Genomic DNA, 273,795 nt, shown 5'->3' on the forward strand with positions numbered 1-273,795 from the left:
GAGATAACTAGAACAAGAAGCAACTGGCTGAAACCACAGCAGGAAATATGTGATATCCATGAGAAGAGCTGGACTGAACAACAAGCAGCCACCAGAAGTGGTAGGGTCACTTGCGCCAGCAGTGTGCAGTGCTACATTTGATAACCTTTATTTAGAAATAAACAAATCAATCCAGCACCGCTGCTGGGGAATAGATTCAAAACACTGCTGGATGTCCCTTTCAGCTCAGTCTGGGTCAAGATTAATTTAAAAAAAATAAAATACTGGTGTGTGATTGCTGATGCCTCATCCCACTGCCTTCTAGCCCAAGCTTTCTGCTCCCTGCCAGTGCTCAGCAGGCAGAATTTAGGATCTCTGCGGACACAAATCCCATGCAGCTGGGATGTTGGGAACACCTCTGGTTACATTTGCGGTTAGCCTCAGGGTAGAAAGAGCCAGGTCTGAAATGAGCACAGCTGAATCATCCAATCGATCTGCTGCAGCAGCCAGCAGGCCATGGGCGCTCAGCCTGCCCCGTGCACTGAAAACCCACGTGCAGGATGGAGGAAGTGAGCGGCACTTCCCTCATTGGAAGCGAAGGGCTTAATCAAGCGAAGGCTCAGAATGAAGAGCACATGAATAAAAGGATACGTACGAAAAAGAAACCTTTTTTTGCTGTTGTTTCTTTTACTTTGTTTGATTATTTTTTTTTTCCAGAGAAGGCACAGACCCAGGTGCCAGAATGTCTGACAATCAATGTAAAAATACTAAAAAAAAAATAAATAATAAAAAGAAAGTAGGAGAGAAGACAATAAATTCTGACATGGCTATTCCTCAAACTTTCTGGAAGCGGTGTAAGTGGTACAGGGCATCCTGTGCAGGAATGGCCTGAGGAGATTCCCACCTTCCTGGGGCAAGTGTTGCTCCGCCAAGCTCCTTTCTGCTGGGGTGCCTTTTTCAGGGCTTTATCAGTGAGCTGTAGCTGTCTTGCCCCTAGAGACCCATGCACCTTCTTGCAAAACCCGAGAGGTAAGGGAAACCCACCAGAGCCCTAGCACTGCTCCATGGCTTTCTGTCTCACTCTGGAGAGAAAGAAACTTCATGGGAAGTCAAAAAACACTGGAGCTTTAGCAAGCCCACCTCAGAGACTGTTGCCAAAGACAAGGACACCCACAACAGGCACAAGACTCAAGCTAAGGTGCGGTGCTGTTACAGGGCTCATGTTTATTATTTTTACGCCTGCGTTTTAAAGCAATGGATCTTTTGATCCGTATTAACTGCTGCTCGGGGAAAGGAAAATAAAGCTCACATAGAAAATAACAAAATTTTCTGGCCGGAGGCCAAAACTTCACAAGAGAATACTGGAGCATAATATGTTTTGTTTAACGTCTTTGTTTCTGATAGATGTTGACTGAATTCAGGGGGATGACGGCACTTCGAACAAAACCAGCTGGGGAAGTCACTTTGTTAAATATTAACCCTCTAAGGAAAAGAGTAAACTTGAAATGTGCATAAGAAGCATGCTGGGAAAATATACAAATAATTTAGGTATCTCTGGAAAAGAAATACGGGATGGCTTGTATTTTTAGCAGAAAGGGAGGAGACAATTCATGATCTATGACTGAATGCCTCACAATGGAAAACAACTCAGCCTTCGTTTTCTCCCTGTACTGTTTCAGCAGCCCTCAGGTTGAAATAAGCCTGATATTAAGGAATGACTTCAGGGAATTAGTAGAAGTTAGACATTTCTGGTGACATAAATCATACAAGGGGAAAAGACTACTGTGAGACTCTTGGTCACCTTGCAGTAATAAAGAAGGGGGGTCAGGGCCTCACAGGTATAAAGAATAGAGGAATATCAAACTCTGTACTCTGCTTTAGAAAAGGTTATTTTGAAGACATTGTGATAAATATTTAGATACCTAATGCAGTAATGTAAAACAAACCCAAAAAGCACAATTGTCTTTGGGCAGCAGGCTCTGCTATGATATATTTCTATCTCATTCCAACTGCTTCTCACTCCAATGCTTCCTCTCCAACCTCACCAGAGGTGGCCATATAGCACGTGCAGGTATTCTATCCCATTGCAGGTGTTTTAGGGATAGGAGAAAGGAAGAGTTAAATTTGGGCATGACACCAAATTCCTGTGCAGTTCTATGTTTAACTTGTGGCCAGTCTTGGCTATAATTACAGCATGGCATGGACGCAGGAAAGAAAAAAAGAAAAAAAAAAGAATTAAAGAAACAAATACCCTGGTACAAAAACAAGGATGGAGTAAGGAAAGAAATTTAGAAACAATTTTCACCATTTGCTTAACATGCTGGAGATCCTTCCTTGCTTGATACATTGGTTGCAGCACAGAGACATCTGCTGTTAGCAAGTAAGTGCCAAAATAGATGCAACAGAATGTGTTATTGTTTAAAACAAATAGATCATGTGGGATACTGAGCTGATTTTTGTTTTGTTCCCCGTAATTCAGCGTGTAGTCATTTTAGGTATCTGATTGTTAGAGAAAAATCTCATTATTGTTTGGCAAGCTGTTTAAAGCCAAGTTGCTTACCAATTAATTTAATATCAGAGCTATGCATATTTTTGACTTGGTAATGCTGTAGGTGGTATTACAGGCTTAGCGAAAGTATGATCCAGCAGGCAATAGAGTAATTAGCAAAGTACCTCCTAAGCTTGCCCATTCTCTGATTATTTGCAACTCTAGTCGCTTTGATATAACTTGTCTGTGTGTGTACTCTGACAGCTATTATGACTGATGAACTGAAGTAATTACAAAGTGTTCCCTTTCCAAGATGCTCTGCCTGTCCCACGACTGATTGAAATTAGAACTGCTTATGTAAAGTGATCGCTTACAGTATTTGTGACAGGAAGCATTAGGCTCAAGCATCCCAGAGTGACCAAGAATTAGGTTCTTAATGTGTTACCATAAATTTGAAGATCATAGGGGAAATCAACACGTTTTGACAGGAATTTGTGCAGAAGGGGCCCAGCCCTGACTCCTGCTGGTAAGGTGCCATTTGTCGCAGATACCTTAGACTGTGGGTCCTGCTGCTTTAATCCTGCTCTTGTGAAAACAGAACAAACCAGCAACCAACCAAATCCAGCAGGTGGACTGCTGAACATGTGTGGTCACGCACTGCTCTTTGTTTGCTTAGGTAGTTGCGATAGCAGTAACAAGCAAGTGGCCGAATGACATGAGAGCAGTGGTCAGCCATTGACTCTAAGCATCAACCAGTCTTTAGCTGTCTATTTCACAGAAAAAACTTGGCAAAGAGAAAGGGAAAGCCACGCATTTTGCTGTTGTGCTGCTTGGTGGCAGGTACTCAGAAGAGTTTGCCTGCTGCTGGGAGCTGGGGAGGTCCAGGCTCTGTTTCCTGGCTTTGCTACTAACACATCACCTTGGCAAACTCACCTCTTTTTTTCTTTGGGTATTCCACATATTCAAAAAGGAAAAAAAAAAATGGTTTGTGGAGATCTTCTAGGGGAAATGATTGTACCATGTAAGTTGCAAAACCACCACATTATCACCAAGTGGAACCCCCCCTTGCAGTAACAGTTTGAAGCACCTGAGTCCATCGGTGTGTCCAGCCTGCTCCTAAGGACAGACAGACACATGTTCTGCCAAAAAATGTTTGGTAAGATTTGATTTCCAAAGTTCTTTTTTTTAGAACTAAACTCAAAGTAACTTTTATTCTCAGTTCAGGCTAATAACAGTAAGAGGAAGGAGCTAAAGTGACAGTGTAATGAAGTGGATAAACTAACTGTATTTTCAGTAACATACTGAGTTAAAATGCAAGATTACTGTCCACAATTTTTTACATTACAGCGTTGTTACGGTGTTATATTACAGCATTAACAATTTTTCAAAATCCATGGTATTGTTTATAAAACTAAACTGAATGAAGTCAACTTCAATTCAAAGTGATGTCTAGCACTATGTTTGTTCATGCTTTCTTTTTGTGCCCAATGTTTCTGTTTAAACATGTTTTGCTGGATGAATAAAGTATACTCTGACTTGATCTCTCCACTAAATTTTGCTTTTAAATTCCTGACTCTCAGCTTGCCTTTTGCTTGTTCCTGCTTTGCTATGTCTGCCATGTCCTCTCTGGCAGTGCTTGTGGTTATAAAAGTGAGTGAGAATAAAGGTTAAAGATAAATGCTAGGTTTAACAAATATGGTTATTGTTGCCGTAGGGAGTCATTTCTGAAGTTAATGGCTGGATCATTCTATTTTTGAGGTAGGATTAGAATTGCATTCAGCATTCATGCCTGAGTTAGAGTTAAAATTAATATACTTTTAGCACTTTGTCTTTCTGAAGACTTCAGATTATTACATCAAGGGCTAGGTTCATAAGGGGGAACATAGTCTAGCCATCGGACTTTATACCAACAAGTAAATATTCAACAGGTCACAACAAGAATATGAGACAGTGCTCCAGTAGTAACAGTACTCATCTGTGGGGAAGAGGAAGACCTATATTTGTCTTTGTGCTCTAATAAATAGTTTTATGCTTTGAATAAAGTGGATCTGCTCCAACGAGAACTTGCTTTAGTCTAGTAGTTACTAAATTCACTTGGATTGATGCAGTGTTCAGATTCTTCTTAGATAAAGGGATTACATTTGTCTCCCATAGCAAAGGTATCCAAACTGCCCATGTGTTTGCTAAAAAGGGGACAGCAGCATCTTCTCTTTCTCCTTCTGGGAGCTTCCCTAGTGGACCAATCTGTTGACAAAGTTTAGGGAGAAGTGAGGATCTGAATAACTGCACTGTCAGGACTTGTACAGGGGTATCAGGAGCAAAAGCAGTGCTAGGGAAAATGTGGGCGTGCTGCTGAATGGTGTGGCGGTAACAAAAGACAGAAAAGACCTGTGTATTCTTCACTTATGTCTTTACTGATAAGATTTGATTTCGCAAATCCCAGGCCCCTGGGAGCAATGAAGATTCATCCTCAGTAGAAAAGATCAGAACATTTAAAGAAATTGGACATAAGCAAGTCCCTGAGATGTGACAGGCTGTATCCAGAAGTACAAAGGACAGATGTTATGGTGAGACCACTCTCAAGTATCTTTGAAAGGCCACAGTGATCAGAGAAGTCTCCTGAGGACTAGAAGAAAGCAAATGTCATGACTCCCATCAATGAGAGAAGAATGAGGATGTGGGCAACTACAAGCCAGTCAGCATCACCTCGATACCTGGGAAGGTGATGGAGCAAATAATTCCACAAACAAGTTCCAAATATATTAAGGACCTGAAAATGATTGGGAGGCAACAGTGTTGATTTATGAAGGGAAAACCATGCCTGACAGACCTGATAGCCTTCTGTGATGAAATGATCAGCTTGGTGGACAAGCAGAGAGCAGTGGATGCTAATCATGTTGATTTAGCAGGGCTTTCAACACCAGATGCCATAACATCTTCATTAACAAACTGATGACTAGACAAGTGGACAGGGAGGTAGATTGAAAACTGGTTGAAATGCCAGCCCTGAAAGATTATAATCAATGGTAGAAGGTCAACATTGGGGTCAATGCCTCTTAACATGTTCATTAATGGTCCTTGATGATGGGTCCGAGTGCTCCCTCAGCAAGTTTGCAGACAGCTGAACACTGGGAGTGGCTGGTACACCAGGTGGTTGTCCTACCATTCAGGTGGATCTCAATAAGCCAGAGAAATCAGCCAAGAGGAATCTCACAGAGCTTAACAAAGGGAAATGCTAAATCTTACAACAGGGAGTAAGGCCCCACCGAAATAATCAATGCAGGTAACTGCCTAAGCTGGCGACCAAATGGCTGGGAAGTAACTTTACAGAAAATGACGTGGTAGTCCTAGTGAACACCAGTCTGAACATGAACTAGCAATGTGCCTTGTGGCAAAGAAGGCCAACAGCATCGTGGGCTACATTAGAAGAAGAGTTGCCAGCAAGTCGAGGGAGTTGATGGTTCCCCCCTGCCTAGCATTAGTGAGATGCATCTGGAGTGCTGGATCCAGCTCTGGACTCCACAATACAAGAAAGATAGGGATTTGGTGGAGCAAGCCCAGCAAAAACCACAAAGATGATTAAGGGACTGGAACATTTGTCATATGAGGAGTGGCTCAGAGAGACTGTTCAGCCCGGAGGAAAGAAGGCTCAGGGAGATCTTATCAATTTACCCAAATAACTAAAGTCAGGGTGAGTAACTTAGATGCAGCCAGACTCTTCTGAGTGGCCTCCAATGAAGGTACAAGATACAACAGGCAAACAGGCACAAACCAACATACAGGAAGTCCTTTTTAAACAGAATAAATTTATTTATTTATTTGTTTGTTTGTTTATTTATTTTTAAGCAAGGGGTTGCACTAGATGACCTCTACAGATCCTGTGGTTCTTTGACTTAGTTACTTGCATTCATTACAACAGCATCTAATTCTTCCAGGTCCACTGGCTGTAAAGAGATTTCTGATGTTTGCAAAGTCATGCATGGCAATGGGACCTAACTATGGGGCACAGGTCCACACTGAGGCATTTAAATACTGCCTATTTAAATGCTGCCTATCCAGCCCCAGGTTATTCTGTGTGGCCAAACCCTGTGAAATATGCACAAACTTTAAGAAACTTATGGACTTCAGAGTGAAATGTAGGACATAGGTAACAACTGATGTTTTAGTACTATAGGCATATTACTTGCAAAAAAAAAAAAATCTCCATAAAGAACTAAGGCTATTTAATTTAGCATGAATTAAATAGTTCACTATATACAACTGCATTTTCTTTGTTACTATAACTCTTTATTCATTCTCACTATTTTTTCTTTTTTAAAGAATTTTGTAATTTATTTAGGCATATTAATAATGAAGACATATACAAATCAGAAAGTGATAATAGTACTGTTTAGTTATTTTAGTGATTATATGGTATTACTTTTCTTTTTCTTTTCTTTTTTTTTTTTTGACACTGAAAAATAGAAATAAAATTACTCAAGTGTTCCAAGGTCAGGTCAGTCTTCTATAAGACACCATAAAGAGCAGACTTACTACTTGAAAGCCTTAGCAAAGGAAGGTAAGTCAGTACTGAAATGTGTTTGGAAAGTTTTTTTTGTTGTTGTTGTTTTTTTTTTAATAAAAAAAAAGGGCTTTGAAATCAAAGCCAGAAACAGGCTGAGCTTGGACATGACTGAAGGTTTCTACAATAGAAATCAAAGGTGGCCTCTGGAGTGACCAAATACAGAATAATTAGGCTTTATAGCTTAAAGCCTACTTTTAAGTTTAGTCTAAATTCTTATTCACAGTTAGTGCATGTGCAGAGCACTGCAGATCTGAGTCATAAGGGATCTGTGCTGTTCTGTATTATCTTCTTCCAAATTCTCCCTCTCATATTCTGCATCAAGTACACAAAACCAGCTCACCAGCAGTACTTGTGCAGTGATGAAAAGCTGATAGCAATACTCCCATAGTCTCTCCCTGATTTATCCGTGGTGTCAAGCACAGACAGAAGTTCTATAAACTCATTTGTATGCACTGTCCACCCACAAACTTTATCTCGTTGTGTGAGTGTTGAGTCACAGACAGGTAGTTCTTGTTCAAGCCTCAGATTCATGTAAGCTGTGGGTAATAACAAAAGATATTTCAGTCTCACTCGCAGTAATGATAAAAGTAAGGTACAAATAATTTTGTTACAGCAACCCCCCCTCAGATCAACAGAAAGCAGGGAAGAGCAAATTCCATTTAGGAGCATCTGCTAATTTGTTCACAAATAGGAGCTTTCATCCAGATCAAGAAATCACTGGTGGACCATACCAACTGGATCGCTTTTGCCCACATGCTTGCTGACCTCATCAAAAAACCCTCAGGAAGCCTAGAAGGTAAATACTAAGTTTAGAGATGATGTGTTGGCACCACCCAAACAGATCATATTTATCCAGGTGCATGCTAATTCTAGCCTTTATTGCACTTTCTACTGCTTTGCCTGAAACAGATGTCAGGTTTGCTGGCCTTTAGTATTACCCATCCTGCCTCCCCTTTTTCTCTCTGGAATAATTATAGAGATTGGTGTCACACTGCTACCCTGCAGTCCCCAGGCTCAGAGAAATCTGTTTGTTTTGGTTTGGTTTGGTTTTGCTGTCTTTAGCAGATCTGCTCCTTCTTAACTGCCCTCCCTGAGGAAGCTCAGGTGCCCCGCACACAGTCCTGGGGATTTGTTGCTCTGCGTGTTTTGGATGACAGCTCTTCCCAGTCAGTCCTGTTTCAGGCAGGCTCTGCTGACTCCCCCAGAAAGGAGGGTTCAGTTATGGGAGTCACCTGCTTATTCCAGTAAATACACCTAAATGCTTCATTTAGCTTCTCTGCAAAGTTTTTGGCCTCTCTTCTCTTTTTCTCTGCAGTTGTCTTTTGGTCCAATAATCTGGTCGTCTGCTTGGTCAGAGCTCTTCTTAGCTTTAATTCCTGATTGTTCACAGTTTTTATTGCTCTTTCAGTGTGTTTTCTTATGTTTTGTGTTATGTTTTGGAGGACTTGCTAGTGTTAGGTCAGAGGTTGGACTAGGTGATCTAGAAGGTCTCTTCCAACCTAGATGATTCTGTGATTCTATGATCCTTCCTGGTTTTGTTGTTGTTGTTGTAATAGGAAGATGTGTTCAACTTTTTGTTTCTGATAACCTCCCTCGTGGTGACATTATTTTGTGTCTGCTTCCTCTCAGAACTTCTGAAGACTTCACCACGCACCGATGCTGTGTTTTGTGTTCTTACTGGATCTAGCTGCTCCTTTTTGTTTCCTTTTCACAAACTTTCTCATTTCTATGTCTCAGTTCCTTTTAAAACTGAGCGTAGCTGCTGCGAATGCTTGACCTTTGTCAAGCCCATAGGAATTTGGAATATAAACCCAGGAACAGCTACTATAAGCTGAAGATCTAGAATAAGATCTTGCACGTTAATGACGACCAAATGAAGGTCTGCATCTCTTCTGTGGTTTCCTCATCCAGCTGCTCTGTGAAATGGTACTGGTGGAGTCAACGGCGGTTACCCAAAGCACAGTTTCCGCAGATTCATTGCTATTAAGCTGCTTTAAGCTGGCATTTCAATCCATGCAGAGCCTGTGTCACTTGCTGGGTTCCTGCTTTGTTCATTTGATTTGATTATAACAGCTCACTAGCAAATTTCCCTGCCCTATGACCAGCAGAGGTGATTCTTACATATTCTGTATGTATATTATGTCCTGGTACTGTGATGTCCAATACATTTAGTATGTCACTGTCTTCCTGCAAGACTAGACATTTGATTTCCCTCAGTTTATTCATTAGATTTTTAGCATTTGTTTAAGAGTATGTTTACTTGGAGGTTTCATTTCCTTCCTCACCTCCCATTTGAAAGGCACTGTCTTTGTTCTCTGTTCCCTGTTTCTGCTCTCCAGTCTCTTCTACAGTCAAAAAGGCAGAATTTCTATGGCTTTGTTCATGGCATACTGGACTGTTTGTTCCCCACACAGGCTGCTCTTCGATTTATAGCTTAATCACAATCTTCATGACTTTAAATGCCAGCAGCTTAGCCCACTGTGAGCCCATCCTTTCCACGCAAGCTCTTTTAATTCCAGATATGCTCCCAAATCCGGATTAATGTGAAATTTTGCTCTTTATACCATCCTCTTAGCTGTACTTTGAAAACTTGTTTCTTTCTGGTCACGCACAGGATAGTAGAGATAGCACTGCTGGAGAAGGTCTCATCTTCAGCTTCCCTCTGACAAGCTGTCATGTCATGTGAGCACCAAAATGTCATGACAGAATGTCATGTGAGCACCAAAACCACAGGCTTTTTAGGCAGGAAACAAAACTCTGGCACTTTTAGGAAACTCACCTGCTTTGCATGTTTAAAGATTAAAACCAAAACAAAACACCACTCTTTAATTTTAGAATCCCTTCCACCTGGATTAGTTTTTATTTGCTTAAAAACATTTCCCAAATTATAACTGGTTATCTTTTAAACTGTTCCTCCAAACTAAGCTTTTCTGCAATAAATTGCAGAAGTGTTGCAAAAGTATTATCTGAGTAGCCAGATCCGTCAAACATTATTTGAAAAATAATCTTACATTGGCACAGTACCAACAGAAAGTAGCTTTTGAGAAGATTGAACACATTAACGCTGTCAGTAGAACTACTGCACCGAGACACAGTTTCCATTAAAAAGCCACAATGCAGGTGTCAGAAACCCTTTCTTAAAGTGCTATGAAAGAGTATCATTCACCACTTACTTTGGGGTTTTAAGCACTTCTCTGAATGTTAAAGCACTGCTTTTATTATTTTGTTGTTGTTCCAGGAGCATGTAGAGATCCCAGCAAGAGTCAGAGCCAAACCAACACACACAGAAAGACATCCCCCACTGTAAACAGACAAGATGCAGAGGAGTGGATGCATCCACGTGACTTTTTTTTGTCTTATATCTCAAACCTGTTTCTACTATTTCAGGAGACCTTGTCTAATCTGAGTTTGAATATGCAGCAGGACAGAGCTGCAGGCAGCCCTGTAGAAATTTGGGTGAAAAAGGCGGCTGGTATTAGGATGAAGTGTTGTAATTCCTTTTTATTAATTCTGGAAGTAACCTACCATGTTTCTGTGTAGACTGAAAAAGAACAGTCTCTAAAACAGTAACACCAGGCCTATTTATTTATTTATTTTTTAATTATGAAACTTTAAGAGAACCAAATGTAAGGACTCCTAGCAAAAATAGACCATTCAAACACAACTAAAAACTCAAAACCTTGGAACTTGTGCTAAAGATTCATTCAGATTGTTAAAGAAACACAAGACACATACAAATTCAGAGTGTGCAGTTTCATCTTAAGCTTACTGTGCAAAAGGATGATTTCATAACATGCTAAAAAGGTAAGCCACTTCCACTGAAACAGGAAATCCAAAACTACAACAAAGAAATGCCATTTCTCTTTGTGTTCCTTTTTTGCTAAAAGTTAAATATTCTTTAATGTTTAAAAATAATTCTTCTCAGCAGCCAGATAAAAAAGCAAGCCAGCAAATACAGTAAGCATCCATGAAGAAAAAGACCATCAGGTGGAGTTAATGCAAACAAAAACATCAACAACAACAACAAACAACAACAACAAAACACCACCACCACCAAAACCAAAAGGTATTGCTTAAAAACTTTGTCATGATCTCTCTTAATCCAAATCAGTTGCTGGATGCTTGTCACCTCACCCTTCAATTTTACTCATTATTTTTCCATGGCCACATGGGATTAACTCAACTAAACCAGACTTATGTATGTGTCAAAAAAGAATCACTTGGTTTTGGCTACACTTATGGTAAAAGTTGCAATTGTCTGCTTTTCTATTCCATTATTTAAATGTTTCCAGGGCTGGTATTTTGAAGACTTAGCAGGCACTCTGCTAAGATCAGAGACATGTTTTAATATTAAACTTAGCAGCAGAACCTAGGTAGGAATGAAGTCTTTTTCTGCTCCTGCAAATCTTTTAAGCCCTGATCTGTTTTGTTGTGTTTTCTGTGAAGGCCTGGGTATTGCAAGCACTGATGTTGCAAGGTGCAAAAAGTAATAAACAACTTTTGTTCCCTGTTCAGATGTTCCAGTTTCAAAGTCATTGCTGGGGGGAGCAGAGAGAGGAAGAACATACCATCTCCAAAGACTTCCCAGTCTGGGGAGATGCTGGAGGTAGAAAATCCTTTTCCAGCATTCCCTTTGTGCTCACTGCCATGGGATGCGCTCAACCTAGCCAGAAAAACCAGATTGCCAAATTGCTGGCTGTAAAAGAGGGAGTATGGCTGCTCAGGCAAAGTATCTGTTTAATGTGGTGAGCAGAAGAGATGGGGTGGAGATTTATGGGTAGATAGCTGTTGACACTTTCTGCAGGTAATGCTATTGTTATAAACATATGGACGTAAAAGCGAAGAAAATATCTGTTGATGAGCAAGAAAACCCCCTGCTAGAAGTACAAGGCTCAAGTACAAGTCACAATGTTGGTATCTCCAAAGGGTTTTTGATTGGGAAGGTAAAGTCATCGGCTTGAGAGTAATAGGAAGGGCTGCTGTGCATTAATGTCAGCTCTGTGGTGGAGTCCCTTCTGTACCCGAAGTTCTCTATTTGGCATGTTTTCTCTGCAGGTGTGTTTGAAGTTTGCTCTTCTGTTAGTGCTGCTTTGCAATGAGCTGTAGTTAATGGGAACATGATAACATTTGTGATTTTCAATGTTCATCTACTATGCTGTGAGTATGCTGCTGTGCAGCTCACATTAAATGCAGAAGCCTCACTGACAAAGCTAGGATAAATCCTTTAAAAATTAGGTTTTGACATTGTCATAATTTTGATAAGTTATGGCACAAAAATAGTTTTTCAATTAGCAGAAAACTGTACAAGATTTTCATAGGTTATCATATGACACAAATGCACAGATTTTAATATTATTTTCTGCACTGTTCTCACTGTTCTCTCCTAAATACAGCTCTTTTTTTTTTTTTGTTTTGGTTTTGGCTTTGGTTAGTTGTATTTTGTTGTTGTTGTTTTGCTTTGTTTGTTTTTGTTTGTTTGTTTGCAGAGTGATCATTCCATGTACAACCATCTAACTTAAAGAAATACTTTCTCATCCTCCTTTTTTAAATCTGATGTAATTAAAACACAAGTGACAAGAGAGGGGCAATAGTATTCCACAGGCAAGAGGCACATTTATTAGGTCAGAGGCCCAGGAAGTTCAGCAGAGGAAAAGTTGTTTGAGATACTGCCTTTGAAAGCTGGCTTCATTAGGAAGAAATTTGTAGGAGCTTTTTACCTTTTTGGGGACAGGGAAAGATGCTGTACCACGGAAGGAGAGGAATGAGAGGACTTTCCAAGTCCTGTTCTCCAGTTGCCCGTAGCAGCGTTACCCAGAACTAATACCATAAATGGATAAGCAGTTGTATAAATGTTGATGTGCACCAACTCTTTATGCAAACAGAAGCTGTTGACTCTACTCAGGTCAGAAGCAGGCAGGCTGGAAGCTACTGGTGGCAACTGGTAGTCTGGTAACGGATGCGGGGGCTGTTTTTTCTAGGTAGGTTGTTTGGGTTTCTGGTTGAGCTCCTGGGATTCAACTCCTAGTCTTTGGGAGCATCTGGCTGCAAGGAATATTTGGCCTTGCTATTTGACTGCCACATATGCAGCTCCACCCAAAAAGTACTTTCCAGCATGCAAATCCTTCTAATTCCTCTAGCCCTGATCAGTGTGTCCTACAGAGATCAGTGCTGTCACTGTGGACTTTGCTTTGTGCAGGCTGCTGGGTAGACTGACAGTCCTTTGCTGTAGTGGGGTACAGCATGGCATCAGAGCACACAAAAGTTGGTTAGCCAGAGATGCTGCCCTGAAGGGTTAACAGCCACAAATTTGCTGATTAGCTTTTAGATTATCATTTCCACAGACTTCAGAACATTGTGCTGTGGTAAGTTTTTTTATCTTATTAGAAGACACTCAAAAAAGAAAAAAAAAAGTGTTTTTTCATTATTATTATTTTTTTAATATTCTTGACATAAAAAATAGCAAAACTACTGCATACATCTCAATGGACACTGTGGTTTTCAATAGCTTCCTATTTTTGAAACCTCTGTCATCAAAACAGTCTTTCTGGATTGTGCTGGATAAGTAAAGCAGTAGTAGAGATCTGAGTCTATATATTCTTATCTGTCTGCTGCTTGGCAGGGAGCAGAGGGAAAGGATATATTTTGGTAGGTTTACAAAACATGTATATTGTGTATCTCCTTTTATATTAATGTATGAGAGTGTAAGTGTAGGGCACACACATGCACATGCAACTGAAACAGCAATGAGCTCAACAGCAATCTTTACTATCCTTTGGCATTCTTTAATTTCTGAGTCAGGATCAGGGCCTGATCCTGTGTTATCTAGCATGGTATTATATATGCAGATAAATGAAAAAGGACATCAAATTGGAAGCACACAATGAAGAGTAGATGCTATATAAATTTACATGTCTTAAGAGAACCTCCCTTGTATTAACATAAGTATCTGCTGATACATGTTCAGTAAACAACATACTGTTAATTTCAAAATTGCTGGTATATGTTCAGTAAATATGTACTGCATGCTGTTGGTTTCAAAGTTAAACTCTTTACACCAAAACCAGGACAGTCAATTATTACATTAGAAATAGCACTCATTTGGAAAGATTCATGGGGATGCAGGGTTCACACCTGGTGCTTCTCATTATGATGTTTTATTTAAAAAATATATGCGGTACCCCACCGCATATTTAATTTTAGTTTGAATAGCTCACTTTTGTATCAGACCCTCCAGTTGGGAATTTCTGCCTCCCACTCTCTGCATCAAGACATGAGTGCTTTGCTCTTCCAGAAAACAAACACTTTCTGGTAGAGGAGCTTCAGTTTTACTGCTGCTATGGACCCCTCGCTGCCTGAAACCAATTTCTGATCTTAAGAATAGCTCCTGCCTTCGCAGCCAGGTCTGGCTCTGCGGTTTCCAGCAGCACAGAACAGTTGCTTACTTACAGATGCCTGGTTTTGTTCACTTTCTTTCCGTTCAATTCCCAGTCCGGCACACCCTCCACTCCTGCCTTCCCCGGGTGGCCAGATTCCTATGCGATGGGCACATCTGAAACACATAAAACAGACTGCATGTTGCCCTTCCCAGTTTCGTGAAGATCTGTTTCTCTCCCTGAATGACTTCTCCTCTAAGCCAAATCAAAATAGATTTTTCTAGCCAAAATGTTTTTTCCTTGCAACTTTGCAAGTGCTTTCTTGCACAGCTGGGGTTACAGCCTTTCCAGGTCAGCGCTGAATCACAGAACACAGAGCTATAAACAGACACAATTTTATTTTACATACTTTGTCAGCTCTCCTTCTTTCTCTTTTCCTCCTTCAGGCCAACTAGTTGTTCATCTCTTTGTGCTTTTATTTTTGGTTTCTGTAACTTCCTGTATTCAGCATCATAATTTTCTCAGCAATAACTATTTCAGCTGCTCCTTTTCTCTCCTCCCTCTTTCCCTTCCCTGGCAGAAGCAGACCAGCTCGCTGCAATTTTAGCTTCTAGCTACTTGAAAACGCCAACTCTTAGAAAGTATCGCGGCTGCCTGCCACTGTTCTGCTCCCTCCTCAGTGTCACAGCCAGCACAGGTCTGGGACGGCCAGGAGGGGAGGACTCAGTGGCCTTGCTGGGGGTGTCCCTACAGGAGGGAGACGTGTCCCGTAGGCATGGCCACACCACAGAGTGACCCACAGGGGACATTGGGGGCCTCGGCTGCCGGCCAGGAGGGCAGGGACCCCTGCCTGCAGCCTGTGGGGACAGGCTGTTGGGATGGCATGTGGGGACAGGCTGGGGTGACAAGCTGTGGGGACAGGCTGTGGGGACAAGCTGTGGGACATAGGGGCCTCATACAAGGCCCTGGCACATGGCCCTGGTGCTAGGAGGGAGCGAGGGCCGCAGGGTAGCCTATAAAAAAAGTGTGTTTGTATCCACCTTCAGTTATTCTACTTTAGCATCTGCTATTGCTTGTTGCTTCTGTTTTCTGTTGCCATTTCTTCACTTTTACCACATACTCTTTCACCTTTAACCTTTGTAAAGCTTTGGGTTTAGCTTTAATTGCTATGTGTTAATTAGGTGTGGTTCTTTACTTTTTCTTCACTTTTTTGTCCGTTTAGAATTCCCGCTTAGTTTCCTTTCTACTTTAATTACTTTTTTGTTAGCTTGTTTAGAACACTAGGAGGTAGCTAGGCCTTCTTTTCGATTCTTTTCTTGCCTTTTTCTCGATTTTGCCCGTTTTTTTCCCTTGCTTCTTTTTCCTTTCACTTTTCCTCTTTTTCCCCTCCTCGTTCTCCTTCACTTTCCGCCTCCTGTCCTCGCTTTCTCTCCCGCTCCCCCTCTCTGCAGCCCCCTTCCCTTTGTCTCCGTGCCCCCTCGCTAACTCCGCTCCCCCCGTCACAGCCTCCCCTGGCCCTGCCCGGCCCGGCCCGGCCCGGCCCGGCCCGGCCCCGCGGCCCCGACCCCGCGGCCACCGCCCGGCCCGGCCCGGCCCGGCCCGGCCCCGCCCCTCCCTTCGCCTCAAACCCGGAGCCTCTCTTCTCCTGGCAACAAGTGACGCGACGCGGGGGCGGACCAATCGGGCCGGCCGCTCGGCGCTCGGGCCAGCCGGCGGCAGGCGCGACGCTCGGGCACGGCGAGCCCCTCAGCGCGGCCGCTCCGCGGGAGCATGAGGCGGCCGGCGGGACCCGGGCTGGCCGCCTGCGGCCTCGCCTGGCTCCTCGTCTGCTGCGCCGCCCGGCGGGACCCCGCAGGTAAGCCGGGAGCCCAGCTGAGGGGCTGAGGGGCTGAGGGGCTGAAGGGGGAGGGAGCCGGCGCTGCGCGGCCGCGGGGCGCTGCGGGAGGCCCTGCGGTGCGCGGCGGGCCGGCTGCTGGGCGGGAGAGGGCTGAGGGGAGAAGCCGGGCTGCCCTCTCCGCACGGGGCCTTCCTCCCTCCGCACGGGGGGTGAGGAGGCTGCCCGGCCTCCCCCTGAGGTGTGTGTGGGGGCTGACCGGCTTCTGGGCTCGTCCGGCGTGCTGTGCGGAGGGGCAAGGCTCGTGTTTCACGAAGCAGCTCGGGAGTTTGCACCTCAGGGAAAGTCTCGGGGCTGGTGGCGAGCAGCGCCAGCCCTGCGCCTAGCCCTGCGCCTAGCCCTGCGCCTAGCCCTGCGCCTAGCCCTGCGCCTAGCCCTGCGCCTAGCCCTGCGCCTAGCCCTGCGCCTAGCCCTGCCACCTCACGCCTTCCTGCGACCCCTGCGGTGACAGGCGAGGGGTGCAGCTGGACGTGTCCCGTGAGGCGGCCCGCTAAAAGTTTGCAGCTGAAGGTGCCCTGTGAAGCTTCGTGGCAAGAGTTTGTAGCTGAAAGTGCCCCGTGAAGCTACCTGGGAAGAGTTTATAGCTAAAGGTGCCCTGCGAAGCTTCGTGGTAAGGGCGCTGAACGGGAGGCACCAAGCACTGCTCTTCAAAAAGCGCCGCACAAGAGAGGTCCGATGTGACGACTGGATTTTTCAGGGGGAAATTCTAAAAAGCGGTGGTTTTGCTCTTGATGTAAGAGTGAAGGTTATGCAGGAAGAAGTGAAAGAAGAATGAGGAAAGGGGAGATCTGGGGGAAGGCGTAGAGCAAGTTGCAAGAAACTGAAAAGGAGATGAAAGTCTGGAGGGGAGAATAAGAAGCAAAAGGAAGATAAAGTGTTGCAAAATCACAGGGTAAAAAGGTACCACAAAAGCAGGATTGGCTGGTTAAAATATCTTACTTAGTTAATAAAGAGGATGAAAGAGAGGGTTGGTTAAAATGTGCACTTAGAAAAAGCCACCTCGGTGGTGGCTGACTTAGAGATTCTTCTTTACAGTTTGACCAGCTCAGTACGATTTAGACTATTTGGCACTTATGCAGTGGAAAATACACTAGTATACTGGGAAATAGTGGTAAAATTCACTGAATAACATCACTGAATATTTTCCTTGCTGTTCAGCCAAACCTATTATTAAGTCATATTAAAAAAAACGCAGTAGGAATGTGATTGACAGTGCATTACTATTAAATACAAAACACTACTCAGCAGATTCCTTATTTAAGCAGCAGGGTAATAGCCTTGTGGGTCTGGGACAGCAGAGGTCCTTTTCAGCCTGGTTAGTGAACATTTTATACTGGGGGACCATCTTTACTGTGGCATAGAAATAGTTTTAGGCCATTTTTTTTTCCTGGCTAGCTTAAACCTACTGCCACTTGTCATAGTGGTGTTATACTGTTAGAGGCATCAGCTTGTATCAGTGAGGTGATCCATATCTCTTTAAAATTAAATGTTATGCTTTGCCGGCCCTTTTTTTCTTTAAGGGACAAGCTAAGTCACAGCTGAAAGTGGAACTAGTGTTTCTGTATCATTTTGAAAATGATACTCCTAATGCTTTGTCTGGGATCTTAGGGGCCCTGCATTTAGTTCTTGTGTAGTTTTGCAGTGAGTTGAATATTCATTCGAACAGTCTCTCCCTCAAAAAGCAATGCCAGTTTTTTTAGTAATGATGCAGCTGCACCCATGAGCTGGTTCAAGCGTGAGCCCATCTTGCTATCAGTCATACATGGTACACAGTTTAGAAAAGAAAGTGCTTACTAACTGAGGATTATTATTAATTATATTTTATGTTGCCTGTGGTGTGTTACTGCATTTGCATCAAAGACAAAATTCTTAACTCACTAAGCTTGCAAATTAATCAGGAATTGATCCAATCAGCATGTGTTATAATTAAAAGATGATTTTTGTTTGATAGAGTTGGACTTGGAAAACAGCCTCATTTTATCCCCTCATTTTATAATAACTTTGGAAGAGACTTTTTTTGTTGTTACTGAAGTAAAGAATACTTGCTAAAGTGCAGGAATATGTACTTACTGGTAAGCTGCAGTAAGAGACCAAGTATAATGTAAAAAGAGCTGTCACTCTATTTTTCTGGTAGTGTGCCTCAGAATGTGATTGAACTTTTTAAAAGAAATTCCTCTGAAAGTGATACTGATTCATACTCTTACATGGATATTGATTTGTTCCTACCCAGGCAACGATGCCTTTACCATTCGCCATGATGGACTGAACAAGTGCTTACAAGTTAAAAACTCATTGATTCTGATGGATGACTGCAAAGAGACAAGTGAAGCTTTATGGAAATGGGTATCCCAGAATCGCCTTTTTCATCTGGGATCCAGGCAGTGCTTGGGACTTGATATAGTCACCAAATTACCATCTCGCCTGAAAATGGTTGATTGTAACTCAGAACTAATGCTGTGGTGGCGATGTGCTGATGCTTCTATCATTGGTGCATCGCAGTACAAGGTGACTTTGGTGAATAACTTTGTAACTGCAAGCATAAACGCATCAGACCAGTGGAGAAGCAACAATTCCTCTGATGATATATGTCGGTATCCTTACCATGGTAAGTTTGTACTGGGGTTTGGATGGAGAATAGTTGTTGGTTTTTTTCTTCTACATTTATGACAATAAATTCAGAAAATTAATTATATGAAAAGACTGATCACATAGAATGTTTTGCTGTAGAGAGATACTGATATTCAAGATTGAATCTTAACTATTTTAGGAAAAAATACATGTATCTACACAGCTGGATAAGTTGTGTTACCAAGTAGCTTTCTCAGCATGTTTAAACCCACCCCGGTATTTTTGTGACAACCTATTATGAAATATCAACCACATTGTATCAGAACTGAAACTGTCCTCTTCACAGAGATGTGAAATTTTCTGTTACCTTAAAAGTAGGATTTGTACAGCTGGTAGGCTGTACAATCAAATTCAGCATGTGCTGTCAGTTCGCAGCCTATTGGACTCTTTGGAACCATGTTTGTTTTACTCTGGTAGTCTATTCACTTGCCATGAAAGCCAGACTCATCTAAAATTTAATGCGTGCAGAAAGAAGTGATAGAAACTTGCTTTACTCTATTTGAGAGGAGAATTTTCATTATATTTGATATTTTTTTTCAAAGTGGCCAGTCTGAAGAGCCCAGTAGGCTCCAGTTTGCAACACGTTTTCCCTCTTCTGTGTCTGTTGATTAATATAACCTTGTCCTGTAGTATTCTGCATGAACTGTCTGGATTTCAACAGGACAATGTATTTGTCCCTGACTTACCAGGAAGGGGGGAGCACATTTCCAATGTGTTATGCATCACGCAGAAGAAAAAGTACAGAAAAATATTTTCTTCTCATTTCTTTCAGTTCTGGCATTGCTGCATATTATCTATAACAACAAGATACTGTGTTTTAAATCCACAAGTGTGATTTGGGTGCTTTGAAATTAACTATGTCTGTAGAAGTAATAACAATATATTTGGTGTCCTTTTGCCCAAGCAACTTGTATCTAATCCTTTATTAATTTTTACTTTATTTTTCCCCCATACAGAGATTTATACCAAAGATGGGAACTCCTATGGGAAACCCTGTGAATTCCCCTTTCTGTATAATGACACCTGGCATCATGACTGCATTCAGGATGAAACACACACGGGTGGGAAATGGTGCGCCACATCTGAAGATTATACTCATGATGGAAAATGGGGAATCTGCTTACAACCAGGTGTGTTGGTTTTTTAAATAGTCCTCCAAGCATTCTGTCACTTCACGTATGTACGTACAGCTCCACCATAACACCTTGCTGGTAAGCTGGGTAAAAACAGGTCACATTTCTGTTGCAGCGTTGACAGCACGCACTTACTCTGCAGTATGTGATTTCAATGTAAAAATACATAAAGTTTCAGTATTGCAGTTTTTGTTCTGAAACGTTCCTGATGTTTCATTATAGCCATAGTTAAAAGTACCTTCTGCTTCCTTTAAACAGAGGATGGCTGTCAGGATATCTGGGAACATGATCCGGGGGCTAAAAGTTGCTACCAGTTTAATACACAGTCTGCTCTTTCTTGGAAGGAAGCTTATATTTCATGTCAAAAGCAAGGGGGAGATTTACTCAGCATCCAAGATGCGTCTGAATTAAGTTATGTACAAGGTAGGTGTATTTATTCACGTATGAACATTAAGAAGTGTTGTTAAGTAACATCAGTGAAGACAACATTTTAGTTTCTGTCTTTAAATCCTGGATTAAAACTTGATTGTGATTAAATGCCTTGGTGCTCTTCTTAGTTTAACAAAAACTATGTTGCTGATCTCACTTTAGAAGAATGGGTTTCTTTTGTTTGTTTGTTTGCTTTTAAGTTTATCTGTGTGACTTTGTTGCCGTGGCTAGCTCTTGTTCTTATATATAAGTAATGTCCCCAAAATCTCAAGTATGGGCCAGAGTGGAAGTTCATTGGGGTGTATGCGCATTTATTACACTTGTGTTTTAGCAGCATGTTAGCATCTTGTGAAATTGTTCTTGCTGATATTCAGGCTTGGCCTGGAGGAACTATCAGTGTGCTTTTGAGAATATAAAATCAAATGTCAAACACCTGGAGGCACTGAGAGGAGAGGCATGTGGTTGAGTTCCTCATCAGTTCAAGAAAAGTTGCACATCCAATTATAGCAGCAATGTTTTTTGTCCTCTAATGCAATGCCTTTTAGATAAAATCTCTATTTTAGAGGAGATCAATAAGTTTGAGTATTTTATACTAATTGTTTTCTTGAATAATAATAAATATCCAGGTAAAGATGACATCGCTGAGATCTTTTGGATTGGCTTAAATCAACTGGACGTTTCTGGAGGTTGGCAGTGGTCAGATCACAAGCCTTTGAGTTTTGTCAACTGGCATCCAGGTAATGGTTCTGGTGGTGTTAACAATATTTAGAACAAAAACTAGCATTACCCTTTTTTTCTTCTTTTTTTTTTTTTATTTTTCTGCTCTTCTCTTTTTCATTGGACTTAATCAAAACAATCATTGCTCTATTTCTGTTAAAAGTTCAGGAGGCATCCTTTCCTTCTAGAGAGGGAATCTTTCTCCACTAATTCTCTATTTATGGAATATTAGGGGAAATCTATAACTTGAATGATATCTTTGAGGTCCGTTTTAGCAAACAAGGCTATTGCTGCCCTAAGTGCTAAATTTCTCCTCACACTGACAGGATGGCATTGACTTCTCTCAAATATTACAATGATTGATGTTTGTGCAAGAAATTACATTACCTAGAAGTCTTCAAGGTTGCTTGCAGTTGTTCTGAGGTGAAGATGAAAGAAGTGTAAAACCTTTGAAAACCCTTTTCTAATTACTTCCAAGTTCCTGTAGAATCAGTGAGAGTCTTGTTTGATCAGAATTTTCAGCATGTATTTGTAATATTCTCGGAAATATGGTGTGGATATTGATATATGAGAATCCTGGAGGAGTAATAGTCAGGAATACTGTAGCTAACATTGTTCTGTCATTCAAGCTGAATGTGACCTTTTTTAAAATGGAATTCTCTTTTCCTTCAGTTTCTAGAATAGTTTTATTCCATTAGGCTGTGACATTAATTCTGTGAAAAGAGAAGTGGTTTCTGTTACTTTTTTAAAGATTTGCAGAGAAATGTTTGTTAGATTTTCCAAATGTAGTCTTTTCTTTTTTTTTTTTTTTTTTTTTGTGGAAAGCTTAAGGACTTTTCTGCTACTTGCACTATTGACTGCATCTTCTGCAACTGTGGTGACACTGGAACTGTAATACAGTGCTAGAGACTAGACGATGCTGAGATACAGTAGGATAGTTTAGTCTGTGGTCCTAGCAGACTGACTAATGTTACTGAGACATTCTAGCTTAAATGTACAGGTATGAAATTGTAATAAATATGTTCTGAAGTCCACGGTATTATTTCAGCTGATGGACTAATCTTGTCATCAAAAAGTTAAAACTACAGGGCAGAAGGGATCTCAGATGGTTCCCAGTCCAGCTCCTGAGCCCTGTGCATCAGGTTGCTTGGGCCTGTCCAGCTACACTTCAGTGTCTCCTTAGATGTAGATATTGCAGCCTCTCTAGACCACCTATTCCAGTTATTGAATACTCTTGTTATGAAAAATACTTAGGAATATCTACCTGGAATTTTTTATGTGCAAGCTGTCTCCTTTGCTTCTTGTCACTTCACTGTATACCTCTGAAAAAAGCCTGGTCCTGTCTCCTCTTGCATAAAGAACTAAGGTCTACCCTGAGACTTCTCTGTGTGAGGCTGAACAAACTCAGTAAAGGGAAACAGGTGCCTTGTATGGGGTACAGGTGGGGTCTGCATTAGGCTTCAAAGAAAGAGAGCCAAAAGAGAGAAGCCATTGGAAGGGGCTTCAGGGGAAGCTGGGAACTACAAAATTAGCTCTCCTATGCAAAATTTTTGATTTGGGGCCTTGTCCGTTAAGGTAAGAATTATGGTTATATTTGTGAAAGTGCAGGACTGTGTTTGGAGTTGGTCTGGAAAGAGGCTGCCAAAGGAAACTGAGAGCTGCAAAAAGGGTTCTCCCTTGAGATATTTCTAGTCTGGGAAAGTGCTCAGCCAAAGGTTTGTTGTATTGTAAATAGAACATTCCTCCCAGTTAGATGATTAAATGTTGGAATGGAAGTCTTGATACCTGGGTTCTGTAACTTTCTCACAAAAAAGTTTCTCTGGGACCTGTGGCAGAACAGGTGCCTTCATTCAAAGCAAGTTATGTTCTTCAAATACAAGGTGCTGTAATATGCAGCATATATTACTGCATTGAAAAGCTCACTGATAACTTGTGCTCTTTTATTTTTTTCTGTCTGTAGATATGCAGAGTTTGTCCCCTCTGGATGGAACTAGCTGTGTGGCGATGAATGCTGCCTCAGGTCAGTGGCAGAGTTATCACTGTGGGACTCAACTTCCGTATGTTTGCAAGAAGCCATTCGATGAAGCTTCAAGCCTCCCAGGTAGGACAGCTTGCATGTTTGTTTCTGTGTGTCAGTATGTGAGTAATGTTCACTTATGCAGTCTTTTTCTTCCTTCCCAAGCCTTCATAGGCATCTCTGCCAAAACACTTCATGGCAGCTTTGAGTATTTTAGCAGAGCAGAATCAAACTCTCTATCTTCAGTCTCAAGATGATCTATCACAAACAGCTTTCATTTTTCACAGCTTTCTCATTCACACATAAAGCATTTCCCAGCACAGTCCTGCCCTTTTCATCATGTTTTTCTCCATAGCTTGTGCTTTTTTTCATGTGCAGCTGGAAGTCTGGAACTGGCAATTGCACCTCAAAGCTTTCCATCACTGCATTAAGACCATTTCTCTCACTGTTGGAGTTTATTAACATAAAATGAGACCTACCTGGGACCTGGATCAAACTCTATTGAATTAAAATAAAAGTAATTAAATGACCATACCATCTTCTGAAAACAAGCCCAGCACTGGAAATCAAGAGTGCAAGAGTTGGTAATTTGCCCAGTGTGTAATCTGAATTGGATCTGTTACTTTTATCTTGCAAATGCAGTTGGTAACACAATGGGGAAAATCAAAACAGTTTAAAGCCTCATTCTTTTTTCCCTACACACACACACACACACACACACAGTGCTTCAGTTGTTACAGTGTCCAGCTCTGACATATAACTTCTGCCACGCTTTTGGCAATTTACCTACATCTGGATGTCCAACTCTTCTTCCCATGTCCATGGCCTGTCCATGTCCATTGGTGCTGTGGCCATACCCAGTTTCCAGGGCTCAAAAGTGCGGTGCTCTCATGAGGAAACTTTCACAGGAAGATGATTGTCCTCGAATGAGGGGTAGAGCTAGAGGATAAAGGGAATGAAATGGTGGCCTGGAGGTGGAAAGTGGCATATAATGTCTCTGTCTATGACACGTTCTTTCCAGCTACTCCAGGGAAGATATGTGCCATTAAGGTGAAAAAAAAAAAAAAGTAAACTATATAAACTAACTAAAACTGGTTCAAATTTATAAATTATCCTTTAAAAACTAGTTATTGTGTACCTAATCCGATTTTTTTTTTTTTAATCTTAACACTGATCCACATCTGTTCTCTGGCTCCTCACTGGGGTATGTGATGATGGCAGCACTATTTATGTATACTGTTTTAATAATTAGAAACCAAAATTTTTGTGATTGGAGAATGTTATGTTTTGAAACCGAAAAGCTTTTAACATATACCTTTTTCAGCATGCATAAACACAGTCTGAATTCTTGAATATTTTAGGTTTCAGAATAAGAATTATTTAAAACTAAACATTTCTTTCATTCTGAGTTATTCAATATTGCTCTTTTTCATGGTACTGCTCTAAATATGGATAATAATGCCCTATAAAAGTACAAACCCCTGCTGAAGCAAAACAAGCAACTTTTTGTTGAAGCTGCTGTCCTGCAATGAAGTAACTCACTTTGCCTTTAATTGCTCTTGTAATGTTACATGTAATTACTTCTGAATCTTTCACTTACACTAAGACCAGCTTAGTAAGAATTCCAGCTTTTTACTCACTTCCACTAACTACCTTCTCCTTCTGCCCACCTTGTGGCCCCAGAATGCTACTAATCCCCATAATATTGCTCAGTCATGTTTATTTACTTGAATAAATTGTGACCCTTTCTTAAAACATCAGCCCTAGAGAGTCATGCTGTTTATCTGTGAATAAATTCTGATTGCTACTTTGTCTGCTTTCAGGGTGCTAGCAGATTTAAGAAATGAACAAAATACCAACCTAATACCAACCAGTCAATGTAAAATAAAAGCCTCTAATTCAATTTCTCTTCACTATTAGAGTTCTGGAGACACTTGGATACTCAATGCGATACCGGCTGGCTTCCCCACAATGGTTTTTGCTACATGCTGATACACAACCAGGTTCCTTGGAGTTCAGCAGATCAACTGTGCAAAGCAAATAAGAGTAACCTCATCAGCGTACACTCCTTGGCAGATGTCGAACTGGTTGTTACAAAGCTTCATAATGGTGAGTTGGGATACTTGTAAAAGTCATGCACCAAGTGCTGTGCATCTTAAATTACAAACTGCTTTTCATGTTCCCCATATGATAGTGAGAACTTGTAGCTCTAAATGAAGGTGTTAATGCTGAGCCTGTACGCAGGCTGTTGTTGAGTGTCAGGTCCTGTCCCTCTATATTAGCTCTTGTTTTAATATATTTTATTCATGTAGTTATATATTGAATGGGCCAGCTTGCCTAATTCCCAATGCCTAATATCTGTTCAGTTTTCTCATTTGAACAGAATCTTAGATAGTTGGGTTGGATATTTGACTGCTGGGTCATTGAACTAACAAACATGATCTGTACTTTGTAGTCTTATGTTCTTGTCTGCATTCTAAAAATAAGATTTTGTTTGAGTTTCTTTTCTTGTGTATTCATTATCTTCTGTATTTTTTCCTGTTTGTTACCTTCTCTGTGAAATGTGCTCACATTCATGAATATCATGTATGATTTCAAAAATAAATTATGCTTGTCTCAAATTTTCTTTCTCATTGTAATAAAAAAATGCAGCATTTATGCTTTTAAGTAGAATGAGAACAGCAAAGTTATTTTTTTTATCACTCCTTTCCAATTAGTTTAAGGATTATTCTGAAACCTCTGTGTTGCCCTAATTTTAAATTACAGATGCTAAAGAAGAAGTGTGGATGGGTCTCAGGAACAAAGATGTACCAACCTTGTTCAAATGGTCAGATCATTCTGCTGTGGATTTTACATATTGGGATCAGAATGAACCAAAAGTTCCTTTTAACATCACTCCTAACTGTGTGTCATATTCGGGCAAGGTAGGAATAAGGTGTTGGGTTTTTTATTTTTATTTTTTCCATCATAGTAGAGGTAACATTGATGTGTGTGAAAGTCAAGGGGTGTAAATCAAAAGAATGATTTTATTTCTGGTATAATCTTTAAAGTGCAGATAACTATTTGATTAAAAGAGAACTTCTTAAAACTATTTAGCCAGCACTTCTTAGTTATGTGCCACAAAGAGTAGAAGAAATTGCTTACAGCTCTGAGACTGCCACTGCTGTTGACCAACTAGTTGTCCCTGTTGCTTGGAGTTTTGGATTATGCTATTTTTGCTTGTCTGTGGCAGAGAGCTGGGAAGGAGGTGGGCCCAACTTTTGAGAGGAGAAGCTGGCTTCAGTCACTTCCAGGGTCAATTTGGGCCTCCCCATTTAAGGGTGGGTAGTGAGATATGCTGGTGAGAGAAGAGGAAGTGGATGAGGAAAGTTGCTGGGAGGGAGAAAACAGAAGCAGCAAGGAATGGGTGGGGGAAAGAAGGTCTCAAAGATGAATGTTGGGAGAAGCAGGCTGTATCCCATCCTCCCAGTTCCAGCAGAAAAGTGGGAAGAGCAATTGCTTGCTGTGCTGTCCAGCGAAGCTCATGTGCCCTTAGGCTCTCTGCAGTGAGCTGTGCCTGTTTCTTCTCTGATCCACAAGAGAGCTGACACTCCCCTTGTCTATTTCTTTCCTTTTCAGATGTGATCCGGAATTATCCCATCTCCACATTGTCAGTTTTCTCTCTTACTTCAAAACATGCTCCTATGCATGTAATCCAGGGTATCCCACTCAGTGTTCTTGCAAGTACAAGTAACTGAGGCATTGCGGCTTTCCCCCTTCCAAAAACTCTGCTCCTGCTCTATGGAAATATTTTAGTATTTTAAATACTCTCTTTCCTTTTCTTTTGACAGTTGGGACAGTGGAGAGTCAAATCCTGTGAAGAAAAATTGAAATATGTGTGTAAGAAAAGAGGAGAGATTTTGAATGAAACAAAATCAGATAAAAGCTGCTCATATGATGAGGTAATAGAAAGTCTGCATATCTTTTACCCTCACTTAGTTCAGAAGCCTGTATTAAATTACTTATTCTCTCTACTTCCTATTTCCTTAATGCCTGTAAAATAAAGCATGTGGAACATCTTGGCTGAAAAAGAACATTTCTATAGTATGAGCCAAATTTGATGTGTCTTCAGATTCTCCTAAGAAGGATCTGGATGTATTGCCACTCTATTTATGGGTGAAAGTGTTATGGTTTAGTGGGGACTGTTAGCGTTAGGTCAGAGGTTGGACTCGATGATCTTGAGGTCTTTTCCAACCTAGAAAATTCTGTGATTCTGTGAGGTTGGACTCAGGAGGTGTGTTTAATTCATATGTTTGGAAAAACAAATTGATTTTATTGGGTATGTTGTTACTAATGCCATTTGTTCTCTAGTTTCTGTTTTAAACATCCTTTTTAATTTAGGATAAGCACTTTGCAACATAAGGATGTGCAGAGAAAGATAAATAAAAAAGATCAGGCTTCTGCTATGTTTCATTTGGCTCTCATCTTTGTTTGTTGACTTGAATAAAGTTTTATGTTTTTTTTGTTTGTTTGTTTTACGTGTAACATGTTATAGTGTAAATAAGTCTGGAAGTCTTCTCTGTTTTGAACAATCTTGGGATGGAGTCACTAGCTACTTCAGAATTCTTTTGTTAAGTTTTATGTGGTGTCTTGCCTGCAACAGGCAAGTGTATTTACCCCATATCTTCCTTTCTTTACAACCTGGGGGTATTCTTACTCTGTCTTTTCAGAGACTGCCAGTGGTTACAACTTTCTGTGCTGTTCAGATTCCAGTGCATTGGTAGGGTAGCAAAGAGCACATTAATATTCCTTGAAATTTCCATGTAACTATGGCGAAAAGATTTGAATAAGAGAATTTTTGTAAGTTCAAACATTTTCAGTATAAAGGATTTTTTTTTTTTTTTTTTGAAGTAAAGAAATGCTAATAACGCCCTTTTATTATTCCTCTGTTTGAATCCTGGCGTTGGTGGAACAGCATCAGAACTCCTATTGTTTTGAATAGGACTAGGCTGTCACCCTTGTGTTTCTCTCTCTAAATGCACATAGCAGTCAGAAGACTTTGCACAGTTGAGCTAAAACAGTGGTGTATTTTATTTCTGTGGTTGCATTATTTCTTAGAACTGTGAATCTGAGGGTTGATAATACTGCACCCTGTGTGTGATGTGCTGCATTTCTTTCTTGTATATGCTTGTCAGCTTGTGGACACCAACTAATGTTAGCAGTGATTTCTGTTCTCCTGCAGATAATACCTAAATTAGGTTGTTAAGTTTTTAAATGTGTTTTTTTGTTCTTTAACCAGGGATGGGAGATGCATGGAAACTACTGTTACACGATTTATAAAACAGAAGTTTCATTTGGATCACGGTGCAATCTTACAGTAACAAACAGGTAAAGTAATTTCTGTAATTTATTTATGTGCTTTATAGTAGGATCCTGGAGATGCAGTCATCAAACCTCCATATTCTAAGCAATGGTTTAAGACAGAAAAAATAGACATAGAATTGCTACTGCAAAGAACTGACAAACTGTTTTCCATGGTGTGACCATGGCAAACCTACAGCATAAAGACTTCTCAGATGTATTTGAATTCCCAGCCTGCTGACCCCTTATTGAATACAGGACTGCCTGGACAAGCATTTGAACTAACTCATGTAATAATACGCCTGGTTTTCAGATTGACTCAGTAGTTTCAGATATCTTTCAAATACTGACTGAGATTAATCTGTGAATTTTCAGATTTGAGCAAGAATTTATAAACAGTCTGATTAGAAAGTACACCAAAGTTGAAGAAAAATACTTCTGGACTGGTTTGCAAGATATTAGCCATACAGGAACATATTCCTGGGGTGCAGTGGATGGGGAAAAAAATGAAGCTGTGACATATACTAACTGGAATTCCTTGCAACCAGGTAAACATAACAATTTAAAAAATAAAAATGTAAAAATGCTATCATTTTACATTCAGCAAGCATTGGAGCACCATGTTAGGAGGCTCCAAGGATGAAATAAAATAGTCATTCAGAAATCTTTGTATTTTTGGAAAACCAACCAATAGCTTTAAATATTTCTTTGGTGGCTTACATTTTAGAGTTCTCAGGAGGATGTGTGGCCATGCCCAGCGGGAGGTCTGTTGGAAAGTGGGAAACCAAGGACTGTAAAACCACAAAAGCATTTTCTGTCTGTAAAAAATACATTGGGCTGCCCAAGGAACCAGAAGTGCTTCCGAAGCCATCTGATCCCTGTCCCCCTGGGTGGCACAATGGATCAGGCCTTGCCTGCTACAAGGTAAGAAGTTATTCCTACTGGATGTTAGTTGTTTGTTACTGTCTTGCAGCAAGTATGTGATTAGCCATTTTATGTCTTATGACTGCTCTGAAGGATATTTCAAAGAGGATGTATTACATGGGGAGGAAAAAATCTTGCTGATTTACATTGATACACAAGAAAATCTGGAAGCATTCATCCTGTGCTGGTTTTCAAAAGATGCAGTGTGCCTCTCCCTCTTGATCTGTGGCCAGCTCTGCATGTTAGAGCTGAGTGGGGTGAGAGCATTCACCTCCTGCTTCCATCTCAGGAGCCCAGTACTGATGGAGGGTGCTTGATTGCCATCATTCAGCACAGAGAGACACCGGAATAGGAAAGGAAGGTGCTTTGAATCTCCTTCCCTTGTACTTTTAAGGGTGTAGATGGGGAAGATGAGATTTTCTCTGGTTTGAATGTGGATCTCAAACTTCTTAAAAAAAAAAAAAAAAAAAATGCTGCCTCAGTTGCATTTTACTGTTGTTGAAATAAACAGTGGAAGTAAATAGTCATGCTGTTAGCTGGAATGGCTTAAATAAATTCACATTTAGAAATGCACATTTTTTCTTACTATTAAGAATCTAATCAAAGTAAAACTGAGGCTGTTTATTGGATTGTGTGTTCATTATTTCAAGATCCAGTGCCTGCAACGAACTGTGTCCTATACGCAACTCATTTGGCAAAGTGGGGAAACACAACTCGCATAACAAGGCTGTGGGCAAGGATCCCAAATGTGTGGGTCTTGCTGATGTGCAGCATAGTTGTCCCTGCTCAGCCGATGGGGTGTGACAGCTGGCTCTGGCAGTTTCTCCAAAACTCTTGTTGACCAAGTGCAGCATGTCTGTGCAGAGAGATCCTGCTGACGGGAATTGGCTTGGACTGATGTCAAGGGGATCAAGTGAATATGTTAGCTGAGGTGTATGAGCCAAGTCTGAAACTGACACATGCAGGTAGCAAAGAAGGTGCTGAAGAACTTTTTTCACCTTTAGCACCCAAATGGGCTTGGTGTCAGTGGAAACTGGGTTTTGCAGTTCACCCTACATTTTAAAGAACACCATCACTGAAAACATAATTTGGCTTGCAGTTTTGGAATGAGTTGGGTGTTGTTTTCTAAAAATCTTTCTGGTAAAGAAAAACAGAGAAATTCTGCCATATGGAATATGTTGCATTTGAAACAAATTTTGTCAGCTAAACTTCAAAGTCTGGCTGTTGTTGAACAAACTGGAAGAAATAAAATAATTAAGAAGTCAAGTTTAAAATCAAGATCTCTCCCTATGGAAGATCTCTCCCTATGGAGATACGCGTTATTCATTCCAACAAGAGGTGTCCATATCTGAGTAGTAGAGAAGAGTTTTAAACATGTTGTCACTCGTGTTATTTTCTACTCTGATGGCTGGTTGTTGTGAAGTTTTTCCACAGTGAAAGAGTGCTGCGAACCAGGACTTGGGAAGAGGCGGAAAGGTTCTGTGAAGCTCTAGGAGGCCACCTTCCTAGTTTTACTAATACAGAAGAAATCAAGGCACTTCATTCTATCCTGAGAAGAATAATCAGGTAACAAAACAGCCATGGACTACAATTTTGATTTCAGTCACACATGGGTGTAGATCGTAAATGCTGCTGCTGACCCCAAATGGCAAGTGTGAGACAGTGTACCCTGACTGTTTCCCATAGTAAACAGCTAGATGTGGCATTTGAACTGCTGGCATGTCACTGCCTTCCTGGAAAATGTCACGGGAGTACAGCTTGGGCAAATGTTTCACATTGCTAGAGGGAATGCAAGAAAAGAGATGTTTACTTTGAGCATCTTCTATTGCTCAAATTTAAATCTGTGTTGTTTCCTTCTTTATGCTGAATTTTGGTACGACTGCACTGTAGCTGCTCCTATTCTTTACTTATACATTTTTTTAAAGATGAGTTATTATTTCAGTTTTTCAAATAGGTCTCATTTTTATTCATGAAATGTTTCTTGACTAAATTGGGTGCTATTTTTTTTTTTTTTTGAAAATGTGAATAATGTAGTGTCCAGCAATCTGGTTGGCAGAGATCCCATTTGGCATAACGGCACTAACACTATATGGGCATTAGATGGGTGTGTTGAGTTTTCTGGTATCAACAAATGAAATGCTACATAATTTATGAATCTAAGGCTTTTTATTTATTCAAAGGAACTGTCACTGCAAAGCTTTATTAGGCACTGGTGTGATGTCAGATCCTTGTGTAATATGCTTTTTTGATTGGCAGCCTGGTTTTTCAGAACTTTTGCCAGCTTAAACTCAAATGCTGCCAGTTATGTGATCCTAATTTATTTCATCAACAAACAAAATCAGGATTATTTTAGAAGCTGCCAATGTACAATGCTGTGATTAAATTTTAAAATTTGATGACTGAAGAGATGCCTTCTTGAAAAGTCAGTGAACCTTTTTTTAGAAGTGCACAAGTCATGAAAATTACTTAATGTTTATGTTACTAAAAGACAAAACCAAACTCACGCTCTATAAATAGATGGCTTAGCTTGTTAAAAGCCACTTGTGTCTCCTTTGCTAAAGTGACTAAAGTGCCTGAAATAAAAATCAGTGCGGCGATTATTTTTAGCTATAGATCTTGATATGCTGTTTTGCAATTACGGATTTTGTTTTAGTGTGCCTAATTTACTATCAAATATGAATAAGGAATTAACTAGTTTTATTTTCCTACTATTCCTACAAATATTTGGAAATAGATATCAGCCTGAAGATTATCTCCAGTATTAATTATAGTTAATGGCCTTTTTCTGGTTAGGAGTTTAAAGCTGGAAATTTGTGTCATTCCGGAAAGCCATCTGACACATGATGCTTATGCAGTTCCCATATTTCAGAAACTCAACAGCCTGAAAGAAAGAAGGTCAAGTACTTCAGTATTATTTTAGCAGGGCTTAAACAAGGGGCAATATATTGAGCCCACTATATAAATATGGGGCAATATATCAAATAACAGAATAAATTGGCTTTGTCAGAGTTGCAGTAACTGCAGGTATCCAATATAAACCAGAACACAGTATTTTGTCTGGATGAACCTCTTTTGAAACATTGCAGAACTTCCTGAATAGAAATACTACAGTTTTGATATTGCCTTGATAAAGCATTTTAAATAATGCTTGTTTAGGCAATGTAATGAAATGTTTAAGTTGGTTACACTTTCAAATTAATTACTCAGAAGTGGTGATTATATGAAGCATTTTAGAGATCAAGAGTGATGGGTAGCTTGTCTGAAAATAAGCTCATTTGATAAAGGAGAGAGGAAAAACAAGTGAATTATTTCACCAAGAACAACAGACAGTTCAGGTAACTGGGATAAATCATCCTAGGATAACGTTAGGAGAGATTAGCTGCCAGAGTTCACTGGTGTGCAGTTTGTCCTGCATTTACTCAGTGCAAAGTCTGACCTGAAGTATTCATTCAGTGCAATTATTTTGGCTCAGTGAAGGACCACACCTTGGCTTTTTTGGTTTTGTTTTTTTTTTCCCTTGCACAGTTCTCCAGTGACTCATTGAGAACTGTTTGTTTTTAAACGTTAGCAAAAGTCAGTTTGGTTCACCAGGAAAAGGGCAGCTTGCCTAGTCCATTTTGTTCTTTACTCAGATTCCACCTTAGAGGCAAATAAGAACTAGAACTGTTCCAGCCAAATCAGGCAATTGCCATTGGAAAGGAAAATAAAATTTGCCTGCCAGCCTTCCTGTCTGAAAGAAATATGAGATAACATATTTTAACTTCAAGGGACATGATACAAGCAGAACGGATCCTGGTAACTTACTTTCATTCTTCTAGGATTGTTTTTCTGAGCATTTTGCAGCTTATACGTGGCAGCGACCTTGGATGCAAAGAGAGTAACAGCTTGGATTGGTTAGAAATAACATTTCAATGAGGACACCTTACTTGAGAGAAACCAGTTGCCTTTTATATGCACAGCACTACTTGTGTAATTGCACTGAATCTAGAAATCCTCAGGAACACTTGAGTTTGCAAGAAAACACTGATCATGCTCTCAACACCTCATCTAAAAATGAGATGCAAGCTGTAGCAATTGGGTTAATGCGGCTTCTCTGCTCTTCTGCTAGGGAGTGGCTGATTAGTAGGATGGAGATTTGGTCAGTGGCAGTAGCCTGTTACGGAGGGAGGAGCAGCAATCAAATGGGCTTCATGCACACTGCCATCAGAAGCAGCACTCCTTTTAAATTGCGCCATTCTGGCATTGGCCCAGACTTATGCATGTTTGTTATATTTTACCTCTTATCTAGAGTTAGGCTGTAACCTCACTTAGGCTCTTAATCTTGTGTAGGAGCTGACGTAAGGGACAAAAAAAAATTCTTCTACTTCAGCAGTTGGAATATGATGGTAGAAAAATTCTGTTTTACATTACATTCACGTTGATATAAACAGCATTTATTGACTTGTGCACCTTTTATGGTTTTTTTGTTTGTTTTTTTTTTGTGTGTGAGAGAAAAAACGCTGCAGAGTTAGGGCCTTTCATTGTTAGTCAATGTGAAGTCTGTTATAAAGCACTAATCGCACTTACATTTTAGGTTACAACTCAGGATAACCTAGGTTTTAGATGCAGTTCCAGGAAGGTAACTCAAAGAATACTCTGGTGGTGATATATCTATTTTGATAGCAGTCCACGAGATGGTTTTTAAATGTTTTCCAGTGAGGACACAGAAAACTGAAACACAAGCAAATACCTTACTGCAAGCTCAGTTGCAAGTCTTAATTTATACTTGTCTTACATGGTTAGTAGAACTCTTTTTTGTAATGCAGTGATAGTATTATTTTGGAGGGCTATCAAAAGTAATTACTTAAGGTTAAGTATCATCAAGAATAGCACAGCAGTTACTGAACTATTAATTCTCATGTCTGCACAATTCCAAAGGAGGAAAAAATGTATGTTAATGTGCAAATGCCTGATCAGCTGGGCAACATTGTTCTGTTGGCAGATTAATCATTGGAAATTGGGAGATAGGCTGGACTTGACCTAGCACACCATTTATATTTATATTTATATTTATATTTATATTTATATTTATATTTATATTTATATTTATATTTATATTTATATTTATATTTATATTTATATATTTTATTTATTACATAAAAGCCTATACAAGTTGAAAGACTTTGGAAAAAATTGCTCTAGTTCCTCAGTTTATTGCTGCAAATCCTTTTGAAATGAGTGTCTCAAACTTCCTTTTTAGTGGATATTACTCTGTGATGATCAATTACTTAAACTGCATTAGGCCTGAAGGTGACGACCAGGAGGGGAGAGTTAAGCGGTGTCTGATTCATAATCAGAAAGAATAATCACAGAACAACAAAATCCTAAAGGCAGATTGCCAAAAGCCACTTAGCTGCTTGACAGCTGGGGAATGGCTTACAGTTTTCCCTCTGGAGTGATGTAGAACATTTAGGCTCTTTAAAGGCTCTTTAGTTTTATTAAAGGACTGTTCAGTATGGTAAGATCACACTAGTGTGATCACAATATCACACTGATGTCAGAAATCAATGCTGGTGTGTGGAAGGGTGAGATTTATTGGTGGCTGCTGTTCTTTTTTTTTTTTTTTTTTTCTTTTTTTCCTAATGGGAGCCCTACCAAGTAAAATGCCATTGCCCTTCCTGGTTCTCATGTGCTTTGCCTACGTACTCTGTGCTGTGCTGTTGTTTGTCATAGGCCTGAGTCCCAAGGGCAAGCTTCCAGATCTGTTTTCATGAACCCACTGTTGGAATGTGATTTTGTTGTTGTTGTTGTTTTTATTTTTTCCCCACTCTGATACTAAAGGTCTTGGAAACACATCCTTGAGATCTCCCAGGCTGTTCCAGTTATTTTCTTGGTGCTGCTGTGTCAGCCATTTCATGCTCAGTTTAGCATCTTTATGGTGATGTGTGTGGGAAGGCAGGGGCACGCTCTTAGCAAATAAATTTTTCACGTTGCCCTGGGATTTCTTAAAATTTCTTATGCTGGTAAGCCTGGGTTTAAGTCCATCCCTCCATGTAATAAAGTTATGTTCATAAAGTTGCCAAGTTCTATCTTAAAATCACTCAGATAGTTTGTCATCACTACGTTTTTGGGTGACTTCTCCAAGCCCTGACCTCTGGTCAGAAACCTGTTTCCAGCTGAGTCTAAATTTACTTCTGATCTGTGGTTCCTTCAGACACAGTGTCCTTCTTCCTCAGATAGTTCTTCCTCCTAGGAGCCTAGTGTCCTAATATGATGTAAAGAACAATTATATCTCTTCCCTTTGTTCTTCAAGGCTAGAAAAGAAAACCTTTAATTCTTTTAAATAAACTTAACTCTCATTGCCTCAAATATTCTGCATGGCCTCAAATATCCTTCTACGTATTTGGTGCAACATAAATTAATGGAGTGTACTCTAGATAAAGTCTTAGGAGCCCTGTACTGTGGCATTGATGCTTCATTATCTCTGTCAGAACATGTTGATGAGTGTGCCTTCTTCACTGCTGCACTGCAGTATGATTTCACATCAGCTGTGATATCACTTCTAAAAACAAAACAAAAAAACCTTAGCATCTTTCCTCTGCTGCTGTTAGGTGATATCATCTATTACTTTTCTTGGGCAGGGGAGTGGGTTGGAGTAAATTGTCATAAATGTCAGTAGCTAGAACCAAATTGATACTTCCAAAAGTAAAGGCTGCAGTACAAAACTAAACTTGCAGTCTGACACATACTTCGTTTTGTCATGGTATCCTGGATAAGCAGTGGTGAAGAGTATGGTCAAAGTTGTTACTGCAGATCTAAGTATTTCTGTTGTAAACCCCATTTTTTTTTTTTTCTTAAATTGTGTCTTGCAGCGTAACTGAAAGTTTCAGTTTATAAATCCCTTGCTTATGAAAAACAAAAGTAAAATCTAATAAAAAAAAAAAAGTAAAAAGTAAAAGTAAAAATGCAGTTCTGACTGTAATCCGGTACAGTGGAGGAAATATCTATCACCTTTCTTTTAAGGAAGTGTTGAGGTCAGTGGTGTTACGGGCCTCTTTTATGAAGGTGCACGGTTGAAATACGTACCTGTGCTTTGTTTATATTACTGATAAGCATACAGGAAATGCAAAGTCAGTTACTTTGTGTAAGCAGAAGTTTTCACGTAGTTTGAGGAAGAGTATATTTGAGCTGATGAGAGGTGACCTGGAGACAGACAAGGAGAAGCAAGCCAAATAAATAGTGTGTGATTCTGGAAGAAGAGCATATCAAGAGACAACTGATGCAGTGAATGAAGGAATTACATGATTTAGTCTTTTGTCCCTGCCCACGCAGAAAATTAACCTACAAATCCTATTACAAGCGCGGAAGAGGACCTTGACTCTAGGCCTGTTTTCCTCTTTGACCTGCTACAATTTGCAGGAGTAAACTCTTGGCTTTGCTGCTCAAACCTAAGTAACGCAATGACTTAGGTCAGTTTTTCTATTAAATGTGCTGAACCATATATTTGGCTTAAGATTTTACTTTGTTTATTTACAGCAATGACAGATGGGTATGGATTGGAATGAATAAGAGGAGTCCAGATTCTTTGGGAACCTGGCAATGGAGCGATGATAAACCCGTAAGTTAACCAAGAAATGTCATGTCCTCATTTGTTTTAGCTTGGGCTGAATTGAAAATAAATTGATAAATCCTCTAATTAAGATATGGCAGATCCTTCAACAGATGAGTAATTCAGAAGATTGTGCACTTAAGAGCTACCATCCAGGCAGATTTCCAATTAAAAGCATAACTTTAATAAGGTTAACCTGATCTCTGTCTCTATCACATTAAAATACTTTAATGAAAATAAAGTAATAAAAATCTAAGAGCTAGCAGAGAGAACAAGATGTCTTCATGCCATGGCAAAGGGAGGGGTGATGGGGGTATGAGCTCATCTTCTCGATAGAGCAGGCTTCTCCAAAAATAACTTCTTAACTGCAAGTGATTTATTTGTCTGAAATTGTAAGATATTTTATTTATTTTTTTTCTCTCTATAATAACAGGTACACAGATTCAAAACTCTTTGATCTTGTTACTGCCTTTTAATATGTGTTTTAATAGTGATAAATTTAATGAGATCACAAGTTTAAATGGTTACCTTTGGGGACTATTTTAGCAAAAATAGTTGTGAAGTAATTGTTTTTTCCTCCTGTCTGTCCTGTAGGTAACTAGTATTATTATGCCACGTGATTTTCTGGAAGATGAATATAACACAAGAGATTGTGCTGCTTTAAAGGTTAGTTTGAAAGGTTTTTAATAACAGCATGCTTATTTATACATGAAAGTACTTGGAAAAAATATTCCTGCCAGCTATATATTGGATTTAGGTTGACTGCTGAGATGTTTTCTTTGTATGGTAAAAAGTTGCTAGTGTTCTCTTTATTAATCTACAGCTCATATTGCATTTCCCTTATTTAAGTGGTTTTAACAAACTGACTGCTATGCTAATGATGACCTGTCATAAGACTTCTGATCTACAAAATATTTTTAATGATAATTCAGTTCTCGATTACATATTGGCATGCTATATATCTGTTGAATGTTATAAGTGACACTTAAGAACGTAAAATGGAGTAAAAAACAAAAACAAAAAACACAACTCTACAAGTTTCAAGATCTAGATTTGTTTTTCTGAACTGCAAATTAAGAAAATCATTGAAACATAAAGTAGAGGGATGCAGTAGCCAGGATAGAGTATTTATGCTTGTGTTTGCTTTGTGAAATAGACTGTAACTGCTGTGTCAGGTTTTAATTCAAAATGTCATGCCTCTAGTGAATTATGTTCTTCGTTGCTTATTTCAGTCTTGATGGCATGAGTTGTAAAATGGCCTTTAACTTTTCTGAAGTGTTACCTGAGAGTTTTTGTAAGATAATTCTAATACTCTCCTTTCTATTAACCAAATTGGAACCAATTCTGCTGAAAGGATAGTTGTATCCCCTTGCTTCTCTTCACAGCCATTAGTCTTCAATATCTTCTCTTGTGTTTGTGACCCCAGGCTGAGGAGCTGTCATCTTTAACATTAGGCTGATAGAAGCATCAGATGAGAGGATAGCACTCTGAATATAGCACTGTGAATATAGCAACCTCCCTCCCCTATCTGCTAGGTCTAGGCATGTGTTCCTTCACTAAATGATACAAAATTCTCCTTATTGGAGAGATCAGCAAGAGTGAAGTCAGATCTTAAAGCTGATTGTAATAATCTTAGATAAGAAAGATTATTCCTATGCTGGATTCAGATGAGTGTTTCTTTTGAGGAGAAATGAAAATTTATTTCAGGGAAAGAAGTTCCAGCAGATAATTCAATAATAAGCATAGATGAGATTGTGTGTGCTACAAAATAGCGAAGAAACAACATTGCAAGAATAGACTTGTATACCTAGAATGACCTTAAGCCGCTTACACAATTGCTTCACAATCTTGGCTAGCATGTAGAATTACAGTTTAAAGAGTTACAGTTGTATCTGTTCATTTTTTCAAGTTGTATGGGGCTGATGCCACAATAACACCTACTGACTTTGTTGAAGATATTTCATACAGTTTCATTTCACATTACAGAGGCCCATACTCTATTAACTGATTTTTCTGTTCCTGTTTTTATACAGACTTTTCAATTTTCACGGCGATCATTTTGGAGATTTTATTTCCATGAGGGCAGAGACCTGGAATTTTATGTCAAGCCTTTTGATTGTGAAGCTAAACTCGAATGGGTCTGCCAGATTACAAAAGGTAAACTGCATTCACTCACATTTCATAAAAAAGAGTTTAGTGTTGGGTTTTTAGTTCCTTTGTGTTAACAGCTTTTGTGAAATACATCTAACTAGTTGAGAGGAGGTAAGCATATTTGAAATATTGCTCATTATCAAATTAGAAGATATGAACTAGGCAGCAAAGAAATATGACCAAGAACTAGGGTTATAAGTCTCAGAAATTCATCACTTTTCTTGGTATTCTTTATGTTTCAGTAGTGAAAAGAAGGTGTCTGTCACTGAGCGGTCATTATTGCACAATAGCAGAAGCTTTGCAACCCATGTTTTATTGTTTTCTCTATGAACCATTAGAAGTCAGTATTTGAGATGCCTTGCCTATGTGATACACAAACTGACATGCACCTAAAGTATTCATAGATTTATCAAAAAATGACCATGAGGAGGCGGATGCAGTATCACTGTTCACATTTTCTTTCTTTTGCCATAAAGTGGTTTCTCAGTAGGTGAGGTGATATAAGCCAAGTGATATTTGTAACTATAGGCATATTGGCTATACAGTCTGCTTCTACTTTAGGTGAATGAGCCTCTTGCTTGTTCTTCTGGTACAGTTAGTGTACTATAAAGTTAGTGTACAAGCTTCTCATTGTTGTGAGACAGAGGTGAAAATGCAAATTCTTATAGAGGGAAACAAAAAAATAAATAAAAAGCACACATATTTAAGACTGAGGTATGGAATACACCCATTAGTTTTGAATCAGCTTGTTTTAGACTATTTTATCTATGCATGAATTTTCTCCTTCCTCCTCTGCCCCCCATCATGCATACCCAGAAGCATAACCTATCGCTTCCATTGTTTGTGACCATTATTTGTCTCGTTATAAGGTGAACTTGAAGTGACTGTTCTTTTTTTTCCTCTGAACAGGTAGCACTCCAAAGACACCTGAGTGGTATGTACCAGGTAAATGGACTTTTTGTGAATTCTAACACTTTATGTATATAGTTGTTACTACTGTATATCTTTTATTAGTTTTGTTATATTACTGCTGTAATATCTTTTTGGTGACAGCAAAGGTCATGACTGATAGGATTTGATTCTGAGAGAGATCCAAATGCAAGAATAAGTGCGTTTTTTTCCAGTGTCAAATTGAAATTTCTCATTACATTCAGAAAAAGAGTTTTTCAGAATTGATTTCTTATGCGTGTGATACTTCTTCTGTATAGATGAAATTGGAATTCATGGAGCCCCACTTGTTGTTGATGGTGCGGAGCTATGGTTTGTACCAGATAAAAACCTGAGCTTCCAAGAAGCTATTTCCTACTGTCAAAAAAATGATAGCGATCTAGCCTCTGTGGAGTCTTACCCAAAACTCAGGACAATACTATCTCAAATAGAAAAGGTAAGGAAGTTTATCTAACAGATACTTTTCACTACAGGGAAATACTGTTGCCGGTTTTTCCAATACAAGAAAATGTTAGTCCTTAATTTCTTTCTTTATCCTATTGGCCTTAATAGTTTTTAATTGTTTTTAAATCCAAAATATGAATTGAAAGAGAATACAATGTCAGTCTTGTAAAAGAATGTTTAAATGTAAAAATAACCTCAGCAACTGAAAAAAAATAAATCTCCAAATGGATAGAAAATGCCATAACAGGACCATCATGTAAGCTCCACATTTTCTGCAAATACTTGACTAACAATTGCCCCAGCTGTTAATTTTATGTATGGGGTAGCATGTATTTTATTTATTTTTTTTTTAACTGAGGAGAGAATGCATGCTGGCCTCATAGACTTCGCTGTGAAAGGGGTTTGTGGTGTTCATAGCATGAGTGCGTTCTTCTAAGGAATCTTACAAAAACATGAAATTAGCAGTTTGCAAAGTCTCTTAATGAAATTTATCCTGAGAATGAGAAATTATCTGGAAGGAGAAAGGAGAAAGCAGGAGAAATTGAGAATCTAACCTGCAAAATCTCTAGCGTTTTATAAACTATTAATTTTTGAGCTGTCTACTGGAGGAATGAGATCATTCTGAGGGACGTCCTCGGATATTCTGTGGAACCACATCAGCTTTGGTCAGCTTGCAGTGATGTTCTGGTTGCCCGGTAGTGTTGCTGCTATGAATTTTGCAGGAATGATGCGTGTAGTATGCACTTATGAAACTGATGCAAGATTTCTTATAGCTTTATGCAACAGTGTGGAAAGTGTCTTTTCTTATATTAGATGCAGGCGTCTGTTTATCTGGCATATGCATCTTGAACTGTATCTTTTCCTATTCTTGAATAATTGTAAATCTGCACTATTAAAAAAAATCATTTTAAATCAAATTAATTTTGTTACTGATTTATTGATGATGGAGTCTGGAGATCAGTCTCTATGGATTGTAAAATACCATTTTGTTCTTTTTTTCCCCACAGTTATCAAACAGCGAACAAAAGTGGTGGCTGAAGTTTATTGATTATGGCTACAGCTATCATTCACCGTATGTAGAATAATCTATTATTGTAAACTTTTTTCATGCCATTTTTAGGCATATAGTTAAGTAGAACAGTTTCTAAAGGAAAATGTTTCATCCCCAAACTTGTAAAAGATCACTTCTGTATCATCCTGAAGAGATAAGATAAATTGGAACTAAGCTAGGAAACAGTACAGCGCTGTTTGGTGAACACTGTTCTCCACATCTGTTTACATGGACCTGCACCTACTCTGACAATACTAAGCATAGACAACAGAGTACCTAGAGCAGAGAGAGTAGGAGAACTATGTGGTGCAAGTCATAGTTAGCACAGTATGTATATATACTTAAAAAGTAAGTATATTTCAAGATATTGTTGAAATATTCTAATGAGTTGCCAATGCTTGGGTTCTGTTCCCATTACAAAGCATCAACATCAATGATTTATACACAACTGTATGTGTACATGTGTAAATTAATAGACTTGGATGAAAAGGAACAACTTAACTCATAATCCAATTCTTCTAAGTCTCTCCAGTCCTATAGATTTCAGGTTGTTGGGCTTTGACATCTTAGTCTTGTCATGTGAATCATTAATATACAGGGCCCTAATAGCTAATGAATTCAATTGATCTTTAAAATAATTTTATTGGATTTTAGGCCCAGTTTTTTCTTGTTAATAATTGAGGAACTGAAAAAGATTCTGGAAAAAAAAAAAAGTGTTGGTTTTGAGGATAGGTGAGAATATCTGAGAACAGGAAATGTGAAATCAGTTTGACACCTTTCTCCTAGTTAGGTAATGTGAAAGTCTTGGATTGCTAATACTGTACTCCCGTAGAGCTGGGATGCCTCACAGCAAACCTTGCATTGTGCTGTCTGTGGCTTCAGCAAAGGATCATGAGCTTCTTATAAGCAAAAATCTTAATTTGCCAAAATACTGTAGTGATATACTACTTCAAAAACATTTTAGAAAGGATACATGTGGGCTGTTGACCATTATCCTCGCTTGTCTTCACAGTGTGCTAGCAACTGCAGCATGCGATGAGTAATCTACCCTTGTAGTGCACATCTCCTTAACATAGTTAATTTGGGCATGGTATATAACTATTGAACCTACCACATGTTTGTTCCTAGTCTAGTTTCTCCCCCTCTGTCCTTTCCAGTGTTGTAGGGCATCTCCTAGAAACAATTACCAGCCCAAATTTTTGTATGTACTGGCTCTGTTGCTATCAGAGTTTCCACCTGAAGATCACACTGGATTGGAGATTGACTCTGAAATGTTTGTATCCAGTTTACAGTTATTTCCACGCTTCCATGATCGATTCCTGAGGGATTGCTGGTATGTTTCTAGAAAGAACTGGTACAGAGGTATGGCTGTTTTCAATTTTTCTCCCCTCTCTGTCATTGTTATGTTTAAAAAAAAAAAAAAAAAAATGCACACTGATGCTTAGTTAGAAGTGAATGGCTTCTTGATGATTATCTGATTCAATTTTGAATAATTTATTTCTTTATAGTAGAAGCTATTATAATATTTCTTGATGTCCAGAGGCAAACCTGAATTCATATGACAATTTTTTTTTTATGGTTTGATTGTCACTCCTGTGACATAAATTAATTTATGTGAAATCTGTTTCACTGGTCTTCTTTGTGTGTATGCAACATATTATGAGCTCTGGAAATTGAGTGGTGTTAGAGTAGTTTGACTGAATACCTGCAACTGAATATGTAGCTGGAGATGCAAATTATTAAGTAGTGGAGTCATAATGGAAAAGGTACATGAAGTAATTTAAATGCTATCTGGTGTTACTTGAGCCTTCTTTTCTATTTTCAACATTGCTTTACATTGGGAAAATTTTGTACCTTGTAGAGACTAAATATGTCTATTATCATTTCCACTTTAAAGCACGTTTCCCCCATTATTATGCCAAAAATTCAACTTTACTAGGAAGACAGTCCAGTTAATTCTGGAATCATGTAAAACACTACAGGACAGACTCAGAATTTCTTTTGGCTTTAGTGGACTTTAGATTACACATCCTCTATGCTAGAAAATGTCCTCATATTCAAAATATTTTAATTTCATCTTTTGTTTGTTGAAGTTACCTCTACTTATGTTAAGTGTAGCTGCTGGAAGAAACATCAGAATCTGTACCTTTAGGAATGATATATTATTGTCTGATATAATCATTTACATTTGTCTCTTGCTCTCCTGTTGCATTTAAAGCTTTATGTTGGATCATACTTCCCTGTAGTTGCACTGAAAAGGATGTGCGTTTCATCATGTCAAAATATGTGTGGCAATTAGAGCATGACAGAAATTATCATAACTGTTTTTTAAAACTTACATTTTTGCAGACTATCCAGTTAACTGTAACATGAAACTGCCCTTCATTTGTGAGAAAAATAATGCCTCCTTACTGGAGAAACATGATCCCAGTTACCGCCCAGTCACAGGAGGTTGCCCTAAGGATTGGCTTCGGTTTCGGAATAAGGTACAGAAAAAACACTGATCAATTATCATTACTTATTTTTAATAGTCCACTAAGCTGGAGAGCCCTGCTGAAAGAGGCAAGGAAGTATCCAGTGTGTTCTGGAATGAACTGGAAGGTGGCTTTTGAAAACTACATGCAGTGATTAAAATCATCTCCTCTACTTCTCTGTTCGTTTTTGATGGCTTTTAAATTTTAAAGCAGTAACCTTCAGGATTTTCATTTTCCCCTCACCATACACTTAGATCCAAGAACTTTGTTTTTATTATCTAATCTCGTGCTCTGCTTTGAAGAAAAAAATTATTAGAAAGGAAAGGATGAGATTTCTGCTTCCTAAGTCACCTTAAGGATTTAACTTGCTTAGGAATTAGAGGAAATTTTTAAGAATGAACCAACAGAAATCAAAAGCCATACTATAGTAAACTTTAGTACTAGGTTTCAAGGTAGTCATTTGAAGTCGTAGACTGATTCCTATTATGTGACCTGTTGCTGTTCCCTGTACATAAGAAGGAGTGTGCATCAAATCTGCACATTGCATTGTGCCAAGACTTGCAAATTTACTTCAAGTCGTTGCAGAATATAGCTTTTGAATTCCTATCTAGTTTCTCGCAAAAGATAATGCGTTACAGTAAAAGGTTCTTGGCCATCCCAGTCTGACTTCAGTTAACACATCTGAATTCGCATTCTTAAAACAGTACACGATCCTGATATAGCTGATTAAAAGTTATTGAATTCTAATCCTCTGCTGTGAATGATGAGCTACCCAGTGCGATTATTAATAATTTTTGTATTTAGCTATTCTACTAGCTAGTAATGGTTCCCATACTTTTGAGAAAAATAGTTACATTTTATTACAGGAAATGAAGTGAGATTTTAAGGCTGATTTAGAAACATTTTCTTATGAGTTGTTTCTTAGGTATGAAGAAACCCTTTTCTTATGTTTATTTTGCAGTGTTTTCTAAAGATGAAATCTGAATATTTAACATTTAATGCAGCTAATGAAAAGTGTATAACTTTTGGAGGTTCACTTCCATCTATCTCAAATCAAGCTGAGCAAGGTATGGTAAACTGGGGGCACTTTCACTGTGCAGCTTCTCTTCCAAACTCAATATAGTTCTGCTTAAGAACAAGAACATAAAATCACTTGTTTATCTACAGGCATACTAGGAGCATTCTAAAAATCCAAGACTGCTTAAAAATGTGTTGTCTATTGTTGTCTGTGCTGCTAGAAACATGGAAATTCAGTTGGGGGGAAAAAAAAAAGTAAAACCTTGCATTAAAGAACAAGGAGAGAAGGGTCACTGCTGAATGAAAATTTTCCATGTTTTGCTTTGCTTGTTAAAAACAACTGAGATTGTAGACTTTGTACTGTGAAGACTGCAGTTTTTATTTGTCCCTTGCCATTCCTCCCGCCAGTACTGAAGTCCATGTACATGGAAAAAAGGTGCAATTGTAAATGAGCTTACCTCTTTCTGTGGGCTGGTCCCATTGGTGTTAGGAGGGTGGCTAGTTCTGACATGTAAATCTTCCACGGATTTGTATCGCTTAGAAAATAGGCTGAGGCTCGCATGTGGCCAGTAGTTAAGACATGTCAGCAGCAGCTAATTACATAGCTTCAGTTTGTCTTCCTGATCTAGATAAGCTGAGTGAATGCCTTTGGTGCCTGGGGGGGTTCACTGAAGGCCATTGTTTCATTCCAGAATGTTTGGTAAGAGGGCTCTGGTTTAAGATTTCCTTGTCTGATTTTTTTTTTTCCATCTAATCCTTGCTTCCTTTGTCCAGTCTTACTTCCTCTGATGATGGGGTAGGCAAACTCTGCTAGAACCTAAGAAATGATTCTGCCTTATGGGGTATGTCAGTAGGAGAGGAAGGTGGAGCTATGACTTCCTTCATCAGTTTGGAGAGGGAAGGAGAGAACTCAAGTTCTCTCTGCAGGGAGACAATAGAAGATCATGCAGACTTGTGGAAAAGCAGGTTCTGAAATTTGTGTAATTGCAAGGGTACAAAGCACTGAAGGCAAAAACAAGTTAAATATACTCCTTGCTCCTCAGCTGAAAATTTGTAGGACAAATAACAATAGACTACTCCATTCAGATAAAAGACAATGCCTTTGGGGTTGATTATGAAAGAAGGCAATGATGAGCATTTGGGAATCTTAAAGGACTAGGAAAATGAAGCTGATAAAAGTGGGGGTTACCTTATTTATGCAAAGTGTTTTTTCAGGTGTTTGCTGTTGTCTGAACCACAATGTGTACATGTTTACTGTTTTGTCCAACAGATTTTATAACATCCTTGCTTCCTGAAATGCCAAAAGATATTTGGATTGGCTTGCAGTTTTTGTTCAGCACAAGAGAAAACAAATGGATAGATGGGAGTAAGCTGTTGTATAGTAATTTTCACCCACTCCTGACAGGAAGACTAAGGAAAATTCCTCTGGATGTAAGTTCTGACTTTTGACTACTAAACTTCTCTTGACTATTGAAAAATGAAAGTTGGAATACTTTCAAAAGTAAAAGGGGGGAAAAAAAAAAAAAAAAGACCAGATCCCTCAAGTGGTGATTTTAATTAGCAGACAAGGTGACTGAAAGTAATGGAATTCTGTTTATTTGGACCTTTATTTGTATGATGTCTTCTGAACTGATACATGAAACACTGAAAGGTGAAGAAAAACAAACAAACAAACAAACAAAAAACCACAACTATTTAAAGACTTCTGTAATTGCTATCTGCAATTTAAAGACTACATAAAAACAGTCATCAAAAAGATGCCATCAATAATTATTAGTTCAGTTATACTTAGCATCTGTAAACCATCATGCATCGGTATTTAGCATGCTGCTCTACCAAGGCGAAGCATAATAAGTATAATGGAATCACACCCACGAACAAGATTTTAAGTGTTAATTTTTTTCATTTAATGTTCTTCCCCCATATTTAGCTTATGAATTCTTTTTGAGTCTAAGCACCTGGTAGTGTTTGTAAAATAGGCAAGCTGCATTGCACCACTCCTTTGAAACTTCTTAAACAAGTTCAGACAGATCAAGTTCTCCTAGCCTCATGTTCTTTCACTTTCTCTACGCGAGTATGTTTATACTTTATTTTTGTCTGATAAGTGTGTCTATGACTTTCAGCTTTTTGATGAAGAATTTAACAATCAGTGTGGTGTAATCCTCAATGATCCCAAGTCTCAGTATGTTGGAACATGGAATTTCACTGCTTGCGCTGACAGGCATTTCTTGGGTATATGCCAGCGGCCTACAGGTAAGTCTGCAGAGTCAAAATAATTTAAATAAATTAGAGCCAGAGTCTGCTGTTAAGATGCGTATGCCAGAAGACCTCTTAATACATGTAAATCATTGCACTTGAAGAGCAAGATTCTTGTAGACACTGAGCAGGTTCGTTTTGGAAAAGCATAGTGTGAAAGGGCGATGATGTGGGACAAATTTTATCAGCTATTCAGAATTTTCCCGTTTGTTTTTCAAAGAACATTTCAGAAGGTATCTGTTTTCCTGAGAGGTACTGACTGTGTGGTTTCACTGAAACCATGCTTCAGCATATAGGAGCTTTAACATTCTGGGGGTATAGATGTCATGTACATCAATAGCTAGAACAAGTGACTCCTTCTTTCCCCTTGGAACTGTGGAAGATGGAAGTCCTGGGGAGGAATCTCACAATATTTTCACCATATTTAAACGTCTCCTGTGCTTTTAGCACTATCAGAATAGGAGGTATCATGTGCTCTTGAAGTTGAAATTGGACTCCCCAGAGCAAACCTTGAGGGCTTACATGAAGAGTGATAATCTGCAGTGATGTGGCTTTCCCTAGCTTCATAGATTTATTGGCATGAGTAGGGTTTCCTAATCTGAATTAAAAATAATATTCCGATACAGCCATGTAGGTTGCTCGGCACAAATTACTGGAACTAGATCAAACAAATATATCTACTCTTGCATTTAATTACTGCTATGGGCTAATATTCAGCATACCCACTTTTGAGTATGTACTTCTATGAAATTAACCCTCTTAAGTAACTAACTTGCTATCTTCTTAGGAAAAAAAAAAGCTGTGTAAAAAACACCCAAGAAAATATTCACCACCTTCTTTTTCTTCTTTCTCAAATAGGCAAAGCAAGCTTATCCCCCTTATTTAACATAAAAATATTCTTTATTCCAGTGCCAAACATTTTGGAAATTCCAAGTGTCCAAATTTGAAGTCTAGCTGGGAGAGATGTAGTCATTAAAAACAAACAAACAAACAAACAAAAAACGGAAAATTAGATTTTTATTAATAGAAAGTTGATCTGCATAGATCGGTGTATCTATGTCTGAGTTAACTAAAATAGTAAGCATTTCCTCCTAGCCAGAACTGTAGAAGATGTAATGAGAAAGGGTTTGGGACTGTCAGAGTATGTATCCCGGTCACTGGGGATATGGGTCTTAAGGTGATTTGTGTGGAAAGGGATCTCAGAAGGTTGCAGGGATAGCTGAGACCTGTCCAAGTTGCCTTGAGCTTTATCCTAGAGAAAAAGACAACTCAGATTTCTAAGAAGTCTTGGTATGATTTGTTATTTGCACAACTTCTTGAGACATTCACCATCAGCAATTACGTCTTTTCTCTCTCAGAAATGAACTTTTACTGTTCTGCCCCTTACTAACTTGTTTTCAGTTTGGTACCCTTTGATATGTGGTTACTCTTCTGGTCCAATGGTTCTCTTTTTGCTAGCTGTATATCAAGTGAAAGCATTTAGCAGCAGACATAAGCAACTTCATTCTAATAGTCCATTTCAGCCTTCTTGCTTTTATGGTCTACTGAAAGCTGGAAATAGTGCATAAATACCAGATATATATTTATTTTTCTCTGTTCTTGTGTTTTGAAAAATGGCTCTGTCAGACTACCAATTAGCCATTTTTACATTATTATTTGTAGTGTTTTTTCCTCTCTCAGCAAGCCTTCTTATGTTTCCATGTCAAGTTTCTTCTGCCTTTTTTGGGGAAAGATGTATTTATTTATTATGTATAAATTTGGGGGAGTTACTAGCTTTGCATGCTTTAATTTACCACCCAAGGGAATGTTTGCATATTTTATTAACTACAATTGCAACGCATCACTGAGCTGTCTGCCTTCAGAATGATGCTGATAACTGGCGAGGCTCAGTGCTAAGAACACAAATGGTAAATTACACCCTTCCCTATTCAACGTGGATTTTCTATAATTAATTAAGTGCATATGGAAACAAAATCAATTCCCAATATGCGTGTGGATGGCAGTAAGAAACTCTGGGACTGTGCTGTACACTGTGAGATCTGTATAGACAAGTTTTATGGCCCATTGGATTTGCATAAGCATAAATTCACAGGCTCCACAGAGATAAATGAATCAAGTATAGCAGTCGCTATCTTGCAGCAGAGAGCAGTCATTTTCTCCCACTGCTGTATCTGATTGAAGCTGTGGAGTATGATTTTTCTTCAATAAATTAAATTTTTAACACTATTTAGCAGTTAAATAAAAATAGCTGGTACAAAAAAAGTGTGAAGCCAAGTTAAGAGAGAGATAAAAATAGAGTGGCTGAAAATAGCCCTTCCTGCTTTTTTTGCTGTTATATATTCTCTGTCTAAAGTGTAAAAGATATTTGTTCCTAACTAAAATCATTAGCATAATCTACTTCCTAAGAAAGTATTTTTGATATTTTTTCCAGGGGAATATAAACAGTGTTTTTTTTTTCTGTTTGTTACAGAGAAATTGGGAATTTAGAATATATTCCATTGTTTAACCATCTAATAACTGTATTTCTTATTTAGGCATAGGAGCTGCTGATAATCAGACAGAGCAAGTCCTTAATGAAACATTCAGCTATCAAAACGTTCAATATGAAGTAATTCTGAAGAATTTGTCCTGGGATGATGCAATGGCTGCATGCATAAATCGCAAGATGCAGCTGGTTAGCATCACAGATCAGTTCCAGCAGGCTTTTCTGGCTGTTCAGGCTGCCCTTCATAATCAACCGCTGTGGATTGGGCTCTTCAGCAGAGATGTAAGTTTTATTTTCCATTCAGAATGTAGCTTAAAGTAATCTTTAGAGTTGTATGAAACAGAAACTGAGATTAAAAAAATGCAGTAACACATTAATTTCTGGGGTAACTTTTCATTTAGTGATAATCATCCAGAGGGTCTCAAGATTAATGTTCTAAATCTTCTGTTCTCTGAGTTACATAGTCAGTTGTTGGACTCTGCGGAATAGACTGATGAAGAGGAGACAATTGTTTTAAAAGATTATAGGAAAAAGGGACATATTGTAGGGGTAGCATCAACACAGGTCACTATACTACCTTTTGTCTATTTTGTTAATGAACGAATAATATAGTCTTTTAGTATTATCAGCACTGTTTACACTACCACTGTAAAAAGTCAACTCAAATTCTGCTCTAAACAGGAGAAACTAGAAGTGGCAAATGAAATCCGGAATGAATAATTGAATACTTCTGGAGATAGATTTATATAGTTTATGTTAAACTCTGTTGTTATTTCATGTTATTTGTACTTCTGCTTTGAGTTTGAGGGAGACAATGAGATGCATTTTTTTTCTTCTTCTGTGGCTGTGTGTGTTTGTTTTTAAAATCTCTGGAAAAGTCAGTGCAGGAGGTACTGCTTGACTGTTCTGCCTTTATTAGCCAGAGGACCTCCTGGCGATCTTCAGTGTGGACTGAAAGCACTCTTAGCTGTTAATGAACAGGTCTGGGCTTGCTTGCAGGGTTATCTTTTTGCTGAACACAAGTCTTGATAATTGCAAGAAAAAAGTTAAAACTGGTTTGAAAAAAGCCTTACCTGCAAAGGTTGGTGCTCACTTGGCATCTATGGTGTTACGATCTTCCTATGTCAGTAATTGGCTACTGAGTATTCAAGGCAAAGCAGGAAACAAAATAGAAATTTCAGTGTATACTTCATGGAGAATATTTTTTAAAAGGAAATAAGCATTTAGTCTTAATGAAGATGAAGAGACCAGAACAACCTTTTTTCCCTCCTCCTTTGAATATTAACCTAATATTAAAACCTAATAATTTGATGTGACAATCAAATGATTAATTTTGGTGCATACAGCTCAGATATGCACTAGCTTTTGAATATTGGAATTCTTGGTTGTTCGGGCACAATTAAAAAGTCACATGAAAGGCAATTCTAATGAAATTGATCAACAAAACTTTTTATTCCAGTGCTGGAATCCTACATGCAAAAGAAAAGATACAAAATACATTAAATTACAAATAGTCAAGGAGATTTCCTGAGGAAAACTTTAAAATGTAAGGTTCTTAAAGGGTACCACGGTTGTTGCATGTGGACTTTTCTTATTCCTCCTCCATCCTCCAGGGCAGAAACGTATCTTATTTATTAAATTAGTTAAATACTTGATAGACTACTTTCAACTCTCTGTGGAGAAACTTTGTTTTCAGATATTATCAGTTTTCCAAGACCAGATAATTAGACCTGCCACTGATTTACATGTGCAAATGATGTAATTTGGACATCTCATTGCCTGGCCTTCTTCCATAAGCATAGAAGTTAAACATTAACACTTGATAATTTGTCATTCATTTCAGCTGTTTCATATTCTTGCAACTGCAAAACTTAAAACAACAAAGCTTGTTATATTGTGAACAGATCAAATTGAAAGAGTAGCAGAACATTTAACAGTTCACACCAGAGAGAGACACTGAATGCCATCTGTTTAGCGCACTTTGGCCAATGCAAATGTGTTATCTTGTTTTCTGTACCTTATATATGCATATTATATATATTTTATTTTTATTTACTATGTAAGCTGATCAATTTTACTTGTACAATGCTAGGGTGGAAAACATTACGGCTGGTTGGATGGGAAGCACGTTAGTTTTAGTCGCTGGTCTGATGATGATGAAGAAACAAGTGAAGAATGTGTGTTTTTGGATATTGATGGCTTCTGGAAAACTTCTGACTGTTCCTCTGCAAACAGAGGTGTTATATGCTACTCATCAGAAAGTACGTATGCAAGCAAAATACTTCAAAAGGTGCATTTTTTTCATGGTGAAGCATATTTGAAAATTTCAGATTGTAACTTCAAAATTAAAACTTTTTAAAATTACATTCCTTCAGACTAGCTTGTTTAAAATAGGGTAGTATGCACCTGTTGATATTAATCCACAGGCTACATAAAAACAAACTCAGCATAAGTGCTTTGGGGTAGACTATACCTTTTATATTGTTAACTGATTCTACCTTTGTATCATTACTTTAATACCATTGCATACTAATCTCTCCCACTTGCATGTGGAAGATGACTGAGCTACCTCTGTACTATAAACATCTTAATATTGAGACCTCTTTAGTTATTCAAGTCTAAAAAGAGTAAGAGATACCTGACTATACCTGACTATATGGAGGAGAAAGACAGCAGGTAGACACTGAATTGAAAGGTGCAAATTAAAGTCATCTTCAGTTCACATAAACTGTTCTAAATATACATCTATTATAGCAGGACAGCTTTTTTGGGGGGGATGCATATGTAGCATGACTCCTTTCTCAAAGAGAAAAACATCTCAGATTATCACAGATTTCTTCTAGGAGAACATTAATAGCGAGAAGACAGTTAAAACTATTGTTGTACATACCGAGTCACAGTAAAGTATATACTTGAGATTATGACATCTTTAATTAAGTGGTGCTTCCACTCTAATCAACTACAAGAAGAGTTCTTCTCACTTATCAAGTATTAAACAAAGTCATAGAACTAGGCTGTATTGCCAGCTATGGAATAGATTATTTGTTATGGTGATCTACCTTCATACAAAAGGCAGTAAGAGCTTTTAGTTACTCGTTCATGCTTAGCATTTTTATGTAGTGATTTTATTCTTAAACCTATATAACCTAACAGTTGTGCAAGCTGTAAGGGTTTGTACTCTTTTGTAATGCTTACTGCTTAGTTACTTAAAAACAAAACAACAACAGAAAACCCAAACATCTCTGTCACAATTGAAAACAGTAACACATTACACATCCGGAGGGCAACACTTTTGTCTTGCTTGTTTTAAAATGCTACCTGAAAATGTACTGTGGTGTGTAAAATTGTTTTAATAATGTTTTTCCTTATTTAGAGAAGAATGAAAAAGAACAAGTTACACAAGTTAAGTGTCCACATAAGATTAAAAATACACCCTGGATATCATTTAGAAACAACTGCTACACTTTTATGATAACAAAAAATAGATGGCAAGAACTGAAGTCTCAAGAAGCTCATCATTTATGCAAGAAAATGAGTAAGTACTTCTTTATATTACAGGTATCTAAGGGCATACCAGATTGAGGGAGATTAGTTTTAGATCTGAGTCACTGTCTTAAAAAGACAGCAAAGTGAGGGTTTAGGAAGGCTGTGCAGTTGGATATGTGTATTAGTGTTGCACTGCCTGATGCTGTTTGTGCTCATGCTACTCTGATTAAAAGTGCAAGGCCATGTGTTTGAGAGGGAGATAACTAGGAACTGCTGAATTCTGAGATCTCTGAAAAATTGAAAACACATTTTTTATTTAAAATATGCAAATTTTAAATGGTTTGGGTAATTGTTATCCCCTTGGCAACGTTCTGTCTTTACAGTCACAAGTACCTTTTTTTTTTTTTTCTGTGGAACAGTGAAGTGAACAAAGTAAACAGGCAGAGAATAGCCAAATTCAGAAAAGCATATGGGCTTTTCCTGTTCATCCTGATCAAAGCGTACGCTTAGGAGCGGCTTCCCTCTTATATTAAGTAATTCTTTTAGCATTTCAAAGACATGCGTACTTACATAAACTGATTTTTCATTAATTGATTTCAATTCAGTCTTTTTCTTAATCTGCCTACTAGATAAAAAGTATAAAGAACATTGTGAACGATTGCTGATAGCTTTGTGTTCTATACACCCGTTTATTTACTAAAATAATAAAGGGAGAAATAGTAAAGGGAAAATAAAATTTTACAGATGGTAGAACCCATAAAAATTTCTGGAGATGAGTCTTAGCCACAAAACCAGGGGAAGCGCTATTGATAACATCTTTGAGAATTGTTTTCCCACTATTCATTTGGTTCTTTTGTCTTGCTTTTATGTATTTTTAACCTATCTTTAGTAGTTAATAATAGCAGTGAAAAATACTTTGTTGTAACTGAAAGGTGAATCTGTAAGAAAGTAATTAAAAAAAAAAAAATCAACAGATCCAGAAGCATTTGTTCTGAGTGTTCGAGATGAAGAAGAGAATAACTTTGTTACTGAGCAGCTTCATTCATTCAGCGGACTGGCTATGTGGGTCTGGCTGGGTGTAATTTATGACGACAGTGGTAAGTTGTCTTTTTTTTTTTTTTTTTTGTAATAACTAGATTGGAGATGGTTTGCAGCATTAAGTGCATGTTTCTTGCATGTTTCAGCATATAGCAAACTCAAACCAAATACAAACATATAATAATGATTTATATTTGTATTTATCTTCTAGAAGAAAATAGTTATGGACATGGTTTCTGTTTGAGTGATAATTAGATCCAGTATGTTCTGTTTCATCTAGATTTGATTTCCTGGAAAGCAGGATGTAAAAGGGCCTGGATGAGTAATACTAATGTATTTAGCATTGTATACAGAACTAATTTAGAGTAACTTAGAGCATCACTGATTTTTTTCCAAAGTGAATATCTATCTGTTAATGTCATTAAAAGCTAAATGGTATTTGTACGCATAATGACAACAGTTTGATAAATATGCAATATTTTTCACAGACAAAGTTCTGAAGTGGTATGATGAAACTCATCTGGCTTACAATAACTGGAGGCTGGGAAGACCTACCATAAAGAAGAACAATTTTTTTGCTGGTGTAAATCTTGATGGTTTCTGGGATATTTATAATTATTCTCAAAGTTGGCATGCTCATCACTATAATGTGTACAGTATTCTTGCCTGTAAAATTGAAAGGGGTAAGTTGTAGAGAAGATTCATGTATAATTTATGGAGTGTTGGATGAGGCTCATAATTTAAGTTCTGGTCCTGCAGCACCTTCTGTATAAGGCTTTGGTTTTGCTCCCATTTAACCATGTGGCACTGCTCTTACGGGCTCCTGTTGGTATAGGGTCAGTCTGTGCATAACTACTGCAATATTCTGAGCAGACTGAATGTGTTTGCTGTACTCCGTCATTGGCTGCTTGTAATGTTCAAAATAGAGAAAGATATTTTACATGACATTAAGTGGCTTGCACTGAAAAAAAAAATAACTCGTCTTGCATTGTTACAGATTAATTTTAATACTTTACATATGTTCTTAGTAGTATTAATGAAGTGTACAGTTTGTCTTGTTTTTCTTTGAAATAGGACCCCAGCAGCACAAACCTCGACTGCCTGAGTCTATTCCACATGGAAACAGAACATACAGGATCCTTCAAAAAAAATTAACGTGGTATGAGGCACTGAGAGAATGCAAACAAAATAGAAGTGATCTAGCAAGTGTACACAGTGAATCAGAACAGTTATTTCTGGAAGATATTGTCAAGCAGGATGGCTATCCTCTGTGGCTTGGGTTGTCAATTCACGATGTAAGTATGTACTGTTGGTAACCTCAGTAAGACTTTGTAAATACTATCCTGTATATGACATCAAATATTTTCCCATATTTCTCTTCCAGATCCTTAGAAGCTCCATTTCCATGTAACATATATTAAAGCATATTAAATTTCAGTGTATGTAGAGACACTGCTGCTATTTTTTCTGAATCTTTGAAACTTTAAAATAATACAATCAAGCAAGGCTGAATGGAGCATGTTTAGTGCAGGTCAGGACTGGTTCTTCAAGGCCATTCAGGAATTGGCTCTCTAGCAAGTTATGCATCCCTTCTTCGAGAAGGCCAAGCTACAGATCATATTCCTTTTCTGTCTGCTTGTCCTGAGAGCAAAAGCACATGGTCCCAACCCCATTTCCCACAGTACTCCCCAAATCTGCCTCCAGAACTTGTAGTGGTAGTTGGTTGGCAGGATAGTCCTCTGCAGAGAGTGCAGAAGTGTGTTTTCTATGCTTACCTTTCCCACTTCTGCTCCTCCTTTGATTGTGAACGGGTCCTCCGCTTCTCATAACTGTCTCTTCATTGTCAAGAGTTTCCATCGCTGTATCTACAGTTTGAGCTGACACTGCAAACCATTGCTGAGCCTGGCCTGCTTTATGCACTGCAGCCATGCCAGCGGTTCAGCAGTTTGCAACATGTCTAGTAATCTCCACAGAAAGGAAGACAGACTGCTTAAATGGAACAGCAGAATTACATTAAGTAAAACATTCCCTGCAGAATATTACAAGGCACACTGCGGGTTTAAACTTGGAAAGGTGCTATGGTTTCGCAGTTTGCACAAACTGGTAGGATTCCTATGTTAAGAATTGCTTGGATTGAGAGAATGAGGTATCTGAATTTTAATTTATCACTCATCAAGTGATAACTATTGCTATGTGACTTATTAATGACTGACAAGATTTAAACCACAACCATGTACTGCAGCTTAAAAATTGTAGTTTTCTTTCTTTAATTAGGGAAGTAAAGCTAATTTTGAATGGTCAGATGGAACTGACTTTGACTACTATCCATGGGAATTAGAAAACTCGAATGCTACTGAGAACTGTGTTCTGTTGGATACTAAAGGATCTTGGAACCGTACAAAATGTACAAATGTTGCTGAAGGTGCCATTTGCTATAGCCCTCCAAACAGTAAGTGTTACTTTCCAACATTTTATGTAGTTATCTTCTGTATTCTACTTTTACATGTTTTAATTAGAGATAGAAACAAAGGCTGAAAGACCATATGTTTTTTTTTTTAAGAGTCTAGCAGGGATGATAGAATGTTGGAGACTCATTCTCTAGAGGTAAAAACCTAAAACAATCCTTGTCTTCTCCTGGTCACCTCTGACAAACACTTAAGTGTTGATCTTTTTCTTAATCAAATCTATATCAAACATAAACCAAACTTCAAAACACCATAAAAGGCAAGGGAAAAAAGGTTCCCAAGTCTTTGGGACTTGTCTTATGTCCATTTTTAAACAATTCTATTAGACTTGAAGAATTACATACTAATAATATTATTATATTAGTATATCAATGCATTATAATATTATATTATATATATTATATTTTATACATATATCATACTATAGATTACAGATTATTATATATAATGTAACATATTATATACCATACATTAATATATATTACATTATATATAAATATATTACTATTATATGTAATAATACATTATATAATTATGTATAATATATGATTATTTATTAATATACTAATATTAATATACTGACTGAATAATGAATGTTGGTAGGAGCAGTAGTCCTTGTTAATACTTTCATGTTACTACAACAAAGAAACTGCATAAACTCCTGCAGCAGAAATAACATTGATATCTTTATCTTTCCAGAGAGACAATTACAGCAAAAGCAGGCGAGCCAAGCCCCAGGATGCCCGCAAATTAGTGGAACACTACAGTGGATACAGTATAAGGATCATTGTTACGCATTTGACATGGCGTTCTACAATTTTTCAGTATATAATGCGGAAGATGCTAAGAAAGTCTGCCAGAAACTGAGTATGTGTAGACTCTTTATCACATTACAATCTGTAATTAGTCTATTATACCAAAAAAATTAAAAACAAGAATGAAAGCCATACACTGGCTATGCTTCAGCTTTTCAGCTATCCTTCTTTTATTTAGGAAAACTAATAGGTAGCTTTACCTTTGAACATCTGATTAAGGCCCTTGATAAAACTCTGTAGTGTGCTGACAATTTGGTTGGCACATGGATATCTGCAAAGAAAATGCAGATATTCATTCATGGAGGATTCAGAAACTTAAGGTTTACAGTTTGAAAGAAAATTTTTATTTTATACAAATAACTTTTTTTAGAAATAAAGTTAGTGCTTTTAGCAGTGCTTTCCTACACATATGCTTTCATTAGTTGCCTGCAGATATCCCTATCAAATAGTCCAAAGATTATAGATAATATACATTATAGATGTTACTAAAAAACACTTTTTCTGTCAAATTAAAGGAATCTCTCTCCTGTTTGATAAGCTATGTGGGGATTGTATCACAAAAGACAATGTTAAGCAACTGCATGTACAGAATCTTTGATCACCTTAGTTTAGAAGGTAGTGACTGTCGCAACTTCTGTAATCATACGATATAATGTTAAACCCACTATGTAGGAGGGAAAAAAAAGGTGCAAATAGACCCAGTTTTGAATTCACCTTTCTACTCAGCCTGCCCTGGTGGCTCAAAGAGAAAGTAATCTTTCCCTAAATTAAGCTTCTGGCTTATATTTGCATATAGTGGTAAAGAATGGGTACACTGGGTCTCAACTCCAGTGTACCTTTTCCTTCCTCTTACTCCTTAATTTAACACTGTATATAAAAAAAAAAAAGAGGTACGAGTGATTTAGAAAATAACTCGATTCAACAAGATGCTGAGCCTTTTACAAAAGGGATTATCACTTGAACAAGACTAGAAATTCTGAATCAGTGATATACCGTTTGATATCTTCCATGTAGGTAGTCCATATCTGCAGTAAGTTAACTGCATTTTATTTCATATGACCTGCTTGAATAACGAGTCATCTGAAGCTATCTAGTGTAGCACTACACTGTATTTTAGGGCGTGGAGGGTTTGTCTTTCTTTTGCAGGTTACTTCAATTAATCATAGAAGCCCAGATCATTATTTTTTTTCTTGACGTAATTGTTCCCCCAGGAAGCTTAATGTACGAGCACAATGGAAATTTCTAAAGTTACAATTCTGACCATTTTCCTCTTCCCCTTAGATCCTTCAGCAACACTTCTGACCATAGGAGATGCTGAAGAAAATGCATTTGTGAGCACACACATAAAGGAGAATGATCTCATCACCAAGAAAGTATGGCTTGGACTGACTCAGAACTCTAAGGGTAAGAAGCAGCAACCATGTATGAACATGAGTGTTTCATATGGTAAATAAAAATGTATAAATCCTCAAATAAGAATACAGTTTGTAGTAGTGGTAGCCTACAGTAACTCCTGTCTGAGGTTGGCATCCCTCACTTAGCAGGGCACAGCCCTTTGGACTTTGTCATGTGTTAAGTCTCTTCCTGTTGCTCACCTGAGATAGTCAGGAATCGGTGACGTTCATTTTCTCCAACGCTCTCACTGATGCTTCGTGGTGCTGTTGCTTCTGTCCAAATTGGGTCTGGAGAAGAGGTGTGGTTAAAAGTGATGTGTTCATAATTATTGCTTTAAATATACAGAATAGATATTCTCAGCTCTGATTCTTTTAGCAGTGTAAAATAATAGTTCAATAGCTTGTGAGCTACATTCATTGTAACATTAAGGGATATTTTGGTGACCTAACTAAGCAAATTTTTCTCAACAGATCAGTCCCTGTACTGGCTTGATGGCTCATCAGTTAATTACGCCAACTGGGAAAACAAAAGCACAGAACTGAATGAAAAATGCAGTGTTATCCTGTCCACAACTGGCACATGGTCCAAAGTTGACTGCAGTCGTAGCCAAAGCAGAGTGGTTTGTAAAGCTCCTTTAGGTATGGAAAAATTGATTTTTAGCAGAGACTTAACACTGTAATGACTACACTCAGGATATTCTTTTTGTGGTGGAGGAAGTCTCTTAAAAAAAAAAAAAAAAGTGCAAACCTCACAAGAACCTATCAAGTAGCTCTGCCTTAAACAAGAGCCTTCTGTGACTGTTCTGTCATAAAACTACATTCAGCTAAGACAGTATACTGATGAGAAACAAAGGACAAATTCTTCAGAAATTTACTTCTCCCAGCTCCCACTGTCCACTTATAATAGGGTAAGGGAGAGAATTGAAATTCGCACTTAAGAGACAGCATAGAGTAGTTCCTGTGTTTTTAGTTCTTACCAGAGGGTGTCTTTCATGGGCGAGTCCATACAGGTAGGTACAGAAAGACTTCTGCTTGTAAGAGAAGCTGGGTAAACAGGTACTGCAGATTGTTTTCAAGGAGGATTGTGTTTCAAGGAGGAAGCTTCTGAAAATGGTCGCACAGCTCCAGAAAAAAACACAAAATCAAACAAACAAAAAACTCAGGCCTTGTGTTAATTCCTCACATTCTGCTCTGTCCAGAAAAGGAAGCAATCACTTGAGCATTAAGCAGATTAATCAAAATAGACAAATACTGATTCACATGAGAACCTAACTTCCAGTTGATAAGGTGAAGTCTATTAATATGTTGAAACAGTTTGCCTTTACTCCAGCTAAATGACTCCTACATAAATGCATACGGTATTAGTGTATAACTACCTAAGCACCAACCCCATGAAAGCAATATTCTTACCAAAACTCTTTAAGTAACAACATTTTTTTTGTTCTGTTACAGGTTCTAATCATACTGGGGTGGCTGTAGCATTTGCCCTGTTAATTATCCTAGTCTTCGCTGTCGGATTAGTGTGGTTTCTCTACAAAAAGAAGCGTCTTCACTGGAGTGCCTTCTCTTCAGTACGTTACCAAAGAGGGATGAATGATGATGAAACTGATGATGTGTTCACAAAAGATAGCTATTGAGAACCTGTTCCTTCTAGGCAATTTAGCATGAACTTCACTGTGTGAAGCCACAAGGAATGAACTACTTGATGTTTTGTTACTTCTTTTTGAAAAAGTAATAAGGCTATTCATGGGGGCTAAATTCTTTTATACAAGCGTGCAATTTTTCTTCAAGCCCATTTACATTTGGCCTCAGTTTAAGGTACAAGGGTTCTGGAGTTCTGTAATATATTTTAATTTAGAGTATTATTTTCCTTCTCTTTACTGGAAAACGTTTTTTAATGAAATAATTTGTGCCAATAGTACTTATGCAACATCACCGTATTGAATGCATGTAAAATTGCTACATGAATTCTGTCACTTTTGTACAATTTTCACTCAATAACTTCAGGCCAAATGATGTAACATTTTGATAGCTAGCACTGGATTTACCCTGTAGCAGCTAGCACAAAGACTATAAATAGGAGACAAGCCATTTTTGTGTAGCAACTTTTCTAGAAAGCTATTACAAATTTTGATATAGTAGGGGAGAAAGGAGTTATAAGACAACTAAGCATTCTTTCCCATCCAACTAGACTTTAAATTTTCTTGTTGTAGTGGAGGAAGATCATACTGCTACTTTTTCCCCTTGAAGTCATGAAAAAAACCATGTTATAATGGTGAGATAAGAATCTTAGAATGCAGAATGCACATTTTGAGCAAAGAATTATAGGGAATACCCTGCACTAAAGCCATGCTATCTACGAGTAAATTAAATAAATGTAGAATATTTTAAAAGTCTGAGACTGGCAAGCTGGCAAGTAACTAATCTTATCCCCCAAAGGTAGCAGGAGTAGCAAAACTACCCGCTAAGGGCTAACTGCAAGCACAAGCAAAACTCAAGACATAATTAAAAACCTTAGCCTTATAAAAGCAAAGGCATCAATGTTGTGTTTTATCCTGTGATATAACTGTCAAGTAAATTATTCAGTTTCTTTTTACAAGTCCTTTCACAAAGTTTTAAAAGCACAAATAACAGAAATGTTTACAGTGAAAATCAGTATCTAGAGCTAAGCATTGATTAAGACAAACATTAAGAAAACTGCACCTAGAGTAGTATTTAGAGGAAGATCTATCACACTCTAGCTTGTCTTCAAACTACTCTGGAGTTAGACCCGAGTGATTTTCTTGTGGATAAAACAGGGAAAAGACCTCCATTTTATGATCTGTTGCACTGTGACACCTGAGGACAGGAGTTTGCAGTGATGGTGTTCCACGTTCTGTAACAAGATGCTCCTGACATTGTACCTCCAGTAATGCTCTTGTTTATACTAGGGTTAAATGCTTTACTATATAAGGTGAAATATCTGTTGTCTGTCCAAGAAATAAGATAAAGATATAAGGAAGGAGTGAGAAAGAATGTATGGTAAATTAAGTTGCGTATGTAAATGCTAAAAATACTTGAGTATTTTACATAAAACTTAAACTTGATTTTTGTATGGAATGTGTCACTGTGGCCTTTTCTATGCACTCCGAAGAAAGTTATAAAGGGAAAAAGGGAAGACAGCATTGTAAATGTTATTCTAGTGATTTGACTGTTTCGGAAGTCATTAGACTTCTTAAACGTGCAGTACGAAAGTCAGAACAGACACGGCTACTTTTATGAAGGAGTATATGCAAAAGACCAAATCCATTCCCCATCTAATGATGGTGTGATATGGGAAATAGGAATACATTTGGTCTGACATGCTGAAAAAGCGTACTACTGATTTCTCTAAAGCAACATTGCAAGGTCATAACATTCAGCTGCGTTTTTTTCCCTGCGGTTTACTTACGTTGACAGCACTTTTCTTTGTTCCTTTTTGCACTATTTTGATAAGCAGGTGTTTATCATCTGTACTGAGAAATAGAGAACTTTCTGTAGATATCACTTTAGAGCCTGTTAAAATAGAGTGAAGGGGCATAGTAAAGGAAACATTGTTTTAGTTTGCTGATGAAGAAATAAGCACTTTCATTGTTTTGGTACTTAGGCACAATTGTGGACGTTTTCTTTCTTCTTTCTTGATGCTAGTTACTATGTAATGAAAATAATCCCCACCTCCCTTCTTAAGCCTCCTTGGTTCCAGAAGTGTGAAACATAAACCCTGGTGCCTGTCATCTTGTTTTAGCTTATAAGCATAAATGCTTTGCCAAACAATTTCTAAGTTAACAAACTTTAAAAGTGGTGTTTTATTGTCCTTTTCTAACAACAATAATAATTGGGGAAAAATATTTACAAATTCATGTTTTCAGATTTACTAGTTTTATAGGTGTTTATACTTTGAAAATTTTTAGGTGCGAGTCTGAAATTGAAATTAGTGATAAAATCCTAATTACCCAACAAATGACTATATCCTTTTTATAATAAAACCAAATATTTGTATATTTTATTCTTATGGATGATGTAAATAATTTTGCAAGGCCCCTCTTCTCGTGTTTGTTTTATCATACCCAAGTTGTCTCATCACTGGTGATTCTTATTTGAACAAGCACAACTGCCTTAGTGCAGCTGAATAACCCACTTTATTTGAAATATATAGGAAAATTATTTAGCAGTATTGTTACTGAAAGAATAAAGTTAAATAAAACACTAAACTGCTTACACTGGTTTTATTTCCATGGAAGCAGTTATCAGAGCTAAGGTACAGCTTATTAATCACTGCATAAAAAAAGCACATAGCACAGGAGCTGTGATCACAATTAAAACAGATAGTTTTTACACGGATAAGGTTTGCCCAGAAAGGCAACATTCCTCTGTGCCTTTGTTTTTAAATCAAGGTACAGCTCAGTAGAGTCACTAAATGAGACAGCTTAGCTTTCTTAGAACAGCTTAGCTCTAATGCAGTTTATAAGGGCTCCTAGCATAATTCCCCATAAAATGGAGGCAAAGTTAAAATACCTCCAACCTTGTGACAGTTGCAATTTAAGCATGAGCTGTGTTCATTTTAAGTATCACCTGAAACTCTGAATTCCAGACCCCTAAAATCCCACATCTGGCCAGAGGGCAATGTTACTAGCTACAGGCAGTGCCTTGCTGGGAGAAACACCCTGTTATGCACGACTATGAACATGGTCAATTGCCTCAAAAGAATTAATGTAAGAACTGAAGACAAAGGACGAGCAGGGAAACAGAAACACAAAAACAAAGTATATTCCCCAGGTCACACAGCGGTGGAAGTGGGAAGACATCTTAAAGCACAGACTGTCTGCTGGACTGCGGTAGTTCAACACAAAAACGATACAGCTTCAGCTAAATGCACAAAGGTTTTTGCACACCTATGACCTGACGTGCACATCACAGTCCTGTTACAACTGAAGACCTTACTCCTATGGAAAGACCCATAGCAAATGGAGCAGCAGCTTTGGTTACTATTCCTGATTTTTGCAGTCTCTGAAGCATCTCTCACCAAATCCTCTGTCACAGAAAGGTTAAACTGCACCTGACACTGGACCAACCATCATTTTCACTTTAACACAGTTTCTGTGTCAGTAACTTAACTCATGCAGCTATCAACCACAAATGCTTATGCACGAACACTGGCTCTGATACATTTATTGCACTTTCTATCATTTTTTTTTCCTTCTTATTTTTTAAACCAAATGTACCATCTGCTCATTGCTCTGGACATATGTTACACATCCAAACATTTCTGAATGGCAGAAATAAATTGCATGGCCTGTCAGTGATTATACATATATACATATATATACACACATATATATATACACACACATATATATATTTGGTGGTTGCAAATAAAGACCACATTTACAATATGTGTTGCTGAAAGTCAGAATTACAGTTTGGACGCTTTATGCAGGCGTTGTTGCTCCGTGTATGGAGCACAGTGTAACCCCCATATTCATAAAAGTTTGTCTGATTCATAGAATCAGACTGGTTTGGGTTGGAAGGGACCTTAAGGATCATCCAATTCCAACCCCCTGTCGTGGGCAGGGACGCCACCCACTCAATCAGGTTGCTCAGGGCCTCATCCAACCCAGTCTTGAACACTTCAAGGGATGAGGCATCCACAACCTCTGGGCAACCTGCTCCAGTGCCTCACCACCATCTGAGTGAAGAAATTCCTCCTGATCTCTAATCATAATCTCCCCTCTTAGTTCCCCCTTGTCCTGTCAATATCTGACCGAGCAAAGAGTTGCTCTCCATCTTTTTTATAAGTCCCCATTAAGTACCGAAAAGCCGCAATTCATTCTGTTGTCAAGAAAATGCAAGTTCTTATTGACCAACTTATGTAACGGACTTTGATAGAGAACTATGAGCAAAATTAAAGAACTAAGCTTAGGAAAAGCAGGCAATCAGGTACACAAAAGACAAATTCAGTTGTCACTGCAATGGACTTCTCCCATTTAGATCCGAAGAGTTTTTAAACTGGCAATTGAGAAAGCACTACAAAACATGATTTCACTATTGATATGAAATTAACTTGCAAATGCTGCATAGCATTAACGCCACTATCTTGTTTTAATCCCTTTATCGTATTTTCACATTGAAAATGCCTATGCCTACTATTGTAATATCTGCCAGTAACTAAGCTTTTTGACAGAACTTGGGGGGGGCAGGGTTAGGGAAATACCAGATGAGGTACATATACTTGTTGTGATTACATGGTAATGCAACACAGACTGCAAGTCCTGGATTTCTATTTGCAGTGCAGAAAGAAATGCAATCAGAACGATGGCTGGTTGGTAGCTTTGCTCCTTTTCAGCATAAATATAATAATTTTCTCTATGGTAACTTTTAAGAAAGTGGCATTTCAGTGATAGAAAATAATTATTCCAAAATGTGCTTTCTTCATTATATTGGCCCCTTAACGTGCATATTTTTTTTTTTGTGAGAACAAAGATCTTTTCCTGCATGCTGTATCTCAGGGCACTTGCATTAATTCTAAGAGAGCTCTTTCTACTCCTGCTTTCTCTTAGCTTATCTTTCCATATGCCCTGTGTCATTGTTCCCCTTTAACAGACGATATAGAATGAATGTTTAAGCAAAAATGCAACACTTCTTATACTCTGTAAAACGCAGCAAGCATTGTATGCCTATTCAGATTAACCTTACAAAGCCATTGATTCAGATGAACTCACAAATACGCCTGCATGACTGTGCATGGCTGAATGACATCCCTGTTAGCATCTGCACTGCCTGCTGCTTCATTGGCCTTTATTTTCCCAAGCATGGTATGGGCACTGGGGCACTGTGTTGCAAGGGAGAGTGTAAGTTACATGTATACAGGTAATACACGGGCACATTTACCCAGGACTTGGCTCAGGAGCTACTTTGAGGAAAGGGGCTGAGCTCCTGAACTTTCTGCTGTGTCTTATCTCCTGCGGCTGCTGTTGTGCTTCACACTTCTTCTGTGCTGTGCCTGTCGCCCTGTCCCTCACAGGTTTTGCCCATCCACCTCGCACAGCCCCCTACAGCCTCTGCCTTACGCTGAACACCTGGCTGTGCCTGCAGCCTCCAGAGCTGTGACTAGCCACCTGCAGACACCCTAGATACAAGTACTTGAGAAAGTATAGTACTACTTAAGCTGTGGCGTAGGGTTAACGTGTAAGCACCAGCACTGGCAGACAGAAAAGCTCCGAGTTACCCGACAAACACCACTAGGGCACCACTGGCGAGCGCACCGCCAGATAAACTCACCACCGGGCACAGAAGCCTGCAAACCAGCTGCCGGGGAAGGAGACCGGGAAGCACCACCCGCAGCCACCAGCCTGAGAGGCGCAGGACGAGCAGCCCCGCAACCCCACCGCGGGGAGCCGGGACGAGGAACCCGAGGAACGCCCGGGGGCTGCGGAACTCCCCCGGGGGCCGCCTCGGCCGAGGGACGGCCCCTGGGCGGGCCGCTGAGGCAGCGCCCAAAATGGCGGCAGGCGCCGCGCAGGCGCAGGGGGTGTACAGTGGTTGCCTGGCTGAGGAGTGACATGACGGGCCTGGGGCTGCCTAAAGGGGTTTTAGCGTGTATGGGGTGTTCCAGGGAGGGTTGTGGGATAAGAGGTGCGTGTTCGGTTCTGGCACTGTCCCCAACACCCGCCCAAACAAGGGGGAGCTGCCTGTGTTTGGGGCTTACTAAGCAGAAAGGAGAGACCAAGTGGTTGGGCAATTACAGGCAGGGATGTGCAACAGCTGAGGAAAGAAAAGCAACTGATGAAGTAAACAGAGGCAGTTCCCATCTAAAGTAAGGAGCTGTAAAGACTACACAAGGTGTTAAACATGAAAAAACTGAAAATCTGTGAACTGTTGGTAGTAAAATTCACAGAATCCTAGAATCATGAAGGTTGGAAAAGACCCCCAAGATCATCTGGTCCAACCATCACCCTACTACCAATGTCATCCACCAAACCATGTCGCTAATCACCAGGTCCATCCTTTCCTTGAACATCCCCAGGGATGGTGATTCCACCACCTCCCTGGGCAACCCATTCCAATGTCTGACTACTCTTCCTGAGGAAAAATGTCACCTAATTTCCAACCTAAACCTCCCCTTGCATAGAGTGATTTCCAGGGTCCCAGAGGGCTCTCAGAGCACCTGGCCAACGGATGTATAAGGGCACGTTGATGGGGACTGTGCATCACTGCATTGTTTCCATACCTGTGGACTTCCAAACCTGTGGTTTGCTAGAGCATAGTCTGTATTGCTGACGGCTCAGCTGTTCCTATGCAGATTTACTGCTTCAGTGATGTGCCCTTGGGTGAAAACCAGCCCCTGAGTGAGCAGCAGAACCTGGAAACAAACCTCACACCTTGTAGTGGCAAATTGCATTCTGTTATTTGCCACAGAGGCAAATTTCCCTCCCGAGAGAAGGGCTATTACCCACTCATAACATTGATACCTCCTTTTTACTTACAAGTTCTGAGTATTAGATCACTGAGTAAACACCTTAACATGAGCACACAATGTCTGAGAGTGAATACAGCCTGTGCAATCCAATAATTTATTAAACTTTCATCTTGTAAAGCCAGTTACAAATTAAAAAAGACAGCAGAAGGAATTCTGTAATAGAAATGAGCAAAATTACAACAAATACTAACGGGAGTTACATTCCCAAGTGGGTTCAAGCTGCCTGCAGCAACCCAAGAGCCAGAACAGAAATAGTGCAGAGTTAGGACAGGGATAATCAAGGCTATTCTGATACATAAAGAGATCTAGTCAGTGTACGGACCAATACAAAGTGTTACTTTTCAGGTTGCCTCTGCATTCCTGTTCTCTCTCACTTGCGACCTGGCCATCTTTTTATTCTTTGTGATAAAAAGTGGATGTTTGTACGATCCTTCAGTAAAGCTATTTAAGGCAAAACTCCAGTTGAAAGTACAATATACAGTAGTGGCTATCCTCTTAGGCTGGATGTGTGGCAGGTGGACAGGGTGTTTGCACATGCTGCAGTGTATTGTGTGAGAAAAGCACAGATTATGCACTGTGTTTTTTCTTGCATTGTCAGCCTCAAAACTGTAGTGTTACATGACAGTATTAGTGAAATGGCACAACTTGAAGATTAATTTAAACTGAACCTGTTGCATACTGACTCCTAGTTTTCTTGTCTATGAAATTTCTATTTTATAGCTAACAGGCCTTAAGCTGACACTTCTTCAGAAATACAAACATCTGATTTTAAACAATCCTGCAACAAGGTCCACATCACACACACAGCTCTATAGTTTCATTAGGAAACTGAATGGGCCTTTGCATTTCAGGACTTGACATGACAGGGGTTGTAGAAAATGACGGCCTAGCCACAAGGTTTCTTGATTGCCAATGCAACCAATTTGTGATGCGTCTAACAATACCAAATATTGTTTTAAACAATGAAATCAGGAGATTGAAGATGACTGTCATCTTTCACTGAGAAGGAAAAAAAAAAGTTGCTTCTTCAAATTGCAAATGGCTATAAAAACCTCCAAGAAGCATTTATATATATATATATATATATATATATTTGCTGATGTCTAGGGACCTAAGAGAGACTGGAAGAGGATATTGAGATTTGGTGATGGGAGCAGTTCCAATTAAAACTCAGCAGAGAATGAAGGACTTGGCATCTGCTTACAGTAGTACAAAGGAATTAAATTATTGCCTATAAGAATATATCTAGGCATCTCTTCACTCAGTATGAAACTGTTCATTTAAAGCTAATGTTCAGGGGTTTCCGTCATCCTAAAATCCCATCTAGTGAAATAAGGAACTTAACGCAGGTAGGCTGCTGGCCATAAAAACGTCTGACCTCCATCTGAAACTTGGAATTTGTCAGGAACAGCTTTTCTAGTAATGCAACTACATCAATCTTGCCTTCTGGGCTGTGAAAAGGCAATCATTAATTCTTAGGTAACAGGTGCTACTTAGAATTACCAAAATGGTACCTGATGATATATTTCAGTGCTACTATTCCCCTGGACTTTCTTCTATGTTTGAGTATTTAGAATTTTTACTTAAAGTGCCATTTTTTACAGTCATGTACCTGTGAACTTCTGTTAGAAGATAACAACTCTCCTCAGGTGTTTTTGTTTGTTTGTTTAATGGTCTCTCGTGTAGGGTTTGACCTCTTTATTGGACTGTTTGGCTTCAATTACAAAAAAGATATTTTCTTTTAAGACCAGATGACATCATTAGTATATCCTGAAGAGAAAATTCCAGAGTGACTTATTTCGGAGCTACCTACAAAATAAATAAAAAAACAAATATTCTCCTAGCAGACTGTGCTGTGATCCCCTGATCCCAGATGTTTGCATGTTGGAAATTCTTAAGGAAGCTTAACTCTGCCTCCTGTAGTGCAGATTCTTGTGATTTTTTTCTGCCAGTATGACAGGTACTCGTGAAAGCAGCAGAGGGGACAGGCAGAAGGAGGATGCTTCTGACTTTGCTTCTTTAAGGTACATTGTTCATCAGACAAGCAAGGGAAAACAAGTTTTGGGCCGTTAATATTCAACAACAACAGTTGTTACTGTTCAATGTCTTTAGGCAGAAGTGCAAATCCTATGGTACTGCAGATGCCACTTCAGCTCTTAAATACAGTAGTCAGTCAAGTAGAGTTCTTAAAAACATCTTTGCTACACTTGTGCTGGCAAGTTGCAAATACCAATCATTAAACAACTGCCTCTCTCTCATGGCAGTTCGTTCATATCACCTAGTCCAGACGCTAGCGTGACTGTCCACACTGGTGGCTGACTTGACGCTGCAGCGTTTCTTCACTATCATGTTGATGTATGCTTTCATGATCTTTATTATCTCACCCACCTAGAAAAAGAACACAATAACAGGATAAGCACATCAAAAACCTACTTCCACTGATGTATACCAGACATTTTGCAGAAAAAGTTTCCCCTTGTCCAAACTCACGGCACTGTAAATTTTGCATGTAATGTTAACGTGAATATGACAGTAAGGATAAGCATGAAAGAGTTGAGTCATTACCTCTATACACAGAAAAGATACAGGAAATGAAAACAAGGTCAGTAACAGGTATGCAATGGCGTCTTTACAAATAAATGTTAAAAAGAATGGGATGTTTCAATATGGAAAAAAGCTGACAGAAGGATATGGCAGAACTCTACAAAATCCTGGGCTGCCTGGGAAAGACAAATTGAGAATGACTGGTTCCAGTCTTTCCCAACACAAGAATGGGAAGACATCAAGTGAAATACAGTGGCAGACTGACTGAGGGGAGTATTTTTTACTCATAAACAGCAGAATTCATTGTCATATTTGCAAGCATTTTTGAAACATATATGTGCTTCTCTAGATTACTCTAGCATGTTCTTAGTTGTGCACACTGTGCATAAAAAGACCTAAGTTTCCTCTGAGGTACGTTCAGGATAGAGCTAATACACCAGTTGGGACTGTGATTCTGGTGGGAGAGAGCTGTGATCTTACAGCAGCACCTTTTAGTACTTGACAAGTTTGTGTTCTGTCTTGTAGCTCAAAGAAAAGCACCTTTAATGCTACTAAACATCTTTATTTTCTGATTTTGTGAACTCCACATTTATAAACTGGAAGGGAATGAATTAACTGACAGGATGCACACTCATGAGCACCCAAAATTTGAAATTCCGAGTGCCATGGGAGACACTCAACCTCCTTCACTTTTTAACCACCATTCTTTTTTATGTATATCTCTGTATTCAAGATAGACACCTTGACTCTCTAGGTTTAGGGTCCCTTCATCTTTTTCTTTGCCTGTCCTGTCCCTTCAGCAGAAGTTCTTGCCTATAACCTTGTCTTGTCCTTAGAAATTAGGGCTTTACTGGAGTGCTAGTAAAACTGCAAATATAACATGTCTTGTGCTTTCACATACCTGGGACGTTTCAAAGAACATTTCTCTCTCATCCACTGTAATTTTGAAGGTGTTAGGTTGTGGAGCTCCAAAGAAAACAATGTGCTCATACTGGAAAGTTTCTAGTGGTTTAGGGTCCCCGCGCTTGTAGACAGACACATTCTCTGTGCTGACTCCAAGCCAAAGATCATTTGGAAATCCACCTTCCTTGCACTGCAGAAACAGAAACACAAAATTTTGCTTAAATGCAGTGGAGTATCAAATCATCTTTGATTCAAGGAAAAGCTCGCCTTTTCTGGCTCCTGTAGGATATTTAATTTCTCCAGCCCAATATAAAAAATAGTATGTCTACAGAAGGAATCTTGTAGGCACTCCTCTGCAAAGATATAGAAGTGACATGGCTGCGCATAAATATCATTTGAGTAACAAATAATTGTAGTACTTAACAAGTCTCATCAGATTTTAAAGAGATTTAGCAAGTTAAGATTCTCCTCATTATTTTACAGATGATAGAGTAAGGGCAAGCAACGTCCCATGGTAATCCATCTGGGCAGCAACAGAAATGAAAAATACTGAAGCTGTGGATTCCTGCAGTAGCAGGCTAATCCCAGTGGTCTAACTGACCCAGTTTGAGTGGTCACATTGCTACAGAACAGAGTTGTGCTTTTTGCTGTGAAGGACAATATGGCTTCATTTTACTTCCACTTCTACTAGCTACCACCTTCTTAAGCCCAGAAAAGTTTCCCCAAATCTACTGCTTTCTGCATCACACCTTTTTGTATATGTATTACTACAGGCTTACTCTCAGCTTATTATGACAAAATGCAGCCAATTCCTGAAATTCCCTTCTGCTGCTGAGCAATATAATATACATAGCTGTATCTGTTCTACAGGCTGATGCCTCTCCTTGGCAGTCATTAAATGAGGTTATACATCTCTCACCTCAACGTCAAAGAGGGTTGACCCATAACCTGGCCACTCCTTTACGATGGACATGTATTTCACCATGGCCTGATGCTGAGAGAGACCCTGCAACTTGGTCCATTTCTGTGCTATGCTTGCACGAGCAGCTGACAGCTCTTCCTTCACCCACATCTCCATCATTTGCTCCTCTTCTACCTTCTGCTTCTTTACAGAGCCTGTCTTGAAGCTACGTTTCAATGTCCCTTCAAGAAAGCTGGTCCGCCTCCTCTCCAGAGTATGACTGGTGGTGCCACTGCTCTTTGTTGAGTGCAGTATTTTGGATTTTAGTCTGTTAACTGGATAGATCCCATCAAGGGTCCAACTTATTTTAGAATAATCCCCATGAAGGTACTGGAGCCGTAGTGCTGCTAGGCGCTGCAGGGTGTCCTCTGGTGCAGGAAAATGACCATCTATGAGGCTTTCGTGAGCCTACAAACAAAAACAAACAAACAAACAAAAAAACCACAACAAATCATTATAAGGCAGAAACACACTATTGACATCTGGGTCCATGTAGATATTCTAAGCCAATCCCTGCAGAAAAGACCGAATTCAGGAGGTCAAAGCACACATTATAATAAAGAATTCAAAGTCTGTAACTGGTGGATGAGCAGACTTGGGGGTGAATGTGTCTTTCTGCAAGCTTGGACAGAAAGGAGATCTCAGAAGGACCTTTAGGTCTTTAACAGACTCTTTAGGTCTGTAACAGATAGGAGAGCCAGAAATTGAGACAGTTTGTTTAGTACTCTACCAGCTGCAGCTCCTGTGTGGAGATAATATTCAAATACAGATAAAGTTGGATATAATAAACTCGAGACATTCAACCTCAGCCTCATTGCACACCAGCAACTTTCACCTCCTCCAAAATGTATTATTATATATATATATACATTTTTTTTTTTACTTCATCCATCACACACCTCAATAACTCCTGCTCTCCTCCTGTTACTTTTTTCTACTAACCTTTGCTAGTGAAAGCTGTCTAGACTGAAAGCCTTGTCAATTCAGAGTTTGGTACAACTGAGTTTCCACAGAGCACTGTGTCCTGTTCCTGACTGTTTCCTAGACAACACTTTAACCTTCATTTCAAGAAAGTCCTCTTGGGGAACAATTGTCTGTGTGATGTACATGCCAACAACTTGATCAACAGCCAGTTTCAATCTTCATAACACTGACCCCTTTAACACATATTAATTAAATTTCAACAGATATCATATTCTGAGGCAAGATCAAAGTGTTCATTAGAAGTAACAAAGATGGGCTGAATCACACAGCTGGCTACTCTACTCAGTTTACTTTTGCATCCCTAATTGTGGGGTTATTTCATACCAGTGTGATCTCTGGCCTAACAAGCATCACGTTGCTACAAACTATAGTGACTTAAATAAAAAATTAGTCAGCAAACTATTGTCAACACCATTCTCTTGTCTTTTTGCAATAGTACTATATTCTGGTGCCCGTTAATCAGAAGAAATTGCCTGAAAGATAATTTTCTTTGTAAATTTCCATAACAACCCAAGGTTTGACTGTTTTTGTAAGTTGGATCTAGCAAACAGCTAGATTTTTCAATTTTCTTTACACTTGCACTCTGTAAGCAACTATTTTACAGAATCATCTTAAATTATTATCTACATTTCCGTATCTTTCAAAATTAAAGATGAATTCTAAAAGCATTTTATTATAATTGGTGCTTCAGTTTTTGAAAGCCTGTTAATTTTTCTTGCTTTTGTTCTAATACTCCTATTCCTTTGAGAATTTCTCTGCGTACCTGCTTGTTAGATTCCAGGCAAAAGTCTGAGACAATAAACTCTTCTGTTCAGACCAGCATTCACACTTCTAATGTAAAGCTAAACCAGTTTTCTGTATACTCTGGTGTACTTCTGCTACCCTGGAAACTAAATCATTCTCCCACTGCCAGCTTACCTGCTCAAACATGAAAGCAAACTCCACTCCATCTTTGGGAACATTCTCGATATCCAAGAAGCAGTAAAGTTTAAAATATAGCTGCCATTGTCCTTCTTCCTCTTCTTCCTCAGAGCCAGCAAGTCTGTACGACAGGAAAGAGAATGAGAGAGGGGGAAAAAAAATAGTAACCAGAAGAACCATGGTACTGGGATGTCCACAGTGCTCATGAAATAAAAGTTCCTCTGGATTTCTAAAACAAAAAGCATACAGAACTACCCCATTTATCAGGGCAATCTTTGTGCAACAGACTTTTCCGGTGGATTCAATTTTCTTCTCTGAGTCACCTGCTTTCAGCAGGACCCAAAGTTCTTATCAGATACAATTGATAAAAAAAAATTGATCAATAGTTCTATATAAATGCAAGAGTTATGGGGAGGACACAAAGCGCTTCCCATTTTTAACATATTGTTTCTGTGTAGTCTTGTGACTGTGAAAAGCATCAATCTTGCCACCATTTATAACAATTTTATTTTCGTCTTCAGAACCAATATAAAATAAGACAATGGCAGCTTTCTCTACAAATTACTGCTTTCTTTATATGCCTAGCCACAAAATCACAGTCCACAGTAAGAAATTAGAGCTGCTTTTCTATGCCCACTTAAATCTTTGCTCTCTCTTCTGATGAAGCTATTATGAGGTAAATTGACAAGATGTTATCAAAGCTAGTTGATATAAAGACATTTTCGTAGAGGGCACTGAGCTGAGTACCCTGAATCATTTATCCAAATAGATTAATTTTCATGTCTGACTAGTGGTGATGAAGCCAATTACTTCAAAGGAAGAGGCATTGAAACTTATATTGCTGAGATGGTCCCTAAGTAGGGTTCACATTCATAAACTCTGCAAGGAACAGTCACTGTTTGCAGCTCAGAAATGTCTAGAAAAACATCAAAGCAAACACTGGCAGCTACAATCTTACAGTTCCAAAAATGTGAAAAGCAGCACCAGTGTCATTTCTTAACGCTTTCATTATATACCACTTCCTTGGCTGGTCAAGGATCTTACAGATGGTATTTGCTTGTGTAGCCCAAATTAACACACCCCATTCATCACAATGACACAAGTAACTATGCAAGAAAATACCTTGGTTTGATGGTGCTTCATTTTATAAGCTGTTCCAATCTGCAGATAGCCCTTAGTACTTCTAAATACATTGACATTATGTAATAATTCACTTGTCCTACCACAAACAAGCCAGGAGACAGTATCCCCTTTCAGAGAAAGAGAATGATCAAGACAATTAAATGACTTAACCCTTCTCTGAGCTCTGGTAGGAAACCATTACTATTTGATAAAGGCACTACTAATTCTGTCCTGACAAGCGTGATAAGTAATGCTTCTTTCTTATCAAAACAGATGTGAACATAGTTTTCCACATAGAAAAAAAAGAGCACTTGAACCTTACCGAAGAGAAGTTCACACCAAAGTGAATGCTTGAAACTCTGCAGCTGCTTTGGATAAAACTAACTGATGGTACTCTCACTTAACCAACTAGGAGTTAAAGTAAAGGTTCTACGAAACATTCTTCTACCTTTCGAACTTGGCCAAGATATCAGCCACAATCACTCGACTCTCAACAGCACGGTCCACCTGCTGATTATGTTCGAAGAGAGCAAACATATTGCGGCTGTCCTCCATTGCTAAGCCTCGGATCAACTTTTCAACCACCTGCAAAAATCAGAGACAGATCACAGGGTAGGCATTACACACTTTCTGAAGTTAGCTTATTGGGGGGAAAAAATAGGAAAATAAACAAATATTTTGTGTTTCTGAGCTAGCGGAATCACTGGCCGTGCAGATGGACCAGCCGCAGAAAAGAACAGAATGGAGATACACTGCTGAGAGCTGGATGGGGTGATGGAAGCCAGTGTGGTCATAAGGTCATAAGAACTACCAATCTACATCAGACCATGGTCTGACAGTGCTCAAATCTTGTTCCAAGGAAACAATATACAGCAATATATTCCCTAAACCCTGAAAAATTGGAGATGAATGGGGAAAAGGAGTCCCTTCAGCAGGCTCAGTACCTAGACACAGAGGTGTGCTTAGATCTGGTTATTTAGTAAATGCATTACCTCCCCAGCGCTCGTGTGGGAATTGATGGTGATTTTACAGGAGCCACCGCCATGGCAGTATACTGTTGTGGTCATTTCTTCACGGGTGAGAAGAGCCTGTATTTCCTCCTGGGACGGTACAAACTCCCTTGTCTTTGTTCTCTTCAGAGAATCACTGATGAATTGTGCATATCTGTCTATTTCTGAGCCTGGAAAGAGATCTTTTACCCTAATTGTAAAGAGAAGCAAAAAAAGCCATTACACAGTGAAACAGAAAACAAGCTTATTGCCATGTAACTTGGAATATTGTAGGCAGGGAATTCAGTAGAGATGTCAAACACAAACACCACAAGAATAAGCCCAGTTATTTCCCAAACTATAGAACCTGCTTTCACTAGTCACTCCAAAGTCACTTCAGTGGCATTTCTCAGCGCTATATGAAATTAGCAGTTCAAACTTCCAAGAATTTAGTACTGGCTGAAGATAGGAGGATTAACTATCTGAATTCACAAAATTGAGATTAAAAAGTATGGAGTCAAATATAAGCTTTTAAAATTTATTCTGAATTATCTCTTTTTACTTGCTGGATTTCAACTCTCTCCTCATTTGGAAGGAATCAAATAGACTTTATAAGCCTTTTTTATCATTAATGAATGGAGTGAGGCTACACAACTGCAGCTTAGTTCCAATGCAGACCTCTTTAGAAAGTTGCTCTAGATGCTGAACATAAATTGGGAAGAATGTAAACAATTTGGTTCATGAAAATTGGAGGTTAAAGCAGATTAGAAATACAAATTATAAGCCTTACATGCTTTGTTGAGCAAACAAACACTGAAAAACAGTAAATTGGATTTAGGGTATATCTGCTACTCCACAGTACACACATTTTGTCTGTGGTTGCTGCAAGGTAGTACCTACTTCAGTGAATATTAAGTGTGTTTCTCACCTTTCCTGCAGGCTGAGAATGTTTATAAGGACATTAGTAAGCAGTAGGTGATCAGCTGTAAATCCACTTTAACACAGTTTCATGGTATTCTGGGTAGGTAGCCTTACTTTCCACATCCTTTTGACACAACAGATGGGTAGCAAGGGGGACAGGGTTTGAATACACCAGAACAGCTGGTAGCAAGATTTGTGCACAAAGGTGGGAGGCTGCAACACCACAGAAAGATATGTGCACAGGTGGAGGGTGAGACACACAGGTACACCAGGCAGTGGAAGATAAGTAGGGACAAAGGAAACAATGCAAATGAAAAGGGCTTTTACCTTCTCAGGTGGAACTTGAGGTAACGAAGGATTCCTCTACTCGGCAGAAAAGTGCAGCTCATACATGACATCAGCTGCCAGTGGTGCAGGTTCCCAGTACTGTTGGGATGTGGCATGTGATTAGTTTGTTTGATGAGCTGACAATACACTTCATCACGAAGGGGCTTTAGATCATGGCAGGTCTGCAGAATGCCTTGGATAATTGGTATGGGGTCAGACACTGTCTCGATCTCCTGAAGGGAGTTAAAGATCTTCACTGCTTCATCCTGTAAGCTGCTGTAACCCTTCTCTTGTTGCACTGAGGAATGATCATAAAGGTGACATCAGGTAAGAATCTCCCCCATTTCCTACAGGCCCAGCAGTAGGACAAACAACTATAGTATAGTCTGTGATGGAAGAACAGAACCTGAGAATCTACATTAGCTCATCTCTTCAAACTAAATTTCTACTCAAAATTCATTAAAGCTTCCCCTTTATATGTGCAAATGCAGTTTTAATTAGTATTTGCCAACATCTAACTTGTCACCACTGCAAATCCATTTTTGGATATCCTGTACAGAAAAGGAGAATAATGTTTTTAAAGGAAATTAGTGTTGAAATCTAGTTCAGTTAAAGGAAAAAAACAATAGTGACAAACTGATCCAAACTGCCAACCTATTCTTATCTATTTTACTTCCCCCCAAAAAAAAAGTTTTTGAACAACAGGCAAAATTTAGCATCCACAGAACAGGAAAGACTCTTGCCTGGTCTTTTGGGCACCATTCTTTTATGTTGAGTCCTTCCGTCTCCACCCCCAAGGTAAGTTTGATGACTTCCTCAAACCATGCTCAGAACATGGCAAATTACAGGCAGTTTCCTCTACCTGCAGAGCAACTCCAGTATTGCTTCATCCCATATGGTCAAAAACAAACCATCTGGCATCTCTGGGAGGTCATGGAAGCTATTATAGACCTCTTAAAGAGCCAGGCATTGACCTTCCTGCTTCCCTGCTGTCTGCCTCTACCACAAATGTGCACATTGTATATTGTTTAGTCTCTCTTGTTTGTTATGTTTGTGCTCCTAAGACACTTTGGGAACCTTACAATACTGAATGCGTAGTACAAATAAATTTGTTATTTTTAAAGAGAGAGATATTGCTTGTTGTTATTAATAATTCAGCTACTGCTCTCCTAAGCTCCTCTGCGTAGGTGACCAGTTGGTCCTGTCAGCTTGTTCTACTGATCTATTGACTTGCTACATAACCTCTGCTACTGACACTTCAATTGGCATCCTTTGATGCATCTCGCAGAGGAAGAGTTTCCTACCAGAAATAACATTTCCCCACATAAGGTGTCTCTGTGTTGATACACACACACACACAGAGTCGTCATACTTCTGCTATGACTTCAATTTTTTCTCACACTGGTTTTCTGGGGGCCTATTAGACAGTCTAGTTCTTTCCTGTTCCTGAAGTATTTGAAGAAATGATTCATTTGTAGCTTCTCTACAAATACGATCCCGCTGCCAGTTGCATGTTTTAATCCTGTTGTAAGATTTACACTAGAACTATTTAACCCAGTTGCAACTCACAAAGACAGGCTGCACATCCCCCAGATGGATGATAAACTATATTCTCCCTTTTTCTGTGAAAAGAAAGGGACTAATCCCTCTCTCTGAACCCTGTGGGAAACACTGCCCCAGATGAACTTCACCTACACAGAGAGCTTATATACCACTTTTGTGCTGCTCAGGCTCCTCACTGATCCTTAAAATGAGAGAGTATTTTGTCATATGGGTAAAATACTTACAGTTGACACTAACATCTCCATATGGTAATGGGAGCAAGGGAGAATGCAAAGGGTGCTGGGTATACCGCAAGATTGGGTTCCTCCTGTATGTCTGTTCCACTACTTCAAAGTTTGTGCTGTTTTCCTGGAAAAAACAAAATCCTCAAATGAGGACAGTCATTCCTAAGATGTCTTTATACATTTAGAGTCAAATCAACCACCTTTTTTGACATTCTGGAAGGTCCATCGAGGGATGAGGTGACTAAAGAATAATTTACACATAGAAATTACTCTGTATATTATTTCTGAAAATAAAATGTAAGAATAGCCATACTGGGTTACCAAGCACAGGGCCTTGATTCCAAATGCAGCTTGTGGCTCGTGCCTACTGCAAGCATTTAACAGGCACATACAGCATGATTCCTCCTCCTTCCTTCTTTGCTAACAGAGTTATCAAAGCTTTTTGGAAATTAAAGCAAACTTTATGACCAGGATCACCATTATCCACATGCTTGCTGATCCCCTCAGAGACCTTTAGGAGATATGCCAAGTATGGCTGGTTTGTATTTCCCCGGATCCCTCCTGAATCCTTTCGTATAGCTTAGTCACATTAGCTGCCTCCCATTTCTTCAACGTTAGGAGCATGTAGCCTAGGGTTACATTCTACAGCCAGTAGTAATTCAGTAACTTCATGTTTCAGTTCCTTTAGAGCTGTAGAGTTATTGCCAATAGATCTTGGCTATATTTCACCCTCTGTTTTATTGATATGTTCCACAATCCCTCTAACTGACACCTCAGCTGGCAAGTTTCTCAAACTCATCCCTTTTAGAGGCAGGCTGCAATACTGGAGTTTCCCTGCACTCTGTAGTCATTAGTTATGCAGAGAATTAATTCAGTTTTTCAGATGTGTTACCATTATTACACATTTCTTTTTCACCTCCATTGACTGGTCCTACCAATTTACTGGCAAGCCCTTTGTCTTAGATGCCTTTTTATTAGTACTGTTCAATCCCTCAGCAAGTTGCTTATGATATATGCCTTGGTCTGTCTTCTGATTATATATTTAATTTGCTAGAGTTTCTATATATGTGTTCAGAGGATGCTTAGGGAAAAGAAAGGATGAAGCGGAGACTTGCACATACTTGTTGGTATAAATGCAATTTGTAATTGCACATCAGTTATAACCTAGACTCAAGCAGATCAGTTAGCAAGCTGATTCAAAATAAAATTTGATTATTTAGTTATACAGTCATTTAGGTTTCTTTTACTTTTTTGTTGCCCCATGACAGCAACCTCATTTGTTGCCACAAGGGAATCAGCATGATGGTACCTACCCTGATGTCACGAATGAGTTGCTGTGTAGGTGTTTCTATGGGCACTTTGCTGTCAATGACACCTTGGATGGCAGAGGCCCAGCGCATGGCTTCGTTCAGCAGCTTTGTGTACAGCCTGTAGGAGTGCTTTCGCCCATGGACAATTATGTTCCAGTAGCCTGTAGAGACACAAAGAAGCTAGAAGGTGAAAGTTGCTTCCATTTTACCTTCTCTTTTTGTCTGTAACACCTGTCTGAGGAAAACCCTTGCTACTCTGTTACATACGCTATGTATGGTTAAAATGGACTGGGTAAACAATAACATTCCCCATTCCCAAAATGGACTTACCAGCAGGAAAGTCCCAGTCCAGGTTTTGGCACAAGCACAGCTTTCCAAGACACAAGTAGCTCACACTGTAACATAAATACTTCCCTGCCAACCAGGCAGCTCACTTTCACAGTCAGGGTTTCGGCTTCACTGTGCTATTAATCGCTCAGAAAGTGACCAGCCTACACGCAGCACCCAGTCACACTGCCAAACCAATTCTCATAAATTTTAAAAATCATGTAGTTGACAAACTGAGAGAAAAGGTCGGGACGATGACAATTCATTCCACTACAGGTAGCCCTAGGTGTCTGTTGAGATCACAGATGTGGAGGATTTATTACAAGTGAGCAGAAGAAACTTTCTCATTTCACTTGACTAAACACACCACAGTATCCCAGTGCTAGCAGTTTGCTTCCAGAGCTTTTAAAAAATATCCCAAGCAACTCCAGTACTCAAAAATCCAGTATTTCAAGTTTTGTTCTAAGCTTCACCTTCTTTGTCAGGGGGGTTTACCCCTTGCCTCGTAAGCTCATTTCCATCCCAAACTCAAGGTGCAAGCAATGGAGAATTGTGGCAGACCGTGCCTTCCCAGAACAGTGTCACACTGCACAGAAAGCAAACGTAGGCCCTTGTCATCTTTTGGTTCTAGCAGGCTGAGTGCTACAAAAAAGACTAAGGTGTATGATGTTATTGTTATTTAAGGGAATAACATCGATCCGAGATAGAAACATAGGTCATGCTGTATCATGGCAGTTACTTAGTGCTGTTACATGTGAGCATGAAGAACTTGGATGCATTTGGAAAACATTTAGATAAAGAGTGACACTACTCAGTGAAAAAATATAAGAACTATGCATCTCTGTCAGGTGTGAGGGAACTGCCATCACTTGCACACTGTTCTCTAGTCCTTTGCAAGTCTCCTATGGTTTGTGTGGGGAAGAAGTTTGCAACCACAGCCCTCAAGACCATATCTCAGCAAGACACACCATCACCTTCCTGCACCCTCCCCTCTTCAGGCAACTCCACCCATTCAATGCCTGCTGATGACTGTTTGCTCCTCTTCTTACCTGTGTCTTTAAAGACCCTCTCATCGGGCTGCACCACGGAGCAGAGGCTGTTGAGCACAAGTGTGCCAAGCTTGGCAGCTGTGCGCTCGGACGACTTGTAGTAATCAAGTGCAGTGTTTGTCAGCACAAACCAGCGTTTCTTCATCTTCAGAGAGGACATCTTGTTGCTGCTCTGAACCTCTTTATGGAGCCAACCTAAGGGAGGAACACAGACATGTCAGTGGTTGTCATTCACCACAACAGCAACCTTGTCTCTTCCTGGTGACTCTCTTAACTCTGGGAGCAGAACTCAAACTCTCTGCAAAAACTTCATACTGGGACCTGCCAGTTCTGCTTTATTGGCTATAGCAGTATCCTGCACAGTCACTCTAAGAAATTAGACAGTTTTTTCATGGAACTGTTCTATTTTTCAGCCCTATGTATGTTTTTCTCATTGAGCTGTGGTTTAGTTTGACATCACCATAAGGGCATTCTCTGTCCAGGATGCTTCTCTCACAAGTCACAGCCATCTGAATAAATCATTTACAATTCATTTCTACCAAAGAGATGCCAAATGCCTATCCAAACCTGCATGGAAAAGGTTTGGTGGTACATTTTGTAGTAGAATGATCTGTAAGCATTACATGTGTCTCTTCTTCCCGTGATCAGGAAAAATACTTTCTCTCTCATTTTAGATTCCTCACAGGTGGGGTGGGGGTGGAGAAGAAAAAGAAGAAAAAACAATTCAGTTCTATAAAAGACAAAATTACACTCAGTGTTACTAAACCTGTGGAATAGATAGTTTTCTATTCAGAGCTGAAAAAAGCAATGTCCACCCACAAGACAAAAAGTCTGAAGAACGTGGGACTGAGCCTAGAGGTTGCATGTAAAGGAAAAATAGAGACAGACTTTGTGGTTCTCAAATAGCCTCTCAAATAGCCATCTGTTTTACCATGAAGTGCAACACATACACTGACTTTGCAAAGGAATATTTAGACTTTTTTCTTTAATGAACAAAATGAAATAAAAGGAGCTGTTGCCTTGCAATTAAGTATTTTGAATTTAAGGGAATTCACCTGCCAACGTTAACATAGGTTATCAGACAATCTCCTTGAAATGTTTAAGACCAGGATTATAGAAGGCTTATGCCACTTCTTGGTGACTCTCTTCTTCCTCTACTCCTGCCTTGACATGACCACTCTCAGACCTTTACATGTATTCCATCATAGATATTTTCTGGAAGATGTAGGGCAATTTGCTCAAATGTTTGCTTTCCACAGATTGAGACCCGAGTGTCTTTGTATATTAGAGAACATGTAATGAGCTAAAAGTACTGAGGAAATTTAAAAATATTTGAGAAAAAAGGGAGAATATTTTGTATTATATGCACGAACATTACTCATGCATCAGTGCCTCTTTGTCCAGCTGAGGTCTAACTAGAGACAGAATATAAATCTTTTGCTCAGCCTTAGAGAATTATTCTCACTTCACTATGTCTATCAGAATCAGGTTAGTTTGTTCAGCTGAGGAGAGCAGCAATCCTACAAAGATCTCTCTCCCACCCTCTCAACATGACAGGTGTCAGAAGAAACAGAGCTTTCTGAAAACAAAAGCTGCAGTGTCATGTCATAGTTGGTCTAAGCCAGCTGCTCCCAAGCAACAGCCATGCTCCCTCCTATTCCCTGCTGGCATTTGCTCGACAACATGTTGAAACAAGCTATGGAACTAACACCAGAAAAATAAACGTATAAAGAAATACTTATTTTTCAAGTTTTATCTTTCTGAACCCACCTGATGTGGAGTCAGACAAGAGTCAGTGCCAGCAGAGCACAGGAGGCAGCCAACAGCAGGCAGGAAGGTGGAGGGGGCAGGCAATGGCTGTGTTTTGGAAGCAGCTGAACACTGGCTTGGATTAGCTACACTGAAACCTCCCACTCAAATCACAAACAGAAGATGAGTTTCACATGTCATAACTGCATGCATTTCCTTTTACCTCTCACAAGGAATTCCTGGCCATCAACCTTAGATTCGCCTTTTGGTTTCTGCAGCAGGGAGATCCAGTGGTGCATCTCCTCAGGGGTGTCGCTGTTGCAGTGTATCACTCGATTTGCTGTGATGATCACAAAAGAGTTTGGTCTGCCAGAAAATAAAAGCATCAGAAATCAGTCAAAGTCATACAAATATCTAAAATCACAGCACACCCAAAGCCATGTCCTTTGCCTTTCCATAGGCAATGCAGAAAGATTCTTGGAATACAAACTACAGAGAAGTGAAGAAACTCCCAAGAGCATCCCCTGTGCAGTTGGTCTGCAAACTGATGAATGCAGAGTCCAGACAAATAGAATTAAACACTTTCCAAGAGCTATTTCCAAAGACTACAACGCATTCATTAGCTAATGCCCAGCTGTAAAATGTCCTGGGTAGAGCACAGGACTTTGCTCTACCCTCTGATTGGGTTGAGCTAGTGCTAGTACCACTGGGCTAGGCTAGTAGAGCTGTTCTGCTCATACTTATTAAAACCAGTAATGCAGTAGCAAATGTAGTTCCCAGCAGTGACAGTGAAAATGGGTCTGAGATTGGTTTTAGGAAGGATGAGCTGATCCTGACAAAAAAAGCTACGGAAAATAAAACTAAGATGCATAAAAATATGGTTGAAAAATAAGCATTCTCCTCAGAATTTGTTTAACATAACTCAAACACTGACACTCCAGAAGAGTGTACCTCAGCAGATTCATGAAGAAATTCTGCCTGTTCAGCTTACTATTTGTGCTCTTTTATTTTTATTTTTTTTTAGTGGGACACAGATCAACTCTGAGGAGTCCAGGCTGGGCAAAACACTTGCTTCAAAGAAATCTTAGTTTGCTACCAAAATATGCATTTTCTAAACTAGTAACCACAAAGTCCCCGCAATCTGTGAGAGAAAACAACAACAACAACAACAAACAGAACACAGAAGTAAATAGCTTAGTAGCTAACATTTTAGTTCAGTACCGCAGTGAGAAGCTTGGCCCTGGCTGAACCTGTTAACAGTGTAGGAAATAATTAAATGTTAATGTAAAGTGATATGAAATGCTCCATAATCTCTTATCTGAAGCTAACTTATCTGTTAACTAAAGGCCTGTGCTTTGCTGCATCACAAAGATTTCTTAAATTCTTAAAAAAGATTTTAAAATTAATTCCATGTTGTTTTGTGTTGTTGTTTTTTAATGTGTTGTTTTGTGTTTGTTTTTTTTAATGTGTTGTTTTGTGTTTTTTTTTTTTTTTTAATGTGTTGTTTTATTTTTTTCCTTAAATTTACAAGATTAGCTTGAAATTGCTCTGTTGAAAAACTGGAAGTACTACTCTTGCTGGACATTTTTATTTAGTGTTAATAGTAGATAAAACTATAATTTCTTGACATTTAGATTACATTGTTCACACTCTTCAGATGGAAATGTGTACTGAAACTTTCACTCAAAGACAATACACTTGTGACCTTTGTGCCTGGGAAGTAGCATAACTTGGAAGAAACTAAGTACTTTTAGCTGAGTTTCTTTGTGAGTTAAATTCTTAGGAGTTTAAACAAATGTAAACTAACCGGGACCTACCTACAAAAATGAGTCAGGGAATTTCCAATCAGAGAGATGGCCACGTTGCTATACATACCTGTCAGGGTTGTCTGAGGCACAGACAGAGTCAATAAGCCCAACATCCAGGGTTCCCTGTATAGTGAAAGAGACAGGTAACAGGAATTGTTTGCACCTTAAATTACAGACATTCTCCTTAGTGAATAGTATTGAACCTGAAAACATTCTTCTGAATTCCAATAACTTGAGTAGGAATGAGCATATTAGAAGGGCATGAGTGAGTCAGCTCTGCTCCTTAGACAACATGAAAAGGTGTGCAAGGACTCTAGAGAACTGCAATAAAGAGAGCTATGCATTTTCAGAGATCATTATTAAGGTCTGAAATACCCTCTGCCTCTACATCTCAATACTAGTAAATCCATAAATAAATTGTTCTTCTCAGCTGTTTATCTTCTGTCTGGCAAACTGACACAGACTAGTCCCATAATCCCATCAAACAAAAAAAATATCTGCAAGAGGCAAACCAAAGAAGAGAGCCAATGTTGATCATGTTGACACCCACCACAGGCACTATGATCTTCACTTCTTACCCTCTTTTCTATCAGCTTTACTGTTTCTTTTTAAAAAAATGTGTAACTTTCTTATACTGCTCATGAACTACAGCACTGCATGTCCTAAAAAAACATGCACAAAATAGTTAAACACAGATGGCTCTGAACATGCCCACGGACTGGTTGCACAGTAACTCACCACAGCATTCTTTGGATTGGCCTGTTCATCTTGCATTTCCCTCAGCTGCTGTGCCGTAGCGCTGTGTACTCGGCTCAGGACATTAAACCAACCGCTGGCAATCAAAACAGACTCAAAGTTAAGATTTGGGTACTGAAACTAGCTCTGGAATATCATCAAGGAGCCTGGAAAGCTGCCAGTGGGAAAATTTCTTCATTCACAATTTCCTGCAGACTATGCTGCAAAACATCTCTTGGGCTGATCACGCCATACCCTAATATCTTCCTTCCTCCCTATTTATCCATGAAAATTCTGTGCACGTTCTCCAACCCACTGACAGCTGCTCCCACAAAATCCAGTTTTCTACTTGCTATTCAAGAAACCATAGGCAGGCGGTGGACTCACTGGGGAGCATGTGTCAGCAGAATAAGAGCATATAGCAGTTGTAAAGACAGGGTCAGTTGGAATCTTTGGGGACTCAGTCCTAGAGACTCCTGGGAGCCTTCCTGACTAGTCTCTGTCTGATCCACTCATAAACTCGAGAGTCATATGGCTCTCTATTAATCATGGGGTTTTTATAAGTTCATTTGGAGTGAAGCTATTTGTCTGTGAAAGGGCTTCTCATTACAGGCATATCTGGAGGCTGAATCTCTGTTGCAGAACAAGCAGATTCTTATCTGCAGCTTCCAGTGAGATCAGCAAACATCTAGACTTTGTGGAGGATTCTCAAACTGGAGACTGTACAACATCTGTCCTCTGCAAGTGTTAGTGCTTTCTTCTCCCCCAGAACAGAGACTGCTGTGGCACAGACAGAGGCCACATTTGGGTTATGCTTGTCCTAGCAATTTTGTAATGGTATCTTAGGGCATAACTATTCCAACTGTGGAGGTTCTGAGTTAAGGAGATACTCTTTCTTTGGCTACTGCCCCTTGAATTTGCTTGTTTCTCATTTATGTGGTTGCTCTGTAGTCTACTTCTGTTAATTTATTTGTGTCCAAACACTTTATCCCTTCCTCCCCTTACACCAAATGAATAACATACCCTACATAACTTCACAGAATCAGATTAAACTAGATAAGGGAAACAGTTACACTAGCAAGAGCTTTGGTAAGAGTGGGAGAATGGTGCGGAAGACATAAGCAGACAGGGTTAGTAACCTCTTAACTTGGCTTTCTATAGCCCAAACAGGTTGTCCAACCTGCCCTTAAACAACTGATTCCTACTGCCTGGCCAGGACGCCAAGAAGGAAGGACATGAGTCATTTGTTTGCTTTGCACTGGGAAGATTTTATCGGATGACATTACAGACTCTGATAAGCCGCAGCCTTTTCTCTGTCTCCTGGATAAAACCCAGCTGCTCTTGCAATCATTTACAGGCAACATGAATAGACTTTTTGTTTGATTCAAGATTCCATTTAATAAATAAATCAGCTATTAGAAGTTCCAGTTTATGTTAAGGTTTTGTGTGTCTCCTGAAGTAACCCTTGAATTCAGCATGCTCACAGCCACGTGCAGAAGGTGGTAGTCCTGTGACTGTTAGGCTGAACCACCATCTCAGTAGCTGCAACAAGGAGTCCCCAAAGCAGGGGTGTACCTTCCAGTAGGTGACACTCAGGAATGAATCCCCACTTCTCTTCAGCAAAAGGAAAGTGGTTGTGTTCCCCAGTCTCCCCCATGAGCGGCTGGGTCAGATCTAGACTGAATGAACAAACTTAACAAAACTCGCTCTTATACCTGGCATCTTCTGGTGACTCTGCCACAATGTGATAAACTCTGTCTTCTGTCACAATGTCCAGGGCATTCTCCTTCTCATGAATGTCCACAATTTCCCTGGAATACAGCAAATTACAAGACATATGCTGAAAACCTTTTACAGGAATAACTTGTTTCAGATAGATTGTAACTTTGATAGAAATACAAAATTCCTTTGCATTACATTCCATTATAACTTTTAGGATCCCCTTATATAGATCTGTACAGTTAACCTACTATAAAACCAAAACTTAAGGAATTAAATGGATTTTCTTTAAGCCACCAGCAGACTGGATAGAAGAGAGAACTGGGAGGTTGATATAGAGGGCTGTTTACAAAGTGGGGTGTGCCACTTTTTTTTGGCACTTTACAGGGCCACAGAATGCCAAGAGGTGACTAGTCTCTCCTTTCCTTCAGCAGGAGCTAAGGAATTGGCTACAGTGGCAAAAAGAACATTCAAGGCTCAGGAAAAGGCATAGCACATGCTGCCAAATTCAAATCCCGCTGCGTGCTTCATACCATCACAGTGAAATGCCTGGGGAGTCCAAGAAACAGATGGAACCAGGGTAGGGAAGGATGCATGGGGTATGTACTTAATTAGCTCCTCCTGGTCTGGCTCCATCCATGGCTTTGAAAGAGCTTCTGCCAGACTATGAAATGCAAGACTGGAAGAAGGACTACCAAATAATTCCAGACTCCCTCCAGAGTAGAACTGGAAGCTCTAATCGTCTTTTCCTTCCCTTATGTTTCTGATTCTTCTAGCCCTACTGGAGACCTGTAGAGGGATGAACTGGCTGCACCGGTCACTTCATTTTCAATTTAGAGCAAATACTAGGGGTCAAAAGAATTAACTCCTCACTCACTTTGCCCTTCTGATATCAATTGTCCCCTTCAACTTTTCCTCACTGTCATTCTCAAAGTACATCAGCTTGGATTCTCGAAGCACAAACCAACGGCGTTTCCAGTTGCGGCGTGAAAGCGTCGACATGCCTCCGCCTTTTTTGTAGAGCCAGCCTGACTTCAGTGCCTCCTGCTTGGTGCGGAACCACATGAAGGCTTCATTCTTCAGGACACACCAGCGCCGCCTCCACGGGTTCATGAGGCCTCCTGCAAAGCAAGGGAGCAAGATCTCATCAGACACGCAGCAGTGGCCATTTCTCCATTTTGATCCTGCTTCTTGGGCACTCAGTTGCCCCTGCAGTTCCTATGTGCAACGAGGGAGCTGAGGGAGAGAAAGAACACTGTACTAAAGTTTGGAAAGAGGAAAAATAGAACCAGTGAAACATACACAAAATACAGAAATATATGCTTTACTCAAATATTTTCGTATTGTCTTCAGTCTTGTAGTTCAAAATGGGTCATATAAGCCCACACCAAGTGGGCATATCTCAGAGCAAAAGATGTTCAGTCTAATTCCCTGACATCCACCTCCTAGCCCTTTGTTTTATTTGCTGGAAATAAGAGGGGGGAGAAAAAAGAGTGAACAGAGAAGTAAGAGCAAAGGAAGATAGTGACTCTGAAGAAACAGAAGAAGAAAGAAGGTTTTCTGGATCCTGTCCTTCCACAGTTTTGGCTAAAGCTGCTTACCCTTCATGTAGAGATAGCTGTGAAAATAGGGTGGTCCTGAGCCATTGAAGATGGTGACTCGTCCATTACAAAACTCTTCATCTGTATCTATGTAAACATCCACTTCCTCTTCGCTGTCCAGAAACTAAAAGGAAAAGAAGAAATCCTGGCTACTTGGGTCCCACAGGACAACTGGAACAAAGTAACAAGACTGCAGAAATCACATGAGCAGAAGGTGCAAAACTACACATACTCCCTTCACAAAAAAAGCAATAGAGTAAAATTAAAGGCTTGGCAGATTACTCATTAATGCCTAAAGCAAGAGTCTCCAGAGAGCATGGAATTTTCATACCAGAAAGGAGAGTGACATTCAGCAGTGGACATGACTAGAAAGCTCCAGTTACCTGCAGAAGCAAACCTTCCTATTTCAGGGCAGAGCATATAGTCCAAAATCTAATTTAATGGGGTTAAGAGACAATTTTTCTTTCTAGAGGATTTTTCTGGCAGACAGGCCAGCATGCTGGACAAGATGGAATACTGACCTAACCCTTGCAAGGAAATGCCTTGCTTTGGGTTTACTAGAAAAAAAGCACATTCCAGAATAACTGAACCCTAAAAACAAAGATCTAAATTGCTGAAATAACAATACAATGTTTACTCATCCTTGCTCTCCAACTAGATAATTGCACTTAGCCATATGTCACACATGAAATCCCAAATTATGCTATCTTTTCCTTTGCCTTAAATACACCTTCCTATGATCAGCTTCATTAACTTAATATGGAGGCAGTTCCTTAGTCCTTTTCCTTCTCCAAATGCATGTTGTTTCTTTTCATTTTTCCCTTTCTGACCTGCTTCTCTGTGATCCATTTGCCCTCCTCTTTTGTCTTATTCCTCTTTCACTTATTTGTTTTCCCTCTCTTGACATTAAGTTTGAAAAAGCAGGTAGTCTTGAATCAGCAGCTCCTGATGCAATCCTAAGCCAGCTGCAGGTATCTCTTCCTGTGGCTCGTGCCATGACATAGAAGCATCTCCATTTTTTGTGAGTCTTACTCACTGAGGAGCCCAATAAAATCCCCTATGTCCATTTAAATTTTAAGAAGAATGGTAGAAATTGGCCAAGACTGTAATAAACACTGTGACAGAGTGATTCGTGACTTGAAGGATTACTTGACAGTGATCTGTGAGTATCTGCCCACAGAGAAGATACATTTATTCAAGCAAATCACATCATAAAAAATTCTGATGGCTGGCAGCTGACATTAGGGAAATGCAAACAGAAAAAAACATGCAACTTTTCAAGAGTCAAAATCTGCCACTGGAGAAGAAAAGCAAAGGAAATAAATTGAATTCCTTAAAAAAAGATCAATAATTTTCTAAAAGGTATTTTGTAGTTTGAGCTCCTACGCACAGAGACATCATTTATCTGAGGTATTTTTATGGCTATCATAGGCTTCACACCTGAACTCCTTTCAATCATTTGTGGGCTCATCTGACATGCTGGTCTACTGGGGGATTTACTGTGGCATTATTAAACAGCTAGCCCGAGGGCACGCACAAAGCTCAGGGCCCTGTGTGGAATTTGAGCCAAGATGCTTCAAGTACAAGGCTAATAGCCCAGCTTTACTACCTGCCATCACCCCTGCTGCAGGAACAGAAAGCAAAGTGGTGTTTGTGCCCACCAGGACACACCAGAATCAGCACAGTTATTCCTTCTAGCCTTAGAATAGCTTATCCTGTATACACCAGCTGAAAATAAACCCTTGACTTTGAACACTAGGACTAGGACAAGAGAATTTTAGTAATGGGAACAAATTAAACCCCAGCCTTTCCCATTTTCTCTTGTGATTGTCCACAGAAGTAGCCCAAGCTTTCAGTGAAATCTCTCTGAGGTAGGACACAAACCTACAAGATGTTAGTTGCCTGCTTTCAGTCTTCCTAGATGATGCTACTCTAATACCTGGTGATGGAAACAATCTAGGATAGCCTAGGTACCTCTGTACTAGGTTGTGTACCAGTGACACTGGACAGTCAAAAGCCTGCTGGCCTTCAGCCTATCACTCTTACCTTTTTTCATGCTGTTTACTGATGTAAGAGAGATTTATATCAGTAACTATACACAGAGCAAGCAGGCATGCAGTAAAAAGGCAAAGATGTTATAAATATCAACAAAGTCACACTAACGTCCAGAAAAATGAATGGAGGCAGATTCTTACCGAGTCCAGGCTGCCACGGTTGGAGTCCAGGCTGGTGCCATGGGAGTTTCTCAGACTTTCCTCGCCATTCAGAGGCTCGGCTGAGGCACTGCCTGTGTCTCCACAGCCATCAAACTCCTCATGGTCATAGTCAGACTCCACATCTTGGGGGGAATTGTAAATCGGCTCTCCCACCTCTCCGCTGTTACTCCTCAGTGTATCTGAGACAGTGCCATAACTGCTTTCTGCTGGGTCACGTAGGGCACTCTGCTCCTTGGGGCTAGTGGTTCTTTCCACAGGTTGTCTTGGAGCAGGGACAACCTCTCCCACATCCCTCTGGAGAAGCGAAACTCTTGTGTCCACATCTTTCTCCAAGTAGTTATCACTGTTTCTCATGTCACGTTGAGTCACAGCCACCAAACTGGAAGTTGGCCGTCCTTCATCATCAGCATGAAACCCCTCATCCACCTCTTCCTCAGCCAGTGGTGCTACCAGGCTGCAGTCAACATTGAGTGTTCCCTCACTAGAAAGTGAGCGCTCTAAATTCTGCACACTTTCATCCAGATTGCCAAAATCCAGCAGCTCCAGAAACTCCTGGGCAACCCTAGATGCCTCTTTTTCTAGCCTCTGGATCTCTTCTTCCCGCTGCCGATTGATTTCATTCCTGGTGTTTTCACAGATGATAGACATGTGATCCTCTTTCTGTTGCTGCAACTTCTCAATCTCCTTCTCCAGCCTTAAGATCTCCTCCATCTGACGTCTTTCTTCTTCTTGCAGGGGAATATTGACTTCCTCAGTCTTTACTGCTTCAACCTTAAAGAATTTGTAATAGTATTAAAGCAGTTTCATTAACCTGTGTTCCTCCATTGGACCTTTCGTTTTTCCTGTCTCTTGTGCTTGCTCTGTACTTTCCATCTAAAAAATATGACCCTAAGCATCCTTTCCTTCTCTGTCTGGCATCTGTGATCACCCACAGTGTAAACGCTAAAGGTAGAACAACTGATCTTCAGGTACCTCAATTCTTCCAGCAACCTATCTTGTTTCTGAATCGTGCAAAGTAGCTCACTGGGATCACTGAATTTTTAGAAGAGCCCCTCTGTTGGCTGCTCATGTTACAGCTCTCTGTACACTAGAATTTTGATAGAATCATCCTTTCCTTTTGAACTATCTCACACATATATAGGAGAAAGCAACTATGTATGAATATGTATGTGCATAATCTGCTAAAGAACTGTACATTTCCCAGATACATCATGAAAAGATTTGGGGATTTCATTGCTTCCTGAGTTGGGGGTCTGACCACCAGAATTTTGCTCTGGAAAGGATTTTTTGCAATGAAGCAGGGCTGTGCCCTCTCCAACATGACCCAAACTCTATTCTGAATTTCTTGGCATTCTTAAGCATCACTGGATGGATAATAGCTAGCTGTGTGCTGTAGTCTCTTTCTTCTTCTATTCTCCACACTGAAATAGCTGAGGAAACCTCTCACAAGTATACAATAATTGGAAGATGGGAGATACTGGTAGCTTGCACTGCGGTTTAGCTATAAGATAAGGCATCCTCCCTTCCACTGAGGATGTTTAAAAAAGACACACACAGAATAAATAAATAAATAAATAGATAAATAAATATATTCTAAAAGGATATAATATACTGACCAATCGAAATATGACAATGTAGACAATGAATTGGCCCCATCACGTCACAACTCATATTTTCTTTAGGATTGCTCTATTGCTTGTTCTCCACTCAACTCTGACTTGTGGAGAAATAAATTTTTGTATACTAATCTGTCATCTTTCCTGAGCAGAGCTGGACTGAAAGTGGGGAACAAATGCTCTGGGCAAAGGAGTAAGATGACACCCAGCTGTTTTCACACACCTCAGGGTCGGTGGTCTGCTCTTTGATATATCAAGTACTAACAATTAGATCAGTTACCAGGGGGTTATTTTAGCCATGGTAGCTATCGTCTGCACTCTTATTTGGGCTGTTATAGGCAACAATCCAACAAAACAGATTGTGTCACAGTGTAGCACATCACAAGTTCATGCAATAAGCCCAAGCAGTAGAGATAAAAAAAATGATGCTGCATGTTCAACACTGAAACTTTCAAATAGGAACCATGCAAGCTGGTACATGAACCTCGGGGAAAAAAAAGAAAAACAAACAAACAAAAACCCTACCAAACAACCTTGTTAGCTCTAGGCACCTCTGTCAAAGCCAGACACCTGCAGGTTTTGAGTGAACAAAGCCATTTTATAAGAAATGTTGCCATAATATAGATATTAGCTTCATGTGAAGAGTGGGCAATGAAGGACCCTTTATAGATACTCAGAGAAGCCATATGGAAGGAATAACTCCTAAACTCACCTGAGTCACCTGGAGTAGAGCATTCAGTTGCTCCTTTTCTCTGAAAAACAAACAAACAAGACATGATAGTCAGAGACAGACCTGGTTTTCCTAGGTAAGCCTTTTAGAATTACACAGACACGCCACCCCTGCATGGATAAGGTTAAAAAAGTACCTGGTCTAATTTACTGATTTCAAAGCTTTTACAGTTTAGTAAAAATCAATTTCTCTGTGGTTTGCATGACATTTGTGGATACAACAGATTTTCCCTACGCACTTAACTTTTGGATCAATCAGGAAATTGGATTAGTTGGAACACAGGAAGAAGGGCATTGGAAATAGTGACAGAAAGTCAGATCGTTTAGATTCATGTTAAATGTAAACTTAATCCTCTTAACACAGTGGGAAGCACTGTACATCTACAGATATTAAATGAGGTTTTACATGTATAATTGACAGATTTCAGGAAACTTTTTTTAAACAAAGCAGAATTATTGCAATGCCAGCACTGAATTTGTGTTTTGTTTTGCATTTACTATATTAAACCTAGGAAAACAAAAACAAAAACAGATTTTAGTAATTTGTTAAATGGCTAAGCTAAAGACTTTCTATTCTGAAGAGCTGGGTGCTCCAGCTTGCCTAACTTCTCAGCGGTATGCAAAAACCTAACTTACTAGTAAAGGCCGTCAGAGTCAGAGTTTGTTAGTAAACACGAGTAGAGGAAAAAACTATCCCACGGTGCTGCATCTCCGCCCAGATCAAAAAGATTGTACTCCAAGGGGAAGCTTTCACCAGGACGAGGTTCTCCATAGCAAGTACACTACAAGCAACTGAACAGACAAATGTAGCAGACAGACAAATGCCAAGGTCATGCAAATGGGGTGGGGATGGGATGTGGCTGGATGGAAGACTCTGCCCGTAGCAACCACTGCGTAGCTAAATTCAGACTGGCAGTGGTAACTTGCAAATCTACAATTCAGTCTCATGCAGGACAGGAGGCAAGAGTATTTATTTCCCAGGCCCTACGGCTTTTTCCAGCCAAATTCTAAATTGCAGCTGCAAGTCACAAAGTCCTTAAAGCTCTCACTCTTGCACTCTCTCTCACACACACAAATAAATCTACAAAATATTTATAAATGAAAGCTGACATAAGTGGGATCCAGATGGCTCCAACTTTACTGAAAGATCTCTAAGAGTAGTCATGAGCTGAAAAACTGCCTTAAATTGTTTGTGGGTGCAAGAGGCAGAGACATTTTAAAAGAAATCAGAAATACCAACTACAATCTACACACTAATTCCTTCAACTGTTCCTCACATATTTTAAACCTCTGATATTTCTTGCAGCTTTCCATCCATCTGCAAGTGATCCACAGTCATCCTGAAATGTGATACCCAAAACGAGGAACAGTATTCCAGCTGAAGCCTTAGCAGTGCCAAGAGGAACAGAAGAATCACCCCATATCTTACAGAAACAATCTTGTTTATCTATGGCATTTGCTTTCTCCTCTCACTACAGCATGACACCAGTGACTAAAACTCAAATTAACCTTCAGACCTTCTTCCTGCTGTTGAACTAGTTGTTCCTACTCCTCTCTCTGTGCATTTGATTATTCCTAGCTGTAGATCTGCCTATGCCAGTACTGAATGCTATTCAATGTTTTCCAGACCACTTCTTTAATTTGCCAAAATTATTTGAATGGTAATCCTGTTTAGCTATACATTTGCAGACCCTCACCAGATGGTTTTATCTGCAAATTTAATAAAGATACTCGTATTTCCTCATCCAACTCATTATGAAAGCATTGCACTAGAACCATAGCCAGCACAGACCCTGGAAGAATCCCATTTAACAGTGCTCTCCTATTTAACAAGTAACCACTACTGTTTACTAATTAAAATGCTATAATACAATGCAGTTAAAAAACAAGTTCTAGTCTTGTTTCACCTACTTTTATCTAAACCACCTTCCTTATAGTGTCTTAAGAGTATTGTCACAACGTCAAAGCCTTTACTGAAGTCAAGATACCTACCCTCTGTGGCTTTTCTCTATCTACAAGATATGTCATAAGCTACCACAGAAGGAAACAGATAACTTTAATGCTGTTTGCTCTTCACAAACCTACGTTGGCTCTTACCTCCTTTATCAAGCACTTAAAAAGGTTTGTTTCATTATTTGTTTCAATATCTCCCTGAAATTGAGGTTAGACTGACTGGTCCAAAATTCCATTTCTTTCACTTCCCTATTTTAAAAAGAGGTCATTATGTTTAGACTTTTCCAGTTTTATGGAAACTCCATTGCTATCCACAAAACAGGAGAAACAGAGTAGCTACTGATTCAAACTGCTTCACCCAGTACTTCTCAAAGTACCCAAATATTAATTTCAACAAGTCTGGATGACTTCTTTGTAATCTGATTTATATGAGCATTCACTAACTGCTTCTTTCCCTGCTAGGTTCTGAATTCTTGCAGATCTGTGCTAATTGTGTTTACTGTCCAGCAGCTAAGCCTTTTGGGAAGATAAAAATGGCATCAAATACTTCAATTTTCTCAACATCATAATTTGTTCTTCCTGTTGAAGAGTAGACCAAATTGCTCCTTGTCTCCCTTTTACGAACAACGTATGCACAATAACTGCACGTCAACTTTTAGTTTGCATCCTGGTCCTTCTGATTTTGCCTCTGCATGTGTGCTTTTTATTTTTATTTTTGTTTGTTCTCAGTAGATGAGCCAATTTGCAATTTTTGTGGACTTCCACCTTGTTTTTGAGGTCCAGTGGAAGTTCAGGATTTAGACAAGCTGGTCCCCTAGTACCTTTTTCAGGTACTCACTCTGCATCAAGTCATTTGAGACCAAGTAGAAAGTGAAAGCAAAATGAAGAGCTCTCCTGATTCCTAGAAACACTGACATTTCTTTATAATGATGCTGGCTCAAACACTTCTTTGTGACAAGGAAATAGAGGGCTGGGGAAGAAATAATAATAATGAGCTAAATAAATCCTTTTATCTAAAGATAGGTATGGAATAGCTCTACATAGTAATAAGAGGACTTCAGACCCAAGAGAGCATCTGTGGCATTTGATCCCTGTAAGGTAGGTACTGCCATTCTGAACTTGTAGTTTTGCATTGGTGATGAGGCTGCTGTTGAAAATTGACACATTGATAAAATGGAGCCTTTACTGATGTTCAATAAATTCTTTGACCAAACCATTCATCACTGGGGTCACTGACTCCATGTCTTTTCCCAGCACATATGTTACCCTACTGTCTCCTGTGAAACTGTAGGCAATCTTTTTTCCTTCTGACATGCTCCTAACAGAGTTTTCTGATTGTTGTCACAAATCTCAGTTTGCCAAGATCCAACCTCAGAAGAAGTATGTGACTAAAGTCCATCATAAGAAACATAAATAATTATTTATATTATGCTTGAAATAACACAGGATTTATTTGTTAAAATGCATATATTTATCCCATAGTTGAAGTTGTACGCTTAAAACAAAAGATTATCAGGAGACACCCAGTTTGGATAGGATGCAGGTAACCAAGGAGTGAGCAGTAAATAATCTATGAGGTGCAAGATTCTCAATGGGTGTGCTGGCACTGCTCACAGATCGCCTCTTTTTGTCAAGTCAGCTTTTCCTTTCTCCTCCTGACACATCTGTGTCCCTAAAGAGAGGAGTAGAGCAGCAGGACATGGGGCGCAGGTGTGTTCTCATGAGTGTAAGAGCTGCACATGAGTGTAAGAGCTGCATGAGTGTAATGGCAGCACAGGTGCACTGCTCATCTTCCACTCTGACCCAGCCTACTGGACACACCAAGACCCAGGAATTCTGGTCCCTTCTCACTGGGCTAGTCCCTCCACATTTTGGAAGACCTGCCTTTCTAAAGTACGTTTCAAAGCAGAAAATCACTAAACACAGATAAAAATACACTGGAATACGCTTTCCTAAAGGAAGTGGGATGCTCCTTTTCCACCCTGCTTTCCTATTCTGAGCTATGTGCAGCCCACCTTGACAATTCCCCTGGCACTTTGACTCTGTCACAGGCAATTATTGTCCCACATTACTGTCCTGCCAAGGCCACAGACCTGCTCCTACACCTCAGCAGCTTTAGCGTTAGGGAACAATGAGTGTGAGAGACCATCTTGTACCTTTCCTTCACCTCTTCCTCCTCCTGTTTCCTCCTACGCTCCTCCTCTTCTTGCCATTGTCTTTCCTCTTCCTCTCTTCTGATCTGTTCTTCCTCCTCTCGCCGCCTTCTCTCCTCTGCTTCCTGCTGCCGCCTGAGTTCCTGCTGCCGCAGGTGCCGGTAGAGGCTGCGAGCCTGCTGGCCACGCCAGTGCTTCTGCAGGACCACTGCAGACGCCTTCAGTCGCAGCAGGCTCTGTTTCCAGAAGTACGCTCGGTAGTTCTTTTGGATTATAACAACACTGGCTAGCACCTTTTGGTACTTCTTCCTAGAAAGAGAACCAGACACTTAATGTAACATGAAGCAACACATGCCACATGCTTTGCATTTCTTGTACCCTAGCGTGCTGACCGGTGCTATCACATCCACAGAAAAAGGAACCTGGAGCAATATTGCTCAGGAATGACAACTTCTCTTCCTCCACTGCTACTACCTATGAACTGCATTCTCCTTGATATTCTCAGTCCCACGCCTACCACTGGTTTGTTTCCCTGGGCACCTACTTTTGTGAAGACTTTGAGAATGAAGAACAGATATTTCACAACAACAAGAGAAGGCCCACTGGCCAAAAGTCTACTCACACTGCACATACACACATTTACTGTGCTATTAGTATAATCACTCAATGTGGATTTATGATATAAAAATATACAAAAAGTCTTACTATATGAGAACAAAGTCACAGTTTGCTTCATCTTTTAAGTAGTCAAAACCAGAAAAACTCCAGAAAAAAATGTGAAAATGAGGCAGAAAGATCTGGTCAAATTAATCTGGTATTGTCTAGGGGAAAACACAGTATTGCTGAATTTAACATTGTAATGCACTCCCATAAAGTACGTACTTAAATTGCACAGCATTTTCCTTGAACAGTAATGATATAAAAATCAACTCGGCAGCATTTTTAAAACAAAACAACAACAAAAAAATGGTAGGACCCCAAAAAAAAGAATCATCAATCAGTATTTTTGTACTCTAGAAAAGTCACTTCTTGCCTCTGCATTGCTAAATGCTTTTATCAAGGACCTGATAAAAAAAAAAAAAAGCCACTGGTAGAAGTTTGTACATGATAGCAAACCAGGCAAATAACAAAGGGGTTACTATTACACAGCGATCTGAATCAATTTGTAAGCTAGATTCAAGCAAACATTAAACAATCCAAAAGAGCCAAACGTAAGGTCTTGAATCAAGGAACCAAAGGCCAAGCACACCTGATGTGAGACTATGTTAGGAAGCAGCAAGTCAAAGAGAGATTTATGGTTCACAGGGATCATCAGCTGAATGCAAATTCCCAACACAATGCTATAGAAAAATGAGCCTGGGACTGTTACACTTGCAAGCAGAAATATTGTGCTGAAGGAGACTGTGCTGTTACTTCAATCCTGTGTTCAGTGCTAGCACTTCCATTTCAAGAACTATGTTGGACCATCCAGTGATTTCTGACAAAGCAGAACTGAAACCAGAAGTCCCGGCTTGCTGAAAGTGAGATTTAAGGCACTCATTTCATTACTTTAGGAAACAGAAGGCTAAGGAATGGCTTAATCCCAGCAAAGTACTCACATGAGAGCCATTTTTGGGTGGTGTTTCTAGTTATCTGGCAGGGGACATAACATGATTTAATTGACGTGAAACTGAAGTCTATTCAGGCTGGAAATAAGCCTCCATTTTTTAAAACAATTGAGGATATTCAGATACCTTAATACCTTGCTGCAAGGAAATGGGCATTGGTACTATTTGAATCAAAATCTTCTTTACTTCAAAGCGGAATTTTGCAGAGATGGGCCTGTGCTACACAGGGGCTCGGGACAGCAGGGTACAGTAGTCCTTTATGGTCTTAGTAGTTGTAGAAAGCATGCTGGAGATTACAGAGTATTCTCACATATCCTTCCCACAGACCTTTTGCAGCTCCCTGAGGGAAAGGCGCACCTCAAAATCCCCTTCCTAGCAATCACACCCTCTTCAGATGGCAACAGGGACCCATGCTGACAGCTTGCCACCTCCCTGCACATCAGATATATCAGCCTAGTCAAGAAAATCAGGAGACAGATGCTAATAGCAATAGTACACAGAGGTCATAATTTTTTTTCCATAAGTATTAAGTCAAAGGGAGGAAACATGGAGAAAAGAAGAGGAAAGGGGAGAGATGATAAGAATTGGGAGGTTTTAACAAGAATTGCTCCTTGGCTGCAGTCCTCTCACCCCTGCTCCCTCTGTCCTCCCGGTGCCCTGCACATGGGGCGTGAACAGCTGCACAGGCCCTCTCTGCCAAGGCACATACAAGTGCATCAAAAAGGGCACACTGACTTCTACAAAATGCATCTGCCAGAAACTCTGTCCAGTGCAACGTGTGCCAAGCCCTGCCCAGCTACAGGCCGGCTCGGCCTGCTTATCTGCCAGGCTGAAGTGCCCCCTCATTCCTCATGACCACAGCAAAGCTCGCAGACGCCCTTCATCTGGAGCTGCTGCACGCAAGCCATGAATTTTATTCCCCTTGTTCAGCCCTCCACTTACTCTCTTGCACTGCCCACAGAAGTTCAATCTCCAGCCCGTGCTGGGGAGCTGGAGACATCCTGACCATGCATCACAAGGGCAAGCACGGTGGCTGCAGTGCTGCATTTGGAATTTAGTTAATTATTCTGTTGAGCTGCAGTTAGCAGTTATGCCTCCAAGGGCTAGAGACCACAACAAATATGGAGCCATTTCCTACTGTCTTCTTCCCCCGAGCAATAAGGTCCCGAAGGATCCAGGGGCACAGCCAAATTTATACCTGCTATTCCTCACAGATCCTGCAAGCCTGGGAACGGTTGTGTGTGCTTAGCTGGTGAGGCTGTTACCTGCAGCTCAGAGCTACAACAAAAATGAGGTCATTCGCACGGGCTTGTTTCTCTCTTCTTACTTTTTTAGTGACCATTCAGAGATGGCTATGGGGACTGAGAGCAAAACAAGCCTTATGCCCCTCAGGACTGGTCCTCCAGGTTCACAGAAAAAGTTTACAAAGGGGGAAAAACTAGTAAAATATTTCCTGTGGCGTATATACCCTTCTTTGCCAACCACTTGACATGAGATTTAGCAAATTTAAATACACTTGTCCTTGCAATAGTAAAAGAAATGGTACCAAGCCCAAGGCAGGGGATGCTGGTAACTTTTGCCCTGTGTCCAGCTCTGCACAGACCATACATCACTGGCCCAGATGAACTCCCTCATGCTGGACCTTCTCCAATACAGGTGCAATGCAACTGGAAATTCTTTACAGGAATGTTTTCCAGTCTCCCTCCCTAGCGCTTTCTTCACTCCCTGCTATCCTCCCCTGCAAAGCCCAGTTGCATCCAGCTGCTTGTGAGGATTTCCACTCAGGCTGCACAAGCACAGCTTGTTCTAGAGAGGAGACATGGAAGACCAATGTGTGGGACAAGGAATCCAGATCTGTACAGGCTGGAGGACCATAAGATCTCTACCCAAGAGGAGCACTGCTGCACCTCTGCCTCCGACACAGCCCCGCTGGGCAGCAGCTACCTTCCCAGGAACTCAGCAAAGCAATAATCCAGTTTGCTTGCAGTGATGTTTCCCAGAAAAATCAATTTTTCTGTGCTAATCCCTACCCCTCTCTCCAAATGCTAGACGCAAAGTAATATAGAGCAGAGGCCCTGACACAAAGAACTTGCAATCTCATGTACAAACAACAGAGCTAGCTCATTTGTCTTCCTAAGGGGAAATAAATAAATGAGTAGAAGCCCCTGAGACCAAGCATGTGTTTTGCTGATATTCCACATTGGCAAGGCAGGGCACAACCCCTGCAAGCATTTCCCAGTGAAAAAAAAAATAAAAAAAAATATGTGAGCTACCTGGTGTAACTGGGACTCTAATAAGAGTGCTTGCTGGGAGAGTTGAACTGGCCAGGATTTCACCTCCTTGCACCCCTGACTGACAGGTGTCTGGAGCACAGACCAGCCAGGAAAGAGCATCTTACTGGGATTAAGTGTGCATGCCACAGCCATTAAGGAGTCAGCTGTTGCCCCGACTGGAGGGGCAGAGGAGGGGTGCTTTGTCTGCAGTTGGTTCTCCCAGCCCTCCCCAGTCAGGTGCAAAAGGGAGCGGCGAGACGAGATTACTGGTGCAAAGCTGGCCAAAAACCAATTCTGAAGAGTTAATTAAAAGGAGAGGGAGATCACGAGGCGGGCAGGCAGGGCTAGGAAAGACTTCGAGCAAAGGCAGAGCTGTGAGAGAGAGCAAGCGATTTGCAGGAGCAGAAAGCAGAGTTGACAGGCATAAGGAAAAAGAGGGGACCCAAAGCGTAGGTGGGACCCAGCCAGGAGAGCCCTGAAGGCAAGGGAAAGGTGGCATCGGAGCCGAGCAGTGAATGCAGAAGTCCCCGAAGCATCAGCAGCAGCAGGGAGGGAGGGTGCAAGGCTTCAAGAAGAGCTGGCGAAGGCACAGGGGTCTCTGCAGAAGCGGTGCGGGCAGGGAGGGCAGCTGAAGGCAGAGAGAAGGGAGCGATGAGAGGGGACTGGAGAGGGGCTCGGGGCGACCCAGGCGGGCAAGCAGAGGGACGGTGGGGCAGCCCCCAGCACTGACCTTGCCATGTAGCCCAAGACGTGGGCCCGGATGACTACAGCAGCTTTCCTCAACTCCTCTTCCCGATCCTTCTCCAGCTTCTGCTCGAGAGCTTCCTTCAGGAAAACCTGACGCCGCGGGGAGGAGTTTCAATAAACACAAAGAGAGGAAAGAAGTCAGTCCCGGGAGAGCCTGGAGGTTGCATCCCCGGCTGCGCTCCTCTCCGGCTGCCCGCAGCCGCTGCTGCACCCCGGCTGCTGCGGGGAAAGTTGAGCGGTGCGAGCCCCGCACCCAGCACCCAGCCCTGGCCCCCGCCTCCCTCCCGCCCTCCCTCCGTGGTCAAGACTTAAAAGAGAGCGAGGGAGGGAGCAGAGGAAGGAGGGAGAGAGGAGGAGGAGGAGGAGAGCCCGTGCCTGGTATTAACTCCTTCCCTGCACGCCCTGGTACCGCCCCGCAGCAGGCACGGGTACCTGCTTCCCCGCTTAAGTTCTTTGCAAAGAAACTCCTCCACATGGCGAGGAAAGGAAAAATGCTGAGCTTTCCAGACTCCAGGGAGCAATCTTAGCAGCAGTCCCAACAGGGTAGGACAGCTGGAAAGCTAAAAGCCCTGTCGAGGGGCAATGTTGAATGTACCCCACTCCCCCCGGCTCTGGGTGCAAGCTGAAGCCCTCCACCGACCTCCAGAAAGTCTCCAGAAAGTGGAGATTGTCCTTGCTGAAGTTCAGCACTACAGCATGCGTTAGAGGGAACAGAGCCCCCATGGGAGAGGTCTCCAAGTACTGAAGGTTGCACTTCAGTGTCCAGTGTTTTAATTCTCCAGCATCTCCCACTGCCTGAATTTCAAACCTCCTCTCAGCGCTAAATGCTTGCGTGAGGGATGGCAGTGCTATCTCGGAGACAAAAGGACCGAGATACAAGCAAGATAAGGGCATGTTTACAGGAATTGTGCTGACATATCTGAGCTAATTTAAATCAGCCGGCTCGCGTTATGTTAACACGGAATTCAGCACGAGCTGCTGAAATACATGCTTTGCCTTTTGAGAAGGTCTGCAGCCTGCACGGTGGGTGTGCTGTTAGCAGCGTTAGCCTAGATTAAAGTTGGCCACGGTGTGTCCATGCAGGCTGCAGGCACAGCAGCTACTGCCGTGTGCCTGTGTGCCCGGCTGCCTGCTGCTGGCTAAGCCACTGCCAAGGCCAGCACCAGAACAGGCTCCACTAGAGGAGTGCTGCCCCACTTACCAACGCTCTGTCACAAACACGGGCTGCAGGCTGACACTTGTCACTCTGCACGACTGCATTACTGGGTGGAAACTCCTTACGGATTTATTGGTTCTGCATGGCTATGCTGAGAGGCCAGAGATGTCCAGAGGTTTGAACATTTAGTCCAGTGTTCTGCATTAAATCTCCCTTTCCCCACTTACCTCCTCTTATATCTCTGAGCACTTTCCTCTCCATCACTGCTTTTGGCCTCATCATTTTTTAGCCTCAACCATGACCACCACGTACCGAAATCTCTCCCTGCATTAGCACCCCTTGCCACTGACTTCCCTGCACTCCAGTTTTTCCTGGGGAGCCATTTCTGTTAAGATGGCCCACAGGAACGAGCTGTTTTGTAATGACTACGTAACTGTGGGTAGCCTTAAAAGAACGTTCATTATCAAGGTACTGCCAACCATGAAGTTGGCATCCTTCCCTGCAAGTTGTACATCCACTCCCTCTGTCAACTCAACAATCTTTTAAAGGCTTCTTTGAGGCAGGGATTGCTCTTTCCATTACATTCCAGAACCAAGCAGCAGTCACCCATTTCAAGAAGGCAGCTAGCAAAACATTGTCATAGTCCATTATCTTCATCAAATTGCAAAAATACTCAGTCTAGCAGTATTTTGCTAGCAAACATAGACTTTATTGTGCCAGTAAGGAGGGGGGAAAAACAACTTTGAAGTATGCAGAGTTCAAGACCTTACCCTAACCATGGGTTTTCTGTATATGCTTATAGATTGAGATGTTAATCTCAAATAGCATACAACATAAATACAATAGCTGTCTATAAGCTAATGGCATCCCGAGGGTGTTTTTTTAGCCTCCTTGTAGATAGCAAGGAAAAGTGAAATTAATTTGAATCCAAAAATATTTTTATGCTTTGTGGCAATAACTGTGAATGTCGCTATTTCTATGTCACAGTTCATGGTTACTTTCTGAAAACATGAGATCACTTTCATCTGAGGAGGGAATGATTAGACAAAACCTACAGGCTATTTCTATCATATCTGCTCATATTATACACTGGCTAAGTTTAACAGTGCAGCACCAGTGCTCCTCACACAACCTCAATGCCTGCATGCGCTGTCAGTGCAACAGCAAACATACATTGAAAGCTGGGTGTAGATCAGCAGGCACAAATGTAGCCATGCGTGCACCCATGTGTACATAAGTGGGATCATATGATTCTTAGGGGAAAACACTGGGAAAGCAGGAAGTGGGTCACTGTGACCTGGGTGCCAATTAGTCTACAAAATCCTCCTCTTTCAAGCAGGCCCTGCAAAACAGCAGGTTGAAATGTGAAAATGAATGCATTCAAACAGCAAGGATTACTGCATCAAACAGCCTTAGGAAATTTGTGTTGAGGGTATAGGCAAATACGGCAGAAGGTCCAAGTGCACAGAGGAAAGGGACACAGAAGCTGCTGATGTGGAAGGAGTTGATATGCTCCATCCCAGCACATCCCTGGTGAAGATGAGGGCACCTTGGTACAAGCCGTCGTCACACTGCCTGTCTGCATGCAAGCCCTCACCTCTGCCATGCCACCGGATAAAACCTGCCTTCTATACAGTAATACTTTTCATAAACACTAATTTGACAATTGCCAGCACAGCAGCTGCTCTATTCTTAATGAAAAACACAAAGATCATCCTGCCCTTCCTCCCCCATTTCCTTTCCCAAGCTTCACAATCCCCAGTACTAATTCACAGAGTCTTTTCCTTCCTCCTACAAACAATTGCTAGGGATATAATTATCCTTCCATTCATTTTGCAGGAAGTATTCCCCCTTCTATAAGCCTTGCTCTTCACCCACCCCTTGTACTTCTTCCTAGGTTACATCCCCATTGGCCCATCACATCTTTCTGCAGTAGCTGTTCCTGACTCTGTACTCCCAGGCTGGTTCTTACCTGGTGCTGGGAATGGCTAGCTGGTACCAGAGTTGCACCTGTAGCAGCAAAAGTGGTAGCAAGGACATGCAGGAACTTCCTCTCGAGGATAATAACCTACACTATGTGCCCCTTAGCTGGCAGCTTCACTTCACCCTTACCTGAAAGCCTCTGGAAAAATCAGGTCTCTTTTCTTCATCAAGTGCTTCACAAAGCACATCAAGCAACTCACCTGAAGAATGAAATGGCAGGGCAATGGCAACAGCACCTTGAGCAGCTGTGGGCTGCCCAGACTGTCAGGATGCTGAGAGGTGGCAGCAAGGGAGGAATAGGCCAGGACAGCCTTGGAGTGATGTATACATTAGAATAAATAAAACTGCTCCCCTCTACCAGGATATGCACCTCTAATCCAAATCATGCCACATATAAAGGAACTTCAACAACCAAATGAGATAGCTCAACTGCTTCCAGACTCCCTTCAGTTTTCCTTCTCAGCCATAAAAAAATAAAGAGATGTAAAGAGTGCCATTCTTAATCATTCCTTTCTTCCCACAGCATTCAGACACAACAGCAACCAGAGCACTAGCAGAGAGACTGCTGTTCACTAACATGCCCCATACAGACAATTTTTAGTTTATAGGAGAGAATCATTCAAAAAACTACATTATAGTATGTCCACTGTTTTGGTAAAACACAATCACATTTTTTGCCATAATTTACCACCTATATTGCTTTTCCAAAAGAATTTATCTGTGCAGCTCAATGCATGAATGGAAAGAGTCAGATGGACTCAGATGTTCAAAATGCACAATGGGAACTGAGGAGAAAAGAGACCCTGTTGCTGCCAGGGGCTCAAAGCAGCCTGGATTTCCTGGTTGTCACCATCCATGGACTCCAGCTACACTTACAACCCTTTATGCTCTAAACATCAGTCCTCACATGCATTTCCCTGCTGCCCTTGCCGTAGCCCAGCAATATACATTCCATCTCTTGACAAAGAAACTTCCATTTCCCTGTTTACTAGCTCTAACCACCCCTCTTCTAGAGCTCTGCAACACACACACATGCCACACAGGCCTTAACCCTAAAATTCTGTGAGACTGGCAGGCACCCAAGCAATGTGGGTTATCTAGGGACAGGAATGACAGAAATGGTTCCTGGTTTGCAGGGATCAGTGTGGAGAGAACAGATTCACAGATCAAAGATGGAGAACACTTGAATCACAGGCTGGAAATACTGCTACTTGATAAAACCTTCTCTCTTGAACATCAGTGCAGTCATACAAAGGAAGGCCTTAGAAACCAGACCACCACCTGCTTTGGATATGGACTGCATACCCATTGCTTAGAAATGCTGTCTGCACTGGACACCATCTATCTATCTATTCTTCAAAGAATTTATTGGAGTATGTGTAAAGTTGTGATAGATACAATTCCCTACTCCTAGATTTCTAGAGCAATGTACCTCACAAAGCTCACACCCCTTTCTTTATGAAGCTGTCTCAAAGCTTGAAAAAAAACACAGACTGAATCAGCTCCCTCCCTATCACATGAAAGATAACGGTATATTTCCAGCTAGATGTCTGGAGAAAAAAAATAACAACAACTTGCAGGCTGCACCAGGCAAGAGAGAAGTGTTAGGCATTCATGAAAACAGAAGGAAAATCTGAGTTATGCAAGTAGGAAGAAGCATTTGGATACCTTTTCCCAGAGAACGTATGCTAGTATCTGTGCTAACTGCACAACCATCAGCTAAGCTAGACCACACATTTGGTGGTCTAGCTACCTCTTCCTAGCTTAGATATAAACCAGGCAGCAGCTCACTGCCTCCTGCAAGAACTTCACGTAGCCAAGCAGAGCGAAATATCAGGCAAAAGAGGCAAGAGTTAATTAACGGCACACATTGCAGTTGCATACAATGACATCTTGCCTGGGATCCTTAAATTGGATCAGACACAACCAAATCGATCTGGTTGGATCAGTGAGAGAGAGTTTAGACAAAACCAGAAAGCCTTCTACATCTCTAGGCACATAACATGGGAAATATTTGAGATTGGTCAGTGGCACAGACCAATGCCTATGTGTCTAACGGGGTCATCACTACTCCGTCCTTTCTACTGATCCAAGTCTCACCAGATACAACTGCATCCCCTTGCAGCTGGAACAAAGCCATAGCCTGATATTTCTCATACAAAGTCACACTGATGAAGTACCTTGGTTTTACCCAACTGCCATTCTTTCTTGCTGCTGTCATAGATCTGAAGAAAGCCTGCACATACAGCCTTGCTGTTGTCTGAAGAACTTGGTACCTTCACAAGCATCTTGTACCTAAGAATCAAACAGAATATCATGAGATTATGTGTGACAGTAGCCCGCACACCTTCACCACATCACACAGGCTCAGTAATCTTTTTCTCATTGGTCCTTCTCCCTCTGGGAGAGAAATCCCAGCTGGGACCTCCCTTCTTCACAATTTGGGAACCTCCATTCCCCAACTTTTATCTGTTATCACATTGGCTATTATCGTTGCAATCCCAGTAATAAAAGATAAACTCAACTTCATTTTTCAATAAAGAAAACTGTCTTTCTGAAACATATGCTTTCATCATTCACAATTTACTTTGTTCAGAATAGGGTAATGTAATGCTCCAAGATACTTTCTTCTAACCTTAAACTTCAAGAAATCCTTTTGGTGCAGATAAATAACAGAAATAATTACTCTTCCCAATATTAATCATCAATTATATTGCCCATTAACATTTGCTTCAGCCTTCCAGATTAAAGGGCATGATACTGTCCTTTTACATGCTATGACCATCTGGATTTCACAGCATCACACAAGCAAATCTATGGCAAAACTACAAACAGTGTGGGCTGTCTGGCTATTTTTTCCATTCTTACTTTTACCCTAAAGGCAAGCAGTCTCCAAAAGAACATCCAAGTCAGTCTGTGATACGGTCAATAAGGACATGGTTAGAAAAACATCACATAAATGATCCATATCAGTAATGGCAGTTATAGAGGGAACAAACATATAAAATTGTATACCTTGGCACCGTTACAGCTTTTGGTACAATACTAGCAATTACCTGCTGAGGAAGTCCTGGAAAAGGCGCCGTATAGGGAAACCTGCTCTCCGGACCTTGACTGTCTCCAGCATCCCTGAGTACCGCAGCTGGTTCAGAACCACATCTGGATTGAAGAGGTTGGGTGCCTGCATTATGATCCACATTCAAAAACACATCAGAAGAGAGCCAAAGTGTTCATCTTGGTATTAGTTCTTTGCTGACTTGAATGGTTTCTCTGAGCACAGGCAAACACAGGTTGTATGTCCATTTCTCTGTAGGAAGCCAACCCTTGGGTGTGACAAGTGAAGAGGGAAAAGTTTGGCTCAAGGGGAAAGCAACCTCATGACTCTCCATGGTACAACAAAAGGGATGACAAAAGGGAGTCGGGCAGATGCCAGAAAAAAGCAGTCTGCAGAGTGCTGTCATTGTCAGATCATGGCAGTAGAGCAATGATATTAACACATACAAAATGCAGAACCCTGACTCAGTTATCTTTGCAGTCATGTAGAAGACCCTATCAGCCTTCTACTGCCAAAAATGAAGACAAACTACAGATATGTTTTTTTCTGGCACAAAGCCCCAGCAGGCTTTTCTCTGCCATAGCGTACAGTTTCAAAACACACAAAGAAAATGATCAGCTTAGGGCTCTCCACCCAGTCTAGTCAGCAGCATGTCCTCCTGCCACGGTTCACAGCACAAGCGGGAGCCAGCCTGTCTCTACGCACTCTGACTTGCTCATGAAGCATCCATCTCCTCTGCCTCAGAGCCAGGGAGCTGCAGGAGACACTTCCTACTGCACAAACCCTGCATTCCAGAACAAATCGTGTGCAGGCAACACAAGCAGGAGTGATTGCTTCTTCTACCACAGCTTTGGTTTCAACACAAGCCTGGTTCATCTTCTAGGTTTTGTAAGCACAGAAGGAGGTGGGAAAGGCTATATCATATTCAGCTTTTTTGCTTTTTTTTTAAATCTGGTTACTTACAGAAGAGCATATTTTTCCTAAACAATAAAACAACTAGAACGGAAAACAGATGAGAAGGGCAAGCTGCTTGTATTCCTGGTTTTGGATCTGCACAGAGGCACCTGTCAGGCAGGCATTTGTGCAAGCACTCATGGGCACCTGTACTGCATGTACACATTTTGCTGGACGAAAGACTTGCCTTTTCTGTATTTGGTTTGATGCAGCGGATGAAGAATGGGTTGGAAGTGCTCAGCGTTGCCATCAGTGAATGAAGAGAATCCTAAAAAGCAGTAAGACAAAACCCAAGGGCTGAGTCACTATAGGAGAGAAAAGTGCTACTTTTGACGCAATACAGTCTTGATGCAGCCCTCACGCTCCTGATGTGTTCCATTGACTCTGCCTACAAAAACCTGTTTTTTTACATTATTTTCATCAAGTAAAAGAGTAAAGCTGTTCTAAAATAAAAGTAATAAAACAATAAATCCTATCTCTGTCTGAAAAATGTTTTTCAGAGCTGGAACAAGGAGTATCTGATCATGATTCTTTCCAACTATTTAACTTGTTTTAAAAATGCAGATAGATTCATTCATGAGATTTCTTTTTCTTATGGGTTTTATAACTCACATATTGCATTATAACCTATTATTATACTATAAGTCTTAATGCTGCAACACAGTGAGCGTGCTCTCAGTAACCCAGGAGATTTCTTCCTGTCTGAAACATACCCCCAGTTAGTTTATTGCAACACTGTGTACATAGCCATCCCTGCTCTCTAAGCTTTATAGCCAATTTGAATGATTTTTACATGTCTTTCAAGCTTTTAATATAGGACTCTAAAACTGTGACATTAACATAAGTTTGCAGACAATCTTAATGGAGGAAATTCATACCTGCAGGTATAATCCTGGGGTTATGAAATCCCCCACAAGGTTTTATTGTAATTGCCACTATGCTTGTAAAAGATGTGGCCTAAATAGGACACATATGCCTAACTGAAACACCAGACCAACATAAATGATCAAAGAACATCAAAAGCTTCAGATACTTAACAAAATATTATTGATATTCTTTTCCTCTTGCTACTGTGCCCAATCTTAACATCTCACATCTTACACCATACAGAGAAATCCTTCAGGCAGTGGCACTGTCTTTTTTTAGCTGTACCACATTCCTGCACATTTCCAGTGCTGGACACAAAATGAGGATGAATGACTCCTCTTGGCCGCAGGCTTTGCTTTACCCATCTGCTCTTTCCCAGCAGCCTGCTGCTCTCTTGGAAAACATCCTACCCTGAACTGGGAACTGACAGTCGGTCTGCGCCTCTGGGTGCCCATCTTCAGTGTCTCTTCACTGCTACGGCTGCAGACTCTTTCAAAAAGGTCATAGATGAAGTCCAGCCTAAGGGTAAATAAAAGAATTAAAGAAGATGCAAGACACCGACCACCCGTGAGAAGATGGCTTTCATTCTTAGGTATTGCCCCCATCGCAGTGCAAAACACCTCATTTTTACTCCTGCTGCCAGAGTGTCTGCAGGAAGCTGTTCAGCTGGGTGATTCAGTGAGGAAATTAATACTTTCCATCTGTCTCCTCAGACCACATGAGCTGCCTTGTGTGCCACAGTTGGCTGCAAAGCCAGAGACCCATCTCAGACTGTAGAATAGGATATTACACAAAGGAAGATCTCCATTCTGCACTGGCCTGTACACCTCCCTCTAGCTATATGCCCCCAAGCAAAACTGCCTTGAAGGCATTCCAGCTAGACTGCATGCTGTAACCCTCATCCAGAGCTAGCTCTTGTAGCTTATCAGCCGTGGTGCCCAAACCCTGCCCCTGCACTTGCAAGCACAGTCCTTCTGTGGCCAGAGGCCTTCTGGAGCTACCCACAGTGTAGGCCATCTCTGTGGGATCTTCTATGCCATTTTGTCTCTCCTTAGACAGTGGTGCTGGTTCTTACGAAATCTACATAATGATTTATTGTTATGACTGTTTGTAGCAGAATTTCCTTTTCTAGCTTGTTGAAATAGCCTGAGCCCTTCTGGTAATACTGGACAATGACGACCACAATTCTGGCTTCAAGCCCTGTGTAAAATATTACCCAGATGCCACTGTCTGAGTAAGGCAGCTAAGAGCAGCTCGTCCTCTCAGCGCTCAGGTTGTGTCAAGTGCAAACTCTTCAGCTGCCTTCTGGGCAAATGCAATTCTGTAACAGCCCCATCAGGCTGGAGCCCAAAGGCAGTAAATATATGAACTGTGGTATAAAGCATGTGGTGGAGCTGCAACGCAAAAACTTCTGGAACCCACCATGTCATTTAACACCTCTCCCTTTTTAATACGTGCCATCTCTGCCTTGTAGACCTTGATCAAGGTGTAAGTCAGCTCATTTCTCTAGGTCACATTGCAGGGGCACTGGGGTATAATACTAGGACCGCAGCTGGTTCCACGGTGATGGCTCAGTTTGGATCAGGATAAGGATGAAGCACACCATGGAAGCTCTCCACTAACAAGCAGGATGGAAACCAAGCAGTCTGTGCAAAGGCAAGCATTTGGCAATATAACAAAGAGCCCTGACTCGTTCAGGTGCAAATGTGCGATTGCTGGGACAGGGAGACAGAAGGAAAAAGAGGAAAGGGAGAAGAAAAGAGGGAGACAACCAGAATTGCCTGTGGGAATTTCTGTCTTACTTTCATTGCTCTTTTCAAAACTGGGACAAAAGTAGTGATAAATCATTCATCTGTGCCTCATCTGTCTTCTCCAGCTCTCCTTTCTTTTGTCAGGGCACTTAAGCACAAGGAGAAGAATAGTGAAGAACGATGCCTGATGTTCAGACAAAACAACTGTTTCCCTTGACCTGGTTATTACATGAATGTGCCTTAGTCCAGCCCAGCAGTCGTGGCCTCTTCACAAGCATAATGGAGACATACACACCTGCTGTCTTTCAGCATGTTTAAAATGTCATCTCGAAAGGTGTCTCTGTTTTTCTCCAGAAAACCTCTCACATCATAGAGTACCTGCAATACAGACAGAGCCGCTGGAACAGAGCAGTACAAATCATTAAGCACTTCTACATTAACATGCCAATATACAAAACCTCCAGCAGTGCTTCACAGTAACACTGTGGGCATGTGCCAGGATCCTAATTTTGGGGGTCAAAGAGTTCCAGCGCTCAGCAGTTACTAACAAGAAAGTGGCTTTTAGCCATCAATAAAAAAAACAAAATACTCAAAGCCAGGAGCTAAGTGGAAGAGCTGCAGAAATATGCCTGCAGTCACAGTGTGGGGAAATCCTCTGTGAGGTGTGAGCGGGAAATACGAACTGTGCCATGTAGTGCCCTGAGTTCCCAACTACCACTGCTCAGCAGATGAGAGTCTAGGAGAAGATTCACCCTTCTTTAGGGTGCAGGTGTCTTCCCTTGACACACCTCCATCTGTTCCATCCCCTCAATAACAAAGAGCAGCATTTAACCTTGTAGACTTTCTCCTTTTTGCAGTAGGCATGTAACCATTTCTCCTCCTCCCCAACAATGAAAGTGTCCTTGCGATTTTTATTTTGAGTTTTGTTTGTTTGTGAACATCCAAGAAAAGAAAACATGAATAACAGAACTAAGGAGGAGTTTCTCATCCCCCAAAGAAAAAGTTACCTCAGAAAAACAAATGTCCAAGTTGGAGAATATACTGCTGAAGAATGATATGCTATTTTGAGCCCATTGCTCCTCCTGTGCTCTGGTATTGGGCACTAAGATCAGAGCACACACACAGCTCAGAGAGATTCTTGACTTTGGGAATCTAAACGCTCCATGACCTCAAGCCCAAGTGCAAGCATCTCACGGATACACCGCGAACACCTACCTCCCCTGCATAATGCCTTATGCCAAACTGATGGTCTGTCACCCGAGGCTTCACATAGTAATGGTTGCTCTGAAATCAAAGGGAAAAAAAGGCTTCTTATAATGGCACCGTAAGAATACATTGTCTCAGCCAGAAACTCGGCCATGACTATGGCAATGCTGGGATGGCAAGGACCTTAGTTGTTGCAGAGCCTGACCACATGTGCAGCAGTTATCTGCAGCTATATTGCAAATATGTTATTCCAACAAGATGGAAAAATCCAGTCCTTCAAGGCATTCCTCATGTGAGCAAGGGTTTGCAGAATCAAGGTTGGGCAGGCATGCCATGGATGAAATGTTAATTCTTGCATGTCTGACACCCATGAAGACTGGGCTCCACACAAACCACGTGGGGCAGTACACGGGATCAGGATGCAGGGAAGATGGCAGCTTTGCAGAACACCTACACACCTTTTCTTTGTCAAAGCAAGTACCATACCAATCTCCTGTTTTCCTGTTTTCCATCTTTCTTTGCACCTCTCTTCCTCTTTTTCCATATAATTTTTTACTTTCTCTTACTAACTGTTCTAATCTCTCCCTTTATTTTCTTTCTTTATTTTATATAAGAACCCTTAAATATGCAAGAACAGCCATGCTACTTGAGATCAATGAATGATCCAGCTGAGTACCCTGCCTCCAGCAGTGACTATGTAAGGTAGAGTAAGAAAAAGCCAAGTGCATGATATGTTTGTTCTCTTGCTATCTACAACTCTGATTATTTTCATGAAGTCTGTCTAATTAGTAACCCAAAGTGGACTTCACTTCCAAATACTTGCCCAGTCCCCACCTACCAAGCCCATATGGTTCACCCACTCCTTGTTCCTTCTCCCGGAGCCCCTGTTGCTCTTCATCAATATGACCCAGAGGTCATATTTTCTTAAATGCCAGCTGTCACGCTTTTCTTCCTTAAGCATTTTGTGATCCACAAAAAACAAACAAACAAACAAACAAACAAAAACAAAAACAAACAAACACAGAGAAGACAGCTTGTTTTCCTTTAAGGTCCATCAGGCTTTCCAGCAACAGTAAGTGGATGCCTTCCAGAGCTCCTCCAGACTGCACTAGAGACTCGAGTGGTATGAAGAACACTTTGCCTTCAAAAACCACAAACACTAGACTACTGTCTACTTCACCTTTCCTCCCTGCACTCCAACTCCTCAGCATCTTCTATCTCTCCTATGCTCCCTGGGGTTCCACGTTAACTGCTATCTCCTCAAAGCAGACAGAAGTGACACTATGAACAGCTTAATGAGAAGGCTACTCAATGAACAAAAAATCACCAAAAATAGCAGTCGAAATGTTGTGGGGCATAAAGGAATGCAAAATAATACTGACAGTCTCATGCTGCTGTACAATAAACCACAGGTACCTTCTTGCCCAGGGAACTGCTTTCTGGTTTGAATATTTATCTCAGAAAAGAATAGAGAAAACACCTAGAGGAGTTCAGAGACAAACAGCAGAAAGAAAGAGGAGCTTTGAAATTTCTCCATCTGGAGACAAACTGAAGAGGTTGGGACATTTCACAAAGAAAATACAAAATGAGGGATGTATTAAAAATATCAATAAGTGGCATTAAAATATATAAAATACCGACAACAATAAAAAAGGTAAATCAGGCATTCTTATATACCTTGACCTTTAATACAAGGGAAAACCACAATGGACTAAATTGAAGGCATCCACTTAAGCCTAAAGAAAGGAAATATTTCTGCATAACTTTGAATAAATAGAAGTTGCCATTATATTCAATTTGCAGCCATGAGTATTACTAGCAGAGTTAGATGTACATTTGAAAAATGAGAATATCTGCATCTATTCCAATTTTTTTTAAATGTCTGATAAAGGCTACAAATTTATATGTTTTCAGGCTTCAATGAAACCTTAATTAGCAGACTAGGTAATGTATTAGCTGATTCTGTCCTTGCTAAAGTAGTAACTTATTCCTTAAGTGCCTGCTACGGGGTTTAACTTGCTTTGTTTTCAGTCTATTTACTGTGAGGATCAGTGCCTGTACTGGAGACAGGGTAAGGGACTGCTGTAGTGATCTCACTGTGTTTTTTGTATTCCCAGGGTAACTTTCAGACCAATATGAAAAAGCCCTTCTACTCCCATGTCCAGAATACAAGAAAGAGTAGGAAAGAATATAATTAATTAGGAACAATAAGAGTTTCCATTAAAAAACATGAAGCCAAATCTGTCCCCAGCCCCAGGAGGCAGATTTGATGTGCTCTGGAGCTGGCTCCTGTGAGTCAGCTGGCAGAAGAAACCAACCACACTGTGCACCCACATCCTGTGCCTGGGGTGCTGCCTCATGTCCCATCACAGACCAGCAGAACCTGACCTTCATCCCAAGCCACAAATTCAAATCTCCTCTACCTGCAGCCTGCAGTATGCACGCTCCCTCTCTCTCTGTGCAAGAGACTATCTGCAAGTTTCTTCACATACTACTTTTGTTCAATGTAGCCTTATTAAATACTTGCAGACTCGAGCCTAGGGCATTTCAAATTTCCTGCACAAAGAACATATTTTACATCAACAAAAACTTCACTTTCAGCTTTGAAATGCTGATGGGGCTAACATACTGATCATTTGCCTGCCGGGTTATTTTCTTACTTACCATATGCTGGCTGTGAAGTTTTTCCAAAAGGGTGTTGTCTGTGCCTTTGGGGAATCGACTCTCTTCATTCACTAAAGCCAATAGACCCAGTTTCTACAGCCAAACAAGAGACAAGATTTTACAGACAGCAAAAGCTCTAACTACGCAGCAACAAGCCAAGAACTAGAGATTTGGACGGCATATTGAGCAATAACCCGTGGTTATAAACCAGCAAAGCTTGAGTTGAAAGCAGAACTCTGGCTAGTAAACATGTTCAGCAAGCAGAACAGAAGCGAAGAATTTATTAGAAAATCACATTAAGGTTTTACTTAAACCATGCTCCCTATCTTAAATTATGACACCCTCCCTAAGCTTGCTTTCACTCGCAAGCACAGATACGCTTTCTTGAGCTGAGACTAGGGGTAGAACAGCTCATACTTTTGCCAGGTCATGAGGGAAAGAGGATCTAAGCAACCACCTGTTTTTAAAACCAGGAGACCACAGGGAAGGCCCCAAGACAATCAGCAGTCACCGTTGTGGTCCCTGGAAACTGTCCCAGATAATTGCTCACCTTCTCAATAAGGTCCAGGCACTCTGCATTATCCATCCAGTCAATGGCTTCCCAGTTTATCCCTTCCCTGAAAGTCAGGAACAAACAGATCAAAATCAAACATGAAAAGCAAGATCCAATACCCCCATGAGCACTGAGAACAGAATAGGCTGAGAATGGCTTTCCCAGGACTGAAGAGGGTTTGCAGGAATTGGGCTCCACCATGCCTGAGGAAAGAAAATAGGATATACAAGGCACTGCTAACCCAAGGAGATATAAGTAGGAGACAGCCTTTTTTATCCATCCTGGTGATTTAGACTGATGCTCATCTTACAGTCATTGAGCAAATTCCACAACAAGCAGTGAGAAATTGTAGTTGCTCTCAGTTTCTGGTGCTTCCCTTTTTTCCAGGTGATGGAAAGCTCTTCCTGCTAGTTCAGGAGAGATGAACATCAGCCCAAGTGGTGGTGATGTTGGACCATTTGCTACACAAGAGTCCAAGAGTCAACTGCTGACCCATGAATCCAGAAAGCCTGTGAGTAACTCGTGCTCAGGAATCCAAGGAAAACTACAGCTACGTGTGAAGCTGCTTACTGACACTGATACAGATTCCTTTCAGGTAAAGGCTAATGCTCTGAAGACAGTGGAGCTGTTCCCTACAAACCCTTTAGCCTAGACATTGTATGTTCAGGTTCAAAGCATTCAGAAACTTGTGGCCAACAGCTGGGAGCAGCAAACTAGAATCATTTCTAAAGAATGGAAAGAAGCATCTATCCTCCAAAGGGAACAGAATATCTTATGCCCTTAATGACAAAAAATACCAGTACACAATGTTTTAAATCTTTGCAATGATGGGTGTCAGAGAGGCCATATATTTTTACAAAAAGGCCTCCCGGATCACTTCTGAGAGTAAGAAGTCCTTCCAGAACTGAAGGAAGCGGCATTATCTGAAACAAATGAAATCACGAGTCAAGTTGCCTCTAGTGCCACAGACCCCTTATTTGAGTGACAAAATACATGGAGCTATTTATTAAACCTGAGGACATGAAGCTACTACTGTGAAATGTGAGCTTTAATCACATTACCCTACAATAATTGAAGAGTAGTTAATAATAAAATTCTCTCATCCTTTCCAAAGTTCAGACACAGAATTTAAACTCCTATGTAATCATCAGGAAAAAATCTTTTGTTGCAGTGATACCATTCTTAATACAAGCTTCCTGCAATGGTGGAATTGGCCTGAGAAGTGAGTACATAAATAGTCTTGCAGTTTTGTAATCTTTAGAATTTCATGAATTGCCTATTCAGTTTCTCTCTTTACAAAGCTGCTCTCATTTGCCCTCACTGACCCGACTCAATTGCTTCATTCACAAACATAAAGGCTTTTGTTTCAGAACAAGAACTGAAGTATTTCTCTAGCAGGCTTCTCTAGAAGCTGAGATAATCTAGAGCATCCCAGGTACTTTAAAAAAAAGAGAAAAGAGAATCAGCTGTGCAGGAAGTCCCATGCTCTTTAAGCTCAGACAACAGTGATTTAAATCTCCTTGCTCAGTAAAAGAGGCATTTTCATAGCATAGGACTCTAGAACAGAAAGAGCTGCCAGATACCTATCTACTATTAGGGACTTTACTTTCTACACACAAAGAATGCATCTGCATAACAATACCTTCACCTTAGGTAAATCATCACAAGTTAGTAATCAGGCAAGTGACCATGCGTTCTAATGTGTTAGAGCCCAAGATCTTCCTGTTCAGCTTAGAAAGAGAAGAAAATCTAGAATAAGATGTTTGAAATTTCAAAATTGTGAAGGTCTGTTTTGTTGTTATTTTGCAAAACTACACATTGTGGGGGCATGGCATAATGGCGGTCAATAACATAAGTTGTGATACAAACAGAATGGATAGAGGCTAATGGTTTGCTCTCTTTTAACTCAAGAAGTGGGAGTCATTACATGAAGCTAACAGCCATGATCAAAACAAATAAACAAAATAAGGTTGTTCCTCATGCAATAAGTAGAGGAGTTTGGGAGGCCCCCTCACCTGTTGTACTCCAGCTGCTCCAAGGAGAAGATGTGTTTGTTGAAATATTCCTGCAGCTTCTCATTTGCATAGTTAATGTTAAACTGCTCAAAACGATTCACCTGTGAGAAGAAACAAAGATTATAAAACTTAACATGGGTCTATAGTCCCTGGGCTATAAATGATCTTCTGCCACAGCTACAGGGAAGGTGCCAGGCCTGCAATAAAGCCACAGAGCACAGAGACAAGGATTGTTAGATGGACATGAGAAGAACAGTATGGAAGGCACATCAGGAGAATAGTTTTTGTAGCTCATGCTAGCCTAATGCAGGAGGTCTATATGGTGGTAAATAATGATAAGAACAATCACATTTCTCTTCTTCTTAAGAAGAAAGAAACATAGTTCCATAAATATCAATATTACCTACCGCAGCATGTCTGCTTCAGGTCTGCGTCACAAACCAGACCTTGAACATCACTCTACACAATTAAAGCTACCAGAAATGGGCAGCTAAGTAGATTTTGCCACTCTCAGGGGGAGAGAGCAGTGGAGAAGTCCCAGAATGCCCTATGCTATCCTACACAAGATACAAACCTAAAAACTTCCTCCCTACATCCACTGCCCTCTCCAAATCCAACACGCCCTGCAAAAGATAAAATCCTGACCTGAAAGTTCTCGAAGCCAAAGATATCCAGGATGCCCACAGACTTAAAGTTTTCCTTGCCTTTGATCTTCGTATTAATCTTGTTAATGAGCCATGAGAAACACTGAGAATACAGTGCCATAGAGAGGGAGTCCCTGGAGTCTGCTGCCTGTAAATGCAGAGAGGAAAAAATGAGGCACAGGGAGAACAGAAAGCATAAGGTGCACCAGGAATCTCTATGGGACTTCAGGTCCCTCCACTCCTTTTAGATGCCTCAGCATCTCTTATTTGTTATGCACAGTGCAATAGTTATATGTACAGTCAACATTCAAATTTGCAAATAGCCCAGCCATGTGCAGATATACTATTGTCACTGACCTTCAGGTAACTGAACTTGAGAGGCTGAAGGAAGTAGCAAAATCACTGATATATTTTGGTACAGGTACTGGGGGAAGGTAGGTGGCAAAATACCTTACAACGAAGAGCCCATAGCAGTCCTTTGCACCACCTGAGCCAGCATTTGCAGTGACAGGCAAAATAGTTCAGTACTCCTTATACAGCAGTGTGATGGGTGTCAGCTCAATTTTTCAAAATCTGGCAGGACAGGATCCTAATAGAGAGTTCCGTCATGAAGTTAGCTGGTGCCTTTCCAGAACTTCCCTGCAAAGAGCATCATCTTCCTGGAAGGTGGCCATCAGCAGGACACTTGCCCCAGAACAGGGTGGGCTGAGACACCTTTCTGGAGCTGGCCCTACATCTCATGCAGTGATCATTACCAAGAGTCATAGGTTGAAAAAAAAAGCTTAAATTGTGAACACTAACTGGCAGCGGATAATTGTTCCTATGTAAGTGTTGCAGTGAATGTCCAGAATTGAACTTTTGAACTCTCAAGCAGAAGTAACTGGAATGGGCTGGTTGTACATTCTGATAACACTTGGACTAAACAAAAGTGTCATGCCCCATATCCTCTGATTAACAGAGAGACATGAGACAGAACCGCAAATTAAGAGGCTGATCATATGCTCTGCTTCTGCCCACAGACTACTGAGGTTGGGAAACCAGGATTTGTGGTTCAGAAAAGAAGAGGAGGTCAAAAATAAGTGTTACTAAAAAGAAGAAGGGGGCCAGGAAAGACAAAGATCTTGACTGGAAGATTCTGGATGGGGTGAAATACCATGGAGATCAGAGATGCCTGAAGACAAAAGCCAGGGTATGCCCAGGGATCTGGACTGGTAGTTTCTGAGATGGGTAACGTGAGGAGCTGCACAGCCTGGGCCAGCACAGCTGCCTGCCTCACCCTCCTGGACAAGCAGTACTCTCCCTACTGGGAAAAGACATTTGATGAACATAATGCTGGGGGTGGTGGTGAGTGAAATAATCAAGTAATCGAGTGGGGTAAAAGCTCTAATCTCATAAATTCTTAAATAAATGTTGGTATCTAGATCAGTTATTGCCTGTATACTCTCAGCCATGACACCAAGGTAATTCCTTCAGTAGCCCTGGGCAGCAATGTCAGAGGACTTCTAAACATACCCTCTTCCTCTCCAGCTTTGCAAGCCTGAATAATGCCACCTCTCCTGTTCTGCTTCACTAAAGGCACAGGCCAGCCACCTCCAAATCCTCCCAACCCTGCTCAGCTTGCTTCTGAGGTTCAGCCATCAAGATCCTCCTTTTTACCAAGTCTCACTGGTACTTTCCTCCAGCAACCCAAGACCTAGCAACCTCCCTTCTCCACAGCACATTTCAAAGCACAGTCATGCATGACTTTTCTGGGTATTTCTTCTCTCCATCAGTTGGTCTGCCTTACTAGTCAGGAGGGAGAAGGCCCTCGGGGCCATGCCTCTGACTGCACAGTAAGTTGGGCTCATGTCCCAGGAATGGGACCTCCTCATCCAGCTGTAAGCAAAGCTTCTTCCCCCACAGCATGGCTCAGATGAGATTTTCAAAGGCTCCTTTCATCCTCCCAGCCCTGCCTGCCCTCAGGCCAGTTCATCCATTCAACCCACTGAAATGTCAAAGCTCGGATGGGCAACCAGCCCGTTACAGAAGGAGAAATCCTTGGCAGCTCTATCGCTGCATTCCAGCAACAGCAAGTGGGAAGAGGTGGGCACAGTACTCGAGGGCTACAGGCCTGTACAACCCTACACGGCTGCTGTTTGGTGCAACAGGCCCACCTAGAGATGACACCTGGGCTGTAGCATCCACTTGCTGTAATAGCTTTCTTCCAGTCTTAGTACCGGGCGTCACTGGGCTGCAGGGGTCCAACAAGCAAGAATGTCGGGAATGGCCTTGCTTTCAGGGAAAGCTCTGCTCAAGGAGACTCCAGTAAAACTTACACCTGCACGCTCTTGCTCTGGACTGCATGGAACATCTCTGGCATTATTTGTTATCCATCCCTGCGTGCTGCTATGGAAAGGTGTGGTTTATCTAGGACAGACAGTGGAGAAGAGGAACCATGGTACTAGATATTGAGGGTATTGACTCCAGACTCTAGGCAAAAACATAATTGTCATGCAACAGCATTGCATGGACTATGACAAAAACATGGCATTTCTTAAAGACAAAGCTCAGCTTGTGATATATTAGCAGTTGTATCCAAAACAAGAAAAGAAGTGACTACTCTGCTGAAATGGGCACTGCTGAGACTTCGGCTTGAATATGATGTCCGAGAAGTGCATGCCAGTTCTTGAAAGATGTGTGGAAACAAGGACAGTGGAAAAAGAGATTTAGAAAATTACGTATGAGGCAACTGGGGGAATTTGATTGTTTAGCTTAGAAAAGACAATACCAACTGAAAAACTTCACATAAACTGAAGCTTTTAAAGTTGATGGCTGGGATGCCAAAGGTAATCTAAATCTCAGGATAACTTTTCAGCTAGTCTCCACTGTAGCTTGAGCAAGGATACTTAAAGAGGCCATGAAACTCCTTCAATAGGAGACCTTAAGAATGGTTAGACTGACATCTGTCAGAGGGAGCCTGAAAACACTGGTTTCTCTGTTAGCGTAAGGGTTGGAATGATAACTCTCTGCTGTCCATGCCAGCCCAAGCTTTCCATCACAGATGTTTATTTTCCTATAACATGATGTTTATTCCATCCTAGCTATATTATCCTTTGCTTCCCAGTGTCTTGCATCTTCTTAATGACAGAGGATGATGTTCCACAGTTATCTATGCATGGACCTAAAACACCAAGAGTGCCCTCAAGTGATCAGCAACACCACAAGTTACAGTTAGTAGGGACAACAGTGCAATGAACCACAGAGAAATGCAACAGATGAGTAGGACTGGCCCCCAAAGGCTGTACAGGTTCGGAGATGAGCATACATACAAGCCTGTTTAGTCCTCTTCTGCTCCTGTAGATACACAAACAAGCTGCTGTGGGGTAACAACCTAACATCTGCCAGATGTTTTGTGGTAACTCTGTGTAAGCTTTTACCTTGCAGTCAATGCAGCATAAACTGGGAGTTCTGCAAGGTGAAAGGATGCATACATGCAATTACCACAAAGCATCTGATGCACATGCCGCACAATATGAGCATGGCCAATTCCTGGTGACTGAAGGTGACCTAAAACCAATATTGTGCACTGCCTTTTACAAATGAACTCTTCCTGCCCTGTGAAGCCTAAAAAGCAGAAGAGGCAATGCTGGGATCCTAACTACTGTTAAGGGCAAAAGCCTGGAGGACACAGATCAGCACTGAGCAGGAACGTAACAGGAAACCCTAAACCTGAGTGGATGGTAAAGGCCTGGAAATGTAGAAGTGACAGAAGCATATAGTAGGATGCTTACCTGTTCCACAGTTAGAGGGGAGCTGATCTCTTCCCCACGCAGAATCATGGACCTCTGAGTCAGTACTTCAGAAAGCTGGAAGGCATCTAAGCCCAGGAGGTCACTGGCAATGTTCAGCACTAATAAGAAAGATGGAAACACTTTTTTATCCTTCACTTGTGAGGGATGCATGTTCTGCAGCTCACTGTTGAAATCCCAGGGACTCCTCTAAGTCAAGCAACTAAATTCCAGCAGGAAGATCCCATTTACTTAATTCCCCTTGGCATTCCTGATGCTGTAAGCCTACATACCCAGTCTAAGATAGGGTCAGCATTCATTAGGGGCCACAGACAGATACTTGTATAGGTCAGCCTTTCTGCTGTCAACAGGAAGAACAAAACACTGTGTAAAGCTCAGCACCAGCAAAGTATTTATTAAATAGGAAGGTATGTTTTCCTAAAGGCACAACAGTGCAGCCTGAGCTTGGGATTGCTAAACTTGGATGTCCTGAAGAGAGGAAATTAACTTGAGACTGAAAGCATTTGTGATACATAGTTATTACTTCTGTTACTTCTGTCTGTCTAGACAGACTTTACCAGACCAGCTCAGATTGGTCCTCTGTAACAGAGTGCACACTAGCGATGCTTCAGAGGAGGGTTTGTAACAGTCTTATCTAAAACTCCTCCCTGTTCCTGCTTCTTCCTGCTCTTTCAATGCAAAAGAGAAACCATGAGACTGTGGACTCAGCCTGAGAGTATCCAGAACAAATGGATCATAGCCCAACTAAAACATTTTGGTGCTCTAAAGCCATGCGTCCTGTGGCAATATTTTTGTGGAGTTAAATTACAGGGAATCTGCTAGCAAAGGCACTGCTGACCAGGCTAGGGGGAGAGGACTGTGGAGTGAACTTTTCTGTAGGCCTTACAGGGCTTTGTGGGGTCGACCAAGTTGCAAGGGTCTCATTTACCTGCTTTTGTTGTAATCTGGGCTCCACCAGCTGTCATGAACTCAACATTTCCCAGATGAAGTGTGCCAGAAAGAAGTTTGAAGATGTCTCGGATCTCTTCTGTGCTGAAGTCCACCACCTTCATAGCAGTCTATGCAAAACCATACACACAGTGTTGGCTGTAGGTACAGCCACAGTACAATGCAAGAACCACACGCATGCCCTGAGCTCTCTCCTCATCTGAAGTATAAAGGCCATGCTAAAATTGAAACAGCTGCTGTATAGGATATATTCCTTTCCTTTAAATCACATCTAAGCAAGAGTTATTGAAATCTTAAGCTGCTTCTTCTCACCTTGTGTATCTCATTTTTCCTACCTTATTAGAACCCTTAGGCTGATAACACACCACTTATCAAACAAAACACGAATTGCATATCCATCCTGCTAAGTCCATAACCTCTTGTAGAATTATGGATGTTTTGATATCTGTGTGAAATGGCAGAATATTCCATTTATACAGCTGACATAACTAGAACATTTCTGGAGAACACCACCTTTAGGGCAAAGTGTTCCTCTTTTAATGGTCATTGTGAGTTTTCCTGGTTCAGGCCACCTATAGGGCTCTCAAAAATCATTATGGGGTGGGGGTGAGGTTCATGCTCTCCAAAGGCTCTGTCGTTCTAAATTATTATTCAACTTTGACTGTTTCCCAAACTCTCCCATTTCTGTGCACTAGAAACATTTGTCTAGTCTTGTTTTAACCAGGAATGGGTACACCTGAGTTTGAAGCTCATTGAACACCAAATTTTGGCTTAGGGCAAATAAATTCTGCCTGTGAAATCTAGACCCTGAAGCACACTTAGTCCATGAGATTGTGCCTAAGGAGCTGAGGACGTGTTAGAACAGGACTCACCATGACCTTGCTGAACATCTCTATGTCATTCAGGTTCTCATCACTCACACAGCCAGACTGGTTCAAGTAACGGTAAGTCTCTGGCTCAGAGAGGGAGAGGCTCTCTGCAACAGAGGAGAAGGAGGCAGGGAAAGACAACAATTTATTTAGCATTCAGTGCTTTCTTTCTATGATCTTAGTCCTCGAAAACAATAGGTATATTCATCACAGGGGGAGTTCATCTGAACAGACTTCATATGCCTCAAAAGGCACACCTAGACAGTGAATGCACTTGGGAAGGGGAAGAGGAAGGTGTGCAGTAACAAAGCTTGCAGTTGTTTATACAAAATGATTTAGAACAATCAAATCCCAAGCTGACTGCAGAGCCACAGAAAAATCTTTCAATCCTGAAGTGATTCCGCAAAAAAAAAGGAAGATGAAATTCAATATTGTTAAGTGTACAGAAAAGTAGTCTTAACTATATACACATACAAGGACCTCTAAATTAGGTATCACCACTTGAAACAGTTCAGAGAGTCACAGTAAGATTTCTGAAAACATCTCAGCAATCAAAAACTGATTACTAAAAACTACACAGAAGGAACACAGAGCAAAACATAAAAACTGGTTTAGGTCTCTGTGTGTATCTTTGGCACAATCATATCTTGAAAACTATCTGCAGGTTTGATTTCTCAATTCAGAAAGAACAGAGGAGAACTAGAAGATCTATGGAGAAAGGAGAAAAGGGTGATCAAGAAGTAGGAATGCATTACAGATGGGGGAAGAGAAGCAGTCTGGGACACCAGCTTAGAAAGGGTGATGGGGAAGAATAGCAGAGGCCTGCAGAGATCTGCTGAAGAACAGAACTTTTTTTTTTGTATGCTTTTCCTGAGTATCTGGTACTAACCACAGCCCCACTATTTCCCTTTGCAGTAGAGATGGATGTATGAATTGAGCCACACAGCCATTCCTGCATGAACTTCCTAGGACTGAAGCCATATTCCCTTCTACTCCATGTTCTTCCATCTGATTATTCTGGCACACACAGAATAAAGGCATTGAGAAATTCCCCTGTCCCCCCCCAAGCCCGAGTGCAGATTAACACATTCCTGCCTGTCTATTTGACCTCCTCAGCAGACCATCAGTGTTCAGCGGTGCCAGGGGCAGGTTCATGAAAGTGTGTGTAAAGGCGTGCTGCACTAGAAAAAGGATTCTTCCACATCTTGCACCTGCTGCTTTCCCCACATGCCCTCCTCCAGACCCTCCTCTCCCTTCTCCATGTACAGAACTATAGACCCTTTGTTCAGATACTAGATGTGTTTTGACTCTAGTGATGCCACTGCAACCCTGGTCTCTTCTCTCTCTTACTACCTGTGCTGATGGTTTGTTGCAAAAACATGCCTGTCAGACCAACCCTTGAACTCATCAAACAGCTCTCTTTAGCATCTGAATCAAGACTCTTCACCTTTTCTTTGCCTGTAGCCAGTTTTATTATTTGATCTCTATACCCCCTCTTCACTTTGCACAGACTTTGCCCTCCATTTCAGAGTTCCTGAAGAGGCATCTTTACTCATGCAGTATTTCTGTCATCTTCAGCCTCTTCCTCTCAACTCTCTTTTCTGTATTTTCCATGAAATCACCACACAGACTTCAGGAAAAAGTTATGTATCAAGTACCCAAAATATCCGTGCTCTAATTGACTTATACCTGCCAAGGCTTCACACGCTGGACTGGAGAGAGGAAAGAGCACTATCCCAGAAAATTAAGTTACCTTTCATCTCCCCGCTCACGCCAGCCAGCAGAGCATAAAAGATGTGGTAATTCCTCTCTCCAGGGTTCTGGTGTACCACTCTGTTCTGAAACAAAGAACACAGGCATAGCCAGTAGAAAGAGATTGCACTTGTGGTCTCAAAGGAAAAGAGAGGACTGAGATACAGGTAAATCTCTATGGTCAATGCACAAGAGGGGCTTCTTCCAGCTTAGCGATGGTGCTGTCTAAATAAGTTGTACATCAAAATCTTGTCTGGCACAGCTGTGTATCTAAGCATGTAACTCACTGAGAGAGTATGCTCATGGTGAAACTGCAGCTTGCCAGCTCTGGCCCTGCTCCTCAGTGAGTTCCTGAGTCCAAAGAAAACTAAATCAGAGCAGAATTGATGGCATTTGGAGTTGTAATCCCATAAGCCTCTCTACAGAATTGAGTCCAGGTACTTGCTCTCTCTCTTTCCCCTCAGCAAACACCTTTTTCTTGTATTTTCTCTGTGTCCAGTGTTTACCACAGGCAGGAGAACACGCTTTAATAGATACAGAACCTCTTGTTCCTCCACCACCCTCTTCCTCACTTGGGTCAGCTGTGGTAGTAACACTTGAAGAGCTACGGTCTGTTCTCCATCCCTGGGATGGAGGCAGCAACCAGAAGAAGAGCTGGCGCTGCTCCACCAGGGATATTAGGAGAGGGCTCACCCAGCAGCCAGTAGAGGTGACACCCACCTTTTCCAGTAAATCTGAACAACATGTTAAGGAAAAAACATTCAAATGGTACATAAATACTCCTCCCTATTCCTTGTCCACAAAGGTATTATGTGGCAAAGAGACATTTAAAAGGGCAGGGTCAGATAGAGCATAGGACCTGCACAATGGTGGGGTAACCTAACAAAGGATGAGGCACATTAGGGCCGCCTAGAGAGATTAGAGAGAGCACTCTAATCTGAAAGTCTGTATTTCATACAGCAAGTCTTGCATCAGTTCTCACTGCTTCTGCAAGAGACAGCTATCTTTCATCTGCCGACAACACAAAGAGCAGAGACCAAACAATCCCAGCCTGTTGTTTACGGCAGTAGTAAATTCATCTGGCTGCTACTCCAGTGGAAATTGGTGTGGTTTGCAGTGATCGGCGGCTTTGAACATCAACATCAATAAATGTAGCCAGGGCAAATTTAGCTGCCTCATGTAGACAAAAGATGTGTCATAGCCCTTGGGAGAGGGGTACATGGGCAAACAAGGAAGAAAGTGGTCATAGCACAACATAATTTGACTCTTTCTTGTCCTTGATCAGGATTTCAAGGTCCACTGGAGATGGGCAGCCCAAAACAAGGAGCTGCAATTGGCCCTCTGAATTCCTGTTGTTCTTTGCATCCAAGTATTCCACTGGATACACTGACTCTTGGCTTGGTTTCACTTTCCTAAACCATGAATTCATTGGCAGAACATAAGGGAATGATCTTCTGGGAAAACCAGGGTGCAGTAAACATGAGGGATCTTCCTAGGCAGCAAATCGTTAAAAGGAAAACTGTTCCCACCTATTGCATAAACAAGGATTTTCCAGAGTTAGGAGCCACACAGCCACAAAACAAACACTTCTTTCTCCTTTAGGTTGCAGATTTACCCACATTCATAAACTGACTTTGAGTAATGCTGCTGAGGGATTTCCTGATCCACCCTGAGTTCCTCCTCATGTTCACTCACTCCAGCCGTGTGGTCCACTGAAGAAAAGGATACAGTCAGTTACTCGTCCTCCCTGGATGTGTCCGTGTTGAGAGAAGTGCAGCTGGATGAACTTGCCAAAGCGACTGGAGTTGTTGTTATAAACTGTCTTGGCATTTCCAAAGGCCTCCAGAATAGGGCTGCAAGGAACAAGGCAATGAAGACATGACTGGTGACGTGATACCGTTACAACAAAGCCCATGCCCGGCCTTTTGCCATTTGCACAGCATGCACTGCCACGTGAGATTAATTTGTTGCAGCATCAGACTGGACAAGCAGGAAGAGCTCAAGGGCAAGGAAGGATGGCAAAAGCAATTTAACACACTGCTAGACAAATTTTAAACCTTTGGGATTGGAGCTAATTAAATCAGTCCCTGATCAGTGTGGGCAGCTGGTGTTCATGCTGTCCAGGGCATTCCCCAGAAAAGCAGATTCGAAAATGAAAGGTGGCAAAACCCGGCTGGGTTGTGTGCTTAACACAGCAGCATCCCATGAAATGGGCTTGTATTTTTTTCAGGATTTTCAGAAATGTCATTTAAGGCAAGTATTCTGTAGCTTTAAAGCACATGCTTTTTTCGTTTCTGCTTCCTTCTTTGTAAGAGAAGACAATATAAGCCATCTCTTAAAATTACAAATAAACATTTTCAAACTACCAAACAAACATAGTACTAAACTGATTTGTCTGGTACTGGAACACAAACTTTTCTTGTTACTTAAAAACTTGGTTAGGTTGTTACAAGCCACATGATTTCCAAGCAGAGGGCATATATACACATCATATATTTGAAAACTTCATTCTAAGAGAGTAAATAAAGAAGTTGCAGGGGAAAAAAAATGGTGATCAGCTGAATAACTTTGTCTCTTGGTCACCTTCCAGTCTTCAGGAGGTAGCATACAAATGGAAAATGGTGAGTTAAAATGCAGTTTGGTTCTTATTCCGCAGAGCAGCACCAGGGAAAAAGCCTAATCCCATTCAAACTGACACATCAAATGCAGGATTAAAATATTCATGTTTGAAATTTAGCCAATTCTAAAATAACCTGAAGGCCTGACAAGCAAGGAGTCTGGGAGATCCTACAAGCATGGCCTGTATGTGGTCATGCTAAATTCTAAAACATACACAATTTGTAACAAAAATGACTGCAGTTGTTACCGTGATAAAGACTGGCTTTTTAAATGTCTCCATCTATCTACTGTGTGGTTCCGCTTGAAGAGAGGGCTAGATACAGGATTATTCAAAATGTAATAATTACAACAGATTATAACACAAGTAATTACAACTACGGGTACCACAAAAAATGCTGAAAGTTTCAGGCTTTGCAAGTGTTAGCTGCATGAGAAATGTGGTTATGGGAAAGGACCAACAACCTTTAAGAAACTTCAGGCAGTATTTTCATAATTTCTCCCAAACACTTTAAACAAACAAAAACATAGAAACTAATTTTCTCTGTTATGATATATTGCAACTATAGAAAATCCAATCACAGAAATCTGCGGGCATGGATCAGGAGGAGGCAAGTTCCTTGCCCTGGAGTGTTTGAAACCCAAGACCTGTGCCTCTGGAACTAGTATGTAAATAAAGGTATTGCACAGGAACATCCCGCTGTGCTCACTAACACCACAAATCAACAGAAACTAATGGGAACAACCAGAAGAGAGGAGGACAGGATTATACGAACACCGCAGTTGCAGTGAGAGTGCATTAACCAGCCAGCCAATCTTTACAGCTCTAAATCATGCTAAATTAGACAAGCAAAACACAAGGAAGTATCTCTATAGTTTAGTTTGGCTGTGAGCTCAGGTGCATAGATGAAGAAGCCTTTTGGGGCATGTGGCGGAAGAAGGCACATGGATGTTGGAGGCTGGTGGCAGCTGCTAGGAGGAGCTGAACCACCATGGGACTAGGTGGGGTTGTGAGGAGTGGCAGCAGCCCTGGGATAGCCCTCTGCCTTCTTGTCCGCAGGGAGGAGGTAACAAATCAGTCCTCCACACTCATCACTCATGTTGGAATGGCTCACAAGGCATATACAAAACAGGCCGCGAGTTCCTGCGCTAATTCACCTTGCAGCGGTGGGGTCTTGCAGGCTGGGGAACCACCTCCTGAGGTAAGCTTTCTGGATCACAGTCAAGTTACCACTTAACCGCTAAGCAGGCTTCAGCCTTTTAAGCCACTCTCCCCAAAGCAGATTTTGCAGGTCTTGACTCGTGACTGTATAGCCCTTAAGAACTTTTTTTCCACCTTTCCTTTTTTTTACACACACGGTTCAAAGGTTTCCAGCTTTATTCACCATGCTGCAGGGAGGGAGGTTACCCACACAGCGGGGTGATGTGCCATGAGAGACATGGGCCTGAGACCTGGGTGGAGGGCAGCACCGTGCCTTGATGGCAAGCTTGAGGGTGGGCATGGCAAGGGAGTGACCGAAGGATGGAGACATCCTAGCTTCGGCTGGAATATTAATTTTCCAGCTGCCATACACACCACACTGCTACTGGTGACATCCCAGCGAGGCCACAACCTCCACACCTCCCTGATGCACCTCCATTTAGCTGCACGACCATCCCAGCCCACATTCGGCCCAGCCCTGCACACCAGCAGCTGTGGAGACCCGCGGTACGGAGGTGAAGCACACCTGCTCTCCAGGATGGCTTCTTCCACGTGCGTGCTCTTCTCAGAGGCTGGGGCCCCGAGGGAGGTCTGGCTCATGGCTGACAGGAACTTCAGCAGCAGCTTGGTGCTCTCAGTCTTTCCGGCTCCACTTTCTCCGCTGTTGAGGAAAAGACATATGTTCCACTCACAGCTCCAGGACAGACTGAGCTAACAACCATCCCACCCACAGCAGAGAGGTGATCTCCAGGAAGAAACACACAGCACGGCCTCTGCAGCAGGCAGGGGAGAGGCAAAGGGTAGGGTGGTGCGGGTATTTAGGCACAAGTCATAGCACATGGAGCAGCGGGAGCGAGGCACATCATGCAGTCAGGGAGTAGCTGGTTCTCCCATTTCTGACCTTATCAGAACACACTGGCTGTCATGGCGCTTCCACAAGCAGCAGTAGCACTCGTTAGCGGTGGCGAAGATATGGGGAGGCAGCTCACCCAGGCGGTGCTGTCTGTACAGGTCTATGGCATCCACACTGTACAGACCAGGGATGGGCTTGTAAGGATTTACTGATGCCAGGATGGAGCCAATGTTTGTCTAAGGGGAGAAAACAAAACACAGCAAAGAAATAAAGCTCCAGAAAAAAAAAAAAAAAAAAAAAAAAAAAGAAGAAAAAAAAAGAAGAAAAAAAAAAAAAAGACAACAAACCTGGTCCTGAAACAACTCATGGTGAAGGGATAAAGCCTGAGTGAGGAAACTGGGCTTCCCCAGTTCGGCAAAAAATGTCAAACCCCAGTGCAGGGGCTGCATCACTGGGTATGGATGGGGCAGTTTGAGTTTCACCATTTGATAATAAAATGGTCTTAGTCTTTTGTCTTTGCTAAATTATGCTTAAACAATTCAAAAACATGAAGCCATCTTCATACCCAGCTACCTTGCAATATGCTTGAAGCTGAAAAGTACAGCTGGGATTGAAGGAGGGTCAGAAGACACCTTCAAGGACCCTTTCCAGGATCCCAAGTGGAGGGGGCTTGGCTGGGTTCAAGCAGTTCCTGGACAAGGAGGGGACATGGAGACACACACATGCAAAGAGCCACTAAAGCGTATCATTCATCTGCTGAAACGTACTGTTTGGAGCAGCTTAAATCAAGTGGTAAAGCCAAATCAAAATTGACAGCTGAAGCCCAAGGATTTGAGGACAAAAACACTGTTACATTTTCTAAACCCTCTATTTTGAAAAATATTTATTTTGAAAATCTCCCAGTTTAAGAAGAGTTTACAAGATGTAAAATAAAATACCCAAAGCCTAATATCTAATTTCAAACATTCTATTTTGTGAACTCAGAAGGAAATTCATTCTGCTTTTTAGGGCATGACTTTTTCAGTGCAGCCAACCAGCTCAAATCCAGTTATTCTCAGAGCTGCAGTTCAGAGCAATGGTGCCACCTCTCTCCTTAACAATGAATTTGTAATATGGTTAAAGTCCAGCTTAAACCCCAATGCTGGTGTGCTGGCCTCCTTCACAGGGCTCCCACACCTTGGGCTGCTCTGCTCCAGGAACACCCACCTCAGCAGAGGCGTCAGAGGAAACCCTTAGAGAGCTGCATTAGGTAAAAGCCAGGGGCAAGATCTAGTCTTATGTCCAAAACATGAACTATCAGTCACCACATATGGATATAGGGATTTGCATGCATCTACTGGATAAGCTGTAAATGGAACACGTGGTGTTGAGAAAGACACAAGCATTCTCCCTTCCAAATGAAATCTGGGGACATACTGCAATGCTACGCTCCGAAGCCAGAAGCCAGACTGATAAGATGCTGTAATCACCAAACTATATGAGTCATTTATTAAAGCAGCAATCACGGATCATCAGGGAAAAAACATCACCTAGACCTAACTGCATTATCAGCAGTACCCGTATGCGCAGACTAGCATGGAACAAGTCTTGAAGATCATCTCATACGGAACTTTGTAGGCAGAAATAAAATTAATTGGCAATAGAAGCAGTAAGCAAGCAGATGATCTTTGCAAGGAAAGTGGGAGGAAATGGGAAAGCACTGAGAAAGAGAAAATGGATTAGGAAAGAGCACTGTACAACCAGCTGAGCAACAGATACTGTGTGGAGACTGCATAACAGAGATGTCCAGAAATCCATCCTAACTCTTCTCCCAAACCTTCACAGAGCTTTTTGCTCTCACATGTTTTACTCTGCACTTCCCACTCTATTTTCACCTCTCCCATGGAACATGCCGCAGCCCTTCCCAGAACTTCCACTGCAGCCATCTCTCAAAGGTGTTTCTAGGAAACTTTTCCATTTCCCAGTTGCACTCTTTATTACCTGAAGCCCCTTATAGATTACTTCTGTTCACAATTTATAACAGCAGTAGCATTTGTGCATCAACCAGGTACATACTGGCCACTGTATTAGCAAGGAGTGATCTTCCCCAGGGAACTCTGCAGAGCAGGACATGCCATGCTTGGCTTGTCTACATCTCAAGTCCTACAAGAGTGGTTAGACATGGCAAAGCTAGAAACAGCACAAAATGTGATGGTCCAGCTCCTGGCTCATTTATACATCACTAACATTATGTTGGATATACTTTTTTAAAGGATTCGGGAAATGCAGTAATGAAAGGGGATTGCTAAATGCTGCAGGCTGTTGCTGTGCTCACATAATTTTCTGAAACAGCTTGGTAGAGCCTGAAAAAAATGTCTTTGGAGAACAAAAGATATCAATTTGACATCCTCTAATTATTATTATTACCCTAATTAATTAATATTATCATTGCCCAAATTACTATTATTAATAATAATTTATAATTATTATGTTAATACTGGTGTTTCCAGGTTACCCATTCCTTCAGTGCTTTTGTTTTCCAGAAAATGATTATATTTCTCACCTTTTTTCTGATCTCTGTGATTTTCTTTGAGGTATTTTTGGCCCTGACTGATAGGCATAACTCCACTCAGTACAGCTTTACCTGCAGCCTTAGCCTACTACATTCAATCTGTTGAGAGTGTTGAGGAAGGTATTAAATAAACTCAGACATTCATTTCTGGTATTGACAGATCACTGCAAATCATTAGGTGGCACTACAGCTGACATTCTCAACTTTTGCTTAGCTGAAAACCGCACACAGCAGCGCTATGGCAAAACTAACAGCCAGTGATGGGGTGACTGCAGCGTTAATGTCTGCACCACAGAAATGCATCGCACGTGTCAGGTTTGGTGCCCGCCAGGTCAGGCAGTGCACAACCACACACCAGATATAGTCCAACTCAAGGAGGGGCTTGCAGTCCTTCACTGAGGTGTTCCAGAAGTCAGGCCCTTTGTCAACCTCCCGGACACTCAGATCTGAGGCGTGCAGCTGAGATGCATACACTAGGCACAGGTGAAAAATGTCATGACACCTGAACATTAACACCTTTACACACGGCTGGCGGAGGCACGGAGCTGGAAGAGGAGCAGCAGTGACAGAGCATTGCTAGAGGCTTACAGAGAGAGGGTCCTGTGACATGGCCACAGAGCACGTGGTGTGGCATTTCTGGCACAGGGCACTGACTGAGAAGGGAGACAGCCCTGCCTCACATTGCAAAGCGTGAGGGACAGCAAACGGGAGATGGACACCCAAAAGGGTGGCCAGGTTCACTGGCAAAGAGCTGCACAGACACACTGTGGGTGCCAAGCACTGGCCAGGCAGAGCAGGAAGGCTCTGCCCCAACAGTGTGTGCACATGGGGGCTGTGCTGAGAGACAGCAGGCACGGGTCTGCAGAAACCAGAAAGGATGCACAGCATCTTCCACATCCCACTGCGGGAGATGTTTCAGAAACCGGGTCACTTTATTGATCATTTCCTGGAATACAGGTGCATAGGGTTCGGTTGCCTTGGTAACAGTTGCCACGCAACACAGATTTACATTTTTCCTGTCATAATCTGAAAAACTCTGGGTACACATACAGGATGGACAGGCAAGATAAGGATAAAGAAGGCCAAGGCAGTCTTCACAATATTTCCTCCTTGTCCTCTCCAAGCCTCACCAGAGCACACTGCCACCCCAGCAGCCTCACCCCCGGTGTGCTTTCCTTCACACGTCCCTCCCCTGCCACTTATCTCCTTCCTGAGGGCCCAAGAGGGAATCAGGACATGCTCTGGGTATTCACTGTGCAACTCAAAAAAGACATAACTGCTTCTACAAGCAGAAGAAGTAGGCAACAGGTTTGCTTTCCTAGTTTAGTTGGGCTCTTTGTCCAAATCAGGAGGGTATCTCAACAACAGCATACATGTACGTCCACTGCACTTCCCAGTCTACTTGGCCATCTGTAACCTCTGAACTGCACCAACAGGGAACCTGGGGAACATGAACACCAGCTGGTAAAACACAGATGTTCATGGAGGATACGGAACTGCACAATTACCACAGATCCTAGAGCTTCTAGGATTTTTGTTCATGTTTGGGAAGTTCTTCTACATACGCAAAGAGGCCTCTCTGGTAGGGGTAGGATCTCACAGGGCTGATGGAGCTGGCAAGGCACAAAGCAGAAAAAAACTCCCCTTTTATCCACATGAAACAATGCTCAGGAAACAATGCTAAAATCAGTATTTCCCATGAAAGGTGGCAGCCCCAAAGGTAAACAAAAATCATCATCCTGAAGAGATGTGGCCCAGTCGAGCACTTACATAGATGTTACCCTGCTGGTAGCGCTGGTGCAGGTTAAGCAGGATGGCAGCTTCATGCAGATCTCCCAGCATGGACATGTCTTCTACCCCATCGATGCTGGTCTGGTGCATTGGCAAGACCTTTTCTCTGGAAAGGGAGGCCTTGGGACACTGGAACACCTGGAGGAATGGGGAGAAGGACAAATAAGAGCTTGCCACCTGGCCATACAGTCTGATTTCCTACCAGAAACAAGTGCTTTTCCACAGCTTTATCCTTCAGCACTGGAAAAGGAAATGAATAAGGCACAGATCCGTTCCCTATTTTTATATTAGTAGTTCTTCTATTCCTGTTCCTACCTATTTGAGCTCCTTGGCCAGAACCCATGGAGCACACACCCTTCCTTTGCTACTGGGTTGTTCTCTCACCTTCAGTGCTGCCAGGAACAGACCAATACAGGGCTACCTGATTTCTGCTGAAGTCCCCTTCGCAGGAGCAGGGTCCCATGAGGTGCACCAGGCTAGGCACATAGCACACACCGTGCTCATGCTTGTGGGCAGTGGTGGCAGCTGCTCCCAGGAGACCAAGAATGGTCTTTCAAAGAAGCACAGGGGGATCACATCTCTGTAGCATGGTCTAGGCAAAGATTATTCATGTTCCAGGTTTGGCCCTGGAGCAGACAGTGTCTGGGAGAGGGAGAGGATATTGTGTTGAGGGCAAAGGAAAGCGGGCAAAGCAGCTGAGAAGCCAAAGGAGTGACATCCTGTGTGCATGCTGGCATGGACATATGTGATGTGGCTTTCGAAGTGTTTGTACAATGACATCTATTAACTTCTGTCACTGCTCTGGGAAGTGTATTCTCCTCTGTCAACACAGTTGCAATCTTCCTGCCTCAATTGCTGCAACCTTCTTCCTGCTAGAGCTTCCTCCTCCTCAATAACCCACTCTTCAGCTATCGGGTCATCTTCTTCACCCCCGTTCACACAGCTGAGACTAAATTGCTGTTCCCCTCCACCATAGCCACATCCCAGCCCTCATTTCCTCCTCCTCAGGCACGACGCTGGCATTTCACAATGCTATTTCAGTTGCTTCCCACTCTTGGATTCAACCGTGTGCCATCTCCCACCCATCCTCCCAGGCTGCGCTAGATAGCCAGACCCAAGCTGTGCAGATGGGACACTTCACACAGGCAGCCTGGAGGAGAAGCAAACTGGCCCGCAGTAACCTTTCCAAAGTAACTTGGGCTTTTCTTTCCCTTCTGAGGCACCCGGCTCTATTTCATCTTCATCCCTGCTTCTCAGCTCACCAGGTGCCACCAAAGGACCTGACGGACCCCACAGAGAGGGAGCCCACGGTGTATAGCATGGATCTCAGTGCTTTCTCCTGCCTGCTCCCTTGCAGTCCTCAGGCTGCTATAGCTGCTAAGGAGAGGCCAGCCCGGCAGCTGGAAGCTGCAGACAGAATCAGGTCACCCTGCCCCCTCCCAGCCACCTCGCCAGAGCTGGAGCTGCGGCAGGGAGCTCACGGCAGCAGCACCATGCAGGCGCCCAGACAGTGCCCCTTACAGCACCCTACCCGCACCGCTGACGGAGCAGCAGAGGGATAACCTGCTGCAGGATCTTTGTCTTTGGAGCAGACACTGCATACGCTTCCATGGGAGAAATAGGGGAGCAGGTTGGCAGAGTGGGACAGAGAAATCTGGGGAACAGTACAAGCTACAAAGGTACGTCAGGAGCAAAACCACTACAGCACTTTCAGAGCATGAGCCAGCAAACCTCCCTGCCTCTCTTCCCTCTGCTGACTTGGACTGATTTTGGAAGGGGACAAGTCCAAAATGGTATGATGAGATCTGCCTGGCAATTACTCATTTACCACCACACCGTCAGCACTTGTGGCTATTTGGGCCAGACAAGAAACAATAAAAAAATGTCTAGGGAAAAAGCTGAGTGCACAAGTGTCTCAAAAGATAGCAGACGTTTGGCAGCACCTGTGCCAAGAGGCTGCTATGTCTGAACAATAATTGTGCGATGGGTCAGAGCTTGTTTACTTCCTCCTGTAGAAAAAAAGAAGAAAATGGGACCCTGAAGAGTAACACAGCCTTGAACACAAGGCTAAATGATTAGTCAGGACTAGATCATCATCTATTAACCCTGTCTTGAGGCTTTTGATAGTGATTATACATCATCCCTCCCTAAAGAAGAATCTGGTCCAAAATCCACAGTTGCACAGGTGCTCTGGTAGGACTGTAGCAAAGCCACAGCAAGAGGAGTGCTCATTAGCTCTGGTACCCTCTGGACAGAAACACTGCTCACGCTTCCTCAGGTGGAAGCTGGGTCCTCCAGCCCCATTAGGATATTGGAGGGGTTTTCTCCATGCGTGTCAGAGGCATGTGGCATGGGGAAGAGCTTTCAGGTCTTCCCTAGCACAGAGGGCTGGCTTTTAGCCTGTCCTCTGGCTTCCAGGGTGGACACGTTTCCTGTCTCCGTATCACCAGGGATCATTCAGGGTCCCGGGGACAGGAGACGTGTTTTTTTGTTCTGCCCATTGTTGCGCCAAAGGGGTTTTCCCCAAGAGGAGCTCTGACGTTTCAGAGGCACAAACGTGACCCAGACACGATGACTCTCCACCCTTAGAGCTTGCAGGGTGCTGCACTGACTGGCCAGCCAGGCCCTTTCCCAGGCCAGGAAAGAGGCCTTCACTACTCCCCCACTCAGGTCTGGACTCCTCCATCAGCCTGGAGCACAGTTCAGAGGAGCACCCTCCCCACCATCCTGCCTCAGGTATGGTAAGCCAAGGCTGGCTTCAGTGGTTTGCACTACTGAGCTGATTCCCCTGGCTGATTTTCCCTGAAGCAAGTGAGAAGGCACAGACAAACTGATCTCTCAGCAGAGCTGCCTCTGGAATCCCCCTTTTCCAAAAACAGCTAATGTTTAAACGGAAAATTATAGGCATTAACAAGCAGTTCCTAATTAATTTGGGAAGAAAAATACCTTTTAGTCTTCTAACTAAACAAGCCCTCAAATACCTCATGGATACTTCACAACGCAGCCAAAGATTTCTGCTTTCTCCCCAGTGATGAAGTTTTCCTCCTCGACCCCAAATTCACCCACTAGTGTGACCCTGAGCACACAAGCAAAGCTCCCACCCAGCATCTGTTATGTTTATTCATAAAGCTTTGGGCTGGTCTGTCTCCAATGCAGTTTCCAATCTCTTGTGTTTCATAAACGTCGGCTCCTCCTTTCCTTCCAGGAAGTCACATTTCTGATGGATTTGTTGCTTGAGAAGTTTTTAAAGAAATAAAAACAAATGGCAAAAGCCCTGAAGTGTAAGACTGGACACCTTACCTCAGAGCCACAGGGAAGCTGGGCCAGAGCAAGCACGAGGACACTAGATTTAGAGATTAACTGGCTCATCCAGTCCAAACCCAAATGAAGATGTTTTCATCTGAGTTTTCAGCAGGGATAAGACAGACGATCCCTCCTAGAGTTACCAAGTAATAAGCAATAAAGAAGGAAGGCAAGGGAAGCACACAGGACAGGTCTGTGGAGGGCACTGACTAGAGAAAGCCCTAGAGCCACCACCGTGTGCTTTTTCCTGCATAAGCCATAAAGCACACAGCCGAATTTGACTAAGAAAAAAACCCTTGGTGATGGCAGTTAATAGTTTTCCCAGGGTTAGCAAACCGAGCTGACTCACCGAGGATTAGGACAGTCCCTAGGGGTCACTTCCTACCAACAGAACTCCACGAGCACTGCAGCAGGCACACCAGGGAATTGCAAGGAGCACAGGGCTGGAAATAGGGCAGGGAAGAGGTTTGTTCCCCATTGCTGGCGGAGAGCAGGCAGAGCTGAACAGAACAGCCCTTACAGCCACATGGCTTGGAAGAATTTAATCGTAGCAGAAAGGGTTGATTACCTGGTGGGGCTGCATCCTTCCTAGGAGCCTTTTGCCGATATGATGGCACCATTAATGCAGCTTCATCACAGACGGCACAAGAACAGCCATGCAAAGGGAGGTGGGTGGACAAATGAAGAGAAGAAAGGGAGACCAATCTTCTTTCTAAGCTTAGTTAGACCTTTGGCATTGTTTATAATAGAGTTGGGATACTTTTCAGGCAGCGGCAGCACTTGAACTGATACATTTCCTTTTAACATAAATATGCAAGATCATGAACTCCATCTTGCAACTTGGCGTAGGCTACAGCCTCATGCAAACCTCCACTTACCGTGCCATAATCTGAGGTGAAGAGCACGTTTCCATCGGCACATGAGCCAACAGTGCATGGCTGCAGCTGGTCCTGCTCCCGCAGCCATACCCTGGCACCCTGCAAAAATCAGAAAACCTCCCATTAGAAAGAACTGCAAGGTCTGCATGTGGGGTGTGAACGCCCAAGCAGAGCTGGAGGAAGCTGCAGTGTTCTAAGGCTACTTCCAAACTGCAGCTGCTTACAATTTTTAAGTGAGTCCTATTTAAGTTTTCAGGGAAGCTAGTTTGAACTTCTTCAATATAACAAGAGAGGAACAAAAAGCAGCTTTAATGAGCTTTGTGAAGAAACCAACATAAGGAAACAGCAGTTTTTATAGAAAGTACTGGAAAGATACAAACACAGAGTAGTGGGTTAGACTGTCTAAACATTTTTCAACTTAGAATAGCAGGTCATCAAAAGTCATGCTATAATAATAATAGAAAATGTAAATAAAGCCTGTTTACAATTTCATACACCCACACGTCATTGTAGGTCAAAATGCTCTCAGAAACCATCAGCCAAAGCTAAGCAGATTTCACAGAGCTTTCTGCTTTCCTCTCTTGCAAGAGTTTCCTTGGATAAGTGACACAATCTGAGTGTTTTTCTGATGTATATATACACTGATGTACACGTGATGGCCCTGACGTGTATAGTCTCACACACACACCACAATATCTTAAATTGCTCAGTGTCTCCCCAGACAACCCTGAGCACAAAGGCAAACTTCTGGTAACACGTATTTATGTCCAGTCGAAGCTGATTCTCAGCCTTGTGTTTCAAGACCTCAATACACAAAGCCAGGCTGTGTCACAGGAAAGGATGGGTGAATGGCTTTGCTGTGAAAACCTGGGCGGAGGGGAAGGTCCAGGGGAAGGTGTCAGGATGTGAGCAGAGATCAAAGTCTGGGGCTCACCATACCAAATGTAAATTCCATCTGCAGCAGCTGCTGCAAAGGCAAAGCTGTATGAATTGCATGGATCTTAAGTCAAGAAATAGATTTAAGAATTACTGCTAAAAAAAAAGTATTAGAAACTAGGCTTGAGGATAAGAAGTCCTTGGATAAAGTAATAGAAAAAAGGGGCTCAAAATACAACTTTAATGGATGCCAACTGACATACAGGAAAAAGTGTGTGAGTTTCATCTGAAAACTTTCTAGTTACATAGAAACACAGCCACGTGGCCTCCTAGTAGTCATCACTGCCCTGTGGCCACACCAAGACACCTCTGTAACCATGCAGATGATCTTAAACTTTACATGTTTATTTGGGCTAGGTAATAAAAAGGTCATGAAGACCAAAATTACTTTAGCTTTTTTGATGGAGCTTTCACCAGAATCATGCCCAAAATGGTGTTGTGCAAGTAAGCAGCCAGTCAGCACCTAGAAAAAAGAGATAAAATGCAAGAAGAACAAGCTGCCCCACCAGATACAGTCTGCATTATGCAGAATTAGGCACAGCATCAAACTGCTCTTCAGTTATCGCAAACCAATATGTTCTGTCTTCCCATAGAAATCAAACTCTGCTTAGCTAGGTATTCAGAAAAAGCCAAAGTGCTGAACTGTTCAGGAATATTAAGGACATCCCGCTTTTTTCAATCGATTCATAAACCTACTTTCTTCCTAATTTGTTTTATAACCCTACGATATTGATTATGAAAGCCCTCTTAAACATGTCAGCACCATTACCTCCTTGTTTATAGGCTTATTATATTTGAAGAGATATGATATGATTTCCATATTACATTAGACAGAATGTGGAACAATAGTTTATTCTTACTGGTTTATTTTACTATTTTTAACTACTTTGGTCACTTTTAATACTTTAAGACCCTGGATTTTCCTTTCTCTAGAAGATATACCTACAACCTCCGGCCCTCCCAGGTAATGAACTGGTTTTAATGACGTTAAGGAAGCTGGCATAATTCTAGCTTCACTGTGATGTTCTCTTCTAGATTTCCCACAGCAGGCAGACTGATTTCACATCACTAGATGAATGAAAAACACCGGTTCAAGGATGTATGCCAATGCGAGAATTGTGTGTGAAGCTCTGCCCTCATAACCAGTGAGCAATTGAAATAAAGTGTTTTCTTAATGTTACAGATTCGAGTTTCAAGATCGCAGAGAGATAGCAAGCAATTCATTGAATAAGGAATTCGAGGGACTGTTAGAGATCTTCGCAACATCCTCTTATATTTTCTGAAACTTGTGATGCTTGAGACGGTGTCCTGAAGTACCCAGGCAAGACACTGGTGGTTAGAAATCATCCATGTCCCAAATCGTATTCAGACTCTTCACAAACATCCTCCACTAATACATGTTGCTGTTCACATCGTTTTCACTAAAGGCTCCTAGCTACCATCACAATATCAAGAGCAAAGAATCATCATCAAAAACCTGAAAATATGTTCCCGGAGTTCCCAATAAAGAGCAAGATGAAAGAAAACCTTTTCTAATATAAGTAGCACATTCTCAACAGTGCACTCTCAACAGCCTGCAGACACCACTAACCCACACAATCACAGCTGGGAGCTCCATTAGTCAGGAGCTAGACCCACACTCTCCCCTGCACACACACACAGCATTAGCAGCATGCCTTCCTTGCAAGACCTCGTGCACACCTGCAGACAAAGGGAACCCAGGTTACACACACTTCCCAGTCCCTAAACTCAGAAACTAGTTTGGAGGAATAGGCAGCTGATGATCAGCTACACAGAAGGTGCTCCACAGGCACCAACTCTGATTTTTTATTAGGTATCATTTAGAGGTGAGAAGGAGGGAGACAGACAGTGTGATCCCTCTATCTTTGACTCCTAGAAATTATCAGAAGGTCCAGACTAACTCAGTTCCCTTTCCCAGCAGAAGTCCACATACAAATATAGTAAGAAATACTCCCAGAAGCAGAAGACCTACTTCTCTTGTACAGCATTGCATCATGTTCTACAAACTTATGGGAGATCCTTCTCCTGCATGCTGCCCAAGAGCAGAAGGCAAAGAGATGAAACTCCCAGGCACTAGGGTATTTCAGCTGTCCAAGACTTACTTCAGTCCACTTTGATGTTTCAGCAGTTTTCACAACAGCAATTGCCTCTGCCCAGTAGAAGTGCACTGCACCCATTTATTTTGTTTCCAGAAGGAGCATCATGCTGAGACAGCCTGACTAGGAACCACAGAGCAAATTATTCTAACTTCTGCCCAGCATAACACCCATTTCCTGAAAGACTGAGTTTGTTTTAGTGCATCTCCTTCCCTCAGCCCTTTTTTTCTAAACATGAAATTCCCCAAGGAGCCCTGACTAAATACAGAAACAGATGGTGACACCAAAGAAACTGCCCTCACATCGTTCCCCTCTCCCCCAGTACCATGCATTTCATTGATCAGTTGAAAGGATTAAATTGAGCAGAAAACTTAAGAACTGCCAGGCAGCAAGACTAAGCTTCCATGGGAGAAGCAAGAGAAGCAAAGCAGAACAGCAATCTGCTGGGGTTGGGCGGGTCCCAGCTTCCGCAGGCAATACAGATGATGGGAAAAACCCTGCTCTCCAAGCACAAGATGGAAAAAGCTCAGTTTTTTGACTGGGATAGAGAAATTCTTACCTGCATCCAGAAACAAGACAATATCACAAAGAACGAAGCGACAAGCAATCACTGATTTGAAAAGAATACATTAATGGAGAGCTAAGGAATAGAGTGATGATTTTGTGTAACTGTTTTCAAATGAATAAAACTGGTAAAATACTAAAGATATTTGAGTTCCTTTTATAATGAGAATAGCTCTTCCCCTCCTGATTCCTCTTTTAAGTAGGACTTTGTCAAATTACCCCAACACCCTCAAACAGTGCAAGGACAGCAGCTACTGAAAGAAAGAATAAAGTAGTAACATACCAGAGTTCCTGTACCAAGAGGTCACTTGGATATTAAACAAACTCAGAGACCAGCATCCTCATTCCTACGGTCTCAGTGACAATCTGTCCACGATCTGGCCTTACCACAAAGTGCATAGCAAAGCACAATCCTGAAAACTGACACCATAACAGGGAGTTATAATTTAGAAAATAAAGTTGCTTGCATACCAAGAGCACTGTTTCATCAGCCCTGTCTCACGCTCACAGTGTTGTCTTTTACTGAGGACAATGAACTCTAGGACAACATTTTTTTGTTCTTAGAGCACCTGGCACTTTGGGGTCCTTGACTTGGAAATCCTTGCGCACGATCCTCCCTCCTTGTGCACAAATCTGTGCAGCTCCCAGGAGCAATGTGCTTGGCAGGGGTGCATCAGGTGGGTTTATCAATGGTCCGGGAGTTACTCAAAGAGGAAAAATGCTTTTGGCTGAAAGATATTTTCCAGAGAACGAATCATGCAGACAACTGCCCAGCTTGTTTCCATTATGGCATGTTTTTGTGATGTTGTCTTTGTGAAAGAACAAGGCTCTCAGCCTTCAGACCTATCTGCAGAGATATATTATTAGAGACCAGCCCTTGCAGGGCCTTGGTTTGGGCCAATTCCTCCATCAGCCATTCTGCAAGGGGCAGGGATGTCTCAGAAAAGGACTCTCCTGCACTGTGAGTCCAAGATAAACACCACTGTGGGTGCTGTAAGTTTTTCAGCCATATCTGTCATTGTGTATACGCATACCTTTGTCCTGAGGCTGTTCAGTAGGTATTAGATATCCAAGCCTTGTGTTTTCCCTGCCGACAGATCCATATGCTCCTAGGCTTGGAAGCAGCATCGTGCAAAGTCAGCTCTCTTCCTGGCCTCAGTGGGCTTTGTGGTTGAAAGCCAGGCAGCAGCACTTGGGCTGGAAAGGCCCGTGCCATGCAGACAAAGCCAGGCTCGGGTTTCAATAAATGCACTTTTCAACAGATTGATCTAGATGATCATGAATAAGTGATAGGACAGAAATAAAGAGACTTAGCTAATGGACACAAGACTGGTGGGGAGGGGGAGTCTGTGACACCCTAGATCCATATGGGAAGGGATGCAGAAACCCTGCGGCGTTTCTTGTGTCAGTCTGACATGCAGTCACCTAGACAGTCCCTAGGTTAGGTGTGACCAGCAAGAGCGGTGCCTCTGGGGGCCTGGGGCAGCCCAGGAGACCACAGGTGGAGAGAGACAGAAGCAGGAATGGCTGAGCCAGCAGCAGCCGACATGGAGCGGCTGGGAAGAGCAAAAATAACAACAAAAAATAATTTACTTCTTGTGAGGCACAAGGATGACCTGCTGTGACGCTAGGAGGGACTGGATCTCACCTGGGAATGTGCCGTGGTTGCAGCCCCACAGGCTGTACCCGTGGGGCTCAGGGAGATCCATGGCCAGCACAGCTCCTGGGGCCGAGCACAGCTTGTGGGGCCAAGACCCAGCTCAGCCCCTGGCTCAGGCAAGTTCAGTTATCAGCCCTGCTCCTTACTAATTAAGGGGAAAAGCCCTCAGCGTGCCAGCCGATCTGCAGAATAACAGCTCTGCGTTATCAGGAAAAGGTTGCACGTCTTAAATCCTCTCAGAGCAGTTCGTCACTTCTGGTCACTTATGTACATGCACCGATTGCCACCCCTCTCGCCACCCCCTCCCATCTGCTCTGCGCCTCCCTCCTCCCCCAGTTTGGCTGCTGCACTGCCTCTCTCCTCCTGCACGTCTCCCTGCCTCAGATATCCCCCAGGATGCGCCTGCTCCTTCAAGGCAAGAGCAGCCACCCGCTGCAGCAAGCACACCGGCTCCTCGCCACGAGACAATTTGACCAACAGCTTCACAGCTGCAGCTGGACTGAGGTTTCCCACTTGTCCCCAGCACAGCTGTGCCCAAGGCCCACCAGGGTCTCGCAGCTTTCCCTGTAATCACGCCAGTGCCACAGCACCTGCTGCAGGTTGGTGAGTCTGTGGGTGCCAAAGGCAAAGGGGCCGTGGAGTGACCATTTGTCTCGGTGGCAGTGCCTACGCCCAGATGTGACACTTAAGCAGGAAGGCAGTTTTTATCTAAACCAGAGGAAGGTCAGAAGGGGTAGTTTCTGCCCATCCTGCTGCGGATGACAGCACAGCTGCCGTGTGAAGCTGGAGACGGTGACAGTGTCACCTTCTCTCCAAAACCCACTCAACACTGAAGCACTCTTGCAGCACTCTCATGGCATTCAAGATCCACAGAGGAGAGCTCAGGGCCTCACGAGGACACAGCAGCCTGTCAAAAAGAAGCCAGCCCCAGCGTCTGTGCAATGCATTTTGTAAAACTCTCAGATGAGGGCCCTGAAACTATTTCTTCAGCAGTTTCTGTTAAGCATAAATCGGGATGATGGCCAATACCTTTCTGCATCTTGCCACATCCTTGACTCCAGTGATTCCCTGCCATGCAGAGTTGTACCGGCTAGTCATAGATTATATGGAAAAGCACAGTTTTTAAATCAGTCTCATTCCCATGAAGCAGAAAATCCCCTTTTCTCCTGGTTAGAAGTGGAAGAACAGAGGATCCCAATCCACCTTCTCTGTCTCATCCATTATTTTCTGCTCTTTTGCCATGTCTCTCCCTATTTGTCATCTCACTAATAAAGTATTCTCGGGTGTTTCAAACTCTTCACGTGAGACATTTTCCTGGTGTTTGATCGTCCTTGGTGTCCTTGCCTCAAACACCATGCAAAAAGCAAGTGGAGTGCCTCTGAACTGGGATGCACTTTCAGCCAATCTGAAATAAGGGTGGAAGTGGAAAAAAATAAAATAAAAAAAAGGGAAACAGCCCATATAAGTAAGATGTTGGGAAACAGAAAAGACAGCAGAGTCTGAGCTTCTCTACTTTCTCTTCTAAAATCACTGGGGAAAACAGCATGTGCTGGTGGCAGTATCCAGCTACTAGATGGGGATGAGAGCATTGTGAGTAACAATGGAGACATGCACAAGTTTTTAATAGGCAGCCCTGGAAAGCACCCCTCTTGCATCACATTGAGATGCTGATGAACTTTCCCATATTCTAGTAAATTGAAAGGACACAAAACGCTTTAAAAATCAACAGGTCCAAGCATTCCCAGAGATCTGAGTAATAAAGTTTCTCAGCAGCTGATATTCATTTTTGATAAGCCTGGCAATGAAGAGGAAATTCCATGAGACCGGAAGGGTCACAGCCTAAATGAGGGCTCTGGCAGGATTATCCCAAGTAGCCGTGGGTTGCTTAACCTGACAACCCCAGGGAAGATAAAGAGTTTTTTGCCCCCAGCATTTTCAATGTAATGGTAGTGTAGTGTCCATCATTTTCCAGTGCCAGTAAGCATGTGGAAAGATGGCTAGTCAAACAGATGTCTTCATTCTTTTATTAGCATACAAGCATAAGAGATAAACTGGACAGTAATAGACTCTCATAAAGCAGTGTTCTGATAGGAGACAGGTCCTGAAGAGCAAACAGGTGAAAAAGCGAAAAAAAAAAAGCAAAGGTTCATCAAAGCAGTAGTTATGAATGGGGAAAATCATTACTGAGTGAGGGAGTTCCTAACAAAACTCTGCAGGGACAGGGCCAATACTATTCTGTGTTCTCATCAAGGATGTAAAACCAAAAGCAGTGCTGCTAAAGCTGGCAGATGCCAACATCTGGTAGATCAGTAAGTGTTCACAAGGATGAGACCATCAGAGCAGCGTGGATTCCACGCTTGTTTGGACAAAATGGGATTAAAATACAGCCAAACGGAAAGGTCAGATTCAGGGGAGAAGGAATGCAAGAACACTTCAAAGAGAGGAATGTCTACTGGAAAGTCACAGACCCAAAGAGGATTGTGAATTGCTGCACAGAAACTCCCAGGACATTTGGTTGCAACAAGAGCTGATGCGTGTCTTGGGTGGATAAACAGGAGCAAGGAAGTTTACTGCTTACTTAGGCTTTGAGGTGTGAGAAAGAACCCTTTCAGAGAGCATCTAAAAAATTCAGTCATTTCTGCTCTTCAGACAGATCCCTTGTAATGCAAAAGCACTTGTGAAAATGTTAACGTCATTATGTAGATTAGCCAGAGCCAGGGCTGCCCTATCTAGCCCAGACGCTGATAGCATGGGGATGAGAGCAGCATGTGGCCCAGCACGGGCTGCAGCCCTCGCCTCGCTCCCTGCACGCTCAGCCCCCTCCTGCTTGCAGACCCCTGCGGCACTGCTGCGCTCCCGCTGCCCCTGCAGCACCAGCACAAAGGCAGCCGGGGGCCTGAGGATGATTTCTTGCAGGCTGAAGAGATATTTGGGATGGAACAGCTCTCACGAAGCAGAAGCAGGACCCAAAAATGGATGTGGCTGCCAGACACTTCAGAAATGAACCAGGATTTATTTTAAACCCAGGTTGTGTAACCGCTTGAAGAAACTGCAAAAAGCGGGGGATCCTCCAGAAATAAGAAGACTTTCCAGAAAGCGTGATTCAGCCAAATCTTAATCATTGGTTCAATATGCAAGTAAGGGGAATGAGCAGGACTAAGTCCTAATGCCAGGGCCCAAATTTCCACCTCCTCCTCAAAGACACCGATCCCCGCATCTGCAAGAGGCCTCGCCACTGGTTCACTTCACCCAGACTCGTGTGGCAGAAGTTTCAATCTTAATGATCCCATTTAAATAGCTTGCCCATTTTCCTTAAAGTAAAATGGGAAATAAGATGTTGCGAAAGGTTCACCGTTATGGTGGTACAGCCACGGGAGGCGAGAAGCGAAAGCGGCATGGCACGAGGAGGGTTGGCAGGCAGCCTGCTTCGTGTGGGCTCCCCTGCACCCAAACTGCAATTGCTGCTCCTGAACAGGGCAGGGGGTCCTTCTGTCCCACCTCTACCTCCTGACAGCTCTGGGAGGTCTGGGGCAGACACAGCTGGGATGGGGGATTCTGCATGCAGGACATCCGTGCTGAGGCGGTCCCATGGGTATCTTCAAGGACAGCCATACTTCTCTTTTCTGAACCGCACAGACTGACCAGAGAGGGGTTGCTCTGTGTCATATTTACTTGGTGACCCTCGAGCATTACATTTGTAGTGGTCAGCATTTCTCCTCTTCCCAGTCTCTTGAGATCCTCTTTTCTGGGAGGTCACAGTACTCTTGCTAAGCTATCAGGGAGCATGGTGAGGCGTGTGGTCCTCAGGGGAGGAGAGGCTCAGTGGGATTTCTCCCCCACAGAGCAGCCCTGCTGCTGCAGACGTTCTGCCTATCGCTCCTTCCCAAGCTGGCATTTCCCTAAGCCAACAGTTGTTAACACACAGGCCCTCATCTCACCATTATCTGGGAAGACAGCACATCACTCATGGTCAGCATCATCAAAGTCAGCTGGAGCATTTATTTCCCTGTGCTGCAGACAAGGGGCTGCGGGAGGATTCTCCAGGCTGCCTGGCCAGACACCTCGCGCAGTTTGGGGCCGTGGAGGTGGCTCAGATGCGCACATGGTTGTGAGTTGGGCAGCCCCTGTGCTCCAGACAGGCTGCTCCTCCACGGGCTTGGCCCTGGGGCTGGTCCCCATACACCCCTGGGGGAGGACAGGGTCAGTGAGTGAGGACCATGCCTGCTGTTGGGAGGAGAGCAGAGACCGCCACAGCCCTGCAGGACATCAGCACAGGATCCCCCTGCCTTTCTGCCCCCACCTTAGAAAGCTTAAGGACTTTGGCGGATTTGTTCTACAACATGGATTAAATGTGCTGCATTTCACCAGAAGAGCCATGAGGAAACATGTTTAACCCTTACAAATGCCAGCATGTCTAGGCCTATGACAGGACAACGGCATCTGTGACTCCTCCAGATGCTGCTGCCTGGTTCAGCCTGACGTGGGGCCATGCTGCTGGTCACTGGAGAGCAGAAAGGGCCTCAGAGAGGGACGGGATGGGAGCAGAGTCTCCTTTAACCCTGGTCATGGCACTCCTGCTCCTTGGGGAGACTGGAGAGCGAGTCACATCCTCTGTGTCACCCCACATCCTGCCCATGCTCCAGACATGCAGGGAAAGCACCACCCGGCATGGCTGGCCGCAGCCCTTCCCTCCGGGGCCCCTCCTCCCTGAGCGCCAGGCATCTGATGGCAGGCGTGCGTCCAGAGCTCTGTGCTCTGCCACGTGTGGGGATGAAGGGTTTCCATGCCAGGGCACAGCAGGGACAAGCCATGGCAGCACGCATCCCACCAGCTCACTGTCTGTGGGTTGCAGTCAGGGGAGGGCACAGCCCGTGGGAAGTCCTGCGGCGGTGCCATGCTGGCACAACCTGCCCAAAGCACCCCCACAGCCAGGACACATGGGCTGAACCCATCATCAAGCCGATTATCATAGGTGGACTTCAAAGCACAAGAACTGTCCTGGTCTCCGCCAAGTCAAGAGGGGAACCAGGGAAGCTGGGAAGACACGCAGCATCCACACCTAACCCCAGACACCAGTTGCGTGGCCCCGCATGCTGTCTGAACGCTGGCAGCACAGGGTGGGAGCCTGCTGAAGCCAGACCAGCAACGTGCTGGGGGTTGAGCTATCCATTGTGAGGGATGACATTCATCCCCCGGGACAATCTTGGCTTCTGCTGCAGCAGAAAGAGGTGGAGCAACTCCCTTCTGCTCAGGCGCTGCCCTCCCACCAAGAACCCCCATGGAGAAGGAGGAAGAGTGGCCGGGGTGCAGCAGATGCCAAACATTCCTGCTCCAGTGGAGCCACGATCCCTGCTCTCACCCCCACCGCCTTTCCTGCAAGGCTCGACGCTTTCCCACGTGTGCTCGCCCTGGTTCTCCAGCCCTGGCCACCTTGCTGCACCAGGGTTTGAGCCCGTGACTTACAGGAGATGTAATAAAAGTCCTAGAAAGTCTGGGCTTCAGGACTGCCCCCAGACCTATCCAGGAAATCCCTGTTTCACCAGGTAAGGGCAGAATCACGCCTCGATGTGCGGAGCTGGACAAAGCGCAGAGTGCCTTGCTGGGTGCTGCTGCAGACACACACCTCCGGGCATCCTCTCTGCCACTGCCCTTTTCTGCCAGGCACTTCAAGCTCCTCGGTGGCTATTCCCGGTTCCCAGTGACAGAGGGGTGGCCACAAAGGCTCTGGTGAAATGGCCCTTTGGGAAACCCTGGCCTCTATCTGATTAGATCCAGGCTGCCAGGAGCAGCAGGTTAATCAGTTAATGGCTGAAACGATCCTGGGCTATCCGCTGCGCTGGCCCCGGGGCAGCCCCTGCCGTGCAGCCCAGGGGCAGCGGCTCCTTCCTTCCCAGATCTGGGAAAACATCTGCTGCGATAAGGCCAGCGCTTCCTGGGGGAGGGTCAGGCCCCGGCCCATTAGCTGCTCCGCAGGGGCTGGAGTTCCCCCGGCGCACCCAGGGCAAGGCAGGGGCCAGACACTGGGTTTAATGGGCTGGAAACCAATGGGGACCAGAGAGGGGATGCCTGACAGCCCCAGCCCCAAGGCCCCAAATGTGATATTTTCAGAGCTAAGCCGCAGACCTCAGGATGGTCCCATGACCCCACAGAGCCACCACGGACGCTGTCGCCAACAGGGCCAGCACAGGCTGCCCCCAGCCTCGCAGGAGACACCCTCACAACCAAAGGCAGCACCAGGCCAGGCTGGCAGCTTGTCGAGCAAAGAGGCAGAGAGCATTTCAGGAGGGCTGGGGCACACATGGCACCAGCCACCTGCATTAGGGCTGCGCACCTCCATCTCCCGAAGGCGCGATGGATGCCCCGCATGCTGCTGCAGAGCACCGGAGGAAGGAGCGCTACGGGCACTAACAGGACCACAGCCCATGTCTTATGGGGACCAGCCTGGCTCCGGAGGAGCCCGCTGGTGTGAAGGTGACTGGGCAGCAGCCCCGGCGAGGCAGAGGCTGGAGGCGGGCGCACCTTCACGCCGCACGCTCCCCGGCTCCTCGCCGGCCTCGGCTCTGGCCCGGTGCCGCGCGGCGAGCCGAGCCGTGACATGCAGACGCAGGCAGGAGCAGGCTCCGGACCTTTAAGTCGCCCCGGGGGATTAAAGCAGCATGCGAGCGTCTCCGGGCAGCCATGACTATGGTGCGACACGCACCGAGCCCGCAGCACGAGCGGCTGGAGCCGCGCATCCCTCGGGCTCCGGCTCCCCCAGCCCACGCGTGGGCTCCCGGACCCCACGCAGGGCCCGGGCGGTGCTGGGGAGCCCCGCACGCCACCTCCGAGCGCTGATTAAAATTTAAAAAAAATAATAATAATAATAAAAGTGAAACTTGGGCTCCGCTGCCGCGGGCAGCATCCTCCCCGCGCCCCCGCCGAGCCGCTCCCTGCGGCGTCAGCATCCCACCGCTGTGCCCCCGGCGCCCACCTGGCGGAGAGAGGCGTCCATCTCAGAGCTGCATCGCCGTGCTGTGCCGAGCCGTGCCGTGCTGTGCTGAGCCGTGCCGAGCCGAGCCGTGCCGTGCCGTGCCGGGCTGGGCTGGGCTGGGCTGGCCGCGTCCCGCCGCCGCTCGCCGGCCCCGTGCCGCGCTGGCTCCGCCTTGCGGGGAGCGGGGGGAGGCCGGGGCCGCCCCCTCCGCCCCGCCCCGGGCAGCCGGCACCGGAGGGGGGCCGGGGACACCGGGCCGGGGGCAGCGGAGCGAGCGGGGGGCTGCTGCGGGGGAAGCTCGCCCCGGAGAGGGGCAGGGGGCCGGGGGCGACGGGCAGGTGGGAGTAGGGTCGGGAGGGGTCCCCAGCGGCTGTCCCGAGGGCGCTTTGGGGTTAGGGTGCTGCAACGGCAGGGGCTGGGTGGTGGGTCCCAAAAGCGCGGCGGGGAACCTGGTCTGGGGAAGGGGTGGGTGGTGGGGTGTGCGGACGTGTTCCTTGCAGTGGGAAGAAGTTAGTTTGTTTTTCTGGAAGAAGGAAGGAGACCTAACTGAGGAGGGGAACAAGGCTTTTTTTTTTTTTTTTTCCTTTATTATCATTTTCCTGGTGAGTAATGTGCTTTTAAACCTACTTAAAAGACAGCGGAGGCTCTGAGGGAGGTGGCAGTACCTTGCCCAGCCTCTGCCACACCAGGCCACTACAGCCTGCGCTGACTGCCCTCGCCACCCAGCTGTGCCTTCGCTATCAGGACTCTCGGTGAGGTTTCCTGTGCCATGAGTCACTGGCTCTGTGTCCTTCCACTTTGACACCTTGCTGGGCATGACCATCCAACCTCCTTCGTGCTCGTGCGGGATTAGCTGAATCTACACCACTTTCCCCGTCTTATGCAAGGCAGTGCCAGAAGCCCAACCCCGCTCCTTATCTCACATCTAATACTCCTGTCCTCAAGGCCAATTACCCTGTTAGCAGTGGGGATTGGATCGACTGCACGCTGACTTGTCCTTGACAGTCCCCTCTGCGGCCAGGCACTTGTCATCGGGCTGTTTGTGCCTCCGCCAGCCTTCCCCAGTAGGAGTCAGCTCCTCCTCCGCTGCCGCTGCTTCCGCAGGCGATGCTGGCTGCCCTGCTTCTCCTCTGGGTGCTCAGTGGGCTGGCAGACCCCTCATAGCTGTGGCAGAAGCAGGGAGCACACACACGGCCTTTACCTCTTCTGCCTAGCTGCCAAGGGTCTCCTCCTTCCTCCTACATCTCCAGAAGTCCCCTCTCGGACTTCTCCAGTGGGGAAGCTTTGGACATGGTTCCTGTCCCCGAGGCTATCGAAGTGTGACACTCATAGTCCATGCCAAGAGAGATCAGACAGTGAGGTGGGTAAGGAACCCACCTTTTAAAAGGGAAGATCTTCAGTATTAACCACTGTCTGAGTGACATGTGAAGAAGAATAAAGCCAGTGGCTCAGCCTGGTCCTCAGAACAAAGTTGCTTTCCAAACTGCCCAGGCCATAAATGCCAGGTTCTCTGAAGGCAGCGGAGATAACTGGTGCTGTGAGCACGGTGTTTCATCTGCCTGGTGGGAAAGGTTTCAAGAATCTTGATGAGAAGCTCATGCCTGATATCTGCTCCTTTCAGCTACGGGATTAAATCTTTAGCCCTACATCCCTGTGGCACACCTGGGACATCTGCCCAGCCTCCTAACTCTCCCTCGGTGCTGCTCGCCAGGGAGGGGTGGATGTGACCACCTGCAGCGCTTCGATGGGCGGCCACACGCCAACTCATCACTGACCCCTGGCCACATCAGGGGCAGCGTGGGGCGATGGCAGGTCCCCTGCAGCCACCACGGGCTGGTGCACGGCCCGGGGCTGCGGAGCTGCAGCGGCAGAGCCCCGCACCCAGCCGCGGAGGCAGCAGCCCGTGAGTCAGCTTCCTGCTGGGCTCCGCACCGAGGGGAGCTGGCGGGAGGCTGGCAGGAACAAGCAGAGGCAGGAATTCCTCCTGGACACCAGACAATGTCCCGGTTTCCTCTGCCACGGGTCTGGCACACGGCTGGGGGCAGGTAGGCCAAAGTGGCCCCGCTGTGGGCAGTGAGCATCTGCGGGGCTCGTTGTCCTGCAGCCTGTGAGGGGACAGCTGTGACACCGTGGCCACGGGTGACACCTCCCTGATGGTTCCTCAGAGTTGTGCTGGCACAGATGTGCATCATCACTGTTGCGGCCCTGCTGCTTCGTCAGGGGATCCCCCCTTGCCAAAAACCCAGGAGAGGCTTCTCCGAAGTGGGGGGGACTACAGAGAAGCAGCAGCCAAAAATCAACCTCGTCCCCTTGCGAGAAGGGGACTCAGAGCAGGGCACACGCTGTCCCTGCAGCCCTGGCCTCCTCCCAGCTCTGCTTTCACAGTCATTTGAAAAATGACTTAAAAGATGACTCCTGCAAATGGCACTTCCCCCTCCTCCCTCTCTCTCCCCCCGCTCACAAGCCAGCCCTGTCCCCAGCAAGGTGAGGCTGGTGGCAATCAAGGCTGCAGCGAAGCTCTCGCTGCCCGGGGCAGCACTGGGGCTGTGCAGCAGGAATTAGCCCGGGCTCCCTGGGGACAGGATCATGTTCGTGCCAGATGTGTCCCTGCTCCAGAGGAATGTGATTAAGGCCACCTGGAGAGGCTCTCACAGGGCAACAGCCAGCACTGTGGCACCTGCTCCCCCTGAGAGCAGGAGTGTGCACAGGAGCAGCTCCCCGGGGCCAGCATTAGCTGTGACAGACCAAATCCATAAGCAGGGGGCTCCAGCTTCCCCCGCAGATGGGGCCCTGCCCTTCCCGTGCTTGCCCTGGCTGAGGGTCCCTACCACACCTCTCGCTGTGCCGGTGCAGGGCTGCCCGGGGCCAAAGCATATTCGCTTGTGGCTTTTCCAGCTGGGTCATGAGAAATGCAGCCCCGGCGGCGAGATCATGGCATGAGGGAGCCGCGCTGCACAAGGCTTTAATTACAGTCGGAACACGCGGGGATGAGGCCAGCCAAGCACATCCACCTAATTTCCTCTCCTATTAAGCCTGCCCTGCTTTTGTGTGACCCTGGCCCAGCCTTGCTGCTAATGGTGTGTTGCTGCGGAGGTCACAGCTGGCTCTGTAGCAGCCTCGCCGACGCTGCCTGGCTGTGTGTGTGAGCGGGGCTGTGCTCGCAGATACCATTACTGCGGGGTTCGTGCTACAGAAAGTGTGTCAGCCAGCTGCCGTGCAGCGGTTTCGCAGGCGAGGCCGTTCCACCAGGCACGGGCAGCTCTGTCTTTGTCTCTAGCTGCATGATGAACCCAGGCAGGCAAGCAGGGAGGTTACATGGTGTCGTGGCATCGCCGCTGAGGCCTGCTGGTAGCCTGCGCTCAGGACATTTCCTCTTCCTGATCTCTCCTGTGTGGCCTCAGCCTGCAAAATCATTCCTGGTTCCCCTCCCTGCGCTGCCCTGGCACGGCGGCTCCATCCTCCTCCTCCCGGGCTGGGACAAGAGCCTGCCACGGGTCCCCCTTGGCCACGACCATGCGAAGGAGGCAGCAGCATCCCTCCCCTGCAGCCCTGGGGCAATGCCCGTGGGGACGGCAGCCAGCTCTGGGGAAGGCCGGGGACAGGTCCCAGCCTGCCGTTCCCATGGGGAGGCAGGTTTGTGGCCGTGCTGTGAGGGCAGTGCCTCCCGGCTCAGCCCTTCCTTCTGTCCCCGGAGCCTGTCCTGGGGCTGGTGAGTCCATTTTTTTGGTGGATGGAGGGCAGAAAGGGGGCAGAGCGGGGGGCTGGCACTGTGACAGGGTTGTATGGGGTCCAAGTGAAGTGTGACAGGCTTTTTGTGATTTTTCAGGTTTCATTTATGAAGTTTGAGGGGCCAAGGCAAGGACCTACAGAGATCCAGGGGGAAGGGGAAACTTTTCCAGTGGCATTGGCTCCAAGCTTTGCCAAGGGGCTGGTCTTGACCAGCAATTTCCCAACAGCAGGGCCGTGTGATGGTGCCAATGCTATCTCCTAACAGAGATGTGTCAGCCCCTCCTGGCTGCAGAGAGTAAAAATAGCCAGAGAAGAGAGCTCAAGCGTATTGAACCCAGCTGGCAGAAACAGAAACACAAATAGTTTGCCCAAACACACAATGGTTTAAAATAATTCACGTGATAATTTTGGGAGTTGACTTCCTATTTTTAGGATTTCTCCAGACAAGGGTGGGTGCTGACTTCTGTAAAGATAAACCTCTCAGACAGCAGAGGTGGGAGAAGTCCACTGTCAGAGTGCGGCCCTGGGCCAGCACCGAGCCCCTGCCAGGGAGTTTGCACATTGCAGGGCATCCCCCAGGGCTGGGCTGGGGCAGCCCCTCGGCTCCTCTCCTCTCCTACACGGGCATTCGGTGGTCTGGCAAAATAACCTCCTGCTTATGGCAGCACCCAGCAGCCTCCTGTGCTGGTCCTGCAAAGTGGCGGTACCCCCCGAGCCCACCCTTCTTCTGTGCTTCCCCGAGCACAGCTGAGGAAGGCGGCGGGGAGCATGCAGGTGGAGCAGCCTGCAGGCAGAGCTCATGAATGCTCCAGGCTGCATCTGACCACACTGCATGTGCTGTAGCTGGGCACTCATACTGCCTCCCTCCTCTTCTGCACGTTCAGCAGTGCTGCTGGGACCTGGAGAGGGTGCTACGGGGCCAGGCGCTGGCTGTCCCGCTGTGGGACCAGCCCAGGAGCAGGGTGGCCACCACCCCTGCACCTGGGCAAGCTCAGCCCTCTGCCATGAGCCCCAGGAACAACCAGTGACCCTGACTGAGGGAAGTGGGGGACACCTCATGTGCCCCACTGCAGCACCTGCCCCAGGCTGAGCGTGGCTGGAGGATGTCTGACCCAGTGCCACACGGACCCCACGGCAGGAGCAGCCAGCAGCTCGGGGAGATGCAGAAGGGTGCTGGGTCAGGCCTGTGTGCTGTCCACCTGGTTTGGCTCCCGTCTGGGAAGAAAATGTGGAGGGAACATGTATTTATTGAGATGTTTCCTCTGTATTCAGCACGTGCCTACAGGCTGGGTAAAGAAACGGGCACATGCTGAGCGTGCAGGCACACGCACGTACGGATGCACGCAGGCACGGGTGCACGTTCCTGGTTAAACAGGGGGCTCTTGACCACTGTTTCCAGCGGCCAGCATGAGGTCTCCAACTCTGCCAGCCTGGTTTCATGCAGTAACCAGCCACTGGGTGATGGTGCAGAGCCTACCTCTGTGCGGGTGGTGCTGTGATACCCCCTGCTCCAGCCAGCCTTGTTCCCTCACTGCCTGCTGGTGCAGGCAAAGAACAATTTTTTGTCAGGGAATTTCAATTTGATTTATTCCCAGTTACCAAACTTCTAGTTACTGATTCTGGTGCTAAAGAAAAACAACAAATAAACAAATGGTTAGGGAAAAGACCCTCCTGATTCCTGCTCTCCAGCCCCTTGCCCCCCTTTGCTCGGTCCCAACCCACCCCTGCTGTTACACCCTGCAGAGCTGCCCAGTTCATTGGGGAACAGAGCCAGACGTGGTTCCTGTGAAGAGTTTATTGGTGTAGCTGTTTCCACTACAGTCAGAGGAGTCACAACACGCAGCGACAACAGGCCTCCTACACTACACAGGGAGGACAGGACACACACGGCCACAGACACACGGAGACGCTCGTCTCTCCGCCCCGGGCCCTGCGGTGGGCCAGGCTGCGGGGCAGGAGCCAGCTGCTGGGGGCAGAAATACCTGGCAGGTATTTCTGCAGCCTCCTGGGGAGATGTGGGACCCTCCCGGCAGCGATGCACCCACCTTCTCCTGCAGGAGCCATGCTGATAAACAGGAACCAGGGCAGTGGCTTATCCCAAATCCAATGGCCAGTGAGTGCTGGAGGGAGAAGCTGGGCTGCCCATCTCCTTGGGCACTACCCTCAGAGCTGCCCACATGCCAGAGCTGCTAGCTGCAGCCAGGGTGGCTGCTACCTCTGCCTTGGCCCCAGGCAGCACTGCCAGTGGTGTCCAGGGCAGCTCTGAATGGAGGCTGCTGGTCCAGGAGACCCCAGGAGACATCCCTCAGAGCTGCCTGGAGGTGACCAGGGGGTTGAGTGCTGGGCACACTGAATGCTGCTCCTTCCCGGTCAGCAGGGACCCCTGGAGATGACAAGTCACCCCAGCATGTCAGCAGAAATGGGGCCACGGTGCTCAGTGACTTCACTGCAGGGCTGCAGGGAGCCAGCCCTGGTGGATCACTGCACAGGGAAGAAGAGGGGAACCACAGGACGGTTTTGTGCTCCAGCACTAAATCTCTTGTATAGCTTCTTAAATGTGGTTTGTGCTCAAGGACAGGGAGCAGGGGATCAGGAACTGGGATGTAACCCTGTGAGGAATTTTTACTCGGACCCCTGTAACCTTTTTAAATGTGCAGAATGGCACAGGACTCCTTGGTCCCTGTAACAGGGCACACAGCCAAGGCAGCCTGAAGAGTACCTGCTCCCCATGCTGTTTTCCTTTTGAGAAGAGTGTTGTGAAAGTTAGGAGGAAATGATCAGCCTCCTGCATGCCAAACAAGAGTGGAAACGAGTCCTGTGGGAGGGTGACTGGGCAGATGAAGGCCTAGAGGATGGGGCCTGCAGAGCACCCCTCATCTGCAAGACATCGGGGCCCAGAAAGTGCCTGTCCCACTGGTGCAGGGGGAGCTGTGCTGGCCGAAGAAGAGCACTGGTCCCTCCTCGCCTGTGTACTGGGGCACACGCTGAGGTGGCAGCGCCTCCCAGGGAGCCCCAGGCTCAGGAGGGTGCATGGGATGGCAGTTTGGCTGTGAAGGCAGAGGGAGCAGGAGGAAGGCATCTGCCCAGCTGAGCATGGAGGCTGCTCTCACTGCCCAGCCTGCGAGGAGCCCGCTGGCCATCCACCGGCCTGTCCCCGTGCCTGCTCGATGGTGTGTGGTGCTGCGACACCCAAGCTTCGTGGGAGTGGAGTGGGACACAGTGGGACCAGCTGGCAGGGCTCCCCTTCACCGCCCGCAGACTGAGCGCGGGCTGCCTCCAGCAGGGAGTGGGCAGCCCCCTGACCCACGGGCACTCTGCAACCACACCGCTTCGGGGTGTGAGAGGCATCTCTTGGCCCACCAGGTCCGAAAAGAGAGAGACTCACAGCTTCTGCCAAGCGAGTGATGGGGCAGCAGGAGCCAGGGCTGCCTCCTGGGGGGCTATGGAACAGCCATTTGTTGGTCCAGGCAAGGCTGCATGGCTCACGGCAAGTCTCCAGTTAGTCCTTGGGAGTGACGAGCAGGCGTGAGCAGCTGTCCCGTGCGTGGGGACGGCAGGCCCCAGCTCACACAGGCATGTGCAGCTCGTTGTACTCATCCCGGCCGTCCTCGTCGAAGTTTGGTTCCGCATCCTCGGAGTCCAACTGGGGAGAGACAGAGACAGGGCTTTGAGGGCCACAGCAGCCCCCAGCACAGGGCTCACCTGGTGCCGAGGGAACAGCGTGCAGCGAGCCAGGCAGCTCTCTTTTCTGGGAAGAGCAAAGCTCTTGCTTCTTTCCCTCCCCAAAGGCCTGTCTTTTCTACCCCTCATGCCCACACATGCTTCCCCAGCCCAATGCCCAATGCTGTCAGCATTTTATTCTGACAGTGCCTGCTCGCTGGTCCAGCACAGAAGCTCCTGCCTCCTGCCCTGCCAGCAACACCCAGGCACACAGCATTTTGGGGTGCTGCTCCAGGCTGCTCACCAACAGGAACTCAGGAGTTTGGCAGCACCCAGGGAGCTGCCAGCACCAAAGGTGCTGGCTCTGTGGTTACGTGCTCCTCTGCCAAGCAGCTGCAGGCACTGGTGTGTTGCTAGGCTGTCCCTGCTGCTGCCTCAGTGGGGAAATAGGGGGTCTCCTTGATGAAGTAGCCACAAATGAGGAGGAGAATGGAAAAGAAAACTCCTACTGTGTGGCAGGATCCTCTGTTTCCTTACCCTAGGCTGCCCATCCACCCCATGTTCCATTCCCAGGGCTACAAGCTCTGAGGAAGCCACCAGCCCACCTAACTGCCGTTGAACAAAGACCACCAGACAACAGCAGGGAAAGGCAAAGCTTTGCTGGCCAAGGATCTCCTCACAACAGTGTTGCAAGCAAGAGTGCGAGGACAGTTATCTGCTTACGGCTTTGAGCTCCCTGTCGTGGAAGAAGCGGGGCAGCACGAAGCGTCGCAACGGCACTGTCATGATCAGGACGAAGGGGAAGGCCAGGGACGCCACTGTCGATTTCACCACCCAAAGCAGCACAATGCAGGCCAGTTGGATGCAGGTGAAGAGATTCATTCTCCAGGTCTTTACCTAGGGAGGTAAATCCAGTCTGAGAACACATTTTCCTCCCGCACAGGTTAACAAAGGCCCAACTGGCCGAACACAACCCTTTTACATGGCACAGGACAGTAACGCAACACTGTGCTGTGCATTCTACCTGTTTGTACACTACAGCAAGGCAGAACCCTGTAGCACATCAGCGTTTGTGCAGCCTATCCATCAGTGTAGCGCCCCTACAGCCATTTAAGCAATGCATTACCCCTGTGAACACTCTGTCCATCCAATATCCTGGCAACACACTTCTGTGTGCAGCCTGTCAGCATGCTATCCTAGCATTTTATCACCTCCATGTGCATCCTGCACTACTTCTGGACACAACCTTGCAGCACATCACCCCTCGGGGGTCACCAAACTAAGCATCACCAGCATCCTCTCTCACCTGCCTCTTCCTTCTCTGCTCTCCTGCAGCCTGTCTTCGCTCACCTTAACAACGTAGATGTGGTCAGGGTGGTGCTTGGATGGCATGAAGATCAGGAGCAGTCGCTCGTAGAGCTGGATGCCGGTGAGGGACGTAACCCCCATGTAGAGGAAGATGCCAAAGAGCACAGCCAGCGGGATCTGCCGCAGCATGTTCCCCATCACAATGGACAGGCCTGCAGAGACAGAGCTCAGGGCATGGCTCTTCTCATGCACCCAGCCCTCCCCCACCTCCTCTCTCTCTGTCTTGGGGTGCACGGGTTCAGAGGGGTCTGGCTGGAGGGGGTGTGGAGAAGCACTGATCATGGGGGGTTAACCCAAGGCTTCCAGAGGGGAGCTGGTGTGAGGGTCAGCAGGGGCAGTCCTGCAGCAAGTGGGCAAAGTGAAATGTGGTCTGTGGGGCAGGGACACAGCCAGGGTGAGATCTGAGTGTCTGGCCCTGACCCCCCCTCACTCCTTCCCCCAAGCAGAGGCTCACCGACGAGGGCGGCAATAAGCACTCCTGTCACACGCTGCTCCTTCACCTCCTCAATCTTGGGCTTCTCCCCTGGTGCAATGGCCTTGCTCATGACCGTCAGGGCGTTGACGTGGGTGACGGAGCGCACGGTTGCTGCGGTCAGCCAGGGCAGCCCAAAGAGGGCACAGAGCCCCCCCATCGTGCCAATGAGCAGCAGGTCCAGGTGGAAGCCAGAGCCTTTCAGTAGCTTCCTCTCCTTTTTGCTCACAATCAGCCTGGGAGGAACAAGAGTTTGTGTCAGCCAGGCACAACCTACATACATCACAGGAAGCGTCCAGTGCCCATGGACAGCCTCGCAACTGGGACAATGATTATTCCCTGAACAGGGCAAACGTGGGGACAACAAGGAGATGGCCAGGAGATGGCAGATGGCAACCTCAGATTAGAGGTTTTGTCCTGTGCTTGTCTGAGGCAGGTCTCCACCACACTGGAGGAGAGCCACGAGACAGTGGAAGAACCCAAGAAGATGTGGTCTGAAATGGGCAGGGTCCTGCCCTTGCTGTCCCACCGGGATATGAGGCACACCTCCACACCAATGGCACCAGCACCCATCCCAGCCCTGCCTGCCTGGAGGTGAGCGATGGTTGGTGTTGGCAGGGGAGGTACTCACGTAGTGATCTGCGTCTCCATGAAGATAAGGATGAAGACCAGAAGGGCAGGAATGGCAGAGGCAAACATCATCCACAACGGAAAGGTCCCACTGCTGCCCATGGGGTGAATGAACCAACCACGCTTGTGAGGAGATGTGACTGACAGGCCAGACGGGACATTCAACTTCTGGTGGTGTAGCCGCAAAACCGAGCAGTTATTCATCAATACTCACATGCCCACAGCCTCACACGGGTCTGGCCTTGATCCTCCCGGCCTCCCTGGTCTGAAGCTTCAGATGATGGGACAGCAACCCTGACCCAAGCTGGACTTTCTCATGGATAATCCCCTTCAGCGTAAAAAAATCCCATGTCCCCTCTTTCTAACAAGGGCCTCATTTCCTCTTTCAGCTACAGGAATTCACTTGGGTTTTGTCCAAAAGATCAACATCTTCCCTCAAGAACCTCACCCCCATGTCAGGGCTTGCAGACCATGTTTAAAATGCTCCTTGACCTCTACTTGGAGCATCCAAGTGCCCTGAACTGGTCACTCTTCTCTGAGGTGGTTTTCCAGACACTAAGCCTTTTTGGAGACATTTTTCAATATTGTTTTTGCACCGGGGACCCCAGAACTAGACACATTCTCTGGAAATGTCCTCACTCTTATCATGTTCAGTGGGAATATCATGTTTGTGCTCTCATCAGAGACCACACAGACTCCTATTTGTACATGGCCCCAACCCTGCGTTCACTAGCATTTAAAGTCTTGGCTCTGCCCTGCTTTACAGCAGTTCTTGCTAACTGTCAGCACGAACACTGCAGCAAGAGTTTATGATTTGCATTTATGTTAATCAGCATAAGTATGAATAATATTTCTGGAATGCTTGTACTTGAGCTAAGCTGTGCAACTAAGTACTGTTTTCTCAGAAAGCCATGTACATATGCTGAGTTGATAGTGAAATGATAATGCTTCTGATATTAATTGTTGAAGTGTAGAATGGTATGAAAAGGATGTAACAAAGTGTATGATTTCACCAACGTCTGATAAAACCAGATTTTACATTGAGATTTAAATGAAAAAGAATGCATTTGGAATCCATTAAGCCTTGGGCTGTCTTGCTGAACAGGAGTTACCTTTCACCCTCTCCCTAGCGTTAGTTGACAGAAATAGCAAAACAAAAGGATAAAACTATGCATCTATTAAAAAGGGGAAAAAAAGGAAACCTATGAGATGGGTATGTTTGATAACTAAGTTTGTGCACAAACTAGGAAAGAGATCACTGTGCTTGAGATAAAATGATCAAAATGCTTAGTAGCCTATCGTTAAGAGGAGCATACACATGGGAGTACTGAAAACTTGACTGTACACCACTGAAAATACTCTATATGCCACCCCTTTTAGTGTGAATAAATTGATTATGTCTTGTTGAATGAAAACAAGTTTTTAGAGTTACAAACATGGAATTAACTGCATTGTTTAACTTTGATCCTCTAAAACCTCCCCTACCAACCGCAGGAATATCAGAGGGCTGTCAGGGGCACTCCGGTCCCTGTAGCTCTGGTCTCTGTCTCAGCAAGACCCTTGGAGCTTCCTTTCAGCGTGGGAGTAAGGACAAGGGGAGCGTCTCTGTTTGCTTTGCACTGTTATGACTAACTAGGCAGGAAATATAAATCCCCAGTTGCACAAGAGCATGCTTCGGTGTGGCACGGATCACTGGCTGTGCTGGAGGAGGGGCTCCGAGGGCAGCGCTAGCACCTACCTGCGTGTACGTGTCTGTGATGGTGTAATCCACCAGCACCATGACCAGGATTGAGATGGGGATCCCAAAGTCTCCAATGATCCGCCGAGCCTGCAGAACAAACACTCTCGGTGTCAAAGGGCAAAGGTTGGTCTCCTTACACCCAGTTGTAAGCTTTCTCCTGTATTCTAGTTTAACAGACTTGTATCCAGCCAAATGAGCTTTCCCTGGGCCCAGGGGATTTTTCAGAAAAGCTCACTGGAGCAGGACAGTGCAGATACCATCATCAACAGCCAGCTCTCATCCACAGCCTAAGTCAGATTACCATCCCTTCTGCATAGTATTTAAAAGACTGTTGGTGTTTCTTTGTCAGATGGTCCCTAATAGCACCAGCATCACATGGAGTAAAGTAACACTCCAGGGTGCAGTTGTGATCATACAGGGCTGGATAAGACACAAATGGGACAGAGTACTGTGGTCAAATTCATTCAAATTTTCACCAAGCAAACACTCTGAAGAACAAAAGGCTGCAGTAAGAAGCATTATTTATTTGGCATGTCCCTTATTCCTAACATCTGGGTCCCACAAACCTCTCACCTTTCCTCCTAAGAAACGGCTGTTCTTGAACTTGCGCATGAAGAAGGCAATGAAGAAGGTGCCCAGCATGAGGATGAGGGAGAGGAGGGCAGTGTTGGGCTGCATCCTGATTCCCAGTGACATCGCATCCGCAGAAAGCATGCTGGCATTCAGGCTGCTCTGCACGTTCGGTGGGTAAAACTTCAGCAGAGGATGTTCTGCAAACACCTGGGCAGGTGAGAGAAGCAGAAGGCACTGTCACCACAAGAAGGGGCAGGGGACACTGTCACTGTTGGGGACAGGGATGTGTAGAAGGTGCCCGAATGGGGGCCCAAGAGACATGGCAGCCCATCCCCCCAGGGAAGGTTCACCTTGTACAGTTTGTAGAAGGTCTCGTAGATGAAGATGAGGGAGATGAGGAAAGCAAAGATTTCCTGGGTGAAGGGCGAGATGTAGCGCACCAAGAAGCTTCCCTCAGCTGCCACAATAATGAAGATGAAGACGATGAGCCACAAACCAATCCACACTCTGCCTGTCAGATACTCAATGCCTTGTGTCTGGCAGAACTGGAATGGAAAGGGCAACGAGTTACTCACACCTCCTCAGGCTGCCTCCCTCATCTCCTCCCCATTAAGATCGACCAGACTCCTGGAAAAAGGCATCCTCATCTCCACAGGCAACCAACACAGAGACCGCAAATTCAAGGCTGGAATCACAGGTAAAGCTGCAGACCTTTCATTAACACCAGCCAGCTCACCCCAAGCAGGCGTACAGAGGTACACCTTTGTACACCATGACTGGACAAAGCAAAACCAGTCAATGGAAAGTGAGGTTACAGAACAGAAGAGAAATCCCCCCTGTGCAATGGCATCACCAGCTCCAAACTCTTGACATCCCAAGATGAAAACCTAGCTGTAGGAAAAAACATGCTTTATACACCCAGACATGTCAGCAGCCAGAAAAAAGAAAGATTAAACCCACTGTTTAGAGGTAAGGTGACACAAGGATACTTTAACAGTGAAGAGATCGTGCTTCTTGAGAAAAAAAACATGTCCATCCTGCCTGGGCAAGGTATCTGCATGCACCCTTGGGCTCATCCTGAGAGGCAGAATGTGCATGGGACTTCCAAAATGGGTGACACACTGAATGTTTTTGGGTTCCCATACAAGGAAATCTGGGTACAGATAACAGTTCTGAAACTGTCTTCAGACGAAGCCTGAAGAACAAGGAAGGATGGTGGAGCAGTATTTTAGGAAGCAGCTCCAAGTGCCCACTGGGCTGCGGCACAGGGCTGGGGGACAAAGCTTCTCTGGCAGTCAGCGGGTAAAGGAGTGCTGTCACCATTGTCACACCTCAACAGGGTCAGCCTGTAGGATACAGCAACGGGAGACAGAAATCCCAGCAGTGTGACCTGGAAGGGGTCAGCATAGATAAGGCCAGCCCCAGCTGAACTGAGGACAGCCTGGTAGGACACAGGGCGTCCACAGTAACACAGTCCCTTGGGAGAGCTGAGAAATGCTGGCTGCCCTCTGCAGCACATGGGCAGAACGAATGGGTGCCAAGCACGGACACTGCTTCACAAGTACCTTGTAAAAAGCTTCTTCAAACACCAGCAGAGGCCCTGAGAAGCCAATGACCAGGAGCGGCTGGGCTCCAAGCAGGGAGAAGAGGATCCCTAAAACCGAGGTGGAGATTATCAGCTCGGAGACCCCCATGAGACCCTCAGTTTTCTCTCCTGGGAAAGAGAACAGTATGTGAGTGTCACAGACAGACACAGGCGCTGTCTCCATAGACAGGTAGTCTGTAGACTCCACGCAGAGGAGGCAGGTCCCTGTCCCACCGGTCAGAGGTCCCCTGCGCCGGGCAGGGAGTGCAGACGGAGACCAGGGAGCCTTGGGTGATGGCTCCCGGTGCCTGCCTCCAGCCCTGGGCTCCTCTGGCTGGAACAGCACAGCCTGCCTGGAGAGCGCTCAAAGAGGGGCAGTGAGCCGAGGCTGGAGAGGCCGAGCAGCAGCGAGGGGACAAGGCAGCGGCCACAGCGCAGCACCGCTGCGCTCCCTCAGCAAGCGGCACCGAAGCCCACCCCAGCACAGCATCACACAGACACAGCCAGTGTTCCAGCGTGCAAAGAGCAGACCAGAAAGCAGGCCCATTACCTAGGAGTCCCCCGAAGGTGATGGCAGGAGAGAGAGCAGCAAAGTAGATGAAGAGAACGGCCGCGAGACACTGGCTGTGCAAGGCGTCTCTGATGTCACTGAGGTATTTGGGGTACCTGCGCTTTATGTCCCGAACCAGACCTCCAAAAAATATTCCAGTCCGCTTCAAAGGGTCGTCCTCAGCTTCCTCCTCCTCTTCCTCAGCTTTCACTTCACACAGCTCTGGAGGTGCATGGAGGGCAGGGCTTGAGCGAGGGAATTCGGGGCCACCCTTGGGCTGCCCTTTCTCCATACCCCACGGAGACCTTTCTCCTGCAGCGCTAACCTGCTGGGCCCCCTGCACATCCCATTGCCTCTAGCTGCCCCCAGCCACTGTCCTGCCTCCCCTTGGCCCCCCTCTCTGCTGCCCCCCACCAATGCTGCCCACTGCTGGAGCCAGGCCCCGCTCACCCCTCTGCCAGGCTTTGTGAGGGGAGGGCCCACTGGGGCACGGAGGGCACTAGGCACAAATTCTTTTGCCCAAATTTGAGTGGAGAGACCTTTGGCTTCCTGGACATCCCCCTCTTTCATGGACTTCTGCTCCCTTTCCTTCCTCTTCCTTAGCAGCAACTTCTGGAAGGTGGCAATGGATTTGAGCAAGTCTTTGCCCTCCACCTCTGACGGGGGGATGACAATGCTGCAGTCCAAGAACTCATTGATTGCGTTGAGGAGGTCCTGACGGTCATCTGCCATGTACGCAGCCTCGTGGAAGTGCTGAGAGGGGCAGAGAAAGGAAGGGAGAAGGCTAAGAGCAAGACTTAGAGCAAGACTCAGCTACCTACCAACTGGAAGCACAATGCTTGCTGTGACCCTGCAGTAACATCCCACTCCCTCCACCCACTGCTTGTTTCACTGCTGCCATGCGGTGACCCACATTCCCTCCCACTGCTCCACCTATTGACATTTCCCTATATATCCTCCCTTCCCTATAAATCCTTCCCAGTGACCTCCTTGCTTTTCTCCCCCAGGCCCTACCGCTCTAGCCCATCCCTGGTAGCTACGTGTTCCACCAGGCCACAGGGCTCCCCTCCTGTGACCTCTCCATCGAACAACACCAGATCTGTGCTTCCCAGCTATGCTGGTGCCTCATTCCCTAGGTTAGCTGCTATACTTTGCCAGCCTGTGACAGTGTTTACTCCAGGCCACTTGCTGTCCTGGGCCAAATCCTCCTCCTTACAAGCTCTGTATGTACAGAGCCCAGCTCAGTAATATTTCAGAAGCCAGGCACCACAGAGACAAAAGACTTCAGGTGTCCCCTGTCCCTGCAGCTCAAAACTGGGGCTATGCAACAGATAGATGTCCTCTTAGTCTGAACTTGGATTGGTTTTGAGGGACAAGCTGGTGGAGTCCTAACACACTGCAGATAAAGTACAAGAAGCAGAGTGTGAGACATGTAAGCGAGGAGCAAGCATAGGAGACTCTTGGGAGACTTGGACATAAGGATACAAAATATGGGAGAGGAAGGCAAAATGGGAGTGTACAGCATGAGGGAAGCAGTGCCCGTGAAACCAGGCAGAAAAAAATGGAGATGCTCCTGGCAGCAAGGACAAGATGACAAGGAGGGTCTCTGAGGAGACAGCGCTACTACAGGTAGTAGGGGAGGTAGCTGGCAACTGGGCAGAAGTACTGCATCACCTCCTGCATATCGCTGCAGTGAAAGGGCTAGAAGAAGATGAACAAGTGAGCAGCCTGTCTGTAAAGCAGGTAGGCGACAGCTAAGGTCTCTGCAGTGCACAGACTCCCTGGAGCCACGGCTTCCAGCTGTAAATGATACCGGGCTCCCTTCACGGCGCCAGCCACCGAGTAACCTTGCTACAGCCAGCCTCAGTTGCAGCAGCTGACTCCCCTGCTCCAGCTACAGAGCAGCAGGGCTCAGATGAGGAGATCAGCCCACAAACATAGCACTGAAGCTGGAATATGGCAGCTCACCTCTTCTGGCTCTAAGCACAGTCTCAACTGACTCCTGGGGAGGGATCTTTCAGCTGGGGGCCCTTGTAGCCCACAACCCACCTGCTCTGAGTGGACCTTTCAGTCCCCGTTTCAGGGAGAGGTCTGCACTGATGCCAGGAGTGGCAGTTTCTTATTTGGTTAAAGTTGCATGGCACCAGCCAGAAAGTCCCTGTGAACCTCTGACTCCTCCATCTTGGATGTATGCAGCAGATGCTCAGATTATCTTTTCTTTGTCTTTAATTCCTTACCAGGATAATAAATTTCACTTTCCTGCCATCTAGCCAGATGGGGAACTTCTAGCAGTGTCTGTGCCTGGCAGAAAAACCTTTCCGCCTCCTCATCTCTCCTGCATTGATGTGCTCCTCTGCATGGACACCGCAGCCATGGGACTTAGAAAGCTCTGGCAAAACTCTTGATAAACAGTTCCCAGGCATTGTTAGGCCTTCTCATCAGTGTTGCCTAGGCCAGATGTCATGGTCACAGACACCACTCAGCCTCCCCTCCTCTGTTTGTGAAATGTGAACTGAACACAAGTCTCCTTTTCTAACCTTGGGCAGCCCTTTGCTCCTGCTTTTATGCATACCCCCCTTTCTTCACCTCCCAGTCTAGCACGCTCTGTTCCAGCCAAACATCTACCCTTCTCTTCCCTCTGTACTGGAGCACCCTACCTTGGTTTAGCCAGGCTACTCTTAAAAATCCTAGCTGCTCAGGCCTGTCTTTCCCACCCGGGCCTTTGCACAGCATCTCAGCAGCACTCCTGTCCCAGGACTGACTTCTGAGGAACCACTGAAGCTCCCTCGCATTGTGTCAGCATTGTCGCTGGTCAGCTCCTCACCTTGTCGGACATGAGGGTGGAGATCGACCGGCCAATTTCATGGTAATCCATGTTGGCTTGGCTCGGTCCCAGCAGCACAAAGATGAATCTGACAGGGATTGGGACCTCCAAGACAGATTCCAGGAAGACGGCCTCATTTAGTCGGACAAAGGCCATAGTTGGCTGCTCCAGGAACTGCACACAACCTACCGGGAGGCAATGTTTTGAGCACAGTTAATCATTGGGGTGAGCTGTACTGGGCTGCCTTGAACAGTGGAAACAGCAATGTAGGAGGTTCCCATGAGCCCTGCAGTCCCGTACTTGTTTCCAGACCACTGAAAGGACACCAAGCTTCATGCTGAGGACTGCTCGAAGTCCCTTGTTCACTGATTGTTCCCCAGCAATACCACTCTCTTTACTCTCTTTAGCTCTCCCAGTTAGCACATTCTCTATCCTACACACAGGCTCTACTTACATTATAAGGGGCTGATTTTAAATCAGAAGGTTGTTTTCCACTAAGCCACTGCCTTATGGAAGGAAGCCTCTTACGTGTAGGCAGTTAGTTTTATCACACAAACTTCTAATTTCATCAAAGAATGAAATCAGGTTTGCTTGACATGACCTATTTCCCATAAACCTCACTGCTTGGCAATAATTACATTCTTATCCTTTAGCTCCTTATTAATTGAATCCCATATTAGCTCTGCCATTATTTTGGCCGAGAGGGACGTTAGGTTAAACAACCTATAGGTACTGAATCACTGTACTTTGTTTCTTGAGCACTGACACCGTTAGCTTTATTCTGTTTTTCTTGTGTGTTCCCTGCATTCCTAGACCTTTTTCGGATGAAAAATGAGCCAGTTCTCTAAAGACTCATAGGTACAAATTACAGTTTGTTTGATGATGTCCGTGTCTCATGAGTGTGTTTGGCAGCCTTCTCGGTACCTAACAGATTGGGAAGCAGTCCCGCATCCTCCAGCATACCAGCCGCTTCCTTCTGATACTGAACACAAATGTTTATTGAGTACTTCTATTTCTCTGGCATTATTACTGATCTTTCTGCCATCTGTGTCCAGCAAAGAGCTGTGTTCTGTGTTAGACTTGCAAATCTGGGCCATCTGAACAGCCATGAGAATCCCAAGATACAGAAATGACCAGTGTGTAGTTATCCGAGTATTCAAAGTGCATTTATCAAACTGATCTGGCCTCATCATGGTTTAGCATCAGCTTGGTTAAGCGGCCAAGTCTCTTTGCCCAAGTTTTCTATCTCCTAGACAGGCACTGACATTTACTGTGCCTGTAGCATAGTTCTGTTTGCTCAGACGTTAATGCCAGCAAAGTGCTGAAAAGGACTACTCTTGTGGTCAGAAGGCACTAAACCCACTGACGCTCGAGGCTGCCTGCCCACAGCCCTCATTTGTATAGAAAAATATATTTAGGCAGTGATATGGCAGATACCAGAGGCCTTGCCAGCTGCTGGGCCCTGCTCCCAAAAACTCCAAGTTCCTTGGCACATACAGCCAACATACAGCCAACAACCAAAACTAGCCAGGGGCAGGACCTAGGTGCTGGCAAGGTGTAATGAGCTAGCCAGGCTGGGGGCAGCAATGGTCAGAAGACAACACAAGGCCCTGCTGCAGGGCTGGCAGTCAGTCACTGTTTATCCACTTCTGAGCTGCAAAATGGGATGTTTTGGTGAGGTGGCTAAACTTTCTCCTTTAAACTGGAAACCAGTCCCCAACAGCAGTGTCTACCAACCTCTTCACGTTCAGTACTTCTTAATTTCAGAAAAAACTACTCAGTCACCCTTTACATCTACTACAAACAAAATGTGCATTATCTCTACAGAAGAGAGCATACAAGGCTCCCTTCTCACTTAAATTTTGCGAACATGTACTAGATGTTCACATACAGATCAGGAGAGAGAGCACCCACAGCTGGGCCCTGAACTGGTCTCTTGGTGTCAGGGGAGTCCATGTATTGCCTCTTACCCACGAGAACCACTGTGGCCTCTGCATCTTCAGGAATCTTCTCCATCAGCTTCAGGTATTTACGGTGCCCCTCAGAGTTATGGAGATGCAGGTTTTTCTGCCGGGGAGGACACAAACAAGTAAGGACAGTGCCCCTGTGCCTTGGTTTCCCTATATTAATAGGGCTTCCTTGCAGTGAAAGGTCATCCTGCAAACGCCAGGGCTGTTGCTGCCATCGCAAGCTCCAGCAGACATTCACATACAGTGTGAGGCTATAATTAGGTCCCAAAATCATAACGCAGTGACCTGATTTCCAGCGCTCCAGGTGATCCAGGGGAGCTCAGCCCTTGCAATGATAAGACCTCCTGTGACAGGGCCTAGAAGTGGGCATCAGGAGTTGCTGTGTGCCATCACAGGCCAAAGGGTGACCTTAGGGTGTGCTTGGATAATAAGAGTGGTAACCCCTCACATCTCTCTTACCTCCTTGCACTCGGTCTCATGGGCCTTGGGGTCAGCCATCTCAATGCGCTCCTCCCCCATGAGGGGCACGCAGGTGTCCGTGGTGTGGTTGTGGTGGTGGTTCCCCACAATGGAGTTCATGCTGGAGCTGGAGTGGTTCCTTGGAAAGAAGCCCTCTTTCTCATCATTCGGGTGGCTGGGGGACGGAGTGGCACAGCCTCATTATCCAGCTCCAGATAGTCTCCCTGCCCTATCCCACCACCCGCCCCGCCATGGCAGTGATCCAGCTATCTGAGGTACAGCCAGATCCTCACCAGCCTCCCTCGCTGCCTGGGGCTTGCAGATAAAGCCTTGAGCCTCCCGCAGCCCTTGTCTGTGTCTCACCCACCTGTGCTTGAGCAGCAGGGCACGCAGCACGTTGGCTCGGTCCTCCGCCCTGATCTGGTCGGAGATGATCATGGTCTCCACCATGAGGTGAGCGATGCCAGGCAGCGTGGTCTGCTCCAGGTCGAGAAGGACGGCACCTGCCAGCAGGAGGGGAAGAGCCCTGCTCCTAGTGTGCAGCACTCCCTGCTGCACACGTGCTCTGGGGACACAGCCATCCCGCAACAGCCCCCCTAGCACCAGGCCCTCCTCACACTGGAGGCACCTCTCAGCCCTTCTTGCTTCCCCTCTGCAGCCAGTCTCAGTGCCGGCACACAGGGCAGGGGCCTCAGACCATCCACCTGGTCTGAGGGCATTTTGAGGACATTCCCCAGGGCATTTTGGTCTGTGCTCTTGAGAAACGCGTGTTTGTGGGGACACTAGGAGCCAGGCTTTGTCTGGGGTACAGATTTTAATGCTCTCAGCTGAGAAATGCCCCAAGCCCAAGTGCCCCATGTCCTCCACGTAAACCTTTGGACCAAGAGAAACCACAAGCTTCTGTCTTGGCATGCTGAGAGCTTTCAGAAAAACTTGCCGCCCCATCACCTGTGGGATGTGAGCACTTTTCACTGAAATAGCACAAACACCATGCCGATATACAAACAGCAAGACATCCCACTCAGTGGGATGTACGCGTGCAGCAGACTGCGTGGGCTCTGACTCCAGACTCTCATCCCAAGGGGATCTCTCTCTGCTCTCCAGGGAGAAAATGTCTCCCTCCGGTGAATTACCCACGCCCAGAAGCACTGGTAGCTCCCCCTCAATCACCCTGACAGGTCTTGCCTTCTCACACAAAAGATCTCCAGCCCACACACAACTGGGTGTTGCAGCTGCCACGTGCCTGAGAGCAGCAAAGCAGAGCAAGGAACCAACATGAACATCCTTGGGCTACCCTGGAGAATGGGGTGCAGGACTGTCTGTCTCCCCACACACTACAAGGAGCATGGGCAGAGACACTGCTGGCGTGTCTTCAGTGAGTGGCAACAGAAGCTGCCCAGCACAGCCTGTCCCAGAGCAATGCACAAACCCTGGCTGGTGGCACAAAGCAGTTCCTGACTCACCATGGGCAATTGTCTTCCTGAGCTCCAGCAGGCTGCGGAAGGACAGTGAAGCCACGTGGGGTTTCCCCCACCTTGCTGTGTCCTCCTCCACATCCTCCTCAAACTTGATCCAGCGGGCTGTCTCCCTCCAGTGCATCTCCTGGTTCTTATCCACCACCAGCTCGTTCAACTCCACAAAAACCTGGCAGGGATTACAGCAAGGATGTGAGACTTCCCCAATGCGGAGTTCTATGAGCAATATGTGGAAAGCCTCAGCTTTGTCCTCAGTGTGCTGCTTGGTCTACAGCAATGCCTGGGTAAACCTGCCTTAGTTAACCAGAGGGCTGGAGAACGGAAACAGACGGGACAAATATCACTGGCAGCAGAGCAAGAGCTTCCATCAGCACATGGAGAAGCAGAAAGCTTCAAGATGACACAGGCAGAAGAGAGAGAATGGTGCAACCCTAGACCCCTCTCTACCAAAACTCACATCTTTTTCCTTTGCCTGCTTCTTGGCTAGAATAAGTTTTCCCCCAGGTTTCCTCCACTAACTTTCTTACCAGAGATGGTGAAATCACTGTGCTGCCGACTTCCAAAACAGCACTACCATTTCTCTGACTGTTTTTCTTTTTTTTGTTTTTAATGTCTTTCCTAAAGTTGAGGCTCTGTGATTTCAGAGAAATCTCGACTTTTATTGAAAAAGTACTTTTTCAGCCCTCACGACAATGGATAAGAGCTTGAAATGTCACTCCCAAGGCCATGTAAAAAATAATTATAATGAAACCACATTTGTCACTTTATAAAATGCCTGTTTCTCATCCTGATTTATGGCTTCTGAACAAGTGTGGGAGGACACCACATGGATACCTCATGAGGCTTTCTATCCAACTTCTTCTTCTTCTTCTTTTTCTTGACAGATGGGGTTGATGCTAATTTTTTGCTTGTCCTGGTGATCTGGCTCCGAGACGGTTTCTTCATCAGATGCCTCCTCACACCAGGGTTATCTTCAAAACGGTGGCCTGAGCACAAGGGAAAGGAGAAAAGCCCACCGGTGTGTCTAGTGGAAACACACTGCCTGGCACAGAACCACATCCCAGCCCACCCTCCTCCCATCAGATTACACCAGCAGAGCCCTGGCAGCTGGAGCACTCACCATCACCCTCCAGGCCTTTGAAGATCTTTCCTGTCTCACCTGCCTACGTCCAGCTGTTCCTGATGCCTTCAGAAGGAGGTTTCCTCCCAGGCTGTGGGCATCACTGCAAAAGCTTATCCACGGTACCTGCATGAGCGGTGGGCGAACCCTCCCCACATTGCCCCAACAAAAAGCAGTCCGAAGCCTTGACCGCACAGCTCTGCACCCCGACAGCACGGACAGGCAGCTGGCTGGGGCTCATTTCTCCCCCTGGAAAAAGGCTTGGTGCTCAGCAAGCATAAAGGACAGTGAAAGGGAAGGAGATTTAGCTGCTGGTCTGGGAGACGCGTGGAAATATCGATGGCCGTTTTATTTAATTGTGTGGTGAGACTGCAGTGTAACAGAGCAGACCCGGGACTGGCATGTAGGCTGTGCAACTAACTCCAGCTATCACTGTTTGCAGACGATCCACGGTGCTGCTGCAGTGCCCCGTGAAAGGTCTGTGTTACAGGGCTTGGCTGGCTGAATCACAGCCTCCTGAAGCCTCCAGAGAGGCTGCACTTACAGACCCACCACCAAGCTACACCAGGGCTATTAGCTAGCCAGAGCTTGCCAAGATCTGGCCAGCCCCATCTGCAATGCCAGAGAAACAGTGCTTGGACAAGATGCTTGAGCAAGTACCTACAGAACATACAGACCATGAGCTCTCTGGGCATGAGAAGTAGTGCAAAGCATTGGGCTCGAAGGCCACACGCTCTCCTTGACGTTGCAGGAAGGTATCTGTGCATCTATGGCATGGAAAGAAACAGCCCAGCACCAGGCCAGGCGTAACAAGGGCTTTGCTTCTTGGAAATCTGGGTTGCTAAATTAAATATAAAATGAATCAATAGTGAGCCTCAGGGGATTTTCACCCACTGGCTGCCCTGCTGATGCAAGTCCTGCTGTCAGCTGGACTCCTCCCTGCTCCACTTACTGCACTGCAATGTCAATAGGAGCCAATAACTGCCCGCTGACACGAACGTTTCTGGGAGCTGTGCATCTGGGGGGGCTTCCTCAGACTTCTGCATCGATTTCGCAGTTCCTGCGTGCTCCACAGCCACTTCCCCCAAACGAATGTCATGTTCAAGTGAGAGCCTGAAGCCTGGGGTCCTTACTCAGGGTACAATCTTGGACTGACATCCAAGGGTGATGTTCCCAGAGAATAGCTCTTCCCTCCTTGCTTGAAGCCAAACTCTCCAGTGCAGCTCCCTCTCACCACGTACGGCTCTTGCCATAGCTAGCTCCAGTAGCTCCCCATGAGCAGAGCATGAGACAGTGACAGTGTCTGAGGACAGTTTATGGAGCATGATTCTCACGGTGGCTCCACTACAACAGCCCGGTGTGTCACCCTCCCACACAGCATCTCCCACAGTCTCTTCCAGAAGATGATCTTGCCACGTGTGCTTCCACCAGTCAGATTTCTCAGGCTGACCAAGTATCTTCTCCTCCAGATAAATCTGAAGATGACAAGTGTTACTGTCTACTGGTTAATGTCTTCCTCCAGAATCAGTCCTAGCCCATCCAACTCAGCAGAATGCCTTCAACCCATGTGTTAGCTCCCACTTTCCTCCTTCCTCTACCCTCCGTCCACAAGCAGAAAGACCAGAACGAGGCATCAGGGTAGGTGTATCAGTACTAGAGAGCAACTTGCTGGCCCAGCATCACAGCAAGGGTGAACATTTCCTATTTGCCTCGATGGTAAGCTAGAGCACAACCTCAAGGAAGAAGAGACTGAAACCCTATCACTTGGAATAGTTAAAGTTAGACTAAACAAAATGTTAGTCAACACACAAAAAGTCACATATATCAACATATAAAAAGCCTTGTGCTGGCTTCTGGAAAAGAGCTATTGTCCTTGCCACAGCTTTCCCAGTTTTAGCTGGAGTGGGACAGTATGTTTGTGAGTAAATATGGATATACAGAGACACACTAACACCACCAACCCCGAAGTATGTACATGCATGTGGGATGTGTATTACAGCTATATGGCCAAGTGCGTGCAGACAGGTAGCAGAGCATGTCTAAGTGGGAAGGTGAAGACAGAGGCAGGACAGACCTGTGCAGACACACACAGGTGTGTGAGGATGAGGTTGGGCCACGCCTGTTGTGTCTACAGAATACCTGTGTCACTGTGAAAAGGAAGCTAAGTAAGACACGAGAGGAGCTGTGAAGATGCAAGCTCTCTGTGCTTCAGGTGCCAGCTAGTATCAGAGAAAGAACAAACCTGCAACCTGCCACGCATCTCTGGAGGCTGTGACAAGAGGCATGCTGTCAGTCCTGTATGAGGGCCTGGGACCACGAATGAGCTCTGTGGACCCCAGGACAGGGGGAGAAGCAACATAGAGAGCAGGAGCAAGACAACTTTCCTGGGTGCTGTTTGCACGCATACTCAGCCAAGATGGGATGTATTTTTTCTCCTAACACAGACCACCTAAAGCAGAAATAGCAGACTGAAGACCTGTCACTTCTCCATCATTCAGATGTCAGCATGCACTGCACCGTGGAAAAACACGAATAGAGCAGATACTAGGGAAATGCAATACAGACTCCCCAAATGGCTTGGCACAGAACCCAAATCTGTCCTGGCTGGTGCTGAGTTCAAGGTAACAGAGCCAGCTGGACCCCAGCTAATCTTTGTTACCACCCAGGTGTCCCTGCACAGTGCCCCCGTGCTCCAGTAACTAAAAGGAGTATAAAGAGACCGGCTCAGGTCCAACAAGGACTCTGCCCTGCAGAATCTGTTCCTCCTCAGTCAGAGATGATCCTGGAAGAGCAACTGCCACGTAGCAAGTAGCTGAGCAAGCGGCATTAGCTGGACACGAGCTGCCTCTGTACAGACCTGACATTGTTGTGTCTGCTCTCTCTGTCTCTGCCGTATCTCTGCGGGATTAATTCACAGTGTGGATTTATTGTGCAGAAATAATTAAGAGTTGACTGGGCAGCACATCCTATTTCGAGCACCTGCAGCATTAGCTGTAGCAATCAATGAATGTGCTAACTGTTAGCAAGCCCAATATCCCCCCTTCATAAGTGATGCATATCACACCTTCTAGAAGCAATCTGCCCCTTCCACCTTCCCAAGAGCTGCCATTGTTTCTTGGGTGAAATTGGGGCAATTTCTCCCACTTTTAATGCATAGCTTGCTCAGCCTGGGACAGCTGACAGTGACAATTTGCTCCAGGTTTGTGTTTTGAACTTTGCTCCTATTGAATTGTCTGTGACTTTACAGTAACAAGTACCAGACGTAGCCAGAGGCAAATCCCCACTTGCCGGTCCCTGTACAAGCACACAGCCAGACGTTTCTTCCCCAGAGGCTGCAAGGCTTATAAAGATGGACTAGCTGAGACAGAGAAAATGATGCTGGGACTGGGAGGAATGGCAAGTTAAATATTTTGCCTAAGATCATAATGGCACGCTGTGGCAGAGCCAGAAACTGAACCAAGCCTCCTGAGTCCGTGTTGCACTCTGCCTCCCCACTCCTGCTTGCAACGCCTGCAAGCGAGCTAGTTCTGGGGCCATGTCACCTTCCCTTGCGCACTTGTACAATGCCTTGAAAAATCAGAGCACGATCTAGATGAGGACATTTGGGCAGCTGCCACAGAGCTACGACTGTGAATGGTGTCACTCCCAAGGTGACACACAAAGCTGCCTTTTAACTGCGAGTGACCACTGCCTGCTGAGAAAAGAAAGGAAAAGAAAGGTGCAGTGAGGCTCTGGTTCCTGTGCAGTCCCTGGGATGGCTCAGAGAGCCAGTTTTTCACAAGGGCTGCACGGGTAAGGAAACAGATGCAGAGAACAGAAAGGTGCTCGTTGCTCTTGGGATTCCTATTCTCTCCTTCCCTGCTTTTCTCACTCTCACTTCCTTCCTCCTTTCCCCTTTCCAGGCACCCCAGCCAGCCTGCCATTAGCTGATTTCACAAACAACACTCAAGCCTGCAGACACAGGCACTAGTTTATGTCCTCCCCAGTGCAGAGCTGAGAACCTGATACCTTCTGCTTCTCTCGGATCTGTGGCCCAGCTCAAATTCCAGCAAAGAGCAACAGCTCATTGTCACTCTGTGCCACAGATGGAAGGAAAATTTCTCTGTTCTTATGCATAGCAGCTTCTCCTCTGGCCACAGCATGGGCTACATCCCGAGAAGCACAAACTAAAGATGCAGCTGCCTCCAGAACTACTCGAGCAAGATACACACAGGGAAGCACCTCAACACTATGAAATGGATCTGTACAGACCTCAGACACACACACAGACAGCTCCTCCAGCATCCCCAGGCACAGGGCTGCATGCAGCGGGGCAGACAATCCCTTCTCTAAACCAGGAGACAAACCTGACACAGAGGGGGCAGCAGACAGCAAACACAGGGTGGGGGATACTTAGATCGGGGCTCTACAGCTGCAACCGGGGGTCACTGCTCTGGTACTTACAGGTGGGCTCCCCGCCTGGGTAGCCCAGATGGTTTCTGATGGCCTCCCATAAATCATAGTCTTCAAAATTGAAGGCAAATTCATCCAAGTCTTCATAGCCGAGCGAGTTGCGAATGCAGGTGCTCATTGCTACCTCAGGGCTGCTGCCCCCTTCCGATTCCCTCGCTGCCTCCTCTCCCTTCTGCGGGGTTGTCATTTTGTCCTTGCGAAGGTCAGGGGTCAGGCGCCATGAGCCACTCACCTTCAGAGCAGGGGCTGGGGTAGCCAGGCTGAAGCGCAGAAGGCGAGCTGCCCCGGGAGGGCTTCACCGGAGCCCTGGGGCCAGCCCCGGTGCCTTGCTCCCCTGGGCACGGGGCATGAAGGTGCTGGCTGCAGCAGCCCCTGCAGACTGACCAGGTCCTGGAAAGGATATTTCCACCCAGGGATGTTCCTGCGGGGGCTGCCCCAGTGGCTCCTCGGGAGCGGGATCCTCGCTGTGCCGTGGGGTCTGTCGCTGGCTGCCCAGGGACAGCCCGGCTCCGCGCGCAGCACCGCTTCTCTCCCTCACTCCCCTCTGGTGTCTCCCTCCCTCTCCAGCCTGCAGAGCAACCTATTGAATTCTCCATGTCCTCGGGCCCGGAGCGTGCATTTCCATGACGTCTCTGCTGTCTGCCCTCACGCGCGCACGGGGGCAGGCCCCTCGGAGGCGCTTGGGAAGGGGCAGCCACCTCTCGGTGAGCGGCGCGGAGGAGAGGGGAGGCTCCTCACATCGGGTGTCTGCCGTGTAAGAGCTGGCGTGGCACACGGAGGGCTGGTAACTGGGAAAGTGTGTCAGGGAAGGAGAGAGCTGGGTCTCAGGGAAGCGCAGGGAGCCCTGAAATGGAGAGGGCAGCGGGGTGGGTGGAGGAGGGCCGGCACCTGTGGCTTGGGTGGGAGGAGAGGTGCTGGGCTCATGTGGAAACACGGGCACTGGTGCTCTGGCAAAACTGACAGAGAGGAGTCAGAGCTAGAAAAGCAGGGGCTGAGGAACAGGGAGATGAGGACCAGGTTCTTGGGGAAGGCTGATGACCATGCCTGGAGCTGTCAGGAAAGAGGGCAAAGCAGAGAGGTGCAAGGAACACGCGCACTGTGGTACCACAGAGCCTCACTTTTCATGCCGTCCAAGTCAGCGGATGCCAGCATCTGGGCCTCAGCCTCATCCGTGGGGACACGCTGGTACGCTGCGCTCTCCAGCGTGGTCATGCTGCCGATGCACATTCTCTCCTTCAAGTCGTAGGTAACTCGCTGCCCACTCGCCACCTGGCCCCAAGGCTTGCGCTTCTCCCACCCTCGGGACAGACGTTCCCGAGGCCCCGGGAGGCTGCAGGGACCAAAGAGACTGATGGTAGCAAACAGGGGGAGTGGCGACAGGCTCTGCCCCTTGGCAGGGGACGAGGACCTCATGGTCCTTACCCGGTTTTTGAGCTTGCAGGTCAGCATGAGCTAGCTGGGAGAAAGAACACACCACATGCACAGCCCAGTGCCCCTAAACCCACATCCTGGGGATCCCATAGGGCTAAAGAGATCCCAGGAAGCGACCATCCTGCTGGGGAGCAGCAGTGTTGCTGCAGCCACTGAGCCATGGGGCCCCTGTGGTTCAGCAGGAGAGCAGAGGCTGGGCACAGCCACACACCTCCCCGTGCTACCCCAGGGGCAGAGCAGTGACCCCCCAGCCCGTGCAGGGTGGCAGCAGCTCAGATGCGCTCTGCTACCTGGGGAGGGAGGCAGAGCTCTTGTCCGGCTGCAGGTCGGTGAAGCACGGCGCGGGGGACAGGATGCCACACTCCTCCTCCACGTGGAACTGCGCTGGGGCCAGAGCGCTGCCGGACTCGTCCTCATCGCTGCCGATGGTGAACTGCGGAGACAACAGCCCTGAGAGCATGAGCCAGCCCAGGCAGCCCTTGGCACAGCCCTTGGCACACAGATCCTCCCTGTGTCCCCACAGACTAGTAAAGGCCACTCCAACATCCCCCATGTGCCACACACACCCTGGGACTGGCCATATTAAGCCCCCCATCTGGTACACCCAGGAACAGACACACTGATCTTCCCCCATGTCTGACACCCCAAAATGGCCATACGCACCCTCCCCAGCATCCACCCTGGGCAAAGACTTACCTGTCATTGTCCCCTGGTGCCCATCTCTGCTAGGCAGGGACAGAACCACTCTTCCCACAATATCCCACAGCTTTGGGGCTCTCCTCTACAAACTCTTCCACCCAAGCAGCTCACTCCCTTGACCACAAACCCTTTATTGACCTTCCCTCCACAGCCCCCAGGCTCCCACACCCACCCAGGCAGGGATGCCCTAGCCTTGCCTTTGGTTTGCTTGGGGGCTCCAGCTTAGGGGACGTGTCCTTCCCACGAGCTTCGCCCTCAGACTCTGCAGAGATCTCTTTCTCCTGGGCCTCCTCCGCCTCAGACTCTCCTTCTTCCTCTTCTTCTTCCTCTTCTTCCTCCTCTTCTCCCCCTTCCTCGTCCACTTCCTGGATGGTGGGGGTGACCTCTGAGGGGGGTACCGAGGTTTTCTTCTTTTTCTTTCTCCTTTTTTTCCTCCTGCTGGCACGGGGGGGCCTCTTTTGGTACTTGAGGGCAGAAGGGAGGTGAGTGGAAAGGAGATGATGGATGTGGTGCGAGGTTTGGCGGTGGACTGAGAGAGAAAAAGAGAGTCAGGGGCAGGAAAAGGCTGGGAGGAACCTGCCAGACGCCCCTCCAGGAAACAGCATGGTCTGGAGATCAAGGGCCAGGAAGGGCAAGGAGAGCCACCAGCCCGCAGGGACACAGCAAAGCTCTTTCAGCGATGTGGCAGGCTGATGCATCCAGCCTGGCGTGGCCATGGAGGCAGCCCTCATGCAGTGCCAAACCTCCCCAACCCAGCTCCACCGCCCTGGGCAAGGCAGGACTCTCCCAGGGCTGCTGAAAGCCATTCGCACGGCTAGGCAGAGCTGCAGGGACCTGCCAGGGACACTACCCCCTTCCTAAACACAGGGAAATACTTCTCACTTTATCAAATAAGCAGAGTTTGGGCCATTTACAAACATTTCTTTCCTGCATAGTGTTCTTTAGTTCAGCTTAAATAGATGTGCCTTATTTCACTGGCAGGCTTTGACAGGAATTACAGACCAAGTCTTTTAGCGCAGATGCAACATAAATCCAAGTCCCAGGTTCTGGGGGGGGCTTGTGCCTATCAGCCCCTGAAATGCAGGTTCAGTTAGGAGGTTCTCTTTATAAACCAGGGTAAAAAACAGGGCAGAAGGACTTTTCGTCAAACTAATCTACAAAGAGAAATTCATACAGAGTTGACCTGGGTGTCGTGGGAATTACACAGCGAGAAGAAATTAATGGCATTTCTGAGCCATCACTCAAAAACAATGATAATGAACCATGCAGGGAGCAGGGTAAGCTCAGCACCTCCCTGCAAGAGATAGAAAGCCATTTCTGCCTGGTCTATCTGCAGGCACAAAGCCTCCCATAGACAGCCTGCAGGATGCACAGACCCTGGGGCTGCACCCGGAGCAGCTGAAATCACGGGGGCACCAGCCGCTTTGCAAGGGGGCTTTGCTCAGCAGCTCTTCCTGAGGAATTGTTTCCAGTCTGTTTTGATTTGGTTCCTTCCCAGCTTTCCTGTGACATGGCAGCAAAATCTGTTTATAGTGAAAACTACCTTCAAAGGACGTTTTCAATGGAAGCTGTAACCTTCTCCCTGGGAGAGCCAGGCAGGTTCATTGTTCTGGTGTCATGTTTCCTTTCCTTTGGTTTCTCAAGTCTTTTCTCCCTTGTTTCCCCCCTTGGGAACAGACGGAATATTTCACACACCCCCCTGGTTCAGCAGGAGAGCCTTATGGCAAGATTAGAAGAGATTGGGAATGGCCATACATGCAAAATGGGAAGAGTTTGGTCTCTTTATAAACTCTTTTTCTTCCAAAGCATTCTTTAGTTCTTTGACTTAAATGTACCCTTTAGATGTACCCTTTTCACTGGCAGGTTTTGGCACTCCTGTCCTGCTACTGTGCTGCCTAGCGCTGCTCTGCCTGCCAAGGGTAGCTCAGGCATTAATTTCTAATGTAGCAAGAAGCAAGGAAGGCCCCAGCTGTGCATACGTTGTTCCTACAGCAAAGCTGCTGCTGAAGACACAGCCCATTCACTCCTGGATTGACTGCATAAGCCCAAGACAGAAACGTCTGCATTTTGGATCATGTTAGTGATTCCTGGCTTTGAGAGTGGCAGGAAACATTTCTAAACCCAAGGAGCATTCACTTCTATGGGTTCGTAGAATATCTTCCAAAGTCTAATGGCCTAACCAGATCTTCCCACTTCATGAATACAAAGTGCATAAAATTTCCAATAGCCAGGTTTGACACAGTCCTAGATAACAGGGACACATCAGGAGCTCAAAGGAAAACAAGCTTGATTCTGACAAAGAGAGGATACTTCTATTGAGAAAAAAAAAAAAAAAAAAGCAAAACAGTACAAGCCTGTAGGCAAATTTTCCAAGAAGCTTCTGCCATGCATGCTCAAGCAGATCATCTGTGTACTCTGAGCCAATTCGCACAGCTGTGCCCACAGGCAGAGCTCCAGAGCAGGTAAGTCCCAGCAGCACAGTCCAGGTATTCAACCCGCAGCAAAGCTATCAGCACCTTGCAGCCACGTGTGCGAGTGACTGTGTGCTTCGGTGCAAAGTGCTGTTTTAGTGTAGCCTCTGTGGAGAAATGGCACAAGCAGAAAGTAGCAGCTGGGGCGCATTATAGTAGTAGACTTCTACTAGCAAACTTCTACAGCACCGACTGGAAAGAAGTGGCCAAGCAGCAAGCAGCCTGGTGATGTCCTAAGGACAAAATGTTCCTGAGGTTGCATCCTATCACAGTTAAGTCGTAAAATAAGCAGCATCTGATTGTGGAGAGCCGGAGACTGGGAAACTGACCCAGCCATTGCTACTCGCCTTCCATACAAACAGCCTGCTGGCTGGGGTACTCCTCTTCCTGCCCGTTACTGTTACTACAAGCTAATGCAACCAGTCTACAGCAGGCAGTAGCTTATGGCTGCTCTTGCGGGCACACTCTCATTTTACAGCCAGAGTGACTTTCACTGTTGCCACCTTCATGGAAGGGTGGTTGGTGGAATAAATGTGCTGATCAGAGGATTTCAGGGGAGACGGCTACAGCATTTTAAACTCACACTCCGTTTTTATTTTTCTGTCCTTTCTTTGAGCAGATAAACCTGATGGTTTCGTGGTTGCTATTTAGAAATACACAGGCATGTCTGACTGGAGCCATCTGCTTTCAGATTGGGGAGGACAGCCTGGCTCCTAGCCATGTTTGGATGTTTCTTTGCAGCCATATGGAAGAAAAATAGTTTCAAACTGGAAACTTGAGTTTGGTGGAAGTGGCTGCAGAGGTGCTTGACACTGGGTGGGGAGGTGAGCGAGCACCCAGGCCTGAGCAATGCTGTCACCTGGGCTGGGCAGTAGCTGTGCCTCCAGGGACAAGGGACACTGGTTGGGAGCAGACTGGGATGAGGCAGTGGGCACTGGGTGTACATAGCATTCAGGGATTGCTCTGAAGGGAGGAAGGGTCTGCAGGGACCCCAGCACAAGGCTGCAGAGCACGTGAGGCTGAGCAAGGGTTAGCAGTGAGGGTGGAAGTGGGTATGGTGGTTCAGACCTACGTACATTCAAAATCTCTCTCACTGTAGCTGCGTCTCTGCTTCTCCAGATTGCTTGATGCTGACTTGCTTATCAGGTCCCCAAATCTCTCGACTGACAAGGTCTTATCCAAGTCCTCATCGTCCTCGGCACCAGGAGAGGCTTTCTCTGCATGATCTCTGCCCTGCACAGAAATCACCAGATAACAATCAAACACTGCAGACTCCTACAGTCCTCTGGGTCCTGCAAATGGGGTTGAGCTTGCTGAAGAGCAGTGGGCATCACACCACAGGGCTGGGGAACAGTTACTCATTTATGGGCACAGCTCCACTGAGAGTCAAGAGTCAGAACAGATCAGCAAGCCTCTGAGCTACCAGCTGAGACGTGCAGCTTTCTTTTAGCTGGGATTTCTCTTTCCTCACACCTTACTGCTACCCTCCGGCCTTCCCTTTGCTCAGTCTGACAGCCCTCCCTCTTGAGATTTCTCTCTGGGAAACGGCATCCCTGCTCCGGGGAGGCAGATTTCAAAGCTGCTCTTACTGCTCTGGTGAGCTGCCCTTGGGGCACTGACCACCCTGTACATCCCCCACCTCTCCTGCAATCCTGGGGCTCCCGTGTTTCCTTTAGCATGCCTTCTTCAGGCTTTTCTGCCTGAGAAGCCTCACGTTTCAGGCTGCAGGCACTCCTCTGCCTTTTGCTGGTAGAGATGCTCTGAGAAGAGCATCGCCAGGTGACTCCTGTCCTTTCTGCCTCCTGAGCAGCTGCAGCTGGTAAAATTTTCCGTCAATAGAGCTGAAATGCCAGTGCTGAGCTGTTGTGGACTCCCTCGTTTCCATGGAAACAGGAGGAGGCCCAACTGTGACAAATCTGCCTGTGCTGGGCGGAAAGAGGGAGCAAGGCGGCCTGGGCCGCGTTCTGCCTCCCCCCACGTCCCTCCACGGCCAGGCTGGGTGCTGCGGGGGCACCGAGCGTCTCTGCAGGCCGGCTGTGGGAAGGGAGCACCGGGCACTCAGCAGTGGCTGTGGTGGGGCCTGGGTAACGAAGGAGGTGTGAGAGGGAGAGGCAAGAATAAAAACGAGCTGGGGAGTGGGCTGGGGATGGAGGCAGGGCCCATGGGTGAGCGGTGCCAGATACAGCGCTCTCAGGTCTGTACCTCGGACATATCTGTGCACGTGGGGATGAGGCTGCTTCACTGCCCACCTCAGCACGGGTGTCCCAAACATGGTAAAAACAGGGAGAGTCTAACTGAGAGCTGCCCAGCTCCTCACAGAGACCGTCTGGCTGGAGCACCATGGAGCTGCATGGAGCATCATGGAGCTGCAGGCACCATGTGCTCCCAGAGGCTCCTACCACTCGCCTACTGCACCCATCAGCACCCGAAGGCACCCTCTGGCCTTCCTGACCACAGCAGAGCAGATCTGGCCTTGTGGGCAGCCTCGGGGCACCCTTGGTGCCGACACAGCCGCAGCGAGCGGAGGCTCTGTGCTGCTGCAGGCTGCCAGGACGCGGGTCCCACGCACGGCCTGGCAGCAGCGCGGTTCCCGGGGCAGACACGGCACCGCTGCCGCTGGATTCCCACCTCACCTGCTGCAGGTCGATGAAGACTTCTCCTATGGGAGGGGACTCTCCAGCTGCCATTTTGGTTCAGGACCTAAGGGCCTGGGCAAAATATCAACCCTTCTCTTTCACCGGCAGGCACCCAGCAAACCTGGAGAGTGGCATAACCTGTGGAGAGAGGGCAGGACAAGGGAATGTCGTGGGAGACTGCCACCCACTGCCCTCAGCCCCCGTGGCTCCTAACCCAGAGAGGCCACCTTGGGGAACCTCCCCAGCACCACCAGGACAGGGCTGTCCCTCAGCACGGTGCGGTGAGGGGGTGGGAATGGCACGGACCATGCTGCTTTGGTGCCAGCTCTGCCAGGTCAAGGCCAGGGGAGGCCCTGACACCTCCCTGTCCTCCTCCGAACGAGGCGCTGCTCCAAGCCGTGCTGTGCCAGGGAAGGGAAGGTTTCCTGCTCAGTCACCTCCCTACCAGAACATCTGGGCAAAGCTGGAGTGTGGCTGAGCAGCGGGCAAGGGTAAAATGGGAAAGGCAAGGTGCTGAGGGGGCATGCCAGCAGCAGGCAGCACGGAGCAGTCCTGTGCCACATAGCCTTAAAAACGGACAGGCCCCAAAACAGCCACGAGGAGCCTCAGAAAGATCCATGCAGGGCAGAGAGACGGCACGAGGACAAACAGTTCTGCATTCATACAACAGACACAAAGCAATAAGTGTTACAGGGGAAGAGGCCCACCCGGACTGCAGAGATGTGCACTGCCTGCACCAGCGTGGTTAAGGGACCAATAACCCCGTGGGCAGCCCGAGGGAGCGCTCTGCTCAGCGTTCAATTGCAAGGGAAGGAGGCAACGAGGTTCCACAGTTCATAAGGAATGGGATTGAGAGTAACACAGAAACAGCTCTAGTCATGTCACATCTACAGCAACAGGGCAGGCTGAGCTCAGCATGGGCTGCCTCGTCTGCTGTCACATCAGGGAGAACTGGAGATGGTTCAGAGACTGGCACGGGGGAGATCTGGGCCTCTGAAAACTCATCTGAACTCATACGGAGGCAGACAGAAGGTGCACGCACATCCACAGCAGTTTGGGGAGGGATGGCTAAGCAAAGTGTTCTCATTTCATGGAGCAAGAAAAGGGACATTCGTTAAAACTGCAAGGGAAGAATACAAATTAATAGAAAACTGGCAAAAGAGAAGATTTTTGTCATTGATGTCATTAGGGGGAAAAATACTGCAAAATTAGAGGACAGCTTGGGCATCTCTCTGGGTACCAAGTCATATTTATTACAAAGCACATCTTTCAGAGCAAGCTATTCTGTAGCTATGAAGCTTTGGAAGAAGTAGTAGAGAAGTGCAGGCCACAGCCTGGAGATCTGCTAAAGCACTTCTTACCATCTCATCTGAAGTACCTCGCAGGGGCCCTGTTCAAGACACAACACTAAAACAGATGGTCTAAAGGTGACACCAGTAAGGCCACTTCATCACCCCTCCTCCTACCTTGGAAGATCTTCAGAAGGTGCTACTGCAGGCTCTGCTTATCCTGCCTACCCAAAGGCACACATTTATGAAGCCAAAAAATTCTGGGGCCATCTCTAAGGCAACTTCTTGAGGAGCTAATGTCATCACTGATGAAGCACGTTCTCTCGGTCCAAGCCACCTTCTCTCAAACCATTTTTATAGATTTAGCAGCTATCTCAGGATGCAGTCATGCAAATGAACAAACTATCGAGCAGTGCCAGAAGCGGTACAGCTACAAGTGACATGCTGCAATAGGATAGGGCTGCAAACAGCTAGAGCGCGATTTTGGGGCTGCACACCCAGGCCTTGCAGGCATGAATGACAACAGTTCCTTCCTGTGGTATCAGGAGGACTCCACATGCAATGTTTGCTCAGTACCAGACAGGGAGAAAAAGCGTGAAAGGACCAAATTTTATTAAACATGAGGAATACTGGAGGCACTAACACAGCTACGTGGATGGGGATAGGACAATTAAAACTTATGGTGAATAACCTGAGATTTTTGCTGTTCTTTTCCTCCCTTTGAACGTTACCATCCTAATTATCGTGAAAAAGGCAAAACTTAGTGGATGAAATTCCTCAAATACACCGGACTGAAATCTACAGTAACTGAACCCTTCTATGAGACCTGAGCAGCTCAAGAGAAATACGCTGCCAAGACAAGGAAATGGAGAGTCCAAACCATAAGGAACAGGGTGAAACAATGAAAATACCCAATTCACTCTGCAGATCTGTTAAGGCTTCTACTTTAAGGTGTAATCTTCAGGTTTCCACTCTGTTTTCCAAGACAGATGGAGCAAAAGGGTTCAGAGAGAAAAAAACAGAAAAAGGAGAAAGGTCTGGAAATGAGCTGTAAGAGGAGACTGAGCTGCTTTTTTGGTAGGAGACAAGATAGGGAGAAGGGTAATACATGTCTTTTATTTCCTTTCGCTTTTAACTCAGAAAAAGGGTATCATTCCATGAAATCAAACAGCAGCAAATTTGAAACTGAAGGAAGGGAACGCTTTATTACAGTGAGAAGAGCTGGCAGGTGGACCCTGGCTCTGCAGTCCCTCAGGGCCAAGGCATTGTGTGCATTAAAAAAAAGGGGCTGGGGATTTGCGAGGAACATAACATCCACAGCCACAGCCACAGAAGAGACAACTGCCGGCAAAAACATGCTACAAGTACTACTACTTCACAGCTTTGGAAGGCAGTTCTGCTAGTGGCAGAATCCCTAAAAACTAGCAAAATGATAATGGTAATTTAACAATAAAAAATACCAACGCTCAGCTCCACCTCTGTGCCACTAATGCATCTTATGGGACCTTGAACAGAAACTGCAAACTACCGGCACTGTTGGAAAACAATGTGCGTTGCTTCAGGTTGGCCGCAGGTTGCTCTGAAGCTACGCAAAGGCTGACAGGGGTATTCAAGATCGGGGTGGGAGGAAACCCACAGGCAGGAGATCTGCTGGATGCGACGAGCTCTTCTGGCATGGTCTCTGCAAAACATGACGCTGAGTTTACAGCTCCAGCCTGACTGCCTAAATGAAGTTAAAAGGGTTGGAAAATTCAACGCTTAGTCTCTCTTTACCCAACCAAGCGGCGTATTCTCAAACATGCTGAAAATATGTCACTCTAATGACTCTGCTGAGCAGCTAAAAGCGAGACAGCTGTACTAGCAGTAAAACAAGGAAGCCCTTGGGACCCGCTTTGAGATTTCAGGGGGACTATGTGGTGTGCGGGGGTTTTCCCCCATCCCTACTCACCCTGTAGATGCAGGAGGTGAGGCATGGCAGCCCCCAGCACATGTTGGGATCTGAACCATACAAGGTCTCCTATGTCCTCTTCCCATCCTAACACTGTAATAACACATTTAACGGGCACACTGAGACTACATGAGCTTCTTTGGCTCCCTATTTATCCCCCCCAGGAAAAACTAAGCCTGCGTGCAAATGCTGCACAGATGCTCCTCCGAAGGCAGCAATCCCTTCCCAGGGCAGACGTGCTACCCACGGGGCACCCGGCGTCCCGAAGGTGCCGGATGGCCCCCAGGAGCTGCAGCACAGCCTTGCTGTCAGGAAATCTGTTTAAGGACTGGTAACACTACAAATCACTTCCAGCACTGAGGGGATTCTGAGGATGCCAAGAGCCGAGCGCTGCGGTTTGGAGTGCCGATTCGGTGTACTCCTTGGTGGCTGGCCACTAGAGGCCACTTGCCCCTTACTCTGCAGCGCCTGGTGCAACCTGTCATAGGAAGGCTGGCGAGACATCGCCTCGGATCCAGCCTGGCATTTTCTATTACCTGCAACAGAAGGAGTTCAGGGAAGAGCAACAAGAATTGCCAGTAGGCCAGGGGGATTGATTTATGAGGAAAGGTTAGCAGCTAAATTTGTCTAGCGCAAGATGGGATGACTAAGATGGGGAGGGGACGTGCCAGCAGTCTGGAAGGATCTCAGGGGTGTAGAACACAAATGAAGATTATTTTTTTTCAGGCGGACCCACACAGAGAGACTCAGAAATGGGTTAAAATTTAAAAGAGAAATTTAAAAAGAACATCAGGGAGAATTCTGCTAATAAGCATCATGCTGAACCACCCAGCCTGCTGGAATCGCTGCCTGGGCTGTCACGAGAAGAACACAAGACAAAAGGGGGCTAAAAACCAATACACCGAAAGAAAGCTGAATGAATGATACCTCCATCCTACTCTATCTCACGCGTGTCAGGAGTACGTGATTCAGCAATCCCGCTAGAAGTAATTTTCAGCAACAGAAGCATAACACCAGCAGGCCAGATTCGAAGGGAGGTCAGGAAAAATCCACAGACCGCTGGCTAGTGCGCGCTCGCACCTTCCTTCTCTCTCCATGAGTGCGTTGCCCTCGCTCATGCCAATTCCTGCGGGGGCTCTCCCCTCCCAGTGCAGCCTTGGGCAGCAGCAAGCAGCGCGGCACTCACCCGGCTCGAACCATGTCCTAGGCTAAAGGCAGGCAGGAGGAAACCAGGCAGGCACGTCCCGCGATGCCAGCAGCGAAGGGATCTCCCGAGGGCCACATGTTGCTGCCATGCATCCAGCAGGGCTCCCCTGGTCCCCAGGGGCCCGTTCGCAGCAGCGTGCAGATGGAGCTGTGCCATCCCGCTGAGCAGGGGCGAGGCCAGCAGCCTCCGGTGCCCCTTGGCAGGTTGAGTTTGGGCAGAGAGCTGCAGCCGGCCGTCCCATACACCGGGGTGAGCAGGGAAACCTCTCATTTATTCCCTTAGCTCCAGCAGCCAGGCTGGGGACCCTTTAGCTGCGGGGTGTCCAGGCAGGGAGCTGGTGCTGGGAGAGGAGGAGAGCCAGCGGTGGGGTGCGGGGGGCTGACAGCACGGGCAGAAAGGGACGGAAACTTTTGGGGTGAGATTGAACCCGTCCGGGTTCCGTCCGTCTGTCTGTCTGTCTGTCTGTCTGTCACAGCGGCACGGGGAGGGGGCGAGAGCGAAACAGCGAGGGGCCGAGCCCGGGGGGGCAGCGCGGCACAGGGTCCCGGACACACGGACACACACACACCCACCCGGACAGACGGACGGACAGACGGCCCCGCGGGGCCCCTACCTCGCACCGCCGGAGGAGGAGGAGGAGGAGGAGGAGGAGGAGGAGGCGGAGAGCTCCGTGCGGGTCCCGGGCAGGCGGCGCTGCTGCTGCCCGCCGCCCGCCGCCCGCTTTGTGCCGCCCCCGCTCGCGGCTCGGGCTGCGGCGGCGCGGGGCTCCCCCCCCGGGGCCGGTGGCGGCGGCGGCGCCCCCCTCCCCTCCCGTTCCCTCCCCTCCCCTCCCGTCCCCTCCCGTCCCTCGGCGGGGCGGGGGACGCCGGGGCGGGCTCCATGGCAACCGGATGTCAGCGGCGGCGCTGCAGGCGCGGCGGAAGGGCGCGGCCGGGCCGGAAGCGCGGCGGAGGCAGCGGCGGCGGCGGCGGCACCGGGACGGCCCCGGGCCCTGCCCCTTGCCCCCTGCCCCTGCCCCTGCCCATGGCGGAGGCGGCGGTGCGCGGCCTGGCGCTGCTGCTGCGCGACGCCGGTGGGTGAGCGCCCCCCCCCCGACCCCCCGACCCCCAAACCCTCCCCTCGGCGGCGCTGACGGCCCCGCTGTCCCCGTTCCCGTCCCGTTGTCGCCCGCAGGGGACCTGGTGCTGGAGGGCTCGAGCACGCTGACGCTGCCGGCCGGCACCCTGCAGCTCCTGACGCGGCTGCTGGAGCAGCTCCTGGGCCCCCGCGAGCAGGCCCGCGGCTTCGTGGCGCTGCCCTCGCACCCCGCCGAGACGGCCGCCGTGCTGCAGGCGCAGTTCCTCTTCGACGTCCTGCAGAAGACGCGATCCCTCAAGGTGCGGCCCGGGAGGCGAAGGGGCGCCCCCCAGAATGCTTCAATCAGGGCGGTTTGGGCACAATCAGGGGGGTTTGGGCGCAGCCGCTCAGCCCCCTGGCCCCCCGCGGATAGCTCGTGTTTTACACGCTCGTGCCCAGGCTGAGACTGTATCTGAGCTGTTTCACAGCTCGTAAGCTGGCCTCCTTCATTTTAGGGAGCCTGGAATAGAAGCATGGAGAGAGGGATCCTTCAGGGAGCTTTCTGCAAGCTGGCATGCGTTAAGAGGCTGCACACGATTCTACTTGGCACTGGGGTACCATGAGAAGAGTAGAAACTAGAGGTTTGCACCAGGGAGGAGAAGGGGAGTGACCTGCCCCGAGGTCCCACAGTGGTGCTCAGGAGTTGCTGTGGCTGGGCCTTCAAATTTTCAGCACTGCAGCCTGCAGTGTCCTTAAAAGTGTTTTCTACCAGACCACTATCTGAGTGTTGTGGGAGATTGTAAAACAATGCGCTGAGGCTGTGCGTGGGGGCCCAGAGCCCGTGGAGGTCCCCTGACAGGACAAGGAAGGGGAAGATGTTGCAGTCAGGAGACTGCTGTGGTGAGTGCTCGTGTTAACCAAGTAATGGGCTCCTTCTGTAACAGGCCCAAAATAGAGGAGAAGCTGCTCCTTGCGGTGCAGGAACCGATTTGCTTGGGGAAACTAATAATTTGTAGCAGCCTGCTCAGATTCTTGAGACAGTGGAAAGAGGAGAGAAGGAGACAAGTTGTCAAGACACAGAGCGAGGCTGGCGTCTGACACACGCGTTGTTAAAACTGGCCATCAGAGCTTCCCAGAACAGCCTTCCCCTGCGAATGGCCCTGCTCAACATGCTGCATTAGTGCTGGCAGAAGCGGGGCAGTGATTCATCACTGCCGTGGCTGTGGCTGTGGAAGCGGTGAGGAGGCCTTGGGACGTCTGTTCTGCACCTGATGAGTCACTTCTGTGCGTGTGGCTGGCAGAGATGGTCTCTCTGGTTGTACTCCGCAGTGGGAGCGTTACCTGCTTCATCACCGCTTTGTCTGAACCCCCCCCTGCTTATGCAGCGTCCACAGAAGGCATAAGGAGCTGGGTTTCGTAAGCTCTGTGGCATATGAGCACAGTCTTACCTACCCCGTGGTGAAAGAGCCTGTGGCTGCCCTGTAAAATGCAAAGAGGAGGTTTGCAGCTACCTCAGCCTAATGTTAACTGTGTCTTGGAGACCAGCTCTATTTTCCATTGTATCTGCTTGTGACTTGCCTTATTTGGCTTGTTTTAGTGAAATGCACGTGCATACCTCCCACCACTGTGCTGGTTCAGCTCAGCTGCTTGATAAACATAGCTCCAGCGGCTAGATTTGTCTTTATTTAGTTAGTGGTGGCTGATGAGGAACCCGGCTGTCAGATCTCCCTGTGGCTCTGACAGTGGTGATGCCACATGAGCGAAGGAGAAGAAATGGAGATGAATGGTCTGGCAGTCTTGTGCTAGCTAGCATGCTTTTCTGTTTGACCTTTATTGAACCATGGGACTGCGAGAGTGCAGATGGCAGCACGGAGAGCATTAGGGGATGTTAAATAACAGGCTCTGTTAGTTAACACCTGAGCTGGAGAAGCAGTCTGTTCATGGTGCTGCAGTTGGCGCATCAAGGCAGCGCTATTGCTTCACAAACTGAGATTAATAAGAGCCTTCTTTTCTGATTTTTCTAGCTCATTCATGCTCCAAACTGTGTTTTGCAATCTACTGTGAAGATCTTCCCTTTCAAGTCCCTCCGGCATTTGGAAGTAAGTACAGGAGGCTGAATGGGCTCTGAGCCTTGCTGTTTGGCTGTTCTTTACTTAGTTTCGTGGTTGCAGAATGCCTCTACTCCTAAAAACTGGGTAGGCTTATGTGGCCTTCCTACAAGGGGAAGTCTGAACTCCTGCAACACCTGCTTGGGGTAAAGCTGGGTGTGAACGATGGCTGGAGTGCTGGGGAGGGAGGCTCCAGGAGGGAAATAGATCTCTTATAAAGATGGGTCTGGGATGGCAGCTGCTCTTGCACTGTAATGTGCTGATGTACTTTGTCCTTACTTTCTCATCACTGCTGCAGTTGAGGTCTGTCCCTCCACACTGCCTGCGGGGTCTGCGATTTGTCTATTCTCAGCTGGAGTCTTTAACCTGTTGCAAATGTATCAGCACACTGGAGGTGAGTGTCTCTGCAGCCCGTGGGGAGCTACACAGGAGAATGCCTCCCTTATCTTCCCTACCTGAAGGGTTGTAGGACCCAGACGGGCCATGTTAACCACCTTCTCAATCCACATTCTGTATGTTTTTTTCTCCCTTCCCCATTCTGGGGTCCTACCCCTGACTCAAATACCGTAGAAGTGTTCCCTGGTTAATTATGTGCTCGGTAGTCTCCTCTTTAGCTGCTTGAGGATTTCTGGCTCCAGCCAATATTCGTATCTGCGAAGTCTCACTGCTCTGTGTTTACCCATTTCTCCATTCAAAGTCCTGCAGCTGATCAAGGTTTATTTGGTTGCACCTTAGCAATCGTAAATTAGAGCTGATTGTAAGGGAGAATTGCTGTGTCCCAGCATCTTAACTAGCATTTGTGCCCAGCAGGTCTCTGAGACGTGAAGCTCCAACCACAAAGAGCTAATAGTGTGGGTTGTGTTAGCAGTGGGGCTCTGGGCTTCTGTCTGGCATGGAAGCAGCTGCCTGCTGGGGAACAGTGGCTGCTGACAGGGAGTGCCTTGAGAGATTCTTCTGCCTGCCAAAGCATGAGTTGTTTGACCAGAACATGTGTGTCTTATTGCTGGGTGCTTTGATGAAGGTCTGAAAAAGTTTTTGTTAGGATGAGTCTCTGTGCAGATGAGTCTCTGTGCTTAGTTTTCAGTCTCCAACTTGTAACCATTAGGTTAACTATTGCCACGTGTGTAGGAAGCAAGAGCATCTCCTTTCAGCATATCTAGTCATGGAATTTCCACCACCTCCAAATACTTGGCAATGACTTCTAAGTCGCTGATCCATTCCAGGGTCTGTGAGGCACAATATGCCATCCCTGTTCTAGACTAGCTGTTCCCCTTTGTTCATCTGCTGTTACCGTAACAGTCAGTACGAACCAAGGAACGGCTCCTCGCTTCTTCCTAGGAAATCATTTCAGCATGTGGTGGAGATCTGAGCTGTGCTCTCCCCTGGCTGGAACTGCATACTGTCAACTTCAGCTACAACTCCATCACTGCCTTGGATGACTCACTGGTGAGCGGGGCATCCTTCCTGCGTGACTGGGTGGAAGTGAGATGATCACGGCCAGAAATTGGCCACTGCTTGACTGATGCTGCTGGGTCTGGGTGGGAGGGAGTGAGCAATGTTAATTTTGCTGGCCTCTCCCAGCAGGACAGGGTTCCCATGCTGCAGTGAAGGCATTTGTACGATCTGATCATGTGTCTTTTCATCCCCCAGCAATTACTAAATGCTCTGAGAGTCTTGGATTTGAGTCATAACAAGGTCCAGGATTGCGAGCTCTATTTAACGGTGAGTATCTGGGGCTGAGCGCCAGTTTCCTTGCAGGGAGAGGACACTGCTGAAGTGCTGTGATCATTGACCTGCTAGGTCAGTGTGAGCCTGCTAAGCGAAGTATAACGCAGGAGATTGGAGACACGGTCCAACAGGCGTGTGATTTAGAGCTAGTGCTTGCAACCTTGAAACTGTTTCCCTGTACGTGCAGCCCCTGTCCCGGTGAGGCAGGGAAGTCAGCGTGCCTCATCGCTCTGAGACAGGCATCTCTGCTGTGCGCATCGCCGTGCGTATCACTTGGCTGCTATTCAGTGTTGGTGATGCTTTGCTGTACTCTGTGCAGCAGGTGAGAATGAGGTAGCCAGGCACTGTTGAGATTTGTTGTTTGGTTTATCCAGGCAGCCACTAGCAATTTTTTCTTACTCTTGGAAATCTCCTGTCAGTTAATTTAGGGAGGTGGTAATCCATCACAATGATGTCTGGGTCTCTGGGGAAAGACACTGAAATCTAGACTCTGCTGGGCTGGATATGCCTCTTTTAAGAGAAGCTGTGAAACAGCTTTTCACAGAGTTGGTAAGGCTCACAATATGTCCTTCACCATTGTCTTCCCAAAAGTAGGGAAGGGCTTCTTTTGGTAGCAAGTTCAGCTCTTTGCCTGAGGCAGGGTGTCCAGTCCCTATCATTAAAATTACTGGGGAAGGGAAAAGCTGCTCCTAACAATTTTTTTTTAAAGCACTTAGAGCACCTCTAGACATACCACTCCAAATGTGAACATTGAAGTCTTGATGCAGAAGTAGTCTGAAGAAAATCAATTTTTAAGTGGCCTTGGTGGGATGGAGAGAATGGCAGGGACGAGTGCTCTGTCTCGAGTTCAGGTCTCGGTTGATCCAGTGCTGCTTTTCTCTCTAAACAGACCCTTACAGAACTTGAGTACCTCAATCTGGCTTATAACTTCCTGTCCAAAGTGCCAAACCTTGGCATCTTCAGCCGATCCAAGCTGGTGACTCTGATCTTGCGCAACAATGAACTTGACAGCATTAATGGTGAGCGAGCAGTGGGGGAACCCTTGAGTCTGACGTCTTTCTCTTCCTCAAGGAGGAGTGGAACTTGAAATCTTGGGCACAGCTATTTTTACAAGGGTTCAATTCTGGGGGAGAGGGACAGGGGAAAGTTTTCTAAGACATGTCTTCTATTATGCTGATGGCTTCTTGCTTTGTTTGCAGGGGTTGAACAGCTGGTGAATCTGCAGCACCTGGATGTGGCCTACAACCTGCTGCTGGAGCATGCCCAGTTGGCATCATTGTCCACTCTGCACTATCTAAAAAAAGTAAGCACAAAACCTGGTGAGTTGGTAGATCGGAGATGTGGGCTGGAAGGGTGCAGAGGAGAGACTGTGTGATAAGAAGAGAGTTTTGGAAGATAAATTCAACTCTTGAGCATTTAATTTTAACAAGGAAAGCTGATGGGGAACCTTGGAAAGACACGTGCATTTTAGTCTTTGTTTTCTCTGGCCCCTGCTCATTTTTCTGTATACTTATTCCCACATCCTTTTTTCACGCTTTCCAATTTTAACACCAAGTTCAATGAGGATCCTCTCCTAATGCTTTTGTGGATTTGTAGCATTTGGAGAAGTCTGAAGGAGGATAACTACAGTCACTGTAGTGTCTGTGAAGGAAAATAGCCTACAAAGGATTGTTCTCCCAAGACTTCTCAAAGTCAGTATTGAAGAGGCTTGTGATGATTTAGGGGCTTGAGTAGAAAATACTTTAATTTCATTCTGCATTTGCTGAACAAATTTCAGGAAGCATTGTGAAAATTTAGTCCTCTCCTGGGTTGATCAGCATTCCACTACAAAGATATTTCCTGAGGCAGAGAGAAATCCTGGAACCTCCAGGGAGATTAAATCAAGGTATAGCGTGTTTCTTTCTAATAACTATTTCTCTATTTCCTCCACCCAGCTGCACCTAGAGGGAAACCCATTATGGTTCCATCAAAACCACCGGTCTGCAACCCTTGTACATTTGTCTCCCAGAGCAGCTTCCTCCAATGTGAGTATCAGCCACGGACCTTCTGCCAGTGCTTGCTGAAGGTGTGGGGTATTCCGGTGTTCATGGGCAAATGAGTGGAACAAATTTTGTAAACCTGAAAACCAGTTTCAGTGGTTCTGTGGTGCGTGTGGTTGTTTGTTTTTTGTTTGTTTGTTTTAGGTAGTGTAATTTTAATAACCTTACCTTTTTGTAAGGTGTGCTGGCCAAGGCAGGCACAGTTGAATATTGATCTCAGATTTGCAAGACCTCAGATCTCAAGATTTCTTCCCTGTCTACTTCATCAATTTTGTTCACTGAAGCTTCCAAAACTTTCCTCTGTTCTGCCAGATAGTAACTACGTGGCTGGACTCTGCAAAAAGAAACTCAGGGTCTCAGCCTACCTTGCCTAATTATGTACTCTACTGACAGCCATGACCACCTCTTTCCTTCCCCACATTCCTCTGCTCTCAGTTAGGTGTCATCACTGTTTCCTTTGTGCTCTGGTGCTTAAGTCAGTTCTTGGTAATCTGATTTTAAATAATGAAGCCAGCAAAGACAGTGTTCTGGCAATTTAGCAAAGTAAATTGGCTTGCTAAGGGGTCAGAGGTGTTCCAGAGCTGGTCTGCCATTTATGTTAGCAGCGAATTGCTACATTCGTTGTCATCAAACTCCAAATTGGAACAAGCTTTCAGTGAGCTCCAGTTACTGGAAGCTAGGTAGACTCAAATTAGAAGTAGGGTACCAACCTTGAGGAAGCAGTGAGTAGCTGCCAAAACAATTTGAGTTCTTGCAGAAGAATCTATCAGATCTCTTCTGCAAACCTTCTTGGATACGCTTCTGGGAGTTAAAAGGTCTGTAAACAGGAAACCACAAGAGTCCCTTCTGGCCTTATATACTCTTAGGTAGCTACAGGTAAAGGCCCGATGGATAGGCAGGAACAGGGCTGTTTCTGGAAATCTTTGCAATTTTGTGCCAAGGATCCCAACCCTATGATGACCTGAAGGGAAACAGAATCAGTAGATGTTGTCCTGAATATGTGCCAGGCAAGTGGAATCTGACTGCAAATGGGTCTCTAATTACAGTTCCTCTTGGATGGAGAACCACTCTCTTCCTCAGACCTAATGGTAAGTACAATCGCTGTAAACTGATCTTACTGCCTTTGGGGGTGGGAAGTCTGACAGGTTCTTGCATCCTCATGTGTCCCATAAAATCTGTATTGGCTGCCTTTTCCCTATGAAGCAGTTTGTTTTGGCTCAGTCCATGCTGACTCCTAGTAATTGCTGGGACTGTTGGTGTAACTTATTCTGTCCTAAGTACCCTTGCTGAACTTGGAGCCTTGCCGCTTTCCCTTTCATGTACTATCTGGCACTTGACACTTGAATTACATTTTAGCAAAACAAATGTTTTTCAACATCCCATCTGCTGTTTTTAAGGGACACAGAGGTTGAGTTAAATTGGAGCAGCCACAATAAACAGTCCAATCAACCGGGTAGGATCTGTTGTCACTGCTTCTGCTGAGATGGTGGAAGTTTGGGGTGAGGGCCAGGGAAATCGCTAGCCTGAATTGTGTCCTGGTTACTGTGTCTCCCCTTCACACTCAGTAGACAGCTTTCTCTTCTTTTGGATGCAGCACCTTCCAAAACTTGTGCAAAGTGTATCCCAGTCCATCCACACATCTACCTCAGAGAGGACCTTGCTGGACCGCAGTGCTCTGGACAGTTCCTGTGCTGCAGACTTCAGTGACAGCCAGTCCCCAGCAGAGAATGTGGCTGTCAGGCTCCCTCGGAAGAAGTGCAAGGTCTGGTACTGAGACAGCTGCTTAGCCATGTAGCTGGCGTGTTGGGTGAGGGGGCTGCAGCACCATGAACACCCCATGCTGTGGGATGTGGTTTTGTACTGAGTCTCTACACTGCTCTGTGTTAGGAAGGGGCTTGCTTTAAAGTCAGTCTTGATGTGCTGTAACAAATGTTTCATGGTGTGCTTCTGCGCTGTAACAGCCATGAGTCCTTTGGCTTGTCAGAGGAGGCTGTGATCAGATGCTGTTTTGGTTGTTCTGTTGCCCTCCAACTATTCTTATCCTGTTTGTTCCAGGGGAAAGTCAAAGTGCGCAGAGCGAGCATTTCAGAGCCCAGTGACACGGAACATGAGTCCCAGACTTTGCCTCTCTCTGCTGGTGAGGCTTGTCTTCTTTCTCAGTAACACAGCAGCTGAACTGCCTGCAGTCAGAGGGGTGCTCTGGCGTGGTGACTATTTTCATACTTCCCAAGCTTTCTCTCTGCAGGCCTGGTTTTACAGCATCAGAAGGAGATGGAACGCATGGACAGCTTCAGAGATCGCTTCGGTGTTGACTGGCTGCAGTACAAGAGACTGGAGGAGCGTGACCAACTACCTGTCATCTGCCGGAGCCGTTCTGCGGATGAGATCTCAGGCAGACCTGCAGCAGCAGACTTGCAGAGTGAGAACGTTGAAGCAGAGCAAGTAAAACCCCAAGAATCCCCGAAAGAATCCTCTCCTGCTGTGGATGATACTCAGAAGGAGGAAGACCTTGAAGTGGATGAGCATGGGGGAGGAGAGCTGAGAGGAAAAGAGGAGGCAGATGAGCTAATGCTGGGGGAAGAAGAAGATGAGAAGCCAGAAGGTAAATGGGTCTTCACTGCCTTGTGCAAGGGCTTGGGTGGTGGTAGAATAGGTGGGTTGAATGTGGCATCCCTGAAGCTTTATCGTGCTGCCCTGCAATGTGGGACTTCTAAAGGTTTTGTTCAAGCAGGTCTGAAGGCCTGCTGTGTGTATTGACTTGTGCTGTGTCTTGTTTGACAGTGGACCTTTGCCAGCCAGTGCTGGTGAGCCAAATAGAAGGTGAAGGGGACCCGGAGTTAGACTGGATCTTCCTGCGGGTCACAGCTAGGCATGTGATCGAGGTGGAACTGAAGGCTGCCAGAGTCCTCCACAAGCTGGAGCTGAAATGCCTGCAGAAGATAGAGACCTCTGAGATGAACTGGAAGAGGATGGTGAGTCATGTCTCTGCGTGAGCTTTTGGCTTCTTATTCCCTGTATGGGTCAACATTTTGGATTTTGACTTCAGTTAGAGTACCCTGCATGTGTTTTCCTAATGCCTGCAAAGCCTGATTGATCATCTGTTCCACCCTATATGTATGTACCTAACAGCATCAGTATTGCTTACAGTATCTGTGATAATGCAGCAGAAGTCAGCACCAGTTCTGTTCCAAAGCTGGGGTTAAAAAGATTTGTCCCAGTGACTGGAATAAGAGACTTCTTGAGGGGAGCCTAAATCAAACGAAGGAGAACTTTCCTATCCATTCCTTACCGGGATAGTGTCCTGGCCTTGCAGAGCTATTTGTGGATTGTACTTTTTCTTGGACAGCACAGCACTGAGTCTAATGTGACATTTGGAAAGCTACTGGCAGCTCAGTGGGCAGCTCTCTATCCATGCTAGATGTGTGTTTTATTGCTAGCAGCCCTGTTTTGCTTTTGTGGCCTTTTAGAAAGGGAGCGTAGAAACCTTTCTTCCTCACAGTAGGGTTTTAAGAATATGAAATATGTGCATGAACTTGATCACAGGCTTCTCTAATGTTGTTCCCCAAAAGCTCAAACTTTTTTTTTTCTTCCTACCCTTCTACCTCTTGAATGTTTGTGGCTTGATTTGAGGTGCTTCATTCTGGGCCTTGTAATTTACAGTTGTACCTAGCACATATGAACTTTTTTTTTTTTCCTATTTTACCAAATGCTATCAGGGCTTTTCTGGGAGGACTGTTCCAGGCTCACTGAATTAAGTACTTGTACGTCCACGTTTCCAACACTTACAAACAAATACAGTCTGGATGCTGCGCCATCTTTCTGGAACTGGTGTTTTCTGTCTCCTACAGGACCTGGAGCGAGTTTTCCCTGTCCTCACATTGCACTTCAGCTACATTCGCAAGGACCGGCAGAAGCGCAAATACGTGGTGCTGGATGACTGCCCGGAGCAGTGCCTGCAGGTTGGAGGGGCTAGGAAGAAGCATGGGGAGGTGGACAATTTTCCTGGAAGATGCTGGATTCTGTCTGCCAGCACAGAGCCTCTGTTCTTAGAGCACACGTACATCTACTCTCCTGTAACTATCTAGGTAGCCCATGCCTTGCTTGTAAGCTCAGGATCTCTTGCTGCACAAATGACCTGTGAGGGGCCCTGTGCGCGTGGCCATGAGCAGTAGATTTCCTGGAGCATAAAGGGTGCTCTCAAGGGGAAAACCTTGCAGTTTTCTCCCATTGGGAAAAGGGCTGCTGAGTTCTAGTAGTCAAACTGTGTTGCATGTCCCCAAAGAAGGACAGTTGTATTGCCTGCTAACGCTCTTTCCCTGTCTTGCTACTTCTAGTGTGTGCTTGAAGTGTTGTCCCCAGCTGTGGAAGAGAATCGGCAAAGTCAGGACCAGGAGAAAGGATCCGTGAGGCTCCAGTGCCTGAAATGCAAGCATGAGTTTTTGCAGTCCCTGTCTCCCTGGCAGCAAGGTCCTTATCCTGCACAAGTTGGGGACACCAAAAGCCTGGAGACCCTAGTTGCCTCAAATCAAGGTAGGTTGTAGTCCCTGGAGAAAGGATACTCCCGAGTGCCTGAGCAGACTACCAGGATGGCAGCTGTGGTGCAGAGCATAGAACGTACAGGAGAAGGTGATGCCCCGGTTGTAATGGAATTACAGCCTGGTGTGGAATGTACTGTCAGCCCACGGGGACTGGGCTAGGGAAGAGCCTGCCTCCTTCACCAGCAGGAATAAGTCACTTTCTTACTGTTAATCAAGGGCCACCCAACTACTGTAGGGCACTTGGGGTCTAGGAGAAAATTAGGGGTGCTGGAAACCGCCAAGTGGTCTGCAGAAGTCTGGAAGAGGCCTTAAAGGTGATATTGTGTCTCATCCTGTTGAATCCATGGCCAGTTCTGGCACAGAGACTAGTTTGTTCTAAAACACCTTTGCTAATGGAGGTTTTTGGTGAATCTGCTCCAATACTTCAGATACAACTTTGGCTGTTAGGTATCAGAAGAACAACCCCAGCCTAAGTCTTCCTAGCTGTAATCTTGAGCTTGCTCTTGCTTCCCTTATGGGGAGTGATTTATTTCTTTTTTTGTACTGGAGGGCTGTTCTCCCCCCACAGCTAGTCCTGTGTTCTGTCCACTAGACTAAATAAGCTCAACTCCCTAGATAATTTGCTTGTCACTCATATCTCGTACAATCCAGTTATTCTTGCTGGTCTCCTCTGTACTCTTCCCCACTTGTCCACATTTTTCTTTGGCTGTTTGAAATTAGATGTGGTATTTTGGCTGAGGCATTGCTAGTGCTGAATAAGCATCTTCTGATTGCTGAGTTTTTCAAAGCTCAGGTTTTATCTGAAGTGTCAGAGGAGTGTTAGCTTGGAAGATGCTTCTGGTATGTGGAAGTATCCTGAGATTGGAGAACTCTGCAGTGAGGGCAGAGGTGCTGTCCTGGTGGCTGCACTTTCCTTTATCCTGGGACATGTTCTTCTTCCCCCCGCAATAATGGGAGTTCCAGGATCCAGCTCAGACTGTGGTGTGGATGAAGTGAGCTTCAGGAATTGGGGTCAGGAGGGATGAGGACAGCTGGAGAACAGACACAGTGGGCTTATAGGTTGGCTGGCCAAAGATAAACCAATTTGGGATGGAGGTGACTAAGAATGGTTGGATTAACTGAGTGTGAGTTGGGGCTTCAAAGGCAGTGTGAGCATTTGTGGATGTGAAGTGGAAGAAAGAACTGATGGTAGTTTCAGTTTCAGCTGCAGTCACCCTGGTCACCCTAGTTCTGAACGTGGCTGTTTTGGGTGGATGCTGACACTGATTTAGAATTTCTCATAGATTTGCCAAGAGGAGGTGAGTCAGGTATAGGTTCTGAATAGAGCTGCTCAACAAGCTTCTTAGGTCATGCTATACCTAACTAGCTTTAAAAATCTGCTTTGAAAGGGGTTGCTTGTGGTTTGCAGAGGTTAAGAGGAAAGGAGAATCTTGTTGCATGAGAGCTATGTTGTGTGTTTCTGTATCCCTTCTGAAATCTTCCACAGATGCTGCAGCAGGTGGTGAGCCCATCGCCTGTCCCAGCTGTTCCAGTGACCATGTGGTCATCCTGCCTTCGGAGGTATGCTCCAGCACGCCCCTGCCGCCCAGCCGTGATGGCACAAGTGAGGACCTGTCAAACTCCCTCCTGGAAGGAGGCAGCCAGCAGGAGGGCCCAGAGGAAGCACCTGCTCTGGCCAGTGAGAGTGGGAAGTTCTACATCGGTGGGGAGGACAGCTCGGAGGTGGATACCAGCACCAGCACCAGGACCCCGGAGCTGAGTGGCGAGCACGACGGCACTCTCCATTCCGCTTCCCGCAGCTTGGACGGGGTCTGTGGGAATAAGGAGCTGAGCATGAAGAGCCAGCACTTCTCCCTCAGCCGCACGGACACCAACGGGGGCAGCATGATGGGGAGCTATCATTACAGCGTTTCTCGCGGGCCCACTCCTTCCCAGCTCTCTCTGAACTCCGAGTCAGAGGAAACGTGGAACCTCAGTCCCCGTGAGTATGTCAGAGCTGTGCAGGGTTTAGGGGTGTTGGGTGCTGGTGCTTGCTGGCTGCACTGCCTCCTGCTTCGTGTGGGAGGAGATCATCATACATGAACAGCAGTGATGGATTCTTGTGAGCTGGGTGCTTCATGCCCCTCTGTTCAGCTCTCATGCCTGAAGGTAGGGAAAACTGAGTCAGCTCCTAATCCCGAGTATCGCTCACACTGAGTAATTGGATCTTGCTGCAGGAGCTCTGTGACACCAGTCACTTGGGTCCCTGTGGCACTAGCAGGCTGCCAGCTGGAGCATCACCGCTGGAGAACAGCAGTCAGTTTCTGATTGTAGGTTCTGGCCTAAGCGTGGTGTGAGGCTAGCATGTTTATAGGAGGCTGTGGTTAGTGGTTTTACAGACACTTGTGTTCTTCCCAGTGGGTTTTGTGAGCTCAGATGACAAAGCTTGTCCAAAAGAAGAGACTGCGTGCTGGCTGTGAGACCTGTCCTGTAAGATAGCAGTTAACAGGCGGTCTGTACATACAGGCAGAGACTGCTTTTGCTTGGGTATTAGTATGAAAAGCCTCGTGCACCTGAAAGGGCAGATGTCAATGCTGGAATCCCCTCATGTTTCAGTATTGAGACCTGTGGCCTGGGAAGCATTAGTTCTAGCCCCTTGTATAGAGGAGAGGCTTGATGGAGGTGGGTGTGTAGCAGGGGTGATGCTGCTGCGCTAGTGCCAGCCTGTATGTTTTGGGCAGCTTCTGGTTAGTGGGAAGCGTGCTGATCCCACCCTTTGCTCTCCTCAGCTGCAAATGGCGCCCTGAACACGAGGGATTTCCGTTCAGTGGATCACCGCCTGAAGCTGTACCTGGACATGGAGGTTTTTGAGGAGAACGACGAGGAGTTCCAGTGCTTCCTCAAGGTGAGCTCCTGCAGCACCAATCCTACGGCCCTGCTCCTTGGCTGTCCTCGCCACCCTGCACGTTCTGCTCGGGGGTGGCATCTGGAGACTGGAGTCTGAAGGGAGCTGCAGCATGCCTGGGTCAGTCTTGTCCGTGGGTGGGCAGGCAAGGAGCAGGCCAGCACTGTGACTGCCTTCTCTGTGCTCTAGGTGGCCATGGTGAAGTTCGGCCGACAAGGAGAGTTCCTCTCCATCCTGGTTGCCTCTGACCTCAGGATCTATGTGCTGGAAGTCACTGGGGTTATCAGGTGAGGAGAGCAGTGGCAGTGAGACCCTGCAGCAAGGCTGTGAGCGCTGGGTGGTGCCAGCCTTTGCTGGCTTTACCCTGCAGGTGTGATTACATGCGAAGGCTCTGCTGGTTAAACCCCCCTGCTGCAATCCGAGGTGGGAGATGGGGCAGCCTGCTGCAGCTGAGGGCTGTGCTCTGTGCTTAGGGGACAACCTGCAGAGTGGCTGAAGAAGAACGACTCTCACTACCTGTCCGATGTTTCCCATCTGGAAGTGGGACTCTGCCACCAGAGCTTGCGAATAGAGTTTGAGAACCCCAAAGCCTCCTACAACCTGCTGATCCGGAACCAAAGCTGCTGTGACCAGTTTCTGCAGACCCTGACATGTAAGAGTAGGGCTGTAGCAGAGGGGAGGGTGAGGATTTTTCTCTAGAAGAGCTACTAGGAGATCTGTAGCTGCATGTACATGGCAAATTCATTTCTTGCCAGCTCAGAAAGAAGTTGGGGGAGGACCCCGCTGGCATCATACCTTCCAATATCTCTCTTATAAACTTGAAGAACTTTCCTGAGCTGTTATGTACTGCCCGTGGGCTTGCAATAAGTCATCTGCCTTCTACCCCTCTTTAGGTCTCATACAAGAGCTGCCTGCCAAGCACAGCAATAAGGTGAAGGAAATCCCCACTGTGGAAATGAATCCACAACATTGGCTCTGGTAAGAGCAGCCTCTGGGGTGGGGGGTTGGATGGAAAAGGGCGCGTGTCCAGCCCCAGCAGGGAAATGCAGTGCTCGGAACAGGGCAGCAGGAGGCACCGCTCGAGTGGCAGCCAGGCCTGGGAGCTAGGTTCATGGCAGCCGGCTCAGGTGCCTGCTGCACAGGGGCTGCAACTCCAGCTCGCATGGAGGAACCTGAGCAGAACACAACAGAAGGGGGAAAAGGGGGAGCCACAGGGCTCTCTCCCTCTTTGTGGGGAGCATTATGTTCCTAGTTAGCAAGGTGGTGGGCAGAGAAAATAGGAGGGGAGAGAGGTATTTTGGAAAAACTGTGAGAGATGGGTCCCTCCTTTCCTCGAGTAGACAGCAAAAAGTAGCTCACAGCAAACCTAGACTGGGAACAATGCTCTTCCTTGAGTGCCCCACTGTTGTATCTCCTCCAGGCCTCTGCTGGACTCCAAGACCACAGGTTCTGCAGCTGCAGATGGCACTTGCTTCTTCTACCTGCTGGCATACCTGATCCAAGGTACAGGAGATCTCCGTGGCCAGATTTCCCACACTGTGCTCTCTGCTTACATGCTTGAGCTCTTAGTATAGAGTGAACATGGCTCCATCAGCGAGATGGGGCAGGGGCATGGGTAAGGGTTTTTTTAGCGTTGAGACACAGGACAGAGTCTCACAGACATTTGGTCTTGAACACCAGGTTTGGTGAAAACTCAGAACAGCTTCTGAGAAGCTGGAAGTGATCCAGGGGCTGTGTTATTGCCACGAGCTTGAGGGGTCACACATAGCTGGTTAGTGTGTGGGAGCTGAAAGGGTCCCTGTTTTGGGAGAACAGAAGCAGGTGTCTGAACCCCTCGCCAGCAGGACAAGAAGAGCCTGCTGGAGTCCACCAAGTTCTGTGCCAGGTTTTGCTGAGGTCCAAATGTGGTATCTGAGGGTGGGAGGAAGAGCTTAAAGTACGTTTTTCTCCTTTTTTAGAGTACAGCACCCAGAACCGGACACAGTTCCAGCTGAGGCCTCGCTGCCAAGTAGACAGGACTAATTAAACATGCCATCTCTGATATTCCTGCTAATTCCCAAGAGTGAGATGTGTCAAGAAAAACAACATGTTGCTGTAGCAGCTTGTGATCCCTGTGACCTCAGCTAGTGGTTCCCTACTTCTGTGCTGTTGACTTATTCTAGTGCTTCTTATTTGCATCCACTGAAGTCAGCTGGATGATATTTATGCTCCCTCTAGTTTATCAAAACTCTCCTGCTTTCTGCTGTACTTACTACCGAGATGGAACACATCTTAAACTTTATTTATGCTGTGTTCTGTCCATCAGATCTGCAGCCAGGCAAATCAAGGCCAAAAAGGGTGGCCTTTTAGCTGGAGCTGCTGACTTAAATAAGGAATAGTGGTGTTGTTTATGAGGTCAAAGGACTTGAGTTCCTTTTCCTGCCTCATATGTGGATATTGCCTAGAAAAAGCTGGCTGGGTGATGGTCTTTCATATGTATGCTCAAGGAATGAGCTTGGTCAAGCCCAGGTACATCTATTTACTACCCTGCTCTCTGCCTTTAGTCTAGAAATTGCATTAAGCTGGTCACCCAGTTACTGTTGCTGAAAAGGGTTTCCCCAGGGAAGGAATGGAAAGCAAAGCTTGTTTTATGGTGACTCAGGCTCCGAGCAAAGCCTCTCATATTCCCTTGTATCCTTTTAGGGGCATCTGCTTTCCCTGTGACCCTGCTGAGCACCCGAAGCATGTTGTTTCTGCTGGAGGAGAATCACCAGTGGCAGGTGCAGCCTCCTTTGGATGCAGATCGTGAGGCAGAAATGCCTTCCAGGAGCAATATCCACTTGAAGGAGAAGCAGCCGATCAGCAGTATCAGCAATGTCATAACCTATCGCCTGTGTCCTTGTGACATCAAGCTGATGCTGTATGATGAGGTAACCAAAAGGAGGTCATGGGGCACACGAGACATTGAGGGCTGGGTTGTGCTCAGATCCTGTTCCTGCCAAGAGCATGTTGGGGCTGTCATCTCCCATCCTAACCCAGGGCCTTGCACCACGGAGGCAGGGGAGCACAGAGAAATGCTGATGTGCAGAAGTTATGTAGGGATGCTCTCACATCTGGCAGCAGAGGGAGAGGAGGATATCACTTAAAAACTGGGAAAAAAAACTGGGAAGAGCTGGCTGTGGCACTGGGGAGTGGCAGCTTGGGGCTGATCAGTGCCTTTTGAGTCTGGGCCCTGCTCATCCACCTCTGTCTCTTTCTTCCTTTCCAGGTGCTGAAGGTGGAGAGCACGTGGCACATCCGCACCGAGTGCCCTGAGCTCCTGGTAGAGCTGGTGGAGTGGATCCGTGGGCCCTGGGAGGAGATGTTCTCTATCGAGCTGCGGAGGGCTGTGTATGAGGGCCTGGAGTGAGCCTGCCCGCTGTAGGCAGGCAGGACCTGGAGCCAGAAGCGCTGCTGTGCTGGCAGTGCCGCACAAATGTCTCCCCTCCCATCTGACCTTGCTGTCCTGTGGCCTCTGCCTTCTAACCTACTCTTGCCCCTGGCCCTTTCTGGTGAGGAGGAGGTGAGCACACGATGGTCCAGGCTTTGTACAGTCACTCACTGCCACTGGGCTGGCCGTGGAAGGAGGTGGTGGAGGGTGTTCCCTGTAACGCTGCAAGCTACAGGGTTTTAACCTGGTGGTGTCTGCTAGTTTCCTTCAGGATAGTCCGAAAGGTGACTGGAGGAAGAAGGGAGCCGAGCCAGAGCATGTTCGGTGGTACTCAGGCAATCAGCAGGGCAGAGGCAGTTGCACACTGCGGTCTCTGCAGCAGGTGTATTTGCTGCCTTCCTAGCTGTCTCAGAACAGCTGCCATTATCTGCTGCTAATACTTTCTTTCTTTTTCTTTCTCCCCCTGCCCTCTTATCCACAGCTTCCCTAAAGCTGCCTGCTTCAATCAGGAGCCTATTGCACAAAGGGATAAGGCACATTGTACTGGTAACCCCACAGAGAGCCCACACCTGCGTGGCAGGGCATGGCTCAGTCTGCTGCTGTAGTCCTTCACTGTCACGGGGGAGGGAGGAGCTGTGCAGCTCACAGCACAGTCGTGTTGCTCATTGCTGAGGGGTCAGGACCCTCGTGGGCACTGGCAGGTAAAAGTGAGGCTTAGGCTTTTCTGAGCAGTCCAAAAGCAAGAGTCTATTTTAAACATGAGTTTTACTTTTTTCTATTGTAATAAAAGGTTATATTTATTGAATCACCATGGTTTTTTCTTGTCTCGCTGCCTTGTCTCACTATACTGTCCTTGTAATGTCTTGCATACTAGCTGTACGGCAGCCTCAAGCAGTCCCTAAGATCCCACAGCCATTCCCCCCATCCTCCTTAGGGTGGTTATTATCTTTGTGCTCCCACCCAGCGGGTTGCTTACTGGCTGTACCAAATCTCAGAGGCATGCCTCTTGCAGGAGCTGTTGCAGCCGTGGCTGTGGAGGTGTGAATACCTGCCCCTGCAGCGCGCTAAGTCCTCTGGTCATGCATCATCATCTACTTCAGGAGACAGTTCTGGGGCTGGCCGAGGGACAAGGCTGCAACCCGCCCAGCTATACCATCCTCAGAGCCTTAGGGGAGGGGGAAGTTCAGTTTCTCTACTTTGTAGTGGTCTAAGGGCTACCTCACAGCGCACTGTTGGGCGCTTTCTTGGAATCTCCTTATTACTAGGCTTTCTCCTGTCACTTCGAGAAGCAGTTAAATTGCTGAGGGCTCACAGTGGCTGATGTTTTTATCTAGCCTTCTATAGACGGGGTTGACAAGATCTATACTGTCTTGAGGCAGATGTCACAACACATTCCGTTGTGTCCCCGCTTCCTAAATGGGCATATGGCTGCTGCTCTCCGTTCCTTTGGAGTGATCTCAGGCTGGGAAGCAGTGAGCTCAGTGAAAGCACTGCCAGCACCTAGCGCTTTGTCTGGGGCAAGGAGTCTCAGAGCTGAGCCAGTAAAGACCAGTAAGATTCTTCTGCCTTCATCTTGCCATTTAAGGAGCTGGTGTAAGCGCACACTTCCCCTTCCATAATTGCATTTTTCAAAAAGGGCAAGAGTGAAAATTGGAGTTACTGGACCAGCTTGTTGACATCTCCTCTGTGCCAGCTGATCTGACACAGCTCACCCCCAGCTTGCTTTTTCCATCCTTGGAGCTGCACCTGGGCACGTGTTGAGGGGCCTGACAAAGCATGCATTGCCAGAACCAAAGCTTTCAGCTGTTTGCCTGCCCGTAGCTCTTCTCAAGCTATTTCTTTGTTTTACCATAGAGGTAACTGCTCCTATTTGCTCCTGCTCTTTGCCTTGTCTCTGCAAGGCTGTAACTAGTGGTGGGATAACTGCTCTCACTGCACCCACGGGGTGTGTGCAGGGGCTTGCCCCACGTCCTCCTGCGCTCCAGCTTTGTGTGAGAAGAGGGGCTGTGCCGGTGAGCCAAGGTTTGCAAAAGGTGTGACATCTGGTGAACCAGTTGCAGACATCTGCTGCTTGTCACAGCTCTGAGCACGCAGTCCCTCATCTTAGACACCAGTTTTCTTCCCACCCTCCCTATCTCCTTTTCTGTGTGTACTTGGCTCCAGTACTCAGCCGCTAGCACTGCCTGAATCTCTGCTTTTCCCCACCTGGAGCAGGCTGCTCCGGAGGGGTGCCCAGGACCAGGGGTGGCCTCTGTTCCTTGCTGCCGGACTCCAGGGCTCTGTGGAAACAGGCTGCAGGGAGCCACGAGGCTCAGGCTATAGGCTGGCCATTGCTGCTAGCCTGGAGCTACCACCCCGCTTCCCTGGGGTTACAACTGGTCCTGCCTTACCTTGATAAGGATGATGCCTCAGCCGTGGGTCTGAGTCTTTAGGCACTTAGAGGCTCACAGAATTACTTCCTGCTCTCTGCCCTCTAAAGCAGCTGTGCCATGAGCATACGTATCCTGTGGGTTGCCTGTCAGCTCCTCATGCTCTATCTATCTCAAGTAGCCTTGTTCCTTATCAAGCTGCGTGACAGGAGGGACTGGCTGTTTGCTTCCAGCAGGCCCTCCCTGCCAGCCTCAGCTCCAGCCCCTGCAGGATAGGGAGATGTGACAGCAAAAGGCACGCGTGCCCCGCTGCTGGCAGGCCCCTTCCCGTGGGGCTGCCCTACAGCTTGTAGGGCAGGGGGACAGCAGCAAGTGTAAGTCCAGGAGCTGGACTCGATCATCCCTGTGGGTCCCCTACAGCTCAGGATGTTCTGGGATTGCGAGCTTGGCGTGAGTGCCGTGGGGTGCCGGCAGTGCCCAGAGCCAGGGAGGAGAGCCTGGCAGGTGAGCATGGTGCCATATACCCGCTGTTGTGCTTCATAATAAAGCCAGAAGAAAGGGAAGGAGACGTATTTCGAATGGTCTCAGCCTTCCCTCAGCACCAGCTTGTGGCGTGGAGGCTGTTCATTGCCCTTTGTGCCTCTCTGATGGAGCGTGCCTCCGCCCCTTATCAAAAGGCTACTAAAGGGGTTGTGGGGCTGTCCCGTATCAGGACAAACAATCCCTAATGGAGCCGTCTGCTCCCTGTCCCAGTGCCAGTGCTGTCTAATCTGGGAAGAGCGTATTTGCCGCTGGGACAGGATGCGTGCAGCACGGTGCCAAGCAGGCGGAGCTGGCTCGGCCCGCGCCACCGCCAGACAGGCGGGCTCCTCTCCCACCTGCAGCAAACACAGGGGCAGCTGCCCCACCAGCAGGAGCAGAGGCTGTCACAGCAGGGCCGAGACGGGGAAACGAGGCTGCTGGTGATGCTGGGCACCCCGAGGCACGGCCTGGTGGTGGCCGAGTCCCAGAGGGTGCCTCCGCCTGGCTGAGCACCCAGCACGGTGTCGTTTCCATGAGCCTTGGGGCTTCTTGCAGCGGCAGGCGCTGTCCCCATGGCCGGAGCTCTCCTTATCCCTGTGCTCACAGCCTCCTCTGCGCTCCCCCCCAGCCGCTATCACCCCAATGGCTCTGCAGGCCGTGCACTTGCTCCAAGAGCAGGCTTTGTCCTGCAGATGTTGTGGCTTGGGGCTGATCCTGGTTTTGTGGTTGGTGACTGAGCTCCTGCTTCCTCGTGAGCCGGACCCCGCTCTCACACATCCTTCCTGCCCGAGGGGGGCCCGGCCCTGTCAGCCTCAGCTGATGTGGGGAGGGATGCGGTGGGCAGCGCCCTTCACCCGCTGCCTTCCTGGGCTCTTGTGGTTTTGCCCTCTGCCCTGGGGGAATGGGCGATGCCTCTGGCTCTGTTGCCACAAGCACACAACGAGGCTAAGGCCTGGTGACACCGCCGCAGGGAGAGGGCTGTGAAGCCGATGGCTGTGGAGGCAGGCACGGTGATCCCTGGCATGAGGCAGGGCTGGCGCTGGCCTTGGGGCATCCCCAGCCCGCCCTGGCAGCCAGCAGCTCCCTGTGGTGCAGTGACCGTGGCTTTGGGAGCCTCATCAGCAGGTGCCTGTGGCACCAACGAGGCCACAACCATGGGGGCAGGCGCTGCCTGCGGGTCCCTCTCAACCTGCGGTGTTTCCCCACATCCCTGGACTGTGTTTTCCCCCTTCTCCCCGTGCCTGGGGCTGTGCTGCCGTGGCTCTTGCTGACTTAGGGCACGGAAGTGACACGGCCACTGTTACTCAGCGGGCCCAAAATAACCCCAAAAGCGTGCTCCAGCAGGGAGAAGTGCCCTTTCACAACCTCACGCAGCCTCCCCGGCTTGCACAAGGAGCGGGGCTGCTCTGCCCGGGACGCGGGGATCCCCAGCCTGACAAAAACCTCGGGGGGACAATTTGGGCAGGGGAGACCAAGCACGAGGTGCGGGGTGCATGGGGTGCCTCAAAGAGGGGAGGTGGCTGGGGGGGGGGGAGGTAAGCACCCCGCAACCTCTGGAGAGCCGGGGGTCCCCGTGCACGCCGTGCCCCATGGCGGAGCCCCCGTGCTGCCTGCCCGCAGCCCTCCGGCTCCCCACGGGCAGGGCCGGCGGGGGGGGGCCCGGAGCGGCGGCGGGCGGGCGGGCGCGGGGCGGGGCGGCCCCGGGCCCCTTTGTTCGGCGGGAGGCGGCAGCGCCGCCGCTTTGTGCGCGCTCGGCCCGCGGCGCCGTGAGTGGGGCGGCGGGGGGCTGGGGGGGCAGGGGGCAGCGAGAGGGGGCGAGGGGCGAGGGGCGAGGGCTTGGGCTGGGGGCGCCCTGGGGAGGGCGCCGCGCGCGGCCACGCAGCCCCCCGGCTGTGGCGGAGGGCGGGGAGCAGAACAATGGAGGCAGCGGGCTGCTGCGGGGAGAGGGGCTGGCCGGGGCTGGGGACACGTCCCCTCTGCTGCCCCTCTGCTGCTGCCCCTCTGCTGCTGCCCCTCTGCTGCTGCCCCCCTGCTGCTGCCCCCCTGCTGCTGCCCCCCCTGCTGCTGCCCCCGGCCGCCCCGCCACCTGCCTCCCTTGCATCAGCCCAGCGCGCTGCTATGGGGCGGCGGGTGCCTCCTCTCACGCCTTTGGCTTGCCTTCCTCCAGATTTCCTCCCCGATCCCTGCTGCCAGTGGCTTCTCTGGGACTTTTTGCAATTCCCCGGGCGCCCCGTGCTGCCCTGTGCCATCGCCCTCCTTCCCCGCGCTCTGCGTCCCTCGCCCTGCCCGTGCCACAGGGTGCGGCACGCCCGGGGACCTGCCCCGGAGCAGGTGGCAAGCGGGATGGGGTGGGGGCAGCTGCCCCTCGCCCGCCTCCTGGCCAGGCTCCCTCATTTACCCTGGCCGTGCTGACTCTTCCCCCAGATGTGTCCTGTAAGGGCCGGTGAGTGTTCTGGCTTTTCCCCTACTCCCCTGGCTGGCGGCAGCGCGGGGAGGAGGCGCTGGGCGCTGCTGGGTGCTCCCCGCTCAGCGCCGCCCGGATGCTGCTGGTGGGCAGGGGAAGGGGAAGGGGTGTTGGCACCAGGAGTGAAGGATGCGGGTTCGGGAGGGCTGGATGAGGTGCGCTGTGGTTTGTTCTGTGCCACATTGCCTGCTCTTTCCTGCAGGGTTTGAGCCAACTGCCTGGTCAGGATGAGCTGGAGCTTCCTGACGCGGCTCCTGGAGGAGATCAACAACCACTCGACCTTCGTGGGCAAGATCTGGCTCAGCGTCCTCATCGTCTTCCGGATCGTGCTGACGGCCGTGGGGGGCGAGTCCATCTACTACGACGAGCAGAGCAAGTTTGTCTGCAACACGCAGCAGCCCGGCTGCGAGAACGTGTGCTACGACGCCTTCGCCCCGCTCTCCCACGTTCGCTTCTGGATCTTCCAGATCATCATGGTGGCCACCCCCTCAGTGCTCTACCTGGGCTTCGCCATGCACCGCATCGCCCGCATGCCCGAGTCCTCGCGGCGCCGGGCGCCGGTGACCCCACGGGGACGCATGCCGGTGGTGCGGCGGGGGGCCGGGCGGGACTACGAGGAGGCGGAGGACGATAACGAAGAGGACCCCATGATCTTCGAGGAGATCGAGGTGGAGAAGGAGAAGAGCACGGAGGGTGGGGAGAAGCACGACGGCCGGCGTCGCATCAAGCAGGACGGGCTGATGCGCGCCTACGTGCTGCACCTGCTGTGCCGCTCGCTGCTGGAGATGGCGTTCCTCTTCGGGCAGTACCTGCTGTACCGCTTCGAGGTGAGCCCGTCCTACGTCTGCAGCCGCAGCCCCTGCCCGCACACCGTCGACTGCTTCGTCTCCCGCCCCACCGAGAAGACCATCTTCCTGCTCATCATGTACGCGGTCAGCGGGCTCTGCCTCTTCCTCAACCTCTGCGAGCTCCTGCACCTCGGCGTGGGGCGCATCCGCGACGCGCTCGGCCAGACCGCCGGCCCCCCGCACCCGCCCGGCGGCAGCCCCACGCCGCAGTACGCCAAGAAAGCCCCCAGCGCACCCCCCACCTACCACTCGCTGAAGAAGGAGACGCTGAAGTCCCCCCTGCCCAACGGCAAGCTGGACTACAGGGAGAACCTGGCCAACTCGGCGGCGGAGCGCTTCGCCCTGGCCGGCGCTCCCCCCGAGCACGAGCTGGAGCGGCTGCGCAAGCACCTGCGCATGGCACAGGAGCACCTGGAGATGGCTTTCCACCTCCAGCCGCCCCCGCAGCCCCCCAGCCCCTCTCGCAGCAGCAGCCCCGAGGCCAACGGCATTGCTGCCGAGCAGAACCGCCTCAACCTGGCCCACGAGAAGGGCGGCAGCGTCTGCGAGAGGACCACGGGTGAGCCGGAGGGGACGGGACGGGACGGGACGGGATGGAGCTGCGGGGTGGCGGGGCACCCCCAGGCACGGCTGCTAACCCTCCTCTTGTTCCTGCAGGGCTGTGAGCGCGGAGGACGGCGGGATCGGACGGTTGGATGCGGCTGCTGGATCGGGACAGCGACGTGCATCTGTCCCGTGGGGCTGGGGCATCCCTGTCCCAGCAGGCAGCTATGGGGACTGGGGCTTGGGGAACCTTCCTTCACTGTTCTTAATTTTTTTAACAAAGGGAATATCTTATTTTTGTACATTTTTATAAACTCAGCAGCGTGCACCCTGGCATTTTTATACTCCCTTAGCGAAACCCACTCTAGGCCTGCACCTCCCCTCCCTGTCTCCCATTTCTCCCCCTTTTCCCTCTCCCGTTCCCCATCTCCTACGTGTGCCTCCCCTGTGCCCCCTGTGCTCGCCATCATCTGCTGCTGAGCAGTGCAGGCCACAGCAGCAGCACTGATCCCTGCGGCGTGGGGGCTGCACCCGGGGTCCGGCTGGCCGGGCCACCCCACGGGGCAGGGCATGGGGCTGGAAGCAGAGGTGGCAGCGGGAACGTTCCCTGATGGAAGGGACACGTCCTGGTGGCACCACTACTGGAAGGTGTGGTGGGGACACAAATGTCCCTCTCTGCCTCCTCCTTGCCTTTCCCCTTCCCGGCTGCTCTTTCCAGGGGGTGAGGAAGTTTTTAGGTGCAGGGGTTTCCCTCTGGGGGAGCCCACACTGTCCCCGCAGGGGCAGAGCCGTGGGACACCCTCACACATCGGTACGTACGAGTGGCTCGGCTGTCCTGCCGGGAATGTGTGTGCAGAGGGCAGGGGCCGGCCTTCCCGTCTCCTCCGCTTCCCTGCCAGCAGCTCTTTGGACCAAAGCCGATCCCCTCCTGCTGTGGGGCTGGGGGCCCTCTGTGGGGCTGGATCCCCGTCCCACGGCGGGGCTGTGCAGTGCCCGAGCCGGGGGCGGCAGGGAGCCAGTTGGGCATTTCTGATCATCTCAGCACGGTCATTTTGTAGCGTCGTTTTGTACTTGGATGATTGTGACTTTTTTTTTTTTTTTTTTTTAATATCTATATTCAGTAAAGGCTGGAGACGTTTTGTACTGAACTTCTGCATCCGGTCCTCTGGGAGGAAGGGGTGGGAAGGGGATCCTACGCAGCTGGGCTGGGGCGGGCCGGCTGACGCCGCCGAGGGGAGGGAAGGGGCGCAGGGGGCCGTGGTGGGTCCCGGCCGGCCCCGCTTGGCCTGGGCTGACTCAGTTGCTCCAGCTGTGCGGGGGCGGCTTCGGCTGGGGCAGCCTGTGCTGGCGTGGCCTGCGGGATTGCTCCAGCAGCCCGTGCTGCACAGCTGGGCAGGGGGTTCCTCACGCACCCCGCTCTGCTGCAGCCAGAGGGGGAGGGATCCTGCCCCACGGCTGGGTAAACCCCGGGTTCCCACCAGCCACCCTGAGCCCTGTTTTTGGCCAGCTCACCCTGTTCCCTCCCTGGGACACTGGGTTGGAGCCGGACCCCTCTCAGCAGACCATTCCCTGCTGCTGTGTGCTGGATGCCTGCAGCTCGCCTGTCCCCTCCAGCCTAAAGCCTCCAGGCAGTTTGCATCCCGCTGTGTAACCACACGCTGCCGTTTCTTGTGGAAGCTGGCATTTTGAGGCCGTTTTTGTAAAAACAGGTTTATTCACTCATCCCACTGATCTCACAGGCTGTGCCGCTGGCAGCGGGCTGGCTCGCAGCACTATGTGCCGCTGGCCTTGCCACCTGTGCGAGCACACCCATCCCATCCCATCCCAACCTATCCCTGTGGCTGTGCTCTGCTGCAGCAGCAGGGACACGCTCCTGCAGCCTCAGTCTTTTATTTTGGGGTGGGGACAGAAACAAGGCTGCCTCTGTGGGGCACGCATCGTGCCGGCAGCTCTGCAGAAGGCGCTGTCAGCCCTGAGCCCCGTGCCCCAGCTTGCTGCAGGCTGGGCACAGCCCCGGGGCAGGGCTGGCAGCACCAACACACCCAGGGCAGCCTGGAGCCACGAAACCCTGGCTGGCGCAGGGGAGGGTGGCACCGCCGAAACCTCCCCTGAAACCTCCCCTCCGGCTCCTTCTCATCCCTCCCCCGGGCCGTGCAGCTCCCAAGCAAGCGACTCCTCCATCCCCTGGGATGGGATCATCATCTGGGGCTGGGGCAGGGCTGCAGGGGGCCTGGGGACAGGGGGAGCCCCGTGTGGGGTGCCGGGCACTAGACGCAGGTGCAGTCCTGGGCCAGGATGTTGGGCACGGTCTCGTACTTGAAGGAGTAGCCGCCGTCGGAGGTGGTGCGGACGCGCAGCGAGCGCATGGTGCCGGGCAGCGCGGCGCAGCAGAGCTGCACGCCCAGCCGGTGGCTCAGCCCGTGGCCCTCGGCGCAGCTCCCGTGGCAGTAGTGGAAAACGAAGCTGCTGGGGTGCACGATCCACTTGTCCCAGCCCAGCTCCTCGAAGGAGATGTTGAGGGACGCCCGGCGGCAGTTGGTGTGGGCGGCCACGTCCTCGGACGGGCGCTGCAGCAGGCTGAGGGCGGCCGGGGACCAGGGCACGGCGGAGCGGCGAGCTCTTTGGCCACCCTTGGCACGTGTGGTGGCCACCAGGAAGGGCATCTTGTCCCCGTCGGCCAGGCAGGGACAGCCGGGGCAGCGCACCAGGAGCACGAAGAGCGGCTGCACCAGGTGGGGCAGCGCGGCGGGGGAGAAGTCAAACACCGTCCAGTGCTCGGGCGTCTGGGACACCGTGGCCGCCACCGGCACCCGGCCCCGCGGGGAGAGGGTCAGCACGGCGGGGGCAGAGTGGTTGGGGGCGGCCGAGGGGCCGGTGTAAAACCAGAGCTGGGCGGAGGTCACCGTGCGGCTCAGGGCGTGCGCCGAGGGCTGGAAGAGGTAGGTGAAGATCCCTTCTTCCTCCAGCAGCTTGTCCGGCTGCATGGGCTCGCACGGCACGTCTGCGGGGAGAGAAAACGGCTCAGGGCGCCATGCCTGGAGCAGGGGATGGGGCGTGGAGGGATCTGGGGGTGTTGCGGGGGGTGCCCTGCTGCTGGCACCGTGCAGCTGGCACCTAGTGCCACCCAGCAGCCCCGCTGCAGCCCCAGCCCTGCGGCATGGCTCTGCCTGGCTCTGCTCAGCCCTGCCGTGCTGCCAGCCTCATGGCTGTGGCACCCTGCACCCCATAGCCTAGGGGCAGGGGGATTCAGCCCCCCGGAGCAGCTGGGGCTGTGCACCACAGGCATGGGGTTGGCTGAGCTGCAGAGGGAGGTCTCCAAGCCCCCGAGGAGCCCCCTGTGCCATCAGATGCTGTTAACATGTCCCCATCCCACAGCACCCTGTCCTACACCCCAACCCTGCCCCCTCTGCCAGTGTCCTGCCCTGTCCCTGGGCACCTTGCTCCATCCTTCAGCATCTTGCCCCATCCCTTAGCATCCCACCCCATCTCCCTACATCCTGCCCCATTCCCAAGCGTCCCACCCCATGCCCCAGCGCAGCACGCCTCCACCCTCTCCATCCCAGCAGGGCTCACCTGTGGAAGGGAAGAGGATCACCTGCGACGTGTCCTCCGGCTCCTCGGGCTGCACCTCGGCGTTCTCCAGCACGTCCCTGCGGTGCAGCCTCCTCGCCTCCTTCTGGGGCTCCTCCTGCAGGACGGGGGGGCTCAGGTGCTCCAGCACCCGCGCCCGCACCTTGGCCAGGACAAGCTGCCTCTCAGCGCCGGCCCCGCTGCAGCTGGCCAGGGCGGCGGGGGGCAGCACGGCGGGCAGCAGGTGCAGGAGGAGCAGCATGGCCGGGGGGCTCGGGGGGCTCTGCCGTGGGGCGCTGCCTGCCAGCACAGCCCATCTGCCCGCCGCGCTCCGCCCGGGGCAGGGTGGCATTGAGACGTATCTGACACTGACGCAAACGTCTGCTCGCCCTGAATATTATCTCTGGGCAGCGAGAGCGCTGAGACGTCTGGAATGCGAGGACTGCAAGGACAGTGTGGTCTGGGGGGGCGGGGGGGCACGGCGCCGGAGCAGGGGGGTGCAGGGGGGATGCTGCAGGGGGGGCAGGCTGGGAGGAATGGGGTGCCTGCACCAGCCCTGCAGCTCCTGCTGCTGGGTGCCCCCGGGCTGGGGGAGATGCAGATTTCTGTTTTTGGGGGGACACAGCAGGAGGCTGAGAGTGCATTTTGGGCAGGGTGATGGTGCGCACAGCCCCGTGAGGCCCCAGCGTGGGGAGGCACACGGGGGAGGCAGGCTGGGCACCCTGCTGCTGCGGGTGGCTCGGACACCCTGAGGTGGCAGGGCGGGGGGCTGCGGCACCACCAGGGCACGGGGACAGCAGGGACGGCCTCGGGTCTGCACCCACACACCCCGGCTGCAGCCTGCCAGCCGTGCGTCCCACACCCTGCACGGCACATCCCGTCCCCACGCCGTGCGCCCCATCCAACACCCTGCCTGCTGCCCCAGGCTGAGCCCGCACCCAGATGGGGGTGCTGCACCCCACAGCCTCCGTGCTGCGGCGCCCTGCTGCCCGCTGCTATACATAGGCCAGCCCTGCCCCGCCGAGGCGCTGAATGGAGCAGGCTCAGCCTTATCAACCCGGCGTGTCATCAGAGGGTATTTTTGGGGACAGCAGCTGCAGGCGTTCGTAACGCTCGCTCCCTGCGTGTTGACGCCGGGCAGCGGAGCTGGGGAAGCGGCAGGAGCAGGGTGCCGGCGGGGGAAGAGGCGTTGGAGCGAGGTGTGTGCGGGGCAGGGGGTGGCGGGGTGACTGGGGAAGGGGTGGCTGTGGGGGGAGAGGAGCCACCGAGCCATCGGGGCTGCCTGTGTCTGCCTCGGGGGGCTGCCAGGGGGTGGCCTGTGGGTCAGGGGGAGGTGGCAGGGATGTGTCTGCGTGGGTGCACCCACCGGGGTAGGGCTTGGGGCAGAAGCTGGCCCTCGGGGACGGGCTCTGTCCTACCTTCACCTTTGGCCCAGCCAGGGAATATTTGGGTTTCTCTTTACTCCTGCTCTCCCCGAGGGAGGCATGGAGGCTTCTGCCCGGCTTGGCCGTGGTGCAGACAGAGGCCAAAGTGCATGCTCGCCCCGGGGAGGCACCGGGCACGCTGCCCTGTGCCAGTGGGCACGGCTACCTGCAGCGCTGGGGGCAGAGGCAGTGCCCTCTGAAAGCAGGGCCCGTCCCTTCAGCCATCCCCTGTGCCCCCGGGGCTCGAGCAATGGATTTTGTCCAGTCCTGGCCTTGGCCACCGCCGGTGGGGATCCTGCCCGTGGGACCACCTCTTCCCGGGGAGCCCCAGCTCCCCTGCCCCGCTGAGCCCGGTGGGAAGCGCACGGATGTGGCCGGATGCCTCCAGCCCCATGACAGCCCCTTATCAGCACCTGTGCGCTGAGCCAGCCCAGATGCTGCAGGAATGCGGCCCTGCCACCACCCGATACTGCAGGAATGCCCCAGCGGGTGGGGACGGGCTCGTGCTGGGCCAGTCCTTCCTCGGCCGTCCCCATCCCCAGCACCCCGGGGTGCAGTGAGCGGCTGCCTGCGCCCCTCTGGGCAGGGTCCCCTCTCCGCCCCTGGGCTCGGTGGCTCCACAATGCTCCACGCCGGTCCCTCTGCCGCAGCCTGAGCCCCCTCCCTGCTCTCTGCACCCCCAGGCTGATGCTGCCCGCTGCCCTCCTGCCTTGAGCCGGCGATGGAGGGGCTTGGGGGAGCCCCCCGGTTCCTGGCCTACCCGCGCGCCTTCACGGTGCAAAGCGGCGCCGACGCCGTCCTGAGGTGCCAGATCGCGGGCGAGCCCCGCCCGAGCATCCTCTGGGAGAAGGACAAGGCCCCGATCGAGCCCTCGGGACGCTTCCACGTGGAGGCCGAGGGGAACGTGTACAGCCTGCTGGTGTCCCGGGTCACCCCCCGGGACAGCGGCCTCTACGTCTGCAAGGCCAAGAACAGCGTTGGTGAGACCTACGCTGCGGCCACACTCAAAGTGGAGGCGGGGGAGTTGCAGCAGGAGGAGGATGAGGAGGAGGAGGAGGAGGAAGGCTGCCCGGGCAGCCAGGCACCCACCTTCCTGGTCGGGCCCTCGTCGCTGCGGGTGTGCCGGGGGGAGGACGTGACCTTCTCCTGCCGGGTGTCCGGGCAGCCCTGCCCGCTGCTGGAGTGGGAGAAGGATGGGCACAAGCTCGGCGACCTCTTTGAGAGCAGCCACTTCGCGGTGGGGCAGGCGCCGGAGGACTGGCACTTCCTCAAGCTGTTCGGTGCCCGGCCCCCGGACGCGGGGGTCTACGTGTGCCGGGCACGCAGCGGCTCCCAGGAGGCCCTGGCTGCGGCCGTGCTCCTGGTGGAGCCACGGGCGACGGATGGGACCCCCGGGGGCTCCCCCTCCAACGGCCCCCAGCTGCTGGCCGAGCCACAGCCGCGGCGGCACCGGCACACGGGGTCTGACACCTGGGCTCCGGTGCCCAACGGGGTGCCAGGGGCCAAGGCGTTCGCTGTGAGCGTGGGGAAGCACGCCAAGTTTCGCTGCTACGTCACCGGCAAGCCCAAGCCGGAGATCATCTGGCAGAAGGACGGCAAGGCCCTGGCCCCGAGCCGCCGGCACCTCATCTACGAGGACCGGGAGGGCTACTTCATCCTGAAGGTGCTGTACTGCAAGCCCCAGGACCAGGGGCTGTACGTCTGCACCGCCTCCAACACGGCCGGGCAGACCCTCAGCGCCGTGCAGCTCCGGGTGAAGGGTAGGTGCGCGCCCCAGGATGGGTTTGTGGGGTCAGGGTTTGCCGGGCAGGCATCTGTGCATGCCGGGGCACCTGGGGAGCACGCAGCACCGTGGAATCCCTCCCAGATGGGGCTGTGGGACCATGGCTGTGGGACCATCCCCACCCCGCACCTCCCTTGTGCCCAGCACTGCCCCGCTCCCCGCACCGTGCTGGGTGCCCGCTCCTGCAGCCCCAACAACTCGCTGCCGAGGTGCCGGTGGTGGCATCCTTTTGTTTCCCCAGTCTGTGCTGTGCTTCAGCACGGGGAGGCTTTGCTTCCTGAGGCTCCGGGTGCTCCCCATACCAAATTCCTCCTCCCCAGCTGCTGCGACCCAAAATAGCTGTCGGGAGCAGGGGTCTGCCGTCTGCCACCCCCGCGGCCGTGCTCCTGACACGGGAGGAATGCGGGGGCCCTGCACACGTGGGAGCTCACACTCGGCGAGCAGGACGTGGGCGCAGCCTCCCGGGGGTGGGCAGGCTGGTGGCGGTGGTGCCTGGTGCCCAGGGAGGTGGTCAGGAGTGTGCTCAGCGCCCGTCTCTCCCGGCGGCAGAGCACCGGGTGCGGTTCCAGGTGCAGCTGGAGGACGTGGAGGTGTCGGAGCGGGAGGACGCGGTGCTGGAGTGCCACGTGCCGCTGGAGACCATCCCCACCGCCTGGTTCCTGGAGGACCGGGAGCTGCAGCCCAGCCACAAGTACGTGATGGAGGACCACGGCGTGGTGCGGCGCCTGACCATCCGCGACGCCCGCACCGATGACGACGGCATCTACCTCTGCCAGATGAAGGACAAGGGGCGCAGCATCGCAGAGGTCTCCGTCCGAGGTGACCGTTTCCCACCACCTCCTCCTCAGTCCCAGCCCTGCTCCTTGCTCTCCAGCCAGCCCAGCCCGCTCCCCAGCGTCCTCACACGTCTCTTCTCCTAGGGGTGATTGTGAAGAGGCTGCCGCGGAAGCTGGACGTGATGGAGGGGGAGAACGCGGCTTTCTGCGTGGAGACGCGGGAGGCGGTGGAGGGGATCTGCTGGAGCCACAACGGGCTGCAGCTGCACGAGACGCCCCGCATCGTGCTGAAGAGCTTCGGCAGGACGCACCTCCTGGTGCTGGTGCACGTCACCCGCGAGGACGCCGGCGTCATCTCCTTCACCATCGGGGAGTCACAGACGTCCTCCCAGCTCCGCGTCAAGTGTAAGGGCCAGGCTGCATGGAACAGCCCCGCACCCTCCATGCACCGGGGGCTGACAAGGGGGAGAGGTGGGATGGCTGCGGTGGCACTTTGGGGACAAGGTTTTGAGCATGGCTCTAGACTCGTTGGCAGGCTGCAGAGCCCCATCAGCGCCCCTGTGCTGCACTGGAGCACACCCCAGTGAAAAATGCTGCCTGGGAGCCCCCCTGCAGCCAACGCAGGCCGTGTGTTGCAGGTGTGAAGCGTGACCCCCCCAGCGCGCCGGTGGCGGCCCAGATGAGCACGGAGCAGAGCAACGCGGCCCTGCTGACGTGGTGCCCCGCGCCCGACGTGCACCACCGCCCGCCCAGCACCTACGTCCTGGAGCGCCGGGAGGCGGCGGGCGGCGAGTGGGTGCAGTGCCTCACCACCGAGCTGGCCGGCCGGGTGCAGGTGCTGGGCGACAGCGTGCCCCGCGAGGCCGACTACTGCTTCCGCGTCTGCGCCGTCAACAAGCACGGCCGCAGCGGCCCCGTGGAGTTCCCTGGATCCGTGCATCTCGGTGAGGGCGCAGAGCCCCTCGGGGACCCTTTTGGGGCTGTGGGGTGCCCCGCGTCCCGCAGCGTGGGAGCTGTGTGTGGGTGATGGCTGCTGGCAGGCTGCTGGAGCTGAGCTCCTGCTGTGCTGCAGCCCCCGCGGCTCGCCTGGAGAGGGGCTTGCAGGACGCGTGGGTGCGGGACGGCGAGGACGCACGCTTCTCCCTGGAGCTGTCGGCCTCGGTGCAGGGCGCCTGGTTCCTGAATGGCGTGAGGCTGGGGGAGGAGGAGGGTGGCCGGTACGGCGTGCAGCACTGCAGGATGGAGCACTCGCTGCTGATCCGGGGAGCACAGCTGGCCGAGAGCGGTGCCACGGTCACCTTTGTGGCCGGCGGTGTGCGGGACTCGGCCACGCTGCACGTGCAAGGTGAGCAGGCACTCACCCTGGGGTCCTGTGAGTGAAAGAGCAGCAGGTGGGGAGCTGCCCCTAATGTTTTTATCCTCTGCACCGGCTCCCAGCCCCGCCAGCCCACATTGCCCCGGTACCTGAAGCCCAGCGGCTCCGGGAGCTGCCGGCAGGGCTGCCGGTGCTGCTGGAGTGCGAGGTGTCCCCGGAGGGAGCCCCCGTCCGCTGGCTGAAGGACGGCGAGGCCGTGCCCCTGGACGGTGTTATCGCCATGCAGCAGGAGGGCTGCGTGCGGAGGCTGCTCATCCGCTCGGCCACCCCTGCAGACGCTGGCACCTACACCTGCGACACCGGGGACGACGCCGTGAGCTTCGTGGTGACCGTGACGGGTGAGCTGGGCACCGCGGGCATGAGCTTGGGTGTGACTTCATGTGTCCTGCCCCTCTCCTTATCCCCCGGGGTCCTGGTGGCAGGGCTGGGAGCTGCCACCACAGCAGCACTTGGCACATGTGGCACACTTTGAGTGCCCACACTGAGCCCCCTGTCCCCGGGCAGAGGCGCCGGTGAGGATCGTCAGCTCCAACGAGGGTTTCCCCCACGCCTACACGGCCGGGCAGCACGTGGAGCTGTGGTGCCAGCTGTCCCGTGCCGAGGCCACGGTGTGCTGGTACAAGGACGGGGAGGAGGTGGAGGAGGGCGAAAGCCTGGTGCTGGAGCGCGAGGGGCCACGGTGCCGGCTGGCGCTGCCCTGCGCCCGGCCGCAGGATGCGGGAGAGTTCGTCTGCGACGTGGGTGGCGACTCCGTCTTCTACACCATCACCGTGGCAGGTGGGTGCGTGGGGACACATCCCGGGGTGGTGCATGGCCAGAACCAAAGGGGAAAGATGTTGGTGGCATGTCAGAGATGCTCCTGGTGCATGTTCAGCAGCACACCCATTGGGCAGGGGGCTCTGTGGCAGCTTTGGTGTGTAAAACCACCGGGATTGACAGCAAACCGGGCAGCTTGCTCGGTCACCCTGCAGCCCTGCGGGCTGGCACCCAGCATCCCTGCACTGGGGTGTTTGCTGCCCGGTAAACAAAACCTCCCTCAAGGTCCTAAAAATAGTGGGTAGGAGCACCGGCACCTGGCGTGGGGTGACTCGCAGCTGGAGGCTGAGCTGACGGACAGCGTTAATTGCTGACCTAAAAATTAGTGGTTGCTTGGATACTGGCGATCCGGCCGGGTCTGCTGCCTGCACGTGGGGCCGGCACCACGCAGCGGGTCCCCCGGCCGCAGGGGGGTGCTGGCACGGGTGGGTGGCGGCTCAGATGGTAAAAGATAATGAAACCCGAAAAGGAGTGAAAGGCTTCCTGTTGCTGGCCCCAAAACACACAATCCTGCAGACGCAGGAAGGGCACGGGGGCAGAGGGAAAGCCTGGTGGCAGGGCAGTCTGAGGGCAGCGATAAAAGCACTCCGCAACGGCAGGAGGTGGCTGTGGGGGGAAGTTCATGGCAGGGGATGGAGGTGCACGGTGTGACGGGTGATAGGAGAGGCTGGGAGAAACAGCAAAATGGTAGCTGCTGGGAGGGGGAAGAAGGAAGGGATTTTAGCATGATGGAGACAAAATCACCCACGGAAAGGACAGGCAGTGGCTGGAGTGCTTGGGATGCAGGAGGCACCGTCCGTGCCGCAGCATTTTGGTGCACGGGGAGTTCAGCTCCTGTAACGCCAGGGAGGGGAAGCACCAGCTGCTGCAGCTCGGCCTTTCAGCCCGGCAGCTTGGCATGCCTCAGGCTCAAAGGGTCTTAGGGAGCCCGGCTCGGTTAGCTCGGGGCTGGGTCACCGGGTAACGGGTACCAGTGTCAGCGGGGCGCAAGGGTGCCGCAGCCTGGGGCTGTGCCCGCTCTGGCACGGGGGCAGGTTTGGCTGGGGGCAGTGGTGCTGCTGCTGTGGCACGCTTGGACTCCCCCAGGCATCCCAGCTATCCCCCGGGCTGCTGCAGCGCACGAGCCCAGCTGCCCACAGCCCCACCAGCTCCGGGTTTTCTGGTGGCTGCCAGGTGCTGGGGGTCCCTGGGACCATCGGTGTGGCTGGGGCATCGCCCCCTCCTCCTTCAAGTAGGGCTTCATGTGGAGCCCTCCAGGAGGTGGCTGTGGGTGGATTTGCACCGTGGCTGTGCTTCCTCAGCTTCAGAGGCTTTTGTTTGTGGGCCCCATTTCCACCTCTGGTCCCTGTGCTGGAGCTCTCAGCCCGTCTCACTCCGCCTGGCCCCGCCGTGGGCTCGCTGCCCGCTTCCCAAGGGATTAACACCGCCCGCTGCTCTGAGAGGGCTCTGGGGGCATGGGGAAATAGCGGGCCCAAGCAGGAGGTCGGGGGGTTTCAGGTTCAATGTCCCCAGCGACGTGATGGCTTTTAGCAGCCCCTCTGGGCAGGGAGCCGCGGGGCGTTTGATCGGGGCTCGGGGCGGATGCGGGCTCGGCGTGGTGCAGGTCGGCCCCTGCGAGCTGGCCGCCTGCCACTGCTGCCCTGCGGTGCGCTGCCGAGTGCCGGCACCGAGCCCTGACGGGGCCAAAAACCCCTCAGATGGTGGCAGATAGGACATCCAGCACGGGGCCGGGACAAGGGCAGGTCGCTGTGCCGGGTGCTTTAGTGCCAGCCGTGCCCCGTGCCGCCTGCGGCTGTGCTGAGCGCCTGTGGCACGGCCCTGGCCAAATACAGCCCGCTGCAATTGGGGACGTGGTGGTGGCAGCACCCGTGGCCACACAGGGGCCGCATCCTGACCTCCTGAAGGCTTCTCAGCAGGGTGTCCTGGGTGAGCAGGAGGGATGGGGATTGGCACCACACAGGGATTTACAGCCAGGCTGGGAGCTGGGGTGCCAGAGGGGTGAGAGCAGAGGGAGCCCCGGGGCAGGGCAGCACAACGCTTGTGCCATGCAGGACATGGATCAGGTGGTGGCTTCCAGCTTTAAAAGCAGTGAGCAGGCGAAACCATTGCCCCACGCAGGGGGTTGCATTGCCCCACCGTCAGCTCGGGTTGATCGCCCCGTGCTGAGCCCCCTGTCCCCGGGCAGAGGCGCCGGTGAGGATCGTCAGCTCCAACGAGGGTTTCCCCCACGCCTACACGGCCGGGCAGCGCGTGGAGCTGTGGTGCCAGCTGTCCCGTGCCGAGGCCCCGGTGTGCTGGTACAAGGACGGGGAGGAGGTGGAGGAGGGCGAAAGCCTGGTGCTGGAGCGCGAGGGGACACGGTGCTGGCTGGTGCTGCCCTGCGCCCGGCCGCAGGACGCGGGAGAGTTCGTCTGTGACGCGGGCGGCGACTCCGTCTTCTACACCATCACCGTGGCAGGTGGGTGCGCGGCACAGGGGCACCCTGCCCTTCTCCTCCTGCCCTTGCTTCCCCCTTTATTGTCTGCACTGTCTCCCTGCTGTCCCACTGCAGGATGCAGCAGCTGCAGCTCCTCGGCAGGGCCAGCTGCTCCATCTCCTGCTGGAGCAACCCAGAGTCCCCACAGCCCACCCTGTTTGTGGGCCAGGCATGGGGACTCAGCCCCAGCCCTGATCCTCTTGGTTCCCCCAGCCCCACCAGCCCGCATCGCCCCGGTGCCCGAAGCCCAGCGGCTCCAGGAGGTGCTGGCAGGGCTGCCGGTGCTGCTGGGGTGTGAGGTGTCCCCAGAGGGAGCCCCCGTGCGCTGGCTGAAGGACGGCGAGGCCGTGGAGCCCTCCGAGACCGTGGCCATCCAGTCGGAGGGATGCCTGAGGAGGCTGCACATCCCCACCGCCGTGCTGTCGGACTCGGGGACGTACACCTGCGATGCCGGGGACGATGCCACCAGCTTCAGGGTGACTGTGATCGGTGAGCTGCTGGGGGTGACATGGGGCATGGGGCTCACGCACTGCCTTGTCAGCGCACTGAGCCCCCTGTCCCCGGGCAGAGGCGCCGGTGAGGATCGTCAGCTCCAACGAGGGGGCCCCCCACGCCTACACGGCCGGGCAGCGTGTGGAGCTGTGGTGCCAGCTGTCCCGTGCTGAGGTCCCAGTGTGCTGGTACAAGGACGGGCAGGAGGTGGAGGAGGGCGAGAGCCTGGTGCTGGAGCGCGAGGGGACACGGTGCCGGCTGGTGCTGCCCTACGCCCAGCTGCAGGACACAGGAGAGTTCATCTGTGAAGCTGGGGACACCTCTGTGTCCTACCACGTTGTGGTGGCAGGTTGGTGGCACAGCTGGGAAGGCACAGGGGAGGGGAAGCTGGGCTGTGATGTGCGCCCTTTGCTCCTGGCCTGCAGCGGCTCTGTCCCCATGTGCTGGGCGGAGAGGCTGTGACCAGCACCTGCACAGCCCCTGGATGGGGACACAGGTGAGGGTAAGCAGTGGGTGTAGCAGCGTGGCAAGCAGCTCTCACCCTTCCTTTGTGCCCCTCCAGAGCCACGAGTCAGGATCCTGCACCCCGTGCAGCGCTCGCTGGAGCTGGCAGTGCAGGCGCCGGGGCGCGTGGAGCTGCGGTGCGAGCTGTCCATGCCTGACGCCCCCGTGCGCTGGTTCAAGGACGGGCTGGAGGTGGACGAGTCCCACAACCTGCGGCTGCTGGCGGAGGGCGCCCGGCGCTGCCTCCTCATCCCCAGGAGCAGCGCGGAGGACACGGGCGAGTACATCTGCGAGAGCAAGGACGAGGCCGTCTCCTTCGACATCAAGGTGTCAGGTCAGCGGGGAGCAGGGAGCAGGGAGCCCTTCCCAGCCCGGCTGAGGCTGACCGGCTCCTGCCTGGAGCTGTGGGTGCCGCTGTGCTTGCAGAGCCCCCGGTGATGATCCTGCAGCCGCGGAGACCTCCCCCCGTTGTGAAGGCCTCCCCGGGGGACACGGTGACGCTGGCCTGCGAGCTGTCCCGCGCGGACGCGCCCGTGCGCTGGGCCAAGGAGGGCGTCAGGCTGGAGGCTGGGGGCAGCCTGGTGCTGGAGGAGGAGGGCGCCCAGCGGCGCCTGCTCATCCCCGCTGCTCGAGCCGAGCACTCCGGCAGATACGTGTGTGATGCTGGCGATGACACGGTCACCTTCACCGTCCAAGTGTCTGGTGAGCGAGGGGCTGGGGCATGGGAGCTGGGCGTGTGCACATGGGGTGCCATGCACCCATGGATTTGGGGGGCTGTGGTGGTGGGTGGTGGGGTCCTCCCCTCAGCACCCTGGCCGTGGGCAGCCCCCTGGCACGGCTCCCCACGGGCCAGGCCTCGCACGAGGGGCTCCTGGCCGTGGTTAATGGTAGCTGTGGTGCTGAGCGGTGCCACAGCCCCCCCCGTCAGGATTCTGGAGAGGGACGCGCTGCTGACCCGCCGGCGCTGCCGGGCCATGGAGGACCTGGTGCTGGAGGTGCTCCTCTCGCACGCCCACGGGGAGGTGAAGTGGTACAAGGACGGGGAGAAGCTGCAGGACACGGGGCACGTGCGGCTGGAGGAGGACGGGGCGCGCCGCTCGCTCGTCATCCTGGGTGCCACGGGCGGGGATGTGGGGGAGTACCTCTGCGACACCCGTGACGACAGCATCACCTTCTGCGTCTCTGTGGAAGGTGAGGGGGAGCTCCCTCGCGGGACGGCACCACCCACGGCTGCAGTGGGTCCTCCCAAGGGTGCACTGGGTGCTGGCAGAGGCTGAATGCTCAGGATGAGGCGCAGGGAGCCTTCCTCTGCCCCCACCCCGCAACGTCACCCTGCAGCCGGAGCTCCCGGTGTCACACCGCGTCTCTCTCCAGCCCCAGAGCCGCCGGTGACCATCGTGGGGAACACGGGCGCCACGGAGCACCGCTGCCTGGTGGCCGGGGAGGACCTGGTGCTGGCCTGCGAGCTGTCCCGGCCCGATGCCGCCGTGCGCTGGCTGCGGGACGGCCGGGAGGTGCAGCTGGGGGAGCGGGTGCAGGCGGTGTCCCGCGGGGCGCTGCGGGAGCTCACGGTGCGGGCGGCACAGCCCGGGGACTCGGGGTGCTATGTCTGCGACGCTGCCAGCGACCGCATGGTGACGAGCGTGGAGGTGGCAGGTGAGAGGGCGGGTGTCCCTCGCTCCCCGGGTGCTCCTGAGGTTAACCCAGTGCCGGAGAGGGGAGGGGACAGCTCTGTGACCTGCTGCTGGTGGCAGGGGACAGGGTAGCAGCACCAGGGGATGGGGGGAGCCCTGTCCCCAAGTCCTGCTGGAGCTGTCGGCGAGGAAGGGGCATGTCAGGGCCGTCAGACGCGTACCTCCTGGCTCCCCAGGCAGGGGCTGGTTAAATTTATCCTTGGCCGGCTCCCAGGCGCCTCTCCTCCTGCTCTGGCTGCCAAGGGCTGAGCTCAGCCCCAGACTTTATCAGCTGGGGATAGCGGGCCGTGCGGGTGGGAGGGGGGTGGCGCAGGCAGGTATCCCGGATCCCAACAAGGCGCTTGGGCTGGGGAGGGGGTGGAAATTAATGGCCCCGACCCAGCAGCTGGGCTGCCTGTGCAGGGGGGGATGCAGGAGCGGGCTCTGTCAGCATTCCTGCCTGGGGCCCCGTTGCTGGGGGGAGCTTAGCTGCCAGACGTGGCCAGCCTGCCACAGACACCCCCAGTCAGACCCGCTGTGACCCACAGCAACCCCCAGTGTCTCAGGCACCCCACAGCTGCTGGCACTGTCACCCCACTGCCCCTGCTCCGTGGTGATGTGCTGTGGCACTTCAGCAGTCCCCACCATCAGCAGCACCACCCTGTCCCTGTGCTGGTCACTCCTGACCCGTGCCACGTCCCCTGCTCTCCACAGCACAGCCCGTGCGCATCCTGAACAAGGAGGAGGCGCGGAGCCCGCTGGAGGTGCTGGAGGGGGACAGCGTCACGCTGGTGGCCCGGCTGTCCCCGGAGACGGCGGTGGCACGGTGGCAGAAGGACGGGCAGACGCTGCGCTCGGGTGGGCGGCTGCTGGTGTGCAGCGAGGGCCCTGCACGCAGCCTCACCATCAAGCAAGCGGAGCTGGGCGACGCCGGTGTCTTCCTCTGCGATGCTGGTGACGACGAGGTGAACTTCACGCTGCACGTCAAGGGTAAGCCTGCAAAGATGTCCCCCAGGGGGCAGGACCAGTGTTCCTTGTCCCAACACCAAGCTGAGCCCCTGCTCCCTGTCACAGAGGCGCCCGTGCTGTTCGTGAACAAGCAGGAGGAGCGGGAGAAGCTGCTGGTGCTGGAGGGCGGCAGCGCCGTGCTCTCAGCTGTGGTGTCCAAGGAGCGAGCCGATGTCACCTGGCTGGGTCCCCAGCAGCACGTGGTGGCCGGCGAGCGCTGCCAGCTGCGGCAGGACGGCCGCGTGCACAGCCTGGTCCTCTGCAACGTGGCCAAGGAGGATGCTGGTGTCTACACCTGCCTGTCCCCTAACGACCAGATGCAGTTCGACGTCAGTGTCAGGGGTGAGCATCGCTGGGGGGGATGCACCGCGGTGCAGGGTGGGGAACCTCCTGCTGATGCATGGGCCCGGCTGTGCAGAGCTGCAGGTGAAGTTCCTGCGCGGCCTCTCGGACGTGCGCGCGCGGCAGGGCGAGACGGTGGTGCTGTGGTGTGAGCTGTGCAAGGCCAGGGGCGACGTGGTGTGGCTGAAGGACGGGCGGCCGCTGGCACCCAACACCCGCCGGGAGGTCAGGGTGCAGGGGCGAGAGCGCTCGCTGGTGCTGAGCCGCGTGGGGCCCGAGGATGCCGGCGAGTACTGCTGCGAGTCCAACGACGACCGGACGCTGGCCACGCTGACGGTGCAGGGTGAGCACCAGCCCCCTGCACAGGGACCCCCAAAACTCCTGCACCTGCCCCGTGCCGGGGGGCACCCGCCCTGACGCCCCCGCTGCAGTGCCCAGGGTGGTGGAGATCATCGCGGAGCTGCACAGCCTGACGGTGCTGGAGGGGGACGACGCCACCTTCAAGTGCATGGTGTCCCCCGAGGACGTGGCCGTGGCGTGGCAGCTGAACGGGCAGCCCGTGGTCCCCAGCGAGCGGCTGCTGGTGGCCAGGAGCGGGCTGTGCCACAGCCTCACCATCCGGCGCTGCCAGCCGGCCGACGCGGCCACCGTGACGGCCAACGCCGAGGGGCTGCTGAGCACGGCCCGGCTTAGCGTGCAAGGTGAGCGTGAAGGGGATGAAGGGACGGACCCGCACGGGCAGCCCCGGGGCCGCACGCTGACCCCGTGCCCGCACCTTGTCCCTGCAGAGGCGCAGGTGCTGTTTGTGCGGAAGCTGCGGGACGTGGTGGCGGAGGAGGAGCAGGACGCGTGCCTGGAGGTGGAGGTGAGCCACGAGGCGGCCGAGGTGCAGTGGCTGAAGCAGGGCATCCTCCTCCAGCCCAGCGGCAAGCACCAGCTGCAGGAATCAGGGCGCCGGCGCACCCTCACCATCCGCAGCGTCAGCCCCTCCGACCGCGGCACCTACCGCTGCGAGAGCCTGCACGACCGCACGCAGGCCAAGCTCAGCGTGGAGCGTGAGTGCCGCCGGGCCCCGCGGGGACAGGGACGGGGATGGGGGCACCTCCTGCTGCAGGGATGCTGCAGGGAAGGGCTGTGCTCGGACAGGGAGGTGGGCAGAGGGATGGGCAGAGGGAAGGCAGCTGGACGTGGGACTTGCTCCAGCAAGGTCTGGGAGATGGAGGATCAGGGGCATGGGTGAGCACCGCTCATCAGCGTGGTCCCTCGCAGCCCGGAAGGTGTCGATCCGGAGGCCTCTGGCAGACGTGGAGACCTTCGAGAAGGAGACGGCCACCTTCCTCCTGGAGCTGTCCCACGCTGGCGTGCCTGGTGTGTGGGCACGGGGCGGCGTGCGGGTGAAGCCCAGCAGCACGTGCCGGATCAGTGCCACGGGCTGCACGCACAGCCTGACGCTGGAGGGGCTCACGCTGCAGGACTCGGGCACCATCACCTTCACCACCGACACCCTGCGCTGCAGCGCCCGCCTGATCGTGAGGGGTACGGCACTGGGGGACACGGGGACACAGCACTGCCTGTCCTCCAGATGGGGAGGTGGCAGCGCTCAGCAGGGACACTCCGGGCACGTGGGGAGCTTGCCCATAGCGGTGCCTGGAAGCCCTACGATGAGATCCCCAGGCACCGCTCCACATCCCTGCACCCCAAAGCCAAAACCTTTCTCCCCTGGAGCACTCCACCCTGTGTCCTCTCCCCTCAGAGCCTCCCATCACCATGCTGAAGCTCCCGCGGGATCAGGGGGTCCCGGAGTCGGGGGTCGCCACCTTCGAGTGCGAGCTGTCTCGCCCCACCGCCGAGGTGAAGTGGCTCAAGGTGAGCGCCCACAACCACCCTGTCCAGGCTGACAGCAGCACCCTCATCCCCCAGCTGGGGCTGTGGGCAGGGCGGGGGGGACACACAGCCCTCCTGACACTCCTTGACCCCTTGACAGGACGGCAGGGAGCTGCGGCCGGGGCCCCACTGCCGCATCTACTCGGTGGGTCGGCGCCGCCTCCTGCAGCTCAGCTGCTGCGAGCTGCCCGACGCCGGGGTCTACACCTGCGATGCGGGCGACTGCCAGGCCTCCGCCACACTGCACGTCCACGGTACGGCCCCTGGGCACCCTCTCTCCTCCAAGGTGCTGGCTGCCCGCCCGGTCCCAGCACCCTGCCCCTGTCCCGCAGAGCACCAGGTGCGTGTAGTGCAGGAGCTGCAGGACGCCCGGCTGCGGGAGGGTGACAATGCCGTCTTCACGTGCGAGGTGTCCCACGGGGACGTGGCAGGCGAGTGGTTCCGCGACGGGGAGAAGATCAAGGTGTCCAGCACGGTGAAGATACGGCAAGAAGGTGCCGCATGCACCCCGCACCGGGCAGCCTGCGTGCCCCGTTTTGGGGCTGGGAGAGCTCCGCTTGGTGTGGATTGTAGGGCCGGGCAGGGTCCCAGCACCCTGCTTACTGCGGTGCCCATCTCCACCCCCCGCAGGGCCCCGGCACTTCTTGCTGCTCTGCGCCGTGCGCCCTGAGGACGCGGGATGCATCCGTTTCGTGGCCAGGACTGCCACCTCGGAGGCCAGCCTGCAGGTGGAAGGTAGAGTGTGCACGGGGTGGCCGGGCTCCAGCGCCGTGGCGGTGACATGGTCGGCCCGTGGGGTCCCCGTGCTGATGTCCCTGCCCCGTGGGGTCCCTGTGCTGATGTCCCTGCCCCGTGGGGTCCCCGTGCTGATGTCCCTGCCCCGCACGCCAGCGCTGCCCATCAGGATTGTGAAGCCGCTGCGGGACAAGACGGTGCTGGCGCGGCACAAGGCGACGCTGGAGTGCACCGTGTCACACGCCCGGGGCCGCGTGCGCTGGCTGCGCGGGGACACCGAGATCTTTGCCGGGGACAAGTATGAGATCTGCAACCTGGACTGCTACCGCACGCTCATCATCCACCGCGTGGGCCCCGAGGACGAGGACTCGTACACCTGCGACGCCTTCGATGACCGCTCCACCGCGCGGCTCCTCGTGGAGGGTGAGCGGGGAGGGGGCCCCACGGGGACGGGGTCACACTGGGAGCCCCCAGCGGTGACCCCACGGCCTCCCTGGCTCCTGTGCCCACCCCTGGCACCCTGCCCTCACCCACCGTCGCTTGGAGGGGCTGATGCCTGGGGTGGTGCCTTGTTGGGACACCCTGTGTGTGCCCACTACCCCCACGGATGCTGACTGGCTCTGTGCCCGCAGGGAGCTAGGAGCCGGGATGCAGCGCGGGGGCTGCGTGCAGATGGACGGACAGATGGCAGTGCTGGGAGACGGGGTCGCATTTCCCCTGGGACACACAGACACAGGGAGACCATCTCCATCCTGCTCCGGCCCCATGGCTCTGCATTAAACAGCCTTTTTTTTCCTGACGTGGCTTCTTCCTCCCCAGCGCTGGGTCCCAGACCAGCACAGCCAGGTAGCAGGTCCCCACGGGACACAGGCCTCGGGGTCCCTCTCCCCCCTGCCCCCCGGCGCAGCCCCCACCGTGGCACGCCGGCTCCGAAAGGCTCTTTACTGTGCGGCCGTGGCCTCAGCAGCGTTTGGCACATTTACAAAAGAGGCTGGGAAGGGGGACGGCGGCGCGGCGCTGCGGACACGGCGTGGCAGAAACATGCAGCTCCTGGGGCAGCAGCCGGGGATGAGACGGCACCCCGGGGTGGGGGGGGACACCCTGCTCTGGTCCCACTGCCGTCCTGCCTGCGGGGAAGTCCTGGCTCACTCCGTAATAAATTAATACAAATCACAGCAAGAGAAGTATGTACAAGGCGGGAGCCTCTGTCCGCAGCAGCGCTCTGGGCAGGGGCTCCTGCCCTGCCCCGCAGAGGTGCTGCCCCCAGGCCCCCCCAGCCGCTACAAAATCCAGTCGCCAGCAGCACCGCGATGGCCTCTGGTGCTGTGGGGGTCCCTGAGGCAGCCTGGCCTCACCCAAAAGCTGCATCCCTCGTCCTGTCTCCCACCAAAACCTTTGAGGGAGATGTACGTGGTGCCCCACCAGCGCAGTTCATGCTGGATGGGTGCCGCCTGCTCCCCGGTGCCTCCACCCCATGGCACCATCCCCACGGGGACCGCTGGGCCCAGGCAGCTGCTGCCCCAGGACTGCCCTGGTCCAGCCCAGGAAAAGCGAGGAGGGGCAGGCAAAGCTGCTCTGGGGGCAGGAAGGGTGGCTAGGGCAGGGGGGCCCTAAGGAGGCAGGTTTTGGGGAGCGCTGCCCGGGGGCTGCTCTTGGGGCTGGGGTGGGATGGGGCGCACATGCTCGGGGGTCACTCGGGGTGAGGGCTCGGAGAGGCGCTCTCTGAGACAGAGACGCGGGGCACAGGCACTTGGGGAGTTGCTGTGGGGGCACGACGGGGAGGGAACAGGCACGGGGAGCTGCTCTGGGGGACGGGGGGCTCGAGTATGGGGAGGGAGGTGTGGGGGTGCAGGACGAGCCTGGGCCATGGAGAAAGGCGCAGCAGAGCCGCTCGCACCGCGCCCCACGAGTCCGCGGGTGCTCGTGTCCCCAGTCCTTGGAGTCAGTCCCTGCCCAAGGGTGTCCCCAGCACCGCTGGACCCGCGGGCATCCTGGGCTCGCCTAGCCAAGTCCCACGCTGCCCCGACAAGGGTCTCCGTCCGCAGCCTCCACTACCCCGGGGCCGCACATGGCCGCCCGAGGCCGAAGGAGCAGCCCCGCGTGTCCCTGGGGTCTGCGGGAGCGGGCTGGGGTGCTGGTGTCGCTCGAGGTCACCGGGTTGGCTTATACCCGCACAGCGGGGCCGGAGCCCGTGGTGAGGGGCACGGTGGAGCTGCAGTCATAGTCCAGGTCCACCACGGCGTGGGAGCTGGCCATCAGGCTGGTGAGGGACGGGCCCGTCTGCCGCTCCCGGAAACTCTGGATGTAGCTCTGCGTGGGAGAGGGGGCAGAAGAGAAGGTCAGGGGGCTCTGCTCCCGGCCCGCTCCATCCCGCGCCACCCCAGCCCACCCCGAGCTCTGCCAGCCCCCAAACCCAGCGCCCCCAGCCCAGCACACGCTGCTGGCCCTTGGGCACCTCTCCCCTTGCGCCCCAGCCCGCCCGCGTGGAGAAGGAAGGGGCGGCCGAGGCCCGGGGAGATCTCTACCCTGGGCGCGGGACTCACTGGGGAGAGCACGTCCCCATCGAAGCGGCGCACGGGGTTGGGCTTGCGGCGGTAGGCGGGCTCGGGCGGGTGTGCCTTGTGCTGGTGTGGCGGCGGGTGGTGGGGCCGCCGCTTCTTCTTCTTCTCCTTTCGGTCCTCCCGCTGCTTGATGCGCATCAGCTGCACGCGGCGCTGCTGCCGGCTGATGATCACTGCGGGGCAAGGGGGGCGGTCAGCGCTGCACCCCAAAACACCGCGTCCAGCCCCTCCCCGTCCCCGTTTTTACTCCCCCCTCCCCGTCCCCTGCGCACCTTCAGTGTGAGAGTAGCCCTCGGCCGTGACCTTCCACTGGACCAGGACGCCCAGCGTGGTGAGCAGCGGCCAGACGCCCAGGATGACCCAGCTGTACCAGCACACGGGGCGCGCCGGGGCCACCTTGATGCGCTCGTAGATGTACTGCACCAGGAGGAAGAGCTCGATGAAGTAGTCGACGGTGACGGTCATGATGGCGCTGCCGAAGACGGCGGTGGAGAGGGTGGTGAAGAAGCGCTGCCACTGCAGGGTGAGCACGGCGAAGAGCATCCCCACGCCCAGCAGCAGCGCGATGGGGATCCAGACGGTGGGCGGGTGGTAGAACTGCTCCATCACCACCAGCGTGGCCACCGCCAGCAGCAGCCCCAGCAGCAGCCCCACCATGAAGAGGCCGACGCTGCGCACCAGCATGGTGACCAGCCCGCACAGCACCCCGATGCCCAGCCCGATGCCCACCGACGCCTCCACGCTCAGCTGCGTGTCCAGCACCCGCTCCTTGTAGCACAGCATGAAGATGATGATGGAGCCGAACATCAGCCCCGTCAGGAACATGACGGCCTTGAAGCAGCGGTACCCTGCGGAGAGACCCCCACCGTCAGCGGGGCCACGGCCAGCCCCACGCCCCACCGCCTCCACAGGGACCACGAGGGCAAATATTGCCTTTCCGCCCCTCGCCCCGCTCTCTGCTCGCCCCGGCGGCTCACCGAAGAAGCAGTAGATGATGCCGAAGAGGCAGCACATGGCGCACACCACCGAGGGCACCACCTGGTAGCGACGCTCGATCTCCTGCTGGCAGCTGTGCGCCCACTCCTGGCCCGTGTCGTGCGGCGGCAGCAGCTTGAAGCGCAGCGTCTGCACGGTTGCAGTCATGGCTCTGGGAACTCTTGGGGATGGCGTCAAAACCTCCGCTCCTGCCCCATGGCTTGCGGGCAACGCTGCGCCCTGGCACCGGCTCCAGCTGGAGAGAGAGAGGGGGAGAAAGGGGATGTGGGCACCGCTGGCAAGCGCTCACTGGGCTGGGGAGAAAGGGAGCTGGGGAACAGCAGCAGGGCCGTGCTGCCGCCCTGGCGCCGAGCAGGAGCTGGCCATCGCCCAGAAGGTGGCTGCAAGGATGCTGCGTCCCCGGGAGGCCGTGCCCATCCCCGGGGAGCTTTGTGGCTCGCGTGCTGCGCCTCGTAACCCGCCCGCAGCTCCCATTTCCTGCCCCCGGCTCCCGCGTGTCCTCTCCCTGCTAGATGAGAGAGACTTTTACTACCTGGTATTTTCTGCCTGCGAAGTAATTATGCTCAGTAATTAAGTCACCCCTCAATCTTCTATTTTTATAGGCCAAACAGATTGAGCTCTTAACGCTTGTACTCTAAGGCATTTTCACCAATCCCCTAATCATGTTTCTGGCTATTTTTCATCCCCGCTCCAGCTCCTAGCGTCCTCAGAGAACAGCAGGTCCCCGCACCAGACCCAGCCCTCCCACGCCGACCTGCGGGGGCCCACGGGGAGCTGCTGCCCCTTCCCCACGACCCCACGCACCGCTCCCACATAGCCCCAGGGCTTCCCCCAGCGTGGGCACACCACAGCCACGCTGCCCACAGCCGTGCCAGGACACTGAGCAGGAGGACCCGGGGGCCCCCGCAGTGCCTCCACAGACGGAGGGGTCATAATCCCTCGCAAAGACTGATCCAGCTCCAGCCTAAGCCCAATTAAGCCTGCTGTCTGCCTGCTCCCACCTGGAGGCCGCTCCAGCATCTCTTTGTTCCCCTGGTGCGCTTCCAGGCTCGGTTTGTTTGGGATCAGCCTAATGTCACCACTTGTCCCCGCGCCAGCTCCGTCCTTCCGAGTGCCACGTTACAGCAGTCAGCTCGGGGCCGGCCACAACAGCAACCACCCCACCAAGTTACTGGGAAGGGCCCGGGAAGAGGGCACAGGCTGCAATTACGCCACGTCTCCCCCCCTGCCCTGAACACAGGCAGCTCACGACGAGGCGAGGACGCCCTCCCACGCAGGACCTGCGGTGACTTCAGTGCCTCTCTGTCATCTCTTTGTGGGGCCGGCACGGGCTCGGGCTCTCCAGCAGCAGCCCCAGCTGCCAGTGCTGCCGCCAGCCTTGCGCCCTGTGCTTTAATCCCCCCGAGGCTCCACTTTGTTCCTCTCTGTGCATGTCGCCTCCTCCCCAGGGCAGCAATCGGGCACATTTCCTTGCTGCCCTCTCACCCCATCCTTGCACCACTGGATCCCACTTCCACCAGCCCCTTTATTTGGGGATAAACCACGGTCGGGCCAGGCAGGGCAGGGCAAACCCTCCCGGAGCAGGCTGCGAGGGAGGGCTGAGCACAGCGCCTAATCCCGGGGGGATCAGGGGGGCTGCCTAAGCCCCTCTCTCCATCCCGGGGGAGGACGCTAAGCAGGATTGGACTTTAACCGCTGAGCCCGGGCGCGACGCCCGATGGCGCGGTGCGGGGCAGGAGGAGGGCAGGCAGCCCCGCGCCCCCTGACCCACGCGTGGCCGTGCCCCCGGGGGTCGGGGCGCAGGCAGCGATGCAGGCAGCACTGCAGCGGCTGCGGCGCCCATTGGCGCGGGCAGTGTTGCTAGGGGAGCCCAGCGCCTGCTCATTGGCGCCGGCAGCGCTCGCCCACCTGCTGCCACCCCACGGGCCCCCACGCTGCCCCCGCTGCCCCTACAGCGCCGTGCCCCCACAGTGCAGCCCCCAGCCCCCTGCAGCCCCCTGCTAGGGCCTCGCTGCCCCACGCCTGTCCCTGTTCGGCTCCCCCCCGGCCGTGCCACACAGCCCAGTGCCCCCCGCCCTACTGGGGGCCACGCAGCCCCATCCAGCCCCAATTCCCACGCGTGGGCACCCCACGGGGGGGCACCCCAAAAGCGTCCCCATCCCAATTTAGCCCGGCACCGGGCTCCGGCTGCCGCGGGCACCACGGGCGGGGGGGCTGCCCCCCGGCCCCGCTCCCGGGGGTCCCCACGGGGGTCCCCACGGGGGTCCCCACGCGCGCCCCCCGCCGCCCCCTCCCCGCTGCCGGCCCCCCGTTGTGCTGGGCGCGGCGTCGCTCCGCCAGGGCCGCAAGGGCTGCCGGGCCGCCCCGCTCCGCCCCGCTCTTTGTTCGGCCCCGGGGCCGCCGCCAGCCCCCGGCCCGGCTGCACCGCCCCGCCCGGCGGCACCCCCGGGGGCACCGGCACCGCCCCGGCACCCAGCGCACCCCCCCGGGGGCCGCCCTCCCGCCGCCGCCGCCCCCCCGGGGGCCGCTCCCAGCCCGGGGGCCGCCGCCCGTGCCCGGTCCCCGCTCCCCGCCGCCCCCCTCCCGCCCGCCCCCCTCCCCCAGCCCCGCACCTCCGCTCCCGGCCCCGCAGCGGCGGCGGCCCCGCGGTGCGCGGCGCTCCCGGCCCCGGGCCCCGGCCCCGCGCATGGTGCTGAGCGGACAGCTCCGCCTGACGTCACGGGGCGGGGCTTGGGGAGAGGGGGCGGGGCTTGGAGGAAAGGGGGCGGGGCTTGCGGGAGGGGGCGGGGCTTGGCCCGTGGGGGTGAATGGGGTGGGCAGTGGGGTGGGTGATGGGGTGGGTGATGGGGTGGGTAGTGGGATATGCCCCAGGACACGTGCTGGGGAGTGTCGCCATGCTGTGTGCACGGCGTGGTGCTGCTTGTGTTGCTCTGTGTGCTGTGCAGGGTGCGCCTCGTGGCCTTACACTAAAAGGCAAGAGGTCTAGGTTAGAGGCTAGGAGGGAATTCTGCACTCGGGGTGATGGGGCACTGGGGCAGGCTGCCCCAAGAGAAGCAGTGAGCAAGAGAAGCAGAGAAGCACCAGGTGCCCCATCGCTGGAGGTGTTCAAGGCCATGTTGGATGAGGCCTTGAGCAGCCTGATCTAGTAGGTGGCATCCCTAACCAATGGCAGGGGGTTGGAACTGGGTGGTCTTTAAGGCCCCTTCCAACCCAACCCGTCCTGTGATGCTGTGATGGTGGGAGGTGGCTGCACAGGCTGTGGGCCCTAGGCTCTGTGCTAAGGGGACAGAGCGGTGCTGAGCACAGGGGGCACAGTGCAGGGCTGGGGCGTGAAAACTGCAGGGGTACAATACCTGGGGCGTGCAGGGAAAGACACACTATTGACGTGCATCGTAGCTGCAGGGCACACATGGCCCCACAGTACAAGGTGGCCTGGCCCAGGGCCATGGGGAATTTGACACACAGGGCGTTTAACAAAGCAGGTTAGGTGCACATCCGGAGGCTGCCCGCCCCTGCAAGAGCCCGGCAGAGGCAGGCACAGGGGGTAAATGGGAGAGCACGGGGCTCTGCAGGGACAGAACCCCCCTGGGCTTGCATCTCCCGGCTGTGGCTCTGAGACCCCCGGGCACGGCCCCTCCTGGCAGGGAGCAGGCTCTTGGCAGTGACAGCCGTTCCCTGGCAGCCCCCCGCAGCCCCGTGCCAGCCCGAGACAAAGCGCGGAGCTGCAGCTGGCAGGGGCTGCAGGGGCTGCCAGGGGAACGGCAAAGCTGCCTGGGGGCTGCTTCCCCCCAAGAGCTCCTCGGGGCTGTGCTTGGGTCCCTTACCTCGGCCACTGCCTGGTGTGTGGGGAGAGACGGAGCCTGGAGCTGCAGGGAGAGCACGGCTGGAAGGCTGCGAGGGCAGGGGAGGCTGCCCCAAGACTTGTCAGCTGGCACGAGCCTTGCCGTGCCCATGGCTTTGTCTCCATTCAGCTTTCCTAACTCAGAGTCCTGTTTGTGAAGGCTTCGTGCTCCTGGCCCCTACCTGCAAGCCCAGATCAGCAGCAACACTTTCAGAATGACCCCTCCCTGCTCCCCTTTTCCCATCACAAGTGTAAAATTATCAGGGTTTGTGTAAGGCAATCGATATTAGCTATTTTAATCTGGGAAGGAAATCAAAAGTATCTATTTCTATTGCGCTTCCTTGTGTACAGAAAACAAAGGCAACTCTGGCTGTTTACAACCACGCTTGCTTTCTGGCCGTTTCCCATGGAAAATCTCTGCTCATTTCTGCATCTCTTCCCTCTTGGCATCTCCCAGCCCTGCCGTGCTCCCACTGTTTGTGTTTTTGATGTGCTCTTTGTTAAGCTGCTCTCCATGTGGCTGCCTCTGCCTCCTGCTATTCAGGGGAACCAGGCCCGTGAAACGAGCTGCACTTGGGCAATGCGGTTGTTCAGCCTGGAGAGGAGGAGGCTCAGGGGCGACCTTATTGTGGTCCACAGGTACCTTAAAGGAGGCTGCAGTGAGGTGGGGTTGGTCTGTTGTCCCGTGTGCCTGGTGAGGGTGGACATTAGGTGGTCAGGTTGGACGTTAGGTGGTGAGGTTGGGCATTAGGTGGTGAGAGTGGACGTTAGGTGGTGAGGTTGGACGTTAGGTGGTCAGGTTGGACATTAGGTGGTCAGGGTGGATGTTGGGTGGTGAGGTTGGATGTTAGGTGGTAAGGGTGGGCATTATCACAGAATTTCTAGGTTGGAAGAGATCTCAAGATCATCGAATCCAATCTCTGACCTAACGCTAGCAGTCCCCACTAAACCATATCCCTAAGCTCTACATCTAAACGTCTTTTGAAGACTTCCAGGGATGGTGACTCCACCACTTCCCTGGGCAGCCTGTTCCAGTGCCTCACAACCCTTTCGGTAAAGAAGTTCTTCCTAACTTCTAATTAGGTGGTGAGGTTGGACATTAGGTGGTCAGGTTGGACATTAAATGGTGAGGTTGGACTGTTAGGTGGTGAGGGTGGATATTAGGTGGTGAGGGTGGATGTTGGATGGTGAAGGTGGATGTTAGGTGGTAAGGTTGGACATTAGGTGGTGAGGTTGGACGTTAGGTGGTGAGTTTGGACACTAGAGGTCAGGTTGGATGTTGGGTGTTCAGGTTGGACTTTAGGAAGAACTTTTTTATGGAAAGGCTTGTTAGGCATTGGGCTGGGCTGTGCAGTGCAGCGCTGGTCTTTAAACCTGGAGGTCTTTAAAAGACGTGTAGCTGTAGAGCTCAGTGATACGATTTAGTGTCAGACAGGTCGGTGTTAGGTCAGAGGCTGGACTGGGGGCTCCCGGGGTGCCGTGCACCCTATCTAACTGTGCCTGTCCCTGTGTATCTGTGTGGCTCTGTGCCTCCGCGCGCCCCCCGCGCAGGCCGTGCAACCGCCTCTGTCTCCTAGCAACCGCCATCCCCTTCCCCCCCCTCCCCGCGCTCCGTGACGCGCTGCGGGCGGGCGCCTCCCATTGGCGGCGGGCGGCGGTGACGCGGCGGGGCGGGGCGCGGGGGTGACACGTCGGACGGCGGCGCCGCCAGCGCCCGCGGGAGCCGCCCCCCGGTCCCGGCCCCGGTCCCGGTCCCAGGTCCCCGTCCCCGGTCCCCGTCCCGCGCCGCCCCCGCCATGCGCCTGTCCCTGCTGCTGTCGCTGCTGCGCCCCGCGGGCCCGGTGGCCATCGGCGTGTCGCTGGGCTTCACGCTCAGCCTGCTCAGCGTCACCTGGGTGGAGGAGCCCTGCGGGGCGCCGCCGCGCACCGACGCCCGCCCGCGCTCCGCCGCCGCCTCAGCCTCAGCCTCCTCCTCCTCCTCCTCCTCAGCCGCCGCCGGCTCGCCGCTGGGCCCCGTGGGCGGCCCGCAGGACGGCGGGAGGCACAACGGCAACGCGGCCCGCAGGCCCAACGCCGTGCCCGCCGGGCTGGGCGCCGAGAGCTGGGAGCCGCGCGTCGTGCCGTACAGACCGCCCAGCCCCGGCAGGGCCGCCAAGAAGGCCGTCAGGTGCGGGGCGGGACCGGGACCGGGACGGGGACGGGGACAGGGGGCGGGAATGGGGGCGCTGGGGGCGAGCTGCAGCTGCCGGGGGGCTGCTGCCCTCGGGTCATCCCCCTGGGGGCTGCTGGGGGGCTCCTCGGGGGACCTGAGCTACAGCAGTGCCCCAGGACCCCTCCCTGTGTCCTCTTCCCTGTGACCCTTCTCCAGGACCCTTCCCCATAACCTTTCCCCATGGCCTCTTTCCCCTTAACCCTTCCCCATAGCCCCTTTCCCCGCGACCCTTTTCCATAACCCCTCCCCATGACCACTTCCCCATAGCCTCTTCCCATGGCCCCTTTCCTATGACCCTTCCCCATGACTTCTCCCTGTGACCCTTGCCTGTAACCCTTTCCTGTGACCCTTGCCCATAACCCTTTCCCCGTGTCCTCCTCCCTGTGACCCTTCCCCATGCCCCCTTCCCCATAACCTCTCCTCACAACCTCTCCTCTTCTCTCCCTCCCGTGACCCTTTCCCCGTGACCCTTTCCCCGTGACCCTTTCCCCGTGACCCTTTCCCCGTGACCGCCTCCCGCTGCCTCCCCCTGCCCACCACCGCTGGGGCGCCTCATCACCGCAGTGCAAAGGTTGCGGGGCCGGGCGCAGCACGCTCTGCACGACGCCCAGCCCTTGTAGGGCCGCGTCCCTGCGGTGGCGTGTCCCCAGCCCTCACCCCGCCGATGGCACGGCGCGGGCGGTGAAAGGGCCTCCTTGTCCCCGCCGGGGGGTGGGCGGACAGGGGGGGAGCCGTGGGGCTGAATGGGGCCAGTGTGTGAGCCGAGGCAGCGTGGGAGCCGGGGGGGGGTCGCTTCCTGCCTCGGGGCCGGCTGGAAGAATTAAACCTGGAAGTCATTGTGAGCGCGGCAGCTGGGGGCGGCTGCGCCCTCCCGGTGCCAGCAGCTGGGCTGCGGCCACGCTCCCCCGTCGGAGCCTCGCGCCCGGCGCCGCGGGGGCTCAGGGGTGCTGTCCCTCCCGCAGGACCCGGTACATCAGCACGGAGCTGGGGATGCGGCAGCGGCTGTTGGTGGGCGTGCTGACCTCCAAGAGCACGCTGGGCACGCTGGCGGTGGCCGTGAACCGCACGCTGGCCCACCGCCTGGAGCGCCTGGTGTACTTCACGGGCACGCGGGGCCGCAAGGTGCCCCACGGCATGACGGTGGTGACCCACGGCGACGAGCGGCCCATCTGGAACATGTACCAGACCGTCAGGTACCTGCTGGAGCACTACGTCAACGACTTCGACTGGTTCTTCCTGGTGCAGGACGACACCTACACCGAGGCGCACCGCATCAACCGCCTGGTCGCACACCTCAGCATCGACACCCTCCTCTACCTGGGCCGCCCCGAGGAGTTCATCGGCGGGGACACCGACGGGCGCTACTGCTACGGGGGCTTCGGGTACCTGCTGTCCCGCAGCCTCCTCCTGCGCCTGCAGCCCCACCTGGAGTCCTGCCGCAACGACATCCTCAGCTCCCGGCCCGACGAGTGGCTGGGGCGCTGCATCATCGACCACACGGCCGTCAGCTGCACTGAGGAGCACGAGGTGGGTCCTGTGACGGAGATGGGCTCTGAGAGCCTGATCCCTGCCTGCTCAGCCTGGCACGGGCTGCCGCTCTCCCTTTCCTTGCTGTCACAGAGCAGAGCCCCCTGGCAGCGTCTCACGGGTGCTGCCCACTCCCCAGGGCCATGGGACCAGCCCTCGTGTGCTGCTTTCCCTGGGGCTTGCTGTGCTTGCTTGTGGCGGGGTGGGGTTGTGGGTCTGGGTTGGCCGTAACCTCTCTCCCCGTGCTGACGCAGGGCCTGCTTTACCAATACTTTGAGCTGGGGAAGAATGTGAACCCCGAGCATGAGACCGACCACCGTTTCCAGAGCGCCTTCACCGTCCACCCTGTGCTGGATCCTGTCCAGATGTACCGGCTGCACAAGTACTTTGCCCAGGTGGAGCTGGAGAGGACGTACCTGGAGATAGAGCAGCTCCAGGTGAGATGGGGCTTGGTTGGGAGGATCTGGGCTCTTCCTGCCATCACTTCCTGGCATCACCCAGCTTTCTGCTCTAGTGTGAGGGCTTTCTGACCTGCAGCTGCTCTGCGGTGTGATCAGCTCAGCTTCTGTGGCTGCAGTGGTGTCAAGAGAGCAGCTTTGGGCCCAGATGGGTGCTGGGGCTAGGGCGATTGAGGGTGCTGGAGCTGGCAGGGTGCTGAGGTCTGCTGGTAGAGGTGGCACGGGCTGGGACAAGGTGCAGATCCTGCTGCTGAAGGTGGCGTGCTGTGCATGCTTCTATGCACACTTCTCTCTAACTCCTCTGTGTCTCTCCTTGCAGCTGGAAATCCAGAACGCCAGCAGCCTGTCCGCCGACGGGGACCACAGCGCCACGTGGCCTGTGGGCATCCCTCCCCCGTTCCAGCCCAAAACCCGCTTCGAGGTCCTGCGCTGGGACTACTTCACAGAGGATCAGGTCTACGCTTGCGTGGACGGCTCCCCCAAGTGCGAGCTGCAGGGCGTGGACCTGGCGGACGTGGCCGACGTGGTGGCCACGGCCATGGAGGAGCTGAACCGCAAGTACCAGCCGGTGCTGCACGTCCGCAAGCAGCAGCTGGTGAACGGGTACCGGCGCTTCGACCCCACGCGCGGCATGGAGTACACGCTGGACCTGCAGGTGGAGGTGGTGACGCAGAAGGGGCACAGCCGCTCCGTCACCAAGCGCGTGCACCTGGTGCGGCCCCTCAGCGAGGTGGAGATCATCCCCATGCCCTACGTGACGGAGGCCAGCCGCATCAACATCATCCTGCCGCTCACGGCGCACGACCGCGACCACGCCGCGCGCTTCCTGGAGACCTACGCCGCAGCCGCCTTCGAGAGCAACGAGAACGCCGTGCTCACCTTCCTCTTCATCTACGACCCCTTCGAGGCCCAGCAGGTGACCCAGAACGACATCTTTGCCCCCGTGAAGGCGCAGATCACCGAGTACGAGCGCAAGTACGCCGGGGTGAAGATCCCCTGGATCAGCGTGAAGACGGACGCCCCCTCCCAGATCAAGGTCATGGACATCATCTCCAAGAAGCACCCCGTGGACACGCTGTTCTTCGTGGCGGGCGTGGGCACGGAGGTCACCGTCGACTTCCTGAACCGCTGCCGGATGAACACCATCAACAACTGGCAGGTCTTCTTCCCCATCCACTTCCAGGGCTACAACCCCGCCGTCGCCTACCACAACCAGGTGCCTCCCCCCACGCTGGACCTGCTGCGGGACGCGGGGCGCTTTGACCGCGACGTCTTCCACGAGGCCTGCTTCTACAACGCCGACTACATGGCGGCGCGCACCCGCATGGCCGGCGACGTGCAGGAGAACGAGGACATCCTGGAGACCCTGGACATCTACGACATGTTCATCAAGTACTCCAACCTGCACGTCTTCCGCGCCGTGGAGCCTGCCCTGCTGCAGCGCTACCGGCACCAGGCCTGCAACCCGCGGCTCAGCGAGGAGATCTACCACCGCTGCGTGCAGAGCAGCCTGGAGGGCGTCGGGTCCCGCTCCCAGCTCGCCATGGTGCTCTTCGAGCAGGAGCAGGGGAACAGCACCTGAGCCCGGGGCGCGGAGGGGCTGGCCCTGCCCAGCCTGCCTGCCCGCCCCGCCTGACCTGCTGCCCAAAATCTGTCTTCCTCCTTCTGCTGCGGCTGTGGAGAGCGGCCTCAATGCTGCCCAGGCAGGGCTGGGGTTTGCCAGCATGGGGTGAGCCGAGCTGAGCTCTGGGACCCCCGCGTCCTCACCCCAAGCAGTGCCGGCCGCTGCCTCGCTCGCCGCTGGCCCGGCGGGGAGGAGCGGAGCCGCGCTGCCCCTTGCTTTGCCCTGCGAACTGCTCCACCTCCGGCTGCTGCAGGACACTGAGACCCCACAGCGGGGCTGTGGCTGCCGCCGGGGACCAGCCGGGGCTGGGGCAGATCCCACACACGTCTCCCCTTTCCCCCGCAGTGCAGGGCTGTTCCTGGTGCTCATTCGGCTCTCCTGGCACCCTCTGGCAGAAGGGACTGGAGCGTTGGCCCTGTGCTGCGGGGAGGGCTGCCTCCCTGTGCCTGTGCAGCCCTGAACAGTGGGACCGGCCCCCAAAAAAAGCAATAATGAGGTTGGTTTTAGCGTATGCCACTTGGCAGGGAGACAGGTGTCTGAGCGCCCCTGGCTGCTGGGGCGGGGGGGAGCTGCGGCCCCCGGGGGCGCAGGGAGTGCTCCTGCCGTGTTCGTGTACCGTGAGCTGCTCCCCATGGGAACCCTGACCCGGGCCGCCTCGGCCTTCGCAGTATCCGTAGGACAAGGGAGGTCGCAGCCCTCCGACAGGAGCCGTCCCTGCCCGTGGGACGTGCCCCCAGGCCGTGCTGCCCCCCTGCTGCCCCTCGGGCCCCGCTGTGCTCCCCGGGCTGAGGGGCTCCAGGGGCGGTTCGGCTGCGCATCTCCTAAGGAGAAAGCGACTGAGGAGCTGCTCTGTGCTCCTGGTTTGTATTTAATAGTGGGGAGAGGGGGTGGGGGGTGTTTACACTAATAAAATGGAGAGATGGACGCCTGCCTCCGCCTGGTTCTTCCCTGGGGCACTGCTGCTGAGTGTGTGAGGGGCTCGGGCACACCCTGCGGGGTGAGGGGTTGTTTCGTTCTGGGGCTGTACCCAGGGGTGCAGAGCTCGGGCTGTGCTGTGCCATCCCTGGTGCCCTAAATTCCCGCAGGACTGGCTTGTAGGCCTTCATGAAACAGCATTATAAAGGAGTTTAATTGTTCCCTCGGGAGGGCTGTCTGTGTAGCGCAGGACCCGCAGCCCACCTTGTGGCAGCAGCCAGGTGTGCGCAGCTCAGAGATGTGCAGGGGGTGCACAGCGTGGACCAGCCCTGCTCTGCCCTTCCAGGACCAGCTCCAAGGGAGCTCCTGGGCCAAAATCCCCATCTGAGAGCTGTTGTGAATCAGCACTGCTGGGTCTGCCCTCTCCACCCCTTTTTGCTCCCTGATCTGCTCCCCGACATCTCACGGGGTGGGGAGTGGGGTTGCTCATTGTCCCCAGCACGGGCACGCTCACTGCAGCAAATGCACTTTATGGGGCAGCTGCTTTCAGCACTTGGTCACAAAATTCCCATATCAAAGAGAAATCCCCCAGAAAATTAACTAAACCTGCTTGCTTTTAGCTAACAAGTGCTCAGCAACCCCTCTGGAAATCCCCAGGGCTGTCCTTGCCCGAGGAAAGATCTCTCAGCTCTGCAGGTGTCCCCGCTCCCTTCCCCGTAACCAGGCGTGGGAACGCATGTGTTTAATGCATGGTTGTTACGGCTCGGATGCTAACCATTAGCTCGCCCCAAATATTTCTATTTCTGATCTTCCCCGAGCACATCCTTAATTCCCTTTAAATGCGAATCTGGGACAGAAGGGACGAGGCAGATGCAGGTGCGTTACAGATACATTTATTCTCCTGAGAGCAGACCCAGGAGCCTCGTTTGATCACACGTTGGAGGAGTATCCGATGCTAATGTAAAGCAAACTAGCGTCAAAGGAAGTTGGCTGCGAAAAGAAACCCTGGGCTGTCACTTAGTCGTGGCAAGGCGGTCTGGATGGAGCTGCTGTCTCCTCGCTGTTTACCCACGCTGAGTTAGAGCTGTTGGCGTACTTAGAGCTATGCACTACCCAAGCCCCGAACCACCCCCTGCTCGGGTGAACTAAGAGCAAATGACACTTCTTGTGGCACTTCTGGAAGGGTTTATTGGCAGCCTGGCCCATGGATGGGGCTGCTGGGACCACGGCATTGGTTTTGGGGCCGGCCGTGGGAGCAGGATAGGGGCAGGTGAGAACAGCTCGCCCTGGGCTCCGTGCTGGGTCACACACCACGCTCTCAGAGGGCTCCCGGGGCGCATCCCATCGCCTCACTGGCAGCCGTCCCAGAGCAGCCAGGCATGAGGCTCGGCCTTTCCTCGCGCCCGGCCTCACTCCTGCTCCTCCAGAATGAGGTTTATTTTCTGGCAGAACTCGTCGATGATGCCAAAGTCCCTCTCCAGCACGCCTGCTGCCGCGCGGATGCTCCCCGCCAGCTCTGCCCGCGCGCCGCGGGACAGGTGAGCCGAGTCCTTGGTGACAAAAAAGATGTCCAGGGCCAAGGAGAGGCCGAGGAGGAGCTGCGCGGCCGTCCCGGCGAGGCTCACGGCACGGCTGGCCCCAGCCAGCGCCGCGCTGGCCCTGGCCACGCTGCTGCCGTTGAGGACGCTGCGCCCCAGCCCTGTCACCACCCTGAACACCCCCAGGATGACGTCCAGGCTCTCGTCCTTCCCCAGCACCTCCAGCAGCCTCCGCGTCCTCTCCACGTGCTCCCGGCTGCCCGTGAACACCTCCGCCTGCGCCCCGAACTCCTCCAGCAGCGCCTCTGCCCCGTCCTTCCTTGCCAGGCACCCCAGGCTGTCGCTGACAGTGGCGGTGGCACCGACGAGGCTCCCGAGCAGCGAGACGCCGAAGCCCACGGCCGACAGCAGCAGCGCCGTGCCCAGCGCCGTGGGGGCCAGCAGCAGCCCCGCCATGGCCGTGGCCCCCCCCGCCACCCCCAGCACCCCGCCGGTGACGTTGGCCACCGCCGCTGCCCGGTGGCACCGCTCCGTGGCCTCCGCCGCGCGCCGCATGTCCTGCAGGCAGCTCCGCATGGCGTCCCGGGCGGGCAGCAGGGACAGCCGCACCGTGTCCCCGATGGTGCTCCGGCTGGCTGCGGGGCTGGGGCGACAGCGGGGGGGTGAGTATGGGGTGGCATCAGCAGGACCTGCCCAGGGTGTAAGGTCCCAGGGGAGCAAAACCCGTGAGATATAGGGACCCGGCCCCTGGTTGGGGCAGGATGCAGGGCTGGGGGTGCCCAGGACGCGTTTCCCACCCCGCCACCCCGTTGTCCGCCCCCCGCCGCTGGCAGCGCCCACCCCTAGGGCCGCGCTCACCTCTCGGGGGCCCCGCAGGAGAGCCCCCCGTGGGGCAGGGCGTTCTCGCAGACGGAGTTCCTGGCCGTCTCCCCGCAGCAGGCGTAGCGCCCGGCCCAGTAGGGCTGCCGGTGCCTCAGCACGATCTCGAACTCGTACTCGATGCTGTTGGCGTTGAGCAGCGCCTTCCGCAGGGACTCGAAGAGGGGCACGCGCCGCTCGGTCCAGATGGCCGCGCCGCCACCTCCGGCCCGAAAGCTGGCCGTGGCGTAGGTGATGTCGTGCAAGCCCAGGAAGTGCGATGCCTCGTGGATGAGCGTCCCGGGCTGCGAGTCCTTCTCCAGCTCGCTGGGGGCCTGCCAGAAGAGGGGGCAGAGGTAGATGGTGCGGTCGCAGGCGTTCTTCTTGACGTAGGCGTAGGAGCCGGCCCGGCGGGGGTTTTTGCGGAAAGCCGCCTGCTGCAGCTGCGAGACGAGGCTGCGCAGCAGCTTCTTGGTGAGCATGGCGTAGCGCTCCACCCAGCCCTCGCCCCCCTGGCCCTCCCCGGCCAGCACCACCACGTCCTTCAGGTTCCTCATCAGCACCCGCTCCTTCCTCAGCGCGTCCTCCAGCACCTCCAGCGCCGCACGCTGGGCTCGCCGCGCGATGCCGCTCTCCTCCTCGCTCAGCTCCTCCGACACGTCCTCGCTGCAGGGCAGGGCGCAGCACGAGCTGCCCGTCACCGCCTTGGTGTGGATGAGGGTGGCCTTCCGGGGGGACATCCTGCAGGGGCAGCTGGCTCAGGGCACGGTGGCGGAGGGACCCAAAGCCCCCAAGGGGACCTCTACCGGTGCTGGCAGCCTCTGCCACGGGGAGACAGAGCAGGGCCTGGAGGAGGCAGGAGAGCCCTGCTCCCTGCAGCACCAGGGCTGTTCCTGCTTTGCCCCCCTTTCCAGCCCAGACCCCATCCTCCTCCTCCCACCTCTGGGCTCCACCAGCACCCCCAGGGCCCCACCGTGGTGTCCCCGACCTCACCTGCACCGTGCCCCCAGCCGGGGGACGGGTGACGGAGGATCAGGCAGCCGTCAGCCCCGTGAGAGTGCAGTGCCGGGGAAAGCAGCGGCCTCTCATCGATAGGGGCCGTGCCTGGAGCTGATAACACGCCCAGGAGCTGAGGGGCAGCCAGCACCGCTGCTGGGGGCACCCCAATGCCCAGCACCTTCCAGCAGAGCCCTGGCCACGGGCAGGGCTGCGGGCTGCAGCCCCAGTGTGGGGAGCACCCACCGCAGCCCCCCTGCCCTCCCCAGCTCCCCAGGGAGCTTTTGGCAGCCCCCGGGGTGGGCAGAGCCTGATTCCCCCCCCCAGCACCGCCTGCACGGGGCTGATAGAGCCCAGCAGGGTGCTGCCGGGGCGCCCGCCCTGCCACGGCACACCCGTTGCGCTCCGGCCCACGGAGACGACGTGAGAGCTCCTGGTGCTGGTGTGCAGCCAGAGCACAGCTTTTCTGGGGAAGGCGTGAGGATCCCCACCCCTCCGTGCCCCCCCAGCCACTCAGGCAGCTCTGGACCTACTTGTGCCTCTTTATTAGGGAGCTTTTGTACATCTATAAAACAGTGGCGCACACCTCCGACGGCCACCTCCCGCCGCCCTGCCCGTGCCCGCCCCACCCGGGGCTCGCTCCCGCTGCCAGGGAGGGGGCCACATCCTGCACCCGGTGCCCAGGCACCCTCCTTCCCCCTGTGGTGCTGGTGGGGGGCCTGGCATCGCTGCGGGGATGCTTCTGCTTGCACACAGCTGCTGGTGCAGGAGCACGGGGTGGGCACAGGGTGGCCGTTCCCTGGGGCTGGGGTCCCACGCCACGCGTGCCACCGCCCCACAGGGACCTGGACACCCTCCCGGGCACACGCGGTGGTGGAGGGGCTCCTCCTGCAGCTATGGCTTTGGCCACGGCACAGCTGTGCCCTCTCGGGTCTTGGGGCACTGGGGGTGTAGCCAGGCTAGGTCCCATCCCATCTCCCCCCCGATGTCACCAATTCCTGCCGCGGGTCCCCCTCTCTGCCGTGTGTGCGTGTCGAGGGGGGCTTTGCCAGCCGGCCCCCCCCTCCTGAGATATTTTGGGGCTGTTTGCCCTGCGCTGGTGTCTGCTACAGTGGAGGGGGAGGAGGAGATGTCCTACGGGAAGGGGTCACCGGGCGGGGTCCTGATGGGGTCCTGCCACCCCCCCTGGGGCTGTGCTGGGCACGGGGCACCCTCCTGACCCCATCCAGGCTGGGGGAGGCACAGTGGGCGCTCAGCACCCGGGGGAGGGGGGACGTGGCAGGGGTGGGGACGTGCACGGTGCGGAAGAGCTGTGACAGCCAGGGGAGCGAGGACGGGTGCCCCCGTGCCGTGCCGGGTGGCTGTGCCTGAGGACAGCCTGCTCGGGGCGAGCGGGGAGGCTGGAGGGGGCTGTGGGGCACTGGGAGGAGAGGGTTAGGGGCAGGAGAGCGGGGAGAGGTCCGCGGGGCTGGGGGCTAACACTGGAGTGTGGGGGGGTCACAGTGCAGGGGTCTGGCTGGGGGCGGCTACGGGGCGGGGGGCTGCAGCCCCGGGGGGCTGCGTGGGGCTGGGGAAGGAGGGGAGGTGTCGGGGGGGTGTCACAGTGGTGGTGGTGCTGGGGGCCGGAGGGGCGGCAGGGAGGTGCCATGCAGGTGTGACTGCAGGTGGGAGCCCCCGGCCCTGCCACATGCCCTGGGAGGGGGCCAGGGGGCCAGGGCAGGGCAGAGACCCCCCAGGAGGGGTCAGCAGGGAAGGGCCTGGGGGGCCTCGAGGGAAACCCAGCCCCCCCTCGCATGCTCTGCATCGCGGGGGCCCCTCCGCTCCCCCGAAGCCCCCCTGGCATGCAGTTTTGGGCCCAGGGCTGCTCTTGCTGCCGGACAGGGGGCGGCCCCCCCATCCTGTGTGCTTGAGACAGGGCTGACCCCACACGCCGGGGGCAAGCGGAGGGGCTGGGCGGAGGGGCTGGGGGCCGCGGCGGTGCCGGTGGCACGGCCGGGGGTGAGCGGCGCGGCTGATCCCCGTGCCACGGTGCCTCTCCGTGAGGACGGCGGGGAGGGGACAGCGGGGGGTGGGGGCTGGCCGCCCCCTGTCCCCAGCTGGCCTAGCAGGCGAAGTCCTCGAAGACGCCCTGGTGCGGGTAGTGGTGGCGGTGGTGGTGGTTGGGCAGGATGCCCGCGTTGTAGGCGCCCTCCACGTGCCGGCCCAGCGTCTCGCAGGGGCTCTGCGGGGATGGCAGTGTCACGGGGGCGCCCTCCTGCCCCCCGGCCCTTCCCCTACATCCATCCCACAGCTCGGCAGCCTGGCCCTGGGGAGCCACGTCCCGTCCCCACAGGGCTGGGGAGACCCTGCCCAGGTCCCTGCCCTCGCAGCCCACCCCGGCGGGGTACCTGGTCCTTGAGCTCCTCCAGCCCCAGCGTGGCGATGCTGCCCGAGGGCTTCTTCAGGGGCGGCTTGGAGCGGCGCAGGACGCGGCTCACCCTGTCGCGGATCACCTGGGGGCAGAGGGGTCAGCCCCAGAGCCCCACGCACACGGCACCCCATGGGGGCACCCCGCTCTGCACGGACACCCCCTCCCCGGGGAGCCTGGCCCCTGCTCGGCTCCTAGCGCACCTCGTAGATGTAGTCCAGGATCTCCAGGATGGTGAGGATGCTGGCGCCGATGAACAGGCCCATCTGTCCCCCGATGTCCCCTGGGGAGGAGAGGGGAGAGAGGGTCACTGGGAGCTGCTGCACAGCCCCTTTGGGCTGGGGGGGGATGGCAGTGCCAGGGCTAAAGGATGGAGGGGGACAGAGAGGTGACAGGGCCAAAAGACAGAGGGGAACAAGGTGGTAATGGGGTTTGGGGCTGCAGGATGGGGGCAGCAGGGGTGCACAGGAGAAGGGACGGGCAGCTGGGGGTGCTGTGGGAAGGCTGGGGAGTCACCGAGAAGCCCGGCAAGGTCGTAGGCTTTCTTCTGCTCAATGGCCTCGTAGTTGAGCGCCTCGAAGAAGATGTCCAGCACCAGGAAGTTCTCCCTGCGGGGACACCGTGGGGCCGGTCACCACCCACACTGCCCCCAGCCTCCCCCAGCTCCCATCCACCCCATCCCAGGGTGCTCCCGGTGCCCTTGTGAGTTGCACAGGCTGGGTCTGTGGGGCCCTGGGTATGGAGGGGACACAGTAGGGACACGTCATGGCCCCGGTGGGACTGCGGGGTGGGGACGGGCAGGCTGGGAGGACACCAAGGAGACGGTGTCCCCCCTCTAACCACAGCCCCCCCAGGGAGAGGATGCTGCAGGGACCGTGCGTGCCAGGACCCGGTCTCCACATGCTGCCAGCAGCAGGGGGGACCCCCAGATTCCCAGTGTCCCCCCCCAGCCCCCTGCCAGCCCCAGCCCCGGGGGCTCACCGAATGTAGGTCTCGTTCTTGTTGTACTTGCGGGCCAGGTAGCGCGCTGAGCCCTTGTTGGGGATGCGCACCATGGAGATCTCCTTGCCGTAGCGGGTCAGGTTGCACGGCGTGGGGCAGCTGCAGCGCTCCTGGCTGTCCTCCACCGCCGCGTCTGGGGGCACGCAGCACTGGGCACAGCTGCACACACCCTCCGCCCCCAAAATCCCTCCCGGGCCACCCTCCCTCCCTCCCTCCCGGCCCCGCACCTACCCAGCGTGTGGTCAGCACACTCGATGTAGACGTTGGGAGAGCAGATGGACTCGTTGCCTGCGGGGAAGCTGCAGGTCAGGGTTGGGAGCCTCACACACCCCACCCCGCGCTCGCTCCCCTCTAGGGGGTGGCAGGGGCCGAGCGATGGGGTGGGGGCGACCCCTGGGTGCAGGGGCGGGCGGGACCCTCACCTGGCATGTGGACCATGCGGCAGTGGCAGCTGCGCACCACGGCCTCCTTCTCGCACTGCAGGCGGCAGGCGGCGATGCTGTAGGTGTCGTAGCCGGGCAGCGTCTGCTCCCCCTGCACGCTGGCCCGGCAGTTGCCCCACGGCTGCGGCAGGTAGGTGAGCTGCCGGGGAGGGAGGGCATCGCTGCAGGGACGCACGGGGCCGGGACATCCCCGGGGCTGTGGGGTATCACCGCCACCCGGCAAAGGTTGGGGCTGCGTGGGGTGAAGTGGCATCCCCGGGAACAGCACCACCCCGCTGTCCCCACGGCTTGGCCCCATATGGCCATCCCCCTGAGCCGGCCTTACCCGCTGCTCCTGGCAGGACACGAAGGTCTGGAAGCCAGGCGAGACGCCGAAGCCCAGCTGATGGATGTAGGGCGGCTCGTCCTGGCTGTGGATCTGGACTCGGATGCCAGCTTCGAACGATGTCTCATCTGGGGGGGATAGAAGGGGGCGTGGGCAGCCGGTCCCACGGGACAGCCCTCAGCCCCTGTACCCCGTGCCCTGCCCGCAGCCCTACTCACTGGTCTCCCTCCAGATGGGCAGGTATTCCTCCTGCTGGATGTCCAGCATGATCTCCAGCCCGTTGCCCATGCCGCCCTGGCGGGTGACCCGCGGGTTCCTCCGGTCCCCGTTGAAGGTGTAGCATTTGCCATAGCGCGTATAGACCTGGGGATGGAGAGAGGGAGGGTGAGGATGGGGAAGGGCTCAGGCAGGGCGCTCTGCAAGCAGGATAAGGTCCGGGCCCCCCTTTACAGTCCTGCAGGGCCCCTGGGGCGCAGGCTGGTGCCGGGCACCTGAGGCGGGGACTCACGGGGACGAAGTGCTGGGGGCCGCAGCGCTCGCCCTGGAAGCGGCACTCCACCAGCATGTCCTCGATCTGGTGGCCCAGGCGGTGGAAGAAGCTCTGCATGGTGCGCTCGGAGCGGCGGGGTGGCAGGAAGCGCGAGTAGTTGGCCAGGCGCTCGAGCCAGCGGCGCCGCTCGTCCCCCAGCACGGCCAGCAGCTCGGGCACCAGCGAGCGGTCCTCCCGCGACAGCCCCAGCCACTGCCCCACCGAGTAGAGGTCGGGCTTGGTGAGCTGCAGGAAGCGCGCCCGGTTGGGGTTGCAGAGGGTGACGGCCGGGAAGCGCAGCTGGGGCGCCCGGGCCAGGCGTGCCCGCGTGTGCACGGGGCGCGAGAGCAGGTGGCGCAGGCGGTCGGTGGCCCCGGTGGCCAGCAGCCCGGCGGAGGCCAGGAAGGCCAGGCTCCAGAGGAGGCGGCGCAGGCGGGACTGGGGCCGGGTGCCCATGTAGTGCAGCCCGGGGATGCGGGTGGCGCGCAGGAAGCCGCCCTGCGCCGCGGCCAGGGCCTCTCCGTCGGGGCAGCAGGAGAGGGGCAGCGGCATCGCTGCGCTGGGGGAGGGCTCCTGCCTGCTCCCCGCTCCCCGTCTCCTTCCCGGGAGGCTTTTTTGGCTCCGCACCTTCCCGGAGCTGGATGTGGCAGGCGCCTTCCCGAGCTGTGACGGGCGAGGGGAGGGAGAGGAGGGGGCTGGTGCAAGCGCACGCCTTCCCCCAACCTCGATTCGGGAATGGAAAATTCCTCCCCGAGCCGGGCCGGGGGTGTGAGGGGTGTTGTGCTACCCCAGGCAGGGGGTCCCCGCAGCCCCGGCACAGGGATGCCCTGACCCAGCAGTGCCCTGTGAGCCCCTTGCCCAGGGGTGCCGCACCCCGGAGCATCCCTGCCCATTGCTCTGGCCCCACAGCCCCCCCAAAGCCCTGCGTGCCCCCCAAAATCTCACCCAACGTGGGGCAAAGCATCTGTGGGGCTGGGGGCCCTGCCCCACACGGTGCCAAGCCTGGAGGGGGGGCGGTCACCTCCCGCGTACCCCACTCCCCGGTGCCGTACCCCAAATCCCCGCAGCCTGGGGGCCCCCACCCCGTCCCCGGGGGCTGCTGCTGCGTGGGAGCCCGGCGGGCGCTTTGAAGTGACGGCTGCGGCTCTGATCACAGCGGGACGGCGAGGGGGGGGGACAGCGACGACGGCGCCGAGGACGGCATCTGCGCACCCCCAGCGGCTCCTCAAAGGCTCGGGGCTGGCGGCGGGGGCCCGGCTGCCCGTCAGGGGCGCTTCAAAGCGCAGGGAAAGGGAGCGGGGGGGGGGCCCGCAGGGCCGGGATCCGGCAGGGGGCAGCAGGGCCCCGCTTTTGGGCAGCCGGCCCCGCCGCGCTCCGGCCGGCCCCGGCTGCGCCCGAGCCCCACGCCGGGCTCCCGGTGCCCGGTGCCCCCCGGGGGAGCGCAGCCCGAGCTCCCCGGGCTGCGGGAGGGCAGCGGGGGGGGGCTGCCGGAGCCGCTGGCCGGGGATTTATTGCGGCTCGGAGAGCCCGAGCCCGCCGGCCTGATAGCATCAGCGCCTGGCGCGCCGGGGCGGCTGTGATATTAGTTTTTCTGTAAAGGGAGGATGAGCTCCCCCGGCCGCAGGAAATGGCATTTCGCTGCTCGCTGCCAGCTCCTGGCGGCTCGCACTGCGCCGGGCGGCACCGGGGAGAGGGATGGGGCCAGGGCGCAGAGGCGAGGGCACCCGGGGACACGGGCCGGGGCTGGCGGGGAGGGAGAGGTCCCGCGGCGGTGGCAGCGGTGGCCTCGTCCTTGTCCCCATCGCCGTCCCCTGCGGCCCCGGGCGGGCAGCAGGGCGCGGGGGGCGCGGGGGGCGCGGGGAGGGCAGGGGTGCCCGCGGCGCCCCGCTGAGTTACTGACTCGTCGGCTGCCAGGGTGCCGAGGACAGCTGTGAGAGCTCGCCGGCGAGAGCACAGCACAGTCCTGAAGGGCTTTGGCTTTCCAGCATGCCAAACCCAATTAGATAACAGGGAGCGCGGGAGCAGAGCGAGGAGGAGGAGGAGGAAGGGCAGGGCAGAGGCTGCCTGCTCTGGGAGATGGTTTCTTGCCCGCAGCTGACCCAGAAAATTGCCTCGCGGGGTGGAGCGGAGCACACGTGTCCTGCCGGGCACGGCTGGGGGCACGGCCCCCTGGGCACCCTGCTCCCCTCGCGGGGCACCCAAGGGTGCTGTGGGCCTCGGGGCCGGGAGGCAGGGCTCCCGCACCGCCTGCGGGCCTCCCCGCTCAGCTGCCACACACCGGCATCCCCGCGCAGGGGAGACCCCATTAGGGAGGTAATTTCTCGACACGATTCCTCATTTCCCTGCTCTGTGCCGTGGAGACACTTTGACCTTGACAGAAATAGCTGCCGGCGCCTCGCCAGGCGGATCCCAGCTGGGGATCGCTGCCACTGGGGGGCTGAAGGATCCCCCTCCCCACCCCATACAGCCCCAATACCCCGCTGCCCCCACCCCACGGGGCTCCCCCTCTTGCCCCCCATGTGTGGGCACCCCACGGGTGCTGGTTCCCGGCACCCTGACCACATCCCATCCACCAGCACCGGGGTTTCCCATGGCAGGGGGCCCCGGGGCCAGCCCCACACATGCCCGAGCCCCCCCATGCTCGTCGCTACAAGCCCATTGTGCCTGCCTGCGGCTGATCCCGGCTCATGCAGGTATTTCCGCGGCTTACACGGCTCCCCACGGTATTTAGCCTCTGGAAGACGACGTTAAACATCGCAAGCAGCGACAAATCCTGATTGCTCTGCAGAGACAAGAGGCCGCGCTAAGCTGCCAGCCGCAAGCCTGCATGCAAAGGAGATGGAGCTGCAGCACGCGTGGGGGCCCTGCACGCCGGGGACATGTGCTCCTGTCCCGTGTCCCCCCCGGGACACGCAGCCAGCAGGGCACAGGCACAGCACGCAGGAGCAGGCACCCCCAGGTGACAAATCTCACTGGGCACAATGGGGACAGGGCTGGGGAGACCCCAGCACGCTGCCCATCCAGGGGAACCCGGGGGTGAGCTTGGGCACAGCAACCCAGCAGCAGCTGGGCCACGGGCTGCAGCCCCCAGATTGCACAGGATGCTCCCTGAGCGGGCACACGGAGCTGGAGGCACGGGGTGCTGCTTGTCCTGGGATGACACGGGCACAGCCAGGTAATGCCATGCCCACAGACGCTGCCCCCCGCTGCAGCCAGCCCAGCCCAGGCTCTGCTGGAGCCCCCCCAAATCCCCAGCCGTGTCCCCGGTGTCCTGCTCCCCCCCCGTGGCGCTGACAGCCCCCGCCTGGGTGCCCACGGAGGGAAGCCGCAGCGCTGACGCCAGCACTGCAACTGCCCGGGATATGAGATCCGCTTGGATTCAGCAATTTCAACTCATTTCAAGCCCGATTCTGCAGCAATTTTCTGAGCCAGTGGGATGTTTTCGCCTCTGCAAACGTCCCTCTCACGCACGGTCGCACCATTTCCCTTCCCTGCTCCCCAGAGGGGTGAGGACCGGAGCCAGTTTGGCTTCACCCCAGCTCCAGCACCGGTGCCATCGCCCCCCCAAACCCACAGCCCCCCTGCACCCTGTCCTTGCCCCACACGGGGCTGCTGCTGGCACCGGGCACAGCTCCTGCACCGGGGCTGCCACCCCCATGGGGTCCCCAGGACGCCTTTGTCCCCAGGCAGGGCCCTCCAGCACTGTGCTGGGCTCCGCTATGGGATGTTCCTCATCCCCCCCAGCATCCCAGCCCATCTCCCAAATCCCCGAGCCTCGGGCACGCCCCGGGGGGCTGCACCCCTCCTGCCACCTCCCCGCGCAGATGTGCTGGGCCAGCCCGTGCCAGCTGAGCCCCGCGGACGTGTCCCCGGAGCCAGCAGGGAGACGTGGGAGCCCTGGCGGTGCCAAGCGGGCTCGCGGCTGGAATACCAAGTGCTCAGCTGTGCTGCGGGCTGTGCTGCCAGCGGGGCAGAGCTGGGGCACCCGGACTCGTGCGGACCCCCGGGGCCAGCACACGGCCGCCCCCGGCAGCACGGCGAGCTCAGCGCTGTGCCTTCCCCTCCTGGGGGACGGCCGGCCCGGGACCTCGCTGGTCTGCTGCTTTCCAAGCCCAATTTCTGCACGGCCGCTTTGTACCGTTTGTTCTCGCGCCAGCATTGTCCCCGAGCTGAAATAGCTCTCTTCCCTCCGTTGTGTTTACTCCCTTGATGTATTTATAAACAGCAATCCCAGCCCCTCGCAGCGTTCCTCCTGCCAGCCCGCACGTGCCAATTGCTCCCATTTCCTCTCGCGATTTGGGCTCAGCTCTCCGGCTCAGCCCTCCTGCCCCGCGCAGCAGCTGCTCCAGCGCCGTGCCACGCTCAGCCCCGGCTGCCCAGGGCTCGCACGCTGCCCCTGCCTGCTCCCCGGCCATACAGACCCGGGGACGTGCCCTCTCCACCCCACAGCATCCCACCTGGGGCTGGCCCGCTGCAGGTGAGCGTGAGATCTCGCTGCTCATGCACCCCCTGGCACGGGTTAGGCCTGTGCCAAGCCGCGCTCCTGCCGCCTCCGTGCACGCCTCCCGCTCCTACCAGCCCGTTTTGCATCCTCAGACTCCCCCACGCGCAGCCCCCGGGCACACAGCACACATCACGCCGTGGCAAATCGCCGTGATGGGCTGAGCCCAGCCTCAGCGCCGCGCTCCAAACACCAACACACAGGGCGAGAGCTGGGTTTGGGTGCTGGGCTCCCAGTGGCACCCGGAGGGAGCATCGAGGATGCCCAGGGGGGTACCAGGGTCCGTGGGGCCTGACGCAGACCAGCCCCGCTCTCTGGCTGCTGTCACCCCACGTGCCCCATCACATTGCTCCCCCGGCCACCCGGTGCTAGGGGCTTTTGGCTGAGAGGCAGCACCAGAGCTGAGCGCCACCAGCCCCTTTGTGTGCAGCCCCATGGGGACCACGGGGCCAGCACTGGGCAGCAGGACACTGGGATGGGGATGGAGCAGGGAGGTCCCACGGCCCCAGTGCTCTGCCCGCCCCGCTCTGCAGGCAGCAACATCCCCGGGGAAGGCTCCTCTTTGAAAGCAGCCGTGCAGGCAGCCCCGCGCCCGTCCCCAAAGGGTTAACAAGCAATTTCCTTTGCTGACAGCTCCGAGACCGTTCACTATCGACTGCGGGAGAATAAGAGGGGAGAAGCAGCGAGATAAAAAGGCAGCAGAGCTGGCACCGCCTGCTTAATCCCAGCGTTTAATCTGCTGGGGCAGCGCAGGCAGCCTTATCTCGCCGTCCTTCTGCTGCTCCATCTCATTACGGCTCCCACGGCTGCGCGGCCGCACCGCCAGCCAAGGCGGGAGCCCAGCCGGGGCGGCCAGCCCGGGGCAGCAGCTGCTGCCAGCGCACCTCGCCGCCCCCCCGGCAGCATCCGCGCCGCCTGGCACCGCCACGCTGCTGGCACCCGCGGCTGGCACCGGCCCCACGCCTGGCCCGAGCGGGCCGAGGGCACAGGGGATGCGCTGCCGGCATCACGCGTGGCTTTGTCCCCACACACACGCTCTGGTGGCAGGGGTGGCCGCGGGGTGCCCCCACAGGTGCCGGCACAGGCCCGGTCCCTCCAGCCTTGTTGTTATTTATCTGTAAATCCGCAGCGCGGCTGAGGCTGGGCTGTCACAGGGGTTATCCCGCTGCCTGCGGATGGGTTTACGCTGATAAGATTTATCATCACCCCGGCTGAGAGGCTGCCAGCGCCTCGCTGCCTGCTGCCCCGGCTCAGCGAGGGCAAGGCTGTGCCACCGCCCGGGGATGCTGTCAGAGCCACCGGCGGCACCGAGCCCCAGCCCAAACCTCCCCCTGCGCTGGTCCTCCTGAGCGCCCCGCCGTGCAGAGGGGTGCTGCGGGGTGGATGCTGCTCCCCCGAGCTGGACCAGGCACATCGGGGCTGGAAGTGCTGTGCTGGCACCCGGGCAGTGGTGCGTGCCTCTCCGCCAGGGTCCCGGGTGAGCGGTGCCCCGGCGCTGGCAGCCCATCTGTGCTGCCCGAGATCTGCTGACGGTGCTGGCAGCTCAGCTCCTGTCACAGCTCGACGGCTTCACGGCTTCCAGCGTGCTGGGGCTGTGGTGGGAGCCCCCATCCTGCAGCTGGTCTCAGCACTGCGCAGGAGCCGGGCAGGAATACCCCAGAAAGGGGAACACGGCCCCAGGGGGCCCTGCCCAAGCCCTGTGCCTGCCCCCACTCCACATCCCCAGCACTGATTTCCCTGGGGCCCACAGGGATTGACCTGAGCCACCTGGTGCAGCCACACCAGGGCTAAATCCGTGAGCAGAGGGAAGGAAACCACCCGGCAGCACCTCCCCCTGCTCCCAAAGTCTCCGCACAAGCCCTGCACGGCCCTCACCACCCCAGCCCCTGCCCCTTTCCCTTCTTGCCCCCTCTGCCCGCTGACCAGTGGCTCCCCGGGGCTTTGCTCTCTGCACCAGCACAAATCTGACAGCAGCACATCAGAGCCGCAGGCAGCAAGGCGCAAACAAACAGCCCGGGTCCCCTCTGCGCCCTCATCCCCAGGGTCAGCGTGGGGGCCAGGGGCACGGCACAACGCGCCACGCATCGGGACAGGAGTGAAGTGGGGTGATCACAGCCCAGCGGGAAAGGGCTCGTTAATAGCTGAGCCCTTTTAGTAGAGATTAGGGAGCTGCACGGCTTTGATCTTTGATTGCCAATTTGCATCTTGAAGGCGCTGGGACCTCATCCAGCCTCAGCGCAACCCTTTGTGGTTATCTCGTGGCTAATGGATTTGTTCTTAATGCTGGAGCGTGCAGGCTAAAGGCTGATTAAACCCTCTCCACGGCACTAAATCAATGGAACAAACATGATAGGGGCTGGCTTTCCCCAGCCCGCGCGCTCCTGGGTGCGGGGGCCGATGGATGGAGGCTCCTGGCTGGGTGCTGGGGGGGGGACACCCCTCTTGGTGCCCCCAAGGAGCCCCAGTGGCCACCAGGGCCCACATGGAGAAGCTGCCCAGGGAGGGGAGCTGGGTGCAGACTCCAGGACGAGAAGAGATGCTCCAGGCGGTGCCCACACCTGGGGAAGCTCAGCCCCACCGTGCCAGGGGCTGCGTGGGGCTGAGCAGGGTCCCTGGCACAGTGCGCACAGGTACACCAGTGCTGCGGGGTGGGATGGGAGCTGCAGGGAAGCTGGGACCAGTGCCTTGCTGGGTACCAGCACAGGGGAAGGCCCCCGGGATGCTGCTCAGGGCCCTGTCCTGTCCCCACGCCGTGTCCCTGAGAGGCTCAGCCCCACGGAGCCGAGGCTGCTCCGGAGCAGGCGGGCTGCGGCACGGAGCCCGTGGGATCACACGCCGTGATTCCCATCTGCAAACTTTGCTATTGAATAATCTCCCCTCCGCCAATATTTGCCCAGCTTGGGAGATAACGTGGCTACAGAAGTCGTCGGTGCCAGCATTTCAATCCGCCAGTGCTGCCTGCCCTGCGCAGCCCTCTGCGCCCTGCTCCCGCTGCCTGTGCCGAGGTCCTGCAGCGGGTGAGGCAGGGCACGGCGCTGAGATCCAGCTTCTGGAGGAGAAGCCCGGAGCGCTGTCAGCCTGGGGAGTAAATTAAGGTCATGTCAGGTGATAAGGAAACAGGATGTCGGAGCAGCAGCAGCGCCGGGAGGGGCAGAGCCTGAAAAACTCCCTCTGCAAGGCAGCTCCACCACGATAAGATCAGGCAGGCACCTGGGGATGGAGTGGCTGTCACTGCTGCGTGCTCCAGGGCTACAGGGATGGCACCGTGCACACTGCTGGGAGGGGAGGGGATGGGATGGGATGGGATGGGATGGGATGGGATGGGATGGGATGGGATGGGATGGGATGGGGTGGGATGGGGTGGGATGGGATGGGATGGGATGGGATGGGATGGGGACGGGCAGGGGGCCATGGAGAGGCAGGGCAGGGACAGCCTGCAAACCTCTGTCCATAATTAGCACACAGATGTGCAGACGCTCTCTGATGAGTGGGATCTCAGAGCCAGGCTGCTCAACAGTGCTCACACCGCTCCTGCCTCCTGCTCCTCCTGCCATTCACCTCCTGGGGCTGGGCAGAGCAGGGCTGGCCGGCACGGCACAGTGTGGGGCGCAGTGGGGTGACAGCCAGCACATGCCACCGGTGTAACCCCTTCTCTCTGCACGAGCAGCCATGGCAGTGGCCGAGCAGCCGGGACATAATTAATGCTTGCATCCACCTCGGATTTGCAGTGTCCTCAGTCCCCAGGGAGGCGGCTGCTCCCTGCCCTGCCCTGGGCAGCTGCAGATGCCGTGCCAACCCTGCCTCCTGCGAAGAGGTGACCTGGGGACAGCCCCGCTCGGGGGCCACCTTGGCCTCTCCAGCCGCTGAGTGCTGCAGACAGATGGAGACGCTTCCCTGCTCCCACTGGGGCCCTGGCTCTGCGCGCCCCCCTCCCTCCTCCGGCTGGGCAGAAACAGCACAGATTGCAGCTCTGGAGCCAGAGCAGGGTTTGGGCTGCTCCCATCAAAACCCCTCCTGGCAGCTGGGACGTGAGGCCGTGCCCACCCCTGTGCGCCCAGGGCTGCCCTGCTGGGGCACCCAGCTCCTGCCTGCCCCTGCCCACTCTGCTGGCCCTGGTGGGCAGCCCCAGCCCGTCCCAGCGGCTCAATCAGAGCCGTGCGGCCCTCCAGCACGATGGGCACCAGGAATTAAACTGCTAATGAGCTGCAGGCTGGAGGGCTGGCAGCTAGTGATTAATCAGGGCTCTGGCTGATGAGGCTGGTGCCAGCTCTCCCCTCCCACCCTGGGCCCCGGCCCCGCACACCCCATGGGCTTGTGGCTGGCGGTGTCTCTGAGCTCCCTGACACAGACAGGGCACCCGCAGCTCTCCCGGCCTCTGGCTTTCCTGCCCTCGCTTTTCACCTCTGCCTGTGCTCCCGGCTCTGCAATCAAGCAGGTAACCTTTTGTTCCGCTGGAGGAAAACCTGTTGACTCCATCAAAGCTCAGCCGGCGCTTAATGGCCGTTCAGCACCCAGTGAGCAGCTGCTCCCGGGGAGGGAGCGGAGAGCTTGGGGTGCCCAGGACCCTCCCCACCCGTGTGTGCTGCCCGGCGGGGACCGGCCGTGCAGGCACAGAGCCCAGATGTGCCCCAGCTTGGCCCCGTGACCCCGCTCCTCCTCTCCCTGCTGCAAGCAGGCAGCACACAGAGGGGGCAGGCAGTGCCCTGCCCGCAGCCGCGCTGGCGCAGCACACCGAGGGCACGGCTCAGTGCACAGAGGGAAGGTTTTGCAGCGTAAGCAAGGGACAGCCTCGGACATCAGCCCGCAGCAATGTGCAGGGAGCTGCGAGAAAGCAGCTCAAGCACCAGCCTGACTGCTCTCCTGCTGTGAAGCCCTGCCTGCCTTCCCTCCCCTTGCAGGGTTAGGAGGGCAGCGAGGGCTGTTCCGGCACCTCCTGCCCTCGCCGTGCACCACCGAGCTCGCCGCTCGCTGCCCGTGCAGCCCCAGGGTTGTGCAGCACAGCGTGCCCTGGGGAAGAGCTCGCCCCCTTCTCCCCAGCTGCACTTGCAGCGAGGAAGAAAAGGGCAGCGATCAGCAAGGAGCAGGTTAGAGAGCTGCGTGTTCTCCCCTGTTGCGCAATTAATCATGAGAAGTTTTTCCTCCTTTCGTGCATGAAACGAAATTTGGCAGGGCGCTCTGACCACAGGGACGTGCTGCTCGCTCGCCAGCAAGAACCCGGCCACATCTGGCCAAGAAATAACCTCAGCACATCCCCCTGCGCGCGGGCGGGGAGCTGCTGGCAGGGAAACCCAGCCAGCAGGGCTTTGTCTGCAGCCACCGCGCACAGAGCATCCTCAGCCCCACACCGTGCCTGCCTGCACCCTGGGGACAGCGAGCACGGGGCAGGGAGGGGACACGGTGCCCTGGGGAGATGTCCAGCTCTGCCGGAGCCCCACGGCCCCAGCGTGCCCCCCCCTTGTCCAGTGCCCCCCTCCCGGCCGTGCCGCAGCCTCAGCCAGCTCTGTGCAGGCGCTGAGCAAGCCCAAGCCTCCCCAGCAGCGCTTCAGCTATTTGTTATTGGAAAAAGGGGGAAATACGGTTTTCGACAATTATTGTTTTTTCCACCTGACTGGCTGCAAACTTGTTAATTTTTTTCTTTAATGTGTGAACAGTGTCGACGGCAGCTGCATGTGAAATGACTCGACGCCCTATCCGCGGGTCCCTGGCTGGCGTTCAGCCCTCGCACCGCAAACATTGCCTTCTATAAATAAAGGCCTATATCTCATCAATGGCAGAACAGCAGAGCTTTATATAGTCGTCTTACATAAAACCGTCTCTCTTTATGGGCTTCAAACCATTTGCGTCACTTAGCGCAGCCCCGTGAACCTGCCGTTCCAGCGCGGGGAGACCCGGCCCCGCGCCCCGGGGCTGCCCGCGGGGTGCCCGGGAACCCCTCTCCTGGGGACTGCCGCCCCAGGCAGGGCCAGGTGGCAGCTGCGTCCCCCCCACGTCACCGCCTTGGCACGCGGCTCCCCGCAGCCCGCCCGGCCTTGGCACCGCGCGCTGGCACGGCAGCCGGCACCGCCAGGCAGCACGGGGACGGCCAGCTGCGCACCAGCGCTGCGCCCTCGCCATCCGCACCCCGCCGGTCCCCGTCCCGGCTGTGGGGAGCCGTGTGGGGCAGGGCTGGGGGGGTGCCGGGAGCCCGGCTGCTGGCTTTGTCACCCCCGCTGTGGCTGTGGGGTGCTGGGGGCTGCTCCTGTGTCCCTGGAGGGGTGCGTGCACTGCTGGGTCAGTGGCAGCCCTCCTTCTGCCCCCCCAGCTGGCTCTGCCCCCATGCCTGCCCCACTGTCCCCACAGCAGCCGTGCCACTGGGATCCAGTGCCCTGTTTTGGTGAGCCCTGGGTGTGCAGGAGCAGGATGGACACAGCACCGGGGGCCCACGCTGTGTGCTCTGCCCTGCGGCTGCCCCCAGCGCCTCCTGGCCACGGGACTCCTGCCACAGGTGACAGTGACACTGGGGACAGGGTCACAGCACAGCCCTGCCAGCCACACGGTGTCCACCCCCAGTGCTGGCACCCCAGCCAGCCCTGCCCCATGCCCGCAGATCCCACACCAAGCCTCCTGCACCCCGTGAGCCCCCTTGGACCCACAGGCAGTCACCTCACCCCTATCCAGCCCCATGGCACCGTGCCCCCCAGCCCCATGGTCCCCCAGCCCCTGCACCAAGCCCCCAGGGGTGCCCTGTCCCCAGGGGACAGCGGTGTCCCCCGATCCACCCAGCCCTCCACGTGGGGCCAGCCGAGCAGCACGTCCCGCGTCCCCGGGGAGCCACACCAGGCGCGGGCGTCGCGGCCGCTGGCTCCCCCCGTATCGGAGACAGGCTTATTAAGTGTGTGATATTAAATTACCCAGATAAGAGTGTAAGAGCTTTTAAAGTCAATTCATTAAATATAATTATGAAGAGAGCTTTTTTATGCTCGCGGTGATCCGATCTCAATCAGGGATGCGGTGGGAAAGCCGCCGGCTCCTCCAGCATCTCTGCTCCCCCGCCGCGCCGCCCCCGCGCCCCTGCTCCCCCCCCCCTGGGCTCCCGCAGCCCTCGCAGCCCACCCGCTGCCCCAGGGACCCGTCCCCACGCTGCCACCAGGGCTGGAGCCACCCCGTGTGGATGGGCATCGGAACGGGCTTGTCCTCTCCACTGCTTCCCAGCAGGATCCCACCCTGTCCCCGTCCCCTGCATGCTCAGGGAGGTAGGGATGCATCCAGGCAGCCCAGGCAGATGGGGTATGGGCTTCCCTACGCTCCCACAGAAATGAAAGGTGCCTTACAACATATCCATGGCTACCAGCTACGTGGGGGCTGCCCTGACCCGCGGCTGGACCCAGCACACACGGCTCGGGTGTCCCCGTGCCAGCCCCTGGCACCGGGCGCCTCTTTGGCACCGGGGCGCTGGCCTTGAGCGCTGTCGGCTGCAGCTGCACGCCGGGCCAGGCTGCCCTCCCTGGGGAAAGCCCCGGGAACTGGGCCTCAAAGACAGCTCGGGGGCCCTGCACGCCTCCCACCTCCCAATCCATCCCAAAAGGCGGCCAAACCACCGTGACACCCCGCATCTCCTTGCCACAGAGCCCCCAGACCCGCTGCGATGAGGGGCTCTGCGGTGACACCCGTGGGACCAGCCAGCCCCTCGCTGCCCTGCCGTGGCACCCCATAACCCCATCACCCCACAGCTGCCGGCCCCGGGGCTGCACCCCAAGGCCTGGGCACCTCGGGGGTGCGCCCCGAGCTGGGGTCCCCCGCACGAGGCTCCAGCGGGGGCTCAGGGGAGCAGCTACCCACTGCTGGGAGCTGCTGGACTGACATTTATTTTTAGACGTGAATTGTATAAATTAGCATTTCTCAGCGGATTAAGCAGCAGGAATTGTGTAAAATTAAATGGCAACGAATTGCATTAAAGTCCCCCGGTTTCTGGCACAAGCAGCGCCTCGAGCCGTGCCCGGGCAGCTCATGTGTAACCGTGCCAGAGCTGCCACCGCTCCGGACAGGAGCACGAGGAAACAGAGCCCATCTGCGCCACCAGAGACACAGATCTGGGGCCGTGCCAGCACGGCACAGCACGGTGACACATCCTGCCCGGTCCTCAGCTCTGCCTGGGGGCTGCAGCGAGCAGGAGGCTCGCAGGGCCTTGCAGGGCCAGCGTGGAAGGGAAACGTGTGCCCCCAGCCCCCTGCTCCCCGTGGCGAACAGACCACAAAGAGGCAAAACGGGGTGGCTGAACGCCTCGGTGGGTGAGCAGCAGCACCAGGTGGGGCAGGGGCAGGGGGAGAGGAACGAGCCCAGCTTTTTCCAGGTATACAAACAGGCTGAAAATGCAACGTGTATTAAATATGGTTCTGGCGGAAAGGTCAGAGAGAGTCCCCGCGTCGGAAGCGGCGCCGATTGCAGGGGGGAAGGAGGCAGCTGGGGACGTGCCCTCCCTGCCGGGGGGCTGCAGGGCTCGGCCCCACGCGGCGCTTTGCAGCCCCCCACCAGCCGGCAGCACGCAGCCAACGCTGCCCACCCGTGTGGGGTTTTCTCCTGGGGGTCAGCACGGGGCGCAGAGAGCCCCGCACAGCCCACGGCCCGGGGGGGCCCTGCCAGGAGAGCCGGGGCCGCTGCCAGCTCCGAGGCCGCTGCCAGCTCTGGGCAACCTCTGCGCTCCCCCAGCCCCAGCTCTCGCAGGAGAAGCCTCGGCAGCAGCAGTGGCTCACAAACAAAAGGCTTTTGATGGGGGAACGTGGTTTTGAGAGAGGCTCCGGCACAACCACCAGCACAGCCTGCGAGGAGCCAGGGCGAGCTGCTGGCCTGGCCACCACCTGCCCTGCCCTGCCCAAAGCCACCTCCGCTGTCCCCAGCGCCGCGGTGCACCCAGGGGTGGCCAGCATGGCCCCGGGGCTGGGTGCCAGCGGGCTACCGTGCGGCCACGGGCCACCAGCCGCAGCTGAGCCCCGGCCCCGCGGGGACGCCTCCCGCTTAATGGCGCGGAAAGCGAGCTATTGATTCCCTGCAGCACCGCCGCACGCCTCGCACCCTCACCCTCGGTGCCGCAGCTGCGCCCGCCCGGCCGGGCTCGGCACCCAGCGCCCTGCCCCGGGCAGCGGGCAGCGTGCCCATGGCACGGGGCTGTGCACCCCAGGGGACGGGGCTGCCCCCCAGTAAGGGGTGCAGAGGGGTAGGAAAAGGCTCTGCCCGGGGTTCCCGGCAGCCTGCGCACGGGGCACATTTGTCAGCAGGCTGCAGGGGAGCCTCGCTGCGGCTCGGTGCTGTCCCTGCCGCCTGGGGAGATTTACAGCCCAGCCGGGCTTTATTACACGGAAGATGCTTACGCTGGGGATTTTTCTCCCCATAGTTTCTTAATTTGCTATCCCATAAAGAATGAGGATTTGTGACGTTAAATAGGGGAAGATCATTTACCACTCGCGGCGCCTACTTAAAGGACCCGCGCGAGCTGTTTATCCTGTGCTCACCGGCTGCGAGCTCCGCGCTCCGGCTCGGCAGCACTGCTGGCCCGGCGGGCAGGCTGCCCACGGCCACCCAGGGGCCGTCACGCTTCTGGCCTCTGCGTGAAGCCCCCCGTGCGCACAGAGCAGAGGATCGGCGCCAGCACCCCTGCAAGCACAGCCCCGGGGAGCTGCAAGGGAAAACTTCCCTTCCCTGCCTCCCCTGGGGACACAACCTCTGCTCCGGGCGCTGCGAGCCCTGCGAGCCCTCCATCCCTGCAGGGACGCCCGCAGAGCACCCGCTGCGGTGGGCTCACAGGAGCCCTGTGAGCAGAAAGGCACGCGGGGCACCCAGGGCCGGGAGCTCGGTGTGACAGCGGGGTGCGGCGCAGCACCGGGTGCTCCTGCACCGGGGCCACAGCTGGCAGGCACGGCGGCTCCCAAGCCCACACGTGGCGGCTGGGACTCACCCGTGCCTGCCAAGCTGCAAACACCGTGCTTGAATCATCCCCAGGAGGAGGCACAGGGGACAGATTCAGCTCGGGGAACGGGAGCAGCAGGCTCCAGCTGCAAATTGTGCGCTGCCTCGGCAGGTCCCGCCGCTGCCTGGCACGGCTCTGGGACGTGCTGCGTGGCACAGAGAGGCTGCCGAATCCCTCCCCTCTGCTCCTGCCTTCCCCTCCCCTTCCCAAGCCCGTGTCTTGCACCTTCTTCTGCCCCAAGATCACCCCTTGGCTCCAGGTGCATCGGGAAAGTGGCCAGCGAGAGGTGGCAGGGACAGCCCTGCCTGCTGACCGCTCCGGGTGCCTCCAGCTCTGGGCTCCCCGTCCTGACCCCGCTGCCTGGAGCCTGCTCCAGCACACGGAGACGGCACACCGGACAGTCCCAGTGGCTGTCCCCATGTATATCCGTGCTCTAGGAAGCTGGTACCCAGCCCAAATCCCACTGCCATGCCGTGCTGCTACCCGGCACGATGCTGGGCTCTCCACCTTCCCACCAGCCAGCGTGGCTGAGCCCCACATGCCACGTGCAGGATTGCCCAGCACCGGGGCTCCCTGCGCTCTCCCCACTGGATCTCACTTCTCCCCGGCACCCAAACTCGGGCAGCTCGGCTACAGCAAGCACAGAGCCCAGCAAAACCCCAGGAGGAGGAGGGTCCCCCCTGCTGCCCCCCGCTCCTCCCCACCCCACTGCAGGCAAACGCTCCCCACGGCAGCCCCCCTGTAACACCTCCCCAAACAGTGCTTTCCCTAGGACAGCAGCACCCCGCACTAGAAAGGCTTTGCAGTGATGGGCACGAAGTGAAGCAGGACGTGCTGCATCAGCCATTTCCAGCCCCATGGAGCCTCCTCTCCCCTCAGCAGGCTGCGCAGCCCCCGGTATTGCACCCCCCTCCCCGGCACGGAGCGGGCTCCGGCTGGCAGCGCTGCTCCGGGGAGCGCAGCGAGCAGGCAGAGCAGCAGCCCCTGGCAGCCGGAGCAGAGAGGCGGCTCATTTCCAGAGTCATTACGGGCTGAAAGGGGTCCCATCAGGTATTCCGCCCGTTCAGCACATTTATTTCCCCAAACCACACCGGGGATTTGTGATTCCAGGCTCAACATTAGCGAGAGCCGCACAGTCGCGGTGCCCGGCTGGGAGCTCGCTGCCTGGGTGGGCACAGTGCTGCTGGGGTCTGGGGACCCCCAGCTTTGGGGGTGGCCCCCAGGGCACCCGGCTGTGGCCATGCCCCAGAGCAGACCTTCTGGGGGTGCTGGGCACGTGCATTTGCACACACACACACGAGTGTGCAATGCTGACAGCCTCCCGCATTCACACACACCCCAGTGCCCACCCCCGAAGGCAGGGGGGCTCTCCTACGTGCAAAGGGGTCCCGGCCCCCCCATTCCACTCTTGCTGTGCAAAATGCCCTGCGATGGAGCAGCTCAACCCGCGGTGAGGAGAGGCTGGAGCAGGGCTCCGTGCCACCGCTTTCCCCTTCCCGCTGCTCGCCCACCCCGCTCCCCCATCCGCCCCCGCTCCTGCCCATGACCCCCTCCTGCAGCCCCGGAGCTGCCGGCAGTGCAGTCCTGCAGCAGAGAGCTCCCACGGAGGATCCTTTCTCTCTCTCCATGCGAAACTTGGAGGGAAACTCGAACACGGAGAGATGCAAAACTTCAGCAGCCGGAGCGAGCCGGGGAGCCCCGCTGCGGCGAGGACACGGCGGGGTCAGAGCCCCCCCAGCGCCGGCGGCGTCCCCGGGGCTGCGCACTCACCACAGTGAAATCCCGGGAGGAGCAGTTCTCGCCGCTGAAGTTGCAGCTCTTGAGCATGTCGTCGAGCTGGTGGCCGGTGCGGTTGACGATGTCGGCCATGTCGGGGTCGGGGTAGAGCAGGTCCGTGGCCTTGTGGCCGTCGCGGTCCTTGGGGGGCAGCCCGGTCATGTTGGCCAGGTGGAAGATGTCGGCGTCGGTGAGCGCCGAGTGGCGGTAGCGGTTGATGTTGCAGATGGTGATGGCGGGGAAGACCATCTCGCGGATGGCCTCCTCGTCCAGGGCCATGACGTGGGGGTGCTCCAGGTAGAGCAGCGCCGACTTGGCCGCCTGGTAGAGGAAGAAGGCGAGCGAGGCCAGGAAGGCGAGCGCCCAGAGGGTCTGGCGCACGCCCAGCCGCCCCGAGCGGCAGATGTGCCCCAGGCCGTGCAGCGTGCTGGCGCTGGCGAAGGCGGCCAGGTCCCGGGAGCGGGGCCGCGCGGGCTCCTCGATCAGGCTCTCCTTGTCCCCTTCTTCTTTCTCCTTCTGCTTCTCATCCTCCTCGGCAAATTTGATTTTACACACGATCTCAATCGGCATCTGCCCCGCGCGGCCGGCGTGCCCAGCCAGCGGGCTGCCCCCCGGCACGGGCACCGGCCGAGAGCCCGGCCAGGCGCTGGGAGGGGGCTCGGGTCCCCCCCAAGCCCCAGCACGGCGCCGGGAGGGCCGAGCCGTCTCGGGAGGGAAGCGCAGCCCCTCTCAGCAGCTCCGAGCCGCCGCTTCCCTCTTGTCTCACTAGTCGATCGTCTCCTTGTGCCTTCGCTTATCAGCACAAATACAGCTGTCAAAAACCCCTCTCTCTCCTCTCCCTCGCTCTGTGTCTCTGCCTCTCTCCTTCGCTCCTCTCTGGTTAAGACCCCGGCAGATACAGGCAGCATTTAGGCATCATGTGCTAATAAAATCCAGGGAATACTTAATAATTCAAGACATGTCAACATTATTTCATCGTCGAATAAAGAGCGAGCGCCAGAGAAGGAGGCAGTGTGAAGGGCCCCGCGCCTCCGGGGCAGGGGGAGCCGCTCCGCGCCCTCTCTCCAGCCCCGGCTCCCAAGTGCTGCGGGAGCCACTTGTTTGAATGGCTCGGGACCTGCCGGAGCCGAGCCGAGCCGTGCCGAGCCGCGCCAAGCCGAGCCGCGCCGAGCCGAGCGGAACCGAGGCGCGCCGAGCGCTGCCGAGCCGTGCCGCGCCGAGCCAAGCCGTGCGATGCCGCGCTGAGCCGAGCCGTGCCGCGCCGTGCCCTGCGATGCCGTGGCCGTGCCGAGCCGTGCCGTGGCCGTGCCGAGCCGTGCCGTGCCGTGCCGTGCCGTGCCGTGCCGAGGCGGGCGGGGCACGGTGCCTGCCCCCCGCCGCCGCCGCCGCCGCCGCCGCCGCGC

General features: G+C 50.2%; 11 protein-coding genes and 1 long non-coding RNA gene across 24 annotated transcripts; 5 read left to right on the plus strand and 7 right to left on the minus strand.

Annotated features, from left to right (window-relative positions):
• The first annotated feature begins 16,074 nt into the window (after positions 1 to 16,074).
• Positions 16,075 to 62,534, plus strand: LY75 (lymphocyte antigen 75). The gene is made up of 35 exons (XM_082763785.1): positions 16,075 to 16,259; positions 18,529 to 18,903; positions 19,883 to 20,056; positions 20,318 to 20,482; positions 21,115 to 21,225; positions 23,166 to 23,306; positions 25,143 to 25,331; positions 25,989 to 26,146; positions 27,053 to 27,163; positions 28,501 to 28,589; positions 28,938 to 29,110; positions 29,290 to 29,486; positions 30,910 to 31,052; positions 37,002 to 37,083; positions 37,669 to 37,740; positions 39,108 to 39,231; positions 40,135 to 40,170; positions 40,434 to 40,609; positions 41,625 to 41,689; positions 42,954 to 43,030; positions 44,018 to 44,154; positions 45,104 to 45,209; positions 46,430 to 46,590; positions 47,283 to 47,412; positions 49,950 to 50,182; positions 51,993 to 52,161; positions 53,274 to 53,435; positions 54,361 to 54,483; positions 54,913 to 55,107; positions 55,499 to 55,719; positions 56,699 to 56,873; positions 57,589 to 57,756; positions 58,986 to 59,108; positions 59,570 to 59,737; positions 60,551 to 62,534. The coding sequence occupies exons 1-35, from the start codon at positions 16,175 to 16,177 to the stop codon at positions 60,733 to 60,735; spliced, it is 5,199 nt and encodes a 1,732-aa protein (XP_082619911.1). The 5' UTR covers positions 16,075 to 16,174; the 3' UTR covers positions 60,736 to 62,534.
• Positions 50,189 to 66,554, minus strand: LOC309879713. Of its 5 annotated transcripts, XR_014317815.1 has the most exons (8): positions 66,395 to 66,554; positions 62,529 to 62,632; positions 60,076 to 60,220; positions 59,300 to 59,386; positions 57,905 to 57,975; positions 56,200 to 56,413; positions 50,974 to 51,038; positions 50,189 to 50,390 (listed from the first exon to the last, which is right to left on the minus strand). It is a non-coding gene; the product is annotated as an uncharacterized lncRNA (long non-coding RNA). The 5 variants fall into 5 exon arrangements; XR_014317817.1 differs by lacking the exon at positions 66,395 to 66,554 and having other exon boundaries at positions 56,200 to 56,289; XR_014317818.1 differs by lacking the exon at positions 66,395 to 66,554 and having other exon boundaries at positions 56,200 to 56,389.
• A 1,118-nt stretch (positions 66,555 to 67,672) lies between these two features.
• LOC309879512 (unconventional myosin-X-like) lies at positions 67,673 to 152,659 on the minus strand. Of its 6 annotated transcripts, XM_082763262.1 has the most exons (41): positions 152,289 to 152,659; positions 140,042 to 140,140; positions 135,840 to 135,998; positions 131,567 to 131,754; positions 131,192 to 131,326; positions 128,577 to 128,701; positions 127,569 to 127,582; positions 126,850 to 126,934; positions 125,100 to 125,203; positions 124,208 to 124,337; positions 123,262 to 123,380; positions 119,493 to 119,639; positions 118,848 to 118,948; positions 116,830 to 116,896; positions 116,280 to 116,372; positions 113,625 to 113,693; positions 112,705 to 112,787; positions 111,069 to 111,177; positions 109,979 to 110,059; positions 108,839 to 108,963; positions 107,963 to 108,077; positions 102,627 to 102,733; positions 98,020 to 98,325; positions 93,894 to 93,933; positions 91,545 to 92,336; positions 89,350 to 89,473; positions 88,626 to 88,869; positions 87,745 to 87,840; positions 86,033 to 86,126; positions 85,362 to 85,417; positions 83,710 to 83,852; positions 81,738 to 81,932; positions 80,365 to 80,522; positions 79,052 to 79,175; positions 77,265 to 77,562; positions 76,020 to 76,227; positions 75,476 to 75,612; positions 73,903 to 74,026; positions 71,959 to 72,408; positions 71,038 to 71,229; positions 67,673 to 69,980 (listed from the first exon to the last, which is right to left on the minus strand). In XM_082763262.1, the coding sequence occupies exons 1-41, from the start codon at positions 152,307 to 152,309 to the stop codon at positions 69,867 to 69,869; spliced, it is 6,171 nt and encodes a 2,056-aa protein (XP_082619388.1). In that variant the 5' UTR covers positions 152,310 to 152,659; the 3' UTR covers positions 67,673 to 69,866. The 6 variants fall into 6 exon arrangements, with proteins under 6 accessions (XP_082619388.1, XP_082619389.1, XP_082619390.1 ...); XM_082763263.1 differs by lacking the exons at positions 140,042 to 140,140; positions 152,289 to 152,659 and adding an exon at positions 139,513 to 139,529; XM_082763264.1 differs by lacking the exons at positions 131,567 to 131,754; positions 152,289 to 152,659 and having other exon boundaries at positions 140,042 to 140,117.
• Positions 152,660 to 157,845: 5,186 nt separating this feature from the next.
• SLC4A3 (solute carrier family 4 member 3) lies at positions 157,846 to 191,293 on the minus strand. Its single transcript, XM_082762976.1, has 23 exons — positions 191,191 to 191,293; positions 186,131 to 186,271; positions 184,574 to 184,730; positions 181,224 to 181,555; positions 180,618 to 180,760; positions 180,015 to 180,226; positions 174,159 to 174,310; positions 173,313 to 173,493; positions 172,217 to 172,352; positions 171,850 to 172,024; positions 171,391 to 171,487; positions 169,421 to 169,605; positions 167,136 to 167,349; positions 166,597 to 166,818; positions 166,027 to 166,175; positions 164,812 to 165,006; positions 164,462 to 164,668; positions 163,886 to 163,975; positions 162,149 to 162,315; positions 161,500 to 161,753; positions 161,028 to 161,197; positions 160,401 to 160,574; positions 157,846 to 159,660 (listed from the first exon to the last, which is right to left on the minus strand). Exons 2-23 carry the CDS (start codon positions 186,182 to 186,184, stop codon positions 159,583 to 159,585), a joined length of 3,744 nt encoding a protein of 1,247 aa, XP_082619102.1. The 5' UTR covers positions 186,185 to 186,271; positions 191,191 to 191,293; the 3' UTR covers positions 157,846 to 159,582.
• A 258-nt stretch (positions 191,294 to 191,551) lies between these two features.
• Positions 191,552 to 209,150, plus strand: STK11IP (serine/threonine kinase 11 interacting protein). Of its 2 annotated transcripts, XM_082763035.1 has the most exons (24): positions 191,552 to 191,649; positions 191,751 to 191,953; positions 193,658 to 193,732; positions 194,040 to 194,135; positions 195,080 to 195,187; positions 195,392 to 195,463; positions 196,359 to 196,488; positions 196,669 to 196,772; positions 197,404 to 197,493; positions 198,555 to 198,596; positions 199,103 to 199,270; positions 199,564 to 199,645; positions 199,754 to 200,110; positions 200,290 to 200,480; positions 201,357 to 201,467; positions 201,843 to 202,038; positions 203,533 to 204,027; positions 204,815 to 204,930; positions 205,120 to 205,217; positions 205,404 to 205,582; positions 205,824 to 205,908; positions 206,351 to 206,433; positions 207,613 to 207,839; positions 208,178 to 209,150. In XM_082763035.1, exons 1-24 carry the CDS (start codon positions 191,601 to 191,603, stop codon positions 208,316 to 208,318), a joined length of 3,498 nt encoding a protein of 1,165 aa, XP_082619161.1. In that variant the 5' UTR covers positions 191,552 to 191,600; the 3' UTR covers positions 208,319 to 209,150. The 2 variants fall into 2 exon arrangements, with proteins under 2 accessions (XP_082619161.1, XP_082619162.1); XM_082763036.1 differs by lacking the exons at positions 207,613 to 207,839; positions 208,178 to 209,150 and adding an exon at positions 206,889 to 207,600.
• A 3,476-nt stretch (positions 209,151 to 212,626) lies between these two features.
• On the plus strand, positions 212,627 to 215,419 carry LOC309879636 (gap junction gamma-1 protein-like). Of its 3 annotated transcripts, none has more exons than XM_082763560.1 (3): positions 212,627 to 212,712; positions 213,897 to 215,101; positions 215,200 to 215,419. In XM_082763560.1, the coding sequence occupies exons 2-3, from the start codon at positions 213,922 to 213,924 to the stop codon at positions 215,205 to 215,207; spliced, it is 1,188 nt and encodes a 395-aa protein (XP_082619686.1). In that variant the 5' UTR covers positions 212,627 to 212,712; positions 213,897 to 213,921; the 3' UTR covers positions 215,208 to 215,419. The 3 variants fall into 3 exon arrangements, with proteins under 3 accessions (XP_082619686.1, XP_082619684.1, XP_082619685.1); XM_082763558.1 differs by lacking the exon at positions 212,627 to 212,712 and adding an exon at positions 212,929 to 212,996; XM_082763559.1 differs by lacking the exon at positions 212,627 to 212,712 and adding an exon at positions 213,092 to 213,673.
• A 1,466-nt stretch (positions 215,420 to 216,885) lies between these two features.
• Positions 216,886 to 218,922, minus strand: INHA (inhibin subunit alpha). The gene is made up of 2 exons (XM_082763932.1): positions 218,659 to 218,922; positions 216,886 to 218,086 (listed from the first exon to the last, which is right to left on the minus strand). Exons 1-2 carry the CDS (start codon positions 218,915 to 218,917, stop codon positions 217,353 to 217,355), a joined length of 993 nt encoding a protein of 330 aa, XP_082620058.1. The 5' UTR covers positions 218,918 to 218,922; the 3' UTR covers positions 216,886 to 217,352.
• An 871-nt stretch (positions 218,923 to 219,793) lies between these two features.
• OBSL1 (obscurin like cytoskeletal adaptor 1) lies at positions 219,794 to 235,246 on the plus strand. The gene is made up of 27 exons (XM_082763229.1): positions 219,794 to 219,854; positions 220,763 to 221,839; positions 222,412 to 222,681; positions 222,783 to 223,043; positions 223,277 to 223,582; positions 223,711 to 223,983; positions 224,076 to 224,351; positions 224,518 to 224,790; positions 227,015 to 227,287; positions 227,519 to 227,794; positions 227,874 to 228,229; positions 228,320 to 228,635; positions 228,728 to 229,003; positions 229,217 to 229,492; positions 229,676 to 229,957; positions 230,689 to 230,964; positions 231,049 to 231,324; positions 231,401 to 231,667; positions 231,756 to 232,025; positions 232,113 to 232,379; positions 232,594 to 232,860; positions 233,078 to 233,190; positions 233,309 to 233,462; positions 233,541 to 233,702; positions 233,839 to 233,943; positions 234,100 to 234,366; positions 234,576 to 235,246. Exons 2-27 carry the CDS (start codon positions 220,801 to 220,803, stop codon positions 234,581 to 234,583), a joined length of 7,185 nt encoding a protein of 2,394 aa, XP_082619355.1. The 5' UTR covers positions 219,794 to 219,854; positions 220,763 to 220,800; the 3' UTR covers positions 234,584 to 235,246.
• A 195-nt stretch (positions 235,247 to 235,441) lies between these two features.
• Positions 235,442 to 240,203, minus strand: TMEM198 (transmembrane protein 198). The gene is made up of 5 exons (XM_082763076.1): positions 240,113 to 240,203; positions 237,482 to 237,735; positions 236,777 to 237,352; positions 236,487 to 236,677; positions 235,442 to 236,253 (listed from the first exon to the last, which is right to left on the minus strand). Exons 2-5 carry the CDS (start codon positions 237,645 to 237,647, stop codon positions 236,107 to 236,109), a joined length of 1,080 nt encoding a protein of 359 aa, XP_082619202.1. The 5' UTR covers positions 237,648 to 237,735; positions 240,113 to 240,203; the 3' UTR covers positions 235,442 to 236,106.
• A 2,847-nt stretch (positions 240,204 to 243,050) lies between these two features.
• Positions 243,051 to 248,063, plus strand: CHPF (chondroitin polymerizing factor). Its single transcript, XM_082764135.1, has 4 exons — positions 243,051 to 243,508; positions 244,516 to 245,080; positions 245,335 to 245,517; positions 245,858 to 248,063. The coding sequence occupies exons 1-4, from the start codon at positions 243,138 to 243,140 to the stop codon at positions 247,118 to 247,120; spliced, it is 2,382 nt and encodes a 793-aa protein (XP_082620261.1). The 5' UTR covers positions 243,051 to 243,137; the 3' UTR covers positions 247,121 to 248,063.
• A 941-nt stretch (positions 248,064 to 249,004) lies between these two features.
• Positions 249,005 to 251,698, minus strand: LOC309879310 (uncharacterized protein). Its single transcript, XM_082762863.1, has 3 exons — positions 251,467 to 251,698; positions 250,474 to 251,214; positions 249,005 to 250,258 (listed from the first exon to the last, which is right to left on the minus strand). The coding sequence occupies exons 2-3, from the start codon at positions 251,211 to 251,213 to the stop codon at positions 249,487 to 249,489; spliced, it is 1,512 nt and encodes a 503-aa protein (XP_082618989.1). The 5' UTR covers position 251,214; positions 251,467 to 251,698; the 3' UTR covers positions 249,005 to 249,486.
• A 1,872-nt stretch (positions 251,699 to 253,570) lies between these two features.
• On the minus strand, positions 253,571 to 273,195 carry ASIC4 (acid sensing ion channel subunit family member 4; the record flags this gene model as incomplete). The annotated part of the gene is made up of 10 exons (XM_082763028.1): positions 272,387 to 273,195; positions 255,865 to 256,009; positions 255,647 to 255,774; positions 255,301 to 255,460; positions 255,110 to 255,166; positions 254,858 to 255,011; positions 254,393 to 254,484; positions 254,080 to 254,159; positions 253,857 to 253,961; positions 253,571 to 253,690 (listed from the first exon to the last, which is right to left on the minus strand). Exons 1-10 carry the CDS (start codon positions 272,960 to 272,962, stop codon positions 253,571 to 253,573), a joined length of 1,617 nt encoding a protein of 538 aa, XP_082619154.1. The 5' UTR covers positions 272,963 to 273,195.
• Positions 273,196 to 273,795: the final 600 nt, after the last annotated feature.

The sequence above is a fragment of the Aythya marila genome, assembly GCF_965140915.1.
Source record: "Aythya marila genome assembly, chromosome: 6".
NCBI lineage: Eukaryota > Metazoa > Chordata > Aves > Anseriformes > Anatidae > Aythya > Aythya marila.

Excerpts from the sequence above, each read along its gene's own strand:
- OBSL1 (XM_082763229.1), top strand. The coding sequence starts at position 220,801 with ATGGAGGGGCTTGGGGGAGCCCCCCGGTTCCTGGCCTACCCGCGCGCC. Across the intron at positions 224,791-227,014 it reads CTACACCATCACCGTGGCAG|AGGCGCCGGTGAGGATCGTC; the intron begins GTGGGTGCGTGG and ends GTCCCCGGGCAG. Across the intron at positions 232,380-232,593 it reads GGCCAAGCTCAGCGTGGAGC|CCCGGAAGGTGTCGATCCGG; the intron begins GTGAGTGCCGCC and ends GGTCCCTCGCAG.
- TMEM198 (XM_082763076.1), bottom strand. The coding sequence starts at position 237,647 with ATGACTGCAACCGTGCAGACGCTGCGCTTCAAGCTGCTGCCGCCGCAC. Across the intron at positions 236,678-236,776 it reads GGGCTACTCTCACACTGAAG|TGATCATCAGCCGGCAGCAG; the intron begins GTGCGCAGGGGA and ends CTTGCCCCGCAG. Across the intron at positions 236,254-236,486 it reads ATGGGGACGTGCTCTCCCCA|AGCTACATCCAGAGTTTCCG; the intron begins GTGAGTCCCGCG and ends TCTCCCACGCAG.
- CHPF (XM_082764135.1), top strand. The coding sequence starts at position 243,138 with ATGCGCCTGTCCCTGCTGCTGTCGCTGCTGCGCCCCGCGGGCCCGGTG. Across the intron at positions 243,509-244,515 it reads GCCGCCAAGAAGGCCGTCAG|GACCCGGTACATCAGCACGG; the intron begins GTGCGGGGCGGG and ends TCCCTCCCGCAG. Across the intron at positions 245,518-245,857 it reads TGGAGATAGAGCAGCTCCAG|CTGGAAATCCAGAACGCCAG; the intron begins GTGAGATGGGGC and ends CTCTCCTTGCAG.
- LOC309879310 (XM_082762863.1), bottom strand. The coding sequence starts at position 251,213 with ATGTCCCCCCGGAAGGCCACCCTCATCCACACCAAGGCGGTGACGGGC. Across the intron at positions 250,259-250,473 it reads TCCTGCGGGGCCCCCGAGAG|CCCCGCAGCCAGCCGGAGCA; the intron begins GTGAGCGCGGCC and ends CTGTCGCCCCAG.
- LY75 (XM_082763785.1), top strand. The coding sequence starts at position 16,175 with ATGAGGCGGCCGGCGGGACCCGGGCTGGCCGCCTGCGGCCTCGCCTGG. Across the intron at positions 26,147-27,052 it reads GTGTGTCATATTCGGGCAAG|TTGGGACAGTGGAGAGTCAA; the intron begins GTAGGAATAAGG and ends TTCTTTTGACAG. Across the intron at positions 55,108-55,498 it reads TGCCTGTAAAATTGAAAGGG|GACCCCAGCAGCACAAACCT; the intron begins GTAAGTTGTAGA and ends TCTTTGAAATAG.
- STK11IP (XM_082763035.1), top strand. The coding sequence starts at position 191,601 with ATGGCGGAGGCGGCGGTGCGCGGCCTGGCGCTGCTGCTGCGCGACGCC. Across the intron at positions 191,954-193,657 it reads AGAAGACGCGATCCCTCAAG|CTCATTCATGCTCCAAACTG; the intron begins GTGCGGCCCGGG and ends TGATTTTTCTAG. Across the intron at positions 193,733-194,039 it reads AGTCCCTCCGGCATTTGGAA|TTGAGGTCTGTCCCTCCACA; the intron begins GTAAGTACAGGA and ends TCACTGCTGCAG.
- LOC309879512 (XM_082763262.1), bottom strand. The coding sequence starts at position 152,309 with ATGGACGCCTCTCTCCGCCAG. Across the intron at positions 86,127-87,744 it reads GAGTCACCAGAAGATGCCAG|CGGTTGGTTTAATGTCCTGA; the intron begins GTATAAGAGCGA and ends TTTGATTGCCAG. Across the intron at positions 79,176-80,364 it reads AACTCATTCGTGACATCAGG|GAAAACAGCACAAACTTTGA; the intron begins GTAGGTACCATC and ends TGTTTTTTCCAG.
- INHA (XM_082763932.1), bottom strand. The coding sequence starts at position 218,917 with ATGCTGCTCCTCCTGCACCTGCTGCCCGCCGTGCTGCCCCCCGCCGCC. Across the intron at positions 218,087-218,658 it reads GATCCTCTTCCCTTCCACAG|ACGTGCCGTGCGAGCCCATG; the intron begins GTGAGCCCTGCT and ends CTCTCCCCGCAG.
- LOC309879636 (XM_082763560.1), top strand. The coding sequence starts at position 213,922 with ATGAGCTGGAGCTTCCTGACGCGGCTCCTGGAGGAGATCAACAACCAC.
- SLC4A3 (XM_082762976.1), bottom strand. The coding sequence starts at position 186,184 with ATGGCAGCTGGAGAGTCCCCTCCCATAGGAGAAGTCTTCATCGACCTG. Across the intron at positions 167,350-169,420 it reads CCACCCTCATGTCCGACAAG|CACTTCCACGAGGCTGCGTA; the intron begins GTGAGGAGCTGA and ends TGCCCCTCTCAG. Across the intron at positions 159,661-160,400 it reads ACGACAGGGAGCTCAAAGCC|TTGGACTCCGAGGATGCGGA; the intron begins GTAAGCAGATAA and ends GTCTCTCCCCAG.